This window comes from Ochotona princeps, chromosome 9, assembly GCF_030435755.1.
Source record: "Ochotona princeps isolate mOchPri1 chromosome 9, mOchPri1.hap1, whole genome shotgun sequence".
NCBI classification, from domain to species: Eukaryota; Metazoa; Chordata; class Mammalia; order Lagomorpha; family Ochotonidae; genus Ochotona; species Ochotona princeps.
Window position 1 is genome coordinate 21,380,991 of NC_080840.1, and position 288,358 is coordinate 21,669,348.

Sequence of the window (288,358 nt, forward strand, 5' to 3'; positions counted from 1 at the left end):
GAACATACTGAGAGAACCACTCTGCTAGACTGCACTCTCATCACAAACTGCTTCTCATTTGATTCAGAACTGGATGAAAGTCAAGAAAATGTTGTCAATTTGAAAGTAACAACCAAACAGCCTTCAATTTGCTTCCCAAAAGATCCCTGTGGACAGAGAATAATCTCTAGCTTCAGCGTTTTCCATGAGTCACCTAGACTGACCACGCAAGCATCACTGACTCTTACTGAATCAGCGTCAGGAACGACTCAGAAAGTTGATTGGTCAAATTCAGTTTTCAATATTGGAAAACCCATCAACTGTTTTATCATAATTTAATTTCCAGAAAGCAATAATGTAATGGAAAGACCACAGAATTTCAAATAAAAAACCAGATGAGAGTTTTGATTTTTCTACTGAGTACATACAATACCTTGGGAAGACTGTTCTCTTCATTTCTGGCAAGATTCATTCCTTATCATGTAAGTGATTTAATAATAAAATTCATATTATAAAATATTCTGAAAATCAACTGAGGTAGTATTGAGGAGAATTCTATGTTCTTTGGTGAATCTTCTAGATATTTTTGGTCAGTATTGACTAGTAATTGAGTAAGCAGTGCCTTGCTTTGCTGCTAATAAAATATATCTTGACAATAGGATACTGGACTTTGAACTATTGTCTATATTTGAAATGGCATGATACACTTAAATAGAAGAATGATGGATTTGTGACTGTTTTTGCAGGTCTATACCATTGTAATAATATAGGGGAAATCAGTGGGGCGAAGGGAAGCTGGATGGGGAGCTTGGAAGGGGAAATCCATTAGCCTATAGAACTGCATCATGAAAATAAATAGAGAGATAGATAAATAAATAAATCTAACCTCATCCCAAACAACTGTAGATATTTGGATTAATGCTTTAAGCAACCTCGTGGTGCAATGGTAGTGCGTCTGACTCTGATTAGTGCTTTATACCTACCGTACAATGAAAGAAAGGGATGAGAAGAAAATAAGTAATGTTCTTAAATTATTAAATATTTACTATGTTCATATCATTCTGGCAGAAGCTATTCTATTTTACATTTTGTTACAAGGTTCTAATACATTCTGTTATTTTTCTGACTTTGAAGAAACTGAGGCACAAGCAAATTTGCAAAGTGAAGGTTGGAACGGGAACTACAGTGCAAATATGGGTATGTCCCAGTCTAGAAGTCTTATTTCTAACTACCTCATTGTTGACCCTATGCTTTTTCTGGTTTCATAGAGCCTGAACTGTGAAGGGAGAATACAAAACAAGGCAATCCAGGCTCTGTAAGAATGCTAGCATGTACAGTTTTCCCTGCTTCTACTCAATTTGGGCTCATTAATTTATTATCACCTTGCTATCATTCATTCTTGCATTATTTTGTTCATTCAACATTTTAAATGATGTTGATGGTAATAATAATATATATTTTAATAGTATTTGCGATGTGCCAGGAATTGTTCTGGGTCCCTTTCATTTAATTTTCAGAACAACATCTAGGCATAAGTGCTGTTATTTTCTCTATTACATAGTTGATTAAACTAAGGGACAGGAGTTTCATGTGGTTTGTGGTAAATTATTAGGCCAGGAGGCTGATGTTCCAGCTAGTTTGGTCAACTGCAAAGATCATATTTTTTTTTCTTTTACAGGTTTTCTTATTTTGATTTGAAAGGCAGACATACAGAGAGATGGAGATACAGTCTCTAAGACGGAGTTTCCAAGTGACTCCAATGGCTAGAGCTGAGCCAGACTGAAGAAAGAGCCATGAGCTTTTTGGGGGTCTTCTACATGGGTACAAGGCTTTCCTGGCCCACAGGCAGGGAGCTGAAAGGCAAGTGGAGCAGCTGGGTCATGAATACCATCCTTTTGGGATCCCAGTAGATGCAAGGTGAGGATTTAGCCACTAGGCTATTGAATTTGGCACAAAAAAGATAATATTCTTAACAACATTATCTTGACTAGTAGGCCACATACTATTTTTTCTACTTTATTCCTTTGATAAAACTCTTCCTTTTATAACTACTATCATTTTTCTCTCTTCATCAAAATCCAGCTATTTTTTTGTAAGATTAAGCTAAGATTGTTCAGTTTCCCAAAATAAAACATATCAGTTGGCATTGTCTGGATAGTGTACATATCAAAAGACACAGGCAGTAAGTCTGAAAATCCTGTTAGAAATAGAGTTATACTGAAAGGACTTAATATTTATAAGATCCTTGATGTCCTAGAAAGGATAAGGAGAGTTGATGGTTTTCAAAGTCATTATCAGTGAAATATTATCTTCTGCATTAAACACGCATTTCCTTCATCCTCTCTGTGGTATACCAGAACCACTGTTGGCTTATTATCAACCCTCCCTCCTTTTGCTTTTCTGAAAGTAAATATTGAGGAAGAAAAGCCTGAAAGGGACTGTGCTCATATTCAAGCATAAGATGTCGTCAGATGGATATTTCAATCCACGTAACTGGAAGTTTTAAGAAAACAAGCTATCCGTATAACAGATGTCCGTCTCTCTCCAGCAGTTCTGTATGGCAGCTGTTTAGTTGAGCTTTTCAGGAAGCATAGAAAGTCCAGGTACTACTGTTCTGTGTCCTGCATAATGCTAAGTATTCAAAAAAGACACTAAAATGGCTCTGTGAAGAAAGTAAGGTGAATGATTGGGGTAGGACTGCATTAATTCAGTGCTTTTTCTCCATTAAAACCTGTGCAAAGATTCTGAGACAGGAATGATGATCGAAAAGGTTGGATGAATGCCAAATGTCGCCTTTTCATGTATGAAATATGCAGAACTGCTTCCCATTGCTGGATGACAATTCAATTTTATAGGGTTAACAAATATTTTTCCTTCCAAATTTTAGTATCAAGAGGACATTCCAGTTTAGAAATGAATATCCCACATCTATCAAGAGCTTTACCTTGCTTAATCTTTCTAGCTAACAGGGGATATTGTTTCTTAGAAGTGTATTTGCATGTGAACTCCAAACTGGCTTTATTGATGTAATAGGTCAGCTTAACAAAGTCACAGCATCAAGGCAGAAGAGCAGAGAAACTGTACTAACTGTGGCCATAGAGTGCATGTGAGTGTTTTCATTAAAAGCCAATGCTCAAGCAGATTTTCAGTTTGCCATCTGGCTCTCTTCACTCTGATGTTTGTAATTCAGGCAGCTGATGTAGTAACCAGGCTTCTTCATTAGATTGTCACACATGTATATACCACTCTTACTATCCCTAGGTACAGGTGCGAAGGCAGAATAGCACACTGTCTATATTTCATTACAATTTCTTAAATGTTTTAAATCAAAATCATAAAATATTCCTAAAACCTGGTTTTAGTTTACTATTTTCGGGACATGGACTTAAGAATTCTCCTTAAATATATGTACTAGTCCTAGGCAATGAATAAATATTTTGGTAATTTGTCCTTAATAATGAAATAATTTATAATCTTCTTGGTATATGTGCAGGACAATATAAACTGGAAAAGCTAACTCTTAGTTATAAAGCATCTCTGTGGAAATTAGAAAGAGTTTAGCGGGCAAACCATTCCCAGTAGCATATATCATCACAGATTCTCCATTTTTTGTTCGTTTTGTTTATTATCACTGAATTTGATGTATATTGCTTATAAATGAAGATGCCACTATCAACTAATATTTGAATGTGTGGTTAATTCAACTAAATATTACATAAGATGGCTTATTTAAAGCATCTTTGCCCCTTTATTGGTTTAACTAACGTGAGTTTTAATAAATAATAGGTTGAGTAGCTTGGAGGAATTTTTAGAGCTTATCATCAATCAATAGATACAAGCAGTGTATGCCAAGGCATAGTTTTGAGTTCTGGAAATTCATCTGTATGATACATTAGTAGTTGCTGATAAATACTGAGGACTTAAATACCTTGCAGGTATTTTAGTGTGTAATAGTCACAACAAACTCGTGAGTCAACTTTCTCTCCTCACTTTCAAAACAGGAAAACTAATGCTTAAAGAATTCAAATAGTTACTTCAGTTTTACAACAAGGAAATTGTGAATCTGTGGTTTTAGAAAAGAGATACCTCTAGCATGATTCACTATTTTTTGCTATGTTGATATGCCAAAAATGTTAGTTGAGTTGGCATTTAATATTCTGGGTTTTAGTAAAAATCAAATCTTGTAATTCAATCCCAATAGTGATCCTCATTTAATCTTACTTGCTTGTCCCATGTTCATACTTTCCTGTTTGCACCTCTATCCTGTAATCACATGATTTTTTTTTCAGCTGAAAGTTCATTGCTCTCCTCTTTACTGTATAAGCAAATATTACTGAGCCCTTTTTGGGTTCAGGCAACAATGTCTTTTCCATCTCCTTAAATCTTTCTTAACTCTCATTGATCTTTTCTCTGAATTTCCCTAACATTCAGAGTTAATCTACATACTTAAGGGCTGGATTATGTGTTGCCTTGTACTATTAGCTACATTTTACAACTAGATGGTTAACATTTTAAGGTTCACAATTACATAATTTTCTAACTTTTAAGAATTTCTGTATTTGATAGTTGGATTGTCCTCTGCTGGTTTATTTCTGAAGTGCCCGCCACAGCTGAGACAAGGCTAAATCCAAGAGCCTAGTCTGTACTCTGGATCTCCTGAATTGGTACTTGAACTCTCTCTTGCTGCTGAAAGGGTGGACATCAGCAGTAAACTGATTTGGAGAGGGGAGCTAGGATTTGAACCGAGACACTGCAGTAGTGGCTTAGGGTGTCTCAAGCGGTATCTAGCATTTGCACCAGTTGCCTTTCATGAAAATGATTATCTTTTTTCTGATATTTCTACCAAACCAGCAGGCAGATACACCATAAATGTATTAATACATGATAAATAATAAAATAATAAAGATAATGCAGTTTAGTATATTGAAAATATGAATCTCAGATTATGGCGAACCATATGGTGAAACTGCTTTTTGTCATTTTTAATAGAGAAGTAGATATGTGAAAAATAGTTTCCAAAATATTTCCAAAATATTCTAAATCTTTTATTGATGTGATTGAAATATTCTGCAGATGTTACCAAATGTCTGATCTACTTAAATGTAGTTATTTTGCAATAACTTCAAAATATGGGTTCACAAAACATAATGTGAGTTTGTTGTAAGGATTAATTTTGTGGCTTTAGTAAATCGCGCAAATTTGTGGGTACTTATCATGAAGTCTAGACAGATGAGAGTTGGTAAGACTGTTGGTATGCCTCCTTCCTGGCTTTGCTGACAGTGTGACCTGATCATGGACACAAGTCTTCTGGCCTATAACAGGAGATGAGTCATTAGGTTACCATGGCATTCTAAAAATATTGTGTAATCCACACTTTATTGAGCGTAAAGTGATTAAACAGCCATACTCCCAGCTACCGCTGCCTCGGGAAGTTTTAATGATGCTATGCAGTAAGTGTCATGGTTATTGCCTAAATGGAGGATCTGTGTCTAGTGCAGTCCCCAAGCAGGAACAGACTCTTCCCACCAGAGGACTTTTAAGACCTCTTCCACACAGAGCTGGAGAAAGTGCATCATCGGAGCAGTAAATAACATTTTTCCCTTGCAGACAGGACAGGAAAATGATGATGGACACAAGTTGTTCACTTGGAGCAATATAACAATATGTAACCCAGGTATTTGAGGAGCTGAAAAAGGAAAGTTTGGCTTCCAGAAATTTTGTTGAATGCTTATGGAAGCAAAGAAAGAGTCCTGTTGTTAGGAATTCTTAAATAGGAAATGATTGTTTCAGACCAAACGAGAAAAATGTGAAACAAAAAATGGCATCAGACTCTACCACTGTTAGAAATATTCTTTAAGCCGTGCTCATTCATAATACCACCACTACCATTATTAATTACAAGTATGATGATATGTCAGTCACACTCCAAATACTATAAAAATCAAGGAAGGTAGAAAAGTGATTTCTTACCAAAGCAAGATCTATAAGTAATAGGACACAGAGAGATTAAAACAAGAATTATCCAAAAATATATAGTTATGGAAATATTTTACATGTTACAGATAAATATTACAAATCATGGGGAATAATTGGAGTTTTTGACAAAGTGACTTAATAGAGCTCAAGAGATGGGAAGGTGGAGAAATTTTCTAGGAAAATATCCTTTCAGCTGAGTTTAAAAGAAAAATGAGTGGTCATTCAGTAGGGGAATTTTTGCATTGGTAAGAAAGTATGTAGTGAGGGGTGGATGAAGGAAGACAGATCACCATGGGTCAACTTTGATCATATATGGGTCAGGCGGCTCACCAGAATCCAGAGGGAAAAATAAAAGGGGAAGACGAAGTTGTGGGGAACCCCCTCCTGGGCCCTTTGGGGCCATGTTTAGCATTTGGATCTTGATAATGGAAAATTATGAAAGGTTACACAATAATGTTATTTGAAAATACTGTCATCTGTTCAGGTTGTAGATCATAAGTTAAGTGGGAAACAGGTTAAACAACATGAGTTATAAACCAACCAAGTAATAAATTGACCACTTCTTGCCTCTGCTTTGAACCACTGAAAGCAGTAACTATTTTCCCTTTCTCAGGACACAGAGAGGTCAAATTCAGGGAAACTCTTCAGATAAAAGGAAGAAGATGGGACATTAACGTGTAGAAGGTAGAAAAAGATATATGCTGCCCTGAGAGAGGGGTATGGGCTTGTCAGACCTGGGTTTGGCATGGGTCTTGTGAAAGAACCTCTGAGAGGGACCAGATCTCTGTTGCATGAGTCCTTGAATGCCAGTCTGTGTGCCTCTTGATTGCCCTGTGAGGAGCTGGTCTTCAGAATGTCTGCTAGAGCGAAGAGGTAGAACTGGGTTTCCTAATCTACTCCATTAGTGGTCCAGAAGCAATTGGCATATCAGCAGACCTAAATACTTCAGGCAATGCCATTTTTAGTTTTTGCATGACCCTAAATATTGCAGACTGAATTTCCACTAATCAGTTAAGGAGATGTTAGAGTGGGGCTAAGATAATTAGAAATTGTTGTTTTAAACAATCAGATTTATTATGCAACGATAAATGACTGGACCATCTGAAATTGCCCCTTCCATTTGCACAACTAACCACAAACAGTAGCTTTTGCAATTTTCCTCCCTTCCTCTCTGCTGAACTATCTTTAAGCCTTAAGTCTCCACATCCTTTTTACTAAAAAATTTGTTATGTTTTCCAACCAATTCATTTGTTGCTATGAATTTGTCATGCTGTATCATAAATGTTATGCCTCTGTACTTGTTTCCTAAGACTATATGATTTTTTTGGAGAGTGGAAAGTAATACTGTAACATTTTGTATTGTACCATATGTGTCGATTTTATATAGATGGCTACCTTGTATATGTGTGTTTTATGTAGGAAATTGGGGTTTTTACTTCCATATGTAATGTAACTTTTAACATTTAAAACAATGAGAAATAAAATCTGGATTAGTTTTTGCCCAGAACACCACATTTTCAAAGTAAATTACTAATGTTAATGAGAGATGACTATTTCAGAAATTTCAAATTTCTTTAGTGGTGAAATCAAAAGTAAATTGGTTTCTTTATTAGCCTATCATAGAACAGAATATTCAAGAGAGTATGGTACTGGGATTTGCTTGGATATATCAGTTATCTGGTACTTTTCCCATACAGGAAAATACATTAAGTAGATAATTGCTTAGTAAGAAAACAGAGAAAGAAAAACAAAATAATATCCAAACCAAAAAATCTGATAAATGCCCCCCAAAAACAAGAATTCTTTACAGTGAGTCAGTTGTATTTGCTTCAACAGATAAAAATATGAGATGGGAGGATTACACAATTATTGTGACCCAGGAAATCCACTCCTGACATGCAGATAAACTCATCTATTTCATACAGAGATCACCAAATATTCACTCCTTTGAAGCCAAGAATTGAGGACAGATTGCTTCTGGTCATAGAAATGATTTATAGAATCCTCCGTTTTAACTCACATAATATGAACTGCTCAGGGACAAGCTATATTTCAAGTGGCCAGAGCAATCAGCCCAGGCTCCTAAAGCGTTTAAATGTCAGTATGCATATGAGAGAAATATAGCCATACATTTCTGTGAAATTCCATATATGTCCAAGTGAAATGCAAAGAACATATGTTCAGCCATAAATATGTTCATGTAAAGCAGTCTGGTCCTGCTGTGAGTAATCATATGCCAAGATATTTGAGGAAATGCAAATAAAGAGCTTAGAAGCATTCCTGGCACCTTGTAAGTGCTCAATAAATGTTAACTAGAATAATAATATTATTCTTTTCCTTCTGTTTCTCCTCCTCCTTCCCTACCTCTGCCCTCTCTCCTCCTTCTACTCATCACTTCTTTGATAGTGTCATTATAATGCCATGACTAGTTTTTACCCACTCACTGTGAAAATCAAGTTATGATTAATTCTCTCCCCTGTCCTTCCATTTTTCCGGTAACATCACAGAGTAATTTCACTCTGAAGCTCTAGTTCTTTGTCTGTTTCCTGTTCTAAACCACAGCCACATTGAATATGCCTATTGTTTCTCATCTAGAAATCACTAACTCCAAAATTTAGATTTCCCAAAAGCAAAATCAAACACACTCTTCAGGTACCGCAACGCAACCAAATCATAGCTATAAATAGTTCAGTACTAATGAAACTTTCCAGGAATTTCACCTCAGAACATTTTGAAAACATGTATTGACGTTTTCCACAATCTAGTTATTAATAGTTAAGCCTTGAGCTTGCTTTAACTGATTCTTAGATTTGGTAACACCAAAGTATTGAAGACCATGCTTTTGATACTTTTTAATCTAATCAAACTCTCACCTAAGCTGTATCTTTTTGAGTGCATTCATTGCAGCGTGGTGAATAATTTTGTAATGAAATTTCACTGCTCACCCATACGGAGTGAATCTGTAATAATTAAAAGTTACAGAAAACCATAAAAATGGCTTAAGGAAAATTTCTTGATGTTGTGGAGAATGGGAATGGAAACAGAGGCTGATGGTGGGGAAATATGGCAAGGTTCAGCACGAGAAGGCAGTGGTCCGTTCAAGTGTCATTTTTCTTCTGAGAGATTATTTCCAGACATGATGCTTTCAATAGACTGAATTGGTTTGCCATTAGATTTGTGTCCCACCCTTCCAGGGGTGGGATAATGCCTTTCTGTTATGCCACGCATTGGAGTGCACACATGGGAGATTCAATGTTTAATTGGAGTGTGTATGCCAGCAACCTTCCAGAGAGCAGACTGAAAATCACAGGCTTGGGGAAGAGAATACACCAGGCCCAGAGGAGCTGAGCTCCAGTGCCTTCTTTGCTGAAATAAAGGGAGTCTCTGTTAACCCATAGGAAAGCACTCTGCTTTTCAAAATTGTTCGCCAACCCACTTTTCTAGTCCCTTACTGCCATACCTTAATACTAACCAGGCTTTGCCTACACTCATATTTCTGATGGAATTCCCTGATATTCTCCCCTGCCACCAAGCATCCTGTACTACATTCTTATTTTTTGAAGTTTCCTGTACTATTTCTTTCAATTTTTGGCTCATACTGTCAACTTGACACCTTGGAATACACAATTGTATCTGTTCCACCTCTTTGCTTGCTCTTTGCATCATTTTCCTTTTTATCCCACATATTTTTCAGAAAACATAAAACACTCTGCTTCACTAGCAGATGATGGCTCAAGAGCTTGGATCTTCGTAATTCTTGCTGGATGCCTACATTGAGTTCTGGACTGCTGCTTTAGACCTGCTCTAGCACTAGCTAATTTGGGCATTTGGGGAGCGAACCAATGAATGGAAAAATTTCTTTGGGTTTTTTTTTTTTCTGGACTTTAAAAGTAAAAATGGAAACAAATAAATTAGTTTAAAATTAAATAAAAATTGCCTCTTTCCTAGAGGCTGTCTTCTTCCAATATTCCAATTAAAGGTAAAAGGGACTTAAACCCACAGCTCTTATCCTCTGTGCTTCTAAGTGATTCCATGGAGTCCAGATTTCATGGGAATGTGTGACTCTGGTAGCCGAAGAGGCCTAATTCTCTTCAAATGTGGTGCCTAAATGCACGCCAACTACATCAACTATGCTTTGCAAAAGGAACAATTTTTACCGATGCTGGTATAAAACCAGCTATGTAAACTTATTCAAAATTATTCCCCATACAATACCTCTTAGTGATTCTTTAGGGTGGGTTTTTTTTTTTTTTTTTTTTTTTTTTTTTTTTGCTGTTTTGGTTTGTTTGTTTGTTTTTTAAGATTTATTGCTGACTTACTTCCCCAGTGACCACAATGGCTGGTGCTGAGCAGATTAGCAGCCAGGAGCCAGAAGCCTTCCCTGGGTCTCCCAATGGGTGCAGGGTCCCAAGGCCCTAGGCTATCCTCCGCTATCCTCCCAGGCCTCAGGCAGGGAGCTTGATGAGAAGTAGAGCAGCCAAGAAATGAACAAGCACCCATATGCAGTCCTAGTGCAAGCAAAGCAAGGGTTCAGCCACTGAGCTATCACACCAGGCCCGCTTAAGGGTATTTCACGTACAGTTTCTCACAACTGTCTGTGAGTTTAGCATTAATTCCCATCAACACTGTGAGTTCAGTGTACTTCCTCATCTGGTACTGCAATATGAGCATTGAATTGGGTGCTTATTCCTTTTTTTATTAACCATTTTAATAGGCAAAATAGAGATTCTTATACTGCCAATCAGATAATTATAATTGAAGAAACATTTGAGTTTTATAAAGACCTTGTTCATTGGCATACCTTTCCAACAATTTTTAATATATATACCACAGTTCAGTCTATAAGTATGCATATAGTCTGTCTCTATGCATGCTCTGCACAGACTACTTCTGACTCACAAAAATATATCTGACAGTATTGTTAATGTAACTTATTTTATGTTTTCTGAAGTTATTTTATACATTTTTCTGGAAGTTCTAGTTAAACTGCTGGAATTTGACAATGAAATGCACTTTTCTTTTTTCTTTTCTTTTTTCTTCTTTATTTTTGACAGTCTACATTGTTAATTGGGGCACAAAATGTCAAGGGCTATAGGAAAGTGGGTAAGACTACTGTTTCCACATTACTGCTTTTTTTTTTTTTTATCTGGGGTAAAAGGGAGATAAAGGGAGAAACCCCACCCAGCCTCCCACCCATCCCAGGTCTCCAATGAGTCCTGTTTAAATGGTTTTGATAGTTGAACAGTTATTAATCACTGCCAATCTCACCATTCCCAGCACGATGAAATTGCTGTAGAATCCACTGGTTGACATAGTCCACCTTAGAGTCTCCATTTGCTCAGATTTTCACTGCCAACACATGTCTGGGGTAGTTGATTGATTTGTTCTGTCCTCCGTCCTCTATTATGGTATCAAGTGTCCTCTGCAGCTTCTGAAAGATTGCCATATCCTCCATGTGCACCTGGATATGCTGTCCAGTTCTCCATCTGAGTCTCTGAGGAGGCTCAGCTTTGGCACTTGCACTCCATGGCAGAACATTGAACTTGGAATTCTCTTCATGGTTGGGGTTCTGAGTCTGGCAGTTTGATTGAGGAGATAGATCCCCAAAGAAACTTTACCTGAGGTTATCCCAGACCAGATTCTTGTGTGTGCTTGCTAGTACAGGGCCCGGCATAGTTCGTCACCACCAATCAGCTGGTGGTTGCAATTACTGGGTCAGTTCTGCTTCCAGCCCTGTATTCCACTGGAACCAATGGGTTGCAGTCCAGCCTGATTCTGCTCAGCACACCCGCAGCCCTCACATAAACCAGTGGGAGCTGCAGCCTAGTTGGAGCGACCCACAATAACCCCCACCAGGTCTGCCCCCTACCCTGGTTCCCGTACTTCCCCTTAGGTACAGCAGACTTGCTCGGTCCGTCCGACATCCCATTCAGCTATTCTGCATGTCAATGGGCATTGAAGCCTAGTTCAACCAGCTGGGCCCACCTTCCCGCCCATGTACATGCTGGTGGGTGCTGTTCTATCCAGCCAGGTCTGTCCTAGTCCTGGTCTTCATGCTCTCCAGCGGAGGTGATAACCCTAGAGGGAGGTACCCACTATTTCCCTCCTGGGCCCACTTCTGAATCATGCCCTCTCCAGGTAGTTCTGTAGAATTTGACAGTGAAATGCATCTTTTTCAGTTTTTATCTAGTCAATATGTCTTAGTGCATGCATGAATAAATTAACTACAAAATAAGAGCAAGTTTATGTTAGCACTAAGTACAAATATGTACATAAGTTTTAGAAGACATCATTTGTACACATACACACAAAACATAAACCAATTAAACCAACTAGCCTTTCCATATCCTTAGTATTATTATTTGTTAGAACTATAAGCTCTTCTCCTCTAGTTAGGTATGCAGTATGTTATCCATGATTGTGAACTATAGTCTTCCCTTTATGCAAAGAGACAGAAAAACTTGATAATTCTATCTGACTGTCTTGGTACATGCTATCCCATCTCCTTCTGTTCTTTATTCCCACTGCTGTAGTCTCATGTTTTGGCCAAATATTTATATTCTAGATTCTTGCCTCTTGCTTAAAAAGTGTTTTAAGCACAGGCACCAACATGGCTTAAGCAAATGGTGAAGTTTACTCAGAGGGGGAGGACTACAGACATACATGGGCCATGTTTAGGGAGAATGGACCAGCAAGGGAAAGGTTCAGGGACAACGACTGCTCCTTTCTGTCCCTGGAGTAAGTCTGCCAGAAGCAAGTGAGACCACAGACAGGCACAGAACCAACAGCCCACACTCTCCCCATCATGGGCTTCGATGTTGGCTGGAGAGGGGAGTGGCTATACAATAATGCAACACTGCCCCCTTCAGGTTGCAGCTGATGCTAGGTGGGTGTCATTTGACTCACAGGTAGGCAGAAAGGATTGCCTAACACCATATCATTCTCTGCTCAGAGATTTCCCACCCTAATCTTAAGGATGCAGAATCGTATCTTCTTAACGCAAGTTCAGGGTCATTACCTGAAATCTGAAATCTCAAGGCTGCAGCGCTGCCTCATTGGATAACTCTCCCTTCTGTCAAGTCTCCATAAAAGGGGGCTAGAGCTCTTGTTCATGTGCCTCCTACCCGCTTGCTGTCTTGCTTCCTGCAAATGGACGCTGAGGACAAAGGTTGCCATTTCTCTCTCTTGTCTTTTCCCTTCTGACCTACTCTCTCTGAGCATGGCTCACATGTTTGGATGCCTAACCGTCTGAATAGCCTCTACCACTTCGTAAGTCCTCTCTGTGCCTATGCTTGAAATACTTTTTGAGTAAGAGGCAAGAACCTAGGAAATAGATATTGGACCCCCAAATCCTAGACAATAACACCACCACCATGTATAAACCAACCCAAATTTACATCAACTATTTTGATCTATTTTCTCTTACCTTCAAAATATGAGCACCATATTTGTCTTTCTCTGCTCATTATTTCATTTCACATAGCAATCTCCACTTCCATCCATTTTGTTGCAAATGTCAACATTTAACACTTTTTTATAGTAGAGTAATATCAATTACTATACTCACATTTTCTTTATACATTCATGCATTGCTGGATATCTAGATTGACTCTGTATTTCTGCTATTGTGAGCAGTGTCCTAATGAATATGAGAATGCAAGCATGTCTTCATATGCTGATTTAAGTTCCCTTGGATACTTGCCCAAACATGGGATAGATGCATCATAGGGTGGGTCTGCTTTTAGATTACTGAGAAACCTCCTCTCTGTTTTCCTTAATAGCTGTACTGATATTTTATCCCACCGATAGTGTGTAAGGTTTCTGTTTTCTAGATATGCTTGCTAACATTTGTGGTTTTTAAAAGCATTTAGTATGCCAAAATAGAAAAAGCAATGGAAAAAAATAATAATCATTCACAGTAGTTATGGGCTTGATTTTCATTTCCCCAATGGCTGGTGTTATCAAGCACATGCTAAAGATATTTTGAGCATTTATATTTCTTTTTCTGAGAAATGTTTCTTCACAGTACTCACATCCCTTGCTTATCACTTAATTGGATTGCATGTTATTGAATTTCATTAAAATTTATTTGAAGTGAGAGAGAGAGCATGCAAGAGCACTCCCATACTTCCCCATTGCCCATACCGAGTATGGCTGTGTGAGATCCCAAGACAGAAGCAAAGAATGTAATCCTGATCTCCCAGATGGATTTCAGGAACTCGGTTAGCTGAGCCACCACATTGCCACCAGTGTGCATATTGCAAGCTACACAAATGAGAAGCTGGAGCCAGAAATGTGACTAGGTGTTTGAATGTGAATGTAGTTGCCTTAACTCCACTGCCTACATGCAAACTTCTGTTGTAGAAAATTTTGAATCTCTTATATATTATTTTTTTAAGATTTTTATTTGTTATTATTATTATTTTATGGTACAGTTCCATAGGCTCCTGGTATTTCCCTTAATCCCTCCCCATTCCCTCTCCCCCACCTAGTTCCTCTATATCATTACTAAAGTATAGTTCTTCATACACAGTGATCTGTTCATCATAGTGGGCATGGACAATGGCAGAGAATCCAGCATCCTATTGTCGAGATGTAGCAAACAGTTTCATTGGGAGTCCATCTTTTTCTGGAAGTAGAGATGCATACTGCATCGTATCCTCACATCTGGATATGTTAGTCTCCATCTCATAGTTACTGTACATCCCCTTAAATGAGAAGTCGTAGTACAAAATCAACAATATGAAGAAGAGAAATTTACAACGCCATGAAGTTAAATGACATATTACTAAATATGACAGTCTCCATTATACAGCTACTATACATCCCCTTAAATGAAAAACCACAAAACAAAATCAACATCAGGGGGAAAAAAGAAATTAACAACACCATGATGTTAAATAACTTGCTACTGAATGATTAATGTGTTGCTGAAGAAATGAAAATCAAGAACCTTATTGAAGAAAATGATGCTACTCTATGATCTATGGGTCATTGAATAATTTAATCAGAAGAAACTGTTTTGAAGAGATGAAACTAACAAAAACAAAAACATCAAAATCCGTGAGATATAGCTTCCGCTGATCTTTGTTGGTGAAATGTGTCTCTTCCAGACCAAAAAAAAATACGCGTTTTTGTTTTTTAATCCAATCTACTAAACTATGACATTTGAGCTTAAGCCAATTATTTTCAGGGTTAATATATATGGGTGGTAATTTGGTCCTTTCATTTTAGAAATGGGTTGTTCATTGGTTTAGTCTTCTGTTGTCATTTTACTGGGTTGTTCTTCACATTTGCCTTTGGTTTTGTTGGGTGATATTTCTCTTCTCTGACAAGAGAACATCTTGAAGTATCATTTGTAGGGCAGCTTTGGAAGAGGCAAATGCTTTTAACTTTTCTTGACTGTGAGAGAATTTTATTTCATTTTCAAAGACAAAAGAAAGCTTTACTGGTATATTATCCTGGGCTGACATTTTTTTTTTTTCTTTTAGAATCTGGAATATGTCACTCCATTCTCTTCTTGACTGCAGAGTTTCCTGTGAGAGGTCTCCTGTGAGTTTAATAGGCATTCCTTTATATGTCAGTTGAATTTTCTCACGGGCATTTAAGGATCTTTTCCTTATGTTTTATCGAAGGGAGCTTGATGATCATGAGTCTTGGTGAAGATCACTTTTGATCAAGTCTGTTGGGAGTTCTGTGCCCCTCCTGGATATTGTTTCCCAATTCTTTCTCTAGATTAGGGAAAATTTCCCTTATTATTTCATTAAATTTATCTGTAAAACCAGTTTCTCTTTCTGCAACTTCTGGGACTCCCATAACTCTTATATTTGGCCTCTTAATAGTGTCTTTCAATTCTTTTTTTTTTTTTTTTTAAGATTTTATTGTTATTGGAAAGCCGGATATACAGAGAGGAAGAGAGACAGAGAGGAAGATCTTCCATCCGATGTTTCACTCCCCAAGTGAGCCGCAACGGGCCGGTACGTGCCAATCCGATGCTGGGAACCTGGAACCTCTTCCGGGTCTCCCACGTGGGTGCAGGGTCCCAAAGCTTTGGGCCGTCCTCGACTGCTTTCCCAGGCCACAAGCAGGGAGCTGGATGGGAAGTGGAGCAGCCGGGATTAGAACCAGCAACCATATGGGATCCCGGGGCTTTCAAGGCGAGGACTTTAGCTGCTAGGCCATGCATTCTTGAATACTTTTTTGGCCTGATCCAGCTCTGCTTCCAGCTTTTTATTTGCTTCCCTCTGGTGACAGGAAATATCTTCCAATTCCGAGATTCTTTCTTCTGCTTGCTTCATTCTATTTTGGAGACTCTCCACTATACTTTTAATTTGCTCTACTGTGTTCTTAATTTCTGATATATCAGCGTTGATTTGCTTTATTGCTGCTATTTCTTCTGTAATATATTCCTTAAATTCTTTGAACTCTTGTATGTGCTTCTCATTGTTTATCAAAAGCTTTATAATGAGTTTTCTAAATTTAGTGGCCCCCATTTTCTCGATGTCTTCCTCAGTTGACTGTTTTAATATTTGTGTAGCACTGTAACATATCTCATCGGTATTCTCCAACCCATGGGCTTGGTAGATCATTGTAGAGTGTGTGTGTGTGTGTGTACATATACATGTGTGTGTTCAACTTTTTTCATTTTTTTTCTTTTTTAAAATCATTTTTGCAATTTTTGTGGTAGATATCTTTAAAATCTTTGGTTTCATGTATTCTAATATATTTTCTAAGATATTTTTCCTTTTGTAGCTATTGTGAAAGTACTTGACCTAACAATCTCTTTGTCTCTAAGTCTTTTATTCTACAAGTATGCAGCTAAATCTTGCATGTTTATTGAGTATCTTTGAATTTTACTGAATTTGTTTATCAATTCTAATAAGCCCTTGGAGGCATCCTTAGGTATCTCACTCTATGGAGTCCTATCATTCACACAGAAATAATTTGACTTCATTATTTTCATCTACATGCCTATAATTTCTTTTTCTGACTTAATATCTCTGGATAACATTTCCAGTATTGCATTAAACAAGGTCAGCAGGAGTGACTATCTGGTCCGAGCTTTTAGAGCAAATTTCTGAAGCTTTTCTCCTCGATATACTGTGTTGGCTGTGTATTCATCGTATATAGCTGATGTGTGTACCTTCTGTGCCTAAATTGCTTAAGTTCTTTTTTGTTTGTTTTTCATGAATGGCTGTTGAATTTTATCAATTTTTTGCATGCATGTTTCTTGGGATGAGAATCTAATTTCTAACCTTTATTTTTTGTGTGCACACAAGAACAGGCTTCCAAGAAATTAAATTCCACATTTTCTTACTAAGATTTTATATTTCTTTGATTTCTAGACTTAGAATGATGTCTCTAATATAGCTATTCCACAAAATTATCTCTCCATTTATTTATTCACTTAAATATTCTGATGTTGACAGAGAGATTTAATATTTGAAAACTTAAAGAACAAAATTTCAGGTTTCTGGTCTGGCATGGCATCACTACATCTTAGCAGTTTGGAAATCACCACATCCAATTGGTGAACAAATGAAAAAAAAATCAATACATATTTGTAGATCCTTAAGAGAAGCGAGATCATAGAGCAGATCATTGCCTCCCAATGTGGAGAGAACGAAAATTAATAAAGAGGATATTCAGTTTATCAGAGCTGCAACTCATAGGAACGAGCCTTGGGTTAAGGAAAACAGAAATGTATACCAATTGCTAGAGACTCAATGTGCACAACTCTCTGAGTAAAATTTCAGTGGTGCCAGTCATTTAAAGGAGTCCTATCACTTTTTTGAGAAGAAGGGTGATAACAGAATTATATCAGAACATTCTGATTTTCTTAATCAGATCATAGCCTTATGAGATTTCACTTAAGCTCAGAATACCTGGGAGAATGGAAATGACTTATGCCGTAGCATTCATTTGGAAGGAAGATAAATTGCTGAATCCAGTCAAGTCTAGCCATTATGTGTTTTGTAAGAGGTGGGGAAGATCAAGAAATAAATTTGAATTACATAATCCTGAATCATATGCTTACTAAATGCTTGGGACAGGATAAAAAGCTTACAGGACATCACATTACTATAAAAATGATTTACTTATATTGAAAATCAGAGTTAAAGAGAGAGAGAGAGAAATCTTGACTCTACTGGTTCACTTCTTAGATGCTGGAATGAATAGTGTTGAGTCAGGTTAAAGCCAGGATCTGGGAACTTATTCCAGGACTCCCGCGTTGGTGACAGGGCACCAAGCACATGGGCTCTTTTCCAATGCTTTTCCCCAGCCATTAGCAGGAAGCTTGATCAGCAATGCAACAGTTGGGGCTGAAACCAGCACCCAAAGAGTCAGTTGGCATCACCAGTTAGGTCTATTCACTGTGCTGCACCACCTTTAAAAGATAGAGTAATTCCCTTTACTCAGTGCATTATATCAAGGGAAACCAAATAAGAGATGTTCCAAAAGACACAAATGCAATTCAAAGAGACAGAGAAATATTACCAAAACCAGATTCATATATGACATTCACATTGGAATGACCACACTAATATCTAAAACAACTATGCTCAATTTCTTGAATGGTCTGATGAATAAATTAGCATCCAAGATGAGGTAAGAAAAGAAGTTTAAAAAAAATTAAATGTCAAACACTGTATAAACAGGAATAAAGGTACCTTAGATGAACTTGTTACTACCTCAATTGTGAGACTAAAGCTCAGCCTGAGGATACCTCAATGGAACTTGCCAAATCTGAAAACACCAAAACAAAACAAGATACTAGAAAAAGCTCACAACTATGGAAGAACTGTAGGTCATTTACAAAATGTGTAACTTGTGCATCTTGAGAATATCAGGGGTAAAATGGAAGAAATATTTGATATGTTAATAACGAAAAATTTTCCCAAATTAATGTGAAGACACGAAACCACAAAAGCAGGAAAAGCTGAGAGAAAACCATTCAGGATTTCAGAAACACCAGAACATGTGCATCCACACATATCATTTTCAAGCTACCAAAGATAAAAAAACAAGCAAACAAACAAAAAAAATGAAGACGCCAATTTTGAAAGAAGCTAAAGGAGAAAAAGATAAAGCTTTTAGCTATAGTGAGTAAAGAATTGTAGCCAATTTTTATTTCAGACACCATACAGATGACAAGGGAGTGGGCTGGAATATTGAAAGTGTTCAGCAATAAAAGTCTCAAAACACAAAATGCTGTATCCTGTAAAAATGATATTTTAAAAGTAAAGGAGAAACAGTTTTTAGAAAAAGCAAAAAACGAAGTCTACATTGCAAAATGCTAAAACTACTTTAGAGGGAAGACAAAGCATAGTTGGAAAATTCAGAATTACATGGAGAAAATGAGAATTAAAAATAAGAACAAAATGAAAAAAAATTCATTTTTATTCTTAGTTTATCTATCAGATAGCAGCTTGTTAACATAATACAACAGTGTATTCAAAGTAATGTGTTTATTATATTAAGACAATAATATATACAATATATAAAATTGTCAATTTAAGCTACCAATGATAGTTGAAAAGTGAGAAGGGAAAGTAAGGATATTTGAAGACACACATAGCAAAACTGCAAATGGCTGTAGCAGGATATACCATGCTAGCACTAGCCAAAATTAAATAGAGTAGCTACATTAATTTCAGTCAAAGTTGAATTTAGAGCAAGGAATAATATGAAAGAAGAAGAAGGGAATTATGTAATGAAAAAGGGACAAAATTATCAGCATATACAACATTCCTCACAGTATATGTGCCTAAACCAAGTGTCCAAATGCATCAGCTGAAAACCAATGCAACTGCAAGAAGAAATATATTAACCCTTCATTATAGTTAGAGATTTTATCACTATCCTATCAGATTGGATCGTGTCTGTACACAGAAAATAACTAAGGACATACTTCAATAACACAATAAACAAATTGGGTGCTTGGATATATGCAAACTATTTTTTCAATAGCCACAGAACACAGATGCACTTCAAACTCACGTGAGATCTTGACCAAACCCAGCTACATCTGGGGTATACAACACAAATTCACACATGCAAAGGAAACTGAATTAGAGGATGGCTTTCTTTATATCAAGGTATATTAAAACAGAGACTAACCACAGGAAGGCAGCTGAAAAAATATCAAAATGATGAATATTAAATAATACATTTATAAATACATGAAACAAATAAAAATATTTAAAAATATTTTAAGCTATATGAAAATGAAAATAGAACTTGATCAAAATTTGTGTGAATCAGATAAAGCTATGCTGGGATGAATAGATACAGCATTGAACTTATGTGTTAGGAAAGGACAATATTTATAGTCAATCAAGTAACTATCACCCTAGAAAAATAGAAAGAAATAAAGAAATGTAATCCTAAGTAAGTAGGAAAAATAATAAATTCAATAACAAAAATCAATGAAACAAGTATATACATACATTCTCATAGATGAACTGTATAATGGAAACCAGCATGCTGGGAAGTGAAGCTGTGTGACAGTATGCATCTCTATTCCAGAATAAAAGGAGAACTCCCAACGAAACAGTTAAATATACCTTTACAATATGTACTAGGCTTCCTATTTTTGTCTGTATCTACAATGTACTTAAAGAGCAGAATGTTAAACTTGTAACTGTTACTAATGAATTGTGCCACTGCAATAACACAAGGGAAATGGTTGGAGAGGAAAATGAGAAGAGAAAATGGAAAGAAAAAAGGGGAAGGAAAGGGAATAAATGCTATACTTTTGAAAATGTATCATCGAAAATAATAAAAATGTAAAAAGTATAAAGGTTTCCAAAGCAATAAAGAATCATGAATATTATCAACAAAAGCAATGAAATTAAATGAAAAAAATCAATAGAGAAAAATAAATGAAACCAAAAATTAGTAATTTGAAATGATACAGGCAGTTGGGAAGATAATTTGGAGAGTTTTACAAAACTAAACACACTCTTACCATATGATCCAGCAATTGTGTCACTGAGTAGTTAGCCAAATATTTTGGGTATTTATGTCCATGCAAAAGGTTGTGCATAGATGTGACAGCAGCTCTGTTCAAAATTACCAAAATTTTGAAGAAATCAAGATGTCCTTCAATAGGTAAATGAGTATTTCAATGAGTACCTTCATGCAAGGAAGTATTATTCAGAACTATAAACAAGCACATAAAAAGATACAGAAGGAAATTAATTGAAGATTGTTGAGTGAAATAAGTCAGTCTGGTAGAGTACATGCTGTATCATTTCAAATATATTGGATTCTGAAAGTCAAACTTTGAACACCATAAAAAGATAAGTCTTGCACTGGTACAGAAACAGAGAAGAAAATCAACGGATCAGAAGAAACCCCAGAAGGAAACCTACATATGTATAGCCAACTAAATTTTTGCAATAGAACTGAAAAAAATCAGGGAATAAGCCTGAAATCTTTAATAAATGCTGTTGGGACAATTGGATAGCAGTCCGCAGAGGTAAGAAGCAAGACCCCTCATTTGTTACTTTACACAAAAATCAGCCCTAAATGGCTTACAATCTTCTGTGCAGCAATGCAAACAAAGTGAAGAAGCAACCAAAAGAAGGGTACAAAATCTCCACACTATACAACTGATAGGAGACTAATATCCAGAATTTACAAAGAGCTTAAGAAGCTCAATGATAGCAAAAATACAACATTGTGAAGAAACGGGCAAAGGAAATAAACAGCAATTTTTCAAAAGAATAATTCAAATGGCCTGTAGACATAAAAATGCTCAGGTTGGGGCCCGGCGGCATGGCCTAGCGGCTAAAGTCCTCGCCTTGAAAGCCCCGGGATCCCATATGGGCGCCGGTTCTAATCCCAGCAGCTCCACTTCCCATCCAGCTCCCTGCTTGTGGCCTGGGAAAGCAGGAGAGGACGGCCCAAGGCTTTGGGACCCTGCACCTGCATGGGAGACCCGGAAGAGGTTCCTGGTTCCCGGCTTCGGATTGGCGCGTACCGGCCTGTTGCGGCGCACTTGGGGAGTGAAACATCGGATGGAGGATCTTCCTCTCTGTCTCTCCTCCTCTGTGTATATCCGGCTTTCCAATAATAATAAAATCTTTAAAAAAAAAAATGCTCAGGTTCCCGAGCTGTCAGGGAAAAACAATTGAAAACCACATTGAAGTTCCACCTAACTCCAGTGAGGTTGGGTCTACATTCAGAACTGTACTAACAACACTTGCTGGCATGGATGTTTGGAGAAAGGTACTTACCTCACTGCTGGTGGGAGTGTAAGCTAGTACAATCACTATGGAAGTCAGTATGGAGAGTGCTAAGAGATCTAAAATCGATTTGCCATATGGCCCAGCTATCCCACTTCTGAGAATATAAGCAAAGGAAATGAAATCTGCATGAGAGAGATCTGTAATCCTATATTTACAGCAGCACAATCTATAGTGGCAAAAGCATGGAAACAACCTGTAAATCAATTGAAAGAGGAATGGATAAAGAAACTTTGGTACATCTGCTCCATGGAATACTACTCAGTCATTGAAAGGAATGAAATTCTATTTGGAACCAAATGGTCCCAACTAGAGACCAATGTGCTCAGAGAAATAAGCCCCAAAATAAAATTACCATATCTTTTTCCGATATAAGGCAACCTTCATGCAAAATACAAGAGCAATTGATAGATAGGTAAACATTTATACACATGTGTTCATCTAAAGGAACAGTGCAATAGAGACGATGGTATTGAGATGTAAAGATAGAATGCAGTATGCATCTCTACTTTCAAATCAAAGATGGACTCCCAATGAAACTTAAATATATCTTGAGGATAAGAGGCCGAAGTCTCTGCCATTGTCCATACTTACAAAGTTAGGACACATTGAAATTGCAGAATGATGGACTTACAGCTATTTTTGAAGGGCTATAGCATTGTAATTCTATAGGGGAAATCAGTGGGAAATGGCGTAGGGGAGGGGAAATCCCTGAGCAGATGGAACTGTATTATAAAAACAAAACCACACTGGTTTCTAGGGTTTGGTAGGGCAGAAGAATGAATAGGTACAATACAGAAGATATTAGAATGGGAAAAATATTCTGATCTCCAGTAATGTGGCTGCATACTATTATACCATTTGTCCATACCCATTAGATGTGTGGAGGTAAGACTTAAGTATTACCAAGATGTTAATTCTTCTCACTATGGTTTATAGATTCAACAATGAACATTAATATAAATAATGAGCTTGAGTGACGATAATCTGTCAGTCTCAGTTCATCAACGATAATTTGTATGCTAGTTTGATGGCAGGTGTTGATAAAGTCAAAGGCTACGCATATATGGAGAAATAAATACATAAACTTTTCAGAAGTGTCCATGCTTTCTGCTCAGTTTTGCCATGAATTTAAAATTACTCTTTAAAAATAGTCTATTAAAATAAAAACTGTAGGGGAGTAGTTATTATTTTTAAATAGCTCTTAAGATCTTATATATTTAATTCTTTAACTGTTACTCTGTTTTATTGAAATTAATATGAAATGTGTCTGTTATCTTTTTTCATTTTTAAAAATTTGAAACTTGGGGCCCGGCGGCGTGGCCTAGCGGCTAAAGTCCTCGCCTTGAAAGCCCCGGGATCCCATATGGGCGCCGGTTCTAATCCCGGCAGCTCCACTTCCCATCCAGCTCCCTGCTTGTGGCCTGGGAAGGCAGTCGAGGACGGCCCAATGCCTTGGGACACTGCACCCGCGTGGGAGACCCGGAAGAGGTTCCAGGTTCCCGGCATCGGATCGGCGCGCATCGGCCCGTTGCGGCTCACTTGGGGAGTGAATCATCGGACGGAAGATCTTCCTCTCTGTTTCTCCTCTGTGTATATCTGGCTGTAATAAAATGAATAAATCTTAAAAAAAAAAAAATTGAAACTTGAATAGTTGAAGAGATTTTATGTACTCATATGAGCAGTTTTAAGACCATAATGAGGGGCCCGGCGGCGTGGCCTAGCAACTAAAGTCCTCACCTTGAACGCGCCGGGATCCCGTATGGGCACCGGTTCTAATCCCAGCAGCTCCACTTCCCATCCAGCTCCCTGCTTGTGGCCTGGGAAAGCAGTGGAGGACGGCCCAAAGCTTTGGGACCCTGCACCTGCATGGGAGACCCGGAAGAGGTTCCTGGCTCCTGGCTTCAGATCAGCGCAGCACTGGCTGTTGCAGCTCACTTGGGGAGTGAATCATCGGATGGAAGATCTTCCTCCCTGTCTCTCCTCCTCTCTGTATAAAAAAAAAAAAAACTAATTAAGGATTTAAATGATATTTTACAAAAACTTTAGTTTCATGCCATCTTATGATATGCTAAACCCTGATATCAACATTAAACTCTAGGCAAAAATGATTAGGACAGTCATTATGACATTGTGGGTTAAGTCACCATTTGGGATTCTCTTACCCCATATCAAAGTGTCAGTTTTGTTCTTATTACAATGTTTCTTATCCAGCTTCATGCTCATGCACCCTGGGAAGCAATAGATAATGGTCCAAAGTCCTTAACCACCAAGTATCCTCTGTCACCCATGTGGGAGACCCAGGCTCCTCTAACACCCATCTGGGTGACCCAGAGTCCTCTACCACTCATCTGGGAGACCAAGTGTCCTCTAAAACCCATGTGGGTGACCCAGAGTCCTCTGCCATCTGTGTGGGTGACCCAGTGTTCTCTACCACCCATGTGGGCGACCCAGGGTCCTCTACCATCCATGTGTGCAACCCAGTGTTCTCTACCACCCATGTGGATGACCCAGTATTCTCTACTACCCATGTGGGCGACCCAGGGTCCTCTGTCACTCATTTGGGTGACCCAGATGGATTTCCTGGCTATAGTGAGAATTTGAAGTAATGAAACAGAGAATTGAAGTCTTTCCTCTCTTGTCTCTCTTATTTTCAAGTAAATGCAAATAAACATTTAATCTAAAGTGATTACAGATACTTAAACCATAATTTGTCCAGGACGTTACAAAAGTAACGTTCATCAAAAAGAGTAAAAAATTGGCTTATTTACAGGTTTCAGAATTTATCTTATGTTTATAAAAAAATTGATGTTTAATGTAAATCTTATGAAATACCCTGAAGTTAATATTTGCCCAGGGCACACAAATATATATGTATTTTATATATGTAAATTTTATATTATATATATAACTAATCTGCATCAATTAAATTTGAGAAAGTATCAGGAAGATGAAGTGAAAAACCTTGAAATGTTCAATTATATCAATGTAGGTGGCAAAGAATTTTTCAGGATGATCAGAAACTGATTTTTATCCAAAAGATGCATTTAATACGTAAAATAGTTAGAGATGACAACATAATGTGCATTTCTGAAGACATCAGTAGGTAGTATTTAGTATGATAGTATTTATTACATGTGATTTGCTTTCCTAAGACATTAGTGATAGAATATATTTCTTACGTTTTGCTGATTAAATCCCTCTGTACTGTACAGAGGAGTTGTGGCCTCCAACATAAGGTTCTGTAGTCCAAACAAAGCTGGTGACAAGGCAGACATGAAGTACCATACAACGAATGGGTTATGTGGAGCTGACGATGCTTGCATATGGTTTTGTTTTTGGTTTCTTCTTTGGGCCTCTTCCACTGAACCAGGATTTCAAAAAGAGGCCATGTGTGAGGTCACAAAGCTGCATTTTGGTTCTCTTTCCTGCCTTAATAGGGAGCCTAGTCTAAGACTAATGTTACGTAAGTATGTTACAAATCTATATGTTCAAAGGTCTGGTTAAGAGTGTGTTTCCTCTTTATATTTTGTCACTTTAGCTTTAGTTTTATATAAACAAGATATCACATTTGCTGGGAATCTGTTATATGAAATCACTCTTCATAAAAATTAGTTTTTGATTACAGACATCTCTTTCAAAAATTTTTGTGATCATTTACTTGAAATTTTCACCTTGCAAACAGTAGCATTTCCTGCAAAGAACAATGTAACAGGAGAAATGAATTGCTGTTAAAGCAGACAGAATTTGGAAAATGTTGAGGAAACATGGTTTTCCATAGTAGAATTACTTGGGTGTACCACTCAATCGGGAGGATTCCCAGGAATGTTAATTGGGTGCTTGCTCTAAGGAAGTCATTTCTGTACAATCAAAATTAGATCTCTTCTTGAGATCTTCTGATGGCTTCTGATGGCTTCCAGGAGGTGTCTTTTCACCAAAAGAATAGACTACATAAAAATTGGAAATATGAACTGGATAATGTAAGTCAAAACAGATATTTGGTGATTACAGATTTATTTATGCATAAAGTAAACATCCATTAGCTAACTGTGCCATTCAAAAGAATGTGGGATTTTGCATACATTGAGAGATACTGTGTATTTAATAGGAACCGTTTGATGCTTCTATAGAAAGGAAATACAGCCAGGAAAGTTATGAGTTATTTGTAATGCATACAATGCATGCTGAAAGTGAGACAGTTTCAGAAACTCTACTTTTACTAAATGCTTGAATGAACCACTGAAATGAGATGTGACTTCTAAATATCCCTCCATCTCATTGATTCACTGTGACAGTAAACACATACAGTTTTGTAAGCTATCTGGCCCTATCTAGGTGTTTTACATGAGAAAGTAACTGTAGCTGCTGATAATTATGTAACTATGGTGATAACCATCATTATAATATCTATTACTTATTAAGCGATTAATACACACTAGACGCTTTACTGAGCACTTTACATATAATGGAGCTAATTGGATACTCAATGCAACCCAAGGGAATAATAATCACTTTTTATTTAATTTGTATAAAGAAATTGGCTTAGATACTAACATGCCCACTCTCTCATATCTATTAAGTATACTAGCTAGCAAATCCAAGGCTTAACTAATAAAGAAACAGACTACTATGGTATCACTATCATTTTTACAGTGAATTATAACATACAAAGATGTGAAACACAGAAATATGTTATCTTACATTTCTGGAAGTCAGAAATCCAAAATGGGTCTAAAATGAGTCCAATACAGAGTTTTGCAAGGTGTGAAGGCTAATCCTGTACATGGTTATTTTTGACTTCTAGATATCACGTGCAATTCTAGATTTGCAATCCATTTTTTCAATTACAACATTGCATATCTCTCCTAACATCTTTCTGTCTCTCTTTTTGTTTTTACTTTCATCATCACATCTCTTTTCCTGAGTCTGGTAGTGACTTTCCTGCCTCCCTTTTGCAAACATCATTCTGTTTAGATTGGGTCTTTCTGTATAATCCTAGATCTTGAGGTCTCTTTGTTTTACAATTCATAGTTTAACCGTATCTACAAAATTCCCATTGCCTAGTAGGATGACATAGTCACAAATTTCAGAGATTATGATTCTGTTTACTATGCTGAATAAATTAAATTCCTTAGTACCTAAATTTAAATTTCTCTTCTGTCTCCTTTCTTATGTACTCTATATATTATATATATTATTATATATTATATAATATATTATAATACTACTATATAATATATATCATTATATTATTATACGTAATATATTATATGTATGTATCTACCATGATACATAAGGTGTTTTTTGCAATAATGTTGGGTTAGGTATTAGCAAACTTGTTAAACTTCCAGATAATAACTATTTCAAGTTTTGCGAGCCAAGTGATCTGTAGGCATAGTTATCACACTCAATAGTGCAAAATGGTCTTAGGTAATGCAAATGAATCTGGCTGAATTCCAATGATATTTTAGTTGCATGCACACACACACACACACAAACACATAAATACACACCCAGTGACTCAGGAACTATTGTTAGTGGATGCTTACTGTAAACCAAATACTTTCATGATATCTATGATCATTTCAAGTTTGTTTCTCTGTTTTTGCACTGTCAAATTTCCATATCAACAAAGTGGTTTGATAAATTCCAGGTGCCTACTGTGTACTTGTTGAAGGACTTAAAAAATCAAAACATACCAAAATCTAAAAAAAGAAAATCAATATCAGGGTTTTTTAATATAAATACTTACATTCATGCAGAAATGGATGATATAGCCCCAGTGCAGTAGCCTAGCAGCTAAAGTCCTTGGGACCCTGCAACCTTGTGGGAGACCTGGAAGAAGCTCAAGGTTCCTGGCTTTGGATTGGTGCAGCTCCAGCCATTGTGGCCACTTGGGGAGTGAATCAGTGGATGGAAGCTCTTCCTCTCTGTCTCTTTTCGTCTCAGTATATCTGACTTTCCAATAAAAATAAAATCAGTCTTTTTAAAAATGGGAGGATTTAAAAAATGGACAAATTTAGGAAATTTTTTTAGAAGTAGACCTAGACTTTGAAAGTGGCTTTTCACAGTGGAATATGACGCAAGTGCTCAGGCCCCTGACACTCACCTGGATGACCCAGATGAAGTACCTGGCTACTGGCTTCCACCTGGCCCAACCCTGGCCATTGCAGCCATCTAGGAAGCAAACAACATGATAGAAGATTCATCTGTCTCTCTCACTTTCAACTAAGGAAAAATATATTTTCACATTGTAAATATCTAAAAAAACATATTTGAGGGTCTTTATAGTTCTGAAGTATAAAATATGCTCTTTATTGGGGATAAATTATTCATTTTATAGGTACTTTTTTTTTCTAATGAACTATCTCGTCCCAAGAAGGAAGCAAAGATGGTATCAGATTAAAGCCACTATGTGTTTGGGTGCCACCTGCTGTACTCCTTTTTTTTGTCTGTGTGAAAGTCTGCCAGTTCATGAAGCTCATTGTAATTCGCCTCAGGTTTGTATGGTGGTCAGTTTCACGTCACAACCTGAAGGGACCTCAAGGAGGCCAGGTATTTGGGTCAGATATTCTGGATGCTTCTGTTGGGATGCTTTTATAGGAGGTTAGTGGTTATTTTGGTAGACTGAGTAAAGCAAATCACCTGTTGGTAGTTTTGTATGCCTACTCTGAACAGATGAACAGAAGAGCAGGCTGACCCTGTTTGGGGGAGAGATAGAGAATTCTGCCAGATAGCCTTTGTACTGGGCCATCAGAGGCTGCTGGTTCTTTATCAACATGAGAGCTTTCAGCCTCAACTGAGCAGGCTGCAGATTTGGGGCTTGCCAACTTCCGTGATTCTGTGAGCCAGTTCTTTAAATAAATGTATTCAGTGGATTCTCCTTTTCTGGAGAACCTTAACTAATGCACTCGAAGATTTTTGTTGATTGAGCAGGGATGAGAAAATACAATTCCTCAGTTTCCAGGTACTTAATTATATTATTTGTTCATACCCAATACAAATTAGCCTAACTTAAAATCTAAGGCTTTAATGCATATTATTGTGAAAAAGACTGTTATGCTCATAAATTTCATTATTTTACTAACTGGCTATCTTAGGCAATGCACATATTCACAGATGGACACACTTAGGCAAAACCACTCCAGACCATAGTAGTTCTATTTCCTTCTTTAAGGGGTATGAAACCGTTGCTCTTGGCAAAGCACATTTAATTAAGTGGAACATGCAACATAAGTATTATTTGTCTGAAAATTTTTCAGTATAGTTAATTATTAATGTAATTGAATTGCAGTGTAGATTTATAACTTTCTTAAATTTGACATTTTTGCTCTAGATCATGTCCCGGAAAAAAGATGAATCTTATATTATTCTGTTGTTTATTGTGAATTACTTTAATGGCATCATTGTGTAACATGGAGCACTGCTCACTGTTACAGTAAATGTGTTATTAAAGCCCTATCAAACCAAGGTCATATCTTAGAATACTGGTTTACCAGCTGGCCCATAAATGTGGTTTGGAAATGGACTAATTAAATTATGCCACTCAAATAACAATACTAATGAAACAGATATTTACACCGGGCTTTTCCAACACTGTTCATTGTGACCAGTTTCCAGGGAAAAGAAAGATCTAATCAAGAATGTATATTTTTCAAAGTTTACATGTTAATTTGAAAGCTGGGCAAGTTGCAGAAGTGTTTCAGGATCAATGGCTAAAAAGACAGGGTAGAAAGCCTGGTCCTTGGCAAAATAGAACTGGGAATAATTAATCATTTTAAAGTAAATGTTTCTCTACCTGAATCTCTGCCAAGAGCCTTGACAGAGTACAGACCCCAGAAGATTCAAACCTGCTGATGACCACAATGTTTGTTATACAGTACGCAATATTACAAAGGAGCCTTTTAGTGCAGGAGATCTTGAAAATATGCCTGTATCTGGGATTTCTGATAAAGCTTACAACTGCTATGAGTGTATTTGAATTTTAATATATGAGGCTTCAAGCCATTACACGCACCAGTTCCATCTTTCATGCTGCATTGGAAGGCTCAGTTAAGCCAACTGAGGTTAATTCTTGCAGTTTCCTTGCCAAAGATGACATGACTTCCTTTCCAGAACCTCCAGGGTGTTCTCATATAGACCGAGTCAAGGAGCAGCCCCAAATTATTGAAGATTCAGATACATTTTGAACCACACCTTGCGTTTTTAATCAGTAGAACTTGGCTGAAATGAATGCCATGAACTACTTCATGCTCATATTGCCTCATTCATAATGTGGCTGTCACAATGTATTAGCCACCCACACTTTGCCATGAGGCATATTCGATTCTCCTTTATCCATTAGGGGAGAGCCTCTCTAAGTGTAAATTTCTTGGCTGCTTTACAGGTCAATACCTATTTTGATCAAGAAAGTAGATGATAAAGCCTTTAAAATAATGATGGTTTCCATAGAGAGCCATTTTAACTTGAAATATTGTGATGAAGCATTTTAATATGCAGCTTTTTAGAGGTCAACCATTTGGATAGAGGATTTATTTTGAAATAAAAAATGAATGAAAAAAATGTATAACATTGTATAGTTACTGAGCTTCCAATGCAACACTCTTCATGCTGTAGAAGTAAGGTTTGTGCTTCTGCACAGAGCACAAAGCCAACCAGAAACAAGCCCACCCAGTAATATTCTGAAAAGAAAACTAAAAAGTGAAACTCAACTAGTGCTGATATTTCTCTGTAATATTATCTAAATATGTCCTTTAACTTACAACACTACATAGAGTCCAAATGGAGTAGCAGGAGAATGGCTGAATGGAGATCATTGCAAGAATGATACGCGCACACACACACACACACACACACACACACACACATCACATCACATCACATCACAATATTAAGCTTATGATTAACATAAAGTGAACTGGTGATGTTGAAAGCCATGTATACTGTCAATAAGTAGTTGTAATATCTACAAAGGTTTGTGACTTAAAATATAAGTATTGTAAGGCTTATTTCAATGCCTGCAATTTTTCTAACAGCATTTTAATATTATTTTATTTAGCCCATTACATTGCTATGCCATTATAAGTATGAGTTGAGTTCTTACTTTTGTTTGCATTTGAAAGTTGTCCTTGGGTTTTATGTAAAACATATTAAGTACAGACTTGGTATTTAATAAAATACTTACTATGTTTTTTTTTTCCTTAGGCCTATTGTAACAATCTTGCCAGTACATTTTTACAACATAATAATGCTATCAGTATTTCTGATTTTGAGTTGGGTTACTTAAATTATGACTTTCTTTTTTTTTTCTCCAACAGTCATAATCAATTTTAAAACCATTGTTATTTTAAAAAATTATTTGAAAGTCTGAGAGATATTGATAGTGGGAGGGAGGCTAATGATGGAGAGAGAGAGAGAGGGAGAGAGAGAGACACACAGAGAGAGAGAGAGTTTCTTGCTCATGTGTTAATGCACTGGTTTTTTTGCTCAAATGCGTGCAATAGCTGAGACAGGACCAGGATCTGGGAACTCATTCAGGGTCTCCACATGACTTAATGGGATACTATTACTTGAGACATCTTCTGCTACCTTCCAGGGTGTGCAAGGGAAGGAAGATGGGACTGTGTGTAGAGCCAGAACTCAAATCCTGATACTCTGACATGGGATGCAGGTATTCCAATTTTTTCTTACTGTTTAGGCCAGGCAGCTATCTATCATGTTCCACTATGAATCAGATTTAGATTCAAACTCCATGTGAACATTTTTTTTCTAGAAAATATTACTTATCTTGTTTGGTTCCAGGAACATGCAGGTTAGGTTATGCAGACCCAACCGACAACAGATGCTTGATAGAAATTTTAAGTACCTTTCAAAGATCATCAGAGAGGAGAAGTTGGTAAGAAACTACAGAAGCAAAATCTAAGAAAAAACAGATCTCAGATAATAAGAGTGCAATACTATGCTTTTTTCCCTGAAGGCAAAATCTGTATCAGGTTTTATGGCTTAATTTTTAAGAAAATAGAAGTTATAATTCAAGGTGTCCCATCTGTGGGAGGTAAGAAAGCTGACAACAGATTCTTCCTAAGTTAGGAAGGATTTCAGAATAGAGTGCTATTCAATCAATAGTAAATCAGAACTAAGTTTGTTCCCCAATGCACATTGTTTGCTTTGCATCAGGGCAAATTGCCTCAGAGTTATGTAGAATACAGAAAAAATAAACTGTAATCACAGGATTGAATAGCAGATTCATAACTCAAATTGTTATCAGCTGGTAGTTGTAAAGCAACCACCATCACTACTCTGGGCTGATAGTAAATTTCTTTTTTCTTTTTTTTTTTAAGATTTATTTTATTTTTATTACAAAGTCAGATATACAAAAAGGAGGAGAGACAGACAGGAAGATCTTCCGTTTGATGATTCACTCCCCAAGTGACTGCAACGGGTGGTGCTATGCTGATCCGAAGCCAGGAGCCAGGAACTTCCTCCAGGTCTCCCATGTGGGTGCAGGATCCCAAAGCATTGGGCCACCCTCAATTGCTTTCCCAGGCCACAAGCAGGGAGTTGGATGGGAAGTGGAGCTGTCAGGATTAGAACCTGCACCCATATGGGATCCCAGCGCATTCAAGGCGAGGACTTTAGCCACTAGGCCACGCCACCGGGCCCAAGAGTAAATTTCAAAGTGATCCCAGATTGGTAGTTCCCTTACATGTCAGTGTAAATCCCTAGAGGAGTTTTTTTTAAAATATTCCAAATAGAACATGCAAATATAATTCTTAGGAAAAGGTACAGAATAGTTTTTTTTAAACCGATAGTGTTTATAAGTAAAATTATAATCTCAATAGTTTTGAATGATTAGGCACAGCTGAAGAGAAAAGAAATACTGAAAAAATAGCCAAAAGAACTTAGATATTGGCCTAGAAAATTTCAAAGATGGTAAGACATTTGGAAGGCAGTTTAACATACAAGAACGATTAACTGTCAAGTTTTGAGCTCTGTTTAATTGGTGCCCCAGAAGGGGAAGATGAAGAGAATCTACAAAAAGATAATGAATGAAATATTTATGGAACTGCCTGAACTGATAAAAGAAATAGATTTAAGTTTCCCGATAGATCTCAAAGAAGATTAAAGGAAGTAATTGCTTGAACCTGAAACACATTAAAATGAAATTTCAGAATACCAAAGACAAAGTGAAGAGTTTTGAAAACCAATGAGAGCAAAGAACATGGATTAGCTTCAAAGAGTGCCATACAGATTCATAATTAGCCTCTTAGAAGTTCATAAGAAATGGAATTAAAAGATAAATTCATTTGGACACAAAATATGTTTAAAATGTATATATCAATGGAGTCATTGAAAGTTCATGGAAGACGTGTGTTTTGAAAACAAGAACTATTCATGGATTTCAAATCATTTTGTGCCAAATAAACTTCTCTTGATTTTATTTTTCTGCAGAACTTCAAACAGTATTTATATATAAGTACAAAGTATAATGATGTACTCAATGAATGAAACGGTAAAATACTTATCAACCTACTAAGAACATCCCTTAATAATGTGAACAAAGACTTCCTACATTAAATGAAGACAAGCAGAGAAATTATAATGTCGAAGACATGTTACTTTGTAAATATTTCTCATATTTAGAGTGACTGTGGTACAGAATCAGATCCCTGTGGCTGCAGACAGTGTTCCTTCAGCCTCTGGAATGTAGGCACCAGTTTCATTTGTCTCCTCTGTCAGACCAACAATATTTGGTGTTGTTGATCGCCACTCACTGTCATCACTACACTCCCAGAACCAACGCTGTCAACAACTCCTTCAGTGATAATCAGATATTCGGAAAATAGCTTTCACAAAGGAATTAAAATAATTCACTTGGCTTTTTTTGAACAGAAACAGGTATCTTAAAGATACATGTTAAAAACATATTAAAGGAACATAGATTTGGTAAACATTATAATTCATGTAGAAACATTCCAAAATATTGTTAGGATTTGTCCTGTTACATTCAGCTAAGGCATTAATTGTGTGTGTGTGTGTGTGTGTGTGTGTGTGTGTGTGTGATGTTCTGTATGCACTCAAGGACAAAGGGGAAGGACATTGCTTAGCTCCTCCCATTATATAATCTTCATTTTTAACTTGTTTTATCCTTGCCGAAATATTTAAGATTATCAGAGAAGTTATTGAAAGTGTTATGTTTAGATAAGCAAAGAAAGGATTTTGAGATTTTGTTAGCAGAATGATGTCTCTGAACAGACACTGATTATAAGGAGTAAGCAAAAGGAAGAGGTGGAGTCTGGGAGGCGACCAAAAGTAAATATGTACATGAAGATGGTCTTAGTCTCACAGGAGCCTCAAGGCCAACAATCGATGAGAGGTGACAGTGCAACTTCAAGAGCTACGAGAACAAGGAGTGGCTAAAACTAAAACACTGACAATACCACATGCTGGCTAGGACTTCAGAGTGAGGGACTCTTCTGATTTATTGTTGGTAGCACAGTCACTTTGCAAGACAGTTAGGAAGCTTCCTGTAAAGCTAAAGTTTTATCATACTATACAACAACGATACATGTCAGGATTTTTCTAAATGAGCAAAAAAAAAATGCATCTACAGAAAAGCTGCAGTTGAATGTATAAAACAGACTTACTCATAAATACAAACCATTTGAATACACCCAGTGTGCTCCAATAGGACAACAGGAAGAGCAACAGAAAAACAAACTGTGATATACACATACAACTGCGTATTTATTCAACACTACAAGGGAATGAGTCATGTCACTAAAACACAGAAAATAATCATGTATTGACAAAAAGTCAGTCTGGAAAGCTAACATGTTGTATTATCTCATTTATATGATATGTTGGAAAAGGTAAAATTATAGAGGTAATAAAAGGTCAGTGGTTAGTGATGGGTAGGACAAGGTTGGATGGGATAAATTAATGGTGGTAGAGAATGAGTTAGTGCAACAATGAGGCTTGAGAGACTCTGTAACACTGTTCAAAGAGTAGAGTCTAATATGATCATGGCCTTGTAATAACAAGTAAGTATTAACTTATTAATTGTAACACATACACACACATATATCCGTGGGAACTATGAACTTTGTATTTTTTTCTGTAAACCGTCTCTAAATTACAGTGCTTACAGTAATGTGACTGCTGTGTACATAGCTATACTGTGATTCAGGAGACAATGACAAGAACATCTGCTTAGGTTTTGTAGGGCGTGATTTGTTTTCTGAGCATTTTATTTCTGTGGTTGGTTCAGTCTGTGATTGCAGAACCTGCCGATGCAGAAGGCTGGCTGCATGTCCACTGTGGTTGGATATTTGATTTGTATGAGCAGATGTGCAGATGAGCTCATCATCAGGGCGGCAACATTAGAGCAGAGATGTTTAGAAGAAGGTTAGTAAAAGTCAGACCTCTACATTATGTCTGCTAAATGTATAAGTGAAAAACCCATCATCAAGATGTTTTAGATATATCAGGCCTGTCGACGTACATTCAGGACCACTTCTTTTCCTTCAAGGTGCTGATATAATTACCACAAGCTGTAAGTTCAGTGCAATAAAAGAGAACTATTCTGGAAAAAAATTAATAAAAAGCAAAAACTGTCCTAAAAGAGAAGCCCAGAAAGTGGATATGGTGTTCAGAAGGAACTTTGCTTTCTTCAACCTCTTGTATTCTCCTTTTTTCTTTAAAATATTTTGCAAACGCATTCAAATCGTTGTCAGTCATTTGCTTTGGTTCTTGAGAATTTTATTCTCAGGGGGAAGAATGGGGTCAGGGGAGTTACTCTGGACTGTGATTTTCTCTCATCATAAGTGTTCACTGATGAGTATTTTGCGGATACTCCAGCAGATGGAGTGAGAGAGCAGGAAGCAGGATGCGCTGCACAGTGCTTTCTGAAATACAGCAGCCACGTTTTCAGCAGCCCTGAATCTGTGTGATTTCTGGCGAGACAAGCAGCGGGAGAGGAGCAGGCAGTTTTATAGCCTCTGTCACTCTTCTGGGCAGAGCCAGAAGACCCTCTGGTCTATGGGACTCGGGGATTCTTTTCCTCTAGAAACATTTGGTGGAGCCAAGTGATTGTGTCTTCCAAGACCCTCGGAAAGGGCTGTCATGCGTCACTCAGATGGCCTTCTGTGCCAGAGGGCCTTTCTGGCTCCGTGACTGATGGCAGACAGCTCGACTCCAATCTGTACAGTCCCTGTGCTTCTGCCAGAGGAAGCTACTAGAGCATTTTTTTTTAAGCTACCAAAGCAAACAAGCAAAAACTGTGACTCACATCCAGTCAGGCAAGCAATGTTTTTATTCTTAACTGTAAATACAGCCCTTGTAAATAACATCTTAGAATTTATTTCTCTTTTGAACTAATCGGTTTCTGGAAACAGTCCGATGTAATGGAGACTTGTAAAATTAGAATTTAAGAAATTGTCCAACTGAGGATATTTTTAACTCAGCCTGGCAATCTATATAGTTACAAAATTAAAACTTGCTTTCTCAATCCCAAGGAATTATCCAGAAAGACACAGCAGCTTTCATGAATTTTTTGATATTCTATGATTTTTTCCTGACAATTAATAACCAAAATAAAATGAATGCATAGGTTTCTTTTCTTGCAAAAAATGTGGAATTCTGGCATATATGCCTACACACTATACACATGTGTTTATATATGTCTATCTTTACATGTATAAGCATGTACACATTACATACACACAATACACATACACACAATCACTTTTCTACCTAGGATATTATTTCCTTCCTGAAAGATGTAAAGTAATCTCATGTGATTTGTGGGATTTCAGATCTAGCCCTGCCTTTTCACTGAGTGAAATTTACCTGTGTTGCTGTATGCCATGCCACGCCTCTGGCTTAAGACAACATCTTACCTGACCTCTCCAGCTTGTGCTTAACATACTTGGCTTTTGATTAAGGAAGAGTGACAGCCTTACTTCTGTCTATGTGCAAATTTATGTGCCCAACATCATTCAGTAAACAAAGAGTGCAAGAAACCAAACATGTGGGTGGATAAATTAGTAGCTGTTTAGTTTCTACCATGCTCCTGGCTTGGAAGGATATTATGATAAAAAATTAGTGAGACCCATTCTGTCTAGAGACTTTTGGTATAAAAATGTTCTACAGAGTAGAAAATATATCAGTAAAGTGTATTATAGCTGAATATTAAGAGGTTAACAAAAATTCATCAGGTGGACAGTAGAGTGGATGATATATTAACAGCATTGGACATGGCTTTGAAAAATAACATCTGATTTATCAAGAAGAGATTTAAAATAGGCTTAAATATTACAGAAATAGTGAAGATAGATTTTGAAAATGGAAGTGATAAATGTGAAGGTGAAACCACAGGAGATTTTAATATAACTTTTGAGAATTTGGACTTCATTCGGCATTGTTGAGCAGGTAATTACAACCTCTGAAGCAGTGGCTATAATGTATATTAATGATCCTGTGCATGTGATTGTTGGTTGATGTAAATGTTCTGGGACATTTCTGTAGTGCTGCAAATGTCGTGTAATCTGTGCTGTCATCTGGTACTCACCAGTCATGTGTAACCAGCAAGCACTGGAAATGTGGTTATGAAAACTGATGCAGAAAACAAGTAGGCAGATTTTATTTTGTTTAGTTTTTCTCAATTTAAATTTAGATTTAAAGAAGCCTGTGGGACTAATAGTTACTACATTGTATGACACGGTTTGAATGAAGATCATCAAAGGTGCAAATGAATGATGACATTCACACTAAGTGCAAAGGTCATATGGAAATTGTTCCATTGGAATGTATGGGCATTAAAAGTTGAAAATCTTTAAATATTATTATGCATTAGTTTGAAGTTGTGCGATTAATGCAGTGATATTTTCTTGAAAAACACATAGGATACTTAAAAATTTGGAAAAATGAAATATATTTTCATGCAAATTTGCTTAAAATGCATGTTTTTAAAAAATAAATATGTTGTGAAAATTAAACAGGAAGAAATACGTTTTTAAATCGTCTGGGGCTCCCAAAGCAGCAGCCTAGTGGCTGAAGTCCTTCAATCCCACTGTGGCAAGATGCTGGCAGCACGGACTCATGGCTACACTTCATTTGCCATGAAGTGAGGTCTTTGATCGTAAGCAATAATTTGTTTAATACTTTGATGGTGGAATAAGTCATTCTCTGGTTCCACAGATGTTCCTTTTTGCAGAACCATTGGTACTGCACAAGCAAGCCTGTACTGGGGGCCAGTGTCTGTTTCCAAAGGCCAAAATGCTATTACTTCCAGAATGTGTCGAATCAACCTGCCCCTTGCTACCATTTTGAGGACAAGGTATATTTTTCTTCTGCCAACGGGACTGCTTGCTTTGAATGCTCTTATCCTTCCCACACCTCAACTTTGCCTCTGGCACTATTTTGTTTCGTTTCCTGTGTGCTTTTAAAAATGACCTTCCCAGATTAAATGTTATCCCCTTGATGAGATTTTAATTTACCAGATCAAGTAGGAGTGCTTTCTTCATCTGCAACCCTAGGGCAGTTGGGGCTGGTGTGTTATGTTATAAACATCACAAAGCCTCATGGTGTTCTTCTCTCCATCTGGGCTGTAGCTCTGGAATCGTCTACATAGCATCTTAGGTGTGCACGGTAATTTCATAAGTTAATTTGGATATGAAGGCTGTGATGCTATCGTATTTCTCAGATGCGGATTATAGAACAGTTGACATACGTGAGTGGTCATTAGAAATGTCATGAGAAATGCATGTTATGGGAAAATTAGGAATGTATTTCAAAAATTTTCCACTAAGATGAACTCACTTTTATGCATTTAAAAATATTTTATTTATTAATTCATTTATTTGAAGTGACGGAATGACAAGAGAAATGGAAATAATCTTTTATCCTTGGCTCACTAGTTAAATGTCTGCCACAGCCAGGATTTGGGTCAGACTGAACCTCAGAACCTGGAGCTTGATGTCAGTCTCCCATGCAGATTGTAGAAATGTGAGCATTTGAGCCAGCCTATGCTGTCTTCAGGTGCTGAGGTTGTTCTTGGCACCAGGTTCTCTGATACAACATTAAAGCATTTTGAGTAGCAATGTAACCTGTTCTCCCACAGTGCTGGCCTTGCATACCTGTCCGTTCTATTTCCTATGAGCAATTTTTACATTCCTTTATTAGTGTGCCTTACTTTCCAACCATACTATAAACTCTGTGAAGAAACATAAATAACCCTTTGAAAAATATTTCTCACAATAAACATTGCAATGTTGCACCTGCGGTAAGCACAAATCTCATGCGCCTATCCCCATTGAATATATTATTCAATAGGATAGGTCAGTAAAGTGCTATCCAGAATGTCTCATTTCAAGTAGAAATATATGGAGTTACATGTAAATGCTAACCTCCCAATATTCCAAACCACGGTGAAATCTTTACATATAAACATGCCACCTACTTGAAACATTTCTTTCAGATCATCTCATAAAACTTGCATACTTATTAAAAATATATAATTATTTCCTTGGAAGGACTGCCTTTCTTTGTGCCAGTGATATATAAATAAATACTGGTCTTTTGCTTAGAAATCACCCATGATTCAAAATACCCGTGTTATTCCAATTCTGTGTGAATTATATTTGCAACATAATTTTTGACAATTTCAATAGATAGTTTCCTGTGGAGTTTTAGGAAAGTAATTTTGATTTTCCTATGTAAACATTGGCTTAAAAACATATATAGGCATATATATGTTTTCAAGTATATATATTATATATATATATATAAGATTTTTAGAAAAAACATATACTCTAAAAATCTTCAACATTAAAACTAGATGGATTTCTACTAGGAAAATATTTATTAATATAGATCTTTGTGATTTTGCTGCTTTTGTATATATTTTAAATTACTAATTTTTTTCATCCAATACATCTTTATTAAATAAATACTACGAGGCAAGTCTCAGGTAGGCATCAGGTGGTTAATATGAAAATCTATCTTGAAAATTAACTAATAGGTCCCTGAAAGATACAAATGTATACTGCTATGATTATAATGTGTCTCAACAAAATCTCTAGTATATTTGAGTGAGATCATCATGAATGAAAACATTGGTACTTATACATTATCATTATTGGGATTTCATAGAAGAAATGACACATTTTGGCTTGAATTAAGTAAGGATTTGTCAAATAGCCTGATGAGAACAGCTGTATAGAATTATGTTTGAAAACCCTCAGGAAGTTTCTAACGTTTGCAATAAGAAAATGGAGAGATAGCACTTGAAATGTGCTTGGCAACATTCTGTGTAGGACATCAAACCCTCCTAGAGTTTAGATTTTATTTGTTAGTAATCAAGAATAAATTTTGTTGTAGGGAGAAAGGAGACAAAATTTGCAAATTTGAAAGGTGAAAGTTTTCCTCATTGTACCTTATGATAAGGAGAATATGCTGTACAGAGTGAAGAGTAAATCCAAATATGATGAAGACCGAAGAGGGTTTTCACAAGGTTGACAGTTTTTAGAAGCAGAAACCCCTATCTGTCCTCCAGGTGGGTGACTAGAGCCACCCGTGCTGCCTCCCTAGCACATTAGCTGAAAGCTAGACTGGAAGTGGAGTGTCTGAATCGTGACGCAGACTTCCTAACTGGTAGCTTAACCCACTGTGACACAAAGCCTACCTTCAAACAGGCTTTAAAATCTTCTAAACTGGTAAAAGCCAATGACACGGATATATTTCTGAAGATGTATAATATCAATATATGACATTGTGAGACCATGCAAAGAAAAAAAAAGATTGGGCATAATACATAACACTGAATATGAAAATATTACATTTTATATGAGGCACTGAGACAAATTATGATTGCTGAGCAATGAAACCTCTGAATTTCTGCTCAAATAAGGCACCTGTGAATTTGGAAGTGCAAAAGAGAGAGATATTGGAGAGGTGTTTTCTTCTCTGCCTTTCCTTATAGGTTTTTTTTCTTAACATTTATTTATTTTTATTGGAAAGGCGGATATACAGAGGGGAGGAGAGAGAGAGAGGAAGATCTTCCATCCGATGATTCACTCCCCAAATGACCGCAATGGCTGGAGCTGAGCCAATCTGAAGCCAGGAGCCTGGAGCTCTTCTGGGTCTCCCACGCAGGTGCAGGGTCCCAAGGCTTTGGGCCATCCTCAACTGCTTTCCCAGGCCACAAGCAGGAAGCTGGATGGGAAGCAGGGTCGCCGGGACTAGAACCGGCGCCCAAATGGGATCCTGGCACGTGCAAGGTGGGGACTTTAACCACTATGCTATCGCACCAGGCCCATAGGATTTTAAGTGTCTCTTCTTTCCTCTTCCTTTGAAAACCTCACTCACATTCCACAGTGGAACTTCCGTTTGATTGCTGTTCTATAGCCATGCCTGGTTGTTACATTATATACCAGGATGGTCAAAGGCAGGTCCAGTGGTCCTCTTGCCACATCATTGCACTGATATTGCATGAATTTGGATGAACATGTTTACGGAAACAGCTCGTTATCCATCTTTTCTTATATCTTACAACTTTAGGTGACCAGCTCTTCAGGGAAACTTTTAGATTGCAAAGAGTTCACATTTAAATCTGTTCCTTCATGTTTCAAAAGTGAAAGGTTGCATCTATAGGGGTTGTACCAAAATAAAAGGAATTTTAATTGTATATGAATGCAAATGAATGAAGATTAAGTTAGACAAAATAAAAAATATATTATGTAGCAAGTGAACATGAATTTGGATGATGAAAGTTTTTCATAGACCTCTCAAAATGCTTAGCAGCTTTTCTCTTTACCTTAAAATTTAATTTAATAATCTATAAACAAATAGAAAAATGTTAGTTCTTGAAATAGAGTTGGGATAGTTCACAATTACTTTGAGTATAAAAACTTCCAAAAAGATGCAATATTTCTTTTTTTTTAAATTAAATTTATTCATTAATTACATTGTGTTGTAATTACATAGAATCTGGGATTCTCCCCCCCCCAACCTCCCCCCATGGTGGGTTCCTCCACCCCGCTGCATAACCATAGTTCAAGTTCAGTTGAAATTCCCTCCCTGCAAGTATTTGCCAAGCATAGAGTCCAACATCCCATAGTCCAGACAAGTCCAACTACTTATTGGGTAGACCCTCTCTGGTCTGAGGGCAGAGTCAGCAGAGTATTTTCCCGGTCAAATAAAAACACTAATATACCATCTGCAACAATTAACATCATTATGGAATTAATTGACATGATATTGAGCAGTCAACATGTTAAAAATAAATGCGATTTCTTAACCACTTTTTGTGACCCCCCATTCACAGCTCAATTTTAGTTTATATACTACAAATGACATAATATCCATTACATAACATGATATGCTTAACATCATATCATATCAAATTAAGGCAAACATGTGGTATCTAACCTTTTGGGATTGGTTCATTTCCCTTAACATTATGGTTTCCAGTTTGGCCCATTTGGCCAGAAAGAACTGCATTTTGTTTTTTTTTAATAGCTGAGTAGTATTCCATGGAGTAGATGGACCATAGCTTTCTTATCCAATCCTCTGCTGATGGGCATTTTGGTTGTTTCCATGCTTTTGCAATCACTGATTGTGCTGCTATGAACATAGGAGTGCATGTTGGTTCCTCATAAAACAAGTGTTCTGGATATATTCCTAGGAGTGCTATAGCTGGGTCATACGGTACGTCGATTTTGAGTTGTTTGAATATTCTCCATACTGATTGCCATAGAGGCTGTACCAATCTGCAGCCCCACCAGTAGTGGAGTAGGGTTCCGCTGAGGCCATAAGACAAGAAAAAGAAATCAAAGAAATCTAAATGAGAAGTCAAGCAGATGCAATATTTCAAGATACTACTAAGGTGCATGAGCAAGTTCCTGAAAAACAGAATTAAAAGAACTTTGTCTTGGTGCAAAATATGTGAAGATTGTTGTTATTCATGAGACATATTGGAATATTGTTTAAGAATATAAACAAGGGCTATAAGCAATGCTTCCTCAAAATGTCAGTGTTGTCCGTTTATGTATTACCTTTTTTGCACTTTGTATGTTAGTTACTGCAAATCATGGAAAACATATTTGACCTCTTGGACTGTTTTATTTCACTAATAATAATGGTTTCCAATTGAACCCTTCTTTTGTTGCCAAAATATAAGAGGGTTTCATTCTACTTTGCCTGAGTTGTATTCCATAATGTATGTGCAAGTGGGGAGTGTGTGTGTGTATTGGAGGGAGGGAGAGGCAGGAGAGCAGAGATAAAGAGAGAGAGAGAGAAAAGGGAGAGAGAGAGAAAATGTGTACACATACCAATTTTCCTTATCCAGCTGTCAGTTGAGGGACATCTGGGTTGAGTCCATATCTTGGTTATCTGAATTGAGCTGTAATAAGTGTGGGGGCTCAGATAATGCTTTTGTATGCTGATTTCATTTCCTTCATCCCTAGGAGTATTGTGGCTGGGTCATATGGTCAATCTATTTTCACATTTATGAGTAATTTCCATTCTGTCTTCCATAATGCTGCACTAGTTTACATTCCCATCATCAGGGGATTAGGATATCTTTTATTGTTTTTTGATTTCAGTATGTGGATTGTTCTGACTGGATGACAAAAAATATTCTTACAATTTTTTTTTTTGCATTTCCCTGATGGCTAGTGGACCCTCGTCATTTTTTGATGTGACTGTTGACCATTTGAAAAACAGCTATTTGTGTCTTTTGCCCGTTTCTTGACTGGATTATTTGTTTTGGTGTTGTTGCACATCCTGAGCTTTTTACAGATTCTGAACATCTCCCTTTATTAAACTGAATAGATTGGAAATATTTTCTGTCAGTTGCCTCTTTGTGGATGATTTTCTTTGCAGTGCAGAGGCAGCTTAGCTTGATCAAATCCCATTCGCTCATTAGTGCCGTCATTTCTTATGCTTTTGGAGCCTTACCCCAGAATTCTTTTCCTTTGCCAATGTCTTGCAAAATTCCCCCAATGTTTTTCTTCAACAATTTGATGTCAGTTTGTAGATTCAGATCCTAATCCAGTGGACATTGGCTTTTAAAAATGTATAAGGAAGGAGTCTGGTTTTATACTTTCCAATGTGGAAATTCAGTTTCCCTACCATTACTTGTTGATAGAATGTCCTTCTCCAGATACTCATTTAACATTTGTTGAAGATGCCTGGATTGATATCTGGTGTTTCTGTTCTGCTCCATTGCTATGGATGTCTATTTTGGTGACAGAACTAATGTTTTGGCTATCATAGCCCTGTAGTGTGGTTTTAAATCTGTTGTGGTGGTGCCAGCAGCTTTGTTTTTCTGTTTAAGCTTGCCTCAGCTATTCAGAGTCTCATTCGCTTCTGTGTAAACTTAAGAAATGGTATTTCTAGATCTGAGAAGAATGTTGTTGGTTTTTTGATTGGAATCATATTACATCTGTACATTGCTTTGGGATGTATGGGCATTTTGATGATACTAATTCCTTCAATCTACAAATGTGAAATATTGTTTCATTTTCGTGTGTCTTTTCTCAGTTCTTTCTTTAATGCTTTGTAATTTTCATCATAATTTTTAACCTACTTGGCTGAATTTATTCCAAGGATTTTAAATGCTTGGTAGTGATTATGAATGGTGCTAATCCTACAGTTCTTTCTCAGCCATGGAATTATCCATATATACAAAAGATGTTGAAGATTTATTTATTTTTCTTTGTAAAGCAGATTGTTAGACAGAAAAGGAGAGGCACAGAGATGTCTTCCATCTGGTCCAACCCCCAAATGGCTGCAATGGCCAGAGGTGAGTTCATCTGAATTCAGGAACAAGGGGCTTCCTCCTGGTCCCTGAACTAGCCTTAGGGCCCAAGGAGCTGGGCATTCCTGTTGCATCCCAAGGCTAGAAGCAGAGACCTGGATCAGATGTAGAGCAGCCAGGACACAAACCAGTGCCCACGTGGGACACCAGCACCAGTAAGTGGAGAATCAGGTGATCACAGCAGCACGCTAGCTTCCCTGTGTTGATTCTATAGCCTGTAACTTTTCCAAACTCTTAGGAGTTTCAATAATATCCTAGTGGAGTCTTTGGTTTCCTTTATATGTGGAATCATTCCATTTACAAACAGGCATAATTTAACTATCTCCTTTCCAATCTGTGTCCAGTGGATACCTATTTCTCACCTGATGCTCTGGCCAAAGTCTTCAGAAATGTATTGGATTGGAAGGGTGTAAACAAGTATCACAAGTGTGAATCACAGTGGAAATGCTTTCAACTGTTTCCCATTCTCTGTGATACGGGCTGTGGATTTGCCATATATAGGCTCTCTTGTGTTAGGAAATACACCTTCTTTTAGAATGCTGTAAGAATATTAAATTGATTACCAGTATTATTGTCCTCCAAAACATGCATAACTTTCTTTTCTTTTCTTTTCTTTCTTTCTTTCTTTCTTTCTTTCTTTCTTTCTTTCTTTCTTTCTTTCTTTCTTTCTTTCTTCTTTCTTTCTTTCAGGTGAGGGGGAGTGAGGAGGAGAGAGAGAGAGAGGAGGATTTTCCATTTGCTGATTCACTCTCCAATGGCCGGAGATGAGCCATTCAGAGGCCAGGAGCCAGGAGCTTCTTCTGGGTCCCAAGGCTTTGGACCTTGCTTTACTGCTTTCCCATACCACAATCAGGGAGCTGGATGGGAAGTGGGTTCACCAGGATATGAACTGCTGCCCCTATGGGATTCCAGTGTGTGTAAGGAGAGGACTTCAGCTACTAGGCTAACCTGCCAGGCCCATTGCATAACTTTCTGCTGATTTTATTATTTATATTCATAATGAAATTTTTTATTTTATTTTTGGTAGTGTTTACATTCAGAGAGATTTCTGGTCTTAAATACCTTAGTTTGTGAAAATGTAATCTTTTCTTTTTAAAGGAGATTCAAGTTTGGAACTTGTATTTAATCTTATTGAAAGGAAATATATGAGCCCTCAATGCTAGCTCATGCTTGTATCTTATTTTTAGTTTTCAGGTACAGACAAATAAGCCTTAATTGTTTTATTACCTTCAAAATGGTGATATAGTATACATATTGTATAGGGAAATGAGGTCATTAATTGGCAAAATAAAATAAAGTGTAACCTTAGCTATCTAATTACAAATGTAAATGCCTATTATCTCTCTCAGCAATTCAGTTTGTAAGCATGTGTCTTATAGATACACTTTTCATTGAGCAGCCTGTTGTATGTATAGGAAAACTCATTGTAGCACTGAAATTGTGGATTGATGGAGTCTATTCCATTTTTGTAGATTCAACCAATGTAGCATCATGCAGATATTAGAATGAATAGAGAAGTTTTATGTGCACTCAGATAAAATGCTATATGTTAGGTGAAAATATTAGTATATAGAAATTGATGTGTATTGTCCTAATTTTATGTGTTTAATATATGGGCGTTTACACATTTATGTTTCTTAGGATCTCTGTGAAAAATAGTAGTGTAATTGCTTCAGGTAAAAATAACAGGTGTTTAAAGTTTAAAACAAGTATTTATATTTATTTAATGGAGTGAGGAAGGGTGGGACAGAGAGAGGAAGAAATCGAGAGAGAGAGAGACAGAGAGAGATAGAGAGAAAGCTGTTTCTCGTTTATTCCCCACATACATGTAATGACTGGGTAGGGATGGGCTGAAATTTTGAAGCAAGAAAGTAATCCAGGTCTTACTGTTGGTAGCAGGAATTCAATCATTTGAGCTGTCATTGGTGCCCCAGAACCCCTGCCCATGGATGAAATGGCAGGAAGCTTGAGTCAGGAGCCAACAGCAAGTATTGAACCCAGGTATTCTGATGTGGAATACAGAGGTCTGAACCATTGGACTACATGCCTGTCCCCACTTCCACTCTGCATATTCTAATTATATACAATGTATTTTAATTTGTGATAAGCTCTATCTCCACAGCCATCTGAAACATACCTAAACAGCATAATTTTTCAGATTTATATGTGTGCATATACTTTAAAAATAGATGCTTAACAAACAGACAAATTACATTATTTTAGGGTTATATTGTGGCTAGTGCAGTGGCATAAAGGCTAATACTCTGCATGAAGGGATGACAACTCGCAGCTTCCTGCTTATGGTCCCAGAAAGCAGTAGAGGATGGGCTAAGTCCTTGGGCCTTCAAATCCAAATGGGAGACCCTGAGGAAACTCCTGACTTTCAATTCAGCTCCAGCTCTTGTGGCCATTTGGGTAGGAAACCAGGAAATGGGGAATCTTTCTTTCCTTGTCTGTGAGAAATCTGCCTTTCCAATAAAAATAAATGAAAAATAAGATTACTTTGTGATACTGTTACATTATAGGTTACATACAGGTATATGACAAAGACCTAGGCAGGTGCTGCATAAACATTGTCTAGATTGTGGTAGATTTTATTCTTGTTTTAATTAGAACACAACTGGAAATTTTTTTTACTAGCAAATAAAATGATCTGATTATCTTTTTTGTTTTCTTAGGTAATTTTTATAGATATGACAATTACTTATAGAAATAAGTATCGATGGGAGTGTACTGTGATAGTTTGATACAGGCACACAGTGTACATGAGCAAATGAGGATCATTATCATTTCCAACCCATAAACAAAATTTATTATGTCTTTATGTTTGGAGCCTGTAGATTCTTTATTCTATTGTTTCATTTCATTTTGGTTTTTTTTTGTTACAGTAATTAATAAAGTGGTAGTTAAAATACTTTTAGCTTGAAACAATACTGAACTGCTTGTATCGGTCCTTACTTTCACCCAAGTTCATATATTAGCCTTACAATGAGAAACAATATCTCAAATCCACTGTGAGCTATCCTTGTCTTCACTGGTATTTACTGTAACATTTCAGCGGGACTTTATGTTTCTACAGCTTGATTCCCCCATTTTAGGTATTGCAATTGATTTTCATTAAGAGTGATGAAAATACAGCTCTGTGTTGCTAGTTCAGTGTTTCCTTTTACTTTTTATTGCTCATTATTCCCATTTTTTAAAACTTGTAGCTACTCTCCTCTGCTGAGGAACAGTATTCAACTTTTCTCTCTCTGCTTTCCATCTCCTTCCTAGCCTTCAATGAACACAATTTAGTTCCCATTCTTCTCTGACGATCATTTCTGTAGAGATAAGTCAAATAGCTGAGAGTGAATTAAACTGAGCAACTGTGGTGATGAAAGAAAATCAGAGGAACAGAAGAGAGGAAAGGACACGGAGTGAAAGAGCCTTGCTGGCTGCCCAGGCTAAGGAGATCTTATTCTGAACGGGGGAAATGGGGAAGGAGATAAAATGAAAGTCAAGTTATATGTGACTTGAAGGGGACTTTATACTCCCTTACCTGGATCAGAGCTGGCAGTATGATATTAGATGCTCTATATTTGCCTATACCAACAATGCCATGAGACATTAAAATAGTAGAAAGTTAAACTTTCTGAAGGACTATACTACTGTGACAACATGGGGAGTGAAAAATGGGAGGGGGCAGGGGAATGAGAGGCAGGTGTCCCTCTATAAAAGTACGCAAGGAAATTCTTAATAATAATAGTAAGTGAAGAAAATTTTGACATATTTACTGCATTCCTCTTATTTAGGTAAACAAAATCAGTGTAACGTCTCTACTCTGAGATGAAGAATACATAGTGAGCTTAGTGTAATAACAAACAGAAGAGTGACGCCACATGGCTTAATGGAGGTGATTCAGTACCATTTCAATAAGGCTCACTCTTCTGAAAAGATCTCTTGTATGTTGACACAGTAAAATAATTAGCTTTATTATTACTAATAATAGAATTGTTTTAGGGTCAATAGGCTTTTGTTCCTCATGCAAGAAGCATTAGCTTTCTTCATCATCTTGGTCTGATGTAAAAATTTGTCTTTTGAGATTGACAGCACCCAGTGACTAAATGCTGATAAAGCCCACTGGAAGGTTATGGTGAGTTCCACTATGGTTTTTGTGTAGTAGGGTTTTATGTACTTTTACAAATTTTGTACACTCACCTAGAGGTGTTTTTTGGCAATAGTAACATTTAGAAATACAAGAAAGTAAATATGAACTATTTAATGATCTCCGATTCTAGATTCAATGTTTAAAATATATTAAGATATGTATATGAGCATTGTTTCTAAATTTGGAACACAGACAACTTGGCAAAAATGTTATTAATACTATAAAAATGATATTCTCTCTGCAATACGTTTGATTACATGTGTCTAAGTCATAAGAAGTCTAGTTTGAATCAGAGCTGTGGAACTTAAGGAAAGTGTATTTAATATTTCAGATGTTTATTTTGCCAGCTGGTGGCTGGATAAGGTCAACATTAATTGCTTTTACCTATTCCGGGAAAATCTCATTTATAGTCTACTTGAATTTAGCAACATTTAGTGAAATGTATACATTTTGAGTGTGGGGGAATAGAGGAAAAAAATGTTTTTAAAATGAAGCAAAGATCTTTTAAGAACTGACAGAAAGCTATATTTGCTAAACTTTTTTCCCTGCCAGGTGGCCAATTTAAATAATCCACTATCAAAATAAATTCCAATAAAATGAAATAAATTCACATGATTCTCATATGAATAACTACCTCCTTAGGTTGTCTCTTAGTCACAGGAGTAAATTAACATCAGCCAGAATATCTTATGACTATCAAAAGGTTAAAAATGAAATATTCAGAATTACGTAACGCTATGTCCTAGAAATTAACTTGGAAAATAGAAACCTCATTCAGGACTACAGGTAAAAGAACAGCTTTTAAAAAGGCTTATGTATAATCACAATGAAGCTATTAGGATCATGCAATGGCTGCAGAGGCAGCATAAGCAGTGTGAGGCGCAGGATTCATGTTCCTACTGCTATTTCAGCTCATCATTTGGCAACTGTTCTCTCTTCTGCCAAGGGATGGCAGCACCTCTTGTCTGCATCCACCCTGACGTGCTGTCAGGACTCTTACATTCAGCTTGGTAATTCCTTGAGCTCTTTAAATGAAAAGAACTATAAAAATCCAAATGTCTTTCTAGATGGGGGTTTCCAAAATTGGCCTTTGAGAGGGCGCCACCCACTTGCATATTGAATACTTTGCTTGTGTAATGTGGAAAAAATAGTTGCTGAAATTTGCTCCTCTAACATCAATATATATATATTTAAAGACATCTTTATTGTTTAGGGAGTGACACACCCATTGGGGATCAGTTCATCATTTTTTAAGTGAATGAAAACATCACAAAGTTGAGCTGATGAAACGCAGGGTAAGTGCAGACTCCACCCTTCCTCTTCCAGTCACAAGGAGCCATGGTCTGCCAGTTCCCGGCATCACGCCCTCCCAGTCTAGCAAGGGGCTCTGCTTGGCTCGCAGAACAAGTCCATATCTGAGCTACGAGTCATCATGCCGCTGTTGAGTCATCACCAGAAAATCCACAGACCTGGTTGTTCTCTTTGTGGTGTAGGACAGTGATTTGAAAGAGAATCTATTCCCTGTCATTTTTCTGTCTTTACATCTGAGTCATTTTCCCCCCTTTTTCTCACTCCTGTTTCTTCTAGTGTTTAATTATCCTTCTCTTAACCCATCCTGTTCTAATCCCATGGGTTATATTAAAAGGCTGCTTGCTCACCAGATACAAGTCTCCAAGGGCTCGTTGGAAAAAATAACCATCTCTGTGTCCGTCCCTCATGCTGCCAAAAACCATCATGAGTCATATTTTGACTCAGTTGACAGAAATACTTAATATAAATAGTTTGTCTTTCTCAGAGTTGCTTTTTAACTGCCATTCCATTTTGCTGATTCCAACTGACCGTCAGGGTACAGTAGCTGCCCAAGCAGTGTAAATTGGTCAATTAAGTCCTTTGTATTTTTCCTATCTCTTAAACCTGGCTAAAGCAGTCAGTCCCGGTGACTGATTGGCAAAAATAAGTGATTGTCAGTGAACATTTTAGCTCTGGAGCATTCTTTAGAATATTTTTGCAAAGTTACCTCTCTCAAATTGAACTGGGCTCTGTATGCCAAACCAGAAAACAGTTAATCTGGCTCCTGAATAATGTTAATATTAATAAAATAATAAAAGTAGACAAACTTTAGTTTTCTTACTCTATTAAGAATAAAGTGTAACTGACAAAGTCCAAAGAATGTATTGATAGTACTTATTATACCTTATTATATTAAAAGTTAAAAGTTAATAATGACTCATACATATAAGCAGAAAATATGCCAAGTATTTTTTTTATAAACTCATAAACAAGGTTTGTCAAGGATTCAGCCAGATAAGTAGAATTAATAAGATATACACACATAGACACATATTTACACGTTTTATTATTTGTTTCAAGAAGTTGACTTAAATTGTGGGCATTGGCCAAGCAAATCACTCATCAGAAAATCAAGAAGGCAAGTGTACAAGCCTGCTGGAATCCTTTGAACGTGGGCCATGTTTATTTCCATGCTACCAGGAACGCCTGATAAGGATAAGGAGCAGGCTGGAGCTGAAGTGTGCCTTTTCTTGGGGTACATTCAAATGTTTTTCAAGCCTTCATTCTGACTACTGCAAACCAGGGCTACTGAAAAGTGTCTCTGTAATTTAAACTTAATTGATTAGGAACTTCATTTGCATCTGTAAAACCCTTTCACAGCAGGATGTAAATTAATGTTTGATTAGATAGTGGCAAGAATATGTGTCTATGCTGCATCTTGACTGCTGTTTGGCCTCCATCTTCATGAAGAATGCCTCTTACAGACGATCTCACCAGGAAACATACTCGAAAAACAAATATGGTAAATGAAGTTCATCCTGACAAAGTTGTCATATAGGAGGGCTAACTTTGTCTTTTTAGAGACTACAAAAAGGGTTTGATTATTATGGCTAGCTTAATTTTCGATAAAGGAATATATTTATAAAGCTTCAGGTTTTTTTGTACTGAACACCTCTCTAACAATGTGCAAGTTAGCCTGTAATCATAGTCTATAAGGTCCAGGTAATTACAAATAGGAAATCAGATGAAGGCACATATGCCTTACATGGATTTGTTAGACAGTGCTGTTGTATGACTTCCTAAATACACTCAGGTGTTTTTATTGCACAGTTTTCTTAACCATTTTGAGTCCTTCAGTGATTAAGATACCATTCTTTGGGGTTTTACAGATTCTCCAATCTACTGCATTTGATTTCTTTCACCAGAAATAAGTATAGATTCTATAAGTTAATGCTAATATTTTCTTGGTCTCCTCTAATCAGGCTGTATATAATGTCTTTCTCTTCAGTGGCTTAACAATCATATGTGTAACTCTAGACATATGGAAGATGACTGTTATGTCCCCATGTGCATGATTTTCTGTAGCTTCAGGACCTAAACAATTAGAATGGAAGATACTGTAGGTATTTGGGGAGTGAACCAGAGGCTTGTTTTTTTTTTTTTTTTTTTTTTTTTTTTTTTTTTTTTTTTTGCTGTTAAGTTGTTTAATTTTGTTCTATAATTTAGGTGTTAGTTATCTTTACTAGATACGTGTTCTAAATCTCTCGTTCTATGGGTTGGCCCTTCATTCTGTTGGTTGCTCAAAAGGTTTGCAGCCTGTGCATTTCGTGATCGACTCATAGATCCTTGCGGAGACCTCCCCCAAGGAGCTTCAATCAGCTTCGCTTAAGGAGTCTTAAAATTTCAGAGCTTACATCTAATTTTGAAATACATTTTGAACTTATTATTCTGTATGGAAGATCCAATTAAAATTGTGCAAGTGACTAACAAATTTTCCAACACTGTTAATTAAAGAGGCTATTCTTTCCCTATTGTGTGTTCATGACACTCTTAAAGCCAAGTTCACCACAAGAAATTTTTTTTGTTCTATTCCACTGGCATTTATTTCTTTTTTTAAAATAATATAACTTTTCATTATATACTAAAGTTTGTAAACATGATGCCTGATACACCAATCTATATTTTTAAGACAACTTTGGATATTGGATCCTTAGTTGATTATATGAGTTCTAGAATTTTTCTATCTAAATACATTGTATTTGGGATGTTCATTTGGACTACATAGAATTTTTATATTTTCTTTAGTAATATGGACATTATTACAATACTGCCTTTATTCTGTGAACAGATTTCCTTTCCACTGTTATTTGTCTTCTATAATCACCTTCACCAAACTTTTGTGGTTATCACTTGTATATGATTTTTACTGAGTTAAGTTTATTTGTGTTTTATTCTTTTTGATGATATTGCAATGAGTTTGTTTCCTAATTTTCCTTGAAGATCATTATTTATCGGTTTTTGTAAGTGAAACTGATAATTTGTTGTTTTTGTGCAATGCATTTTGATTTTTCCATTGTTTCTAACAAAAGCATATTTTACTTATAAAACCATTTGAGTTTTGTATATAAGTTCATTTCATCTGCAGACACGAATGATTTTATTTCCGCCTTTCCAATTTGAATGCCTTTTACTTCTTTCTCTTGTCCTTTCACTCTGATTAGGACATCTAGTATTATTTTGAATAGACGACCTAACAGGAAAGATTTCCATTTTTCACAATGGATTATAACATTAATAACACATGTCAAGTGTTACAATTTTTTTTAATTTCCCTGTGTTCTTTGAAGAGTATTTTTATCACAAAAGTATGCGGAATTTTAATATTTTTCAGCACTATTGTAGTACAGTAGGAATTACCACCACCAAGCTCATAGAACTATTTAAACTACAATGTTTTAACGTCAATGGTTAATTGATTAAAGATGGAAACTTGATTTAATAATGACAGTTAAGAGGTGAGACCGCAGATGTTTGGGTCGCTGGGAGTGTACTCTGAGAGGGTGATTCTCTCTTGAAATTTGTCTGTTTGAGTTCAAGCTAAGGCTATATTCTCTCTGTTTACAGCCTCATGATCTTGCCTCCAGACACACCATATAGGACTTCCTAACCTCCAGCTGTGCAGTGAAATCAATTTTTTTAGTCGTAAGAGCTCCTGTCAGGTATTTCAGATAAAGTAACCAAAAGTAGACTAATACAAACTCTTACTCTGAGGATCATGTGATTTTTACTTTTTACTCTTTTTTATGATCTGTCACCCTTGCATCTTGGGGAAAATGACTTCTTGGTTGCACTGTATGATCATTTAATGTTGAATTAAACTCTCTAATTTACTCCTCAAGTAGTTGCAACAGCAGGAGCAAAGCCAATCTGAAGCCAGGGGCCAGGAGCTTCTTCTGGGTCTCCCAGGAGGGTGCATGGTCGGAAGGCGTTGTGTCACACTCTACTGTTTTCCCAGGCCACAAACAGGGAGATAGATGGGAAGTGGAGCAGCCTGGACATGAACCAGTGCCCATGTGTGATCCTGGTGCATTCATAGCAAGGGTTTTACCACTAGGCTATCTCGCAGGGTCCCCAAGTTTTTAAGTTACCAATTTTTTGGTAAATAATTTTTATTTGTGTAATGTTTCATCTGTTACTTGTAATGTTAGGTGTTCATGTCTTCTCTGTTTCTCATGTAGCTTGGATAAAGTTAAGTCAATTTTTAGTTTTTGATAGATAATAGTTGTATGTCTTGTTGGAGTACAGTGTGAGATAGGTGTCTTCACCTGCAAATTCATTTCCCATATGATCTTAAGGGCCTGGGCTGGGCCAGGCTGGTACCAGGAGTCAGGTGCTTCATCTGGGGCCCCTATGTGGATAGCAGAACCCAAACACTGGAGCCATCTTCTGAGTCCTTTCTTAGACAAATAGCAAGGATAGGTTAGAACTGGAACAGTTGTAGGTGGTACAGACAATAGCTTTACTGGTTATTCCTCAACATCAGCGTCAAGGACACCTTTTTAAAATCACACATTAGAGTAAGAACATGTAATAATTGCATTTGTGTGTCTGGCTGATTTCAATAACATAAAAAAATCTCAAGATTCATCCATGTTTCCACAGGTGACATAATTTCATACATTTTAATCACTGAATAAGATGACATGGAGTGTAACTGCCACATTTGTGTCAAATATTTATTTATAAACATAGGTTGATTCTGGATCTTGACTACCTTTGTTGATTTTTTAAAAATCTATTTATTTCATTCGAAAGATAGACTTACAGAGAGTTAGAGAACCATGGGCAGGCAAGTGCTAAGTACATAGACCATCTTTTACTGCTTCCTCAGCAAATGATTTTTTTAAGGTTTGTTCCTTTAATTAAAAGAGTTAAAGAATGAAAATGCACACAGAGTGAGAGAGATCTTCCCTCTCCTGGTTCACTCGCCAAATGGCTGCAATGGCCAGGACTGGATCAGGACAAATTTTGTGTGGTGCTTTTTCATTTTGATTTGCTTCAAAATGCTATCCGAGGTTGGCATAGGGTTTTGCTCCTTTGCAGGGGAGTTTTCGGCAATATTCATTGTGCCTTTTTCTCTTCTTTTGCTCTTGATCATTGTACTTCTGGTTAGCAGAGTCTTCTCCTTGGGGCAGGTGTCTAAGCTGTGTCACCTACAGGTCTACAATGCGATTTTACTTATTGCAGTTGGTACACAACTTTTTGCTTGCAGCCGCTTGTGCCAAAACCTCCAGCGAGTTCCAGGTCTGGGTTCTTATGTCAGATTTCCACCGTGGTCTCCACAGTCCCAGCTCCTGACTCACCACTCTCCACCTCCAGTGATACCATTCTGTTTATTGTTTGGAGGAGACACACTTCACCAACAAAGATCAGCGGAAACTATATTGCATGGGTTGTGTTGTTTTCTGTTGGTTTCATCTCTTCAAAACACTTCTGATTAAATCATTCAATAACTCATAGATCATGCAGTGGCATCATTTTCTTCAAGAAGGTTCTTGATTCTCATTTATTCAGCTACATGTTAGTCATTTAATAGCATGTTATTTAACTTCTTGGTGTTGTTAATTTCTTTTTTCTCCCTGATGTTGATTTTGTTTTGTGGCTCTTCATTTAAGGGGATGTATAGTAGCTGTGTAATGGAGACTGTCATATCTAGTAACATGTCATTTAACTTCATGGCATTATAAATTTCTTTTTTTCTTTCTATTGTTGATTTTGTATTATGACTTTTCATTTAAGGGGATGTACAGTAGCTGTGAAATGGAGACTAATATCCAGATGTGAAGATGCAGTGTAGTATGCAATTCTGCTTCCAGAAAAAGATGGACTTACAATGAAACTGTTTACTATATCTCGACAATAGGATTCTGGACTCTCTGCCATTGTCCATGCCAGCAATGATGGACATATGTCTGTGTATGAAGAACTATACTTTAGTAATGATATAGAGGAACTAGGTGGGAGGGAGGAAATTGGGGAGGGGATAAGGGAATATGGAACTGTATCATCAAAGGATAATAATAATAATAAAATGTAAAAAAAAAGAGAATGAAAAAAACAAAGTGTACTGTGTACCTTAAAAAAATACTATCTGATTTCCATTTATTCTGCAATGAGTTGGATGCATGTGTCTCTTCTAAATTTATCATTTGGAATTTGATATCTATTGTGATAGTATAAAGAACTGGTGACTTTTGGAAAGTGAATAAGTCATGGGAACCGTGCTGTCAACTGTGGGAACAGCACTCTTATTGAAGAGATTAAAGGAAATACTCTGATCCATTTTTGACCCTGCGTCTTTTTCACTATGTGGGAACACAGTGGTAATCTCCTTTTGACCCCTACTGCCCTGTGGGGATAACATTGAGAACACTATCATGAGTCAGAGAATGATCTTTCTCTAGACACAAATCTGCTCGTCACTTAATGTCGAAGTTCTCAGCTTCCAGAACTGTGGGAGATAAATTCCTACTGCATATAAACTGCACAATGTTAGACAACTTTTTAAAAGACAGAAATGGGCTAAGCTAGCAAGAATTAAAATGATTTATTCATCACCATAGTATTACCTTATTCTGTATTTGCCAATATGTGTACATTTACCATTGAATTTTAATGTTTAGTATGCTAAGATATGGTTGCTTAATGTGCTTTCACCTTCAATTCAAGCATTCTTTTCTCTTTTAAGTCAAGTGCATGACCATGAACTCCCTCAACTTTTGTTTATCTGGGAAAGTCTTAATTTGCTGGTAAATTGAAGAGCAAGTTCTGCAAGTTTGATAGTTTAAGTTCCAGCCCTATCCATTTTGCAACTTGAATGCATCCTGTCATCCTTCTGGAATATACATTTTCTGATTAACTGATAGTATTATGAATATGGGAGGTCACTTGCATGTGAGAATTTACTTTTATTTTCCTGTTTTCAAAGGTGTTTCTTTTTGTTCTCTTAATATGTGTTTATTTTTATTGGAAAGTCAAATATAGGGAGAGGAGGAGACACAGAGGAAGGTCTTTCATCCACTAATGCACTCCCCAATGGCCAGAGCTGAGCCAATCTGAAGCCAGGAGCCAGGAGGTTTCTTGGGGTCTCCATACAGGTGCAGGGTCCCAAGGCTTTGGCCTGTCCTCGACTGCTTTCCCTGGCCACAAAGAGAGAACTAGATGGGAAGTAGAGCTACTGGGACAGGAACTTGCACCCGTTCAGGTTCCTGGCGTGTTTGATTCAAGGCAAGGATTTAGCCACACGAGTACTGTACAGGACCCAGGCATTTCGTTTTCTTTCACTTGTCATTAAACACTTAAATATCAGGATGATGGACTTGGACTATTGCTGAAAGACTATACATACTGTTGTACCAATATGGGGAAAAACATTGGTGGAGGGTAATGGGCAGGAAGGAAAAATCCCTATGCCTGTGGAACTGAATCATGAAGCAAACAAACAAACAAAAAACAAAAAGCAAAAGAAACAAATAAAAAACAAAAAGCAAAAAAATCTAACTGCTATTGAGCAGAGTGGCTCCATATCTATGGGGATACATTATAAGAGAGTCAGTAAATGTCTGAAAGCATGGATCAGACCAAACTCTAAATACACTATGTTTTCTCATGCAAAAATCCCACGATAAAATTTAACCTATAAATTTCATACATTGGCACTGACACAATAGCCTAACGGTGAAAGTTCCCGCCTTGAATGGGTCAGGATTCCATATGGGCACCAGTTTGTATCCCTGCTGCCCTGCTTCCCATCCAGCTCCCTGCTTGTGGCCTGGGAAGGCAGTCAAGGACAGCCCAAAGCTTTGGGACCCTGCACTTGCAGGGGTTCCTAGAGGAGGTTCCTGGCTCCTGGCTTTGAATTGGCTCAGCTCCTGCCGTGTGGTCACTTGGGGAGTCAATCATCAGACGGAATTTCTTCCTCTCTCTCCTTCTTTTTGTATATCACTTTCAATAAAAATAAATGCTAAAAAAGAAGTAAAATTATTTAAAAATCATTACATACAGTAAGAACTTACCAATAATAAAAAAGCAGAGAAAGATACAATGCATTATAATAAGATGTTTATTTATATTGTATTAAATTATATTTAAGTACGGTTCTCATAAATTTTTTTTTTGTGATGATGAGACATGATTTATTGGGGAGATGAAGTAAGGAGAGTGACATAGGAATCAGGATGAAGCATTAGGCTACTACAGAACAGTAAGTTGACCAAAAGTACTACAGTACCATGATAGCTAATCTAACAACTGAGAAGCAGGTAGAATTTATATGCCATAGGCAGGATGAAATGGGTTCATTTGAAACTTAATCATGCTACTTAGAATGATATTCAATTTATAAATAATGAATTGTCATACGTCGGATTCTCTTTTTAACATGTTCGGGCTGCAACTGAATCTGCAAACCTGAAACTGCAGAAAGTTAGACCATGTATGTGAAGACCGCTGTGTCACCGGCCGTGGTGTTGATTTGGGAAGTTTACCCGCAAACTCATGTTGTCTGGCATCTAGATGTCTGTGTTACATGCCACTTTCAAAAATACATTTTCTAGTTGTAGTTTTCGCTATTTTATATTTTCAGAAAATCCATAATGCTTGTTAGTGCTCTTTTATTGTCCTCCAAATCCTTTAAACTATCTTGACTCATTTTATTCTTCTTCCTTTTATTTCTAGATTATCTTGAAAGAAAGACTTTCAAATTTGCTAATTTTTTTACTCTAGCTGAAACTGAACTCTGAAGTTCAGTTACTGTCTTCAGTTACTGTCTTCAGTTAATTTCAGTTAATTTCTGTTTAATTTTTTTCTCAAATCCATCCTTTGGTTATTTTGATTCCTTTTTCAAGCACTGTTCTTAGCCTATTTACCAGTTCTATGATTTTTTGTAAAGAAAATTCTGTACCACGTATTTTGTATATCTCCATTTCATTGAGGTGAATTCTTCACTTTGGACTAATTCTTTGGATTACATTTTCCTGTTTATTCCACTGGAGTATTTGAATTAGTATCTCTGTAATAGTAAAAGGACATTGTTAGTCTTCACACACTAGTCTCATAAATGATGATTGCATGTGTCAGTCTGACATGAGGTTGTATAGGCTTCTCACATATTCATGTCAATCCAACCGTTCTCAGATCCCTCAGAAACTTGAGCATTCCGAGACAGAACAGCGTGTAAGTCAGTTCCTCAGGTAACACCCAGAGAGGTTGGACCTCTGTAAACAATCCAGCTTTTATCCTACCCATTCTCACAAGGCTCATTTTCCTTTAAAACAGTGCAATTTGTCTGTATAAAGAAGGAAAAAGGAAAGGAGTTTCTCACAGCTCTCTATGCTTCCATGACAGCAGCCAACTCTTTTCTAAGGAAATTGTCTCTACACTATTTCAAGTGACCCTTTGAAACTACCGAATTTGATTTACATATTCCCAATCAGAATCTTTGTGCTCAAACTCATGATCACTGAAATGAGTAAGAAGAATTTGCAGAGATTAAATGAGAGAAATACGATAAAAAAAATCAACTATAGGAAATCCTCTAGAATTAAAGTACAAATTTAGCAAAGTTGAAAGATACAAGGTCAACATCACCAAAAAAATACATTTTCCTATGCAACTTCAAACTACACTACACAGATTGAAATTAAAAACAAGCCAATTTCCAATAGAATCTAAAAAATTCAAAGTACTTGATCATAAATTTAATCAAATAAGTGACAAATGTTACATTGAAAATCACAAAATATTGCTGAAAGAAATTAATGAAAATTTGAACAAATGAGAGGTATTCCTTTTTCCCTCCTTCCTTCTTCCTTCCTTCCTTCCTTCCTTCCTTCCTTCCTTCCTTCCTTCCTTCCTTCCTTCCTTCCTTCCTTCCTTTCTTTTTAGATTGTTTTTTTCATTTTTATTGGAAAGGCCCATTTACAGAGAAACAGAAAGAAAGATCTTTCATCTGCTGGTTCACTCAACAATTGGCTACAACAGCCAAAGATGAGCTGACCCGAAGCCAGAAGTATGGAGCCCCTTGTAGGTTTCCCTCACAGCTTCAGGGTCCCAAGGCTTTGGGCCATCTTCCATGCTTCCCCAGGTCATAAACCTGGAACTGGATGTAAAGTGGAGTAGCTGGGACACAAAGTGGCATCATATTGGCCCTTGTAAGTGCATGATCAGCCAGCTTAGCCAGCACACTAGTCCTGACATTCCATATTATTTGAAAGCAGTACTTAATATTGCTGTATTACTGTATTACTGCTCATCTCCTAATACTTAGCCAAATACTGAATGATGTGAATGAATCTAAAACTATAGGAAACAAGAGGCTAGGAGAAGACAGTATACTTTTACTTACTTTGGTTTGATAAAGAGTCAATTTCTAAATCCAATTTCTAGTTGTTGTTTACATTGTTGGTATTTATGCTACCCATCCTAGTTACTTGTAGGCAAAAGGAAAAGATGACTTTTTACTGAGCCAACAACTATATGCAATGCACATTTTATTTTAGTAAAAAGTATCAATTTATTGTTATTTTTTGTTGGACACTAGCATTCAATAATCCTACAAGAAACATGGATAAAAGATGGAACTGAAAGACTTAGAGAAACAAGATTTAAAGCAACAATAGACAAATGAAAGGCTACACAGGATTTAAGATAAAATAATAGGGAACTAGGGACCAGACATACTCTGGTAAAATAGCAAAGAGCTGCCCCCAGACACCTGTTTTATTATTTTTTTCCCAATACGCCATTAATTTGCTAATCAACTTAAAGGTGTTGTTGACCATCACCACTAGAGGCAGCACTGAGTCGTGGTCTTTTTCTACTCTCATATGCCAGGTCATCAGACATCTGACAACTAATCCTCCTATGGACTTGGACCTGTGACCATTATCTTCAGGGTCTCTAATGCAACCAACCAAAGTTGTAGGCATTCCATATGCCTGTGCCTGTTCTTGACAAGCAGGTGCTACGTTCCTTTGCACTGACTGCATTCCCATGGGCAACTACTGAAGAACAAAGGAAAACAGTCTGAGTGAATATTGTTAAGTTACTTACTAGATAGCAGCCTACTCAACAGTCAGGCCTTACTGAAGCCTGAGTTAGGTTAAGCTAAGAAAGTAATATAGATATAAAATCCCAGTACTATTCTTTTAAAAGATTTATTTATTTATTTATTTATTTATTGCAAAGTCAGATATACAGAGACGAGGAGAGACAGAGAGGAAGAGCTTCCATCCATTGATTCACTTCCCAAGTGACCAATCTGAAGCCAGGAGCCAGGAACTTCTTCCAGGTCTCCCACATGGGTGCAAGATCTCAAAGCTTTGGGATGTCCTCAACTGCTTTCCCAGGGTATAAGCAGGGAACTGAATGGGAAGCGGGGCTGCTGGGATATGAACCGGTGCCCATATGGGATCAAGGTGCATTCAAAGCGAGGACTTTAGCCGCTAGGCCACAGCACTGGGCCCAAAATCCTTTAAAGGTTCATTATGATAATTACAACAAAATTGTTGAGATATAATTTTCATTTTTCTATTCAATATATTTATATAAAACTAAGGATATAATTAAGTAAAATATGACTCACTAACTTCCAATATTAATTTACATTCAGATATCTGTAGCCTTAAGAACATGTTCATTTCCATGAAAATGATACTATCTGTATCAATAAGTAAAACATTCATTTTATACCTGTTTTGTGCACAAGTGAAGGTAAGTATCACTTCACATCAGTAATGAATTATAGGGATTTTCTTGTGGTGTGTCTTCCTGGTTATTGTATTCCTTGGTATTGTGTCCTATGTAGCTACTTAGGAAACTGGAGAATTATGTGAGAGAGAGGGTTTAATTGAAAAAGCACAACTTTTTTATTTATATCAAATTATTTTTGCTTAGATCAAAGCAGCTTGTAGAGGAATATGATCTTCCTAAAAACATCAGGACGTGTGTCAATAACCCTAGAATACGTTTTCAAGCATTTAAGGAGAAATCAAGAATGTTCTATGCTGTAAACCAAGGATGTCAGAACAACTATAGCTTTTTTTTAAAGCAGTTTTTGCTGACAATTTCTAGTTTTTTCCTTCTTGCTCACTGTGCCTTATTGTCTTCCAAACTGCAATCAAGTGTAGAGCTGGGTCTATTGTCCCCTGGGTTCAATCTCCACCAGAAAACATTGAGTTAGACTTCCATCTGGTCCTGTATTTTAGCTCGTCTTGGCAAGAATTCAGTTATTTATAAGGCACATGGGTGTTTCCAATTCAACAGAATTAAGAAAAGGTTTTCCTTCTTTGGAAATACTTGTTGGTTATTAATTGATTTTATTTGAGATTTTTAAAAATCCAGAATTTTAAAAGAGCGCACTTACTGTTTTTAATTTCACACTTAATCAGGGTATTGAGGAATTGATGAATGGATACACAATAAAAACAATATACGAATTTTTCATCAATTGTTGTTGTCAATCACATTAAAAATGTGATTTTCCTTTTTCAACTGAACCTTAAATACATCTGAGTAGATGTGACAGTTTCCTGGATGCCTTCATGTGTTGATTTTCCAAGTTAAATACATTTATTCCCACATTCAGCTGAAAGATTATTTCCCCACAATCTGTCTTTTCATTGTGGCTGCCTGTTTCCTTGGAATCACTGCCATGAAGACAGGAAGAGGAGTAAATTCTCGCACCACAGGTTGGTGGTGCCGTTAGAAGTGCTGAAATGCTGACTTTACTCTGAAATGTACTGATGAACTTTGGAGACTGGCTGTTGGGATCATTACGCTGAATAGTTCCCTGCTATAGGACGTGCACTATGTAATCACCAGGACCTTTTCCTCGGCTCTCTGCACATTAGCAGATGTCTTGTTGAATTCCTTCACAGTGTCAGTTGAATTTCCACTGGAACATGGGAACTCTGTGACTTGTTTCATGGAGTGGGGATTATACTTTGATGAGATGCCATTTGGGGTGTCTTTCAGATCTAAGCACCTCAGTTAGCATTCCAGGTGTATTGTGATTCCAGCTTCCTGCTAATGCGAACCCTAGAAGGCAGCAGATGATGGATGGCTCAAGCAGTTTGTGCCTTAATACAAGGATCCAAGTAGGAGACCCCGATTAAGTTTGAGAATCCTACTTTAAGTCTGGTCCTGCCCTGGCCATCACAGATACTTTTAGGGTGAACCAGTGGATAAAAGCTTTGTCTGTCTGTCTATTCTGCCTTGCAAATAAATAAAAATTTTTAATTTTAATTTTTTTTCTAATTTTGAATTTTATAATGCAATTCCATCGAGTCTGGGATTCACACCCCCAAATTCCTACCTCCCTCCAACTGATTTTCCCATATTTTTACAAAAGTATAGTCTAAATAATTTTGAAAATTTGATTTTGTTCCTGGCACATGAATATTCACTATTTCAAGCTTTCCTTGAATTTTATATGAACAAATGCCTGAGTTGTAGCCATTGAAATGTATCTTTGTGTGCCATTTCCAGGCCTGATCTACCTTGTCAGAACACATCCAGTGAGGTAGTTGGGACAGCAGAGGCCTGTAGGATCAGGTTGAGAAGAAGCTCTAGGAAAGAGGAGGCGGAGGGCCTCTCACCCGGAGTGTACTCTTTCCCACAGAAAGTCCTGGGATGTGCTTTCGTGCTTCGCTGATATAAGGTAGACATCTGTGCTGATAGACTATTATCCTAGATCGAAACAGTGCTCCTTCTCTGTATCTCCCCCCATGGTGCTCTGACCCTGATCCTTGTTGGCTCTCCTGGAACTCCCTGCTTACACACATGTGACATGAGTTGGATATCAAACCTGATCATTGTAACCGACGTCTGAGCTGAAGTGTTGCTTTGCTGAATGTATACCAACTAGAACCCCAGAATTAAACTTTGGCAGTCACCTAAGAGAGCACTGTCCCCCCATATCTTCTTGATCGCATGTCTTCCCTAAGAACCCGCAAGGTAAAGTTGTACTACCTAAACCTGCCATATACAACCATGTGTTCTTTTCATATCTGTGTCCTGGAGGTCCAGAGACAGTGGAGGGAAAGATCCTAGTAACACAAATTTAAATAAAATACATAAATTAAAATGGAAACTCTGCTTCTTTCTTTGTACTCTAAAGAGCAAGAAATCAGCTTCCATCCTACTTTAACCATTGCCTAATTTGGAATCTGTTATGCAATCCAGCAATTTGACTAATTCACTCATGCAATATTAGTTGTGTTATGATATGTAGCAAGTGGAAAATAAAGGCTATGCACTCAAATTTGAATTTCAGATAAACAAATAATCATGTTTGTAATAGGTCTGTTAAACCCAATTGTAGGATATACTTGTATTAAACATTATGCATTATCTAATTGATATTCACACTAAATGAGCATTTTTGCTTGTATCTATTAGTCATATTTCTTACTCACCAAGAACTGGATGAACAAGAAACTGATGCCGGTTTCCTCTCTTGTCATTCCTGCGTCTGGGACTGCTTCACCTAGATTCTAATTCCAAATACTGAAAAAAAGAGAATCATTCTTTACCTCTACATTCACATATGCCTTGAGATGTCACTCACAACCTAACGCCTATTTTGGTATTCTTGCAAAATTTTATTCAGTGCATCCATCTGAGTAATCTTGCCTGCAGTACGCTTTTTAAGTATCAATGTAATTCTGTTTGAATCCAATTAATTTGGGTCAGACAGTGCCTCAATGTTTCTTAATAATCATACACTCAGAAGAACTACTCCCTCAGTTAACTTTGAGTCTTGCTCTTATTCAGGTTGGAATGTTAGTGAATGATGGAAGAAGCTCTATTCAAATCTTAATAAATTCCATGACAATATGTCAGGCTGATACTCCTCAGAAAACATAAAAGATGTATAGTTTTATATGAGTCTGTAGAAATAATTTTGAGACAAAATAAAAGATTCTCTTGGCTATGCAATTACTATCTCTTGGACATTCAATTCCTTGGATATTTTGATCTTTTGAATATTGAAAGCATTGTCAAAAGGCAGCATTTATTCATGTACTCTTCATTTAACTGTGTCAATGAAATATGAAACAGTATCTCTTCTGTCCGGCATAGCTATTGGCATTGCATTTGCACCTCCATAAAATAAATTGATCATTTGGCTCAGAGATCACCAGCTTCTACAACAGTCCCTATAAAATCTGAGATGCAGTATGTACTTTACATAATCCCTTCTTGAGTCATTTTTATAGATGACAAATATACTAAATATTAAAACTATATTTCCCCCAAAGTTTGATTTATCCCTAAGTAGGATATTACATTTATTTCTTCAGATAAAAGCATTAAATTTAACGTGCTGAGACTTGATATTTACTATATTAGCTTTTTAAAAATTTGTTTATTTTTTTTATGGGAAAGTCAGATCTACTGCTCTACAGAGAGAAGGAGAAACAGAGAGAAAGATCTTCCATCTGCTGGTTAGCTCCCCAAATGTTTGCAATGGCCAAAGGTGAGCCAATCTGAAGCTGGGAGGGTCTTCTGCGTCTTGAATGCCGGTGCAGGGTCCCAAGGCTTTGGTCCATCCTTGACTCCTTTTCCAGGCACAAACAGGGGGCTGGATGGGAAGTGGAGCATCTGGGTTATGAACCAGTGCCCATATGAGATACTGGCACATGCAAGGTTAGGACTGTAGTCACTAGGCTACTGCGCTGAAACCACTGTATTAACGTTTTAAAAAATGAATTTATTTTACTTATTTTAAATCAGCCTAAGAGAGAAAAAGAGAAGGAGAGACCAAATAAGTGTTCTATCCCCCCTTGGTTCACTCCTCAAATGGCAGCAATGGTTTAGGATTGCACCAGGCCAAAGCCAGGAACTTCTCCTAAGATCTCCCAAGTGGTAGTTAGTAGCTCTGGCTATACTACCAGAACTATACTGAGCAGCAATGATGAATGGGTATCATTGTTGGTTCTAGATCTTAGTGGAAATGACATCAACTTTTTTCCATTAAATATGAGGCTGGCTATAGGTTTTTCCTATATTGTTTTTATGTGGAGTGTTTTTCCTTATATCCCCAATTTGCGTAAGGTTTGTGTCATGAAAGAATGTTATAGTTTATCAAATACAGTCTCTGCTTCTATGGTCTTTATTCCTAAGCTCATTAATGTGGTGTTTCACATCTATTGATTTCCATATTATAACACATCTCTGTGTAGCAAGAAGAAATCCTACTTGGTCCAGGTGAATGCTTTTTCTGATGTGTTGTTGAATTTCCTTAGCTTGTATTTTGTTGAAGATTTTGGCAATTATATTCTTCAGGAATATTATTCTATACTTCTGTCTTTGTTGTATCGCTTTCTTTAAAAAATGGAATTAAGATAACTCCAGACTCATCAGAGGAGTTTTTGGAGCTTGTCTTCCTATTGTTTTTTGTAGTTTGAGAAGAACTGGAACTAGTTATTCTTGAAAAATTTGGTAGAATTCAGCAGTGACCTCATCTGTTCCTCCATGTTTTTTGTTGGAAGATCTTTAATGTTAACTCATTATCCATCTTAATTATTGTCCTACTGAGGTTTTCTATGTTGTCAAAACTCAGTAGTTATATTGTGTTCAGTAAGCCATCTGTTTACTCTAGATTTTCATATTTGTTGCCATATAGTTTCGTAGCAATTTCTGATGATTCTTTGTGCATCTGTCATGTCTGTTGCTATTCTTTGTCTTTTTATTTTCTGATAATTGGAATATGGAGAATCAAAATGGTGGAATACAGTAAGAACTCATTTAAACAGATGCAGAATCATTAGCCAGGATGAAGCATAGAGGGCACATTCCAGGAAATAGTAGAGGACAGACTAAGGGCAGAGTAGCTCCTGGAGACTGATGGGCGTAGGAAAGCAGCAGAGACAATGGTGAGATGTTGCAGTGACCACATACCACAGGGACATTCAGTGCGTGGTGATTTGAGCTCCTCCACTGGCAGGAGCTTCACTAGCGGCCAGGTGCCCTACAAATGATACTTAAAGATGTTCTATCAACAGAGAAAAGAAATAGCACCCACTAAAACCAAAGGCAAATGAAAACAACATCCCAGTAAAATAACAGAAGAACAAATCAAACAATGAACAACCCATTGCTAAAATAACAGGATGAAATTACCACCTAGTCATATTAACCCAGAATGTAAATAGCTTAAACCCATCAGTCCAATGTCATAGCATAGTAGATTGTATTTAAAAAAAAAAAAACTATCTGTTGCCTATAGGAGACACATCTCACCAACGAAAAGGATTTTCGTTGGATTTTGATTTTTTTTTTGTTTTCATTTTCTTCAAAAACATTTTTTCTCATATTTAATTATTCGCTGACTCATAGATGATACTTCACTTCTTCAGTGATACATTAGTCATTCAGTAACAGGTTATTTAATTTCATGTCAGTATAAATTTCCATTATTCTTCCTGGAGACTATCATATCCAGATGTGAAGATACAATGCAGTATGAATCTCTTCTTCCAGACCAAAGATGGATTCCCAATGGAACTGTTGAATGTATCTTAACAATAGGATTCTGGACTCTTCTGCCATTGTCCATGCCTGCAATGATGGACTTTAGACCATTTATGAAAAAATACACGATTGTAATAATATAGGGAAATTCAGTGGTTGGGGAGGGAATTTAAGAAGGGGTCAGGTAGCCTATGGAACTGTTTCATAAAGCAATAACAATTTAAAAATTAAAAAGAGAAATAAAAAGCAAACCAGACAATAGACAAAATGGCAGGCTTAACCGTTAACATAGTAGTAAGTGTACTGGAAGAGCAGGCTTTGTGGCACAGTGGGTTAAGCTGCCAACTGAGCAATAAGTACCCCACAAAGTGCCATTTAAAGAATAGGCTGTTCCATTTTGGGTACATTTCCCTGCTAATGTGTCTGGGAGGCAGAATATGACATGTCAAGTACTTCGGTTCCTGTCACTGATGTAGGATACCTAGATGCAGTTTTACCATCTGGCTTTAGTTTTGCATAGTGCCAGCTGTTATGGCCATTTGGAAACGATGAACTAGGAGATGAAGACACCAGTATTACTCAGCTTTTCAAATATATAAACACGCATTTTCTTTAAAAAAAACTAATATGGAGGGTCAATTTTGTGTATTTTTTTTTAAAAAGCATCTCTCTTTTTTTAAGTTTTATTTATTTTATTACAAAGTCAGATATACATAGAGGAGAGACAGAGAGTAAGATCTTCCATCCGATGATTCACTCCCCAAGTGAGCTGCAACGGCCAGTGCTGCGCCAATCCGAAGCCCGGAACCAGGAACCTCTTCCGGGTCTCCCATGAGGGTGCAGGGTTCCAATGCACTGGGCCGTCCTCGACTGTAAAAAGCATCTCTTAATTTCACTGAACTTGTATATCATTTTTTTTTCAAATTTATTCTCTAATTTTAATTATTTCTTCTTGTTTGGTTTGTTGTTTTTCTGAGTTCATAGGATATATTAACAGATAATTTATTTGATATCCTTGTGATTGCTAAGAGCTTCCATCTTAACACTGCTTTTTTCATACCCATGTTTTAGTATGTTGAGCTGTCATCTTCATTCATTTTATTAATTTCTTGACTTCCTTTTGAGATCTTTTATGACCCACTGTTCATTCTGAAGCATATTTTTAATCTGCAAAAGCTTTTATATTTTTAGAGTACCTTAGGTAGTTGACGTCAAGCCTTGTCCCATGGTTGTCCAAAAAAGTGTATGATATGGTTTCAATGTTTTAAGTTTGTTAAGACCTGTTTTATGACCTAGCCTGTGCTCTATTCTAGTGCAAGTTTCATGCATTGAGGAAGTGAATGTGTGTTCTACAACTGTGGGATAAAATGTTCTGTAGATTGGCTGTTTTATTTCATTTTTAAGTTTCCATCTGACTGATTTGTCCATTTTTTGAAACTGTGGTGTTGAACACTTGCATTATTACTGTATTGGTATAGGTTTCTACCTTTGGATTTATTAATAATTGTTTGATATAGCCATATGCCCTCACATTGGGTGCGTTACATTTACATAGTCAGTTCCTTTTGTTGAATTTATCGATTATTATGCAATCACCTGCTTTGTGCCTTTTAGTGGTTTTTGCATTAAAGCCTATCTTGTCTGATGTTAGAATGTCTGCATTTACTCATTTTCCTTTCTATTGATGTGGAATAGCTTTTTCCATCCCTTCACTATCAACTTGTATGTATTTTGAAGTCTGTTTCTTGTAGGCAGGCAATGGATGGGTCTTTGTTGTTGTTGTTTTATTTTGTTTTGAGTTAGGCGTTCAATATCCCTTGATTGTAAAATTAAGCTTAGTCCATTAGTGTTCAAGGTTATTATGCAAAAGTAACTACTCAGCTCTATCTTTTTTCCATAAATATTCTCATTATTTGCTTTAGATTTCCTTTATATTTTTACTAGGAGATTTACTACTTTCACATTCTTTCATTATGGTGATTATCTTTATTTCTGAGTGTAGCACATTCATAAGCCTCAATTGTAGGGTTAGATGGCTAGTGGAAGATTCGGTTTCTACTTATTATGAAAACTCTTTATTTAACATTCACATATCAATCAGATCTGTTGGATACAGTGTTTGGATTTGGCAGCTTGTTTCTTTCAGATCTGGAAGATGTCTCTTCATTATTTCTTAGCCTGAAGATAAAGATACTGATAGAATTCCAGTTTTAGTCTAATTGAGGAGACACCTCAGGTGACCTGGTGTTTCTTTCATACACATGTTAGAATCTAATTTTTAGTGTTGAAACATTCATTGTGATGTGTCATGGTGAAGGTTGTTTCTGAACACACTGCTGGGAGCTTTATGTCCTCCTGTACTTGGCTATTCCTTTGTTTCTCCACATTAGGGAAGTTTTCTGAAAAAACTTTGCAATTGGAGCTCTCTTTTTTTGAATTTTAGAAACTATTAAATACATATGTTTGATATCTTGTTAATTTAGAAATCTTGAACACTATTTTCATGTTTTCTGATATTTTGTCTTATTTTTGTTGTACTGGATTATTCCCATCAATTTGTGCTCTGTCTTGATAATCTTTCTTCTGCCTCATTGTACCAGTTCTTGAGGTTTTCCACTATTTTTTGCTGCTTGATATATTGAATTCTTCATTTCTAATATTTCAGTTGGATTTCTCATCAAAATTTCAATCTCCTTGCAATCTATGCATATCATATATAGATTCATTTAGCTCAGTAATTTGTTTTTATGTGTTTTGAGTAATTCTTCATCATTTTTCACCTTCATTTTCAGGTATTTCATCAATCTCCCCATGTTCATATTCTAATATTGAAGACTTGCTGTATTTCTTTTGGAGAGCTATTATGTCTTCCGCTCCGCACCACCACCCCCCTTTTTTGTTGTTTTGATTTTAGATTTAGTCACTTTTAGAAGTACTTGTTTGTTTTCTCTTTTGGTTTTAATCTTAATGTCAGTAGAGAATACAGATTTATTCTTTAAAGAAATACTTGGTTGTGTGTACCCTCATAGAGCCAGGTGTATGTTTCAGTTATTGCTGTTGGAACACGGCCCGTAGGATTGCTGGGACAGTGAAGCCCTGTGGGACCCTGTTGAGAAGAGGCTCCAGGAAGGAGAAGGCAGAAGGCCTCTCACTCACGGTGTGCTCTTGTCCCCAGTGAGTCCTTGGAAGAGCTTTCGTGCTCTCCTTGAAGATAGATGGACATCTGTGCTCTGTCTAGTCAAGCAAGGACAGACAGTAGTTTTTATCTAGCCCCTGTTTCAATAACTCTTTGACTAAGTCATTTTGTTAGCTTCTTTGTACTCTCTGTTCTTAGACATGACCTAAATCTGAGTTATGTTTGAACCACTGTTTCACAAAATGTATCAAAACTGAAACTCTGGAAATAAACTTTGTCAGTTGCCAAAAGAGAGCACAGTCCTCCCGTTTCTTCAGGTCGCATTTCCTCCCCAGGAACCCCCAAGGTCAACTTGCAATTGCAACCTTCCCTGATCCTACCCTGATCCAGGCTACTGTCATACTGGCACCTTCTTCCTGTTGATGGTACTTTGTGGAAGTGTGTAGAGAAGGAAGTTTGCCTTTCCCCACAATGACCTGCTAGAACCTTTCCTCCCACATTAGCTCCAACTTCAACCCAGAACCAATGTGGTTCATGAAATTCTATGATAGGTAGAGTCACCGGTGACTCTGGATGCCAAGCTCTTTGTGGTTTAATTGGATTAAAAATATTAAAACACTAAAATCTATTGTTCAAAAGTGAAATGATTCTTTCTGGTGGTGATTAAACTGGCTTATTCCCTTTGATTTTAAAATGAGATTTAATTATTTGTAAGGCAGAGTGATAGAGAAGGAGGGAGGGAGGAAGAGACAGAGAGAAAGAGAAATCTTTAGTTATTTACTCCCCAAATGCTTGCAACAGAAAAGGTTGGGCCAGGCTGAAGTAAGGAGTTAGGAATTCCATCTCTGGCCTACCATGCCTATGGCAGGACACCAAGATTTTGAGTCATCGTATGGTAACTACCAGAATGCATTAGCAGGAAACTGAATAGGAACCCACAGCAGTCAGAACTCAAACTCAAACTTGGATGTGAGTGGGCATTCAGAATTGTGGCCCAAATTGCTTTATCACAATGTTCCCTTGATATTAGTTTTACTTTTGTTTTGATTTAGAGAGGCTCTGTGTATAACGTCTAAGTGATTTTGCTTTTGATAGTTAAGATTTTGAATCAGGTAATTATTTTTGTGATTAGTTACCGCATATGTGCTCAGTAATCTTTCTGCATGCCAGGTAACTTCCTTGAAGTGATCCAGCTAAAGACTGTTTATTTTTGTGACCTTTACCTTCCTACTATCCTCTTCACTGGACTTGTACAGTGAAATTTTCCACTGGGGGAGGAAGGAAGGAAGGATGGAAAGTGAGTGAAAAACTTTAGCAGGAAATAAAAAAAACATGTTTCTTTATGACTGCATTTTATCGGTTTTCAGATAGCAATTTCTCTGTAATTTACAAACACAACCAATGTTAAAACTTAATGTACACAATCTATACATGATGTTAGGCATTGAATGAATTTTTTCAACTTACATAGACAATGTATTTGTTATTTGCAAAATCAGTTAAAAATAAATATTCCAATAAAATATTATATTGCATAAAATATTTCTGGCTTCATAATCATAAGCCATACAAAATAAGGTAATAATGAAACTTAATGCAGTATAATGCCCTTTCAATGCTTTCTAGCGAATTTTGTTGAAGTGGAAAACTTTGGGCTAGTTTCCAAAGTTATTTTCATATTTAGATACCACAACTTCTATTTTCTCTTCCTCTGGTTCCTCTAGAGACAAACTCTTATTTTATTGTGTGCTTTTCTCAGTCTCTGGGCTACTTTAGTTTCTTTTGCTTGGCTGCAATTACATTTGTATTAGTGGGGGCTGAGGCTGAAATGAGTGCACCCAAGTAGCATCATAAAACACCTGTTCCCTATCTTTCATCAACGTGCAGCCAGTTCTCACAATTCTTGGTATTTATGTTTATGAAGTTGTTGCAGACATTGAACTAGAGATCGGTGAATCAATGCTTTTGGATGAAGCACAAAGTATCTAGGAGTCTCTTATTATGTTTTTTTTCCCCCAACTAATCAGTGCAGACCATTTTTATGCATATTTCTACTGAAAATGCTGTACTGGATACATGTTGTCGATTTATTAACCTTGAGCTGCTGGTCAACGACATAAGAATTCATACCTGAACAAAACATTGTAGTTGTTTTCTGCAGAAGATGCAACATAGCATTCTTGTGCTTAGGGGAAACTGGAAATCATTTCTGCACTGTGCTCTACGGAGTATTTTGAACACCAACAACTTTGATAAAAAGCACAAAAATGCAAAGAAAAAAAAAAAACACCTCACAGACTCATGGCACTTGTTTATATTATGAGTACTGACATAGGCAGAACATAGCCATGTTTGAACTCACTTGGGGGTATGCTCTAAAGGTAATCAAACTTTTGTCACCTTATACAATGTTTGAATGACCCAGAAACACTGAATATTGATTTTACAGTTACAAATACATTTCAGCTGGTAGGAACACTTGTAAACGTGAAACTCAGAACAACAAATATTGACCATTCTCGTATCTCACTTTCTTCCCTAAGGGCATTCTTTGCTACTTAGTTTCCTTCAAGTCTCTTATAACAAAATAAATGACAGAGCCTTAAAAGCACTTGATTCATCTTTTTCTCCATGTAATTTGAATTGGTGTACACTGTTATTTTCATATTGTTTAATTGGTATTACCATAATGAACTAGTTTTATGCTGTTAAAAATTTTAAAAAAATAGTTGATAAACTAAGAGACTTAGGTGCTAACTACAAATTGCTTGTCTTAAGGGTGAACTCTTCTAAGTCAATATCCAGAAGCACAATAAAATATATTCTTTAATTGCCATATTAAATTTTAGCTTCTGTGTAAGCAAAATAAATTTGTTTTCAAAATGTAGTTCAGGGCCCAGCGCCATGACCTAGCAACTAAAGTCCTTGCCTTGAATGCGCTGGGATCCCATATGGGCGCCGGTTCTAATCCCAGCAGCTCCACTTCCCATCCAGCTCCCTGCCTGTGGCCTGGGAAAGCAGTAGAGGACGGCCCAAAGCCTTGGCACCCTGCACCCGCGTGGGAGACCCAGAAGAGCTCCTGGCCCCTGGCTTCAGATTGGCACAGCCCCAGCCATTGCGGGCCACTTGAGGAGTGAATCATGGGGAGGAAGATCTTCCTCTCTGTCTCTCCTTCTCTCTGTATATCTGCCTTTCCAATAAAAATAAATAAATCTTGAAAAAATTATTTGAAAAGAATATTTACACAAAGAGAGAGAGAGAGAGAGAGGTAGAGTAAGAGAGAGAGAAAGATATATAAAATCTTTCATTCATCAATTTACTCCATAAATGGCTGCAATGCCCAGGACTTGACCATGCAAAGCCAAACAGTCAGGATATTCTTTTGGGTTTCCCACACTGGTGGCTAGAGCTCAAATATGTGGGTAATCTTTTGCTGTCTTTCTAGGTTGTTAGTAGGGAGTTACATCAGATGCAGAGCAGCTAGGACACATATAAGAGGCTAGCATACTGACTTAAGCTGACACATGTCCCAGGACACAAATTTAAGAGAGAATATAAGCATATATTATAGCCAGAATTGAAACTAAATTACCCAGAGAGATTAAAACGTTGAAAAGCACTGGCTAACCTGAAGAATGATGAAAAACTAAGAAATAGAAGAATCAATCATAGCAATAAGAAAGAAAACAGTAATTCTAAAGGCATCAAAGAGGTATTATTGGTAATAACTTGGCAATTATTTTTATAACTATTATGGGAATAAAAATATAAAATTGAACAACACACTAAAGACAGGTAAAAATGATAATTAAAAGGAGATGCAAAGAGCATGTCAATGATGAATGCATTTATTCATGGGTTGAGACTGGAGTTTATACTTTTCTCAAACTCATCTGTAGATTCAGGGTAATGTCAACCATGATCCTAGCATGTTTTTCTTTGTAACTTTAAAGGCTTATTTCTAAATTTCCACATACTCAAAACTAGTCAAGAAGTTTTGAAATAGAGGCAAATAGCAGGAACATTTGATATTAAATGCTAAAAGACCAATGTAAACATAATTGATGGTAGAATAGAAAATAGAAAAATAAGTCAGAATCAAAGCTCACCAGCAAACACTGATACAATATATAACACAAAGGATGTCCAGATCTTATGTGAAAAGATGATATTTAGTTCATAATGTGAGAGTATTAAATACTCAAATAAAAATAAATTTGCTCCTTAATCCACATTTTCCACAATCAATGACATTAATTAATGAAATTCTGAATGTCCAAGTAAAAAAAGTAAAGTTGCCATAAAATAACATGGATACGTCGTTTGTTTTTGAGAGGCTGGAGTGAACTGAAAATATATTAATGCAAAAATTGAAACAAAGAGGAGAAAAGGAAGAGAGGAAGGGTAATATCAGAGGAATAGCTATGAAATATATAAAATCTGCTTCTTTATATTAATGAATTAAAAATGTCTATTCAACGACACAGCAAATATTTTTAAAAAGCCACGTGGTAGAAGATAGTTATAAAGTATATAATAAAAAGTACTTGTTTTCCAAAACCATTGACAATTCCTATAAACCAGCTAGTAAAATATGGACAATCTGAAAGAAAATGTTCATCAATAATGAACCAACATTTAAAAGGGAATTTTGCAGAAGTTTCAATAGTCATTCTCTTTGCCAGACATCAATTATGAAAACTAGTGATTCTGAGGAAAATGCAAATTAATACATGGAGGTATGATTACTGAAACACCGGAATACTTCAAAATAACAAAAATATAATGTGTTAACAAAACTGGTGCTCCCTGGAATTCTGTATGCTCTTATTCTCTTGATACAGTCATAAATAAATGTTAATTTTGAGAACTACAGTGCCTTCTACTGACTTTGAGAATGTTCTATGATCTATCAACTCACTTTCTGGGAATATAATAGTGGAAAATATGCATGCATGAGTACTTAGAAGAAAAGACTAGATAGCCCAGTAGACCAGTATTTCCTTCCCACTAAAGTCAAACTGATTCTGATTTTAATTTCTGATATGCATTTCAGGATGAGAAAAGTATTTGCTTGGCCAAAAGTATCATGTCTTAGTGAATTGTAGTCTATGAATCAACTGGTTCTGGTTAGGTACGTATGAAACTATTATTCAAAGCATGGACAGTACATGTATAGATCACCTGGCTTATATAAGGTAACAGTTCCTGGAATCTTATTTTGCGGGACTGCTGTATCATACCAGTTACTAATGCAAGTTAACAAACAAAGCAAAAGTTTGCATTCCAATGGAGACATTTGAAGAGTAATTTAATAAAAAGATGAATACTACAGTATAGAGTATAGGAGTGATAAGGATAGAGCAGTAACCAGGGGCTGCTCTTTGCATTGTCATTCTTAGGGCTGAATGTGTTTTTCATGATTTAAGACTTCATGTCATACTGTTTTTTTATGACTTAAGAAGCAATGTTCTCCATAAGTAGCTGAATTTAAGATTTTTTTAAAAAACTGGAATACATGTGAAAGGCAAGACTTGAAACTACAAGTAGAAATTTTCTAACATCACTTAGAGGATGAAAGACATTTCTAATTAATGAATAACTGGTGTTAAAGAATCATGCATAATGTAGAGCTATCATTAAGTCATCAAATATCAAGTTGACATAAAATTGATGCTAACTTTCAAAAGTGGATTTATAGTCTCCAGTATCAATTGATTCAGCTGACTGAAAAAATGTAACCACAGGTTTAGACAAATGGGAAATACTAACTGAAACATCCTATTCTCTGACATACCATATAATGAAATTGTCAATACCCAAGATGATTGGTTCATATATCATCAGTCCCTTAATTATTCATAAATAGCATGTCAATAAGCCTAATAAAATTGTGTTAATAAGGCATGAGTCAAATTTTAACACATCTCTTTTCTCTGTAAGTACTGCATGAATTATCACTGTATGTTATATCATAGTTGGCATCGCAGGTTTAATGACGCTCCTTGAGATATTTCCTGCTTGATGTTAACTACTATACATATTCATAGAAGAAAAGAAAAAGAGAAAAAAGGTTTGTTGTTAAAAGCAATTATCTGGGGCCCAGCGGCATGGCCTAGCGGCTAAGTCCTCGCCTTGAACGCCGCGGGATCCCATATGGTCGCTGGTTCTAATCCCAGCAGCTCCAGTTCCCATCCAGCTCCCTGCCTGTGGTCTGGAAAAGCAGTCAAGGAAGGCCCAAAGCTTTGGCACCCTGCACCCGCGTGGGAGACCCAGAGGAGCTACTAGTTCCTGACTTTGGATTGGCTCAGCTCCAGCCATTGCGGCCTCATGGGGAGTGAACCATTGGAAGGAAGATCTTCCTCTCTGTCTCTCCTCCTCTCTGTATACCTGGCATTGTAATAAAAATAACTAAATCTTAAAGCAATTATGTGTAAAAATTTGCTATTTTAATTTTTATGGATTTTTTTTTTCTGATGACGTGCTTTAAATTTTTTTTAAAGATGTATTTATTTTTTTTTTTAGTTACAATGTCAGATATACAGAGAGGAGGAGAGACAGAGAGGAAGATCTTCCGTCGATGATTCACTCCCCAAGTGAGCCGCAACGGGCAGTGCTGCGCCGATCTGATGCCGGGAACCAGGAACCTCCTCCGGGTCTCCCACGCGGGTGCAGGGTCCCAAAGCACTGGACCGTCCTCAACTGCTTTCCCAGGCCACAAGCAGGGAGCTGGATGGGAAGTGGAGCTGCCGGGATTAGAACCGGAGCCCATATGGGATCCCGGGGCTTTCAAGGCCAGGACTTTAGCCGCTAGGCCATGCTGCTGGGCCCCGTGCTTTAAATTTTTAAAAATGCTCCCAGGACTGTCAAATCTGACCAATGCCAAGAGATATGCCAAGCAGCTCATTGGGGTCTGGGATTTGACTTGTACCGAGAGACATTGAACAAATCTGTCTTTAAAAAATGACCGAGACATTGAGGTTACAGGTCCAGTCTCAGAACTTCTGTTCCTAAATCCCAGATAGAATTTGAAATGTGTTTTTTAGAAGCTCCATGGCTGATTCTGAAGAAAAAAATATCTTACAAGTCCATTGCCCACTAAAAGGTTTACAATAACCTAGTTTATCCTCATACCAGGTTAACAGGGTGTTGATTATCCATCACAGCATTATTTATTGACAGTATCAGTCACCTAACTCACAGAATTTATGAGGTAAATTTAACATTGTTTCATAGAAACATAATTACTTAAAGCATAAAAGTAATTGAATTTGTAATATGCCCTGTGGCATGTCAGCAGATTACAAATAAGAGTAAAAGCTCTTCTTGTGAAATAGGAGTACCTGCACCAAGATAAACTTTAAGAACACAGTTTATACAGAGTAGAAACACATAACATACGTGATAAAGGGACAAACACTGTTTTTGCTAAACCCTTTAGCAACTACTTAAAAGTCTATCATCCTGATAATATAAAATGTACTCAGTAAAATTTTTTTTAAAGATTTTTTTTTGAAGGAAAGGCAGATATACGGGAAGGAGGAGAGACAGAAAGGAAGGCATTCCATCCGATGGTTCACTCCCCAAGGGACCGCAACAGCTGGAGCTGAGCCAATCCAAAGCAATTAGCCAGGAGTTTCTTGGCGTCTCCCACAAAGGTGCAGGGTCTTCAAGCTTCAGACTGTCCTCAACTGCATTCCCAGGCCAACAGACAGGGAGCTGGATGGGAAGCTGGGCTGCCAGGATTAGAACCAGTGCCCACATGGGATCCCGGCATGTTGAAGGCAAGGTCTTTAACTGCTATGCTATTGCTCCAGGTCTGACATCAATAAAGTTTTACACATCTTCATGTCAAATGTGGTAAATTGTGATTATTCAATATATTTGAAATTGCACAGCTTATTTTTCCATTCACACATTTTCAAGTAAAAGTAATTATTCTGCCAATTATAACAAAGTATTATTAAATTTCCTTTAGTCACTATGCCTGAAGACATAATAAGCAAGATAAGGCAATTATCCTTGCCTATTGGACTCTTTGGTCACCACCTGTAATTCAGACACATAATGCTAAAAGAAAAGTAACAGCAAGTATAAAACACATGTTGACACAAGAAATAAAGACTCAAATTTCTTGGAGAAAAGCACTGCCTGCATGTATCAATCAGGTATCAGAAATAAGCCTTACGTTAGGGCCTCGACTGCACCCTACTGTGAGGCTGCTTAGGCAACCTGCTCCTGAGCTACAAGTCAGCATGGTGGAACGTTAAAAAAAAATGTTTCTTTATGGCCTTGCCTGATACAAAACACATATGGAAGGGGATTATGGGAAAAATTAGAGCCTAGTCAAGTTGGCATATTACCATGACAATACAGTATGAACTTTTCCTTTTTTTTTTTTTTAAATGAGGGAGCTTAAATGTGACTATATTTATGTAAGGAGTAAGCACAAAGATAGTACAGTCAATTCAATGAAATGGTTACATAGGAAGACAGAAACCTGGTCCTTTTTCCTCTTGTGTTGGCATTTGTTCAGTGATTCTTTTGAATTGCCCATTCTCTTACGCTCAAAGTCTGAAAAAAATGCAAAATTTAAATTTTATGTTATCCATCTGATTAAATTTTGAAAATATTCCAGGAAAAACACTGATCTATAATTCCACTCCCTTAAAATCCCTTATCAAAGCTTACTCAAGAATTCATTTGGGAGGATATCTGCGGCATTTTTGCTGGTCAAGAGGACAGCATTAATTTTTACAGAACTTCCTAATGATCCCACAAAATGCCATCTTTGGTAATAATCAAAGAGAAAATTAGAGATTTTTTATTATTATAAATAATATGATAATTAGATTATTAATCAGAGTATTATTTGCCTTTTACCATTGGGGCATCAATTTGTAAAAAAGGTTGAAAAACTGCTGATAAGCCAGATTATGGGAAATAGAGCTGTGAACATTAAAACAAGAATTCAGTTTATGACATCATCCATATGCATATATCCAATAAATAGTTTTAATCATATTAATATTGACCAAATAGTAGTACAGGTAATAAAGATAATAGTAAATATCTGTTGTGCACAACTTTCTATCACAGATATATGATAATTCTTTATCAAAAGAGACCCTAAATCCTAGAAAAGATTTATAGAAGTTATTGAAATTATTTTTCAACTCAAAAATCTTTCAACTCCAGAATAATTTACTTAAAAGGGTTTGTTTGGATTGGATGAGAATTCTCTTGTTTATTTACCAAATAGAGAAAGGTAATTGTGATAGAAACCACAGACAAGAAACTCCTGTGTAACACCTTGCCTGGTGGTGTGCGCAAAGGCAGGTGAGGTTAGGAAAGTAGCATCTATTTCAGGTTCTATAAATTTATTCTTAAATAATTCGCAAGTTCCTTGGAAAGCTAGTATGTATTCACAAAGCCATATTTGGAGAACATATATGTATATAGAGATTTTGGTCCTAGAAAACGACAAAACCGGCATATTTTTACTTAAGTTTAAACAATGTGATTTCAGAAACAAGTTTCATATTATTCTATTGTAACATTTTCATTTGTATTATTTTAATAGTAAAGTTCTGCATGAAAAACTATTGCTGCTTAGTTTTTGCAAGTTTTATACTCTCTCATTTACATGGTTCATTATAAATGATCTTATTTTAATTACTTTGACCTGCAAATGTGCATTTTTATGATAGAAATGATTTTTTATTATATAGCTTCAATTTTGGAAATATGATTGAAGCTCCAGGAAAATCATATATCATGGGAATTCCCAAACAACCTTTAATTTCAGTTTAGGAAAATTTTATAAAGTATGGCAATGATATTTTAAAGCAATGTTTTAGTATTTGTATTTACAGTTTCATGTTTCAAATATTTTATAATTTTTCATTCCATTTTATATCAATCCAATGCTACAGCACTGTTATGATAAACGCTTCTATTTCTTTCGTTATGAAGACCTTACAATCTTGCTCTGAAAACATTAATCATGGTAATTTCCCTAAATTAATAGTGTGGCACATATAAAATAATGTTTACTTTTGCTAGCAGGAAATCTAATTCTTTCTAGGATGTAGCATGAAGCCATTAGCCATATCAAGAAAATGCTCTACTTCTAGAAGAGAAGACACAAAAAGAGAAGGGACAATTTTCTTTGGGCTGGAGCTTCCATATGCTTCCATTGGATTTATGAATTAAACTTTCCTAGCCTTTGAATTCTTTTTTTTTTTTTTAAAGATTTTATTGTTATTGGAAAGCCGGATATACAGAGAGGAGGAGAGACAGAGAGGAAGATCTTCCATCCGATGTTTCACTCCCCAAGTGAGCCGCAACGGGCCGGTACGCGCCGATCCGATGCCGGGAACCAGGAACCTCTTCCGGGTCTCCCATACGGGTGCAGGGTCCCAAAGCTTTGGGCCATCCTCGACTGCTTTCCCAGGCCACAAGCAGGGAGCTGGATGGGAAGTGGAGCTGCCGGGATTAGAACCGGCGCCCATATGGGATCCCGGGGCTTTCAAGGCGAGGACTTAGCCGCTAGGCCACGCCGCCGGGCCCTAGCCTTTGAATTCTTGCACTTGGCCCAGAACCTTCCCACAGTAGCTGCTGCCCACAAGTTTTCAGACCTTTAGCATTGGACTGAAAATTACATCATCCTATTCCCTCAATATGAGCCACCCTGTCAGATTCTCTGGTTCTCTAGTTTCCAGATAAGCCATTGTTGGATTTCTAACAAGCCTCTATTAGCAAGTGAGCCAATTATAATAACTTTCCTGCCACGCTTGGGTCTATCTGTATTTGTCTGCATTTGTTACCCAGTGAATCTGCCTTCCTGGAGAACTCCGCGAGATAGAACCAACAATAGGCTGGGAGATTTTAACCTCCAAGAGAAAAATACAAAGATCACATGGAATGAATTTACAGCAAATTTTCTAATGTAGACATTGTAGAAAAAGGGATGTCAAAGGGTTACACTTAGGAAGGCACCTGCCACTTTACAACTATCTTGGCTGTGGTAGCCTAGACTCAAGCTAGTTGCTAATCAGTTATTTCACTTTTTATAAATCTCCTTGTGTGTGTTTGTGCAACTATTCTCAAATATGCTGATAATCTCCCAACTTCGTCTGATTCAGAATGCAATTAAAAACAGTTTTGTTTTACCCTGGTCTGTGAAAAAACATTTTAGAAACAAGGACAATAGTGAAATCTTCACCTTTCTCATCCAAAGGAGCCTCTGCCTAAGCAAATATATCTATGGAACAAGGGGTTTCAGTTGATCTATAATTGGGTCTTTAATGAATGCGAAAGAGCCAGTGGAAAGGACAAATAACCCGGCTTCTCTGGAACTTACTCGCTTTCCAGGTAATGTGGCCTTTATGCTAATATCTCTAAGTTATATGCATGTGTGTTTAGTCCTGGTTCTTACCACTAATTAAGTTGATTACAAATGTGTATGTTTTAATATTTAGAGTTGCCCCATTTCATTGTTCTTGCAACTCTGCCTTTGTTATTTATATGAAACCACAAAAGCATACTTCTCTCCATGGAGATTTAATGGATGAGTGTTGCCTGCTTTCTTGTTCAAAAGATTATTTCCCATAGGGAAAATCAGTTTTCATAACCACTGCTGCACCACTTTCTTTTAAAATGTGACTTTGGGACTTTTAGTGGGTGTCTGTGAAGAAAAGTGACAGAGGATTTGACACAGAAGGATTGACCTTCAACTTTATGGGGAAAGCTGCTGCTCATTACAGGGGATATTTGCACGCAAAGTTGAGGAATTTCCTCTTCCCTGAGGGTACTCATAGAGGGGTTATAAAGTGTCTTGGATCTTCACCTCCTTTATTAAACCAGGAGATTGTTATCCAGAAGGAGACATTGACTGGCTGAGGCGTGCTGTGTTATAATTATGCAGAAACCACTAGTCCCATGTAACATTTCATCAGTCACCCTGCTACCATGGGGCTCATCCAAGCTGAGATGAGGCTGATATGGACCAGACTGCTGTCAAGTCTCTATTGCCAGTGATGATGCTGATAGCCAGAAGAATGCATTAAAAATGGCAGTGCTGGTTCCTATTAGAGATGACACGTGTTTCTGGCCGTGATGAGAGGTGGGACGCTAGATGGCAGACCTCTCTGTCTCTCCCTCTCTCTAATGCTTTTATTTTTTAAAGATTTATTTTTATTTTATTGGAAAGCAAGATGTATAGAGAGGAGGAGAGACAGAGAGGAAGATCTTCCTTCTGATGATTCACTCCCCAAGTGGCCTCAACGGCCAGTGCTGCGCCGATCTAAAGCCAAGAGCAAGGAACTTCTTTCCGGGTCTCCCACGCGGGTGCAGGGTCCCAAGGCTTTGGGCCATCCTTGACTGCTTTCCCAGGCCACAAGCAGGGAGCTGGATGGGACGCGGGGCTGCTGGGATTAGAACCAGCGACCATATGGCTTCCCAGCACGTTCAAGGCGAGGACCTTAACCATTACGCCATCTTACCGGGCCCTCTCTAATGCTTTCAAATATATACATTCATGTTTTTGTTTTCAAAAAAAGAAAATGCATTGGCCCTATAGGTTATGATTGTTAGCGCCATTAGTAATATAGATAACAGGGAACCCATGGTACTGTCATTGACCAACATCTAAGAGAAAATCACAGAGCTGGTGTTGGCACAGCTTTGAAGACACTGCCTGGGAAGCCCACATCCTGTATAGGAGGAATAGCTTCTGATATCGGCTTCCTCTTAATGTGCATCTCAAATTTATCAGATAATGGCTTGAATACATCCATCCTTGCTATTTATATGGGAGACCTGGATTGAGTTCCAAGCTCCTGATTTCTGTTTGATTCAGCCTCAGACGTCATACATTTTTGGGATCAGAACCAGATCAGGGGAGGCTCCTGTGTCTGTCTTACTAACTATAGTTCCCCATGCATGTCTCTAAAACAAGCAGAAATAAATGAATTAAGCATTAAACAAAGAGAAAGAATCATGTTGAGTCTAGAAAACGGTCAATATTCAAAATTAAAAATAGTGTTCTGCAAGTCATAGGGTTAAATGAAATAAGCGAAGCACAAAAAAAGATTTTCTTAGGAATGAATATTGAATATTATAAGCACATTTGCTGTACCTATTTTGATAATTACATGATTTTTATTCTTAATTAACATGAGTTATTATGTTTATTAATTTGCAAATGCTGAGCTACTCCTTGCATCTCTAAAGTAAATCCTGTTTGATCCTGATATATGGTTTTCTTGATGTAGTTCTAGATTTATTTGTGAATACCACGTTGAAAATGTTTGCATCTGCGATCATCTTGGATATCTGCCTGTGTGTGTGTATGTGTGTGTACAGTATGTCTCTGGCTTTGTTTTCCAAAGGAAAATTATGTGTGTTCTAATTTGTGAAATGAAATGGAAATATGCCAGTGTAAAAGCTGGAAAAAACAACACCATCAAGAAACAACATGGGAAGTGGGTGATGAGTGATATGGGAAGAGGGTGCATCAGGAATGAGGTGGCTTGTAGCTTCCATTTTGTATTGAAGAGGATGGATCTTTCTCCTGAATTTTCTGAGTTAAAGCCTATGGCTTTTGAGCAGTTCATCTCACTATCACAGTCAACTGGGGAGTGAACCAGTGGATGGAAGAGTTCCCTCACTATCTATGTTTCCCTCTCTTTCTGTAAAATCTGCCTTTCAAATAAAAATAATTAAATCTTACAGAGTATTTGGGATAATAACTTGCCTATTATATGTAACAAACTTTGTTGATCAAATAAAAAAATTAAATATAACTGATGATAAACTATATAATAAAGAAAAACATGTTTCAAAAATTCGATTTTTCCTTAAGGAAAAATAAACAAAAACCTAGAAAATGTTGAAGTATTTATAAACACATGGAAGTATTCTTAAGAATAAATTCAGTAAGTTTATTAGCAAAGAACATGTGACACACTTTGCAACAATCTACACAAGAAATCCCAGTTGGAATTGCAATGTCTGTGAAATATAAACAAAATTTTTTTCAATTATTATAATAAAGGTTTGACACAATCTACTTATCAAATAAATTTATATAAATAAGTTTACTTATCAAAATGACTGCTGACTATTAAAGAACATTTAGAGAAAAAAATATAAACGATTAATACGTGTGCAATAGAATCCAATGATACTATTAATCAAATACAGAAAAATGGACAAGTGTTTTCATTAGCAGTTAAGAATTCATGCAAGACACCCATGTCTCATACTGGATTGAGTGCGTTCCAAATCCAACTCAGGCTTCTAACTTCAGCTTCCTGTTATGGGAGAACCAGGAAGGCAATAATGATAACCCCATTGAGTGGATTCTGACCACCAATGTGGGGAACCTGAACTGCAATCCTGAATTTGGCTTTGCTCTGCTCCAACCCAGAGCAGACAATTGTAGGTGCTGTGGTGCAGCACATCAAGACAGTGCTTGGGATACTTACATCCGGTTGGAATTGTGGTCTCTGCCTCCAATCCGCTGTCCTGCTAATGAACCTGAAAAGACAGTGGATGATGGGAAGAGCATGGGACGAGCACTTGGGCACCTGCCACCTGTATGGGAGACTCGGATTGTAGTCCTGATCCCATTTCGCCAATCCCAGCCCCAGCTTTGGCAGCTCATTTCCACTCCCTTTCTCTCTATCTCCCCCCTCCTTGTCACACTGTTTACAAATAAATAATGAACTAACCAATTAACAAACTAAATCAATCTTTATAACTTTTAAAATGAAAAAGCATATCTGATAGTCAAATTATAAAACAGTTTTTTTGACAAGGTTACTGGATAGCAGGCCTCAGTTTTATCAGCTAAAATCATTTTTATAATAAGGATTTAAATGTTCCTTTGACAGACTAATGTGAAATGTGTAAATAACCTATTAAGTAATTTATAATGAGAATGAAATATAGTTTAACTGGAATATAAAGAAGAAAAAAAGGTTACTCAATTTCCTAGAATGCTGATGATAAAGTAATTTATGGTGTCTGGCATAAAGATTCTTCATGACTAAGTATTTTGATGAAGAATACTGTGAGTTGATAAGACACCTGGTGCTCCTTTGAACAGCTGCCTGCAAACTCATTTTGCTAAATGACTCTTCCTGTTGCTCATGTGTCATTTAGTATACAGTGATGACATTGGAAAGGGATTTCTTTTGATACATATTTTAGGCTTTAAATACCAACAAACCTTTTGTATTCATTTTCAGTAATTTTATGCAAACAGGGATGCATTATTACCCAAGATGTTTTTCTCATTTGAATTTAAATTTGCTCCCCTATGGTTCCCTGTTACACAGCTAACTTCTCTAATACCCTCTGCTCTCTTATCAATGTCTGTCAAGAAATTATCATTGCTGAGAGAAGAAACTACTTAATTTGGATATTTCTCTATAATGTACAAAAGATATGATTAACTGCATTGTAAGATTATGGTCCATCAGGCTTCACAATATAGGTACTATTCAATAAAAAATGAAATATTATGATACCAATGTTTAGCAAGTAAAACAGAATTTTAAACATTGGTATCATAATATTTTCTTTCTAAAATTCTCTCTCTCACACACACAGACACACATCTTTAGCAGTTCTGTAAGTTATTGATCTTTGCTTCCTTAATCACTGGGATTCCTATACTCCATTAAGGGGGGGTACATTGGTAGGTAGTATAGACATACTTATGAATCATTTATGAATAAAGTAGTGAACTCAACTTGTAGCATTTGGCTGAAACACTGATTTTTGTTTTCTTCACATTTCATATTCAATCTTATTTTAAAAATAGACTGGGCTTATTTGACAAAATTATACATACTCTGTATATGCATTTAATATCTGGAGTTTTACATGTGTGTTGACGTGCTACACAGTGGCTGTAACAAATGCATCTCTGTATGTATGCATGTGCTCTTTCCTGAGCTGCTATGAGCAGCATTGTTCCAAGAGTCTGTGGTTCTAATAACTCAGGTACTGATTGCCTGCAAATGAAGAATTAGAAGCATAAGTAAGGATGAACGTGTGAAGTGGAACTAGCTTATTTTAAAAATCATGGAAAAATGCCAGCAGCTGAAAGGGAGCGCTGAGGGAGGGAATCTTTGAGGGATTATTCTCTTGGAGTGCTTATAGGCTGTGGAAGGGGAAGTTCTCTTGTACAATTCGTCTGTGTGCGTTGGGCAGCATGGTGAGAATTAAGCCAATCCATTTCATTTAAATTTCTGATCTGCATCGTACTTCCTGTTGCCACCACTGATTCCTCAGAGTTCTCCAATCTTTGTTTCATGCATTCTATCTTGGAATTTTGGTATATTCAATGACCAAAATGTATTTTAAAATTTCAGGATCAAAAATTTTGAAAAGATGCTGCTTTGTGTTTCAGTGAAGTGCCCTCAGGTTATAAATCTTGAGAAGGAGAGATGACTATAATAGCTGACACTGTGTATATTAACTCAGACCTGCTAACACTCACTGATGTTGTACTAACCCGCTTTCTCAGTTACCAGGTACAACACCAACATCTTGACAGTGTTATAGGAAATACATCAGGGCCCTATGTGATGGCTCAATTGCCTGTTCCTCTTCTGACAAGCATCAGGATTTCATACGGTCACTGATTCCTGTGCCATCTGCTCCACATCCCATCCAGCTCCCTATCATGTCCTGGGAAAGCAGTGGAGGATGGCCCAAAGTCTTGGGACCCTGCAGGAAGATGTTAGTGGCACCTGGCTTTGTATTGGCTCAGCTCTGGCTCATCTGTGGCCATTTGTGAATTGAACCAACAGAGGAAAACTCTTTTTCTCTGTCTCTCCTGATCTCTGTAAAATCTGCCTTTCCTGTAAAAATAAAACAAGTCTTAAATAAATCTATTAGAAAATACATGTAAAATGAGATCTGAAAGTTCTTAGAAATCAAAACCACTATGTGATAGTCATTATTACTCTACAGATATATAATGCATGTCACAAGTCTGCAGCAAAAAGGAGAGCATATGCAATTGCACAGAAAACAGTATCCTAAAAACCTGTTAACGTTATTTACTACTCTAAACATCTACATCGGAGACAGTCATTTGGCTCCATCATTAAGACCCTGATTAAGATGTTGACAGCTTGCCTCCTAGTCCTTGGCTTTGAGTTTTTGCTCTAGATTCTGACACCAGCTTCCTGATAATTCTGACTCTGAAAGACAGCAGTGATTATGAAAAATCAAGTATGCGTTTTTAGTGTAGTACTCACTGATACTATTATATTCAGAATGCAAAGAATGATAACTACGGGGAGACAGTGTGTATAGCAGTAAGCAAGAGCAAATATCTTACACATCTCATTCTTATTCTACTCTTCACTGTTTGTATAACCTTGAGAGAAGTACTTCATTTCTTTCCATCTTCTGATTTACAAAACAGGCAGTATTAAAAGCATCGCTATTTTAATCACAAACTTAACCAATAATTCACAGCTCTTTAATACTACATGCTACCTAAGAGACTCAACAATGGTTAGTTAACATGCATTTTGTAATTAGTTGCTCAAAACTATCTGCATAAACAGAACAAGCATTCTTTGATTTTTTTTCCCCCCTGGATGAGGAGAAAAATCCAAAGAACACATTTGAGAATTATCCAAACTTGAACTTGCAGTCTAAATGTATAACCACATTACATCGGCTACATTAGATAATCTCCAAGTATGTTCTCAGTTTCAGTGTAGAGGTTTGCAGTTTCAGTGGATGGAGATATACAGGCTTGATGAAAGGTACAAAACAGTGCCTTGGCACCTTAGTTGATTATGGCAAAGTTTTGATGACAAGCCACCACTATCCAGTACCTGAAAAACAGACTGTTGCTTAAATAATTATAAGGATGATATGAGACACATGCATTCTAGTGGATACTAGATGCATGTAAAACACTGCATGTGTTTATGAAGACTCTTTACAGTCGATAGGAGTGAGATGCCAGAGGTATTGGCTATTGGCTATAGTATCTATCTATCTATCTATCTATCTATCTATCTATCTATCTACCTATCTATCTATCTATCTATAGTGTATATATATATATATATATATATAGTTTCTAATTTTGAAATGATGACATTGATGCAAATTCCTTACTAAATAATGTTTGAAATTTTTCCTCAAAATTCAAGTCAGTCTCTTAGGAGAGACTCTTGGGTTGGCCTACTGGAGAGAGTGCCATTGGTTGAAAAGCACCTGCTGTGAGCTCTGTCAGGCTGCCTCTATGGTAGAGAGAGACTTGGTGCTTTGTTAGACTCCTTCCAGCATGGCTCTCTGATGGCTGAGAAAGGCGAATTGCCCTATTGCTCCAAAGCAGGAGAGATCTGATGCATCAGCTTCGATGCTGAGTGCCCTGTGATGTGACATGTGTTGCTGGATTGTTCTCTGTCAGCTCCTGAATCATCCCTCCCACTTATGGACCAGTGCTAAGATTCCTTTGTCTGGGATCTTATATCATGGTGGTTCAGCCAATGTGAGTTTACACTGACTCTATGAATCCCCTAAATCTGGAGGTAAAATTTGCCTATGTAAAATTTTTCATTAGCTAAAGGCAAACTCCACTGCCAAGTTTAAGCATTTGCATTGGTGGACGCTTCAAAGATCTTTATTATCTTGCTTCTATAGAGGTTCATAAAAACTCTAGTTTTCCACTTATCATCTTGGGTTTCCTCACAGGGTAGTGCTGTGATTCTGGTGGGAGCTGACTAATAACAGTTCATTGCCAGTGGGTGTTTGGGGGCACAGTGCTGTTTGCACTGCACTTGCTACGTAATGCCTTAGATCAATCACACTTGTTGCCTGGTGCAGCATTCCCTTGCATGTTTCCAGGTCTGGAGAACCAATTTCAACTAAATTTTCACCTATAGTGGTGTTTATTGCTTTTGGGAACCAAAAACCTTTTTTGGTCACAAATCCTATATAGCATCATATTTTTTTTGTAAGATATTTATTGGAAAAATAAAAAAAATAAAAATAAAGATATCAATTGGGGTGATTTTGGATTAATGGAAAGGTTGCTAAAAGTGTTGAGAGTATCCTATATTTCTCACCTAGTTTATTCCACTGTAACCATTTTACATCTTTATTGTGGTGCATTTGTCAAAATGAAGAGTTCACGTTGGCGTGTTGCTATTAACTAAACTCCAGATTGACTGTGTTTCAGCACTTCTCCCAAGAAAGCTGCCTTTCTCTTCAAGGATCTCTTCCATGGAACCACATCACATTTAGCTATGCCATCTCCTCATTTTCCTCTGGTCTGTAGCAGGTTCTTGGTCTTTTCCTGTCTTTATCGCATTGGCAGGGTTAATTGGTTTTGGTCACCGGTTTTACAGTGTTCCTTGACTTGGAACCACTTGCTGTGGCATTGCTGGAACCATTGAATTCAGTGAGATGTTCTCACTTTGCTCCACTGAAAGCTCTTTCGTCACCTTGTTATGAAATGGAGATTGTATGTATGGACCATAGTTAAGAGAGAAAAAAATGGAAATGGGGAAGTCTGAATGTACATATTATTATTTGAAATTGTTTTTAAGGAAGGTTTTCTCCAATTTATTTCCATATTAAAGCACTTATTTACATCACTTTAAATTTATGTGTATTTATTTTTAGTTCATATTCTAATACTGTATGATTTATTTACTTAATTTTTTCCTTTTTTAAACGGAAAATCTTTCAGCTTAGGTTATTGCTATATATAAAAATACATGTATTTTAAGTTTTATTTATTTTATTGCAAAATCAGATATACAGAGAGGAGCAGAGATAGAGGAAGAAGATTTTCTGTCCAATGACTCACTCCACAAGCAACTGCAAAGGCCGGAGCTGCGCCAATCCAAAGCCAGGAGTCAGGACCTTCTTCTAGGTCTCCCATGTGGGTGCAGGGGCCCAATGCTCTGGGCCATCCTTGACTGCTTTCCCAGGCCACAAGCAGGGAGCTGGATGGGAAGCGGGGCTGTCAAGATTAGAACCGAGGTCCAAATGGAGTCCCGGCACATTCAAGGCGAGGACTTTAGCCACTAGGTCATGGCGCTGGGCTCTATTGCTCTGTCTGTTTCAGATAGTCTACACTACCTGCCCTTTCCTCTTTTTAACCTTTGGGTTCTTGCTTATATTCTTATCCCACAAAATGCTCCAGATTTCTTTTATGCATGGCATAATTTGTTGAGACTCCTCATTTCTCTTCCAAAGATCCCAGATTTATTTTACCTGGAGTTTTGCAGTTGATATTTAGAAACCAAAATCCAGGTAAGCACTTGTACTCCTCTTAGCACACTCTTCAAGTGTTTCCCACATGTGCTGTGTGTTAACTTTGCATACACGAGGATCTATGACTGTTTGCATATCTGTCCCTAATCTCTATCTATAGTAAGATAATTATGCATTCCTACTAATGTGTTTTGATTTAATTATACAGGGTTTAGTATAGTTCTCTTGTTCATTTTTTGTAAGATTTATTTTTATTGGACAGTCAGATAAGCAGAGAGCAAAAGAGATAGAGAGGAAGCTGCTAGGCTACCACACCAGGCCCTCTTTTGTTTACTTTAATTCTTTTTGTGATAGTGAGAACAGTTGCATATGTTCATATTTATTCCTTGTGATGTATAGTTCTACAGATTTCACATGTGAACTGAATGATCGATCTTCTGGAATAGTTCTTTCACTCTACAAGTGTCTCTGTGTGTGCCTTCTCTCAACTCCTGGAAAACACCAACATTCCCAACACTTTTTTTCTTTAGTTTTTGTATTCATTTTCTGTGATAGGTAGAAGTAGAGTTGCAGATACATCTTCCATTTGCTGATTCCCTCTCAGAATGCCAGCAGTTTAACTAGATCAGGCCAAAGCCAGGACCTGAAACTTAGGCTTCATCTTGCACATTTATAGCAGGGACCACTGCTTACTTGAATCCTTGCTGGCTGCTGCCTAGGGTGCGCAGTGGCAGGAGACTGGATAGGAAGCAGAGCAACCAGGGCTCGAATTAGGCACTCCCATACAGGGTGTAAGCTTCCATAGTGATGCTAAACAGCTATGCCAAGGGTCTGTTCATGGAGTACGTGGCATACTGGGTAATCCTAATGTTTAAAACTGTCTTGTTACTGTGCTTACTTTTTAAATAACTTTGCAGGGGCAGGCAGTGTGGCCTAAGAGGTATAAAACCACCACATGCAACATCAGTATCCCACGTGGGATACTGATAAACTAGAGATGATTGTTAAGCATCAAGAAGAGGGATTGGAAATAATGATCTGATACAGCTAACTAATGAGAAAATCACCCAAATCTGCTAGAAGAGGGGTTTCTTGTCACTTGATTCATCATCAAAAAGTCACCTGAATTGTCTAACATCCTCCAGCCTCATCCACTTCTTCACCCAGTGCTAACTGGTCTCACGTTCCTCTCTAATACTACCTGCTAACAAGTCATTGCTATTTTTCATAAGAAGTTAGGGAGAGGATGGAAAGCCATTGATATTTTAGGGATAGTATTCAAATAAGAATAGGACTGTGGCAATTATAAGTAAAGAAAATGATGTGACCATGGGCTATTATAAAATTTTGCTAAGATAGTTATAGCTAAAGGTATGACAAATAGAATATATATGAAAGAGAGGCACTATTATCTTCATTATTGAACACAGATATCAAACAAGAAATTAAATCTGGAAAAACACCAACTATGGGAAAGTGACTTAAATTTTCTTCTTTAATGAAAATCTTTTAATGGCTAGTAACTATTGAAAATGATATGGTTTCACATTAAGGAGGTAAATATTAAAAGAAATTTAAAAGACACAAGTAAAAATAATATGTTTTAGCAAATTGGTCAATGTTTTGGTGGTACAAGGCAGGTATCAATTCCTTTTGATAGCTTTTTTTTCATTCATTTATTTATTGAAAAGGCAGATTGTATTTATAGAGAATAGGAGAGAGAGAGAGAGAGAGAGAGACAGAGAGAAAGACCTTCCATCCCCTGTTAATTTTCCAAATGGTTGCAACAGCTGGAATTGAGTGAATCTGAAGCCAGGAGCCAGAAGCTTCTTTCTAAATCTCCCACACAGGTGCTGGGTCCCAAGCCTTTGGGCCATCTTCCACTGCTGTTTCCAATCATATGCAGAGAGACGGATGGGAAATGGAGCTGCCAGGATGGACAATGGAGGTGTCAGGACACAAACCCATGTCCATATGGGATCTTGGCATTCACAAGGTGAGGGTTTTTGCCCTTGGGACATTGCACTGGCCGTTACTTATTTCGAAACAAATTTGACATGGAAAAAAGTACTTGGTTGCAACTTTATCTAAAGTGTCAGTGATTGTAATAAAAAACAATTCCGTCTGATTTTTGTGACCTGAAGATTTAAAACAATGGACAGAGTGGGAATCAAAAATTTCATAATACATTGTAAATTACTGACAACCTTAAAAATAACATTTACTAAGTATCCAGAAGTGGTTTCTGTTTACTATAGCTCTCATAATTAAGATATTTGTCTGAATGTTTTAAAGGAATTTTCCTTCTAATTTTGACAAAATTTATTCTAGAATTCAATATTTAAACATTATATGACTATGTTTCTTTTCTAAACAATTAGAGCAATGTTTCTTGAAGTGCTGTGGAAAAGTTTAAGGAATATTCAACCCTGGTGTTGTTATGGATAAGGGCTTGAAACAAGAGTTTTACCATAATAAATCCCAGCTTATTTGCAATCCTCCTTGTTGTTTGAAGGATTCAGGAGGACAAAAGATCCTTTCCTTACCTCTCTTTTTTTATTAGTCTAATTGTAGGGTTAGACTACCAGACTTGCTGAACTGTTTGTTTTGTTTTTTGTTTGTTTGTGTTCTCAAGGACAAGCTGCTGCTTCTGATTTTAGAGGTGTGCATGTCCCCTAGCAATTCTGACCCTCCTGGGTGACTCCACTTTATCTCATGCCACCTCAGAACCTGCTGCCAAGGCTGACACTGAACTAATGATTGGTTTAGTTTGGTTGGTTCAGTTTTAAAATATGAGATGTGAGTGACTGGCTGATCACTGACTTTGAAAACATTGTTGTAACAGTCAATATGTTAAGGGATCCCTAAATGATTCATATTTGCAAATTGACTGATTGTGAATAACTTTCTGTCCATTCTCTGTCACTGGACAAAGATATCCCAAGAACTATGAAAGTTTAAATGACATATTTCAAATTCATTTTGAGTTTATGAGCCTGAGGTCCCAATGGTACCATTATCTTTTAGTGCATTTGGGATTTTAAAATAGCATTTTATTTATATCAGTAAAAAAGAAGCTTTTTATAGCTAAAGTTTTCTGGAAAATTTTTATGGTGCAACTCCATAAGTTATTTATTTTCTGCATTTTCATATTGTTTGTTATATATGTTTTAGAGTGGCAATCATTCTGACAATGTGATAAGTTTGGAGGGGCTACATCTGAGCATAAAGTGGAATAAAATTAAGAATTTGAATATTTCACATCTGATTAGATATCTAAATGGAAACAATTACTTCAGCAGTGTAGTTATCATGGGAAATGCACATACAATAATTCCAAATAAATCTATTTTTTTTCCTAACAGAAAATTCCGCTTAAATATCTCAGCCTTTGTATCTGGGGTAATTTCCTTTCATATTGTTAACTGAATTATAACTTGCCGTGCTATCGAAGCTTGAAAAAATTTGCAATCTAGTATACTTATTTGAAGTTATAAATAGATTAGTGACTTGTTCAAAGTTTCATAAGGTGTTACTTTATGAGCAAGTCAAAGTTAGTTTTCTGTGGCAAAGATTGATTACTTATATTCTATCGCTTTCATCTATAAGCACTTTGTGCTAGTCTACATTGATCAGCTTATCAACCTTGCCACAGCTTGCTACATTTAGCACTGAAGTTTTCTGTTGCCCATTACCTTCCAACAAATATTAGATTAAGGAGATTATGTGAATGGTGTGTGTGCAACTTCCTCACTTTCCAATAACATAAAATATAATGTTGTGTCCACATTAATTAAACATAAAGCTGGATACAAATTAATCAATTACTGTTTGGTAAGCAAGCAGATTTAAAAGCAGTAAATACAGAAGTACGTAACTTAAGATCTTTTGAAAGTTACAATTTCATAAGCATTATCTTTATTATTCTTCAATTCACATTTAGCACAACTTATATACTATCAAATTAATTCTGAACATTTTGATATAAACTTCATGCATACTCAATAACTTAAATCAGAAAATGTAATTTTTTAAATAGGAAAATTAGCAAGGAGGGAATCACACCACTGAGGACAATTGCCTGCATACTTACACACAGAAAGAGCAAACTCCAAGTAATGTTGTTTTTGGTACACTCTTGTCTGTGACATGCACTTTGCCACAGAACTTCAAGTTAGAATACATATGCAAATTCCAGGTAGATTATAGATCTTATTTTCCTTGTGTCTACTGTATTCAAGTGTACAAGTTCTGTGGATGTCTTCATTAATGAAGCAGTATATTTGGCTAATGCATGCAGAATTAGAATTAGCAACAATATTTTTTTAAATTTCTTGACAGTGGCAAAGAAATAAAGAAGTGGCACAGAAATTGCCCCTTTTAATTTGAGATAGAATATATTCTTTTTAAAAATTATTTTTCTTATTTTCCGTGATACAATCTTGTGTGTGTAAGAATTCTCCCCTCTGTATCCCTCCACCCTTTCCCCTTCCCATTTTCTTCTTCCACTGTCTCCCCCCATGTTATTACAAGGAGTAAAATGGATCCAGAATGATGACCCAAAATATGTCATTCTGAGAAGCAGAAGATGGGATTTGGGCTTGGTAGAGAAAGAGCAATCCATCAGCCAGGTGAACTGAAGTAAATGAGTGGTTATCAAGTGAATCTGTCATTTTGAAGTCTTCTTTCATTTATATATGTATAACAATATACAATATATGATATATATTCAATATACATATTTATATCATAGATTTTATATTTATATAATATGCTGTTTATATTTAATACATTCATATAAAGCCATGTTTTATAAATATATATTCACATAAAATTATACATAATCTCTATATAAGTATTTTATATTATATAATGCATATTATATATTATGTATATAATATGCATGTACCAATTATATATATATATATATAATTGGAAAGTCAGATATACAGAGAGTAGGAGAGACACAGAGAAGATCTTCTGTCCACTGATTCACTCTCCAAAGGTCAGAGCTGAACTGAACTGAAACCAGGATTAGGAGCTTCGTCTGGGTTTCCCATGAGGGTGCAGGGTTCAAAGGCTTTAGGTCCTCCTCTACTGCTTCCTCAGGCCACAAGCAGGGAGCTGGAGGGGAAATGTAGTAGCTGGGATACAAACCGGTTCCCATATAGGCTCCCTGGCTTGCAAGGTGATGACTTTAGCCACTAGGCTACCACACTGGGCACTTGAAGTCTTGTTTTCTAAAAAGATGTCCCTTCAGATGTCTGAGAACACGTCTCAAATTGGATAATGCAGCAGATGCGCCATCAATGCATGCCTGGTGAAAGGCATTGGCATTAATATTTAAAATGAAGCTCCCCATGCTGTTTCTCAAGCCTTTTTTTCTTTGTTTCTAATCCATGTATGCTTCTAGCCCATGTCCTGAGCATTGGAAAATATCGTGTTTCCTCATTTTGTCTCATTCCAGTCATTAGTCGCTTCCATTTGCCAACAGGTTCTTGGTTTAAGTTTGCCTTTCTGTTAGCAGAGTCCTAAGGCACTCAGAATGTATCCTAGAGAGTACGGTTATTTCATGTATTATGGTAATCATAGTAATGCTAAACACACATAGTAATGGTAAATCATAGTGATGCTAAAACTTGTGCTAAACACATGTAAAACAAACTAAAACAAAGCAAAACCCATGTTATTCTTAAGAGTTTGTCAAATCTGGGCCAATTCCATGCACATTATACGTCATTTTTTTTTCCAATGTGAAATGTCAGGAGCCATGTACTATAGCCACACTGAAGCCATTTTGAATATAGACCTATGGGACAGTGGAAAAATCCCGGTTGGCTAGATGCTTGGGAAAGAGGCTATGAAACTAATCACACGCTTAGTTTCAATTGTTTCTAGCAACTGTTTTAGAAAGTGATTTATGCTGTACCTGCCAACATCTTGTACCTAGATATCTAGGTATATAGATATGATGGAATGTAAATTCTGGCTTTTTCCTCTTTTGCATCTAGATTAAAATCAGGGGAAAATAAAATAGGGAGAAGCTTTATATATTATCTCTCAAACTATCTCTCAAACTATTTCTCTTTCTAGCATCTTTCTCCTTTTCCCTAAACGGATGCCTTGGAGGAATGCCACTCCTTGAGTGTGTGAAATTTATGTATGTGGCAAAAAAACCAACCAAGCATGGTTTCTGTTTTCAGGAAGTCCACAACATGCTTTCACAGAGAAATATTCTAATTAGTTTCCACCTTTAATATAACCCATTGAAATCTCTTAGCTAGTTTCTTGTAATCCCAAGTATATTTTTCTGCAGGCCCCGTCTCTGAAGGATTAACTCCACAGCTTAGCTTGTTTCTCAGAGGGTAACAGGATGAGCAATTTTGGCCTGATACATCTAGCCAATGGCTTAACCGCAAGTTCCTGCTTCCTATTTGTCAAGTTATCTGCCAAGGGATTGGATAAACACTGGGAGGAACTCGAGGGATTTAGGGTGGCCATTAGAGGATTGGATAGACACTGGGAGGAACTCAAGGGATTTAGGGTGGCCACTTGAAGACTGGATAAACACTGGGAGGAGTTAGGCAGAGTATAAAAGAAAGCCTGGAGTTTCAATAAAGATCAATCTATCAATCTATCATCGATCGGCATTTGGTGTACTGCGTGTTTTCTTGTGTTGTCTCACTCTGCGTTGTCTTTTGTGTAACCCTAGTCCCTCCGCTCGGCTCGGGGTACGTGGCGACGCGGGCGTTGCCAACATTTTTCCTCTTGGAGATTGTTTTCTCAGTACCACTACAATAACTTCCACAGTTTCCAATGTATAGAGACATCTACCCTTATCTATGTGAAATCAAGTTACTGCTTCATTTATTACCATCCAGGTTTGGAAAAACTCTTGTGTAGCTTGGTGACCATGCTTTGGGCTACTTCATTGAGACACACAGAGGGCATTTGTCCCTACAGTGTCCCATTCTGTGATTTAGAGGACACAATTCTTCGTGCCTTCCTTTGTTTTGTGAACCAGTCTGTAAGTCTTTGCTATACGCAAATGAACACCATCATGTTAGAAAATATTCTGGAAGGTTCTTGACTTCAGAGGAAGGAATTTTTTGCTACATCACAAATATATTTACTATCTTAGCCAGAACCTTGAATGAATCTTATATAAAATGTAATGCCTAAATGTACACTGATGCACATACCTCTTATACAGTTAGGAAATAATTCCTTTATGTGAAATTCACCTTCGTCCCTTTGTTTGTCATCAGAATTACCAAGAGGGAGTGTGAACGGATGGTTTGCTGGATTCTAATCTCAGAGTTTCTAATTTAGCGAGTTTCTAATTTGTGGAATCCAAAGCCATACTGGAAAGTACTCAGGTAGTACTGATGGTGTATATTTGGATACTGTATTTTAAATGCCATTGACAAATGAAACCAATCAGCGTATTATCATTTGTGGTAAATGCATATAGTCTATGCAAAGATGGATGAGACTATAATTATTCTGATGACAGGGTGCTGCTTCCCAGATATGGAAAACATATGGAAAGCATTTTTTTGCTTGAGTCTCAGGAGAGAGATAATAGGTGAAGAAATTCCAAGAAAAGTGAATGATATGAATGTAAGCAACTCAAATGCTTCTGCAAGAAGTACAACGTTTCCAAAGCCAGAGGTGCATTATAATCTTGATTGATGTAATATTTGCTGATAACTGTAAAGATTATTAAGAAAATAAAAGGTTATGGGACAGAGATGATGGCAGACTTTGAAATTAAATTAGCTCGAAGTTCAGTTGTGTTTTTTATATACTTGACTAGCTCTGGGAAAACAAGAATTGCTTCATTTTTACCAACTTCTTCAGTAAAGTGAACCTTTTTCTTACTTTTAGGAAGATTGAGAAAACATAAATATAGCACTTGACACAATGCCTGCTCATGTACTGAATGCTAATTATATTTATCGCTTTTTCTTTATTAACTATATTGGTAATATGGTTTCTCACCCTATGCCTGTACTTGTGTGGTCGAAGTTCAATTGTAAGCCAGACAGTCTGGTATTTAAGGCTTCATATTATCATTGTTTGCCAGCCAGGCAGTCACTCAGTGCTTATTTTCTTTTCCAAAATATATGAACTTGTTTTTCATTGTCCAATTTTATTTCAAAAAGTATTTTGATGTAAGAATGTACAACATTTTAATGCAAATGCAGATCACCACAATAGTTGCTATAATACATGAACTTAATGATAAAAATGTTGGTGCTGGAAGGGAAAGACACATTATACTATCTGTGCAAATGATTTAGGGAGTGAAGAAGTTCCATTACTTTCATTCACCTGAAGCACTGTACATCAGAGCAGGCAAGTACTCGATGAGGGACTTTTAAGATACAGTTGTCTGTGTTGTGATCTGAGCTCATTGCAACTAGCTAATTTTACATATTTCTCGAACTAGGTCAAATCATGGAGGAAAAAGCAATTATTCTAATTGTCATTATCTTGCTTAGATTAGAATGTTCATTTTTTTTCTTGGATAAAGGGAATTCTTGGTACATGGCAAAAATCTTTCTTTAAAAAACTACCAGTCTAGTGTTTTAGAGGCGTAATAACTTTATATTGAAGACAATGTAGCAGAACAGATAATTGAGAACTACATAATCTTTCGTTGTTTTGGTTGTAAATAATTTAGTGCTGGAACTGGACCACACTAGCTTAGGAGAGTTGGTTATTAAATTATTTAGGAGCAATCTGGGAAAGCATCCATAGTATTGATTATCTTAGACTATATTAACTGACAATTAAATAAATTCTTTTAAGGACTTTTTATTTGAAAAGTTGACTCTGTAATGGTTACAATGAGTAGGGTTGAATCAGGTTAAGACCAGGAGTTGGGCGTTTCATCCTGGCCCTCCAGAAAGATGGTAGGGCTGAAACACTTGGGTCACGCTCCACTCACTGCCTTTTGGGACCATCAGCAGGGAGATGTATTGGAAGTGGAGCACCTGAGACATGAACTGGTATCCACAAGGGATGTTGTTGTCATAGGCTTTACCAACTATGTCACAACACTGGCCCCACAATTAAATCCCTATTAATATAAAAGAAAAAAATACTCAAAACTAATTTGTCATTTTTCTTCTATATTTTTACTATTGACAATGCATTTTACTGAAAAAAAATTAAAAAAAATTTCTTAAAGATTGAGTGACACAGAGGAGGTGAGAGATCTCCCATCTATTGGTCCTAACCTCAAAGATGTGTAACAGCTAAAGCTGTTCCAGGCTTATGCCTAGGATCTCCATCCAGCTCTCCAACCTGGGTGGCAGAATCCAAGCACATTAACCATAGTTGATTGCTTTCTTCTGCTCATTGGCTGGAATCTGGATAGTGAGAACACAAGCTGGAGTCAAACTTGCAGTCAGAAATGGGATGTGGCATCTTCCTGTGCCATAAGGATCATCTTTTAACTATGCTTTTGAAGTTTCTCAGGTCTTTTTAAAATATACAACATTGATACCATATAATGGTGTGTATGATGCAGCTTTTCCTTATTCAACTATCAATGAGGTTTTATTTGGTCAGTTTATCCATAGAAGTCTGTCTCGATCTTTTTGTTAGAGTCTGTAGCCATCAGGGTTTCAGGGATTTCATCAGGTAAGGAATTTCAAAGCCTCTGGATTCCACAGGCAAACTTTCTGTATCTCAGGTTCACAAACACAGGCATTCTTCATTTTGTGCTCTCAGTTCAAGTCTTTCACTTCCAAAGTCCAAAGTGCTTATGTTTGGTCATTCATGGAGACTGGACCATTGAGCTCAACATCATGATGGACGACTGCTAATCAATAGCTTTGCAGAATTATTAAGAAAATCCCTGGTCTAATTACTCATCAGTGGATCTTTAATCACCCTAATTACTATTTTGTTCCAACTTCTTTCACATTATCTCCAGAACAACAATCCATTACCACCATTTTCTAAGCTTTAAGGGAATTTTTAAAGATAATGGGTAATGTCTTGGCTTTTACAGTGGCTGCACAAGGAAATGAACTTCTACTGAGCTGATGAGTGAAATGTCACTCATTTATATGTGAATCTTTGAGTTCTTTTGTGCTTCCAACATATTGTTTTTGTTTTGTTTTGTTTTGTTTTCGTTTTGCTTGGTCCTTTGTCCTCATTGAGCTGTGCTCTGAAAAAAATCGATTTGTTGCCATTTAGTTATAATTTTCAAGATACTGGAGATTCATTCATAATCTCAAATGGAAAACATAAGGTAGATATCCAAAGGAGAACTGGAAAACTTTCGTATAAACAATCTGTGACGCTGCAAAAACTTGAGGTATGTTCCTTCAGAAAATTTTAAACTACCTTCTTTTTAAATCACACTTTTTATTGAAAGTGAACAAATTTCATGTATTTTACCACACAGAGATAAGAATGTAGTAATGCCTCTGACCCTGTCTGCCTGCTCGCCCACAGCCCCAACTCTCTTCCTTTCTTGTTGCTGCATGTTTTCTTCCCCCTAATTTTTACAAGGGGATATTTCTGTTTCTCCTCAAAGATCACTGGCTGAACATTCCATTAGTTATCGGCATCAATACTTACTCAGTAGAAAAAAAATACAAGAACAAAAACCCTGTTATTTTCCAGGACTATAGACAAAGGTTGTAAACAATAATCAAATTCAACAATGTCAGTCTTATTCATAAAGAATACATTTTTGTACACTGTGTACTGGCCATTTCAATTCAGTGTTGCCTTAAATTGTCAAGACACAGAGAATGACAGAAGAAAGTTGTGTTTTTACCTGTAAAAAAGGCATAATATCTGGTTAACGAGAAAATTAGCTCATCTCTGGTATGGAATGGAAAACCAACCCAGAAACAAAAATAATGATGGTAACTACCACTATGTTAAGTAATTGTTTCTGTGAGCAGTTGCTGTATATTTTACATACATTATTTCCAATAACAAGTACAACTTGTCTGTAAGATAATTGTGCTTATCTTGATTTGAAAATTTGGAGTGGGAAAAGGTGATTTAGTTTGCAGTGTATCTGTGTTTTAGAAAGTGAGGTGTTTAACATTATAGTGCGGTTAATTCCAAATATTGAATTCTTCAGAATGGCTAAAAAGTGACACTGTAAAGCATTAATAGAACCTAATGTCGAAGCAGTTTCTCAAACTGATTCAAGTGGTAAACAAAAAATAATGTTCAAACATTTATCTTGGATTCAAGGCAGAGCCTAAAAATAACTCAGATGACATTTTATCTGAAATGCGCACCGTCTAAGTGTAATTGATGTACCATAATTATTATCATCTAGCAATCTTGATAATTTTCATTTTGGGAAACTTTTTTAGACTTCTGGCAAAGGCAGAAGATACAAGTTAAGCTTCTTAATTATGAGAATGCATCGTGTGCATATGGGCATATATAGGATTATTATTTAGGGCCTGGTGCATGGTAGGCTAGTAGTGATTTAGGTCCTCACATTACATGCACTAGGATCCCATATGAGCACTGGTTTGTGTTCCAGCTGACCCACTTTCCATCCAGCTCCCTGCTTGTAGCCTGGGAACGCAGTTGAGGATGGTCTAAAACCGTGGGTCCCTGCAGCCAGGTGGGAGACTTAGAAGAAGCTCAGATCAACTCAGTTCCAGGTATTGTGGTCACTTGGGGAGTGAACCAGGGTATGGAGGACTGTTCTCTCTGTTGCTCCTCCTCTCTATGTATCTGACTTTGGGATAGAAATTAAAAATCTTTTTAAAAAGGCATTGTAATTCAGATGCTAGATCTTGGCATATATTGGACTAACTATATTCTCAATTGTCTCTTTTTTAATCAGAAAATAAGGTAGGGACTTGAAGTAAATACTAGTTGAATTTATTCTATTAAAATCTATATCATAGTTCAATGGGAAATAAAAGATTACATGTTGATCAGATTACTCGTACATTGGTCATCAATGCCAATCACTTACAGCGCACAGATTCTACTCCCATTAGAAAAATATGACATATCAATGATTATTTTAGATGCTATTATATAGGAGTGAAATTGATATTTTTTCATTTGATTGTTATTTACAGTATTTGCCTATATTCCTGCAGAACTATGGTCTTCTCATTCTTTTTTTGTTTGTTTTGTGTTTGCTTACTAAACTCTAGCAAAGCATTGAGTCTTTGTAGTGTGAATTAAAAATATTTTATGTTAAATGTTTAAAAAAAGATTTGAGAATGCAAATTACCATTATATTTTTAGATTTATAATTATGGATTACATTAAATTTGATCCTTCTGTATATTTAAACATTTATTTGTTTTAATTGCAAAGTCAGATATACATAGAGGAGGAGAGACAGAAAGAAAGATCTTTCATCCACTGATTTACTCACCAAGTGACCAGAACAGCTGGAACTGTGCTGATTCGAAGCCAGGAGCCAGGAGCCTCTTCAAGGTCTCCCATGCAGGTGCATGGTCCCAAGGCTTTGGGCCATCCTTGACTTCTTTCCTGGGCCACAAGCAGGGAGCTGGATGGGAAGTGGGTCAGCTGGGACATGAACTGGCATCCATATGAGATCCTGGCGAATGCAAGGTGAAGACTTTAGCCACTAGACTACCGTATCAGTCCAAACCTTTTGCATTAATATAAGAAAAAATGAAAAAAATCAGTGATAACAGATTCAGCATTCTACCACAGATACTACAAAAATGTGATTGGCAAGAATGGGGGCACTACTATTTGCCTGAAGGTGCAAGGAGAGAAAATGGTTGCTAAGTCTCAGAAAGAACAACAGTATGATTATAGGACAAATCTCATCATCTAGGTAGGGAGACATAGCAGCCTGCCCTCGTTTCTCTTGCCATGCAGTCTGCTACTGGTTTCTCTCATTGTCTATCCTTAAAGATAGTCCAGAGGACAAGGGCCTGTGAATGCAGTTCATGAATTATCCTCTTGAGGCAATGATGTCATGTAAACAGATAGGAAGTGGATTTGTAATTCCAAAATTAAATAGCTGTCATGGTAGGGCATGTGATTAGTCAATGCGCATTTATCACTCACTGCAATCACAATTCGTTTGAAAGCATAGTAACAGATCCTGCTCCACACAGACACAATCACCTAATCAGACAGACATCAGACATATCAGGGTATTTTCACTTGGCAATGATTAAGCAATACAAAATGATTCCAAAGGACTGGGGCTCATATTTATAAATTTATTGTGGGGAAAAAGAGGAAAACAAAGATCATTAAGTAAATGTATAAATAATTGCTTCAAATTAATAATTTGAATATTGCTTCCATGTTATTTACCTGTGGGAGGCTTCCAGGAATAAGCATGTTGGTCATTTAGAAAAATGCTTTTGTAAATAAGTGTACTCAATAGGTTGTTTTTGTTTTCCTATCAATGCTTAATCTAACTTGGTAGCCCTGATATTCCTAGTCATTATGTTGCTTATAAAGTTATTGGAGAAGAAAATCTCTACTGAATGCTTTTTCAAATAAGTTCAGTTGGTGTGTTCTCATTCTGCATCAATTATTTTCAGTTGCATGTTGACTTGTGGCATACATAATTCAGTTGTTTCTATATTTGTTTAGCTTTTTTCTTGGTGAAGAAACTATGGAAAATAGATTTTTTCCCCAGCAGTGCAGAGATGAGGAAATTACTCCTTTATTTATTCAAAAAGAGGATTCATAGTACATATTGAAAAATTTCCAAACTTCAAGCAGTCTGACCTTACTATTCTGGGGAACTTGATTCTTTCATTGTTTTTGCATGCTTCCTGCATAAACGGAATTAATATTTGGCACTGAATTCAGTAGTTCAGTGTATTTTTCTCGTTACTTTTCATTCAAGTTTTCGTAAACGATTGGAGACTACTGTCTATGAGAAAACTTGAAGCAGTCTCTCTGGCAAGTTGTTATCACCTGCAGAGCTGAAAAGGCATCTTGGTCTACTGTTCAGAAGCCCATGGAATCTCTGTGATGGTGATTGCTTTCGTTACCACTGGAGTCGATTTTACATTTCAAGTTATTGTAGCCTGGAGGCTCAATATCATAGATAGTCTTTTAAATTATTACTCAAAAAGTTAAAAAGACAGTAAGTTTAAAATGTATCGTAACATAATTTTCAGAGTGTGTAGCAGCTCATAAGGTGAGCTGAATCGCAAATACGTGTATCTACACTCGCTTCCAACCTTCAGTGGATGATGAATCAGATCTGGTCTCCCTAGTGTCTCATTCTCACCAGGATACGGCCTGCCAAATATCATCAGATTCCTTGCAGCCAGTACAAAAAAGCCCATGCTAACCAGAATCTAGCTTATCTTATTTTTCTTGTTTTATGGAAACATTGGAATTGGTTATACTTCGTGTTGGTTTGATTAGCCAATGTGATGATTAGAGTTTAATTCCACGAGGAACAATACAATTGACTCAAGCAGAAATTTACTTTGCTTTACATAGATTCATGTCTGCCTTACCATGGAAGAGTCCACTGTGGTAACTTTGAATTCACCCTGGCCATTTGATGATCAGCAAAAAATTTACAGCAGATTGAGTTCATGGGAAGCTCCCAGGAATTGAACAATGTTCCTGATGATCAGTAAGAACTTCTCAACCTGAGCACTACAACATTTCAGGTTGGAAAAGTCTTTGTTTTAGGGAGCAATACTGTGCATTTGAAATCTTAAAAATCTTCAGCTTTTAGTCAGACACAGTAGTGATTACTGTCTCCCAAATTATGACAACCCAAAATATCTCCAGTTCCTGCTAAATGTCTCCTGTGTAGCAATGCTGCTCCAGATGAGAATTACCGTTATTTATTTATTTATTTATTTTTTTGCTGTACATGGTGCTTGTTGTATAACCTTCAGTTTCAAAGGGAAAGAGAGGGACAAAGAGATAAAAAGAGAATGGGAGTGAAAATGAGAATGCATAACTTTCCTTTGCTGTAGGAAATTGGTAACTGCAATTCCTACTTTTCTTTGTGGTACACTTAGAAAATTATCCCTTACATTTGCTGTAGAGAACAAATGCAATGCCCTTTGTTTTAAAGTTAACATGTAAAAAATTTATATTGCTCTCTATTAATTTTTATTGGGACCCAGCAGTCTTCCTATTAGTTAGGAAAATTTAAATGTTGTTAATTAACCTTGTGTATAAGACTGTGCAATTTGGGTTTTGCTTCTCTATTTAAATTTTACTGATACCAATCCACTGTTCATTCAATTGATAGGTCTATTTTCGATTTCTCTGACTGTATAACCTCTTCCCTCTGTCAGATGATTTTAAGTTTTTATTTCTAATATGAATGAATACTCAGCCCTTGTATCTTCCATTTCCAAAAGAATGATGGGCTAATTAACAAAACCATTTTATTCACATGTTTATTTGACTTTATTTGAAAAGAGAGTGAGAGAGAAACAGGGAGGTAGAGGGAGAAACTTATCTCCCATCTGCTCATTCGCTCCCCAGGGGTGGGACATTCAGACATCAGAATTCAGGAAACCAACCAATCTGAATTTCCCAAGTCGGTAGCAGGGATCCATGTACTTGAGCCGTCAGTTGCTACCTTCTAGCACACTCACATATTAGCAGGAAATTGGTCAGAACTGGGTCCCAATCAAACTGTACATGGAATGTGCAGATTCCAAGCAGCATTATTCATTTCTGTACCAAATACCCATAAGTATAGGCTAAATATCACTCGTTGAGATACTTAGTCATCGTTTTCTTTTCCTTTAAAAATACACACACGCACACACACATATGTATGTATATATATTTCAGATGATGTTTATGTTGTTGATCAGGGTGGGAAGGATCAAATGTTGGGGAAAAGTGGGAGTAAACATTGTTTCCAAATTTTCTATTTCTTCTTCCTGTTTCTGGGAAGGTGGGGTGGACAAGGGCAAGAAGCCATACCCAGTCTCCCAATTGCCCCAAACCCAGGAATGGGAAATGACCACCCAATATCAACCCAGGCACATACTCCAAGGTTTCTGCCCAGTTGGTTCCAATAGTTCTGAAATGTTGATCTCACAGATCCAAGGATGAGGGAACCCTTTTAATGTTCATTGGCTGACATCATCAATCTTAGAGTCTCCACTCGCCCAGATATTTGCTATTTATTGTGTTTGTGGCTGGTGTAGTTGTCCATTGTGTTCTGTCCTCCTTCTTCTGACAGGGTACCACATGTCCTCTGTAGGCCTCAATGTGTTGCTATATCCTCCATGTGCATCTGGGCCAGCTGTCCACTACTCCATATTTTCCTCTTAGGAGGATTAGTTTTCACAGGTGGACCTAACGACCTGAGTCAGGTGACCCAGGCCCTGACATCCCCCTTCCCCTCCCATCCCCAGGTCTCACAGACACAACATTCACCCTGCAAGCAGGCTAAGGACCTGTGCTAGCCGACCTGGGCCCCATAGGACCCTTGCCCCTGGGGATCATGGACCAGGCATCTACCTTTCCCAGACTGGCATGGCTTGCCTCACCTCAACATCCACCAATGAGTGTTTCAGCCTGGCTCGGTCCACCTTACCCCCAGTTCCAGCTCATGCTGATGGGTGCTACAGCCTAGCCAGGCACTGCTAGCCTCCAGTTGCAGCCCTAATGTGGACTGATAGGTGTTATTTGTCCTGCACTCCATACTAGTTCTCTGAGCTGCCCATGGATGTTATAAACTGGCCCAGCATGGCCTGCTCCTAGACCTGACCCACATGTATGCCGGTGGGTACTATAATCTGGCCTATCCTGGGCTGATCCTTGCCTTGGTTCTTGCACACTCATCTTAGTTACCATTTTCACCAGAGAAATGTAAACATATATTCACCATCGTCATGATTTAGCTAGATAATTTTTCTTTTACTGCCTTTATGCAGTGGTATATTTAGTTTGCATACCTTCCTTCCCTACTAGAAATTATACGAAAACATAATACATTTGTAGAACTGGTAAATTTTCACTATGTTACATGTCCTGGAGATTGTCAGAGGGCTCATCATCAATCTTGCCTTTTTCCTCTAACTCAAACCTAGTAGTACCCCATTACAGTTACAGCTTAGGTAGTATGTGGAAATATGTTTGCATGTATCGTTTGTTAGTTGTGGAAATAAAATTAGAATGTAACCTGTATAAGATAACACATATGAGATAATTCCCCCACAAAAGTTCTACAGCTATGATAAACGTCTATAAAACTAAGTGAAATTTACTGCTAAATATTACCTAGGATATAATTGGCTATACTAATCTAGAACTCTATAGTTTTAGATAGCTGAGGGCACACAGAATATGCCACAAGAAGGGCAAGATTCTAATCAGGTAGAGTAGATTGGAGAGCTTGCTCTCTTACCTAAGTCTTAAGTTATCATGTTCCTTGCCATGATTACATAACCGTGGTGAATAAAAATTCAAACTTTAAAAAATATGGCAATATCATGGTGTTCATGTTTCATAATTTGATTGCCCTTCTTATGATCAGAATGGTGCTAGTACTTCTTTTTCAAGAGATGGGGGAGAGTTGTTTTTGAAAGAAAATGTTTAAATCTGCTCTCAGAGCTCATTCCAATCTTTCTCTTGTTCTAGGAGTTGCTAACATGGCTACACAGAAAGTCTGATTATATTCTGCAGATTGGAAGTTTCTGGTCCAGGAACATTTACACACTGAAACCCTAATTCCTAATATAAAGCAATATATGTTGAGTTTTGGAAGTAATTATCTCATGAGAGTAAATCCAATAGTAATCAGAGTATCTTTTTAAAATAGACCCAAAAGAACTTCCTGTCGTCTTTTGTCCAGGAATGACATAGCAGGGAAAACCAGAAATCTCAGACCAGACACTAAATCTGGTGGTGCCTCCATCACGAACATCTAGACTTTAGAGCTATGAGAAATAAATGTTTGGGGTTTAAGACAGCTAATCTGTGCTGTTTTTGTGATGTAGACATTGGATTTCCACAAGTGGATTAAGATGTTATTCATTGTTCCCAAATTTCCTTAGATAAAACTGTTAGCTACAACGGAAAATAAAGGAACAATCAACATCTTGTATTTGACTCCAGGACAAAAGCACATGGTGTGTGCTACACGAATAACAAAGGAAAGTGGCAAAAAATAAAAGAATGAAGATTGTAGAAGAGAGACAGCAGGGAAGAATGACAAGTCTGTGCTCTCGAGTTAAGGTGCTATTACAACCCCTTATAGCACATACACAACAATTGCTCAGTCAAGAAAGAATTCAGACTCTGTGTGTGTGTATATTTGATACAAATGAGTTCTTTTAAATAAATATGCAAAGTGATATTCTTCATAGAGTAAATATAGGATTATCATTCATTTAAATATGTGCAGTCTCACTAAAATTTAAGAAGTCTTTCAGGGTGTTAAATATCTCAAAATGATGCCGATTCTTCTCCATGGGAAATGTTACTGAACTGTTAAGTTCAGTCCTATTCATTTTGAATTAATGTATAAATAGAAAAGAGAAGTATGGTGTCCTCATTGCTCTTTCAATTCACTGTTGAAGCAGCTGTTCATTTTTCCTTCAATTTCTCTCACGTCTGCCACTCCCTGTTGCTTTCCTGAGGCCTTATTGTGATGTGACTGCTTAATTTTACCTTCTTTTATCCCATTTCTCCAAATCCTCTCACTTAATTCAGAGATTGGGATGATTGCTGCAATCATCCCAAGTGTCATTCTCTCCTTTTGTTTACTCATCTGAATTCTCTGATATTTGTGGGAGTTGTTTTACTGAGATGGGTGGGGGAGAGCGTTTGCTGTGGTGCTGCTGAAGCGGTGTGGAAAGGATGATCACTTCCTCTGGGATGCTTTAGGAGGGCACAAGAACACAAAGAACACATTATCTCAACTTTGCTCACAAGAATGATCATAGAATGTGCTGCATGCAGAGAAAGCATTTATGTTCCAAAATTATTTATTATGAGAGTCAATCTTATCATCAGTACATTGCACTGTTTTAATGAGCCATCTGCGGAAGATGCAAACAATTTTATCACACATAACCCTTATTTATATCATATCCCTATAAGGGAATTTAAACAGTAACTGTCTCTCAATAGGGGATTCTAAGGTCATCAGTGGGTTAATGGTTGTCTAGAGAGTTGAGAGTTTGGCAGAACATTCAAATAAAATTATTATCCAAACACCGTACAGATAGGATCTAACCCATTAAATTCATGGGTCTTTGCACTCTAGAATCACTAAGATATTAGCAATTAATATAGGCTTAAAGTTTCTACAGCATTGCTTCACCTGCTGAGTTGTGTTGTTTCCTTATTACTCAACACACAAGAATGATGATTGACAGTGATCCTGAGCTAACACATACTCTTTGTCTGTTGGTAGACATTAAAAATTGGTCTACACACATTGGTATCTTAAACTAACATAGGGAGTTGGTAAGTCAGAGCTTGTTTTTTTTTTTATAGATTGTCATTTTTTATTATTTATTATTTTTAATTCATTAATTACATTGTATTATGTGACACAGTTTCATAGGTACTTGGGTTCTCCCCACCCCTCCCCAAACCCTCCCACCATGGTGGATTCCTCCACCTTGTTGCATAACCACAGCTCAAGTTCAGTTGAGATTCCCCCATTGCAAGCGTATACCAAACATAGAGTCCAGCATCTTATTGTCCAGTCAAGTTCAACGGCTTCTTAGGTATACCCTTTCTGGTCTGAAGACAGAGCCAGCAGAGTATCATCCCAGTCAATTGAAAGCTCCAACATACCATCAGCAAAAATTTACATCATTATGGAATTAATTGACATAGTAATGAGTAACCAATATGTTAAAAGTAAATGCGAGTTCCTAGTGTTTTTAAGCTTAAAAATAGCTCTCTTTTTGAAAACTACCACCACTGATACACTTTACTCTGCCATTTAAGGAGCATGCTAGGTTATTCTGATGTAACAAGGCCAGTATAGAATGAGACATGTCTATTTCTGAAGTCATATCATGCAAGAGTCCATTACTGTCAAGACACCTAATGAACATTTGCTCTGTTTTTATTGTATAACTTTCAAGGATTCATTAAAGCTTCTGCTTTTAACTTTTTTTCATCTGTAAAATAAGACTTGATTATACTGTAATGCTTGTATGGCTTGTAAGATCTTTATAAAATTAAACAGTTTTACTCTGCAATTTATTCTGTTACTGCGATCTATATTTCTCCTTTATTGATGAAAATTGAGTGTAGTAAGCTTAAAATCAAATATACATTAATGCACACCTTTATTAGTGGTTATCATCAGAAACATTGAGGAATATTGAATTATGTGCTAGTAAAAGCTTAAAAGTGGACTACCTAGCATATGTTAACATGTAAGGATGGTGTTTATAAAACAACTAACTGCAAAACAGAATACATAACTAGATTTTCAAATATAAAAATTTTGCAAACCCAATGACATAAAAATCTTGTTTGATTTCATATTACTTGGCAATGTTTAATAGATTGTTACATGCCACTGTGGAGGATTTGAAAATGACTATGTGATGAAATTTTGAGACGTTATTGTTGGCATATAGGATAATTTTTGGTGGTTGGGAAAACAGCTACAGTTTCAAACAGAGTCAAAGAAACTCCCTTTATGATGAAAAGGCAAAAGATAAGCATGTTTCTTTTACATATTTAAATGAGTTTCATGAAATTTGAGCTGAAACAAATGAGAAAATCTTTAAGGCACATTAATGAGATCCAAATATCTTGGAAGACTAGAATGTACCAATATACATTTTAGTGGACATTCTAGAATATATCAGTATTTCTGTCATTATATCCTTGTTTAAAGATGATTAGCACATATGGTATTGATGCAGCAGTTCAGCCAGTGCTTGGGACACATGAATCCCACAAGGGAGTGCTGGAATTCCAGTTTGGCTGCACTTTCCATTCCAGCTTCCTGCTAATGTGCACAGTGGGAGGCAAAAAAGGAAGAATCAAATTCTTCAGTTCCTCATGCTCACATGATAGGCCATTAATGAATTTCCAGCTCCCATCTTTGGTTTGCTCCAGTTCTAGTGTTTGGAAGCACTGGGGGTAGGTGGGAAATCTCTTCCCTTTGCCTTTCTAAATAAATAAATAGATAGACATACACATGGTTGGGTAGGTAAGTAGATAAATAGTTAAAAGGATAAACCCAAATGGCAAACAAACATATGAAAAAATGCTTAAGCTTTCTGGCAATAAGGGAAATCCAGATTAAGAGATCGATGAGGTACCACCTAACGCCAGTAAGAATGGCTCACATACAAAGGACTACAAACAACACTTGCTGGCAAGAGCCAGCTCTAACTTCAGACCAGAAATAGTCTCCCCAAGAAACTGTTCAACCCATCTGGACAATAAGTAGCTGGACTCTATGCTTGGTATATGTTTGCAAGGAAAGAATCTTGATTGAATTTGAACTGTAATACTGCATCAAGGTGGAGGAATCCACCAGGGGGGAGGGGCGTGGGGAGGGGTGGGAGGATTCCCAGAGCCTATGAAACTGTCACATAATGCAAAATAATTAATAAAAAAAAAGAATGTGGGGAAAAGGGAACCCCACTCCACTGTTGGTGGAACTGCTCGTTGGTACAGCCGCTATGGAAATCAGTATGCAGAACACTCAAACAACTGAAAATCTGCATACCATATGATCCAACAATAAGCACTTCTAGATAGGAGCCATCTGAAGCTGGGGGGCAATAGCTTCTTCCAGGTCTTCTATGTGAGCGCAGGAGACCAAGGACTTGAGCCAACCCTCCAATGCTTTTCCAACCATAGCAGGGAACTAAATCTAAAGTAGAGCAACAAGACAAAAACCAGTGTCCATGTGAGGTTGAAGAGTAGCCTGTGGAGCCACCACACTGCCCACTTTTGACATTTTAAATTTTTTGTTAAATGCTGCCTTCTTTATTTCATGTAAATACCCTCTGTGCTTTTGAGGAACCTTGCAATCCTTCTTTTGGATTCCACCCCAGGCATTCACTAGTCTTCGCTTCTTTACAGTCCAAGTCCAATATTGTGTTCTTTTTGGAAATCACATAGCCTTCTTTGTTGATGTTTCTGCATTGATTTTTATACATATCTTTTTAGTGATCCTCTTCTGTAATGTGTGCTTGGTAGGGCCAGTTAGTTATTGCCATTGTTTTTCAATAGATAAGGAGTCCGGATGACATCACAGACAGTGGGTGAGGGGATTTCGGACTAGGCTATAGTTTTCACAGTCACAGTATATCTCTATGCCATGGCAAGCCAAGGGATTCATTACCTTGAGTGAGCTCATAGGGCACTCACACCATCCAGACATCAATCCATTCCAGTGTATCCAATATCCCCCTGATTCCATTCCCTGTGGGCAGTGACCTCTGAGTTTATGCAGTCAGATCCAAAAAGTGCATGGGAATCCAGCCACCACCCATGACCCTCTCAGCTGCAATGTTTATATCCAGAACTCCACAGGATATAGGAGTCCACTCTGCTCTCTGCTCTATCTGATTCCTGGTGATCTCTGGCATACTGTCTACTGTTTCCTGAGTCACAATATGTGAGGGAAGGAGCGAGAACGCAAGCAAGAGCATGGTCCCCAGCTCTGACAAGGTTTGCCTTCTTTCTATGCTAGCAGCCTGGCGGAACTGCCATGCAACGGAGGACACTCAGTGAATTTGGGCTGTGAAGCTGCCACTCTCCTGCTGGGACAAGCAGTACCTGCAGGGCTAGCCTCAATGCTGGAATGCAGGATAAGCTTTCTAGGCTGGACTTAAAGCCAGCAAGGGCTGTGTAACTGTCTTGAAACCAGCACTGCTTGTCCATATCATAGTCAAGGGCTTTTTTTTAAACATTATATATTTTTTTCAGTCAAGATGGTTTTTCAACCTGGGAGTGAGGTAGGCTGTGCAGCTGCTGTTGTTGGCAGCTGCAGAGGTGTGTCTGTCTGCGCTCTAGCTGCTTCAGAGTGTTTCTGAGTTGTTCTGTCACCACTTCACTGGTTTTCTCAGCTTGGTGAAGGTGGCTTTCTGTGTGAATAGCTGCTCATGTTGCTGTCTCCAGGGAAACAGTCTGTAGAGCTTCTTGTTTAGCCACTATTTTGCTACAAACTCTGTTTTGGATCTTGATTGACCTTGGAATTTGTAAAGTAAGATTGTTCCACAAGAACAAAAAAAATATGATGAAAAGAAATAAAAGTCAGATTAAATGATTCTCATTCTTTAAATTTCTATGCCTATTAATATTTGTCAGTACAAGATTATTGAGATGAAAATTATTTCCACAGCCTCAAAGTATTTTCCTGCAGGGTACTTACTCACTATAAGATTAAAGCTGCTTAAAATGGAGAATCTAGATTATGCATTAAAAAATAAAATCTGCAAGATACCTCCTGGATCCTGGTAAAAAGTTATGACAAAGCAGCATAACATCCATGCAGAAATACCATCAGCAATTTTCACTTAAGCTTTGAAGTGCAGAAACAATTAAATAAATACAAGTTGACCGCATTTTGCAAAGCAATTACCCTTAATTTTTAAAAAGTTAAAATTAAAAAAGAGAGAATGGTGGTAGAAAGAATATTACGGTTTAAGAGGCATGCCAAAAGTGCTGTTTTTAAATTCTTAATTGAGTCTTGTATCAAAGCTAGAAAGAAAACTTATAAAATAATTACGGGTTGATTTGTAGTATTTGTTTAACTAGATAATTGAATTGTATGATGCTAAATTCTTGATGCCACAATGCATCTTGGTTGTTTAGAGAATCTCATTACTATTAAGGTTTGAAATAAAAAAATATAAATCAAATATCAATGATGACAAACATGAATTTATACACACATGTGTACACACATACATATTTGTAAACATATGTATATTTTCTCTGTTCCTCTCTCTATATATGTATATGCATATATATATAATTAGTGACATAGGTATTTAGCTAATTAGTTAAAAGAAAAATTAAGGGCCCAACACAATAGTGTAGTGGTTAAAGTCCTCGCCTAGAATGCGCCAGAATCTCATACGGGTGCCGGTTCTAATCCCAGCAGCCCCGCTTCCCATCCAGCTCCCTGCTTGTGGTCTGGGAAAGCAGTCGAGGACGGCCCAAAGCCTTGGGACCCTCCCTCCACCCGTGTCGGAGACCTGGAAGAGGTTCCAGGTTCCTGGCTTCGGATCGGCACAGCACCAGCCATTGCGGCTCACTTGGGGAGTGAACCCTCAGAATCTTCCTCTCTGTCTCTCCTTCTCTCTGTATATCTGCATTTCCAATAAAAATAAATTAAAAAATCTTAAAAAAGGAAAAGTTAACACTTCTGTTTAAGCATTTGTCTTTCTTGAATATCAAAAATATAGATGTATTATATTTTTTTCAAATTTGTATGTGATTAAAATTGTTCCTAATAAAAAAGTTGTTACAATTTGAGTTCTCCTAGAAGGAAACGCTGACACATTTCCTGGGGAATCACCCAAGTATAACACAGATTGCCAGTTAGAGAACACTAGCGCTGGGTGGCAGTATCTTTGCCTCGTTGCAGGATTCAGGTATTTTTGAATAGGGATCCCCAACAGAAGAAAGTGACTAAACTGAGAAGCAAAAACAAGCTTGCAGCCTCTGAAGGTAAACACCTGTCAATCCCGCCTTCAGAGCTGAGGCTTACCACTGTATTTCTGCACATGCTGCACGCTATTTATTTATTTTTATATTATTTTTCTAATAAGCTATTTCATTTAATAAAATAAGTTTAGTTTATTGCAGCATGCAATAATAAGCGTTTTTGATCTCAAGATCTGGTCTTTTTCAAGTCAATCACTTTGTTTTTATTATGATTTTATTGTGCTGCATCGTTTGATATGTTGCTCTTCAGAGATATCCACTCTTTACCTATTTGATTCTTTTTGTCCTCTCTATATTTCAAACTTTTCTTTTGCATTTTCTTTTTTTTCTTAACCTTCCAGATTAACATACTTATAAGAAATTTACTTATAACATGGGATTAGGTGGGAAAATCATTAGGATGACTACATGATGACTGTATTTCAATTCCATAATACAAGTAAGATGATACAATGTAGCTGTAATATATATTGATGCTGCAGGCTAAGATATTCATACATGGTTTAGATGTATTGTATAACATCACAGTATATAGGGCCCGGCGGCGTGGCCTAGCGGCTAAAGTCCTCGCCTTGAAAGCCCCGGGATCCCATATGGGAGCCGGTTCTAATCACGGCAGCTCCACTTCCCATCCAGCTCCCTGCTTGTGGCCTGGGAAAGCAGTTGAGGACGGCCCAATGCATTGGGACCCTGCACCCGCGTGGGAGACCCGGAAGAGGTTCCAGGTTCCCGGCATCGGATCGGCGCGCATCGGCCCGTTGCGGCTCACTTGGGGAGTGAATCATCGGACGGAAGATCTTCCTCTCTGTCTCTCCTCCTCTCTGTATATCTGGCTGTAATAAAATGAATAAATCTTTAAAAAAAAAATCACAGTATAAAACCCCACAAAAGCAAACAAACAAACAAACAAAAAGGGTCTGGCTCCTGGTTTCAGATTGATTCCGATTGTGGCTATTCAGGAAGTGAACCAGTGGATAGAAGTCCTGTCTCTCCTCTCTCTGCAAAATCTATCTTTCAAATAAAACTAATTAAAGCTTTAAAAACGTTTAGGTATTTATTTTGAAAGTCACAGTAACACTGAAGAGGAAGGGAGGGAGGGAAAAAGATAGAAAAACAGTTTCCAACTGAGGAGCTGGGTGCTCACAATGGCCGGTGTTACAGGCTGAAGCCAGGAGCCAGGAGCTCCATGTGTGTGCATCAGTGCAAAGACGTGGCCTATCCTCTGCTGCTTTGCCAGGATATTAGCAGCGATCTTGATCAGAAGTAGAGCAGCAAGGATACAAACCAGCATTCTTACAGGAGGCTGCTGTGGCAGGTAGCTGATTTATGTGCTATACTACAATGTTGAACCCTTATAGACAATCCTGATAATCAGAGAGCCACAAATGAAATGACACTGTACTCATATTTGCAGCAAATCTTAGAGTCATGCCCAGAGTGTGACTTGATTGAATATCCTTAGCTTTTTAAAATGTGCTTACTCTTCTACAAAATGAGAAAGCTAATATATTTATTATTGCAGTTGGAAAAATAATACAGTGCTATGAGCTTTCAAAAATTTAAGCTGAGAGATTTATAAACATAGACTACAATGTAACACGACTATTATGAATATGTCAAAAATTGTTGTAGGTACTTAGAACTCTAATTCTTCTCCTAGCTATTCCAATTTATCACTGTTGCCAGAGATCCAGATTGTACTACATGATATTTCTATAGAAAGAGACATAACCAATGATTTTTTTTCAAAATTTGCATAAACAAGACCTGGCATGGTATCCTACTGGATAATGTACTTGCTTTGCCTGTGTAGGATCCTATCGGGCCACTGGTTCTAATCTTGGCAACCCCACTTCCCATCCAGCTGCCTGCCTGTTGCCTGGAAAAGCAGTTGAGGATGGCCCAACACCTTGGGACCCTGCACCTATGTAGAAGACCTAGAAGAAGCTACGCTCTCCTGGCTTAAAATTGGCTGAGCTCCAGCCATTGCGGCCACTTGGGGAGTGAATGAATGGACCAAAGATCTTCCTCTCTGTTTCTTCCCCTCTCTGTAAATCTGATTTTCCAATAAAAATAAAATCACTCTTAAAAAATTAAAATTTACATAAACCAATAACAAAGATTGCTCTCAAAGTTAGGAGAATTAAGGGATGTATTCTCAATATGCAAATGTCCAAGTGTGTTTCTGAATGTGCATTATTCCACCGTAAAAATAAATAAAGAATGTGAATGTAGTAACTGAAATTTTGTTTCCAATGAAGTCTGCCATCTCAGCAGCATGTGCTGTGTGCTGAGCTTGGCTTGGTGGCAGTCAGCAATAGCAACTCCTGAATGCAGACAGATTTATGCAGGGTGGCCTTCATGACTCAATGTGTTCACGAGCTTGGAGATTTCCACAGGGGTTACTAACAGGACATTCTGTTGACAACCACAGTGAGTGTTGTACCTCTCTGGCATTTTTAGAGCACATATTTATGCATCAGAAGACCCCAGATTTGCACAGGGCTGCTTTCTGAAAAGACACACTACTTGATGAATTTTGCAGAGAATAAAGCTAATTTGCATGCTCGTTAATTTGGCAACCTCAATCTCAGGGTCTTTTTGCAGCATTTGTTGGTCCTTCACTGCTTTAATCTATATCTGGGCTTGAGGTTTTGTGTTTAAAATGATGACAACCATGCCGGGCTCAAGGTGGCTGGATGTAATATGTGATAGCTACTGTGAGGGAATTTTAGGATGACATTTGATGCTTGGATCGAAGGGCATGTGAGTGTTGTAGATGAAACATTTTCAATAAACTCACTGTAATCATGGAAGTATGTTGTTCAAATGGCCAGTGAAGTACAACAGATATGCTACAGTACATCTAGATTTTAGGAACGATTTGAGTAATTGCAGGGTCCTAAAGTCAAGCTAGCTTTATTGATTTCAGTTGGAATACAAATATTCAAAGTTGTACAAAGGATCCACTTGTTCTTTTCTTATACTTGATATAATGGATTCTGTAAAAATAATTCTGAACAAACTCACAGGAGGGAAAATGTAAATGATTGCCATCATACAAGAGGTTTTACACATGAGAAATCTAATCCAATAGTATATGTAACAGGAGAAATAAGAGATAGTTAAAATGTTTATGGAAAATTCTGTTATGAAAAAGCTGTGCACACATCTAAAATTACTTTATAATGAAATAAACATTCTGTTTCTATTTTAATGAAATGTTGATTACCCCCTCTAATATATGATTCTTAGTAAAACAAGGAAAGAGAATAATTTAAAGTCCATGAGGTCCAATTTAAAAACAACCAATGATCTTTCCAACAGAAAAAGCACCATCAAAGTCACAAGAGACAGGAGTGAAACAGATTGTGTGGCACACATGGAAATGAATTCAGAGGATATGTAAATGTTCAACTAGACTTTTCCAGAGGAAGAGGAGTTGCTTCAGGAAGTTCAGAGTGTACCTTTCTTCGGTGATGACCTGGGATATAAGAGGACACACGGATTCTCTGTGTAAAAAGAATGGGAATTGATGGTTTTTAAACTATGTTGCAACTTAGATCCTACAGACTTTAATATAGGTGAGTTTTGAAACTGAAGGCAGGGTCACGTTTTGTTCAATCCCTTTAGTTTCCCTTTAAAGTCCCATATGAATATTTTAAGATGGTTTTTGATCCTTAAGGTGTTACAGGATTGCTCTGACAATGTTATTCATCTTTCTAACCTAAACCCTGGGAATGTTTCCCTGGGACACCTCGGTAAAGATTTTACAGAGTTAGGATGAAGAACATAACTTACTTTTTCCATATAATTGAAACTACTAACTTCCAAACTGCTGGAGCTAATTATAAAATAAATAAAATTCACTCAGTTATCAACGAAAGTTATTTTCAATATGTTTTTTCTACCCAATTATTGTGATCATTTTACTCAGCTAAGCATCAGAATTATATGCTACCGAAGCTTGCCACACTTCTTTATGTGTAACAATCTGCCATGAAGTTTTTGGTTAATGTCTGTCTCTTTTCCTGTATAGTAAGTGGCAGAGGGAAAAACATACATTCACATATTTTTACAAAGTTATCCTTAGCATTTTCCCAGTTTCTTCTTATTTCTTTACCCAATGAATGAAACAATAGATGGGCATATATTCAGATATACAGAGAGGAGGGGAGACAGAAAGGATGATCTTCCATCCCATGATTCACTCCCAAGCCGCAACGGCTGGAGCTGAGCCAATCCAAAGCCAGGAGCCAGGAGCTTCTTCTGGGTCTTTCATGCAGTGCAGGGTCCCAAAACTTTGGGCTGTTCTTAACTGCTTTCCCAAGCCACAATAGAGATGGGAAACAGCACTACTGGAATTAGAACTGGCAACCATATTGGATCCCTACACTTTCAAGGCGAGGACGTTAACCACTACGCTATCTTGCCGGGCCCCACCTAATATTTTATAAACGTAATTTATATCCTATATCATATGGTATACTTATAATTTATCCTCTATATCTTATAATACTATATACTATAAATATAATAGGTAATATGTTATTGATATATCACATTGATTAATTATAAATATATCACATCTTACATATTTTATAACATTTTAAAGAAATATTACGTGGAAAACATAATCCTTTTTATTGGACAAATACTGTTTGTCTATAACATTTGCTATATTTACAAAATTCATTGAAAATATATCTCCAAACAATAAGAGCATCTATAATCTCATAAATTCTGATAATAACTTATAATTAATTTGCTTTATTGATATTTCATATTCACAATTTTATGGAATTTTAAAAATCTTTAAAAATATGCTTATTTCAATTTGATTCAAACTGTTCGTACTTAATGTAATATTCTAATTGCTCTTAACATATGATAAAATATTTTTGCAAGCTTTCCACATAAATCACTTTATTGACTTTATGTGTTAATCCATATCTTCCGAAAGCTAATTTTTCTTCTGATATTTGTGTTTTAAACCTTTACAGACACAGTTATTTTTTTTAGCCACTTCAAAATAACTACTTGACAGAATATTTTAATGAATTCCAGAAAATTAAGTGTTACACAATAATGTCCACAGATTCGAAAAATTAATGTGTCACGTTTTCTCATAATATATTTTATTACAATTAATTTGAGATAGCCACATCAAGGTTTACTTCCTCCTGCCCTAATATAATCCTTATGAGTTTTGAATATGATGGATTTCATGTCCATAATTATATGGTAGAGATGAAAAAAGATTTTCAGATTCAATTAATGCTCTAAGTTAATTAGTGAATTGATCTTAGACAGCCAAGACATAACAGGGATCTTGATCCCAGAAGTTACAAGCATATGGATCACGCCAGAGGAGTGAAATTGGGGAACAATTCTGCCACTCCTGCCAGCATCTTGACTTCAGCTGATGAGACCCTAGGCAGAGCATCCAGCCACATTTTGCTCTGACTTGTGACAGACACAACTTCTGAGTTAATAACTCTGAGCTAAGCCATTCTCTGTGTAACACTTTATTAAATGGCAATGGAAAATTCACATGCTAATACACCAAATTTGTCCCATAAATCTGACCACAAGTTAGAAAAGACAAGACTTCAGAAGTTTCTCATGGAAGAATTGTCAAGGAGATTGCAAATTCTGGGTTAAGTAGTGATTTTCCAGTTTAGAAAACTAAGATTCAAGTCCTTATGAATCCAAAACAAAAAAATTTTCACTACAGAAATCAAAATTATTTATTCATTACTAGAAAAGATAATTATGACATTATTACTATACTTTGATATATTATGTTGTAATCTTCAGTGTATTCCCTAAATATCTCATAAGTGCCCTACTTTTCACCTTGACTGCCTTACTCTGCTGTTGCCTTTGCCTTTTGTTTTTGTTATCCAGGATCCAGTAAGAAATCACACATTGCATCTGACTGTGACAGCTCCAAATTCCCGTTTTATCAAGAACAGGGAATAGGTCTGATACTTTTTCTCCCTTTTATTTCTGTCTATGTACTTTTTGAAAATTCTAGGTATAATTATTGATTCATAATTCTTCATAGTTTGTTGTCCCAATTTCCTACAAAATATAAGGAAGTGGGTTGGGCATGGTTTATTATAGATTCCAATAAACATTTGCTAAAACAGGTGATGGTGAGTATTGTGAGCTCTGCAGATCAGTAACATTAGGGGCCACAAACTGTGAGGACACCCTACTGTTGAAACTGCTGAGCCTGAGTTCCTACTAAGGTAGTTAATGATGGTCTTCCTCCATTAAAAAGTCAACTCTTTGTTTATAATTACTGAGTAAACTGTGAGTCACTCTCTGGCTCCCAAGTGACTATCCTGTCACTCAACACTGTTTTAACCAAAGCTTCTAGCAACCATCTGATTCAATTATTATATACAGAGTATATTAGTTTCATATTGCTATTTCAACAAATTACCATATATTTAGCAACTTAATCCAACACAAGCTTACTACAGTTCTGAAAATTGGAAGTCTGATTTTCATTTCAGTGTGTTAAAATTACCCTAGCACAGCTAGATTCTTTTCCAAAGACACTGGAGAACGATCTGTTTACCTTTTCCCAACTTCTTTTACCCTTCTTCCTCAACTGTTGGCCTGCTTTCTGCATATTCAGGATCAGAAACATCAATGTGAATTTCTTTCATATTGTGTCTCTATGACTACCTCCCAGAGTTCCAACTTCCTCTGACTATATTTGGTAAAACTGTTTTTAAGAGCCCGACATCTCTCCATCTCTGGACCGTATCTTACTGATATCTGCACAATTCACAATACATGGTGAGTTAACATCCGTGGGTTTCAAAAATTTGGACCAAGACATCTTTGGGAGGCTGTTTTCTCTCTCACAAGGAGTGCAAAATGTTGATTTTTTAAAATCTATTATTAATTTTACATACGGATTTGCCTTAAAAATGTCATGGGAATGGAATTGAAAGTTAATTATAGCTAAAGATGATCTTCTGAGAGTATACGTGTACTTTGAAGCTTTTGGAGTATCCTAGCACAGTATCCAAAACTTTCTACAAAAAACACCACACCTTTGTTTTCCTTCTATGGATTCAATGCTTATTTACTGTTCAGCTTGTTGTCACTGAGTCATTAATATCCCTTATTGGAGGATATTTGGCGCAGGTGATCAAGGACTCCCAAATTCCATATTTGAAGCCCTGCTCCAGTTTTGACTCCAGTTAGCTTGCAGTGTGTGCCCTGGGAGCAGGTGGTAATAGCTAAGGTAATATGTGTCCTAACATCCACATGGCCAGAGCCCACTGATCTCCCTGCTACTGTTTTGGGCCTGACCAGATCTGATTTGTATAGCCCATTGCAGTATTGGGTGGAAGATATGTATTTTCTTTCTTTTTTTCTCTTTCTGACTTTCAAATAAATTTTCGAATTGAAGAAGAAAATCACATGGAGGAGAATATTCAGATGGTTTTAAAATGGAACTGTTTTTGTTAACATATTAGATATCCGATAGGAAATGACTGACCTCAGAGTTCTCAGCCTATGAGGGCACTTGAATTCCCTGTGATCTGCTTGGCAGTCAGGATACAGTCCTTGGTGCCCGTACTGACAATCCTTGATGAAGTATCCAGCGCCCGGGTGTCTCATTGGGACTAAGATAGAGATCTCCTCTTATCCTCCTGCTCTGTTCTGGGATCCCCTCTTGCTCTGTACACACTAGTTTAGTACTTCCCTCTTATTACCACTTTTACTATTCCTTGGTAATTTCCATTTTCTTCATCTCCAATAATCCTTTGCTCATTCAGAACCACATTACCCAGGTGGCATATAATTTTATAATTCCTAACAATAATTTTGTTGTTGATTTCTATTTCTTCATTGTCATAAAAATATATATTCTCTCTCTCTATCTCATATATATATACATATATATATATATATGAGACTACTTATTGTTTTGGAATTCTGATAGCACATGTCTATGTGCTAAGGAGAAGAATGTGCAATAGCTGTCAGGTCCATTTGAACGTTTTTGGTTGAGTAATCTATCCCTTGATGAAAATGGGTTATTGAAGTTCTTCAAAAAATTCTTTATTTACTTGAAATGTAGAATGACAAAGACCAAGGAAGTGAGGGAGAGAGAAAAAAGAGAAAAAATGAGAGAGGTGAGAGTGGGGGAATATCTTCCATTCACTGTCTCTCCTCACCCCACCACGCGGTCTGGAGCAAGCAACATCTGGAACCAAGAACTCCATGTGGATCTCCCAAGTTCTCTGGCCTTTGCCTGTTGCTTCCTAGATTTAAAATGAAGCTATATGGCTCTGAACTGCACTCTGACATGAAACGCCAATGTGGCAAGTAGCAGCTTAACTTGCTATGCTACATTGCTATCTCTTTCTATTTTTTATTTTAAAATATGCAGAGACATTTTGTCTACTTTTATCCAAATATTTTAGTCTAACTATTCTATTTGTATTTCTTAATTGCTATAGTTTTAAAAACATATTCATGTATTTTTGTGTATAAGATGCTTTAAGATACAGAACCCATTTCTTGATTTGAATTTTTGCAAGATAGTTGAAATTTAATTTCTTCAGATAAGTATTATGGAACTTACTTCTTTCAGCTTCTATTATCTTAGCAAATTATTGCATATCTTTTAACAACATTTTTTATAGTTAGTTTCTTTTCTGATTTTCTTGCAGATGGAACATTGCTCTGCTTCCTTCTAAGGCATTTTATCATCATAATCGTTGAAATATTTCAGAGATTACGCACATTTATGATTTACAAATGTATTTGGCTTTTGTCTTCCTATACCACCATTCTGTCTCTGACCCTTTTAGTTTGCATTTTGTTAATAGGGTTTGTATTTATTTGTTTACCATCGAAGTGAGACAATTTAAATGTGTGCAGTGTGTTTTAAGTCCTTTATAAAGGTAAAAACTGGAAATTCGATGTTTAACACTGTTTATTAGCTTAAGAAATTCAGCAGGATTGAGGCCATATATGAAGAGGGGTGATAGCATATTATACTACACCACTAAATTATTTTGTTTTCAATTTTTAAGATTATTTATTTATTTTAAAAGGTGGAATGAGAAACAGAGAGGTAGATCCAGGGAAAGGTCTTGCATTTATCAGCTCCCTCTCTGAATACTCACAAAAGTAGAGAGGAAGAGGAGGGAAAGCAGGATCAGAAGGAGGAAGAGGGGAGAGAGAGGGAGAGAGAGACAGAAAATGAGAGACAGAGAGAGAACGAGAGATTGATTTAGTTAATTATCTTCCATCTCTTAGTTTATTGCCCAAATTCCTAGAGCAGCCAGTTTGGAAAGACCAAAGACGGAAGTCAGAAGCTCAAAAACTCACTCTAGTCTTCTAAATAAGTGATAAATAACTGGTGGTGCTAGTTATTCAGGTGCCTTCGATTTTCTTTAAAAATACAATTGAGCATTCATGCGTTTTTATAAATACAAAAATATTTAGGATGTTGAAAAATTAAATCACATGTAGGAGACCTTATCTATAGACATTATATACTTACAGCAGAATTAAGATGATTTAGGAATATCATTGTAGCCTATATTTATTACCTATTTTGCATTGAGCTTATGAACATAAGACAAATGATATGTGCTTTGTTTATTTTGAAACCTTGTTTAGAAGATGGTAGGAAGCTTTAATATCTCAATCAATAAAATTATCATAGATGGATTTATCTGTAAGTGCCCCTGAATGTACATATATATTATATCTACTTTATAAATATCAAATGACATTTTAAGTTTAGGAAAATTATCCTGTAATCCAATGCTTCCCTTTCTGGTAGAAGTATACTACTAGATCTTGATTGCTTGCATGCATCTGCCTACAGAATGCAGACAGCCTGTGCACCGTGAATTACCCTGTGGCAATGAGATCTTCAATCAGCAACACCTCTTTCCTTTCTCCTGTGGAACTATACTCTAAAGAAAATTTTGTGTTGTGTGTTCTTTCAGAAGCCCTCTGTTCTTGATAGTTATAACCTGGTAACAAACACGTCAGTATATCTATTTTTAAAGCACTTGTACATAGTTACTGCCTCTGCCTAAAATAAAATATTCCCAGTTTATCCCATACTTGGTACTTTCTTCTCATTCATATTTTAGTTCTAATTTTCATTTTCCATTGAGTTCCCTTCAGATCACATTTCATAATGCAGGTTCCTCCTTCCCCAACTATTTTCTAAACTACTTGTTTGTTCAGACATTTATTCTTTGTATCTTCAGCATCACCTGCTAGGAGAAAAGGCTTTGTCTGTCTTGTGTGCTGCAGTATATCCATTGCCTAGGACAGAGTCTAGGACAGGTGCTCAATAATTGTTTATTTATTGTCAGCATCAGCAAGCAAATGTGGTAACACCAACAGCACTGGATAAACCAGTCTGGTCAAACACAACACTGCAGCAACTCTGAAAATCAAATAATAATTGAAACCACAGTCTACACCCCAAGTCTAGAATGTGTGGTAGATGCGCACTGTTGAAGATCTGATAAAATGATAGATACTAAAAGAACCCAGAATTACTGCACATGTCATACACAGGAAATTGAAGATACAATTTAAACTATTTCCCATTGCAGCAAGAACCAGGGGTCTCACTACTCATATAAGAAATAAATCACAGTAACAGAGAAATCACGCTTTGGAATTCTCTAACATGCATTTTAAATAACCATTATAAAAATACTTCAAAATTCAATTACAGAATCTCTGGCAACCAAATTAAAAATGGAAAACTCAATAAAGAGAAGTGTAATAAAGACAAAATTCAAATTATATAATTAGAAAACAAGTTTACAGAAATAAGAAAAAAATAACTTTGCTGGATGATCTCATTTTGAGTGGATATGACTGAGAATTTAGTAGCTGACCCTGAGAACAAAGCAATGCAGTTCACGCATTCAAAACAACAGAGCAAAGAGATGGCAACAAGTGAACAGCATCTCAAGGACCTGCGGGAGGAAAAGCAAAGATGTAACATTTATAGAACAGATATTCTGCAAAGTGAAGAGAAAGAAAATGATCTTGAAGCAATATTCAGAGATAATGAGTAAAATGTTTCCAACGTTGGGCTTTGTCACACTGTACATTAAAACTATGTCAGATGTGTCCCGTATCAGACCCTAATTTTAGACCTTCATGATCTGCTTTGAATACAGCTGCTTAATAATGTGCCTAAGAAAGCAGTATGAGATGGCCCTTGTGGTTGGGCCTCTGCCACCTACATGGGAGACCTACAGGAATTGCAGCACCCTGACTTCAGCCTGGCTCAGCCTCAATCAGTGCAGACATTTTTTTGGATGAAATCAGGTGCAAGAATTTTCTGTGTCTCTTCCAATCTCTCTGTCACTCAGCGTTTCAAATAAACAAATTGATATTTAAAAGCCTTTCCAGTTTTGTTGAAAGGAACAAATTTGCACAAATAAGAAATTATGAAAGCCACAATAGAAAAACCCAAAGGAATACTTTCTTAGGATAAATGATAAGCATCTGGATTCTATTGCTTATGACACAGAGAAAAAAAAAGAAGGAGGAATGGAGAGAGAGAAAGAGAGAGAGACAGAGAGACAGAGAGTTCATCCTTCTGGTGCCTCACTCACTGTTCAAAAGGCTGTATTGGCCAGGGTGAAGTCAGGGGCCACAAACTGTACCTGGGTCTCCCAGTTGGGTGAGGCGGCCCCAGACTCCTGTGCTGTTTTCTTCTGCTTTTCCTAGAGCCTCAGTAGAAAGTAGGATCAGAAATGGAGCAGCTGGGATTTGATTCCATGCCCACGTAAGATGGCTGTGTTTGCAGGTTGTGGATTTACTTGCTATGGCCCAAGACTGTTCTTAGCCAGCCAAACTTTTGAAACCATTCAGAAATAAATACCACATTTGCCCACAGTGGGAAAATAATTTCAATGGTAGGAAAATTCTTGTGGGAAACCAAGGAGACCAGAAGAAAATTTCAAGATTTTTTTTTAATGCTTTAAAGAAAAAGTCTCAACTGTAAATTCCGTATCTGATGAAATAGTCTGCAAGGATGCAAGGGAAACAAATCTACCACCAAGCATTGGCTAAAGGGAATTCTTCAAACAGAAATAAAGTGACGAAGAATTAATGTTGTAGCACCAGAAAGAAAAAGAATGGTCAATTCAAAGAGAAGTAAGAGGAGGATATGAGGTTGACTTTCCTTTTAAAACTTGTTTTATAAATTTTATTGATGACTGGAATGAAATATATATCATCGATTTGTAATCAAGGTAATTAGTTTTTAAATTGTAGGTCTTCATGAAACTTTAAAGGGAAATTAAATTTCCACATTTAACTTAGTTTGGTGAAATTTTAATGCTTTAGATTGTGGCAAGTGACATATTCATGCAAGGATACAATTAAAAATATGCACACTGCTTTGTACAAATGAAATCTTCAAAATACACTTATGTTACGTGTACATAAATAAGAAAAATTGAAAAAGAGGCAAGAAAAACTGAATAAACAAATGGGAAAGGAATAATAAAACAGTAGGTAAGCATTAACATGACGATGAATGTGATCAGCATAAAAAGTCCGAAACTAAAGCGAAGATAGGCCTTTGATGTAGCAGTTGAGATGCTGCTTGGGATGTCTGCCTCCCACAGCCAAGTAGCTGTGTGCAAGTTTCCATTGCATTCTCAATTTCAGCTTCTTGCTAATGCACATGAAATGACACAAGTGATCCCTCAAGTAGTTTAATCCCTGCCAACCACAAGGGAAACCTAGATTAAATTCTTGGTCCTCACCTTTGTCCTGGTGAAAGGCTACCTCTTTTTTTCTTTGAGGAGTAAACTAATAGCTGAGAGAGCTTTGGCTCTCCATTTCTTTTTCTCTACCTTTCAAGGAAACCAAGATAAAAATTGTGAAGAGTATTGACAGCCTGGATTAAAAAAATTAGGTGGGGCCCGGCTGCATGGCCTAGTGGCTAAAGTCCTCACCTTGAACGTCCCGGGATCCCATATGGGCGCCGGTTCTAGTTCCGGCAGCTCCACTTTCCATCCAGCTACCTGCTTGTGGCCTGGGAAAGCAGTCGAGGAAGGCCCAAAGCTTTGGGACCCTGCATCCGCGTGGGAGACCCGGAAGAGGTTCCAGATTCCCGGCTTCAGATCGGTGCTCACCGGCCGTTGCGGCTCACTTGGGGAGTGAATCATCGGACGGAAGATCTTCCTCTCTTTCCTCCTCTCTGTATATCTGACTTTGTGGTGAAAATAAGTAAATCTTAAAAAAAAATAAGGCACATGAGCCAACCATATGCTCTTTATAAGAAATTTGCTTCAAATTCAGTGACTTCCCTAGATAGAAAGTAAAATTATTAATGACCAAGTGGATATGAATAAGCACAACAATATTTGATGCTTTATTTCTGTTATCTCTTAGGAGCAGTGAAAGTCACTAGAGACAAAGAGGAATTTCATAAAACAATAAAGCAATCAATCTATCAAGAAGACATAATGATCTTGCATATTTATACATTGAGCAATACAACCTCAAAATTAATAATGAAGAATGATTAGATTGGAAAAAAAGAGAAATGATGGACTCATCACTGCTGTTATTGGTTTCAACATCCTCCTTCTAGAAGCTGAAGGGGCATGTTGTACAGAAGAGCAGCAAAAATACAGAAAAGAAAGAATAACAATAAGCAATATATAAAATAAACCCTCAGTATGCTTGAAGTATTACTAAGAAGTACCCCACAGATACAGCAACATGGAAATTCTCAAGTCCTTGGTAAAAATGGTGTAGATTTTGAATATATCTTGTTCAGATCCTCCCATATGACTTAAGTTAACTCTAGCTTGCTTATGTAATGATAAATAATTATTACACTGTATTCTGTAGGAACTCATAAGTAATAAACTGTCTGCATGTTCAGTGCAGTTACCACCACATAGTGTGCTGTATGCAGTTGATTCAATTTATAGATGCAGAACTATATGTAGGTGGATGTATGGGCATGCACACACCTATAAATACCCATGATAAACAATCCAATTAAAAACAGGCAAACCACTTAAATGAGTACTTCACAATACAAGGTTAGTGTGCCCCAAAAGATGAAAGAGTAATCAAAACCACTAACTGAAATCTATGAAGATTAAAACTCAGTGAACTGCCTCTCATAATGTAAACCCATGGGAATGACCAGCATTAAAAGACCAACGAAGCCAACTGTTTGCAAATCACTCAAATGATCATATATTGTTGGTTAGGTTATAACATGATATATTTGAAAGGTGAAATAATTACTTACATCACAACTCAGCATTCGAATACCTGGGAATTTACTTGGAGAGATCAAGCACATACACTCAAAGTACTTGACATAGTTGTAGAGACATCTTTTTTCGTACTATTCAAATCTTGGAAATGAACTGTGTGTTCTTTAGAAGATAATTATCACATTGATGTATATCGACTGAAATGAAATAGCAGCCAACAACCACAAAATCAGTGCATCCAGGCACATAAAATAGAGCTCACTTTCAAAAACACACTGAGGGTATGACATTGTGACATAGTATGTTAAATCATCACTCAGGAAGCTCATGTGACGTTTATATATCGGAGAGTTACACATTTCAGACAGTCTGATTACAAAGCTAGCTCCAAGTCAATGTGCCTAGGAAGGCAGCAAATGATGGCTCAAGTATGTGACTCCCTGATACCCATGTAGACGATTGAATGGAACTTCTGGCCACTGGTTGCAGCCTGACCCGATACTGGTTGTTGAGGACACTTAGGAATGATGCGGCAGTTGAAAAACTTAAAAGGTGCTCTAACCACGGTCACATTTGCTGCTCCTTTTGCCATCATTCTCTATCTCAAATACACACATGCACACATCTATAGAAACATGTTGAATGAAAGAGATGAACCATTTATAGGAAATAGTCAATAAAATAGAAGAGTAAAAATACTCTTGCATAACAAAACATGAATACAATGTTAAGTGGCAGAATAAACACACAAAAATTCATTTCCATGAAACAGGATTAGAACAGCTAATCTCTGATGTTGCAACCAAAATAGTAGTTAAATCTTGGAACAAATTACTGGCAAAGAGAATGAGAGAAACAGAAATATTTATCATAATATATGGAGGCTACATATGTGAGAGCTCAATGGGTGTTATTTAAGAGTTTTTATTTTCTGCTTCTATGCTATACTCCATATAGCAGCACAAACAATGAAAGCATTGTAACAATACAAATTACCATGCAACTAGCTTTTCTCACTTCAGTGATATTTCATAAATTTTATTTTGAATTTATTTTGATAGTTTCTTTAGGACCATTTTCAGGATAAATGCTTTAATGTGTTCATGCTTACCTACTCATTTTTTATTTAGTTGATCTGATTTTCTTAACAATGACAAATTACCACTGGTCATGTTTATATCACACCTGTTATAAATTCTTGCCAATACGGTACACAAATATTATTAAGTGGTTTTACAGTACTGTAAAGGTCACATATTCTATTTATTATTGTAAATGAACTACATTTAAATTGCAAGGTTTCTGTTTCTTGTTATGTAGGTTTTTTCAGTCATAGGGAAGTGCCTAAGTAAAAATGTTTCCTCAATGCTGATAACGATATTCAATTCTTCCAAGTCCTGAAAACTTATAAAGCTGGCATTTTTTAAGCAGATAAAAGTGATATCAAGATCAATGTTCTCTTTTGATGGTAGAAGTGAGGCTAAGTACCTTTTTGCAGCCATTTCTTCTTGAAGAAGAAGAGCAACTGAGTGACTTTGATAGAATTCTGGCAAGATGTGCTGATTGTCCTTTGTTTGGAGTACCAAACAAGAGATTGTTCATGAAAAAGACAATTTTTTGTCAACACAACCAAGAATTCAAGACTCGACTGAATCATCAAAACTTTGGCATTAAATCTAGAAGAATAGTAAGCAGTTCATGAATAATATTGTGCCAAAGATTGGCCAAAAGTGATTGTATAAATTAGGGAAAGTCATTTTAGCCTCTAGACATATATTACTGAATACTTAGTATTCCTAGTTCCAGTTATGAAGACCCATAATCTTTGCATGATAGTAGAAAACAGTTTGGGAAATGGTGCAAACTCCACAAATTTGATTATTACTTATCGTGAAACTACATGTAAGATTTGTGGTTCTTTAGCAGTTATTAGTCATTGTTCTAAATTTTCTACACTTACATTTACTTTTAGTTGTGAAAGCTAATCATCTATAGTTTTCCCTGCCATTCTTTGCCCTATAATGGAAGAGGAAAAAATAACTCAATAGAAAATAAATATCACAGATTAATTCGGCTTTATCTATTTCTAGAAGGGAATCATGACAATCTGTTGGTGATAATCCAGAGAAATTAGATCCTACAAGACCTATTCAGACTTTTGGGTGATGATTTCCATGCATCAGTAAGCCGCAAAATAGATGAAAATTATATATGTCCTCTATATGTATCCCAAATATGTATCTTAAAGAAATTTGAAACAAGATTCACTCCATTTTTCCTCTTTTGTATCATCTTATTCTTTCTCTTTCTTCTTTAACTGTTAGAAACTGATAAACAAGTAGCTTTACTCTTATCACTTACCTGTTGTTGGTGGTGTAGGTTAGTGCAACCACTATGAAAGTCAGCATGGAGAATACTATGACAACTGAAACTTGATCTACCATGTGACCCAGCTATGCCACTTCTGGAAATATATCCGAAGGGAATGTAATCTGCATACGATAAAGTTACCTGCAACCCCATATTTATAGCAGCGCAATCTACAATACTGGAGACATGGAAACAACTCAGATGCCTATGGAAAGAGGAGTGGATGAAGAAACTGCGGTACATCTACCTCATAGAATACTACTCATTCATTAAAACTAAAATTCTATTATTTAGAACAAAATGGTTTTAAGTAGAGAACATTATGCTCAGGGGCATAAGCAAATCCTAAAAAAGATAAATATCATATGCTCATTCTGACATATGGCAACATTCATGCAAAATATAAGATCAGTAGATATTTAAGTAAACATACATATATGCACCTAGAGGAACTGCATAATGGAGACTAGCAGAGCAAAAAGTCAAGATATGTTTGCATCTCTACTTCTAAATAGAAGGAGATCTCCTAATGAAACTGTTCAAACTATTTTGGCAACAAGATGTTGGTCTTTCTGTCACTGACTATAGCTACAGAGCCATGAAACACTTAAATATCAGAATGATGGGCTTGTGACTGTTGTTGAAACACTATGCTATTATAAAAGTATGGGAGAAATCAAAGGGAGAGAACAAACAAGGTGAAAGAGGAAATCCCTGTGTCTATGAAATTGTATTATGAAAAAAAGTTTATAGATGAACATGAATGTTATTCAGTTTTACCAGTTTCTTTATAATATGAAAAGAAATCTTTATCTGAAAGGCAAAGAGACCAAACGCATCATATCTTGGCCAGGGAAAATCTGAGAGCCCAAAGCTCTACGCAGACATCTCACAGGGATCCGAAAATTTGAACCATTATCTCCTACCTCTTCAGGTAAGCCCTGTTGGGAATCTGGAATTGGAAGTGGAGACAGGGATATGGGCATTCCAAGGGCATCTTGATCACTGTGCCAAGCACCAGCTCCAAGCTTTGCTCTTTTGAAGGTGGATTTTACTCTCAAACTGTGATTTACGAGATGGACTAGTGTTCTTTTCTCTCTTCCCCCCTGCAAACAGTTACATCTTGTTCTTTGCCTCAGATTTTAGTTCCCTAACTCTTCTGTGGTTGCCCCTTACCAGTATGTCTTCTCAGAGTATCTTCAATTGCCTAGTTACATCTTTCTTTTTAAATCCAATTATTAAATCCAATTCTTGCCCCTTCCTTATCTATTGCTTATTTCACAACTGCCACTCTGGGCTTTTTTTTCAATCTGAGAAATGTTGCTCTCCAGGGACATTTAAGGCAAGGTATGTTATGAATCATTCAGCATTTATTAGAGTTTGCATCCTGGATGTCAATTTGTACTGCAGAGGTTAGAAAGTTCTCAGTGTCTTTTCATTTCCAGAGTCTGTTGACGTCACCTTAAAGGTCTGTGCAAAATCCGAATTGGGAACTTAGTTTAACAGGGAAGGAGGGGGACAGATCTAGCACACCTTCAGGTGCAGAACTCCTGCACCAACGTAGCTGAAGTGCCATCATCAGGCCATGGTGAAGTTGGCAGAGGTAGCCATTCTTTTCCTGGGCATGTTCTGGCATAAGATTTTCTAAAGAACTTAAACAATTTCAACAGAAAAGAGCTTCTGTGACCAATGACAGTGATTTATGAGTGAAGCAGCACTCAGGACCGGAAGAGAATCAAAGCTCTACACAAAATAATTGAGCTTCAAAGGCTGAACATGGAAGTCACCTGGAGAAGTCAACTGCTTTGCCACAGCTAGGTGTCTGCATGGTCCGGTTGTCTGAGTGTCATTGGCTGGAACTGAGCTATTTGTGATTGGCAGAAAGCCAGTAATTTCTTATGTACTCCCATTTAGGGGATTCCATTTATTACTTGGAAACTCAAAGTACTGACACAGCCTCAGGCTAAAGTCCTCCTTTTTATTCAATGCAATCTGCTCACTAGGACCTGTTGCTTTAGCCCTACCAGCATATTTGAAATACAGGAGTGCATGAAGTAAACCCATTCCTGTTTAAAATAGCTAGTGTTTCCTATTATCCAGAACTGAATATTGCTTGTACTGGATCAATTTGCGTTATTGTCTCAACATCATAGCAAGAGTGAATTAAATATTTTGTACACATTAACAAAGGAAATAAAGACATATTTGGGTAGAAATCTAAACAGAGGATTCATGTTGTGTTTTTTTTCTTCTGTTTTTGTTTTGAGTATTTAGTAAACACTGAGAGTCTTGATGGAGAAAATATTATCCATCATTGACTAGACAGCATATTATGGAGACAATAGTAGGCGAAAACACAATATTACATTGTTGTTATACTGTTGTATGAAGAGGAATATGTGATCATATATGTTTGCTATTGAGTATATATGTGTCTATGAATGTTATAGCATAGGAATACGTGATCAAGTCATATTATAACAAAATATATTATAAGAATGTTTAATAACATGGTTTGATTAATTGAGGGAAAATATGACCTTTAAAAATAGATGCATCTAAACCTTCATTGTTGGACCAGAGAAAAGCATGGAGACCTGGATGAAGCTAATCTGTAGAGAGGAGGCGAGGTAACATTCACTTCATGCAAGGCCTTGCTAACCTTGTTAATACATTTATTTCTTAATCTTAGTAAAATGGAAAGCAGAATAATTAAGATAGGAATTTCCTTGCTTTTTGAGTTCTGTAAGATGAAGATGAAATAGCAGTAGTTTTTAAAGCTGGTTTATGCAGTGAACAATTGTTGGAAAGGGATACAGGGAACCTGTTCATTCTAAGCACAGGTTGTTCTCTTATATTTTGGTTTTATGTGCTCTCTTTTTGTTTTAATAACTGTTTTCAGCATTTTTCTCTAGTTTCATGTTGAGATCTTTCCATTCATTGGCATTACCTATTTCTAGCTTTACTTCTCTGTTTATAGTGTGTGTGAATATGCACTTTAAATAATAAGATAAAGCCTGTGTGGGGGGAGGTAGGGGATTGTCTCTCTGCTGATTTATCTTCACATGGCTGTACCGACTGACCTGGGCTAGACAGAACCAGGTGCTAAGAACTTCTTCCAGGTCTTTCGCATGAATGACAATAGACCAAGTACTTGTACCATTCTCTGCTGCTCCCAAAGTTGTTGCAGGGAACTGGATCTAAAATGGAGCAGCCAGAATATGAACCAAGGGGCATCTACATCAGGTGCCAGCATGGTAGGTAGTGACTTTGCCCACCATTTTATTCTTTATTTTCGTTCTTCAACTGCAATGAAAAAATGTGATGCTCTTGTGGTCTGCAGATCAGTGTGTGGAAAAAGTGTTCAAAGGTAGAAAGGTAGATCTGGAGTTTAATAAGTACTTGGATAATGTGAGACGTGAGTCATCACTGTGGATGAATAAGTAATAAAATGTTGTTTGAAATGTTTTAAATCATTGTGATTTATTTGTATACTTTTATTTGTAAGGCTGAGTTGTCAACAGAGGAAGAGAAACCCAGAGAAATGGAATCTTCCATGCATCGATTCACTTCCCAAAAGGCCAAAATAAGCATGCCTTGGCTAGGCCAAGCTTCTTCCATGGCTCCCCCATTATGCAGGGCCCAGACACTTGGATTATTTTCTGCTGTTTCCCAGGAACATAAGCAAGGAGTTTGAATAGTAAGTGAAGCAGCCGGTACTGGAACTGTCATCGCAGAGAGGCACATAGCATACTATGACACAACACCAATGCCAGGAATTATAACTTAAAAAAATATATTGGAAAGGAAGAGAGACAGGGAGACTGAGGTTGAACACAGCACCAAGAACACTTCTGTTTGCTGTTTCATTTCTCAAATGCTCAGGGGTTAAGACTGACCCCAGATGAATCCAGGAACCATCAACGTCATCAGGGTCTTCCAAGTGACTGCAAGGGAAACAAGCGCTGAGCCAGGACTTTCCATCTCCAAGGATGCACACATGCTGAGTGTTAGAACAGTGAGCAGAGACATGACCTAAAGCCGGCCACTCCAGTATGGGGAGTGGTGTTCCAATTATCATTTTAACAAAAACAAATATTATAAATGTGTCAATCTTTCCAGTCTGTTGTCAATGTAAAAAACATAAATGAGAAAAAACAGAAATAGGTGAGTCATAAATGCCTCAAAATACAACACAGTCCAAAAAAATATAGCTCAATTAAAAATATAAAACATTAACTTGACATTCATGGGTTATTTTATTTCACAAAACAGGCTAAAACGGTGCCTTTGAGGATAAATTATTTTTTCTGTTCCTATTTGAACAGCTGCAACATACAATATCCTTAAGCTTATAAAAATCTATTTTAAATAAGAGGAGGATTTTTATTATTTCTTGAAACAATTCAGAATCCATGCCAATGGTAGGTTGAAGAAAAAGTGTGGGCAGACATTGTTAATTTTACACAATAGATGGCAATTATTGAAAACTAAAAGCATTGTATAGCTCACTTTTAAAAGAAATAATGAAAAGAAAGAATAGAAATATAAAAAAGCATTTGAGAGGAATAGAAAGTGTGTTATAATTGATGCTGTCAAAATTGCAAAACCTCAAACGTCAGCTACGTAAGTAATCTGACAGCTGCGTAGTGCAAAAATCCAAAACTATATCTGTGCACAAAAGATTCTGATTTACAACTTTCCCAAGAAACTAAAGCTTGTTGCCATAGAAATATCTCTAGTTTTTTCAGACTTAGGACTCCTAAAGGAACTTCAAGCTAACCGCTCATAGTTTAATAGGAAATAAGCTAACCTTTCCTTGCAATTGGCAAGTAGTATTTTTTAAACAAATAGATTAAGTATCATGTATAAGCATTCTGTCCCTTTATATTAAGACTTTACATAAACTGCAATATTTTTTCTAATTGATATTTAAATGCTTATAAATCTTGAAAGAACTTCAAATATCAGCAACTGAAATGAGAACAATTAAATTTTTCTAACATCCTGTATTCTCCCTGTAAAATGATAACCATATAATTTAAATAGCCATTTGTCAGTTCAAATGTTTTTAGTAATAATTATTCATTGAAATATGTAAAACAGAAACTAAGAGGAACAAAAAATATGCATTGAAATCCAGATTGCAAGTATAGCTGGGTTTTTTTTAAGATTGATTTATTTTTATTGGAAAATAAGCCAGAGCCAGGAGTTTCATTGAGGTATCCTATGCAGGTGCAGAGTCCCAAGGCCTTGGGCCATTCTCTATTGCTTTCCCAGGCTACAAGCAGGGAGCTGGATGGGAGGTGGGACTGCCAGGATTGGAACCAGTGCCTATATGAGATCCCGGTGCATACAAGGCAAAGACTCTAGCTGATAGGCCATGATGCTGGACCCAAAGTATAGCTTTTTAAAATGAAACTTTTCAATAACATGAATTACAGAGGCCCAAGTTAGTTAAAACTCAGTGCTCACATGAAGGACCATATATTGTGGTTGATGGTAAAGTTATGCCCCAACATCTAAGTTGTCCTCCACTGTGTTCCCAGACATTGAAGCCATAGCAAATTCCAAATGTAGGTTTCTCCTGTTACAATCCTCTAAACTTCTTCAGTGAAGAAAAATATGAATTAACATATACTGAATGCAAGGATTATATTTCTTCTGGGTGAAATGATTTCCCATTCAAACAGGATATTTTTTAAGATAAATGAATGTGGATAGCATTAATAATATTACCCAAGTACATATTAGCACAGCCTGTTATATCCACTAAAGAAGTTTCTTTTCAGTTCATTTCTATGACGCTAAAAAGGAAACTTTTTTTCAAGTTATTGTGGTCTTACAGATTTACTGATTGTACTAGAGAAGTAGAGCCTACATTTAGCTTCGAGGAGCATGGGAACACTGCTGCTGCTGCCTCTTGACAGGTGCTTGTTGCTTGGGGACAATCCACACCAATCAGATGAATGCCTTGCCCTCTGCCTTTATACTTTTACAGAACTTCTAAGTCCTGTACATTTGGCTTTTGCTAACACTGCTTAACAGTATAAAAATTCCTTACAATATTGCTTGCCAGCAGAAAGAACAAAATGAAAATATAAAAGCAGCATAAACAACAAACACATTATGTTTTACACCCTCAGGAATTCTGAAATAATGTTCACCTACAATTCCCCCATGCTCTTGGGAATTTTGCCACCATTGCATAATTACTTGGAGAATTCTCTTATTTTTTTCCTAATTTTCAGCAGTTTTCTTCTGGGAGCATTTCATTCGTTATATAATTCAAACCTCTGAGCTCACTATGGAAAAATGTGTCTCAAAATGTCCTTGCCCCAGTGCAATCCCAGAGACCGTTACGTTGCATCTGCCCACTTTCTACAAGAGACTCCTAGGTTCAAAAAGCTGCAGTATTCCAGAGATGTGCTCCCACAATTTTTAAGATGAATTATCTTTATTCCTATCTGAGGCCAAACCCTTAATCTACCTTTCGCCTACCTTTCCTGACTATGAACAACATCACTTGAGCATCATTCTCCCTTCCCATTAAATAATCCCCAAATCAGAACACAAATGTAATATTATTTTTACAACTTCAGTGGACCCAAGATGGCTTTCTAATGTTAGGTCTCATTTCTCTGCCCCCTTTTTTTTTTGCCAGATCCCCTTATAAGCATTGCTTATTGATCCTTTTGTATTTCTCCTATAAAGTCTTGAGCGCCGATAGCTGAGCCCTTAGAGTCTTCCTACTCAATATCTTTTTCCTGTACTGGGCCATCTTCTCAGCCTCAATAGTTGGTCCTTTAAGTCAAACTACTCTGTGGAAATATAAAATATCTGAATGTTAATGTCATATGAAGAAATTTCAAAGGTTTATGAAAATATGATTAATAGTTATTTTGTTGCACAAATTTGCAATCCACACATAAATTTCAGACTGTGTAATTTTAATGAGCTTTCTGAAGATCATATGTGTATTTGTGTGTGTTGTGTGCATATGTGTATGTGGTTTTTCTATATATTCTCACATGGATATCTACTAGAAATTTTGAAATTAGCATGGCCATAGCATCTTCTCTTCTACTCATCTCTGAAAACCATGCTCCTCCTTCAGGCAAGTTTCTATTTGTTTAAACCAAGACTTTTGGACCACTCTTATATGCTGTCTGACGTCAGAAGACAGAGTGAAAAACCCTGTTGCATTCACCTTTAAAATATTCATAACTTTTTTAAAATCAATGATCCCCCTCATTCCTTATTATTCCAGATTCAACCCTTATCTATTACCTAGATTAAGGAGAAACTTTTCAAGCTGGTCTACTTGATTATGTTTTTAATGCTCTAGAACAAATTCTCAATGTGATAATTTGAATTGTATGATTTTCTTACTCAGAATCGTCTAAGCATCAAGACATATATATAGCACAGTGCCACATGCAGTGAATGTATATTTTAAAAATGCACCTATGATTGATTTTTGGAGTCTTCCTTCTGTTTTCTAGATTAAATATTAATTTCAAAAGGACATCATTCTTTATACTGCACTACTATTTACTATACTTCTGTATTGTACTCTGTCATGTCATTTTTCACTGGATCTATCCATCATTAGCTCTATAATCCATCAATCTATTCTAAACCTCTTTGTGTTCTAAATAAGATGCTCTTTGGGTTAATAAAAAGGAAGATTTTTCTGAATGTGCTTTCCCAAATAAGATGCATCTTTTAATATAGACTTTAGGGAGAGCACACATTTGATTAAGACATGATGATGCCTGCATTCTTACATTGAGGCTTCCTTTCTGGTCCCAGGCTGCTGCCAATTCAGATCATGCAAGAGAGTGGTAGTGGCTCAAAAAGTTGGATTCCTGCTTCCCACATGAGAAGCTTGGATCACAGCTCTCATTTGGGCCTCCTGACCATTGAGGGTGTTTGGAGATTGAACCGGCAAATACTCGCTCTCTCACTTTCACCCGCTCTTTTTATTTGTATCACCTCTCAATATAATTTTTAATAATTAAAGAGGTGTCAGTCATGTGAGAAGAGACTCAAACATGAAAGCCTATGTTTCCAGAGTAGAATAGAGAACTCAAAATGTTGAAACAATAAATCATGTTCTGGTAGGTGAAAATGGCTTGGGCGCTGAACTTCTCTTTGGATGTGGAGTTCTTAGCGCCTGGAGTGAGGATCTACATCCTTGTTTTGTGTCGGTGCTCAACATGCTTGGGCTCAATGGGCGTTGGACAAGCAGTGACAAAACTTGGTTTCTGGTAGATCTGCTATAAAACCTGATGGTATGTGAAGTTAATGAGTCAAATGGAGTCGTTTTGGCACTGGAAGTCCTGTGCTGCCCCTTTCAGAAAATGGAATTCACCAACACACTGAATTCCCTAGTTATCACATACACTTTCAGGCATATGTGCTGCCAGAGCAGTTGTCTTATCCATTTTCACAGGAATAACAAAGAACATGGGTTCTATCATTACAGTATTGCATTATTTCAGTTTTATCATGGAAAATGAATCTGTATCAATAAATTCCATAATATTTTGAAAAGAATAACAGAGTAGCCGGTGGTCAACACATTTAAAGTTGTGCTACATACATATTCTCTAGCAGACATTATCACATTTTAAAAAGTTTTAAATGTTTTGATTTGATGGAAAAGCAGATTAAAAGAGGAAGAGAGACAAAGATAATCCATCTGCCAGATCTGAAACTCAGTAGCTTCTTCAAGGTCTCTGGGTCATCTTCTACTGACTTCCCATGCTGTGAGCAGGATGCTGGATGAGAGGAGGAGCAGCCGGGACATCCCACATAGCATGTATGTAACTGTTTAGGTAGACGAATCTAAAGTTTTAAAATATTTTCATATTTTTAGGTAGATAGAAACCTAATCAGATGATGAAATATAATCTCAGCATAGATACAAAGTGAGACAGTCAAGGACAATTTTGACATAATTGAAAACATAAACAAAACTGTCAAAAACATTCTTAAGAATAGCTTTTTGTGTTCATAAATGAAAAATGATAACATCTTTAATATTTAAAGAATTTATGCATGAAACATTGTAAAGTCAAATTTCAAAGCTGTAATTTAAGAGGAGGCAGGTTGAATCGCAGCTTCACTGCACATTAGCCATTTAACCATAGGCAAGTTACTTGATCTGTTTAAGTATTAATGATTCATGTATAATGTAGGGATAATAATAGTATCAAATTTGTAGGTTTGTTACAAAGATCAAATAAAATAATGCAGTGCCTGGCACACTTAAATGTTCAGCTATTGTTGATATCAGTATTATATATATATATATATATATCTCTCAAGCATATCTATTTATCATATATATAATTATGTTTATATATATATATACATAATTTATGTTCACCATTATTACTTCAGTAAAGTTGAATTTTTATTTTAAAAAGCCCTGCATTTTAAGAATATCTCGTTTTATAAAAGGATATAATTTTCTACAAATATGTCATTCAATAACTAAAAACATTTAATATTGTTTTCTTCCAGTGGCAATTTCTAAATTTTTAAAACTGTTTATTTTTATTTGGAAAGGCAGATTTACACAGAAGGAAAATCAGAGAACTTCCACCCTCTGATTCAGTTGCTAAATGACCACAACCACTGTTGCTGAGACCATCTGAATCCAGGAGCCAGGAGCTTTCCCGAGGCCTCTCATGTGGTTTCAGGGGTCAAAACAATTGTGCTGTCCTCCACTACTTGCCCAGATCATAAGCTAGGAGATGATGAATTGGAAGTGGAGCAGATGGGACCTGAACCCATATCCATATGAGGTAACGGTGCTGGCAGGCAGAGGATTCGCCTGTTGAGTCATCCTGCTGGCCTGATTATTTCTAATTTTTTAAAAAAATCTACATTCATTATAAAGCTAGAATGTTTTTTTTGAAATTTTCAAATATAAATAATTTTTATCTCAAATATTTGGGAAACACTTTGAAATACACATTATCATTCTATTTTACGTTTTGTATTTGTACATTGCTATTTTTTGACCCTTTTACATCTATGTAAGGTCACTTATCATACTTTGTCATTATTTATTTAAAAAAACTATTGCTATTTTTCGAACCAACCCGACTGTAGGAGTAGAATTCAATGCTGGGTACTTAATCTCCTATTACCAGCAAAAGAGGAGACAAACAGTAAGCATTCGTTAAATACTTCTTAAACCGGTGAATTGATTGAATATAATGATAACATGAAAGCAATTCCAAAGTTGAAAAGTATTTATGTTGAAAGGGATTTGAGTTTGCTCATGTTATGTAGAACTTTATAAATATGTATTATCTTTCCCTTAAAGGTCTGTCTTCTAGAAGTACAAAATCTTCTATGGTAATGAGTGAAAGACGCCAGGGTCATCAAACACTGATGTATGCACCTTGTGTTTCAGAAAACCTCAGTATGAATATTTCATCCCAGGGATTCAGGTCTGATGAGATACTAATATTTAAAATAATGATCTTTGTGGAATTCAGTTTCTATTTTAATTTGGACATTGTACAGGAGTTTCCCTATGTTGGTTTTCATAGAATGACTTGGGTTAATCAGCTAAGAACCTCAAGTTCCATTGTATTTATGCTTTCATACCTAGAAGTAAAAACCTGAGCTGATGTGGAGGTCTCCGTTTTGCAATATTTATAATTAGAATGGTTAATAACACATAAATTTCTGTCTCTGAATATGTAAAACATATGGCTTAAAATATACAACTGTAAAATATTTAACATGCTCTCTAAACATTTTAATAATCATGCAGACAATTCATATAACCAAAATTTCCAGAAAATACTTCAACATTTAACTTTAATCTATCAACAATAGTATATTATGGAAAAATTTCAATCCTCCTTTTAAAAGCACAATTTATTGATGCTAAAAGCTGTTAAAATGTCGTTTTGTTGAAGTAGTATTTATAAAGAGCAACAACATGGTTCTAATATTTAAACTCTTAAATAAATGTCCAAATTTGAATGGCAGTTTGACATTTGAGTTTATAGATTAGCCCCCCAATGCAGAGTCAATGATAATGATAAGGAAACATGATAGTGCTGCATGCCACTTTCATTGAGGCTTTTTTTTTTAAAGATTTATTCATTTTATTACAGTCAGATATACACAGAGGAGGAGAGACAGAGAGGAAGATCTTCCGTCCGATGATTCACTCCCCAAGTGAGCCGCAGCGGGCCGATGTGCGCCAATCCGAAGCCGGGAACCTGGAACCTCTTCCGGGTCTCCCACGCGGGTGCAGTGTCCCAATGCATTGGGCTGTCCTCGACTGCTTTCCCAGGCTACAAGCAGGGAGCTGGATGGGAAGTGGAGCTGCTGGGATTAGAACCAGAGCCCATATGGGATCCTGGGGCTTTCAAGGCGAGGACTTTAGCTGCTAGGCCACGCTGCTGGGCCTGACGCTTTTTTTTTTTTAACCAGCACATTGATGTTAACAATTTCATTTAAGCATATCAAGACTAAATTCAAAAGCAAAATCATGGACCAGGCGCAGTAGCCTAATGACTAAAGTCCTTGCCTTAAATGTGCCAGGATTCCAAATGGGTGCCAGTTCTAATCCCAGCATCCCTGCTTTCCATGTAACTCCCTGCTTTTGGCCTGGGAAAGCAGTCAAGGACAGTCCAAAGCTGTGGGACCCTGCAACTGCATGGCTGACCCAGGAGAGGCTCCTGGCTTCAGATCAGTGCAGCTCTGGCCATTGTGGCTGCATGGGGAGTGAATCAGTGGATGGAAGATCTTCCTCTCTGACTTTCCTCCTCTTTCTATATATACCTTTCCAATAAAATTAAGTAAATCTGAAAAAAAGCAAAATCATGATACATCAGTAAATGCATTCAAAATAAAAAAAAGTAAGAAAAGTTCTGCCATCCTATCATGGAGAGATATTAATTAAACTGAACTATTTTGCTGACTTGATATTCCCTATTTCAAATATAAAAACACTAGTCTTAGCATCTCCTAATCTGTTAACATTCGATGTATCCTTTGAAGATTATCTGACACATGTTTTTTCCAGACAAGTCAACATTGCTTCAGTGTTCTCTGTGTTACTCTAATATTTCTTTAAATATCGTTGACTGTGATTTGACACTATTTCTTTGAGTAATCTCCACTGATTACTTACGCTTGAGATGCTTGGTGAATAAACAGATTGAATTGTTAAGTAAGTAAAATGTGCATATAATTTTTCTTAGATATTTGTGATTCACAAAATCAGAGATTTGTGATTCAAATCACTGAAAACTCTTGGGCAGGTTTCCAAGTCTTTGCTATTTTCATTTATTTCAGAATCAACAAACAAGAAGGAAAGTGAGTAAAATCTGAAGTTTGTCAGGAAGGAATAGATCTCTTTTGATTCACTTGATTCTTGCAGGTGACACACCTACATGTGTGTTCTTGGCACTTTCTGTGGATAGAATTATTTGCCCAATCAGAGGAGCAATATGAGAAATGGCATGACCCTGATGTAATCAGTTTCCTGAGAAGTGCATATGCCATTCTCTAAGGTAATTATACTAATTCTTGGCAAGGTACATGTCAATGGCCCAATATCTGGGACGTATACCTTGAAAGTTTTTCTGTGTCAGCACAAGGAACATCTCCTTTTATTTACTTCTTCCAAAATCATTTTCCAAATATATTCTTCAGTGTTTTTCTTATTATCTGCTTTGTACTAAAACTTTAAGTAAAACAATATGTTTAGGTCTGTTTAATCCAATGTTCCCATAAAGTCTGAGCACGGAATCCTTTTTCACAGCCTCTGCGAAATACTCTCTAGAGGATGCCGACCTTCAATCAGCACTGTCTTAACACAGCAGTTGTGTTTATATGAATTTTTTTCAAGAGGGCAATTTATTTATCTTTACCTTTTAAATTTAACTTTTCTTTTGCTTTTTTAAAATAAATGCCTTATTTTTCATGATAAAGTTCTTTAGGCTCATGGATATCCCCACCACCTTCTCCAACCTTGTCCCCAATGTTTTCCTCTATATTGTAACAGTTTAGGCCCTCAACAATAGTCACAAGATCATCATTCTGCTATTTAAGTGTATCGTGACATTGTAGGTATAAAGAATGATATGAGGTCCAGCATTCTATTGTCAAGATATATTTAGCAGTTTCATTAGGAGTCCATCTTTTATTCAGAAGTAGAAACCCATCCTGAAGTGGATGTCTAATTGATGGCACATTTGCCTACATTTTACAGATCCTCTACATAATTGTGTTTTACTCATGGAATACAACAGCTAAGATACAATTTCTGCAATATGAGCATAGTAATATTACAAAGTTGTAACTGGGTATGGTTTATAGAGTATGGTTTCAATGTGAATAGGTGATAATGTGATGAGAATTCTACAATGTGAATGTACATGTAGACCCTTACCTCTAATTATCACATTCTAATAACTACATCTGGGAATGACTATCTTTTTTTCATATGCAGAGATGAATGATCTAAAAATTCAACTAAAATTATTTGTTAACTACTTTGTTGTCCTCAAATTACCATCACATCCTTCATCAACGTGATCCTATCATGAGTTATGTTTCTCACTATAATGTAAAAAGTAATAAATTAGTTTTAAAACTAGCCAATGGGGTAAATGACAGAAACGAAACAGTCAAGATTAAAAAAAGGGCTTCATGGTAAATATAACAACAACAAAATGCCGTCCAGTGTCAGCTATCCATAAACCTCAGGAACACATGTTGGAAAACCTTCTGTCAGTGTTTTCCTCTCAATTTTTCTCTAAAACAATCCAGTTCCTTTTCCTCCTTTCCTGGGCTCTTAGCCTTGAACTACCACTGATTCCAAATCCCATCCAGGGCTATCTTGAGCACACAAATACTTGATCCCACAGGGAGCAGGATCAGCTACACATAATTATTCATAAACAAATTCAATTTAGTATTGCATTTCACAAATCCAGAAATCTGTGATCAACTTTTGTCTATTGGCTGTTATTACTACAATAGAGAAGATTATACATTCATAAAACATGAGCAAATTAGTCAACATATTTTGAAATTCGCAAGATTGTATTTTACTCTCCCAAAATAAAAAAAGCTTAAAGTTCCCTATCTTCACTTGTGGTCAGAAAGAGCACAGGCCACAGAGAAGAGACTGTGAATTAGTCTTGTACATATAACTACACACTAAACAAAATCCTTTGATGCCTGGAATTTCTCCTGGTACCTGACTGAGATTCTAAAATATTTCCCACATGTTCTGACTGTATATAGCATATTACACATTGATGCTCATCAAATTACACAGTCTACCTGAACTCTTGGAAACCTTTATCTCCTATATGTGTATGCATTGCAAGCCAAGAAAATAAGCATAGAGGTTCAATGATGTAAAGAAGCTAATCTCATGAGGCTACATAAAATCTTTTATTAGTTGGGATTTTGCTATACAATGCTTCTCACCATTCATATAGCAATGCAGACTTGGAAAACTCTAGAATATTGGCACCCAGGCAAAATAAATTAATTGTGAGTAAGATGAAGGAAAATAGAGTAAGGATGATAAATGCCACGACTAAGCATAATATGACTTCCGAAACCGAATTTTCAATAGTTGCATAATGAAGGTCCTAAATGAGACTAGTGAATATATCCTAGTATTGTTTTGACAGTATGTGTGCTTAAAAATTCTTCATCTATACCCAAATATGTTAGGGATTAAATGGTGTCTCACATCTTCCAAAAGCTAGACTACGAAAAGGAACATATTAAATCAAGTCATATTATATGAAAACTATACTGAATGTCTGTTAACCTTAAAAAACATGATCAATTTAATGCTGTATCAGTTGTGCGTGTATGTGCCTGTGCAGATATTGTATCAATCTAAGAGGCGGTCTGCTGCTCAACTGTAAGTGAGAATATTCTCTTCTCAGGATTCTGCATTACGCACGGTTTATCCCCTGAAGGTATTTCACACAAACAGAAGCCATCTCCCTTGAAAATACTTTTCCTTTCAAGTACAGCAACTCATACAAATATGGGAACTTTTAACTATAGAAGCTATGACAATCTTCACAAAGTACCAGCAATCACCCCTTGCTGATGCGCTCGTATTTCCACCTTTTCCAGGGTCATTGAGGTTAACCAAACCACTTAGATAAAAACATTGTACTCTGGCAGACAGACAGTACTTTCCATTAAAGGCACTCCAGGAAATAAGAAGTAATTAGGTGCTACTCATTCACCACAGCAGCTGATATAAAATATTAGTTCAAGCTGACCAAGAACCGTCTGTCTCCAAGAACTTACATTAATTGATGGATGCAATTCTTTTGGACACAAAATTCTGTTTCTTAAAAAAGTGGGGCACTTTGTAGACAAAGACTAACACTGATACTATAAAAGTGAAGTTGTGAAAGCAAACATTACCCAGTATTTGAGATAAAAGAGTAAGCATTATGGGGTATCAGAAATATATACACTATGTGATCACAAAGGTAATTTTTCATGGGCCTTCTTTGTCGAATCAGTATTGGACTGGTTTTAAATTTTGCTTGAATTCCAAATGTTTGCTTTATGCCTGAGGCCACAAATATTTAGTATTGGTTTTACAAATCCTGGTAAACATTCCTCTCCTGGAATTTTGCTTGTTGATCTTATTGTCTTCATTAACTTTATTAAGTGGTCAAACTAATTCTCTATTAGTTTCTTTGAGTACTAACAATTTTTCACTTGCAGTTTCATTTAATCCTGTGTGTGTGTGTGTGTAAGAAAGAGAGAGAGTGCGTGCTAAGGTAAAACCAGAAGCCCCTAACTGTATCCTGTATTCTGGTTTCCCATGTGAGTGGCAGGAACACAAGAATTCAGGCCATCTCTTGCTGCCTCCCAGGGTTCCCATTAACAGGAAACTTGAAGCAGAAGCAGGATCAGATTTGAATGCTGGCACTATGATGTGGGCATCACAAGCAAGAATTTAATCACCTGGAACAATATTCATCCCAATTTAATTTTATGAATCCAGATACCATTCAGTTTCATTTCTCCAGAACTAAGATTCATTCTTTGTCATATCCAGTCATCTAGACCAGTTTTCCTCTTGTGGTAACATTTGGCAGTGTCTGGATATGGTTTTGTTTGCTTCAACCAAAAGGGTGTTACTGGCACCTAGTGGATGGAGGCCAAGAATGCTACTAAGTTTTCTGGCCTGTATGAGACAACTCCCACCGTATATACTACCATCCAACAAATAAAAATCTGAACCAAATCTAGATTTTATCATTCCCTCTTACAACAGATGATATATTTATTGTTTCTGTTCTAAAAAATTGCTGGAAAATAACCCAATTAAGTGATACTAATTTTAATCAGTAGGCTAGTATCTTGTACCTATAATTATTAGAAAATGATGTCACCTGTAATTTTACTCTCGTAGGATCCATTCCATAGAACATATCATCCTAGAATAAATGTATCATCCTGGATAATTTGAGGAGTTAGGACATCAGTGTTTAGATACTACATATAACTTAGTTCAGTAAAGCAAGAGATATTAGGAAATCTTTGTCACATATATAATTGTGTAATTATCTAATTTTGATTTTGATTTTCATTTCTCTGATTGTTAGTGATATTGGGCATTTCATTCACGTGTTTATTGGACATTTATATTTCCTCTTTTGGAAACTGCCTATTGAAATCCTTTGTCCATATCTCAACTAAATTGGTCTGGATCATTGTTATTGATATTGTATATTTTAAGTTGCTTATAAGCTTGTATAGTTACCCTTGGTCAGATAGGTGCTTAGTAAGTATTTTTTCTACTGCTGTATGAGTCTTCACCATATTGATCATTCCCTTTGCTGTGCACAAACTTCTGAGCTTGAGACAGTTCCCGTTTGTTTGATTTTGCAATCGTTGTCTGAGCTTTGGAGGTCTTATTCAAAAATCATCACCTACACCACTATGTTAGAGTGTTTCCACTATGTTTTCTTTCTGCAACTTCACTGCCTCTAATTCTTTGATCCATTTTCAGTTGATTTTTGTACATGGTGGGAAGTATGGATCTTGTTCCATGTATATATACTCATTTTATAAGATTCGTTGAAGTGTCTACCTTAACTGCACTGTATGGTCTGAGCACTTACCACAAAAAATAATTGGTTGCAGTATATGCATTAATTTCTGGGTTTTATTTGGTTCCACTGATCTGTGTATCTGTTCTTAATGCCAGTTCCTGCTGTTTAAATTACAGGACCTTAGCAGTGGGCTCTGATGTCAAGTATCTGCTTTTACCTGTTCAGGGTTTCTTTGACTACTCAGGATCCTTTTGTCGTTTGATAATTGTTTTTCTAATTCTTTTGATAGTTGCTGCATTGACTCTATAAAGCACTTTCAACAGTGTAGCATTTTCATGAGATTGATATTTCTGATCCATGAAGAAACAATACTTTTTTTCATTTTGTGTGTCCTTTATGATTTCTTTCATCAGTGTTGTGTAATTTTCATCATAGTGTTTTTTTTTTACTTTTTTATTACAGTTATACCTAAAAATTAGATTTTCTCAGGACAACTGATTTTTTTTAAATACCAAAAAATAATCAGTGAAGGACAGAATAATGTTTTTGGCTAATAGTGTTTGGACACCTCCATAGTCATATACAGGTAAATGAAGCTGGGTCTTTGTTTCACACTATATATATAAACGATTAATTCAGAACTGGTTAAAGAAATTCACACGATATGTGTAAAGACCATGGAAAATATATGAATAAATATGAAGTTTGCCAAGTGAATGAAAATGGTGTTATACTAAGAACAGAGAAGTGTGTGAAGATGGACTGCGGATTTGTGATTGCCAGGGAGCGGAATGGGGAAGACTTGAGCAACCTCTGCATAGGACTGGTGTTTCCTTTACATGTAATGAAAATATTCTGAAACCAGGTAGTGATTAAATTACACAACCTGTGAGTGACTAGTTGCTCTTAAGTGTCCATTTCTAATGATAATGTTGCAAATATATGTATTTATCTATTTATCACCAAAATAATTTTTTAAAAGTTTATTGCAGGGGAAAGGAGGGCATTCATTCCAGGTTTTATTTTGTCTGCATTTAAATCTCAGATCTACAAGCTATTTACATTTTGAACTATAAATTGATATGTTACAGATGATCATTCAATTCCCAGGAAACTATTGAGGCAAAAACTATTCTCTAGGTCTAGGTTAAAATAAGAAGCAAAATCAACTAAGCTATCTCATCGCTGTGGGATTCACTGTACAGTAGTTTAAATGCAAAGGAGTTGAATTTCTTAGGAAATCCAAACAATCTGTGTTATGTTTTTCAATGTTATTTGAGTTAGAAATATTTAAAAGACCCAGAGAACTAATCAATACAGGGTTGATGTTAATATCAAGTTCTAACCTTCACACTAAAGCCTGTTACCCTGAGAGAATATCTAATTACAACCATCTTGAGAGAGTGTACAGTGAGACACAACGATTTGACACATTGACATTTATGACTAACTCAGTGAAAATCATTAACATCTCTGAGGTTTAAAATACATGTTTAATCAGATATGAAACCCAATCAAGCATGTTCGCCACACATACATTAATGTTACTAAAACTAAATTTTGTCAGGTCAGAAAACAACTTATGTTTTAGCTAGTATAGATTTTGAAACAACTCATAGTTCTACACTTTCTGTATTTATCTTTTATAGTCATTTTAAGAGAGTCTAATAAAGTCATAATGAACTTCTTTATGAACTTAATGCAAACCTAATCTATGCAGTATTTTCAAATAATATTATTTATGTGTTCTTATGTACGCTACCAAACCACAATTCCAAGGACAATATTTAGACAAAACGTTGTAGTTTCATTAGAGTACTTCCAAATCTAACAATTTGGAGTCCCTTAGTGGCAAATCTTTTATGTTTGAACCAGAAAGAGAATCTAATCCAAACACTCTTATGTTTAAACATATGATTACATACTTAAGAATGCTATTACATGATAGACACTACAGACAAGCAATAAATAGTTGATTCTGAAAGGTAGTAAGATGTATTGTTGGCAAATGACGGTGCTTTGAGGGTTCAAACATTGTTCTTAACATTGCACCTTATTTTGCCATAGCATATTTTTACTGCTGGAAAAACAAGAGCTCCTGAATTACTTCAGTCAGCTCTCCATAAATTCTGAGAACTGACAAATCATCAGTTCCCTTGTGATGCTACCCTGACATACTAAGTATTTGGACAGATATTTATTAAGTAATTTCACTCCCTGGACGCAGGCCTTCCAAGTCGTGTAGTCATATCCTCTAATATGCTCACTTGACTAATTCTTTCCTTTGCACAAACCTTTATTTAGCCTATAGTGTTCTCATGATTCTCACCTCAAGATGCTCATAAAATCACAGCTTTGCAGCAATTGTTCTTGCCATTCATAGAACAATTAGTTTTTTCTATTTAGCTTTAAAACCATTAAAAACACTGTATGTGACTCATATTAGATCATAGTTATACCTAGGGATCTCAAAGTGGACCAATGGTATTTTATACTAGATTTACTATTTTTCCCATAATAGTGATTAGTATAGTGGTATAACTTATACTCCTTCTAAGTCAATGGCATGGGAATCCTCTTAATTTGAAAAAAAAAAAAACTTTCCTCACTGCAAACATAATTCTGGTAGGTGTGCAAAATCACGCTTGGCCTGAGTGATCAATAACATTTCTGATGTTTTTACACATATTAACTTACTTCTTGCTGAGACATCATTTAGGGCAGAAACTATTATCATCACTTAATGCCTGAGCATATTAAAAAGGTCCTGAAAAATTAAGAAACTTTCCAGAGAAACATGGACATTGATTCAAGTTCCAGGTCACCAAATTTGCTTCAACTCCATGCTAATGGCCTAGAAAAAGCATAGATGGTGCAACAGAAATCTAGACCCCTGCCGCCCATTTGGGAGACCTTGAGGAAACCCCAAGTCCCTGATTTTGTCCTAGCCTGGTACTGGCATCAAAAGTAAACTTACCATAAAATGACAGGATGACAGGAACAAATTTTAGATAGAATATCAGGATTTTAAGAATCTGTCAGCAGGAATGGTCTGCAGTATCAAAAGCAACAAAGTTATCCTTTATAACAATGCTGGAAAAGTATCAGATTTGACTACTACCTAGTAACTTTTAAAAAAAAATGATTTTCATTAAAATGTCACATTTACAGAGAGAAGGAGATACAGAGAAAAAGATGTTCCATCCGCTGGTTTACTCTCCAAGTAGCTGCCGCAACTGGAGCTGAGCCAATCTGAAGCCAGGAGCCAAAACCTCTTCTGGGTCTCCCATGCGGTACATGGCTTTGGGCTGAGCTTGACTGCCACAAGCTGGAAAGTGAGAAGGGAATTGGAGATGCCAGGATAAAACCGAAGCCTGTATGGGATCCTGGCAAGGCGGGGACTTCAGCTGCTGGCTACTGAGCAGGGCTATGATAATCATGTTAGAACTGACTATGTTGTCAGGAACAGCATGAGACTACAAAGTAGGAAGTGGCAAACCATAGGTGTTTACAGATATAACAATGTAGGTTACCTCTTCCTAAATTGTAGTTCTGAATAAATGAAGATGTAGTTAGATTAACTCATAGGATTGGAGGGATATTTATTATATTTTTTGAAATAAAATGTATTGCAATACATCTACATTTATTTTTATAATGAATGTATACATTGTGCATCTACATATAATACAGACTGCTGTGATTTATTCTAGGAAATATAAAATATTTCCCTACTTTGAACAGTATCTATCTCAGAAGCAGTTAAACCAGGAGCGAATTTCCATGAACATGACTTTTTCACCTTAACATATTATGAAGGAAATATAGTTTCCTGGCTATCATCTAATATGATTAAGAAAATGAAATGTAATAGCTGTGAGAACAAACCCCATTCCTTCACCTATTACTTTATATTTCCTGCAACCTTGGCACTATTGGAAATGTTTGTAAACAGCTTTTGAAAAAAAATCTAGAAAATAGTTTATTAATAGCATATTACTTTGTTTCAGCTGTGTGAGATTTTAACTCACTTTAATGATTCTTTTCCTTATGTGATCTAGGAGAAAGTTCAAACGACTCTATGACTAGGATATTTTAAAGCTCAGCATTATTTTTAAAGCAAGTATAAGAAACAATGTTGCAGTTTCCACTGTGGAACAAAAATTGATGCTAAGTCCAATACATCTTATTTCTATATTTTTTTTAAAAAAAGTGTTGCAAGATGTGTTGCAAATGTCATCACAGAGTAAGTCTCTGGTATCCCAGACTTTGCTGTTCTGAGCAATAGGCATGTGACTTAGCTCAGGTCAATTACACAAATAGGAAGCACGCATGGCAGGCTGTTGGAAATTCCTTCAGTGGGGTTTGCTTCATGCGTGTTCTCTATTCTATATATCCTCTTCAATTATTGCATAAAAGGAATTTTTATTTTGCAGTACTAGTCATTATCATATTACTGAGGAGGAGAAAAGGAGGTCTTGGAAGTGAGAAATGACTGACTGCAAAGATCAGCTCCCCTGAGCAACTGAGCAAAGTAAGACAGCATGGCCCCCGAACATATTTTTTGAAAATGTATCTATCTATTTGTTTGAAAGGCTAACTGGCATAGAAAGAGAGAGAAATTGACCTTTCATCTGTTGATTCACTCGTCAAATGACTACAGGAGTTGAGACTGCCTGGCTGAAGCCAGGAGCCAGGAACTGCAACCATGTCTCCTACATGGTGGTCAGAGAACCAAAAAAATCTCGAAGCTTAAGAAACTATGTCATAAAAAAATGATAAAAAAAAAACACAACCTCAGAGATAGTGATGTTTTGTTGCTGAAAAGCCCATCTTTTTTTAAAAGATTTATTTATTTTTATTGGAAAGGCAGATATACAGAGAGGAAGATCTTCTTTCCCCTGATTCACGCCCTAAGAGACCCCAATGCTGGAGCTGCAATCACTCAGCTCGAAATTCTTCCAGGTCTCCCACGTGGGTGCAGGATCATCCTTGACTGACTTCCCAGGCCACAAGCAGGGAGCAGCATAGGAAACGGGGCAGCCAGAATTAGAAACCTACACCCATATGGGATCCTGTGATGCGTAAGGTGAGGAGTTTAGCCGCTGGCTACCACACCGGGCCCTGGAGAGCCCATCTGGATTGCATTCCTGAGTCCTCTAATTCATTCACACCTCACATCAAAACTTGCAGCAAAGCTCATGTGAATGAAAATATATACTCTTACCTCTTCCGGCCATTCTCATGGCTACCAGCTGGGACCATGCTACAGTCTTCTCTCACTTGTGGTTTGAGTTTCATAGCCCGCCTCTTAGCTTCTTGCTGCTTTCTTTCATTTCCCTTTACACGTAACCGACTTAATGACCTGTTTCTGTAACTGTTCAGATCTCTCCCTTTTTACTCAGGATGTAGCCAAAGGTAACCAGGCGTCCCCTCCCTGACCTATGTCCCCAGGACCACCCTGCCCTCACGCTCTACTTCCTGGCACATTGCAAAAATTTACTCAGACCTTTTATCCATGTTCCTGACTCAGAACCTTAGTGCTGACCCCTTCCTCTGCATGAAATTCCTTTCTTTCAAGTGTTCACATAGTTCACCTTTGTCTTCATTCAGGTCCTGCTTCTTTTTCTTTTTTTCTTTTTTTTTTTTTTTTTTCATTTATCAGTAAAGGTTCCTTTGACATCTTATTTAACATTGGACACCCATTCCAATTTTCAATCTATGATATAAGCATCACTTCTGTTTTTTTCTCTCTCCTTTGTCACTCTTAATATTGTCATTTGTTCTTTAAATTTATATCCATGTTATGACACTTTGCCATTCATTCCCTGTTCTTTTTCAATGGCTGCATTTGAAGAAGGGGAAAAGTTCAAGTTATCTACTATCTTCTCATAGAACTCACATGATTAGGAGAACAGAAGGATCTGAATTCATTTCCTCTCAGCCTTCCAGCGTTAGGAGAATTACTCCTCTCTAGGCATCTTGTGTATAGATGGAAATGTAGTAGGGAAATGCAGTACCTGTGATGTGGCTGTGGCTGTATATGCCAGCATCCTTTAATTTAATTAAAATAGGCTACACTAAACCAAAACACAACGATCCGCAGTATTGCTATGTTCAGTCTATTGTGACTATGCTGGAGAGAATAAAACATCAAGTTAACTCTACAATTATATATTTTGTTTGTAAATCCTCAAATGTTTTCAATTTCAACCACAGTTTGTCAAACAGTAATATAAATTACCAGTAGCTGTTTTATTTTTCGATTAATGATTTATTTGCAGAAATGTATTTATTTATAGAAGGGAAAGATCACAGTGATGTTACCTACCTACAATCTATACTTAGATCTGAAGGAAATTATGTTCATAATAATTGTTTAGAGGATTTCTTATGGATACACAGTACAAAAGTTGTTAAATTCTGGAAAAATAGTCTTAGTATTAAACACATTTTTGTAGAGAAATTGAAAAATATTTCTTCTGGATGATTTCAAAGGGAAATCCAACTGTTGGTCTGAATTAGGATTCTGCATATAAATCAATTTAAACAATGGGAAAAGATACATAGCAAAAATTAAGCTGAACATCAAATTCTAGATGTATCATGTGGATCTTTTTTGCATAGTATTAAACATCCCAGGCAGGGTCACTGCTGCTGTGTGCTGATGACAGCTGCTCCCTGTGCCATGGCATCCCACATGGGCTCTCATACTGCTGCTCTGCTTCCTATCCAGCTCCCTGCTAATGTGCTGGGAAAAACAGTGGAAGATGGCCCAAGCGTTTTGGTTCCTGCACCCACTTTGGAGACGTGAAACAAACTTCTCTATCTTGGCTTAATAGTGACACAGCCATTTGGGGAGTAAAGGGGACCTGAATCTTCTGTCTCTTCCTCTGTATCTCTGAAACCCTGCCTTTCAAATAAATAAAGAAATCTTTTAAAAAATAAAAATAATGTGCTCTGGACTTATTTTCACGCAAATCTTTCAAAACTATGGAAATATGTTGAATAATCTGTTCTATTTGTGCCCTACATAACTAACCAACATTTCTTATGTTAAAGATTTAAGATGATTATGTTTTTAATCACAATATAGCTATATGAATATTGAATGTACTGGGTAGTGTGAATGGTAAATACAATTAAAAAGGTATAAAAATAATACTTTAAGATATCTCAAAGAAATTAAATTTAGCAACCAGTTTTGGGGTGATTTGTAAGTACAGATGAAGCTATTAATTTTTTGACAAACACGAAGTCTTATTATTCCAAGAGAATGTGGCTATGTAATTTTTCTCAGAGGAGTCAGAGGGAAGAATAGACAAGGCCGTAGGTTAAAACAGCCTTCTCAGAATATGAGCTCCTCAAGAAAAGAAATGAAAGATTTCATGAAGGCTGTGCAATTTAACAAGGACATGAATGATTAGCATAGTCAGTGTATCTGACAAATTGCATAATACAATGAAATTAAATATGTCTAAACATAGGTAATACAACGGAAGATAAATGGACTACCACAGTTTCAATGGCATTGATGTTACCTGGGCATATACCCCTGGATTGGACCATTTAGTGGATTTGGACCTATTTTTGATTGTCTGAGGGCTCTCTCTGGTGGCTGAAGCCTGCTGTGGAATTACTAGAAAATACATGACCCCTACTTTTTGCTAATGACTGCAGGAGTTGATGTATGAAATTCCCAACTCTCTCACTCTTCATCAAGGGTGACCCAAAGGCACAGATCTGGCTGAGTCCTAGAATTCTCATGTTGAAAGGCTCCAGCTACAAGTTGACAATGGGTTGAATGATACATTCTTTATTGGCTGCATTCTTTTCCCTGCCTCCTGTCTCTTCTGTCATTGTATCTCTGAAACAAACCTACATACATTAAATGCTCTTAACACGCTGTCACAGACCTTGCTGCCAGCAGAATGTAAACTAAGATGTGTGAATTTAATTGATCCATGATATTATTTAAGAATCACTGAATTATTTTATAGTCTGTAAGATGGTTCTTAATCTTTCTTTTTTTATTTGCTTTCTCTGCTTTGAAATTCATCAGGCAAGGAATACTGGGGATATGATAACATAATCTGGCATTATGTGAACGCTGAACACTTCAGTATTACGGTCTGTTTAGTCTTCATTTTAGTGCGTTTTGTTTTAGTTAAAAAAGGCTGTGTAAAATCAAAGAATTGAGAGTAAGACTGATTTAAAGGCTTCTCTTACATTTTTGTCATTTTCCTAGGATCCTTTCAGATAATTATTAACACCTCTTATATCATTTTCCATATGTTGAAATAGTATTATTAAAGATAAATAAAATAATCAGTGCTTTAACAGAGTTTTCAATACCCACAATGGTATTTATTAATTATTATCTTCCATTTGTATTGTGTTATTATTGTTAAGCAAGGTGTTAAGACATTCAACATACAGTGAAAGGTAAAAGATTTTAGCTTTAAAATTAAATTTCACCTTCCACTATATTAAACCATACATTCATCATCTGACATATAGACTTTATATATTTCCTACTTAGATTATGCATGGGCAATCGGTATTATGTTAACTACTTGTAATGATAGAAACATTTTGTTAAGATAGTGTGTTTTGCTATATTCATATACATAAATATGTGTTAAATAATATTCAAATGTCTCATCATGTAAGATAAACCCATACACACACACACACACATACACACACACACACACACATAAACCTGTTGAGAATTTTCTATTTTGCTCATGGTAGAATTAGGGTAATTAGTTTTTCAAGTTTGGTGTGTCTGGTACTAAAATATTGAGACACAGAACACCCTGGTTTCTGAATGTGTCAAAGCAAAACATTTTCAGAGACAATTGGCAGAGATTGTGTAAATGGAAGTGAGGGTGGGCAAGAGCTCACACGTTTCATTATAAGAAAAAAGCAGAACAGAAATAGTAAGAGAACCAAGGACCGTGATCCTCAGGAATGGAAGGTCTAAATGGTCAGGGAAATGATGAGATACACATGTCTAAAAAAGGAATTCTGTGGAAACAATCAAGAAGCAAAAAGACTAAAACTCAGAACTTAACATTTTGAATAAATTGTAATGAAAAGTGAGTAAAAGCTTTTTTCACTTAAAAAAGCACTTTTGATGGGCATTTTGGTTGTTTCCATGTTTTTGCAATTACTGATTGTGCTGAGAGGATTGGATAAGAAAGCTATGGTTCATCTACTCCATGGAATACTACTCAGCTATTAAAAAAAACAAAATGCAGTTCTTTGTGGCCAAATGGGCCAAACTGGAAACCATAATGCTAAGGGAAATGAGCCAATCCCAAAAGGTTAAATACCACATGTTTGCCTTAATTTAAGATGATATGATGTTATGTATAACATGTTATGTTTTGAATGTTATATGTTGTGTATAAACTAAAATTGAAGTATAGGTGAGGTGGTCACAGAAGGTGGCTGGGAACCCGCATTTACTTTTAACATATTGGTTACTCATTACTATGTCAATTAATTCCGTAATGATGTAAATTTTTGCTGATGGTATGTTGGAGCTTTCAATTGATCACGATGATACTCTGCTGGCTCTGTCATCAGACCAGAGAGGGTATACCTAAGAAGCCGTTGAACTTGACGGGACAATAAGATGCTGGACTCTATGTTTGGTATACGCTTGCAATGGGGAAATCTCAACTGAACTTGAGCTGTGGTTATGCAACAAGGTGGAGGAATCCACCATGGTGGGAGGGTTTGGGGAGGGGTGGGGAGAACCCAAGTATCTATGTAACTGTGTCACATAATACAATGTAATTACTGAAGTTAAATAATAAATAATTAAAAAAAAAAAAGAAAAGAGTTTTACAGAATCCCATTTTTTCAATTTGTTTACAGTAGTTTGAGAACTTTTTGGATTGATTCTTCCCTAAATATTTTGGAGAATTTGGCTATAAAAAAAAAAAAAAGCACTTTTGATTGGTGACAAGAAAATTTATATTCTAGGGATACAATAATGCCATTTAATCAATAATATACTTTTGGGTCTGGAAATGTGGCCCCGTGAGTTAACACTGCCACCAGTGAGGATGACATCCTGTAAGTGTACTAGCTCAACTCCCAGCTGCTCATTGATCAAATTCCCTGCTAATGAATCCAGGAGAGCGATGGAGGATGGTCCAAGATTTTGTGCCCATACACCTGTGTGAACAACTTTTATGAAGCTCCTGGATCCTGTATTTAGCCTTAGACCTCTTCCTTGAGGCTATTTAGGGAACAAACCATTCTGTCAAGGGTCAGGTGTGATTTCATTGTGTTTTTAATTTGCATTTCCACCATGGCTAGTGATATTGAGCATTTTTTCATATTTTTGGCCATTTGCCCTTATTCTTTTGCATACTGTCTATTGAAATCCTGTACCCTTCTCTTAACTGGATTAAAAAAAATTAATGTTAGTAATCTTTTTTAGGATATCAATGTGTTGTTAGATAGGAGGACTGCATTTGTTTTTGCATTTGGTTTGAAGACTCTGTATTCTTTTTTAAAAAAGATTATTTATTTATTTTTTTTATTGAAAGGCAAATATACAGAGAGGAGGAGAGACAGAGAGGAAGATCTTCCATCTGATGGTTCACTACCCAAGAGACCGCAATGGCTGGGGCTGAGCCAATCTGAAGCCAGGAGCTCTTCTGGTTCTCCCACGCAGGTGCAGGGCCCCAAGGATTTGGGCCTTCCTCAACTGCTGTCCCAGGCCACAAGCAGGGAGCTGGGGGAAGCAGGGCCACTGGAATTAAAACCGGAGACCATATGGGATCCTGGAGCATGCAAGGTGAGGCCTTTAACCACTGTGCTTTCGCATTGGACCCGATAACTCTTTATTCTATTGATAATTTCATTTGCTATGCAAAATCTTGTGAATTTGATATAATCCCATTTGCTTAGTTTTGTGTTTATTGTCTGTTTTTTGGGAGTCCTGGCCCATAGATGTCATCTACATCTACACCTATGTCTTAAAATGTTTTCCCTACTTTTTCTTGCAGCAATCTCATAGTTCCAGATCATTAGTTTAGGTTTGGGATCAATCTTGTGTTGATTTTTTTATATGGTAAAAGGTATGACTCTAGTTGCATATATTTATATGAACAATTTTTTGCTTTGCTAGTACCGTTTGTTGAAGAGAGCATTTTTACTCCATTTTATGGACTAAGCACATTTGTCAAGAATCAGTGGGCTACATATTTGGATTGATTTCTGACATCTTTATTCTGTTCCAATGTTCTATATATTGGTTTTATGCCAGTACCATGGTGTTTTCATTAGTATATCTTTGTACTATGCTTTGATGTCAGGGATTGTTTTACCTCCAGCTTGATTTTTCTTGCTCATTCTTGCTTTGGCTATTCTGTATCTTTTGTGATTCTATGTGAATTTTGGAATTGATTTTTCTAATTCTGTGAAAAAATGTTCACTGTCATTTTTTCAGAAGTTAAAAAATGTTATTTACATATATAATTAGGGTGGGAAAGGCTGAGGATTAGGAAAAAGTGGGTTAGAAAATTGCCTCTACATTTGCTTTTTTGCTTTTTCTGTCTCTTGGGAAGGGGGGAGACAATGGAAGGAGGCACATCCAGGTTCCCAATTGCCTTAGTACCCAAAGGTTGGGAATGGTCACCTGAATTCATCGCTGGGACCTGGAGTGGAGCTTGAATGCTGAAAGGGTCCTTAAGTAGTTTTGATAGTTCTGAAATGCTGTCTTACCACACAAGGATGAGGAAATCCTTCCAAAGTCTGTTGGCTGACATAGTCCAACTTAGAGTCTCTATTTGGGCAAATATTTGCTTCCAATGCTTGGCTGGGGCAGTTGCCCACATTGTTCTGCCCTGGCTCCTCTGCTGTGGATCAGATGTCCTCTACAGGCTCCAATGGACTGCCATATCCTCCATGTGCATCTGGGTATGCTGTCCACTGCTTCATCTAAGCCACTGAGGAGACACAGCTCTTACACATGCATTCCACAGATCTTATAATTCTGTTCGGAGTTCTGAGTCCATGGTTCAGTTGGGGGTGGGGGTGGTGGGAATCCCAAAGAAAGGTTGTCTGAAGTGATGCAACACCTTACTCTTCACCTGTACTGGGTCTGGCTGTTTCTGTCACCCACTTTAACCTATGTACACATTAGGTCAGTTTTGTCTCCAGTCCCATTTTTTATATAAATCAATGGATGCTGTGGCCCAGTCCAGCCCTGCCACCAAATACTCAGCCACCCTCATATACACTAGTTGGAGTGAACCCCAATACCAACACTGGGCCCACCCATATCCAGCCCTGGTTTCTGTGCTTGCCAGTATGTTTAATACTGAAATACCCAAACCATCAGAAGATGTTGCACTTTTATGAAATTTGATTACATGGTGAAGAACATGTTTTTTGACATTAAATAGTCTGGTAAAATGAAACTTGGCGCAAGAAGGGATTCCAACCTGATTTAAAAGTCCACTCTATCAGTTGTGAACTGAATGAGTTCAGGGAAGATTGTGAAGCAGCCTATGACTTCTCAATCATATGCAAACCTCTACAAAAGTCCTCGAAACAGTCTTATGAAGTTTGCGGTATGCCAATAACTGCATTCAGAAAATTCACTCAGCTTAACAAAGGGTGAAGGATAGTTATGCGGAGTCAGTTGTTACAAGTTGCCAATAAACCTGAAGAAAACTGAGGTCATTTGTTAGACTATATGGTACAAAGCTCTGCCTTGAGATGAAGAAAAAAAAATCGTTGGTAAAATGGAATGTCATTGAAAGTAGTTATAGAACACTGCTTCTGGGACTGCTTTCTGCCAAGTGGTTTACTAAGAATAGGGAGATGGGTACAGGGTAAACATAATACTTTAGGTTTATGTACTACATATCATTACAATACTAAGATTTCAAATTTCAGAATGAATCAAACAGCCATAATACAATCTCTACATTATTTCTTGGAGTCAAATGCTACAATTTTTACCATTTTCTAAATCACATTGATTTGTTTAAATTCCACAGCTACATATTGCACATGGTGTGCAAAAGGATTGTCCTGGAGATTACAAAACGCCTGCCTTTGCTCTTACAGATATATGCTTCCTAACTCCCACAGGCCTTACTAGGCACTGACAACAAAGAACTGATGCGATTTATTTCCTCATCCCTCTTGAGTACAGTATTTCCTAGATAGATTGGTATTTACCTCTGCATCCTCAGTTCCTGAAATCGTACTTGATATGTGAAAGTCATTCTTTAGCCTTCATAACTATTTGGTATTGTTTTGGGATTGTACTCAGTGGTGTGAATTCTGCATAACACTTTTGAAATGTAAAAATATGCATTATATGAGTTGGCCATTCCTCTAACCTCCATCATATAGCTGTATGTCTTGTTAAGTGCTTACTGACTGGCCGTCCTGTAACGTCTCTTCTTCTTCCACTCTTTTTCTCTTCCTTTTTCTTCTTTCCAGATAATTCTTTATCTTTTAAAGCATTTTTCTTTCTTCATTTTCACACTCAAATAATTTTTTCTGATAATCCCACGGATTTTAAGAATTCGAAACTCACTTTAATCTATAAGAGTCAGAGAATGAATATTTATCTCTCAGAATGTTTGTTAGTTCCATCTTGAAACTTTCATGTTACTGATGCATACACTTATTTGAATTCCAAATTATATTATTCAGTATCTTCTTAACTGAATTTTTAGTTTCTCTGTTCCGCCCATATCTAATTAAATAAACCTGACCTTTAATTTTTGCGTTTGGAATCATTATTCAATAAGTTTAAAATGTAGCATATTCATGAAACATAAGATGCATTGCCATTATAAAATCCAGTAACAGTGTCCTTAACAAATTACCAGTCTTACCTCTATAATGTGGGATGCAGTGGTTGTATTTCAAAATCAAAAACTGGGGTTTAAAGCACATTTAATTCCACTTTAATTCTTTTTGAATTACTGATGGGAACACGTTTAAGTCTGTTGTCTCATCTTCTTAACATGCATATGTACATGCATATACTTCTGAGCTCTCTCCTTATCTCTCTTATCTCTCTCTCTCTCTCTCTCTCTCTCTCTCTCTCTCTCTTTCTCAAGACTGTTATAATTGAAATAGGACAAAAAGGTGCTACTCTTTGGTAAGCAGGAAAAAAGTAAAGCTTCAATAAACTATAGCTAATCTTATTCATTAACAATGACCTGCAAATTCATCAATCCATTAGCACCTTACTTTCAATATTTTATTCAGAGACCTGTAAGCATATGCAAATTGTAGCAGCTTACCAGTGAATACCCCATGCCTTACACCGACTTTCTATCATTAACATTTTTTAAAGTTGGTTTTAGAAATTCATTTCTCCATTCTTTGTTCTATTCACCAAAATAACTTAACACAAAGTAAATTGCAGACATCAGTATTGTCAGGGAATTTTCTGTCTGCGTTATTCATCATACATAGCTGTAGCTTATAAAGCTTATATTGTATTTGTCTTTAATTCTGATAATTTATAAAAGTAAATAGATATACGATATGTGTATGTGAGGGAGGGAAAGAGAAAGAGAGAAAGAGGAGATTTTAAAATATGCAAACATTAATATTGTGTAAATCAAACTGGCATCAAGACGCTTAAAATCTATTCCTCTACTTAAAATATCATTAGTACTTCCAATGCTGATAGAAAAACCGTAGCTCAAATACTGTTCTATTAGCTTGCTGTTCATAGTTGTCTTTTATCCAGTTTTTTACCAGCTTGTGTTTAGTTTCATACAATATCAAGTGCATTTTGAAAGAAAGTACTACTAACATGTTATTATCTTCAAAATGCACAAAAATTCTACCATTGAAATAGAATTAATCGATTTTACCAGAAATTGTAATGCCCTACCATGTTTGAGTTTGAGGTTCTGCTTCAACATTTCTTTGCTAGGCATTATTGCAACAACAAATGCTTTATGTATTTTGTGCATTGTCATGTTTAATCTCAAAATGATCATATTGTATGTTATTGCTTTTTTCATGTAAACACTAAAAAAATTAAGACACCAAAGCTCAAATCAACCTTTTCCATAATTACTCATTCATGAAGGTCCTTCCTAAAATGTCTAAAAATAATGTGACTAAAAGACAAGCTTATTGTTCTTCAAAATTTTTTGAAACCCATGTACAATGCACATGAGCTTTTTCATGAGCTTTATAGAAACTCCCTTATAGAGAAAACATTAGATGAAACGGAATATCAGGATGAATATGTTCTCAGTTTTGTATGATTCATCTACATGTAGTAAATGAGTAGGTATTATGATTGTTTCCATCTGGTCATTATGAGAGCATTATAATTTTAAAAAAATTTATATGCTACTTTTTAGGTTTAGTATAACCTGAAATAATATTCTGTGCCTCCCTGGGTAAATTACTTTTCCTTGACTCAATGTCCTTATCTTTAAATTGAGGAAAATTTATAGAAGATAGATGCTAGAGTTACTAGGATTAAATCACTAAGTAATGAAGAGTGCCTAAGATATTGCATGGGTATATTGGATTAGAACACTTAGAAGTGTAGCAAACAAGGAATTTCATGAGGAACTGGCCATAATAAAAAAAATGGAAAGGAGAGAGGGAAACACATAGGTTATGGAATGTCCAAACAAAGAAGCTGACTCAGAGGGAGTCTAACTCATCCAATGGGAAGCTTTGGAGTGTGAATTACTCAGAGTAAATCTTACCCTAAAGCAATGAACCCAGCCATTTTGTCTGTAATTTGTATATAGTATCTCATTTTAATTTATATCTAGTTGTTGGCTCTTTAAAATCCAGAATTCAGTTCATATAGTCTATAAAAACTAAATTAATAACTTGTTAGAAGAGAGTCAGTGTCAAATACTTTCATAGAGAATGTTTATACTTAACAGGTGTTCAATTTTTTGATAATTATGTTGCATAGGGCCACTATTATTACATAATGAGGTTAGCTGTCACTTAGGATGTTGGCATTTCATTTGGATGTGTCCTTTTGAGTTCCAGCTCTTTGGTTCGGAATCCAGCTGCAGGTGAGTATGTCTGAGGAAGAAAGAAATATGGCCAAGTGATAGCACCACTGCCACGCATCTGGGAGACCACAGGACGTTCTAGGTCTTGGCTTTGGTCTGCTCTGGCCCTGGCCACTGGAGCCATCTGGGAATAAACCAACACATGGATGGTCTCTTTCTCTTTGCTGTGTTCTTCTCTCCTTTTCACTCTGTATTTTGAATAATTAAATAAATATTCTTAAAATTAATTAAATGAGGTAAGAAATGAAAATGCCATTAAATTAAATCCCTGTTTACAGGGGTGTGGCCTTATTACACTTCAGTAACTATGTCATTAATGCTTTTCTATACATTCTTCCTAAGAAATTAAACATGGAAAAATTTGTTTCAGTCTCCTAGAAGTTACTGTATTTTAAATTACCTTTAACTTGTTTTTGTATCTTCAATTCAGGAGACATGTTAATATGAATTAATCCTTGATTTAATAAAAGAACCTATGAAATAAGTACTTTCTCTGACAAAGAGTTACAGAAATGTTAAGAAAGAAATAATGTGAACATCAAATTTTAGGTAAGACAATGTACTAAAACTATGTAAATCATCCATCATTTTATAGGGGATAAAAATCATAGGCCTCAGAATAATTTTAAAAACTACATGTAACACTTTCTGGACTATTGTAATTAATAAACAAGGTAAGTTTTAATGTAAAGAGATTACACAAATACACTTTTTAATGATTTATTCATTTTTATTAGGAAGGTAGATATACAGAGACGAAGATTTTTCATCTGAAGATTCACTCCCTAAACTTCCTTAATGTCCAGAGCTGAGTCTATCTGAAGCCAGGAGCCAGGAGATTCTTCTGGGTCTCCCATGCGGGTGCAGAGTCCCAAGGCTTTGGGCTATCCTTGACTGCTTTCCCAGGCAGCAAGCAGGGAGTTGGGTGGGAAGTAGGGTCGCTGGGATTAGAACCTGCACCCATATGGGACCCTGTTGCCTTCAAGGTGAGGACTTTAGCCACTAGATAGCCATGTTGGACACACAAAGACACATTTTAAAAGTCTGTGAGCAATTGAAGTTTATTGAAATTTAAGAAGATATATGTGAGTAGGCACAAATACATGGTTGGACTCATACAGATTCAAAGAAATGAACTAAAATTACTGAAAAAAGAAAATATCTCTCTGAAGAAAATAGACCAAAATATTACGTAACAAAATGCAATAGGATCAACACCCTGAAACTTTTTTTTTTGCAAATTTAGATAAGGAGAGGAAAGATGGTTTTAAAAATGTAATCGTAACAATAGTGATCAAGAGGTCAGAGTAGTCTAGATGAAGAAAAGCAGTCTGCTTAAAAGACAAGAACACCACAATAGATTTTTCGCATTTTCTGCGCAATTAACATTCTAGAAAACCAGAGAGTCACAATTCTTATTCACTAAGAGGATATTTAGATTTTTTGGTTTGGTTTTTACTTTTTAACATTTGTCATTTTTTAAACAGATACATGTGATTTGTACATGCAATTCTACTAAGAACACAATGGGAATACCTTCCTACTTCCGTCCTTAGTCATTTGTCTCTTTTTTAAAAGTGTTTGAAAAAACATATTTTCACTTAATACTGTAGTAAAGATTATTCCTACTCCACCATGTAGTCTAAGCACTTTTGCCAAAAGTCAGTTGCCTGTACGTATGTAGATTAATTTCTGAGCTCTTTTTGATTCCAGTGTTTTTTATGCCAGAATTATGCTATTTTAATTACTTTATATTGTAGTATGTTTTGAAGTTTTGTATTCTAGTGTTCTCAGATTATGTTTTCTTGTTTCAGATTGCTTTGACTATTCACAGTTGTTTGTGTGTGTGATTTCATATGAATTTTAGAATTGCTTTTTCTAATTCTCTAAATATGCAATTGATATTTTGATAGGGATAGCATTTTATATTGCTTTGTGTATATAATTATTTGAATGATCCTGATGTTTCTGATCATTGAACAAGGAGTATTTTTCATCTGATGGATATTTTAAGAAATCACTCAAGGGCTGCTATTGAGCCACACCAACTTAAATTGCTGTGTTGATGCTGGCATCACTTTTCAGAGCAACTGTCCAAGAGAGGCTGCCCTAATTCTGATCCAGTTCTCAAGTTATGTGCTTGTGAGATAGGAGGAAGATACTCCAAGCCCTTTGCTTGCCACATCCCTAAACAAGATGCAGTTATAAGTTGTGACCATTTAGGGAGTTAACCAGTGGATAGGAGATCTTGTTGCTTTGTATCTCCTTCTTTCAGATACTCTGCCATTCAAAGGAACACAATTTTTTTTTTTTACTTTTGAAAACAATTTATTCAATGCAAACCCAAACAAAATACAAAGGATATTCTTCTCAGATCTAGAAAAACAAAACAAAACAAAACAAAAAAACAATGATGGTTAGAGGAGGCTCAGATGGCAATCCAAAGCGTGAGTAGAAAGAGCGTGGCTGGAGAAAGGCAGGTACTGAGAAGGCACATCACTGTATTGGGCCACTGAAGCTCACAGGTGGTCTGTAGAAAGAATGGGAACACAATTAATTTAAAGAAAATCATCAAAAGTCTCTACCAAAATGCTTCTGCTGATTCTTTTCATTAAACAAGGGCAATTTTGCAAAAATATTAGTGAGAAATTATTAGGCATCCATCTTATCACAACTAAGACTTCTTTTTTATTTATTACTCTGAATTAAAGAGTGCAATTTTTGCTTTAGTTAGTAATGCAAACAGAGCTAGCACAGAGAGGGATATGTTTCTGGGATCCTCAGTTCTTTAGGCTGGTATCTTGGAGTGTTTGCTGTAAGACTGTGTTAACATGATGGAAATTATGTTGAAAATGAAGTGTGTAGTTTCTGTCTTTGATTTTCATTTTTGAATGAAGTATTTTGAAGTCTCATGTCCTTATCTAATGGGACTGTTTTCTGAACTGTATGACAAAATGCATGTAACTTTATAGGCTATTTAAAAACAATTATATCCCTTTGACCCGTTTCTGTTTTTGAACCCTGGGCATAAGGCCACATGGAGACCCCTGGCATATTGCAGGAGTGTGGCTCTGCTGTGACTAGCTCTGCTTTGATCCTACTCTATATTGAGGTTTCATGTAAAAATTTATTTAAAACTATGATTAGTAATAAAATTATTATTCATTTGAATTTGATCTTTAAAGCTAAGAATATTCAATCTCTACACTTCCTTTATACCATAAATGTTTGAATGATAAGTTTTATATTTGCTTTACGGAAGAGTGAAAGTGAAGCTTTGAGTCTTTTTTTTTTTTTTTTTTTTTTTTAAGATTTTATTATTACTGAAAAGCCGGATATACAGAGAGGAGGAGAGACAGAGAGGAAGATCTTCCATCCGATGTTTCACTCCCCAAGTGAGCCGCAACGGGCCGGTACGCGCCAAACCGGAGCCGGGACCAGGAACCTCTTCCAGGTCTCCCACACGGGTGCAGGGTCCCAAAGCTTTGGGCCGTCCTCTCCTGCTTTCCCAGGCCACAAGCAGGGAGCTGGATGGGAAGTGGAGCTGCCGGGATTAGAACCGGCGCCCATATGGGATCCCGGGGCTTTCAAGGCGAGGACTTTAGCCGCTAGGCCACGCCGCCGGGCCCGAAGCTTTGAGTCTTAAGAGTAATAACTAAAGTCTTACAGTAGCCTTATGAGCCAGGATAGGCTGTCAAGTAGACGATAAAAAATCTCACAAGATATGATGTGAACTGGGTGACTTGAGACATAAGATTCTTCACTGTTGGTTTTCTGCTGATTCTTTTTTCAATGTTCTTGGATTCATATTAAATTATTCATTGTATATTACATTGTATTTTATGTGAATAAGGTATAAATCAATTTTCTGTCCCATAATCCCAGAATCAACATTTTATGCCATGATTGAATTTCATTGTGCTTCTAAAATCCCATCATAAACTATGTAGTTTGCAGAATCTTGAAATTTCATTTTAGTATTATAGAAGCTGTGATGTATCAGGGAAAGCCATTACTTGTGCTACCTGTATTTCATATCGGAGCTCTCATTCTAATCATGGCTACTCTGTTTCTAAGCTAGTCTCTTGATAAAGCAACCTTGAGAGGCAGGGGTGATGATTTAAGTGCTTGGGCCTCCATCACCCACATGGGAGCATTGGGGTACAGTTCCTAGTTCCTAACTTTAGCACTGGATGTGAAACATATGGACTAGCTCTCTTTCTCTGTGTGTGTGTTTATTTCTTTTAAATACTTATTCTTTTATTTTTATTGGAAAGACAGATTTACAAATCAAAGGAGAGACAAAGAGATAGATCTTTTGTTCACTGGTTCAATCCCCAAGTAGCTGCAACAGTTAGAGCTGAGCCAGTATGAAGCCAGGAGCCAGGAATTTCTTCTGGGTCTCTCATATGGGTTCAGGCTCCCAAGGCTTTGGTTCATCCTCAATTGCTTTCCCAGGCCATAAGCAGGGAACTGGATGGGAAGTAGAGCAGTTAGGACAGTATCCAATGCCCATATGGGATCCCAGCACATGCAAGCTGAAGATTTAGCCACTAGGCTTTTGTGCCAGGCCCTCTCTATCTGTTTGCATTTATCTTCTCTGTCTTGTAACTCTGCCATTTAATTACTTGAACATAAGCAAATGAACAATTTTTAAAATATTTTTTTAGAATTTGATTATGAAACAAGTCCAATTTATTTTCTATTGGTAAATTTTGAATACAGGTTTTTCAACTGGTAGAATTTTTACCAGGAAAAAAACCTCTAAACACAGTCAAAGCAAATTAATATTTTATATATCATTAGGAGTTGTTCTTTGGGCCCGGCGGCATGGCCTAGTGGCTAAAGTCCTCGCCTTGAAAGCCCCGGGATCCCATATGGGCGCCGGTTCTAATACTGGCAGCTCCACTTCCCATCCAGCTCCCTGCTTGTGGCCTGGGAAGGCAGTTGAGGACGGCCCAATGCATTGGGACACTGCACCCGCGTGGGAGACCTGGAGGAGGTTCCAGGTTCCCGGCATCGGATCGGCGCGCATCGGCCCGTTGCGGCTCACTTGGGGAGTGAATCATCGGATGGAAGATCTTCCTCTCTGTCTCTCCTCCTCTGTGTATATCTGGCTGTAATAAAATGAATAAATCTTAAAAAAAAAAAAAAAAGGAGTTGTTCTTTAGTAGTTGCCTATGTATATAAAATTAATTTTTGCAAATGTTTTAGTCAGAAAACACAATATATTTCTGTAAATTATTATCAGCTTTCTTACTAATTCTCTATTTTTTGTCTATATATAAGTCCATGTGTAATAGTGAACTTCAAAAATCTGTGCTACTACAATCTTGTGTCTAAAATTTTTGAAACCATGATATGTGAAATCCTCATTCTTACAAAATGCATATTATATACAAAAAACTATGCATGATATTCAATATTTTGCACCAGAATGAACATTCTCTTTCAATATTTACTACAACCATTTTGATGTAACATTTTGTATGTGTTGATGCTTCTATGTGTGATTCATGTGTATATTTTATCTATGCATTTTATTAATTCTGTGTAAATCTATATGTGTGCATACATGGCATATGGACATGATTTAAAGCCATTTTTTCCTGTGGATGCTAGAAAAAAATAGCTCACATGAAATAAGTAGAGTGGAGTAAAATCTATATTAGATGTATTGTGAGCTTCACTATAGACCAATTAGGAAAATTTATCACTAAGTAAATTCACATCATACATAAATAGTATCGATAACCACATTTACATGATATTTTATGATAAATAAAATTTATTCTTGAAATTGAATATGTTCATATTTCAACTATTTAGCAACTTTTTGAATGCAGTGAAGTTATGTGTAAGTAAATATCCTGCCTCCAGCGACTGTGAAGTACAATGAGGAAAAATAATACATGAAATGCAATGTTATGCAGTAATAAATTGTGTAGAATAAGAATGTGAACCTTGATACGAAACGTTTAGGGGGATAAACATATAAAACTTGGAGGAAGTGTTTTCAAGGTAAATTAACTTGAAATAAATATTGAGGGTATGAAAGTGACAGGAGTTTTTCAGGCAGATTGGAAAATAGAATAGTTGAAATAGTGAACTGTTAGTGCTTTCTATATATTTCAAATCAGATGTCTGGGCAGAAGACAAGGGACCATCGGTCTGAACAATAAATGGAATTCAAGGCTAACTCTCTTTGGGTCTGCCTTCACTGTTTTACCGTTAGTTTATAACGAGGATGGATTGCATGTTTTTCTCATTGTGAAATAAACAGGCTTAGGATTTGGATGAACAAGTCTTTGTAAAGAAAGAAATTTTATGAATGACTGATGCAGAGGCAAGACAATTATCTTCACTTGTCAGCCTGTGAAAAAGGAATCAAATGTCCTATGGAAAGTGAATACTTCACATTGGCTTTAAAGAATATTCGATGGTTACAAGTGAATTATTTGGTAATTTGTTAAATAAGAATAATATTTTTAACGCCTTGAGGATAGGTGAATAACCCGTTAAGAAAAAGATTAAACTTAGCCATAGGTATAACCACAGGGTGTATTTTGTATAAGATGCATTGTAAGTATAACAGGTACAAGTTAAATGGAAAGCAAGTACTAAGGGTCAAGAGATATTTAAAAACCAAAAGATTCTTGTGTACTAGATATTCATAATGTGATGAATATTCATGACAATAATTTTTGCAGTAGGTACAAATATCCAGGATACACTGAAAACAAATAGCCCTTAATACTCATGGAATCGTACCTCGCCATGTGCTGGTAACACTGCATGTATCCCCCCTAATTTTTCTGTCTCCCGAAATTCAAAGAAAAAATCATGGCTGCTAATTGGGCAGGCTGCTGCTCTGACCAATCGTGCAAATCCCTGCGTCTGTCTAATACAGCCCACATATGAAAGCACCTATCACTTGTGATCCCCTTGTTGCAAACTCACTTCTCTTCCTCCTCACCTTGCTTTCAATTTTAAGATTGATGTAGCAGAGGAAGAAACAATACATGCAGATATAAATTTTGGGACTCAGGTGCTATGGTTTTGTGTCCCTATAACACCTGTGCTAAATTATGTATTTCTTTTCTTTGCATGTTTTAATGGTTCTCAGTGTTTCCACTTGATTCAGGCATTTATGTTTAATTGGAATTTCAGCACACAGTGCAGCGATTTGTCTCCAGTCCTGCCTGTGTCTCTCTTTTGGAGTGCAGTGACATGCGGGCCTTTGTGAGAGCCTGGGGTATTGTGGATCGGCATTCTTCAGACACTCCATACAGAAGTGTGTGAGGGGAAAGAAGGAAGAGAAATAGGATAGTGGCTTGAGTGGATGTGCATATGCTCCTTCTGGAACACACTGAAGAAATATGAATATGCATACATTGTTAATCAAGGAAAATAAGTATTTCATGCACTGCAAAGACTTAAGATTGTTGTAGCAACACTGAATAATGAATTCAGAATAGAGATTACTTACAAAGGACAAAACAATGTAGAGGAGTTATGTTCCATAATTGACAATGCTTACAGCCCATACCCTCATGCCTAGTATATAGCAGTACAGCTGGGACCATGTCACATGTGGTAATTGATCCACATGTCATAACTCTGTGATGATACTATTATTTTTCTCAAGTATTAGAAAATGAAGACACAAGCAGGTTAATTTGTTATAAATATAAAATCTATGATATCTCTTCTATTCTAGATTCTTAATTTGAATCTATTATATCTCTTCCACTTCTAGATTCTTAATTGTTGTGTTGTGCTGTAATTATCAGGCTATGCCTTAGACAGATGGAGGACATACATGTGATTATCATTTCATTGAGAGATGAGTCTTAAAACTCACAGGAAAAGGAAAACTCAAGCTACTTGATCAATGGTGAAGCTGAAGGACCAAAAATGTACTTCTCGATACAGCTTCATTTCCTGCATTCTTCCACAAGCAAGCAGTGTTAAATAGATGGAAAAATATTATTTCACTGGCATTAGGAGAAACTAGGTTTATTAAGAAAAATAAAAACGCGCAATATAACATAACCTCACAAGTAATCCGATAAAGTGAATGTTTAGCTTTTATAGTAATAGCTCTCTTCAGCTTACTTAGGAAATGCACTCCAACAAAATAATTTTTAGAAATGTCCTTACATTTGAAGATGGCAAAAGATGGTGATTGTTTCTATTTATTTATAATATTCACTATTGAGTTTTAGTGTACACAGGAGTTTAAAGACAAGGATACATTTTGAATAAGAAAAATAAAAAGGATAGAAAGCAGTTGTTTTACCAAGGGTACTAAAGATTTTCCTTGACCTGAATATAGTACATAAATGAGAGCTCTAAGTATAGACTGAGGATGATAAATGATTCAGCAGATTTATTGGTGAAGTAAGTATGTGGCTGCAGTAGAAATTTGCAGTTAAATTGATGAAGGCAAACTGATATTTATTTCTCAAACCCAGAGGAATCCTGGGTTTCTGCATCTTTGTAACGAAAAAAGTGTTCAATGTGCTTTAGCAAAGGAAAGTACGATCTGTGTCATGTCATGATGTTGTCTGTCTGCATATGGAAGCAAAGTTGTGTTTAAGGGCTCTTCAGTTGCTGAATAGAATTTTTTATGAGCCAAATAACAAAGTGGACCATAACTCATTTCTAAAATGTTTGAAATTAAAGTGCTTAAGCGTGCTTGAAAATGTTTTTTTAATGAGTTATATCTCCAAATTCCTTATCCTAGTTGAAATCCTGTAGTATACTTCCTAGTCAGTTATAATACATCGTTTTCCAATTTTCAAGTTTTATGCCCTAATTTTGTTCTCTTACAAACATTAGTTGTAAATTGCTTAAGCTGTATTTTAACTTTTTAAAATTGATAAGTGAATAGCTTTTTTAGAAAACAATGAATGTGTCATTATCTCATGATGACTGTATTCGGCTATAAACACTGTTCATATTTTTATCTATAAATTAAAAACTTTTTCTCTAAAGAAGCAAGCATTTGCCCTAGTGTTTAAAATCTACGTCACAAGTTACAGTGCCTCAGTTTCAGTTCCAGCTCTGCTCATGAGCTCAAGTTCCTTCGTATGCTCATCCTGAGGAACAGCAAATTGTCTCTGTTTCTCCTGCCAGCAATGTCGGTGAATATTGAATGTCTAGAACAATGTCGGTGGATTTTCAATGTCTAGAACAAATATGGTCTGACCCAGCTATAGCTATTGCATATATTTGGAGATTGAAATAACAGATGGGAGATTTTCTCTCTTTTTCTCTTTTATCTCTCAAATAATAAATATTTATAAATATATAATATATTTAAATGAAATATATTTTTCAATTTTTAAAATTATTTAGTTATTCATATGAGAATTAATACATGCGCCACCAAGAATAATGATTTTTACTGTTAAGTTTTAATACAAATACTAAGGCTTTACTCTCTAAAGAAATCAAGAACATAGATAAGTAAAGATTGAGTAATATGTTCTTTAAAAGTAGAAGGACTTTATATCTTTCCAAAAGATGATGGAAAAGCTAACCAATCAGATCAGTTTTTTTGTCCCAAATTAGAAAAAAAAAGAGTTCAACTAATTTAATGACAATGGCAAATCAAAATTTTTTGTTTTCTTTGTTTTTGTAAACAATTTTCCTCAACCTCTGCTCCAATCAAATGAAAACTAGAAATGTGACTGATAATGAGTCTCGACTCATTTCAGTAATAAATAGTACAGGGACACAGGAATTAATTTAAAAAACAGCATTGTTTTGTATGTAATAAGAAGTTACTGAGATACCTAATACAATATACATAATAATAATCAAATTTTGATGTATTGTGTTAATAATTATAAGAGTTTAATGCATAGTAGAACTCGGGCATTTGAAAGATTGATTTAATCACTTCCTGGGGCTTCCTTATTCCATGCCATCATGCCTGGTTTAAGCCCTTGCTGTTACATTTCTGCTCCAGCTTATTGCCAATGTGCACCCAGGAAGGTGTGCACCCAGGAAGGCGACAGAAAGCACTTACGTCTGTGCTGTGTACAAGCGAGATCCAGGGGGAGTTCCTAGTTCTTAGCTTCAGCCTGTTCCATCACAGGCTGTTGTGGGTATTTGGAGAATAAGTTTGTTGGAGAAAACCCTCTTCTTTCCTTCTTTTAAATAATCATACCAACAATTAAAAAAATGTTTACAAGAATCTGACATGGGGAACTGATTATGTGTAAAACAGATTTATTCCTGGGGGGTCAGTTTTGTGGTGCAAGGGGTTAAACTTCTGCTGTGACTTTATCTTATTATATCTGTGTGTCAATTCAAATCCTGCCTGCTTCATTCCCAATCCAATTTCCTGCTGATGCACCTCAGAAAGAATCAGATGCTGTCCAAACGTTTATCTCTGTGGGTCCCACGCAATGGCTCAGTGGCTAAATCCTTGTCTTACTATTCAAATTGGGTGATTAAGTAAATAAATAAGTACATTTAAAATTTAAAATAATCAAGCTTAAAAATAATTTGAAAAAAAATCATACCTAGGAAAAATTAATCTACAATGTTAAAGCAAGCTGGGATTAAAATTGAAACAATCACTGAAATATCTTTTCAATGGTTGAGATACTTAAAGATGATTAATAAAAAATCTATTATATTAATTTTAAAAATCAGCTGTTCTTTTTAAATGATGGCAAAAATATACTTTGATATTTTTACAAAATAGTAATAGCGGTTAGTTTGTTTTATTCTCATTAATTTTTATGTTTCCCTCTCACGAATTCTGTACTCAAAACTATTCAGAGATGGAGTCAATAGCTAAAGATGATTTAAGCTAAATTCTGTACACTTCGAACATATTAAGTAGGATCTCCTTTTGCAAAAGAAATTTAGAAGAAACTTGACCTACTCTTCAGAGATGATGCCAAGGGAGATGATGGAATGGGAGGACGAAGGTTAGCTTAAGAGGCATTGTGATGGTTCAAGCAGCATAAAATGAATTTTGGTATATAGAGCTAACCCTTGACTAGACTTCATCTAGAATGCGTATAGGGGGCAGACAAACACACTTCAAAGGATCATCAAATAGCACTTTGAGGTAAACAAGATCATAGTAAATAAATGCAATGATGAGACCAACTCTTCAATCTATAGAAGAGCTTCTGCATATGTGGGTGCAATAACGTGGGTAAAGTTGTGTATGTGATATAGTCATATATAAGAAACACACTATGCTGTTATTTTCATATTTAAAAGACTTCTCAGCCTCAGCGTGTAATGCCACTTGTAGCTATAAAGTTCTAGTGTATACTCTTATGAGCTTGTGGCAGGAGCTCCCCATTTGTGAGGGAGCAGCGTAGGAACCTGGAAGGAGAACTATTGTTTACTAGTATCCCTGGTTCTATGGCTTCAACCAGTAAATGACACTCATAAATGGATAACTGGTTCTGCCACTGTCTCGGGAAGCATGTGCCACAGCAAAATGTAAGGATTTGATAGGCTTTCCTGGTAATTGTTTTACAGTGAATATTATATCTCTGGGATGATCAGTTAATTGTGTACAAATCTGTGTGAACAAGTTTGCAATGCTTTCTACTGCATGATATCCTAGGGTGAAAACTACCTTTTCTAATAAAAAAAGTTGTGTATAATAAATGTAAAATGGAATAATATCCAATTTCTTAAGAACTTTATATTGAACTTTAAAATTTTTTTTGACAGATGAATTTTCATTATTATTATTTTCAGTGTGAACTTCGGAGTTCTTTGGCTCCATTTATGCAACCTCAGTGCACAAAAGTCAAAGGATTAGTTTATATTTCAAAAGTCAATTTTACATTACTTGAGACCTGCATTTCCTATTCACATTAGTAACTGACGTTTTATTAGAAATGTAATTTCTATTCATTAAGCTTTTTATTCATACAAAGTGAAAAAATTCATGTGTTTCCCAGTGCATTTTAAGGATCATGGGGCAGCTCCTACCCTACTTACACTCACTGTCCACTCTTCTCCTACCTTATCTCTTTTTTATTCTTTATTTTTACAATGTCATATTTTCATTTTGCTTGGCAATGACAGGGATAGCATTCCATTAGGAAAAGACAAGAATATATAATAAGTAGAAAAAAAATTTAACTCTCTTATTCTTGAGCAGTATAGACAAGACAGTAAATAATCATAAATTACCAGGATGTCAATCTAACTCATAAGGATTACATTTTTGGTACTCTGTGTATTATCATTTACATGACATATTTCAGAAAGTTCATGGACAAATAGAATTAAAAATGTCCATTTGGATGCAAAAATTTGAAATGTATTGAATTTTCAAAATCCTTGTGAAGAAAGTATTTGACTTAAACAAATATTAAAACATCTAAAATATTCTGCCACCAAAATATCATTATTTAATCCACTTTTCTATTTTTGTGTTTCTATGTTAATTATTTTTAAACATGTAGATTTTGATTGGAATTTTAAAAATTTTAATAAATATATATTTATTATTGATTTGCAAATTTCATAGATAGGTTTTAAATACTGTATTTGTGGGCATCAGTGACACATTTATTAATATTTCATTATTTTTTCTGTTTTATAAAATGTACACAGCTTCCATTCATACTCATGATTAGGGTTAGCAGACAACTTTAATTTCATGGTAGAATAAACTGCACATCCTTTTGGTCTAATGAAGCCCAAGATTTCTTGATACCTTGAAATATATATATATAAATGGATAGATCAATGTTTGGATGGTGAGGCAAAATGATATAACCTTTGCAAACTCACTGTAATGAGTTACCTTGAGGGAAACCATTGGAGGGGTAACTGATTTTCACTAGTCACGCATCTGTGCTCAGAATAAGGAAGCAAATTCCACACTCTGGCACTGTTCTTTTACGAGTAATATACTGCTTCATCTAAACCCCTACTACCCTCACATGCTCTTTTTCCTAGGGGAAGGAAACTTCCAAGTCCGGGCATTAATTAACCCTAATCTGATAGTTCATTTATTAAGTTTTTCTACATTTGAAGGACATAAAATTCCCACAAACATTATTTTTTATATACTTTTCTAAAAGGCTGGAAATCTAGTAAAACTGACATTAACAATATTTCAGGTAAGTTAAATCTCAAGTTTCCATTCTTGGATCTGGTATCATGGCAGGCAGTAGTTTAAACTGGTTCCCTGTGATGCTGGCACACCATATGAGCATTGGTTCAAATCCCAGTCATTCCACTTTTGATTCAGCTTTCTGCTAAAGGCCTGGGAAAGCACAAGGTGGAGCAGGTGGGCCTCTGCTATCCACATGGAAGATCTGAATGGAGCTATGGCCTCCTGGCTTGTTTTGGCATACCAATGACCGTGGTGGACATTTGAAGAGTTTCTCCCGCTATCTGCAATTCACTTTCAAGTAATTAAATAAAAACTCTAACAAGTCACAATCATTTTCCAAAGTGTGTATATGTACATATGTACATATATATATACACACACACATATACATACACACATATATATATTCCAACCACACACACATATATAAGTTCCAAACATATATATGTTGTGTGTGTATGTATATGTATAAATTCCAAAGTATGTATATATATAATATTATATATGCTACATATATATATGCAGCAACTCAAGTTCTTTATAAACACTGCCATGAATTACTTTTCAAAATAATTAATGCAATAATTGATAGCTTTTATAAATACTTAAATGTTAAAAACAAGAAAATTTCAACTTAACAATGTATTTAACTCCATACATCCAAAATATGATGTTACTATGTAATCAATATAAAAACTGCAAATGAGATAGTTTACATTTTTTAAATATTAGAAATTGTTACGTGTTATACCACATTTCAATTTAGATGAGTCATATTTCATTTCATGATTTAAAATCTTGGCCTGACACAATAGCCTAGTAGCTAAATCCTTGCCTTTCATGCACCGGGATCCCACATGTGCGCTGGTTCTAGTCACGGCAGCCCCACTTCCCATCCAGCTCCCTGCTTGTGGCCTGGGAAAGCAGTTGAGGATGGAGCAAAGCCTTGGGACCCTACACCCATATGGGAGATCAAAAAGAACTTCCTGGATCCTGGCTTTGGATCAGTTTATCTCTGACAATTACAGCCACTTGAGCAGTGAACCAGCAGAAAAGTATTTCTCTGTCTCTCCTCTTCTTCGCCTTTCCAAAAAATTAATAATTCCTTTAAAAAAAAAGTTTTAAAAACTAGTGTTTTTAACTAAAAGGCATAAAAGAATAGAAATAGAATAGAAATCACTTATTTTTATGTAAACCAATATTTTTCCCCATACATATTTCCATATTCTTCTCCAGTTCCTTCCTTTTTAAATCAGCAATATAATTTTGTTTCACTTTGGGACTTTATCTTCTTATCTAAGTTTTTGTGCTTTTGTCTATCATAGATCCTCTATTATCCTAGGTCACCCACTAATGAGAACTTATTTCAACATACATATTTAAAGATGTCTTGCAACTTTTATTGAATTTTATTGTGTTGACATTAGATTTCTCTTTGCTGTTGAAATGAATATTTGCATTCCACAGATATTCCCAGAGGCAATCATTCTTTGCAATCTGACATGTGATGTTACAAATAAAAGTCATCTTAAAAGCTGACCCGCTGAACACTATTGTTGCCTTGAATTGTTCTGACTTGAAATTTGATGATTTGAGGGAACAACATTATGTATTACTTGGCACATTGCCCTCTACTCATATTCAAAGGATGATAAGATGAGGCAAAGAAATATTGGTAATTAGCTTTTCTCAGGTCACTTAATAGGACAGTGATAGATACAATGGTAATGATTTAAACACATAAGCATGCATTTGTGATAATTTACATGAAGTACTTGGCAACTGCATTTTCTTTGTTAAGAACTAGGACCATAGTATAGAAAAGGGCAAGTCCTGAATTTCAGCCCTGTAAATTCATTTACACAACTCAGTCATCTTTATACTTTGCAATGTTTTTCTATTAATTTTATATTTCTTCTCAATCTTTATCTCATAAAATTATCTATATACTTGTATGAGAATAAATTTGCAAAATGTATACTACTGTTTGTTATGTTTAAGAAAAATGTTTTATTTTTTGATTAGCTCCCCCAAATGATGAGTTTTACATTTTGTTTCACAAATACATATTTGCCTAAATTCTAACAAGAAGCTATCAAATATTTATAAAATTTACTCAGTAAATACTAAATGTTTAAAACTTAAAACGGCCATTAAAAGGCAGAAACTGCAGCTATAAAATGTAAATGTGATAATAGACAATATTATATATACTGAAATGAGTCATTTTATGTGAGAGGATGAATATATAACATAAACATGATATCCCCAATTATAATACCAATTGTTTCAAAGATATTCAAGGATAACAAATTGTAAATTATTCCTCTGATTCTTTGATATGTAACTTTTGATATGTAAGTTACCTATTTTTTTCTAATCTTAAAACCCAGGAATATCTTTCTCAAAGATTTGGAAGCCACGGCTATGAAATCTACTTATCATGAATAGGGCCTGAAACACTAGGAGTCTTACTTAAACAAATGTACATTTGCAAACAGCTGACCTAGCGCAGTAAACCCCCTCCCCCATCACACTCTTGATTATTTTCTTATAACTTCAACAGAATTCTGCTTGATTTTTTTTCTTCGCCTATTGCAATGGTGTTGTCTCTCATCCCACCAGTCTTGAGTAACATATCCATGCCTTTTTAACCACTGATGTTGTTTTTCTTTCAGATTCTTGAATTTTAACATATACAAATATATATGTATATATATGAACCTTATGGACAAGCATATATTTGTATGATGTATAATGCAATTAAAAGCAGCAACTAACATTCATGATTCAGAATTTTCCAAGCATGAACTGGTTAGAATATTGAAACACTAAAAGTCATTTAAAGTTAAATAATAAGAAACAAAATAAGGGTTATTATATAAACCATTAATTCAGATTTCTATAATTTTTAACTCATAGGGGTACAAAAATAGTATATGCACCATCATCACATTTTAAATTTCAAGACTTCATAGAATTAGAATTATGTAATTTTGAATATATTTATGTTGAGTAAATACTGAGGTTTGGTGAATAATAAGCACTTTTAATTTTTTTTAAATGAACAGACATAGGATACTTCTAAAAATGATATGTATATTGAAAGAAAACATATTAAAATTCCCTTGTGCAAATACATAACTTATAATAAATCCAGGACAAAATACCCTTAAAATGTGCTACAAAAGACTTACTTGTGTGATTGCATTATTCACACAACTGTTTTAATTACCAGTAAATTTTAAACAACTAAAATTTTTTATCTGCCATAAGCCTGTAGGCTGTTTTTAAGTTCTTTTTTTCATTTTCTGCCTTATGATAAACTCAGGGAGTTTTAATTTAAGACAAGAGTTAATTGCGCCTCACATCCTTCCAGTTGTTCTGGTCATAAGTGTATAATGCATTTCCTGAAACCAAACAATGGAAGCTACTCAAAATACATAGTGTTTGAATGATGGATATATGTTAAGACTTTTTTGCGTATGCTGGCCACAGAGTTACCTTCTGTTGTCAATGTGTAATGTTCACATCATTGAGCTAAATGCTGTATTTATCAAAGTTAGTCTTTCATAGCCTGTGGCAAATTCAATACTGAAAAATAACTAATCCCCTACCCTTCATTTGGTGACATGTGTTAGTATACAACACTATTTTTTTTTTATAGACTGCAGCATCTGGTGAAGAGAGGAGTCAGTAATGGAGTGGAAGGAGGGAGAGAATTTTTTTATATATCACAGGTATATAAATTATTGAAAAGCGTTAAAAATATTCCTCTTCTGTAGTCTGGTATATAGAATATTTTCATATAAATACTTTCAGAGCTGAGTGTCAAGATTTAGAATATTAACTCAGAGAAATAAACCTATGTTAGGCATGTTTCTTTTCATTTATCCAAGTCAAATTAATTTTCTCTCGGGGATTAAGATCACTTCTGACAAAACTTTCCTTTTACTTACATTCTTCAGGTTTCATAATTTCATTAATTGTTTTTCTTCTTGTATTTTGTTTTTGCCCCTTTCTCACCTTTATAAGTAATTTCACAAAGCCCCAACTTCTTTCCTTCCCATTTCTCACTGTTACGCACATAAGCCATCTTCAAGCCATCTGAGAACATTTTTTCTGGCTGAAGAGCTGTGGTTTCCTGCAAGGCAGAGCACTAATGTCAGAAAACTGGCGATCTCTTACAAGCAGCCATCAATCAATGGCAGACGCACATTGATGCATTAATAATCTGGTTTCCATATCCCACTGATGAAATAACTCTGACCCCAGAGTTAACATTATCGTCACTGTCTACCCAGAGACCATATAGTGTGTTCCAGATCTAATTATCTGGACCATAAATCTTTATCTCTATCAAAAGGGAGATTTTTATTCAGTCATTGCAGTTTTCAGTTTATCCATCTCTTGTCAAAGAAGCACTAGTCTTGTGAAACTTCCTTATAAATCGAGATACAACTTTATAACACTAAGAAGCAGGACTGAACTTATTTTTAAGAGAGTATTGTCATACTCTAACAAATGAAGCTGTCAAGAAATAAAAAAAGGGCCCGGCGGCGTGGCCTAGCGGCTAAAGTCCTCGCCTTGAAAGCCCCTGGATCCCTTATGGGCGCCGGTTCTAATACTGGCAGCTCCACTTCCCATCCAGCTCCCTGCTTGTGGCCTGGGAAAGCAGTTGAGGACGGCCCAAGGCATTGGGACACTGCACCCGCGTGGGAGACCTGGAGGAGGTTCCAGGTTCCTGGCTTCGGATCGGCGCGCACCGGCCCGTTGTGGCTCACTTGGGGAGTGAATCATCGGACGGAAGATCTTCCTCTCTGTCTCTCCTCCTCTGTGTATATCTGGCTGTAATAAAATGAATAAATCTTTTTTAAAAAAAGAAAAAAAAATCTGGACTAAGTTTATCTGAAAAAAAGTCTGGAACTGACTTTTCATTGTTATGTCATTTAGTTTTCCCTATTTTATGTTCTTTGTGTATCATAAATGTTCCCACTATTCTTTTTTTTTTTTTTCTAGACTGAGGCATTGCTACTTGGGTAAAAACTGTGATCCTTTTTCATGCATCTATTTTATGCTTGCCCAGGAAAGGAACTGCAATGTATTTGGTTTGACAATTTGAAAGCACAATTCAGTTCAGTTGTCTTTCTGATTGTTGGTTCACCTGTAGAAAGTTGGCAGTCTGTTTTGCTCTGAATTTGTAGAAAGAGATACCCCACATGATAGAAAGAAAATCCTCTACCATCAGGGAACAGACTGCTGGGGTATATGTGAATCACATGCTTTGCTATTAGTAATTGTACCTTAATTTAATTCCAAACTCTAAAACAAAAACTTGGAGATATTTTATTGAATTCCTCAAACTCCAGCACACTGCCATCTTTCCCTAAAGGTGACTATGTACCAAAAACCCTACATGAATAAACAAAGCCCTGTCTTGCCATAACGAAACCTGGAATATCCCTTATCTAATATCTGTATATCTTAATATTGCTTAAGAATTCCAGATCACCTAGGTTAACATGGACAACCTTTGTCTCATATAAGCAAATCCCTTCTGTACTTACTGAAATGGCAGCCTTCCCCTCTTCTTCCTACAAATTCTGGTAGTAAATTTGAATGTGTTATCCTTCATTTGTTCAGCTCTTATTTCACTCTCTTTTGCACCATCCATCTTTGATGGTTAATTCTTGTGTAGTGGGTTTTTGTGTAATCAGTTGGTAAGCTGGGCAAGACATAAGGAAATGAAGCAGACAAATGAAGCTTCCACAGGGGAGTCATGGGTTGGGCTACTACAAGCTTGAAGAGCAGTGGTGTTCATGCTAGATGCTTGTGTCCCACCACATGAACACAGGAACACACTCACAATGTCACTGGGCTTGAAGCAATTGTTTACTGAATATCACTTTGTCCACTGTGCTAAGAAAAGTGTGTGTCATCTGCCGCAGTGAATGGCCTTTATTGTGAATGTACAGCTAATTAGAGTCACAACTGACAGATGTGAAATAAAACAGGTAGAAAAGATATGTGCTTTTTGATTTTCCCTCCCAATCGCCAACGTGGCCAGGAAGAGGAGGAACAGATTTTTACGTGAGCGGTGGAAGCTTGAACATTTGACTAAGAGAGAGGAGTGGAAAAGAGAAGCGAGGGGACTGTTCCAGCACCTGAGTGCAATATGAAACAAACAACCCTCCCCCAACACACACACAAACAGGAATGGTTGGGATACAGACAGAGATAGTGTTTGGCAGAAAACCTAGAAGAAAAGTGAGTCCTATCGCAATCCACTTGGCAATTAGGCAAGTTTCTGTGATGTCTGCCAAGGACAAGGAAAGCATTCCCTTATGACCAGATCAGTATGGAAACATGAGAGGTTTACATACAAATGAGGAATTTGTGAAGTAGGACATGATTGCAGATTATCAGAACTCAAATGGTTTGTGTCTTCCATACAAGCTGCTCTTTCCAGCATTACCTGAACACTGGAAGATCTAACAAGCAATCCTTCGTTCTGTTCATGTGGCTTTAGAGTCAGCTAATACTCCTTTCATCATTTATTTTCAGAGGGATGGTGGATAATAGAATCTTTAGCTATTATCCCAAGGATATCTGGCACATCTTACTGCCTGACCCTGTAGTCTAACATCTCACTCTCCCTATTCTGTATTAATATTGCTTGGTTTTATTATATTTATTGTAGCATACCAGCTGATGAGAATAATTGTCTTTAGAAGATATAGTAATTTGCCTTTTAATCACCTTTAGGCAAGAGGATGAGCTGTACTTTCAAAAAAATTAAAGACCATGGATCGTGAGTTAAGCTTTGGTAAGAGTCCTGGCCAGGCATTATTTATTTAAATTTCGGTATGGTATTGACAAGGTTTAAACTTTTCATATGCTCCATATACTAAAAGTTGTGTGATGTTTTTTTCTTTGGTTGCTGATGCATTTTTCACTCCCCTTTGTCTCATTGTCCATGAAAATTACATATGGTAATTACAAAGGAGACACATATGGGACTTGTATGTACCCCAATGAAGGAATGTAAGGAAAATATTTTGTTATTGCCCATCTGTTACATCACTCAACAAATGCCTACTAGGCCAAGCTGAAATCAGTTATTGGGAAGTCAATCCAGGTTTCCTAAATGTGTGATACAACCAAACTACCTGAGGCATCACCTGCTACCTGTGAGGGTCTGCATGGACAGGGAACTGAAATGAGCAGCAGGACCAGGAATAGAATCCTGGCATTCCGGAACATTGGACCTGCAAACTACATCTTAATAATTAGGCCAAATACCTGGCCATCAACAGTGTAGTAACACCCCAGTTACAGGCAGAACTAGACTTAACTACTTACAAAATTACCTCTTTCCCTCGAGTGAACACTCTAGTGCTATGATTTCACCAACTGAAAGGTGCAACAAGCCATGAATTCCATATTGAAAATACTTGATATGTATATACAGATGAGTCCAGCAAGGAAGAACATAGCTGTATAATATGTTCTTGCAGTAGAATTACTCACCGATCCTTTCTGTTTTGAGATAGGGAAAATCAGAGAGGCTCATGGGTGAAACTATGTGGTAGTGAGTTAAAAAGTATTTAATGAACAGGAGATGATGATTGCTTCTATTGACAACTGAATTATACCAAGAACTTTAAGTGCATGGCACTATGTGGAATAGAAAAATAATATGTGTATCAAAAGGTCCTGTCTGGGGACCATCATCTGGCAACAAATGTACAATTTGGAATGTAGAGAATAACTGCATGTATCATGAGTCTGCACACAGTAGAACCTCCACTCCTGAAATCATGGAAGCACCTGCTCTTAAGGTGTGAACTCTGGCCTGTGCCCAAGATGCTAATCTGGCCCTATGGGTACATAAGAAAAATAAACAGCATAGTGGGCAAGTGTGATGGAAACAGGTGAGAGTCCAAGATTCTTTCTAAAGTACTATGGCTGGATTGCAGCCATGACACATTTTTACATGTGCTCAAGGCTCTGGGGCTATTTCTTGCCACAAATGCAAGGACAGCCACAGAAAACCATGCAATATGTGCAAGATTGGCTGTATGGTTACCTTTGCCTTAGGCCACATAGAAAGGAAGCAGATTTACTTTAACCTGTACTTATGCAGCCACTGGCTTTACAGGTCTTTGCAGGCAAGAGAGCTAGACACACTGATAAAATATTAAGTGTGATATATATAGGTACCCTGCTTCACTGATAGGGATCTATGCACCACTTAAATGATATGCAGTTCAAATTATGCTTAAATTCATGATGAGTCATTCACTTTGGTCTGCCAGGAAACTAAGTGGTAGAGTTGATTGCAAGAGGAAAAAAAGCTCTTGACACAAAGAAATGATCACTATTGTGTAAAACCAGCATGTCCAGCTGCACAAAAGACTTGTTGGAGATTTTTTAGTAAATTGAAACACTCATTCAGCTGGAATGTCTCCCTCTTAGGAGAAGACAGGGCTTCATTATGAGCCCCAGTCACCATCCATATCTGAGTTGCACATCCAAATGTTCTGTCACTCAAGTTGCTATACAGACAACATTTCTGTTTCTCTGAAGCTGAACTCTAAGTCTGAACAGGTGACAATGAAAAAGGAACACTTTGTTTCATCGGATGGATATTTCTTACTGTAAGTATAAAAAGTCTACAATCTCCAAATTTGTTCTTGTTGATGCTTTTGGAGTCTGAATTAGTAGCTATGGCTAATGTCCAGTGTGAGCTAAAGCAGACAGAAAACAATGAAATCAAACTCATAGTCTGGCATACCACTTGCCACTGATTGTAGGGGTTACTAATTGACCTCTTCACACTGGCGCACATAGGTGATTTGCTGCAGTGGGTCAGTACCCAGCTGTTGCTGTTTTGTTGTCCATGTCGATCTGATGCTACCAGTGGTGTCTTTCTGGATGGTGAACATTGTCATCACACATCCCTCCTAAGCATTTATCTCTTCATCCATTGTTGTGTCCTGATGGTGTTTTATTCGTTCTTTCCACTGGAGGTTTCTTTAGAAGCCAGAATTTCCCCTACAGTGGATCTATCTTTATACACAAAGCCATAGTGTCTGCATGTTATGATTTGCATAATCTCAATTTGTCTCTTCATAAAGGTGCTTTTATTCCAACTGTGCATTCTGCCTACAAGCTGGATTCAGTTAGCAAAATGATGCTTCACCAAAATAATAGTAAAGTCTCTTTGTATGATCATGGCATTGTCTCTGAAGCAAAACAGAGACATAATAATGCAAGAGCTGACTCTGCAGGGGAGGAATGTAGGGATGAAGTTTGACATAACCACTATCTGGTTGGTTGCAAATAGCATCCTGCTGTTTGAGTTACCTTGATTTTCATCCTAAACATTAGGCACACACAAAATCTTTATAGATGGCCTGCCAGTGTTTTCTTCCTTGGCTAGATATTGGATTGTTCATCACCTAACACTTAAAATATTTCTGAGGGAAGTCTGGGGCATTTAGGTTTGTCATAGGACATCATGTACCTTAAAACACAGGCCATTGACTGAGAGGAGGTGTAAAAGTCATATTTCTTTTAGCTGTGCAAGATAACACTACTATCTGTAAGTCCCATCAGTAGATTACACTTTGTATAATGGGGTATTGGTTGCCTATTTACCAATCATTGCTAACAATTCTTTACTGTGCTCTCTTGAATTTCCTAAGTGTTGGCTGGCAGGCATCTTGGTGCTCAGGCTAAACCTCTACCAGCAATGTCACAATTGCATACCAATACTTGTTTAAGTTTGGGCAACTCTATTTGTGATCCAGTTTTCTGTTAACACATTTTGGAAAACAGTGGAAAATGATCCAAGTACAGGATGCTTGCTACCTACCTAGGACACCAAATGAAATTATAGTTTGTTAGTTACCTTCTTGTCAGTCCCAGTCATTGCTGGCTTTTACGGAATGAATCGTAAATTATGGAAGTTCTGACTCTGACTCTCTCTCTCTGTAACTCAGCCTTTCATATAAATATTAAAAATAAAAGCTTAAAAGCCAGCTGTATTGTGGAAAACAATTTTAAAAAGCAACTCAGGAGAATCAAGATGGCGGAATAGGGTAAGGACACTTTTAAACGGACAGAGAAACATTTAATCAGGATGAAGCAGAGAGGACACATTCCAGGCAATAGGAGAGGACAGAACAACAGCAGAGGGGTACCTGGAGACTGACAGACACAGGAAAGCAGCGGACACAACGGTGTGGTGTTGCGGTGACTGATACTCCACTGGCATTCAGTGAGCGGTGATCTGAATTCCACCAGCAACCAGGTGGGAAGGGACTTTCACTGGGAGCTTAGGAGCTTAACCCAAAGAACGTCCATGCTGCTGGTCCATTTGATTTAACTAGGAACAGAGACAGAGCAGCAGATCCCAGATGGGCAGTGCGAGAACAGGGTGGATTTCACAGCCCTGTCAGCCCCCTAGAGCCAAATTGGGCGTCATTTTGCTTAAGGAGGCAAAGGCAAGGGAAAGGACTGAGCATACGCTGAGCTGGGAGTGAACTCATTTCTGACTCAGTGAACAGCATCAACATGGCATTCTACAGGTTCCACCCAAGACAGGTCTGGGTAGCCCTCAGATCTATGGCCAGCAGATCAAGAATTTTAGTTGTGGTACATCAGGTGCCATTTTGTACACTGTGGCAAACACATTAGGACAACAGTGAACTGCACATGTGCTGAGTTCATGAGAACTCAATGAGTTCCGTGGATTGCACTGGTCCTGCAGGAAAATAATACCGACTGTGGCATTGTTCGGGTCAAAATAGGTCCGTGTGGCACCCAAACCTAACATCTAACAGATTCTGGCAAGATCAGCACCACCAACAACCTGGCTATATAGGATACCTGGTGTCTTTGTAACCCTGGGACCTGCTCCAACCAGAAGTGGGAGAAAGGTTGCAGAGACAATGGTGCAGCCTCAGCACGGTATCACAGGAGGTGAGCCAGGAGTTGGGGCTATGGAGTTCTTGGTGGAAATCTAACATAAGAATCCAGACCTGGAACTCGCTGGAGGGAATGGCACAAGCGGCTGCAAGCAAAGAGTTGTGTACCAACTGTAATAACTAAAATCAAACTGTAGACCTGTGTGTGACAGAGCTTAGAAACCTGCCCCAAGGAGAAGACTCTGCTAACCAGAAGTACAATGACCAAGAGCAGAAGAAGAGACAAAGGAACAATGAATATTACTGAAAACTCCCCTGCAAAGGAGCAAAACCCTATGCCAACCTCAGAGTTAACTGAGGAAGACATCGAGAAAATGGGGAACACAGAATTCAGAAAACTCATTTAAAGCTCTGATCAACAATGAGAAGCACATACAAGAGTTCAAAGAATTTAAGGAAGCAATAAAGCAAATCAAGGCAGGTATATCAGAAATTAAGAACACAGTAGAGCAAATTAAAACTACAGTGGAGAGTCTCCAAAATAAAATGAAGCAAGCAGAAGAAAGAATCTCAGAATTGGAAGATATTTCCTGTCATCAGGGGGAAGCAAACAAAAAGCTGGAAGCAGAACTGGATCACGCCAAAAAAAAAAAATTATTCAAGAATTGAAAGACACTATTAAGAGGCCAAATATAAGAGTTATGGGAGTCCCAGAAGGTGCAGAAAGAGAAGCTGAGTTTGCAAATGTATTTAATGAAATAATGAAGGAAAATTTCCCTAATCTGGAGACAGAATTGGGAAGCAACATCCAGGAGAGGCACAGAACTCCCAATAGGCTTGATCAAACAGGATCTTCACCAAGACACATGATCATCAAGCTCTCTTCAATTTAACATAAGAAAAAGCTTCTGAAATGTGCACATGAAAAAATCAGTTGACATATAAAGGAATGCCAATTAAACTCACAGGAGACTTCTCAGAGGAAACTCTACAGGCAAGAAGAGAATGGAGTGACATTCCAGACTCTGAAAGAAAAAAAAAATTGTCGGCCTAGGATAACATATCCAGCAAAAGTTTCTTTTGTCTTCGAAAATGAAATAAAATTCTTCCACAGTAAAGGAAAGTTAAAAGAATTTTCCTCTTCCAAACCTGCCCTACAAATGATACTTCAAGATGTTCTCTTGTCAGAGAAGAGAAATATCACCCACCAAAACTAAAGGCAAATGCGAAGAATATCCAAGTAAAATGATAACAGAAGACTAAACCAAGGAACAACCCATTCCTAAAATGACAGAACCAAAGTACCACCCACACATATTAACTCTAAATGTAAATTGCATAAGCTCAATCAAACATCATAGATTAGTAGACTGGATTAAAAAACAAAACTCATCTATTTGTTGTCTAGAAGAGACACACTTCACCAACAAAATCAGCGGAAATAATATCGCATGGCATTTGATGTTTTTGGTTAGTGTCATCTCTTCAAAACACTTTCTTCTGATTAAATCATTCAATGACTCGTAGATCATATAACAGCATCATTTTCTTCAAGAACGTTCTTGATTTTTATTTCTTCAGCTACACGTTAGTTATTTAGAAGCATGTCATTTAATTTCTTGGTGTTGTTAATTTCTTTTTTCTCCCTGTTGTTGATTTTGTTTTGTGGCTCTTCATTTGAGGGAATATATAGTAGCTGTTTAATGGAGACTGTCATATCTAGTAACATGTTATTTAACTTCATGGCATTGTAAATTTCTATTTTTCTTTCTATTGTTGATTTTGTATTATGACTTTTCATTTGACTTTTCAGTAGCTGTGAAACGGAGACTAACATCCAGATGTGAGGATACAATGCAGTATGCATTTCTACTTCCAGACAAAGATGGACTTACAATGAAGCTGTTTACTGTATCATGACAATAGGATTCTGAACTCTCTGCCATTGTCCATGCCCGCAATGCTGGACACATGACTGTGTATGAAGAACTATACTTTAGTAATGATATAGAGAAACTAAGCAAGGGGGGGAATTGGGGCTGGGGTAAGAGAAATACCAGGAGCCTATGGAACTGTATCATAAAATGATAACACTAATAATAAAATTAAAAATAATAAAAAAGCAATTCAAATTCTTCCCTAAAATATAGTATACTTCAGTCTGAATATTGCTAAGCTGGATTTGATTGTCATTGATTTCCAAGATTTACTTATTTATTTATGCTTCTGTGTTAAATCGAAAGATAATGGCAGAGAGAGGGAAAGGGAGGGAGTTAGAGATATCTTTTATCCATTGGTTTATTCTGCAAGTGGCAGCAATGGCCAAGGCCTTGCAATGCTAACGTCAAAATCCAGAAAATCATTCCTGATCTCTCGTAAAAACAAGTATTTAAACCACCTCCCATTGCTTTCTCAGGTAGATAGCAGGAGCCAGATGGGAAGCAGAAGAACTGGGATGCAAGATGTAACAGGAGACTAATGTTACAAGTAGTGACTTAACCCATTGTACCACACCACTATCCAACATACTGATTTTATACGTGAAATAATGAAGTTCTATATAGTTACACAATTGGAATTACAAATTGCAGGTCATGTGTATGTTGACCAGACATTATCCTAAATATTTCATTTTAGAGTAGTAAATACTTACATCTCAGCCTTACTTTTTTTTTAATTTCTTTTTTTAAAGATTTATTTATTTTATTACATCCAGATATACACAGAGGAGGAGAGACAGAGAGGAAGATCTTCCATCCGATGATTCACTCCCCAAGTGAGCCACAACGGGCCGATGTGCGCCGATCCAAAGCCGGGAACCTGGAACCTCTTCCGGGTCTCCCACGCGGGTGCAGTGTCCCAATGCATTGGGCCGTCCTCAACTGCCTTCCCAGGCCACAAGCAGGGAGCTGGATGGGAAGTGGAGCTGCCGGGATTAGAACCAGCGCCCATATGGGATCCCGGGGCTTTCAAGGCGAGGACTTTAGCCGCTACGCCATGCCGCCGGACCCTTTTTAAAATTTTTTTTTAAAGATTTATTTATTTTATTACAGCCAGATATACACAGAGGAGGAGAGACAGAGAGGAAAATTCAGCCTTACTTTTAACAAATTTGCTTTATTTAAAAGATAAGTGGCACAGTTTAGGACTACTATTTGTATAAAAAAAGCAATGAGTTCTCAAGATGCTAAAATAATGGCTCTTGCAACCTAGTTATATCAAATCACAGTAATCTAGCCATTGACTGCTTTAGTAATTGATTTATTTTTATAAATTCTATAACTTAATGTTGCACAAACATATAGTAATACATTTTTACTTATATCTCTCAATGTTTGTTAACAGCAGTAACTCCAATTGAAATACAATTTATAGATTTAATAACTTGATTAAAATTGACATTGCTTAAATGGCAGAGCTGAAAATCAAACCCTGTTTTTCTGATTTTGTAGGAACCATTTTACCAGAACACATAGCTATCCTATAATAATTGAGAGAAACAACAAAGCACTAATAGGATAAATTTTTAAGAAATTATTTAAACCTTTGGGAAAAAAAAAGACATTATCATTCTCTTTAGGCATAAATTGCTTCAATCCAATTAGAGACTTGCTAGCCTTACATTAAACTAAGAAACTCTTTTTAGTTCAAGCTCTTAAGAACCAAACAACTCCTTTTGTTGTTCTTTAGAGGTTATAAAATGAAAGACAATGTTTCCTTTGCCTCATACATATTAACATCTAAGAATAAATGTGACTGTTTGTATGCAACTGAATTGAATCAAATAACATATGGTCATTGTGTTCCCTTGGATATTGTGTTAAAATATTGATGACCAACTGTCACACATATGAACTGACTTGACAATCAAGAGGGTGTCATAATGTAGCTTGGCTGTTTTCAGCATTTAGAAAATGAAAATATTGGCGCCAGTAAATTTGACAAACTTTCCATTGATTAAATATAAAAATATTAGTTTCTGTAAGCTATTCCATTTTTGTAAGAGTATATATATCTTATTTTTGTATTATGTGTCATTCATGACATTTAATTCTCTATTTTAACTGCCTAGCTCTTACATAATATCTATTCATTCATTTGGATTACTGAAAGAGTGATCAGAGGAAGTAACAGAAGATTGAAATTAAACTTACTGTATTTAAAAAGATGTTATTGACCACTAATTGAAAGACATGAGCTGGAAAGTACTTTGTTGATCCAGTCATCTATGATGTTTTTAGGTCAGCAGAACTATTTCCTTGTCATAATTTGTCTTGGCACTTTCTTCCTTATTGTCTTGGCTGTGTTTTTAGTCTGTATTTTTTTTATTATTTATTTTCTGACAATCTTGACATAATTAGGATAAAAAGGTTCAAGTGCTACAGGAAGATGGGCAAGACAATTAGTTCCATATTGTTTCCTTAATATATCTGATGTAAAAGGGGATTTTAAGGGAAAAGCCCCACCCAGTCTCCCACCTACCTCAGGTCCCGGATGTGGGGCATGGGCCGAGGGTCTTGATTAAGTGGTTTTGATAGTTCAACAGTTCTGATTTGCTGCCACTCTCACCATTCCAAGCACGATGAGGTTGTTGAAGAATCCACTGATTCACATAGTCCATCATACAGTCTCCGTTTGCCCAGTTTTTCACTGCCAACATATAGCTGAGGTGATTGATTGACTTGTTCTGTCCTCTGTCTTTTGATGGTTAGGATTCTGAGTCTGGAAGCTCTATTGGGGGGATCTACAAAGAAACTTTGTCTGAGGTATTCCCAGACCAGATCCTTGTATGTACTAGCAAGCACAGGGCCAGGCACAGTCCATTGCCGTGATCAGCTGGTGGTTGCAATTTCTGGGTTGGTTCTGTTTCCATCCCTGTCTTCCACTAGAACCAATGGGTGTTTGCAGTCCAGCCTGGTTCTGCTCAGCACATACTCGGCCCTCACACAAACCAGTGGGAGCTGCAGCCTAGTCAGAGTGACCCACAATAACCCCCACTAGGCCCGCCCCCTCACCTGGTTTGCCAGTATGTGTGGCAGACTAGTCCAGTCTGTCCCACATCCCCTTCTGCTCTTGTACATGTCAATGGGTATTAAAACCTTGTTCCGTCTAACCAGCTCAACTATCCAGCCTTCACAGACGTTGTTGGGTGTCTGTCAAGCCACCCTAGCCCCTGTCCTAGTTTTCGTGCCCTTCCCTGGGGGTGGTAACCCAAGAGGGAGGAGCCCACTATTTCCCTCCTAGCCCACTCCCACTCCCGGATTATGCACTCTCCAGGTGGTTCTGTGGTTTAACTTGACAGAACTAGCGCCCCGCCCCCGTGCCAGCTTCTGCCAGCTGATGCTTCTAGCCTGTATTTTTTCTTAGTGATTTAATAACTATCCACTGTCTCCTGGACTATTTCTAATACATGTTTCTTTAATGTTAAGAGAAGTTTGGAGATGTTCTGCAATTGAAGTCATTTAGTTTTCCTTAGCCAATCACTGAACCTAACGGAATACTAACTGTTAATTTGACTGAGTTTTAGATTGTTGCCAATTTTGGAATAAGTTCCTTCACAAACATCAAACATAGAACAACATAATTACCATGATTAGTGTAAACCAATCAAGACTTACCTTCTCTTGCAGCTTGAGATAGAGTCCAAATCCAAATAACCATTTGTAGCAATGAAGATGTCATTCTCCAAAGTAAAGTCAAGGCAATGTTTTTAAAGGGAAAAGGATGAGGTATGAGTGTGTATCAAAAAAGGCCAACTACTTATTGCTTCATATTTATCCATTAGTCACACATCCATCAGTCCAGTTCTATGCCTTTATGAATAATTTCTATCACTGATTGCTGATTCTTGTTGGTGTGCCTTGTGTTTTGCATGTGATTGATACATGCATAGAAAACAGAAATTAAGAAAATCACAAAACTAACAATTCAAAAAGGACTCTATTCCCAACTGAAATAGAAATAAACAATAGTTAAAAATGCCTGTTTTATGTATTTAGTGATATTTTCTTTGATACATGACATGAAGATATTTTCTACCATTATCCATTCATACAATGCTGTAGTACAATGTTGGCCATGTGACTATTGCTAAAGTATTATTTTGCTGTAATAATATAGGGGAAAATAATGTGTGTGGGGAGATTGGAAAGGAAAGAAAGGGAGGTGGAGGGGGTTAATCCCTATATGTACAAAACTGTCATCGAAAATAATTTCTAAAAGATATGAAAATCTTATTATATTTAATAGTTACTCTGAATAAAATAATTATTAATTATATGTAGTAATAATGCAGAGTGCTCTGAAGCATCATTGAAGTATGACCAAGAAATTATAGACCCATACTGAAATAATAACGTTGCTTGTCCCATAGGACAAGCAACTCCATTAACAAAGTAATAAAAGATAAATGAGAAGCTTATCCAGTTTTTCAATGTCTATTAAGGGTTACATTAATCTAAAAAGCACAGTTATAAAAAAAGAGAGAGAATAAAGAAGACACCTAGAGAGATCTTCCAGTAGACAGTCCATTCTCTAGATGAATATAATGGCTAGGGCTGGGGCCAGGAGTTTCTTCTCGGTCTCCCATGTGTTCTAAAACGAAGAACCTGGAATGCCCACTGGTCTCTTAGGGTTGTGGTTGGTTCATCTTCTGTTTCTTTCCCAGGCACCTCAGCAGGAAACTGGATTGGAAGTAGGACAACTAAAACTCAAAATACCACTCTAACATTGTATGACAGCCTGCAGGAGGTTTAATGCATTGCACCAAAATGACCCTCCCTCGCTAAGAGTTTTTAGAGTATATTTTTCAACGTTTTACATTGTATTAAGCTTTGCCTATTGGGGTGTTGAAAATTTAGTGCCACAATCAGCATGGTGGGTGCCGATTTGAGTTGAATTCCAGCTCCCTGCTTAAGGTCTAGAAAACAGTAGTGGTTTGTCCAAGTCCTTGGGTCCCTGCACCCATGTGGGAGACACAGAATAATTTCTGGGCCCCCAGGTTTGGACCTGCTTAGCTCTGGGTATTGAGCCACTTGTGGGGTGAATCAAAGGATGTGAGTGCTCACTCATTCTCCTCCTCCCCTCTCTGCAAAAACCTATTCATGATTCTTTGTAATTCTTCCTTTCCCATAAAATAAAATAAACCTTTAAAAGAAATTTAGTGCCTTACTTTATAATTTTAAGAGTTTAGGCAAAGCCATTTAATTGGTTAGTTAGAATCATAGATAACTTACCCTACTGGTAAGAGAAGAGCAACATACATAAGCAAGCATTTCAGAAATGGAGGTGATATACATTTGTTTTGCTTTCACAGTATATAGAATAACAGAAATCCTTAGCTTTAAGCAATATAATTATAAAGGTAAGTTGATTTTCTTACTTTTTATATGGAAAAATGTGTGCATGTGTATTAGGAATTGAAGCTATAAAATTCAAGAAAGATATGTGATGTACAAAGAAAAAGGGGGGAACTGGGGCACACTAAGCAATTGCAGGTTCAGTGAAAAGACAAAAAGAACTAAGAAAATTCAATAAAATAACAAAAATATTTCAGAAAGTAGGTTGTAGGATTATCTGTCAATTGTCTCCCTTTCAGCGATGGATGGTTGCATGCCGTGGGGTATTGTGGAGGGCTGAATGGAATTGTGTGGCAGAAGGTCAATTAATGATTGAAATATAATGAAATCGGGTCCAAGTTAAACGTAGATGTCATTATGGCAGGAACTTTTTATAAATCCAGGGAAATTGGAAATACCTAAATATTAATGAAAGCATCCATGGTAACATTTGTGGTGAAACCAGGGCTGCTTATAAGAACATTCAATATTTTTAAGTATTATGCAACAGGGTGTACACATATATACACAAAACAATTCAAGAAAAAGAATTACATGAGGCCTCTTATAAACTATACAATGACAAAAATCTATAAAATAAGAGAAGGATTTTAAATACCTTGGAAGTAAACCTAAAGATGTAGAAAACATCTATAATGAAAATTATAAAACATTTAAAAAAAGAAGACAATAACAAAGGTGAAATTTGCAATGTTCCTGGATCTATAGATCAAGGTCATCAGAATGTCCATATTCCTGAGAGTCATAGCCAGATTTAAGGCAATCCCAACCAAAATCCTAATAGCATTCTTCTCAGGAATAGAAAAGGTTATGCAAAAATTTTTCTGGAAGCACAAGAGACTGTGGATAGCCAAAGCTATCCTGAAGAATAAAAATAAAGCTGGAGGAATCACAATTCCAGGCCTCAAGACATAACACAGGGCAGTGGTTATCAAAACAGTCTGATGCTGATATAGAAACAGAAGAGAGGATGACTGGCACAAAATAGAAACCACAGAAGTCAACCCTTGTGTATACAGCCAACTAATCTTTGGCAACAGAATTGAAAATAACCCAGGGGAAAACGTTTGATCTCTTCAACAAATGCTATTGAAACAATTGGATACCAACCTTCAGAAGTAATAAGCAAAATCTATCAACTGAACTGATCAAAGACCTAAATCTGTCCCAGAAACATCAGGCTATTAGAGGAAAACATAGGAAGCTCTCTATAGAATATAGGATTGGTATAAAAACTTACCCGAAAAGTCACCGAATGCACAGAATAGTCAAAGCCAAAATAAACAAATGGGCTACATTAAATTAAAGAGCTTCTATACGGAATCTTTTTTATGTATTAGTTGACCATTTTTATTTCTTTACTTGAGAAATATCTACTCAAGTCCTTTGCCTGTGTTTTGGATGGGTAGGATTTGTTGGTGATAGGGTTGGTAGTGCTACTTTTTGGGGCTTCTTGTACAGATTGGTCTTCACATTTATTTTGTGTTCACCCATAGTAATAATAGTACAGAATTAAAGTAAATGCTCAAAAACTATTGAAAATTTGGGAACGTAAATTAGGCTGTTGAATAAATGTTTCTTTTTAAAAAAACCTAGAATCATATTCTAGATGTCTCTCATTATTATTTTTGCAGCAATACATTTTGCTGTGTTTTAGAAAAATATTCATTCGTCATGGATTTTGCAACTTTATTTTTTTGTCATTGGTAGCTTAAAAAACACTATCCTAAAAACTTTTTAAAAATTTGATCCAATTTTTTTTTCTGTTTGTTCTTCCTCTGTTCTGAGAATACATTTGACAGTGCCAAATTTTCAGAAGTGTTACACAAAGGCACACTCTTTCTCCCCATTTAATTGATTATAACATAATAAAATCAACGTCCAGGTTCAGCAAAACAATGAACTGTTTTCAGGCTTCAAGATCATTGTCATTTTAAGGCAAAAAATGTAACGAATTTCCTTATTACCCATGTGAGTACACATTCCTTTAAACTGTATAATAAAAAAAATTAGATACAATCAGTTTATTTGTATATCAAAAATTTTGCAAAATGAAAGAGGTACATTATAAAACCACCTATTTATTTCATGTGTATTACTAAACCCATCACTTCAAAAAGAAATTGCTTCATTTATGTAAGGTCAAACCTTGCCCTCATGTAAAATAAACACAATATGAACAATACTGACGATATTTTAAAGATTTATTTCATTTTTATTGGAAAGTCAGATTTTACAGAGAATGAGAGACAGATTTTCTGTCTGCTGATTCACTCCCCAAATGGCCACGTCGCTAGAGCTCAACCAGCCAAAACCAGAGGCCAGGAGATTTTTCCCGGTCTCCTACATGAGTGTAGAGTCCAAAAGTATTTTGCCTTCCTCTATTGTTTTCACAGGCCGCAAACAGGAAGCTGGATGGGAAGTAGAGCAACCGGGACTCAAGCCAGCACCCATATGGGATCCAGGCACAACATTAAAATTTTTGAAATGAGAAATTCTATAATCACTCTCTCTCTCTCTCTAAATGTCAAATTTCCAAATGGCAAAATGCTAATAGCACACTGGGATTAATTAGAAAAATCAGCTCAGGTTGTCCATATTCAAACTTCTTCACATTCTGATATGAAGTCTGCTGGGATTATCTTAATTTCCTTTAAAAATATAATGCTTTTTGCTCCAAGTATTTTAGAACACTGTTTGATCTGAAGGAAATAATAAGTAACACCAATTAGCAGAATTTCAAAATGCAAAAGTTTTTTACTATTACTAATAGTTTTTACCTTTAGTAATATTAATAATCAATTTATCATCATGATAGTCATAATAACGGAAACACCTATTGTTGTTGTTTTTATTTTTGAAAATGTCAGTAGCGGCAGCATCTAAAGCACTGGCAAAGGGGTGCATTTTTTTCATCTAGAAGTTAAGGGATCAGATAAGGCACCAGTATCCCCTGCAAGAGTAAGGAGCTCATGCTTGCTGCTGACTTCTGCTTGAGCCTCAGTGCCAGCGTCTACCTGACAAGCTTCAAGCGACTGATACCTGACCACCCATGTGGGAAATCTAAATTTGCTCTACTCCTTACTTCGGCCTGGTGATTTTAGGCAGTTTTGTCTTCCTCTTTTTCCACCTACTTTTCTCTCCTCTTCCTCTCTCCCTCCCTCCCTTCCCGCCTCTTGGGAAAAGAAAAACAATGTAAGAAATATATATTACACCCCTGTATGACCACTCTCATTTATATTTCAAACGCTCCACACCAAATGCACTTATGTTTTCTCAAAATGCGTTTTGTCCTATTTCATAAGTCCTCCTGAAGTGCAATGATGATTAATTTTACAAACATCAAATTGGAAAGTTATGAAGCTTACTGCTCACATGTGGCCTTGAGATTGTTACTATTCACTTGAACAGTTCTGTTTTCAAGGATATATGATCACAGAAGAAGAATGGGATGTGATTAACAGTAGTCCTCCCGGTTGTGCTAAGGAGAGAATCTGAAAACTTTTATCAATAATAAGCAACCTCATGGGTGGGAGAAGATTTAATACTTAGGATTGCAGAACGCTTTTCACTTCGCCACTAGAACTACTGCTACGCAGGGAGATCCTGAATCTTTATTTTAGCATAAGAAAATAAATTTCAAATTGATGAAAATAAATACAACAACAAGGGCAAGAGAAAATCTGTGCAGTAAAAATTTGTTAACTCCCCACGAGGACTTCAGGAACGGCAAGTGAGCTCCCTTGTAAAAATAACCTATCCTGACCTCCAGTGTCTTTTTGTTCATGAGCCAGATTACTTGCCATTAATTTCCAACATCTCATATCAGGAAGAACAATTTATCTTTATGCCTTAGGAACATGTAAAAATAAACCAAGATGGGTAGATAAGCTATTATTATTATTATTATTGCTACTGGTAACAGAATTTCTGCATTAATAACTATCCAACATATTTGAAAGGGCTCAAAAGTAACATATTCAAGTAACACCAATCTCTAATTCATATTTATCCCTTATTTTTCTAAGAAACAATCTCATTTAGATGTCAGATTTCTTAAAATTTATGTTTGATGACTTTTAAAATTATTTGACATGGCTTCAAAATTATATTTGTCTAATCAATAATGCTGTTTTCAAAAGATTGCATCTCAGCTTCTTCCAATAAGCTTTTTTGGGAATTGTGATTGTTAATTTTACGTGTCACCTTTAGTGGGCTACTGAGTATAAAGATACTGATTAAACATTCTTTAAAGATTTATTTATTTTATTGCAAAGTCAGATATTCAGAGAGGAGGAGAGACAGAGAAGATCTTCCATCCGATGATTCACTCCCCAATGTAACAGCAATGGCTGGAGCTGCGTGAAACAGAAGCCAGAAGCCAGGAGCTCTTCCTGGTCTCACATGGGGTGCAGGGTCCCAAGGCTTTGGGTTGTCTTCGATTGCTTTCCCGGGGCACAGGCAGGGAGCTGGATGGGAAGTGGGGCCACTGGGATTAGAATTGGTGCCCATATGGAATCCTGGCACATGCAAGGCAAAGACTAGTCAGTAGACTACCACCCTGGGCCCGTGTATTTTGTGTTCTGATAGAGGTAATAGAGATATATATTTGACAATGCATTTTGAAGCATGTTAGAACATGATCAAGGAAATGACAGGGAAAATATGAAACTGGGCAAGGGATATTGAGAGGTCTAAGGTCAGACTCAGATTGTGAGTTCCATTAACATACATAGGCTGTTCTGTCCTGGGAAAGGGGAATTAAAAATAAATAAATAAAAGGAAATGATAAAATGAAGGAAGTGACTTAGAAGGTTGTTTGAATGCCTATGTAAAGAGATTTTTCATGGAGAGTTAATGGTTGCCAAAAATCTACTAGGAAACATTCTACATTTCTACATTGCTGACTGACGCAAACATTGCTTGAGCAATGATGAAAGAAAAAAGTTAAATGATCAAGCGGACAGGTAACAGGGATGGAAGGACAGATTTTTAGATTCTAAAGAGTGGGATAGCATCATAGTTAATTGTATAACTTGGGCATTTCCAAGAATTAGAGTGAATATTAATAATAATTATATAGGAAAAATTGTCAACCTTAGAAATGTTCAACGTAAGCCAGCACATACATTCACCTTACTTGTATAGAACTTTAGTATAAGACAGCTTGTTACTTTGAGTGAATTGAAGCATTACAGTTGTCTCTTAGCAGTCCAATAACACGATTTGAAATTTAAAAGGCTGAATATTGTTACTGTGTTATCTCAAAAGATGAACAGAGATTAAAACGGGCACCTAGTGCAACGAAGCAGGCTCCTTAGAACTATCATAGCCACTCAGCCAACACCTTCATCACAGTCTTATCCATGTTAGGGTCTCTAAGGCATACTCAAAAGACCATGTCCACCCCTGGACGCTGATGTTGTTTCACAGCAAGGAGTAGTTCCCTCCTTTCCCCTCACCTGTGAACACTGGGGAAAGAAAAAAAATACTAAAAAGAACTGAAATGTTTATTGACCCACCTTTCTCCATACTTTGATCTTCTCTACCGTAATCAGAGAAGTACATGATCATGCAGCCCTCTCAACTGTGTAATCTATGTTGAAAACATTATTATTGATTGGTTGCTTTATTGATTGATTTTTGAGAATGACTTAGCCTAGGCCACACAGCTTCTTCCTGTCGGGGCTGGAACTGCAGTGGGTTCTCTCGACCTGTATTTCTGCTTTTGTTTTTTGTTTTTGTTTTTGTTTTTAATGCATATATCACTTTGGGTTGTAGGAAGCTGCAAATGAATGAGACGGACAACAAGAGGGGTTTACTGATAGATGAATGCATTAAGAGATAGAGGTTTACCTTCCTCACTGTACAGGAAGCCCAGAGGTGGTGGTCAGAAGTGAGTGGAGGTGCTAATGGCTAAGAGGGACCTGGTGGAATCCATCTTCATTTAAGAAGAATAAGGTAGATTTATAGAGAAAAAGAGAGACAGAGAGAAAGATTTTCCATCTGCTGGCTCACTTCCCAAGTGGCAGCAGCGGTTGGAGAAATGCTGATCCAAAGCCAGGAGGCAGGAGCTTCTTCCAGGTCTCCCAGGGGGCTGCAGGGTTCTGAGACTTTATACCATACTCTACTGCTTTCCCAGACCACAAACAGGGAGCTGGATGGGAAGTGGAGCCGCTGGGTCACAAAAACGGCACTCACATGGGATTCCCACACACGTAAGGCGAGGATTTCAGCCATTGAGCCGTCTCGCCAGGACTCCCCAATTAAATAAATATAAAAAGGAAATAAACCATGTATCTATCTATCTATCTATCTATCTATCTATCTATCTATCTACTGCACACTTTGGAAAGATTGTATATTATGTACACACACACATACTTTGGAATATTAAGCTGTGTCACATCTTCCTGATTTGGATGAAGCCCACCTTTGAATTACTAAATAAGAAACAGCTAACATTTGCCAGGTATTACACTGCAGACAATGGGACCAGAAGTGAATATGTAACAGTAAGCATTCATAGCACAGTTTCTTGTAAAAGAAATGAACACTCTGTCAATTAAAAATCAGAATAAATTCTGAAAAGTACTAACCAGATATTTGATATTTATGCTTTTGCTGTTGGTTGAAGAGTAATAAATCTTTAGCTAGGAACAATGAAAATAATCTATGATTATAATGTAGAAAAATATTTCGTGAAATCATTAACAGGGTTGACAATAATATATTGCTATGAGACGATTATATCAGTCAGGTTTAAAATGGATCTTCATGAAACAAGAGATAATGACACAAAAATACAATATTTCTTGAAAATATTAAAAAGTCAATTGGTACGAAGATATAACAATATGGATATAGGCATATGGTGTACTTAACGTGTAAAATAGGGGAATGGACAGTATTAATTAAAATGACAAAATGTGTGCACACTGATTCAGTATGACAGTGAATACTGCGCAATGTGAAACAATTTTACTTTGAAACTGTGATAAAATGTTCTAAATGACATGCTTAATAAATTAAACAGCTCAATTTCAAGTTTTATTGTCCAAGCAACAATGCTTAAATATATATATGCATCCATTTATGTATTTACTATTCATATAATTATTCATGTTTTACATGATACAATGTTATATAAATATATTTAAGAGTATCAAATAAGATATATAATATTAAAAAGAATATTATAATATAATATATAAATACAAAATGTAAATGTAACAAAATGAAATAATATAAATAAAATATAAGACATTATATAATTGTTTGCATATTATATAAGTAATATTATTTATATATGCACATATGTTGAAAATGTATATATATCCTAAGTATGTCATCTACAATGATTGATCTAGTATAGTTTGGAACTAACATAATAATCTTGCTACCTATCATTTCTTTTCCACATAATTTACAGTTAGTTTATCAATTTGAGCTTAGTTAATATTAAGTAAAGTAAAATGATAAAAAAGGAAAAAGTAATCTGAAGCTGATTTGCATTTTTGAATTATATATTGATATTTTCAGTTCATACAGGGTCTTATAATAGCCAGAAGATAAAAGCTTAGTTCTATTTAGGATAATCAAATTGAATCTACATTTCTGCTTTATTAGAAAAGGTCTAATTCTGAATAGGTACTGAAAACATAACCATTACTTAGTGAATCCAAATGCAGGCAAAAAAAGGCATGTAGGATATATTTCTGTTCAAAGATATTTCAAGAACTGCTTATCATAATGGATTTACAGTCACCTTAATTTAAAAATGCTTGCATGTTCACTGCGAACCATTTATCATATTGGTCAGTATACAAAATAAATCTTCTATGGCATGAATTTTTGTGTACCTTTGACATTGATAACTTGAAATATAATTCTCTAATGAAAGAAGTGAGGACTTGGTATAGGGATGAGACCATATGTGGGATTAGCAACCACAAAAAAGAGGACCTTGGGAGCTGGCTGGCTCCTTTCACCATGGGAGAATAGAGCTATGAGGTGCCAGTGTTGAGGAAGAGAATGAGCTCTCGCCAGCCCCAGGATCTGCTGACGTCTCGGTTATGAGTGCCCAGCCTTCAGGACTCTGAGCAACAAATTTGTGTGGTTTCTGTAGGTTTTGGTCTATGTGATTTTATCACAGCAGTCTGAATGGATGAAGTCGGTTTCTATAACAGTCAGTCTAAAACAAGTATGTTCCTTACAAAGCAGAAAACAACTCAGATTTGCAAAGTGGCAGAGATGGCAATCAAATGCAGATTTTTTGGCACCAAAGTTAGTATTCCTTTCAGCATTTTGTACCTCTAATCATCGACATTTGTTTTATGTTTGTTATGTTTATGCTGTGATCATATATGGTTAGGTTCAGAATATGGCTCTGCACTGTTATGATGTTTTCAGACATCATTCTGCCAAGTGTCAAAAGGTTTGCTCTAGCTTGAAATACAACAAAAGTGTAACAACTTTTAAACTTTTTGACAAGTTTCTAACTTCCAATTTTGTGAGAAGTCTTAGTTCTTTTCAACAAATATTCAGAGTTGGTTTTGCAAAAAGATATCCATATAAGTCTGTATTTATCCATATAATATTACCCATATAAGCCTATGATTTTGTATCGTAAAAATATGAAGAATAGGATTTAGTACAGGTAATCACCTTACCTTTGGTGACATTGGGAGGGTTGGGAATTGGGTGGAGAGGAAGTGAGTTTCTAACTCCTTGCAGGACAGGAATGTGTGTCCCTGCTTCGTTTGCTGTTTTCCTCAGTCCCTCAGCAGTGAAGCACCCAGTCATTCACAGAGGATAGTTTTCAATCGGGCTGTCATCATGTTGCTTCTGTGGTAAGGATTGGGGCAAAGGGCAGCAACCGCAGTTAGTATTATGTTAATATCTCTGTATAAGTATGAAAATAATATGTAGATAAGAACTAATTAATCTCTTATACAACGTATGTATTTGTTCAGCATACAATTAATAAGGATGGATATTATAAATCCAGGGAATGATGATAGTATTATACATGTGGAGTGGTGACGTGAATTGGTCAGGTAACATAATACCATTTAAAAGTATGTTTTCAACTCAGAGCTACACCATGATAACATAACCATCTATAAATACCATTTTCACAGATTTGGCAATAAAATCCCTCCTCTAGGAAGATAATAAGCCAAGAATCTGGATTTATGCTCCCATTAGAAAGAGAAATATAAGACACTTTAAAATGTTATTTTCCATTTTTTCTTGAGTTGCTAGGAAAGCAAGGAATTGCCAGGTTAAAAATCTAAAACAAAGGTTATACAGATAACAATTCAGAAAACTGAGATAAGAAATGAGCTAACTTTCGCTCAGAGGGCATTTACCAACCAGTGAGTTTAAGAGTCACTGTTCATTGGCTTGGTGCAAGAGCTTAGTGGCTGAAGTCCTTGTCTTGCATGCACCAGGATCCTGTACGTGTGCCAGTTTGTACACCAGTTGCTACACATCCCTTCCCTCTCCTGGCTTGTGGACCGCGAAAGCAATAGAAGATGACCCAAAGCCTCGGGACCATGTACTCACATGGGAGATCTGGAAGAAGCCACTAGTTCAGATCCACTCAGCTCTGGCCATTGAGGTCACTTGGGGAGTGAACCAGTGGACAGAAGATCTTTCTCTCTGTAAATCTGACTTTCCAATATAAAAAGATCTTATAAAAAATCACTGTTGATTGCACTGCTGGAGTTAAGGAATGAAAGCAAAAGCAAAGACTTTGTGGAGGGCATTCCAAGTCAAAGTAGATAAGTCTGGGAACGCATAATATGTCACACTGGAATAATAAAGGTGAGATAGCAATTAATTCCATCACCCAATTCTAATCTTTACTATTTACACTCATTCACTATCTTTGTGGTATTGCCTAGTACAAGAACAAAAATTAAATGTTAAAAATGTGTAGATCTTTTGAGCTGATTTGCAGGCAGAAATCATACCTTTTGCCTGATTTAAAAAGCTTGAAGCAAAACTGTTTTGTTTACAGCTTCTCTTGTCTGCTAACAAAGCCAGGCAACAATCCAAAACCAAAATCATGTCTGAAAGACTCATTGGCACGCCAGAGCTCCATTTCCTTTAGAAGGGAAATCCCATGAAAAATGTGTAACTGGGGAAACAAAGCAGAGTCATCAACCCACAAGAAAGCAAATTGTCATGTCTCAAGACCGGGGAGTGATAATGAAACCATGTTCTCGAAATCATTTTAAATTGGAGTTTCTGGAGAAAGAAAAATAAATTAAAAATCATCACTCTATTTAAGGCTTCATAGATATGTTTTCATTTTTGACGGAAGGCTTTGCAGATTGAGATACATAAATTGCTTTAATGACATAGTTTCAAGCCAGTTATGAGCTGAAAAGAGATGACTGACTTATCAGGAGCAGAGAGGAAAAATGGACAAAAAAGGAATGTGTGGTTAAAAGACAAAAATACTTCTAGCAACCTCAACTTTCCTCTAATGTTTTCTATTTGCTGTTTTCAGTTTGAATTTATTTTAAATTTTCCACAATAATTTTGGTTCCTGACATTCTGTCTTTCTTAATGCATGGAATACTTTATTTTCTAACTTTTTCAGTATACCTTTTAAGGAAAAATACAAAGGAACAAATTCGATTCCTTCATAAATGTAAAATTTCATTCAGATAACATAATTTGAAATGTTTATGTTCTCCATTCAGAAAGTATTGTCTGTGACGTAGAAAGTTCTTAGGCTCTTTTAGCTGCCTAATAGTATGAATCTCACCATGAAAATGAATGACTTGAATAAAATCATAGCACATAAAGATTTCTACATTCATTAGAATATATCCTGCAATACATTATTATATTAATGAGAAAATTAAGGTACCTTAAGGGAAATCATGCATCATTCTAACTGATAACAACTTAAGTCTGGATATTGGTTGTTTGGGCTACATATTATTCATTGATGTAAGAAGGAAATTTTTGAATTCAGTCTGAAAACTTAATTTTCAACACAACTGTCAACTATATGATCTCATCAAATTTCATTAACATTCCAGAGCAGTTTCTTCAAGAGAACAATGATAATGTTACCACTAAATAATTATTAAATTATTTTATGGTTGGAGATAAAGTTAATATACATACAAGGTTTATTGTATGGTTTTAAGAAACATTTTTAATTGGAATCACTAAAAATGGGTAAGTTCAATCAAAATGTTGTTACTTAGTTCATAACATGAAGTTTCTCTAAAACATTTAATTACTGGGCAAATGGGAATTGGGTATCAGCATTTTCTTTTTTGTTTCATTCTGAGAATGTTATCTTTGGGACATAAAGATACTAGTTCCAAGTACTAATTTTCCAAAGTCAGCGTAGATATAAATATGTATGCAAGACATAATTTCAAAGGAAACCACCATGCTCCTACATCAGAAGCACAGTATGGGAATAACAGTGAGCATATTCCTTTCAAAACGGAAGTAAAAGGAAGCAAATGGAAAAAAAATAAGAAATAAAGACATATTGAAATAGTATTCAGCCTATAATGGCACAATACTTAACAATATATATATATATATATATATATATATATATATATATATATATATATATATATGCTATTACCGAATCAGTACAGGAAAGTCACCACAAAGTGTCTAAAGACTTTTGAGATAGCTTTTCCACAGCCCACATTTGAAAAAGATGCAGTTTTCTCCTGTCTTGAATTTAAACTTAACTGTACTATGAGGAACAGAAATCACCAGAGTTCTTCTATTGGCCCTTTTCACAACCTTTTAAGCTGTATGGCCAGTGGTAAATACCCTAATAAACGGCATTCGTAGCACTTCATGTGCTGAAGTAAATAAATGTACAGATACTGTCATTAGTCAATAGGCTTGGAATGTTCCGAAGCAGCGTGTGATCTTTCAAAATCACTCGGGTGGTTTTGTCATGTGCTCTGCACAGATTGTTTGGGACTCAGTTTGTCACTGTGTATTGATCAGCATCTCCTTCAGTCTCTTGCCACATTGGCCTCTCTACAGAGCGTCTTGCAAAATAAAAGCTTCTATCCATGGGATCCAAGGAGAGCAAGCGATGATGAGCAAGTTCCTTTAGGAGGTCCAGTCCATCTCAGGGAGCTTGAATAACGTGTGGCTCTAGAATTCCAGGAATGAAGAACCACTGCAGAACCTGCATAAATACATCGACCCATGTACGTGATGGTATCTAAGATAATAGAAGCAGAAATAAACGTGTATACTAAATATTGAGTAAATCATATATTTTCTAATTTAAATTTAAATCTTTTTTATTTCTTTCAAGTTTATCATTTTAGTTGCACTCTTAATGTTCAGGTTAGGCTAAATTTGTCATTATAAATGCCTATTTTAATCAAAGATATTATGCCTAGAATATATTAGCACAAGTGACAAGTGCCTGTTTTAGGAATGGTAGCTAATAAGATGTAATTTTGGCTACAAATGTTCTAATACTTAGTTTAATTGTAATCAATTGTTTCAACTTTTCTGAAAATATTAAGTTTTTGGATTCTTTTTGAAAAGCAAACTAAAGTGTTTTAAAATATATATTCCTGTGTATATTTCATGTGTGTTATTCCAAAGTATGAAATTTAGTGGCATACAATAAAAATATTGCAATAACTAATTTTTCTAAGTAGGTATGTGATATAACTACTGATACCACTTTTGACTCTGAAAACAACTAAATAATAAGTTCTTTTCTGTTTTGTATGAATATGGAAATACAAATGGTACACTGTAGTTATATCAAACAAGAAGTAACAGAATAACAGTTATTATCAAAGACAAAAGTAAAGTAGTATAATAGTTATATAGCAAGAAAATTCTAAGAAAACATTAATATACTAAATACGTTTGAAATAATTTATGTAGCTACATCTTAATATTAAAAGCAATGTTAATTATTACCTATATTCCTCTCAGTTTCAGTAGCAAAAGCATTTTATAGTTTTTTTTTTCCTAAGGGAATTCACATTTTCTGGTTCATGGCTAATGCTACCTATTATAAAGCAAATTTTAAATTGATGTCAAGATTGCTAAGATTTACAGAGGCGTTTTGGAAGAGCAAGACAGAGAGGCCACTATCGGTTCATTTATGAAATTCTCTTTGGGGTTATGATTAGTCAACTATCTTCAAAAACCAATTATTCCATAGCTGAAGTGAATTTCTTTTTTTAAACATATTTTTATTGCATTTCATTTTTTCAAAAATTAGTTATATTGCATTATGTGATACATTTTTTATGCACTGGGATTCCCCCCGCCCCTCCCCACACCCTCCCCCCACAGCGGATTGCTCCACCTTGTTGCATTTCCATAGTTCAAATTCAGTTGACATTCTTTCATTGGAGGTATTTACCAAGCATGAAGTCCAGTATCTTATTGTCCTGGTAAGTTCAATGGTTTCTTGGTGAGACCACCTCTGGTCTGAAGGTAGAGCCGGCAGAGTATCATCCCAATCAACTAAAAGCCCCAACGTAATATTTCCAACCATTTACAACATTGTGGCATTAATTGACATGGTATTGATTAACCAATATGTTAATAGGAAAATGCAGGTTCTCAACCACAACCTGTGACTTCTTCATAGACATTTCAATTTTGGTTTCTATTCAACCATGTTCTATACACCTTAGAATGGCTTAGATTGTTATTCAGCTGTCTCATGCCTATTTTAATTTTAGTATTTAGTAGTTTGTAGCATTGAAGCATGTTTTCGCTGAACCTGGCTGTTTTTCAGGTGGTCTAACTCTATAATTCTAACAGGATATATGTCAACAGTTTAGGTGAGCATGTTTAGGAGGGGTGTGCAGAGAAATCTTCCATACCCCAGTGAGGAGTAACTCATCTTTGTGTCCCACCCAGTGAGTTATAAGTGCATCCCCGCTTGCCGTTTCCTGTCTGTTTCTAAGATTTCCTTGTTGTTCTTTGTCTATCTATTCTAGTTTTGCTTGTTTGTTTGTTTGCTTGTTTTGAGGGGTTTCTGGAGCGCTCCTGATGGTTATTACAAGAGGGGGTGGGGACCCAAAGTTGGAAGGAGGCAAGGACCAGAGAAAGCTCCTTTCCCTAGTCCCGAAGGAAGTTTACTGTTCTGTTTCTGCGGACCACTCAGGGATCCTGGCTGTTGTTCCAATGACCTTGGATCCTGCAGGACAGGATTTGGGCTTCTTCCATCCCATGTGGTAGATCCAAATGGGGGTGGGTGACCTCAGAGTTCTTGGTCTCCGAAGGCATTCCATTTCCCCGTGGTCTCCTTGGCAGTAGGGATGTAGTCCTCGGTGCTCATACTGATAATCCTTGGTGAGGATCTAGGAGTTGAAGTGAATTGCAAAACATCTTATTTAATAAGCAGTACTGCACTGCCAGTCTTCAATAAGGATAGAACTGACTGTTAAGTATAACCAGGAAGCTGTCTGAATGCCAGCTTGGGATCACAGTGCTTACTGGAGCACTTAAAGGTGCTGCATGAATCATCTTTTCAATCAGAGATTGCCAAGGACACGCTGATCTTTCTTATTGCAATTTATCCGGGAGCATATGAGAGAAATAAATTTGTAGAAATTATAGTGCAATTTATGGAGAGAAAATCTGACAAATTTGTTTTGTTTTTTTTTTTAAAGCCTTCTTTTAGATGTTTTCTGACAAATACTAAAGAGAGTCTAAAATAGTAAAATTTAAAACTTTTATACTGTGGAATGCAGAAACTCAGAATTGACTTCGTGAGCAATGCCAATTTAGTCTCACCTTAATTATGAACAAAACCAGGACAGACTTCTCTCTATATATTTTAAAGATTCATCTTTATTGGAAAATCAGATATAGAGGAAGAGAGAGAGGAAGATCTTCCCTCCGATGATTCACTCCCCAAGAGGCCACAAGGGCCAGACATGAGCCAATTCAAAGCCAGGAGCCAATCCGGAGCCTCTTCCGGGTCTCCCACAAGGGTGCAGGGTCCCAAATCTTTGGGCCGTCCTCGACTGCTTTCCCAGACCACACCAAGGAGCTAGATGGGAAGTCGGGCACGTGGAACACAAATTGGTGCCCTTATGGGATCCCAGTATGTGCAAGGCGAGGACTTTAGCTGCTATTCTATTGCGCCTGGCTTTTCGCTATGTATTATCATTTGTTTCATAAAGTTTTTAGAAATGTAAGTAATCATGACAACCAAATAAAGCCTTAGAAGCCACATTAATTTGGCACCTAAAATCAGATGCACAAGCATTATTCCATTCCATTCCGTATATTGAAAAGAGAGCACGTAATTATAAAAGGTGTATAAAATGGAATAATTTGAAATTTATGCATATGGCAATTTAGTAATGAAAATCTAATTTTTTTTCTACTGCTTGCAGTGCTTGGAGCAAATATAGGGCAAAACTTTTCATCTTTCTATAACTAGGGGTTCCAACTTCGTAAATCCCATTTGAGCTAACATTTCTATCATGGATTCTCCTTTCAGTTTTTTCTTTAAACAATAATTCATGTATTTGAAAGGCAGAATGAAAGAAGGAGGAAAAAATAAACCAAATAAAAATCTTGGATTTCCATAACAAATTTCTCAATAATACCTATTCTTTTATAGGTAAGTATACTGATGTGTTAATCTATATACAGTTACTGTTCCCTAACCTGCAACTTACTTATTTCATATACAAAATTTATTGGGCATCAATTTTAAAACCTGACCCCCACCTCATACTCTCTCTCAGCCCCTCTCAAATGGAATTGATTGCTTCCCTAGGGGATGACACATTCCATAGAACAGTGTTCTAATATCACTTTCCCTTTTTCTCTAGTTGTGTGTCCCTTACTGAGAGTCCGTATTTCTTAATAGCCACACTCTGAAAGATGAGGATGAGTGTTGAGAGGTTGTGTGAGCAAAATCAGCTTCCTCTAGGTATGTGTCTCTTGCAACTGAAATGTCTTGCTGGGAGTAGCCACTCTGCTTTGTGGCTAGAATGATTTCGTATACACACTCCAAGAGCAGAGGTAAGTGGCATTTGTAACTTATTCCCTGTTGAACACTGAATTATCTAGCCCAGATGTATTAGAAAGACAAAATCCACAGGTCTTGGAAAAGATCTTACTTTGAAATACGAAGTTTACAGATGATCAAAGTTGAGACAAAGTCATTAGGATGGCCCACCCTTATGCAAAAGGAGAAATTTGGACACACGCGCACACACCCCACAGAGTATGCCCTTGTGAACAGGTCTGAATGATACAAACTTTGCCAGTAAATTCCAGAGATTTCTGGTAAACCGCTAGAACCTAGCAGTCATTATACAAAAGCTGTTTTACAGATCTCAGAACCCTTCAGCTGACAGCGTGATTTCAGACCTTTGTCTTCCTGAATTGTGAGATGATACATTTGTGCTGTCTAAGTCATGCAGCAGGTGCTACTATGTTATAGCTGCTCTAACAAACTAAAAGCCTCTGGACATGGCCACATGTTTTCTTTCAGGAATTGTTATGAGATCACTGTTGTTTTTCCATATCAATTCAGTGTTATCAGAAATGCACTTCTAGGAAGATTTCCTCAAATTAAAGACACATGTAGTTAGTTTTCAGTTATACCTGAAAAATTATCAAAATTGCAAAATAAATGGATTTTTAAATTGATTATTTAGGAAATTTGATCAGATGTATGTAGATATCATTTAAAGCATAAATATACAGATCTTTTAGATTTGAGAATAATCATGCTAATGGATTATTACAAAATTAGCCCACAATCCTTGTACCGTGCTTTAATTAAGTGCTGATATATATACATATATGTATATACATACATGTGTATATATATACATATCTATATACACATATCTTTAGTATTTTCACATATATATGTATATAGATGTATACATACATGGAAATACTAAAGACTCATGATACAAACACTAAGAGTTGAATTATTCTCTTTAAGTCATCATGTTTCCTGTTTCAAGTATAATTTTAATCTTATTTGAATTTTATCCCCAATTGTTACAAAAGTTGCCAAATAATGAAGGAAAAATAACCATAATAATAACCAGCATTAGTTGAATATTCCTTGTCATATAATGTGTATTCAGCCTTCACTTTGACTAAAATGAACATTATACTTATTTTCAATTTATCTATTTTAGTTTAATAAAAGGGCTTATAATTATATATTTCTATGTATTACTAAAATTTGTCACAAAAAGATTGCTTTATGTAATTCCTAGAAGTTTACACTATCATTTCAAATGGTTTTGGAAAGAATTTCACAGTTGCTGTTCGACAGTGTATTAAATCATAGTGCTTCTGGAATATGCTCATTTTGTCCAACCTTGGTGATACTTGATATCATCTTATAAAACAGCAATCCAACAAGTAGTTTACATTCACTTAAACACTGAACATATTTGCCCTTTATTATTTGCTGTTTTTAGTTTTTAAAGATTTTATTTATTTTTATTGGAAAGTCAGATTTACAGAGAGGAGGAGAGACACAAAGATCTTCTGTCTGATGAATCACTCCTCAGATAGCCACAATAGACAGAGTTCATCTGATTCGAAGGCAGGAACCTGGAGCTTCTTCAGGGTTACCTGTGTGGGTTCAGGGACTCAAGGCTTTGGGCCGTCCTTGACTGCTTTCCCAGGCCACAGACATAGAGTTGAATGGTAAGTAGAGCAGCTGGGATTAGAACTGGTGCCCGTATCGGATCCTGGCATGTGTAAGGCAAGGATTTTAGTCGATGGGCTACCACACTGGCCCCTATTTGCTATTTTTAAATAGCCATTTAAAATTCTAGAGATAGAAAGTCTTGGAATATTTCTGAGAGAGATAGAAAAAGGGAGAGAAAACACTCACTACATGTTGGAGTGTTTGAACTCAGGAGCTAGAGCTCAGCCCAGACCTTGCTCCACAGCTGTCTTCCTGATCCTGCAGCAGGAGACTGCAAGCAACATCTGGGATTGTTGAAACCTTATGTTCTGATATTATGGCATTCCCACATGTGCCTCAACTTCTAGGCCAAATGCCATTATCTAAACTTTGCAGTATCTATTTAATGGCCTCTTTCAGATACTGTTCAATAGCAGATATATAGTTCTAGTTTATTTTTCAATTTTTTATGTAGTTATTTTTGTTAAATTTTTATTTTGAATTTTTGAATTTTATGGTACGATTTCATTGAGACTGAAATTCTCGCCCCACAAACTCCCACCCCCCAACAGATTTTTCCTATGTTGCTACAATAGTATAGTCCTTCATAAGGAGTCAAGATTCTAATTTATATTTAAAACATATCTTCTACCCTTTCCTGTATTCTTACTGGTAAGAATATGGTGTAGCTACTAGATCTAATTGGATTCATGAAATTAACTTTCTTAGTCATTTATATTTATAAAGTAGTTAGTATCTTACATTAGAAACTCTGATGTAGCTGGAGTTTCGTGACCTTTCTGGTTGTGTATATCAAGAAATAGATGATAAAAATATTACAAAAATATACAACTCAAGATCATTTGTGTATTGTACATTATAATAGCTACTAGTCACAAGAGGTGATTGAGTGTGTGAAATGTGGCTAACGTGAGACTGAAGAATTACAGTTTTTGCTTCATTTCAATAATTGAACCATAAAGCTACATTGTGAGTAGTTTAATGAAAAACACAGTTGTACTCAGAAAGATGATGAAACCTGTGCAGGGAAAAACAAAAATAAGAGATGCAACATTGGGAAAATAAAGGAATTAATTATAGTCTCTGAGAACTTTGTAGCCTCGCAGTCTTCGTTCCAGTTCCTGATGTAGAGTGTGACACTTCTGAGCCTCACAGATCACACTCAGCTCTTTCCTTGGGACACTTGTCCATTTACGTTTTCACTAGACTTAATTGATAAAACAATTCTTCCTGCACAATTGCTTATTTAGTTGGGGGTTCACTAGCAATAAGAATATTTTTGCTCTTTAAATAAGGATAAAATGTTGTTCTGCAACATTTGCATATTTGTGATTAACTGTTTTCTATGCAAAATAGTTTGAATTCCTTCATTCTTTATATTTTCCAATTAGAAGATTTCTACTTCCTTTTAACATTCTTTTGTTTTTGAAAGCTTCTTTCTGTGTTTTGGAATTTCAATCATCTGATGTCACATAAAAATAATTCTTTTAGTAAAATCAGTGTGAGTTCATGTGTTTAGTACTTCCATCTAAATTGAGCAAAACAAATTATTACAAGCTTATTCTAAGTCTTCCATGGAATAGAGAAAAGATACTTCAACTTGAATTTATATTTTATATCATGGTGCTTTTCTTTCATGTCAAAAATATGAAGAAAAAAATATATATATATATGAAAAAATTGCAGGTAGATTAAACTCCTAAATGCACAAAGCCTTAAACCAAAGTGTTAACAGTTTAAATATGGTATAAATAATATAGCATGATAAATTTGCATTTATTTCAGGAGAGAAATTTAAGAATTTATAAATAACAGACTGATAGAATTATAAGTCCTAATGAAGGACTATGCTATTGTAACAGCATGGAGAAAATCAGTTGGGAGATGGGCACCCGGCGGGATTCCAAACTTGCAGAACTGTACCACAGAATTGAAAATTTAAAATAAGAAAATGAGAAGTTTTGAACATATTAATAAATAATGGCAGTTATACATCAGAACCACAGACAGGAGTATCTGGTGGGTCAGCAACTGACACAACTCCCCAGAGTGATGCATGATACATGGTATTAAACTATTTAAAATCTCCCTAGATTCTTCAAGAAAGTAGTTTTTTTTGTTGTTTTGTTTTGTTTTGTTTTGTTTTTTGAGGATAAACTCAAAGCTCTGAAGATGAAGAATTTTTTTACATAAAATCTGGAATTCTAAAGCTGGAGTTTTGACATTGTATGTTGCTGTCTGCATGGATTCTCTAATACCAAGTAATATAGCCTGAATATGCACAAAACGTTGATTTAAAAATAAATTTATATTTTGTTCATGGACTTAGTTCTTTTTCCTGACACAAAGCTCTTAAGACCTATGGAATTTCCAAAGTTATTAGAGAAAGATGAAAGTCGTGTCTTTGGTTATTCATAACTAGTGCCTTTCAATTATATCTGAATTTATGTTACTGGGGTGACGTTTGGAAAAGCCCTAGGTGACTACAAGATGAAGACTGTTTTCGGGAAGCCAATCGGTATTGATTAGGGATCTGAACTTTTAGCTCCACTCTCTAGCCCCTTGTGGAGAAGGGAGAGGCCAGACTCTGAGTCATCCACCATTGCAAATGATTTTGTAAAATACATTCCTGTAAGGAACTTGTCACAGAAATCTTCAGTGATGGGCACTGCAGTGCTTCCAGGTTGGTGAACGTGTGAGGTGCTGGTTGGAGAAGGTATGGAAGGTTGGGATTGCCTTTAAACCTTACTGTGCATGCTTTCCATCCGGCTATTTTTTTTAGTCATTTGCTTCTATAACAAGCCAAAGATTTAGAAAGAAAACTTTTTTTTTCAGCCTACCATTCATGATTATGGAATTCAAAAAAATGACATTAGATTGTTAAGTCACTTTAACAAATCTATACTAACATGCTTATAACTAAATTATAGAACACAAATGTATCAACAAAGGTAAATCTGTTCATTTACAACTGGGGAGTCCACGAAGTTGTATGTATAAATCTACTCTAACATATTGTTTGTCAATTTTGCAAATCCTAGAGCTTTGCAGTCACCGAGGTCAATTCCTGTTTTTCCATGCTGCTATCACAGCTGCGTTTCAGCTTAGGATGAGGAGAGGCATCTACTTGGATGTTAGACCTCCCGCAGCAGAGATTAGGGAACCACACATTTCACTATTTCAATCAATGAATATGTAAAATCTAACTCTTCATTTTCAGAGACTTGGGAAATAACAAAATTTTTACAACTCATACTTACTGGTAAGTTCCAATAATTGATGTTATGGACCACACATAGGAGGCCAATGAAAACTAGAACTTATTTTGTTTTTTATTCCCAGTGATCATATAAAAATTATTTACTATCTAGCATAAGAATAAATGTTTATTTCATTTTTTCTAGTCTTTTGAGGAAAAAAAAAGAAAATCTCCCTTCTAAAAGACAGCTTTCATTGACTTTCACTCACATACATTTTTCCCTTAAAGCATAGCATACTGAAAAAAGAGGAGACTATGATAGAATAAAGGTAGTACAGGAAAAGAACATACATACGTACATATGGAAATGAAAACTCAATTCCAAATTATTTGATCATTCTAAATCTAAAGAAGTGTGGAAAGTTCAGCAATTTCAAATGTTAAAGTGTGTTTAATAAGAATATATGTATATACATATGTTTAAAATTCCAATCATTATTCTTTAAAGATTTATTTATTTAGTTTTTTTTTTTTTTTTTTTGAAAGAGAGATTTACAGAGTAGAGACAGAAACATCTTAGATCTTCCATTTGCTGGTTCATTCCTCAATTGGCTGCAATGGCTGGAGCTGAGCCAATCTGAATCCAGGATCCAGGAGTGTCTCCTGGGTCTTCCACATGGGTGCAGGGTGCCAAGGCTTTGGGTCATCCTCCATTGCTTTCCCTAGCCACTGGCAGGTAGCTAGATGGAAAGTGGAGCAGCTGTGACACAAACTGGTACCCATATGGTGTATAGGCAGAAGTCAGGCAAGGATTTAGGCACTAGGCTTTTGCATCTGGTCCTCCAATTAAATTTTAATGCAAGTTAAATTGAAGTTGAAGTAACAAAACATACTTTTCTGCCAAAATAGCTTTTTATTATCTCCTTTAAAATGCAGGTGCATTTTAACTGACATCATTTAGACATATGCATGGCTCACGGAGTGTTCTGTGATTTACCAGCACACAGATTTTGACTTGTTTTCTTTGGAAATCGGTAATTTTGAGCTAAGGATTTTGTCATACATTCAAGAAATTATGCAGACCGTAATGTAAGTATTGTGTCCTCAGAGTAAAATAAAAAAGGGACAGAGCTAAGTGGACCTGGGGCCACCACTAGGGTAGGAACAACAAGAAAAGACTTTTTTTCACCATAGTCATGATCTCTCAATATTTAATGCAAAAAATACAATCTTCTTATCCATTAAACATAGCTGTAATTGTTCATACTTAAAAAAATAATTTCCCCAAGCCTGTCTTTTGGGAAAGAAATACTTCAATCACAAATGATGCTTCAATATTAGCATAAACTCCCTGGTGCTCTCAACACAGATATCCTTTTTCAATCACTGAATCCAATCAAAATATTCTTCTATTCCTTTGATCTTTTTTCTTTTTTTCCTTCACTGATAGCTTGCAAATGTGACTGTTCATTGGTGGAACTGCTGTATCACTGTGCTTTTAAGAATGACTTGAAGGTGAGGTGTATAGTGTCCCTCGGGAATTGTTCAGCATATGATACATTTGAAATTTAGGGAAATGTAATATAATGTTTTTAAGATAATAAATTACTACTTGCAGACATGATGACAAATCAAGGTACTGCTGCCATACAGCAGCAGCAGGGATAGACCACTCTGCAGGGAGGAAATCAGCCACCGAGAGATTGCCTTAAAACGTGGGTGTTCTACTAAAGGTCACGGTGTATTTTGATCTCCTTGAATATATTTCAAGATGTCAGAATAATCTCTCCAGGGAGCTCAGTGCTATGCGATTTGCACTAAACAGTTTTCCCTAATACATAATTGTTATATGATTACAACTATTTCTTTCTTCAAGTCTGAATTTACAAGAACAGCTGACAGTTCACTCTTTGTGAGAAGTTTTGTCTTTTCTACTGATCTCTGGGGATTAGAGGAGACAGTGTCTGGCAGAAAAGGAAAATTTTCGTCAATCAAGTAAAAGGAAGTGATATCGTACAGATTAGTAGAGATCTGTATGGGTAGGAAAGGGGAAGGACAAATGTGAACAATGAATTAATGTTTTTCATAACAATAATCCTCTGAAAAGTGTACATGTATAATGGTTTGCTTTAAAAGATTTACTTTTAAACATTTCTCATTTAGGATAAAATTATTGTAAAACATGTTGTATTTTCTGGCAAACAATCAAAATTTATGTTAAATGAGAAGAATTGATGTTAATTATGAAAGTGTATTACATAATATCTCCCGGGAAACATTTTAAGCCATAGTTAAATTTTTCAGGTAATTTATTTTTCTTAGTCTCTAGTCCTGAAAGGATTTGTGAATTTCTTTTCTTTTTCCTGTCCTTACTCTCACCCTGTCCTGTTTCCTTGAGTGAGGGTAGAGGCTAGAACTGGGAATGAAAACACGGAGACTGATATTGAGCGAGCTATACTTGGAGTTACGATTGTGAGTGGTGTGAGAATCTTCCGGTTGATTCCCTTTCTTCTTAACCAACACCACTACTCGCCGCCCGGCCAGGGAGTTCTGGAATTTGGGTTCTTTGATATACTGCAGGAATGGTTCCAGGCTGAACCCACAGTGCTCTGGGGATGTGTTTCAATCCTATAGATTCTCAATGGCAGTAAATCTTCCTCTGACGATCCTGTACTCACTTTATAGTGCAGATTGCCAATCACCAGTTCAATTAAAGGCAAAATTATGAGCTTGTCGAGCAGGATGTTCCCATTGCTTAATAGGACAATGAATTAGCAGAGGGGTTACAGTAGGCAAGACCATGACGCTGACTGGCATTCGAGTCCATACCCTGGGTTAGAATGTGTCGGGCTGTGTGGGCTAGTCCCCGTGGAAATTCTGACCCCACTGGATGGTTTAGGAGGGCCGGTGGAGACAATGCAGGAGGTATAACAGTCTATGGGGCATGCTGAGCTGGTGCAGAGCAACTACTGGTATACTTAATACTGGCTGGGAACACGCCTGGCTGTGGAGCTTGGGGGAGGCCTTGGCTGGGTGGAGTCTATCACTAAGGAATGCCGGAACTGGATGGGGGCTGAATTCTGATCGGGTCACAGTTGTAGTCCTTTGGCATAAATATGGATTGGGACTTGACGCACCGTGCCAGCTTAGACTGCAGCACAGTTTGGTGCTCTGGAGGACCAAGGCAGACGTGGGACGGACTCGGCTAGGTTTCAACCTCAACTGAGCCATGTAAGAGCTATATGTGGGTATGAACGAGCTGTGGCTGGGCTCCAACTTCCAACAGCAGGAACCAGAATGGGTTGAAGAGCGGAGCTGGCCCAAGGAACTGCTGATATGCGTGAAGCCTGACACCAGGAACGGGTCTGGTGGAGGAACCTGAAAAGTTTCTCTGACAGGACACTGACCCTACAAATAAATGCAGGAAGCAAGGAGGTTGACAACCCAGAAGAGGCGTTGGAAAGTAACCCACCTGCATACATTGGCTCAGGTTGGGGGCGGACCAGGCTGAGTTAGCTCGCGTTATCCACTGGCAAGTCTGTGCGCTGGAGCTGTGCGGGAGTCTGGCCAGGTTCGGTTGCGATTAAAAAAAAAAAAAAAAAGGTATACAATACAAAATGCCAAGGCAAGGCTGCCTGTGCTGGTCAGGAATGCAGCACCCAACCAGCACACCTCCCATTGGTTTAAGTGAAGCTTGAGTGTGTGATGGCCAGAACCAGGATGGGCTGCAGTACTCATTGGTTCCAGTGGAGGTCGGGGCTGAGAATAGAACCAACCCAGCAGTTGCAACCACCAGCCGATCGCGGTGATGGACTGTGGTGGGCACTGTGCTTACTAGTAGTGCATGTAGGAGCCTGGACTGGGAACACCTCAGAGTTTCTTTGGGTATTCCCCTGAACAAAATGGAGGAATCAATTAACCAAGAAAAGATGGAAGATGGAGTAGATCAATCAACCACCTCAGCTATATGTTTGCAGCAGAAAACTGGACAAGGGGAAACTCTAAGATGGACTATGTCAATCAGTGGACTCTGCACCAGTCTCATCGTACCTGGATTGTTGCTGATGATATGTTGGAGCTTCTAATTGATCGAGGTGATGCTGTGCTGGCTCTGCCCTCGGACCTGAGAGGGCCTCCCTAAGAGGTCGTTGAATTTGGTCAATGGGACGCTGGACTCTATGTATGGTGTATGCTTGCAATGAGGGAATCCCAGAACAACTTGAGCTGTGGCTATGCAACAGGATGGAAGAATCCACCGAGGGGGGAGGGTTTGGGGTGAAGGGGGGAGAATCCCAGTACCTATGAATTGTGTCACGTAATACAGTGTAATTAATGTAGAAAAAATAATTTAAAAAAAATTAAAAAAAAGTCTTGTAAACAATGATAGCTTTATTAGCAAGTAAAAGACAAGATGATAAAAATAAAACACAAAAGTTGTTTTTGAGTGATAAGCAAAATGAATATGGATTTTCTCTTTCATTTGTAACACATTTGGAAAGTTACTATGCTGAGTTATTTTTGTGTAAGCATGCTTGATTAGACTCAAAATTCAATATACTATGATTAATTTAACACCTTGAAAGCTAAAGCAATGGTCCCAAACTGCTTTAAATATAAACTTCATGAAAAATAACAATGAATCATATGACTATGACTTTTATTATAGTTTATGATTTATTTGTAAAGTAAGTTGCATCCATTTTTGAGTTCTTTCATGAGAATGATTCTGAAGTCTTATATGAAACTCTAGGGGTTTGGTCATGAGCCTTAACACTTTGTTGGCATGATTATCTATCCTAGTTGATGGTCTCCTACCCAAGTTTCTAACTGTATAACTTGGTGCCATGAAAATTTGCTTGTGCTGGCAGATTCCTTTGTCTGACCTATGTATGGTGGATTCTTACCAAAGTAACTGCCTTTAGAAGAATCTTGACTGACAAAAAAACTTAGGTCTGGATGTGACAACCAAGAGAAACTCAGAGTTAATTGCAACTAAAGAACACAAACAATAACAACAAAACCCACATACTATTACTCATAAACTGCAGAGAAAAGAGAGCAGCATACCTCACAAGATCGGTGGGAAGCAGAGAGCATCCAGGATGTACGCATTGAACTCTAGGGTGCTATTATGGAAAGAACAGAATTTGGATTCCAAGACATTTGCAGGTTTTCAAACTACAGCATCTTAAATTAAAAGTAATGGAGTAAGGGTGGAGATTTCATGCAATTATGATATCTGAAAGTGGTGCCTCTTCAAAGTGATAGAATTGAGTTAGATTTCCCTAATTCATGTGGAGCCCCATAATGGAATCCTGTTGTCTTATACACACCTCGACTTGAACGAATGTCCCTGTGACTCTTTGCTGGCAGCACCAGATGGCCCTTCCTTTGCACTTTCCACTGTTAACCTCCATCCTTAGATGCCGAATTAATGTGATCACTCAATCTTGAACCATGAGCCTCTAGAACTGAAAGTTGAAGTAAATCTTCCCTTAGGTGTAGCTCCTCTCAGGTAATTGGTATTTGTGTTTGGGGCCCTTGGGAGGTAAGTAGGATTAGATGAGGTCACAAAGGCGGTGGCCCAATGATGGTGTTGACTTTATAAGAGGAACACAGAACTGAGCTAGCCTTTTTGGGTCTTATACAGTGATACCCTCCCTCACGTCATGACGCAGCACTAGCTTTAGCAAATGATCAGCATGCATGGTTCTATGTTCTTTTGTGTCCCAGACTCTAGAACTATGAGCCAAGTGTACTTCTATTCTTCATTTAGGTCCTGGTCTCAGAGTTCGGTGATAAAAGCAGAAAACAGACCAAGAGTGGCTGTTTTCATTGAATTCCTCAGAGAACAGATGGTGGTACTAAGTGACAGGTTAGCGACGTCCGTCTGACTTTATTAGCAGGTTAGAATTTGGCCAACTGCCTTTCCTACCACCCAAAGAATTACAAGGATACCATTTTTTTTGAAGATTTATTCATTTTATTACAGCCAGATATACACAGAAGAGGCGAGACAGAGAGGAAGATCTTCCGTCCGATGATTCACTCCCCAAGTGAGCCGCAACGGGCCGGTGCGCGCCAATCCGATGCCGGGAACCTGGAACCTCCTCCGGGTCTCCCACGCGGGCGCAGTGTCCCAAAGCATTGGGCCGTCCTCAACTGCTTTCCCAGGCCACAAGCAGGGAGCTGTATGGGAAGTGGAGCTGCCGGGACTAGAACCGGAGCCCACATGGGATCCTGGGGCTTTCAAGGCGAGGACTTTAGCCGCCAGACCACGCCGCCGGGCCCAAGGATACCATTTGTATAAATTGCATTGTGTGTGTAGGTTGAATTTCAATCCCAGTGCCCCTTCTGTTTGGTTATTTTTTGGAGAAAAGATGAACTGGAAATGAACGAGGGACTTAGTAGGAAGTGTTCCACAACTTCATAGAATGAAATTTATCAGTAAGAAAATATTTAAAACACAGTAAGTTACACATTATACCACACACCCAGATTATAGCAATAGACCATCTGAGTGAACATTGTCCTACCTCCGTGGATCACCAAAGAATGTGTTGTGGGCATAGAGATTCAAAAGAAAGACATCCTCTATTTATTGTAGACTTTATGACAAATTAGTGGAAGAAACTTTCATTGTTATATTTGGAAAAAAAATTTAAGAGATCTGGCATTTCTGCAGTAGAGATGTGTTTCCACACTAACAAATACTCAAAGGAACACGGAATTGCATCTTATCTATGCATCGTTCTCATTAAGTAGCAAGGATACTAGATGCTCCAGCAAGAGGATTTTAATATTCACTTTGAAGGTTTTAGGGGAAAAAAGTCTTTTCATGATTTGTGATACAAATAATTTGAATAGCAAGTTGAAATGATACTAGGTCACGGAGTTCTAGGCTGCCAGGGGAACAAGCCCTTCGGCCTTTTGCAGGTGTTAGTCCCCGGCCACCAGAAGGGAGCTGAATCTATAATGTAACAGCTGAGTACAAACAGCACTCATTTGGAATGCTGGCTTTGCAAGCAGCAGCTTGACTGGCTATGCCACCATGTGAGTCCTTACCAAATGATAATATTTTAAGGATGCAAATATCTATATCCTGAAGTAATTTATAAATTTACTTTTCATAATAGCATTACATTTTAAATTATTTGTTTATTTTTAATTTGAGAAGCAAAACAATATAAGGAGATAGAATGAATGTGAGAGAGGGCACAAAAGAGAAAGAATCTCCTACCTACTGGCCCACTTCCTAACTTCCCACAGAAGCAAAGATTGGGCAAGAGACTGGGCACTCCATCCAGGCTTCTGTGTGGATGTCATGGCCCAAAGATTTGAGCCATCATTGCTACTTCCCAGGATATATCTTAGCAGGAAGCTGGAACTGGGAACAGAGCTAGTACCTCAATCTAGTCAGTCCACTGTGGGATGTTGGAGTATCAAGTGAAAGCTTATGCTTCACCAAACACCTGTCCTGGCAATTTGTTTTTGAAATTTAAAAAAGGCCTTAGAATAGTCCTTAAACTTGATGGTACTGCAGATTATCTCTAACTTTTCAAACATTATTATATAAATCTACTGTTTGACTGAGTTCATTCTCTGGAGTAAAATTTTATTTCTACTGTTCCAATCCCAATATGGCTGCAAAGCTGGGAGTAGGACAGGGTTAAGACAGAAACTTTACCTGATCTCCCACATGTGTGTAAGTGCCCAGGGACTATCTTCTGCCATATTTCCAGGCAGATTGTCAGGGAGTTAGACTGGGAATAGAACAACCAGCACCCATGTGGAATACCAACATTGTAGGCCACTACAGAAAGTGTTGCACTATAAGCCATGGTGTCAGTTTATTATTTTTAAAAATCTTCTATTTAAAACCAAAAAGCCAGCAAACAAGCAAACAAGCAAACAAGAAAACAAACCTACAAAAAGATGTTGCCACTTCTGAATCAATGTTTTCGGGGCTTATTTACTCCAAAGCTTTATATTTCTCTGTGTTACCCAAGTGCTGTGTCTGTGTATCCTGTCAGATAACCATGGTTTCCTGCATATACTTGTATTTACCATACTAGAAACTCAATATACCATCACAGTACATTCTGCAGCCCAAATAAATACACATACACACACAAATCCAAATAAAATGCAAACTGCTGCCAATCTGATGTTAGTTTCTTTCAATTTATTTTTATCTCATACAAATGGAGAATAATGAGTATTGCCATGAAATATGGTTATGGAAACTTTATGTCCTTCAGGAGTGTATTATGTCAATTAACTGAATCCTTTATGTTATAAGATCTAGTGAGTTCCACAGATGTGGAAGGCACTCTGAAATGCGCTGGGTACACAGCACCCAGCAGTCTACATGCTAGTTCTGTAGACAGTGTATCTTTTCATGGAGAAATACTCAGGTTTCTTTATAAATCTTAAGAATGCCATTGACACTGTTTGTTCAGGTTTGCTTTCTTTTCTTTCCTCCCTAACTCCCAGATTTGGACTGAAGTAGCAAGATGTAGCCAGCAGTGTCTGCAATACAAATGACATAAAGTCTATGGTTTAGCTGACAACAAAATCAGACCACATGCAGTGTTTCCAGAGCTGCCTCGCAGTCCGCACAGGGTCCTTTATTCAGAGTTCCCAGACCATGGCTTCAGGACAGTGTTACCTGCCAGCTGGATTGTTCTGATGCTCTAACACTATCTAATTTTCACAGTATTCACTGAAATGTTCATTAAACATCAGAGATACTTTACAAACTATGTGGGAAATTAGAATGAAGCAAAAACTTTCTTTTTGGTATAAAATTTTTGGGAATCCAGCAGTTTTTTTCCTAGCACAAATTTCCTTGAATTTTTAAAAGATCTTTTGTATGTATGGACTTCAACATTTTTGCACTAAAATAAATTTGTCTTTTAATTTCCTTTTCTGCAGTATTTTTAGATGCTCCCTTACATTGATTTCTCTTGTACGTGTTTACCTATTACTTTTGATTTGTCTCGTGCTGTTTCAACAGACAAAAGCTACGATCAAGTTGAATTAGTGGTCTATAATGGTAATTATAAAAATATGGAAGAATTATAATCAGGGAGGTGGCACGGTCAAGACGTGCATTTTAGGGATTTCTTTTGCCACAGTGTGAAGGATTGATTAATAGAGAGTGTGATTAAATTGAGAGATTATTTTGCCTGTTCAGGTGAAAAATAACAAACATTTGCAGATTTAAAAAAGAAGTTACTCCAGACACAATTGTGAGTTGTAATTAAGGCATTCAGTGATTACGTTTTGGAGTGAGTTGAGCCTTACAGAGAAAGATGTGTCTAGTAGAAGCATTTGCTTTTTTTTTTTTTTTTTTAACTTAATAGGCAATTGAAGAGCTCATTCACTCAAAGATGTATATATACACAATTGGGGAATATTTATTATAAGCAGAAGATGGTAATTTTAACTCTGACTTTATTGTTTATTGATTAGATAAATCTCTGTTCTCAGATGAGATATCAAAATTGAAACTATAGCTCTGGGATTATCATTGTTCTGATAGAAACTAAAGTCATGGGCACGGTTGAAATCTAAAAGGAAAATTATGATGGTGCTAGTAAGGAAAGGGCAGGAGAAAACCCAAGGAATGTAAAAAATGAAAAAAGGGGAATTTATAAAAAGTGATTGTCAACTACAGGTCAAATCAAACATAGTTTTTACAACATAGATTTCTGTGTATCCTCTTTTGGAAGCTTCCTAACATTTGTGAATTTGATTTTGGAGAAAAATGAGTAATGATAATTAAATTGGAAATGAACAAATCAAAATTTACTTTGGCATTCAGCAATCTCTTTAAGAACTAGAAGCACAGGGCCCAGCACAATAGCATAAGAATTAAAGTCCTCGCCTTGCACATTCTGGGATCCCATGTGGGCACCACTTCTAATCTCGGCGGCCCAGCTTCCCATCCAGCTCCCTGCTTGTAGCCTGGGAAAGCAGTCAAGGACGGCCCAAAGCTTTGGGACCCTGCACTCGTGTGGAAGATTCGGAGGAGCTCCTGGCTCCTGGCTTCAGATTGGCACAGCTCCAGCCGATTGCGGCCACTTGGGGAGTGAATCATCGGACGGAAGATCTTCCTCGCTGTCTCTCCTCCTCTCTGTGTATCCGCCTTTCCAGTAAAAATAAATAAATCTTTTTAAAAAAGAATTTTACTGTATTAACACTTGAGTAAAAAACGGTATCTCTACTTGGAATTTAGGAATTTATATTGAGTTACAAAAACCTCTTTGTAATTAATTTTCTATGTATAAGTATGAAGAACTTTAACTTGCATATTTAACATCATCAACTCCAGATTAACTTTAGTATTAAAAAAACAACAACAAACAAACAAAAACAAATTCAGGGTCCATATGTAGTAGTAATTCCTATTTTAGATTTTTTAAGTGTTAAATACATAAAACATCTTTTCTTTTTTCTCTTCTCTTCTCGTCTCTTTGTTTCTCTTTCCTTCTCTTCCCTTCTCTTCTTTTCTTGGAAAGAAAGATATACAGAGAGGAGGAGTGGCAGAGAGGAAGATTTTCCATCCATTGATTCACTTTCCAAATGGCTGCAACAGCCAAAGCTGCACTGATCCAAAGCAAGAAGCCAGGATCCTCTTCCGGGTCTCTCACAAGGATGCAGGGTCCCAAGACTTTGGGTCATGATGGACTGCTTTCCCAGGCCTCATGCAGGGAGCTGGGAGGGAAGAGGGGCTGCTGGGACAGGACCAGTGCCTATATGAGATGCTGGCACTTGCAAGGCGAGAACTTTAGCAGCTAGGCTACTCTGTGCCTGGTCTTGCTTAAAACATCCTATTTATTATCTAGATTATGTTTAAAGTAGCCATGCTGTTAGCTAGAAATTGTGAATTCAGTTCTATTATAATTACCTAGTTCTAGTTTCACAGAAGCTGATACTTTAGTAAGGATTTCTGTTCATGTGATTTCATTAAATAAATAACCTTAGGAAAAACAAATCAATTTAAGTGCATAGAAGTACAAATAAAAGCATACCGAAAACTTGATCAAGAAGATGATTTCAGGTAGTTCACTTGAAACTAATCCCATGGTAAATTTTGGAGTAAAAATTATGGTACCATCTTTGTCTTAACTCATAAAAGGAGATCCTGGCTTTCATTTTTCCTGTAATAATCACTGAGAATCTGGTATTTGTTAACTTTGCTTATACGGGATTCATTCAAGTTGTTGCATGAATAAATATGAGGGCTCTTCAAAAAGTTTATGTACAATAGAGTTGTAAGTTCTTTAGAGCATTTTTTAAATCCACGCAGTTCTTTCATAACATATTTTCATGGATTTTTGAAGATCTCTTGCATGCATTCATTTCAAAACATTGTTTACCAATATGTGTGTGTGTAACACTTCATTCCATTTTGCATTAATTTTTTAAGACTCTCTGTAGTGGTTCTTTCTATTAAGGAGCAGCATTGCTCGATACAATTGTATAATGCTGCTTAGCCATCCATCCGTCTTTTCATGTTGATCTTGATCATTTCCAGATTTTTGCTATCATGGAGAAAGGAACTCTCTTCATTTTCATGTAGCTTTTTGTGAGCATAAACTTTCAGTTCCTGTGAGTGAGAGGACTTGGTCATGTGTTAAATGCATGTATGCTTATAAACGCTGCACTGTTTCCAAAAGATTTTACCACTCATCTTTTCATTTATCCATGAATGATCATTTCTGTTGCTCCCCATCCTCTTTGGCAGGATACACTGTCATTTAATGGGAATTCACCTTCTTTTAGTATGTGTGTAGTATTATCACAGTTTGGCCTTCTGTAGGCCTTATTTCATGATACTTGTCTAATGTTGGCCATCTTTGCAGGTGTTTAGTGTAATCCATATACACTTTAGGACAAATAGTTCCTCAGATATTTTTTTTCTGGTTGCTGAATTTTATGTGTTATTTTGATTTTCTGGATACAAGTTTGATAAAATATGGAGTTGCAAATGTTTTCTTATAATCTGTACATTGTCTTTTTTAACATTTAAGAGCCTCTGTTTTTATTTTTATATCATTTTCATCTCTTTTTAGTTCACACTTTTTACATCCTATTTAAAATCTCACTGAAATATTTTAATTAATATAGATTGCTTTAGCTTAAGACTAGTATTTATACAGTTCTACATTTTGTATTTAGATTTTATGATTCCTTAATTGCTAATTTTATATAACATAAGGGGCATATGTCAAAGTGCTTCTCTCAAATGGATTTATAAAATCTACTATGGCAAAGTTGAGTTTTTAAAATTTTTAATTTCCAGCATATCTTTGTGAGGAATCATGTAACTGTTCTTTTGTGGGTCAATTTTGGGTCTCTTGATTCTGTTGTATTGATCCATGTGTTGTCAGTTCCTGCACCAATAATACACTGCATTGATGATAGAGGAACTTGAAAAAAATTATGTCCTCTGCTTTGTAACAGTAGATTGGAACAGGTTGGATGGCAGTGTTCTGAGGTTTCTGGTATCTTTGCTGATTTTCTGATTGCTTTGTTCATCGGTTACTGAGGCAAGACTATTGAACATTCAGCTTGTGATTGGGCATCTGTCCACTTCTCCTTTTATAGCTATCTCCAAATTTGCCTCATCTATTTGGAAGTTCACACAGAGTTATAATTGTTACCAGGAAGCTTCAAACAGTTTTGGGAAAGGTATTTAAACCTTAAAATTATTTTGGTGCAAAAATCTCTGATGTTTAACTGCTTATTCATTTTGTTTGCCAGTGTGGTGTAGTTAGCTATGCTTGTTGGCGGGAAACTGGAAGCGGTAGTAGCAAAATGTACAAGTTGACTGACATTTGTCATCCAATTGAAAATTACTACTGATAAGAATATTAGAATTTATTGAATTTTCAAAAATTTTCTTTTATTCACTTTGTGTTCCCCTATTCCCTATTTCAATTATTAGAGTAACACGTGCTCCAACGCTCATATTAAAATCATAATTAAACTGTATTAACCTTTACCTCCAAAAACTAATAGTGTATCTTCCATTCTACTTCCCAGTGCTTCTTGATGACCTTCACACTGTCTTCTTCATCTGGCAGTACAAGCAAATTGTCAACCATTTCTTATAACCTAGACCTTATACAGTCCTGTTTCTTCACCATACTTCTAAAAAATGATCTTGCTAGAATTTGGGAATGATCATGCTATGCAGCCACGCCCCCCCCCCAAAAAAAAGATCCAGTGTGGCACTGCAGGAAAAAAATCTGCCTATTTTATTGCCAATGAGAAAAATCCAGTGCTCTTAAATAGCATTTAAAGCAGCTTAGTAATGTTTCAATACATTTTGTCCCATTGGTTTTCTCACATACAATCAGCGTAGTGAAGCTTCACTTGATTAATGACTCTTTTCAGAGTGAACTATACCAGATGTTTTCCAGCAATTTTGGTAGGTAAGAAAAAAAACATCTTAAGAGCCCAGAAATTATTTTAGTAAAAACGAAAGCAGAAGTAGGTATAGGGTCAGAAGAAAGCATTTTGATGAGATATCTTTCAAAAACCTGATACACACAATTGATGTAATTATGTGGACAAAAACAAAGGATTTGGCAAGTAGGTCATAATCTATTTTTAAATTAATTATGGGGATGCAAAGAAAGAATTTAATGAAGAGTGCATATACATCTTTTCCTGATGGCAGTAAGTTGTGATCATGTGTAAAACAAAGTTCCGCTTACAAAGATTTAACATTGTGCAGTCAAAGCTGTTCCTTCGATTTCAGTAGACCTTCTGGTTGTCCTTGGCTTCATTCACTCTGTGAATGAAGAACTTTGTTCTCTCTGGTCTGGGAATACTTTTTACTGGTGATGTTTTCCTTTGGCTGGGAAACAGATTAAGGGTTTTCTTCCTGGCAGATCTTTCTTTCTATTGGATGTGACTATTGAACTTACTTAAAAGAGCACTTTCGTTTATTCTGGCTGTCCAAATTCATCTTATAGATAGCTATAAATTTGAAAATCAGAGGATAATTTTTAAAAGAACATAATTTCTAAATGTACACCTGCAAATGGGTTATGTTAAATACACCCTCGAGAAAGGAAGAACAAAAATCATTGATATTTTAACAGTGAGACCTCACACAGGAGTGTAATTCATAATAATACAAGCTTGGTTTGTATCAATGAATTATATACATTCATTTTTAGTCATCAGCTTTTCCAGTCTTTCACTTGGGTTTGCTTCCATCATCAGTAGAAACAAAGCAATGTGGTTTACCATAATTGTTTGCTGATTTTTCTTGAATGCATGGGCTATCTGGAAACTAGAAAGATTTGAAATGATTGTGAGAAAAAGAGAAGCATGCTTTCTTCCAGCCATGAAATTTTTTTTTTACATTTTCCTGTTGAGGATATCAGTTTTTTTGCTCCTGGAAAATAAGTTTTTAAACAGCGTAAACTTTCTTATTGCACTGGATATTTCCCTTTGTCCTGTTGGCAGCTAGTTCTTGGGAGACTGTCATCCTTAGTAATCCTGACAAGTCACAAAAGTTTGCCAAAGAAAAATGCACTAGACCAAAGAGAAACATTGCTGCAAAAGGATTTTCTGGGAATTTCTTAAACTTTGTAACTGAAAATCTATCGCTCTCCTCTAAAATTTTTAAGGCAGAATGAGCAAACCTTTTAAAGCATACTTTAAGTACTACACGGCAGCTTTGGGAGCTGAGCTTCCTTGCTGTCTGCCATCTGCAAATTGGTTTGGCAGTATCACTGTTTATTTTGTCTATCTACCAAAGATGATTTCTCAAATATGCATACAATCACTATTTCTAATTAGAGGCAAATTCACAAGTATAATTCCAGGGTATTCATTCCATTTACCACAGGAATGATAACAACATTATTGTAAAATTTTAGTGTTTGGCTTCAATGGAGTATGGCCAAGGTGATGGGGGAGGGAGGGATGGGAGCAGGAAGGAAAGAAAAAGAAGCTTTGTTTCTTTTTCCTCTAAAAATGACATAATGAAAAATTATTGGTACTGCAGTTGGTTCTTTTGGTCTTTAAAGAGTGTAGTTCATGAAGCAACTTTCAGACCAAGATTTACAGCTTCTATATTTTTACTTACATGACAAAAGTGCTTCTAGATTTTTCCTTTTTATAGAATTTTGTCTGAAGTGATTTATATTCCTATTCAGAAGATTTTTTGTTGATGTTCTTGTCTAGTGGCATAAATTGGTTGTTTACCAGTTAGTCACATTTAATATCATGATACTTTATATAACCTTGTATTATAACAAGAAAATTAACTTTTTTTTTCTGTATCATACTGGATTGTTGCTAATGGGTTCCTCATTTGTGCTTGGAAATCACAAAATGGCACTAATCACCCCCTCCCCACAAACACACACACCTAACAGTGTGTGGAGATGATGTTACACTTGTTGGGAAAACAAGAACACCTCATCCCTGCATGCACCAAATCATGTCTTACTTTTGAGTTTGTGTACTTTTAAAAGAGAACAGTTAGGACAAGTTCTCTTTCTGTAATATCCTAAATAAAGCCAAGTGCCTGTCATCACGCAGCACATAAATAAATGATAATAATGGTGAAAAATAAAATACGGATTCAATCTTTATTCCCCTAATATGTGGAATAATTTTACTTAAGACTAAAAGAGCAAAGTCTTCACATGGGAGAGATTGCTTTTCTGTTGGCTTGTTCATTACTCCCATTCATCATATCTGCAACTTAGTGCCAAAAGTGGCTTTCACAGTTCTGGCTGTAAGTGGTGAATGAGCATATCAAAGTCTGATCCTGTATTTTTTTAGTGTATCTTTGCACTTTCAGGTTTGGGGAAATGAAGTAAATACAAGCATACACTGAAAGTGTTGGCAAGCACAGAACACAGTGATATATGGTGAGCTGGATAGGAAGAAGGGGGCAGACACACTTCATCAGCATATGCCACACTAGCAATATATGCAGGAATGCTAGTAACTTTTCTAATTCAGAAAATTAATCTTCATTTGAGGGCTTAGCTTATTCAGATTATTCGTCTTTGCTGCATATATGATCAAGACAATGACACTCTTGCTGAATATTTGCAGGTTCTCAATGGATTACTTTCTCATTTTTTTAAAGATCTATTATACATATGTTTATGTGTATATATACATAGATGTGTATATATTACATATACATGCACACTTGTATATGTATATATATTCTATGTATATACATAAATGATACAGTTCCATTGGCACAGGGATTCCCCTCTTCCTTTCCCTCACCCCCTCCACATTCTCCTCCATATTATCACAATCGTGTATTCCTCCAACAGTCACAAATCCAACATTCTACTGTGTAAGTGTATCATGGCTTTGTAGATAGACAATGGCTGAAATTCAGCATCTTATTCACAAAATGTATTTAATAGTAATATCAGGAGTATTTGATTTGGGAGCAGAGCTGAATACTGCAGCATATCTTCACTTTCCAATGTGCTATTCTCCATTATACAGTTCATCTATGAAAATAGAAGTATATACATTTTACGATATTTATCCTTTTGGGATTACTTATTTCACTGAGCATAATAGTTGGGACCATTTCATTTATTTGAAATGCAGATTGACTGAGAAGGGAAGATAGAGAGAGGTCTTTCATCTGCTGGTTCACTCCTAACAGCTGCAACCATCAGCGCTGAGTAAACACCACAGGAAATTAGAGATAGTTTACCTCTGTGGCAGTGAAAGCTAAGGATAGCTTCTCCCTCCGATGCAGACATGCTTACTTCCTTAAAACAACCACTTTTCAGGAGGGAAGGAGCAACATAGCTACCTGCTGTTAAAAAAAAAAAAAAAAGATGTGCTAGCTTGTTAGGCTGTTACTGTAAAATGTACAGAATGTATGCATAAAAGAAATAATTCGCTGTATCATGTCAACCGTATCACTGTTCAGAATCCCTGTTCTAGATCCTTCAGTGCAGTCCCGGAAATAAAACATCACTAAAAAGTCACGTGAGAATCTCGGAAGAGAAAGGAAATGAACAGCAAATCCATATAAACATAATTTCCAAACTCTTTCCAAATTTCATAAAAACATGAGTTAATGTATACAAGAATCTGAACAATCTCTAAGCAGGATTTATGCAATGGTATCCTCATCTAGAAATATTATGTTGAAATATCTATGATGAACAGGAATATCCTGAGAACAGACTAGTCTTATCTTCCCTGTTTCTAGTGAGTACGGACATTCCTCAATTTTTCAATGAGAATACAACTCAATAAACTCACGGTAGATTGAAACTATCAAGCAAAGGATGCATGTGCTGCACCCACTATACTAAATACAATGGCTCACCGACACAGAACCTGTGAACCATCCTTTCCTCTTGCCCTCGGGTGGCTGCCTGGGAGCTCTGGCTCTTGGCAACACTCTTACCGCAGGAGACTATCTTATCACATATTATTAGCCTGAGGGGAAAAAAGCAAAATTCGAAATAAAATTGTTCACTCTGTGCGCTTTCATACCATGGTGAAATATATATATGTATATATATTCATATACATATACATATATATGAATAAAAGTAGAAAGTGACATTGTGAACTGCCTGTTAATGAAACACTAAGCTGGTGGGCACCATAGCTGCAAATGTGAGCTTTGCAAAGTTAGGTGGGAATTGAGATTTCCATTAACATTTCATTGCAGCTATAAGAAAAAATATTGATATAATACATGGGAAAGCTAAATTCATTGTTTTGTCAAAAAAATACGTGATGAGTGCACTGAGAAAATGTCCACATTGGACAAACACCTGTCTTCTCCAAGTTTTCCATATGATAATGAATATCCAAATAATCCTTATTTATTCATCAAAGAAAAATGGAAGGAAATATATACATGTGTATATAGTTACTCTAATTGAGTAAAGAACACAGCTTTTTGGGTGATATGATGATGGTATTTTGGGAATGATGATGGTATTAATAGGCAGTGTAACATCCAAATGTCTCATAACTGCAGATTCCCAGAGCATGGTATGGTTCTGAGGCATAGGCTCACTGGCAATGAACTCTCTTTACTGTCCAGGAAAATTAGCTCTAATAAGTGAGAGGGACTTTCCTAAGACTGCATTTTCACTGCTAAAAATATTGTCAATAATTTCATGTATTTACTGACAAACAAAAAAAACATTTTTAAAAATGTTTTCATATTTCATGCTGAAAATATCCTTTGAAACCATCAGGTAATCCATGAGCTAGTCTAAGGAAAATAGCTAACTTCTGTTAATAATCTCGATCATAGGATATGAAACTTTACTGTTATTTTCTTGTTGTATTGATCATCATTTAACATGCATTAGCTCATGTATTCATTCACACCAAATTCTATGAAGTATTCTACCTTTATATAGTATTTTTGATTATGGACTCTGATGTTCAGAAATGTTAACTAATTAAATTATCTAAGGTATCATGTGTCATGAGAACTGGAGGAGCTAATAGTCCTAAAAATATGTGAACTCCAAATTTTGCTTTCAGAATACACTAGAACTAGAATATAATAGAACTAGAAATACAAGGAAAAATGTAATTCTCTCTGTCTTATTATGGAATTCATACTTTCAGCATCTGCACTAAGTTGCACAGTAACAAAAATGGATTAGGAAAGGAGTGCTTAGAACACGTGACATAGTTTGAATATTTTTTTTCACAACACAGGCCATTTAATCCTTATATGACACTAGAGTTATCAGCAACTAAATTTTATTTGGAAATTAGCAAAACTTTTAAAATTTAAAAATCACAAGTGGTCCAGCGGTGTGGCATAGCAAGTAAAGCTGCCGCCTGGGATGCTGACACCCCACATGCACGCCTTGTAACGCCATTTGTGATCCAGGTCGCTACTAACGGCCTGGGAAAGGAAAAGAAGGTTAGCCTAAGTGAGTTCTTGCCACCAACGTGAGAGATCGGAAAATGCTTCTGGCTCTTTCAGCTGGACCCAGTGCTGCCTGATGTGGACATCTATGTAGTGAACCAACTAATTGGAAAATTCTCTCTTTCTCTCTGTTGTGCAAACATTCAAAAGAAATACATCTTAAAGCTACAACTGTAATCCCCATGCTACACATACAAAAAATGAAGAGACATAGCACTGTAAGGTAGCATAAAATTAAAACAATGCAATTTAAAGCAGAAAGCAAAACAAGAGGCCAAATCTAAAAACAAACAAACAAAAAAACCTCCATTTCACATATTCAGAAATATCTCAACTAATGTTCTACAAAGCAAATGAAAACCATATGTGGAATTCTAATGCAATATGTTGAAGCACATAGAATGCAGCTGACAAATTATTCAGAGACATTTTAATAGTCTTTAATACATTTCCGTAGTATGTATTATTTTTATTTTTATTAAATGTAAGTAGATATAGTAACTTATCTTTACTAAAATAAATTGCAGTACTTCATGCCATTTTCCATACTTTTTCCACTTCTATGCAGTGTTTGTCTAAATAATAATCAAAAGATTGGGAGATGAACAAGAAATAAATAATCACAAATCATGGAGAACATGTCTTATTAACTTAAGTTATTAGACAATTTCTATACCCTGTAAATTACTTATATGAATTAAACCCTATAATAGCATGCCCTAGTGTTTCCTCCAAACATTTAATTTCTCCTTACGTTTTCAAAGGTCATTAAGGTTTTATGTTGTGCTTGTATATGTGACTGTAAGTGGTCATCATTGCCTAAACCTGCATGTTGCTAACATTGATTCATACATCAAGTTCAAAATATACAATTCACCATTTCTGGGAATAATTTTATTTAAAAAGGAATCTTAACCCACTTGAAACATTTTTTATGGCTAAAAAGAAACTTTTAAAAAGACCTTTTAAAATTAATTTTGGTTGCGTCTTTCATAGTGCTTCTGATTAAAAGCATATTTCATCTGTAGATTGTTGATTTGGAAAAGTAAAGGCTACTTAAGGGAAGATATGCTGTCTTGAACAGAAAATGGCCACATAAGAAAAAAATTAAGCCATAACATGTAATGATGAATGATCAAAAGGGACCTTGAAATTTAATTTAATTTTAAAGAAAAAGAGGAAAGTAAAAGTATGAATTGATTTCCCTTCATCATTTTTGAATATTTGTGCCATTAGCATAATTACTAATGGAAGGCCCTAGAAGAGCCTTTGTGAAGTTATATACTTATGCATAGCAAACATCACACATGAAACGCAACAGATAAAGGAGAGAATAAAGGGATTCTGTGACTAAATGAAACGAAAGCTTCAGACTAACGCAGGCTTAGTTAGTCATCATCATCATCCCTCTAAAACAGACCATATTTACTGCAGTTGCTACTGAACAACTGGGTCACTTCTTGCATCAAGAGCATAACACAAATTTGAGGAGGCTTAAAATCAACTGTCTCAGATGGTAGATTATCTGTAAACCTGAAGGTTAAACATGTTCATGTTTATGAATAACTTAGTATAGTTTTGGGATCTGTGAGAAAATGCCAATAGATGTAGAAAGGGGCTTGAAAAAGTTCATGAAACTGTACCTTATCATAAATTTATGCACAGGTTTCAAAACTGCTCCAAAATAAGCTTGTTTTTAAATTTCCATTTGTTGTGAGTTCTGAAGTACCTTCACTGAGTGGGGAAAGCACACTTGACAAAATGACTTAATAATGTCCAAATTTAATCAGAGGTTTGAGTTCTTTCTCAAAAATAAGAGGAACTCCGTATTATTGCATGTGGAAAAGTTAATACATATAGAGAATCATTGGAAAATAAATTAGAAAAATCTTCACTAATAAGAAATAACAACATTAAAAATAAACCTAAAAAGAAAGACATTTTAAAAAATGATGTAAAAACCAAAATACATTAATCTAGTAAGTTGAGAACAAACCAATGAAAAGACATTATATGTTCAGGGAATAGAGGACCATAATATTACAATATCTATAATAACATAAGTGACATATACCTTTAACGTAACCCTTATAAAAATTTTAATGGAATTTTTCTCAAAAATCGAAAATTTCAAATTCATATTGTTCCATAAAGATCACAACTGGGGAAAGCACACTTAATCAAGAAGAATAAAAATAAATATACTATAATTATTTATTTGAATATATAGTACAATTATATACTAATCAAAACAGTATGATCCGTGCATAAATCAGACATACAGATTGTTGCAAAAAGGTAGAGAAGTGCAGCTGGGTGGCCACGTGACCCTCAGCAGGGCGTTAAGAATGAGCAATGGAGAAAGATAGTCTGTTCAGACAAGTGTTGGGAAATTTGGATACTCTCGATAAAAATAATGAAATCTGAGCCTTGTTTTCCACCATACACTAACATCAATCCAAAATGGGTTAAATATTTAAACCTAAGACCTGAAGCAGTAATATTCTTAGAAGAAACCAATGCTTCAATAGATATGTAACAAAAGCGATAAAAGCAAAACCAAAACTAAGCAAGTATCACTAAACAACCTAAAACAAAACAAAACAAAACAAAAAAACCCTTCAGTACAAAAAACTAACAATCAAGATAGAGAAAAGACAGTCTACAAACGAAGAATAAATTTTTGAAAATAATCTTACAAAAGTTTAGGCTCCAAAATATTTTTGACAGAGAAAATAGATAAAAATAAACCCTGTCAAACAACTAGAATACGAATGAAATTTTGTCTTTTGCAGTAAAATGGGTGGGATTGAAGACATTTACACTTAATGAAAAACCATTCCCCCAAAGCCAGCCAAAGTTCATGTTTTCCTTGATTTGTGATAGTTAATATACAGAGGACAAAAAATGAGTGAAATTGACAGTTTGAGATTTGATTACTGTTTATAGCCAACTGTTGTCTGTACTCTTTAGTAACAGTGATCTTTCTACTTGTTACTTGTTAAATTCTTGTGTGTCTATGTGTATGTGTGTGTGTGTGTGTGTGTGTGTGTAAAGTTCCTAAATATAAAAATACTGAAATTGTGGTTTTAATGGACAGGCAAAGATATGGAGAGTTACTAATTACTTGCTACAAATTTCAAACAAAGAATTCAAATAACTTCAGAGATATATCTTCCATGTTGTACCTGTAATTAACATTAATGTGATATTATTATGTAAAATATAACTTATGTTGAATATTATTACATTTAATTTACCACACAGTAGAATGATTTTAGACATAACTTACCATTTTGCAAGTAGACATCAAAGGCATTTTGCCACAAATACTGTTCAATTTTTTGGGTACTAATCAATAATTGTTTTAAACAAATAAATATAAATTTTAAATAACATTTTGTCTTTTAATGCCTCTGAAAGAGAATAGTTTCTATAGATCCAAAACAAAAATTTAACCATGATTTCAAGTAGGATATTTTTATTGCAAAGTGTGTAAAAACAAGGAAGTCTCCAAATGAATATCCACTGTTTTGTTGTTAATTGTAAAAGTACCTAGCAAGATTTCCAAGAACTTTATTTTTCCACCTGCCATCAAATTTGTAGGATTTTTAAACTTTGCCCACAAATTCTGAAATTTCTCTTTTTCATAGCTGAGTTTTACCTCTCTCCCCAGGAATGTGAGTAGGACTTACTGTCTCATTCCCATTTACTAGAAAAAGTAGAAATGGCATTGGGTGTCTCATGGACTGAGTGATGAAAGGCCCTGTCCTGTCCTCAGCTCCCTCGCATGGTTAGCTTGCTGTAGGACAATGTTTATGCTCTATCCATCAGACCATTGCAAATACCCATGTGGCACCAATATTCAACAAAGGATTATAGCCTGCAGCCAAAGCAGACACACCTGTCAACCATCAAAGATGTAAACCTCCAGCTCCAGTGAAGATGCTACAAGACTGCAATCCCAACTGGTATCTCTATAACAACCTGACGAGGTTATTATTACACGGACCAACACTGCTAAGCTAAGTCACTCATACTCCTGACCCATAGAAAATGTGAAATATTTATAACTTTGGGCCAACATATTTTCTGTCACTTTGTCATTCAGCAACAGCTAATTAATTCACTAATAGGATATAATAAGAATTCTTGGACTTTTGTCTGCTTGACTTATTGAGATTTTGCCAACTAAAAAGATGTTCAGTGGTTAAATCTAATTATTTGGAAAAACCACCAGTTAATTTTAGGAAATTGATGCTAGAGAAAACTTTATGGCATCCGGCAAGTCGATGGAAATGAGTATGTGTGATCTATAACCTATTACATAGCTAGGCCATATCACTTGTCGCAAACACATCTCTTAAGATTGAAGTCTTTTTCTTATTTCCCTTCTCAAATATCAGAATTTGCTTCTCCATATTTCATAATATCTGAGTTTTGGTTAGGATGACATTAAGACTCTTTGTACTCTTGTTATGATGCAACAGATGATTATCTTTCTGTTGTTTTCAAACTTGTAACTTTATAACAGGGCAACACTGCTTCCTTTCCCTAAGAAGTAAACCATGAGAGCCTCATTTTTAAAACCCATGATCAAAATGGGAGTACAACGTTAAATCTGTTTGGAGATGTCTAGGGTCTTGGAGCTATACTCTTGTCTATGCCAAGCCATTTCATTTTACCTGGATTATGCTGGTAAGTGACTATCACAAATTAGTCCAGAATCTTAGTACTTTCTCCTAAATATTAATGAACACCAACTTTTCCTTGTTGTAATAGGTCATTTCAAAAACATTAATTTTTATGCTTCATTTAAGATTGTTTTCTTGCACAATCTACAAGGAAGTTTTTGCCTAATATCTCTTTTACATGTTTCTGGAGTAAATCACCGTCTTCAACAATAGTTTTTTTTTCCAGTTTTTAAAATGTTTGTCTATTGTGTGCACTTATCATTTCCAGTATCTCAGGAAACGCTTCCTGATTTAATTTTCTGATAGAGCGTTTTTATTTTGGTGTCTGCCTTTTGCATTCTTTTTATATATGGCTTGTGTCATGATAATAGTCAAATTCTTAGAAAACATTATGAATTCTTGGATCTTTTGGGCTTTTTTTGTTAAACGGTATACTTGCTGAGTTAAAGATGAACACATTTTTGAAGCATTTAAAAGTTACAGACTATGTCCAATGTGTATATATTATTATCCAGACTGAATACCTTCATAATTATTTCTTGATGATTGGGATACGTTTATGAATGAAATAGGTGTATTGGTACCTACATTTATTTAGTTTTTACAGAGAAAATTATTTACAAATTGAGATCTGTAATGATAATTATAGTCTGTTAGACTTATTCCTGTCTTAAGATGTAAGTTATCAAAAAAACAACGAATAAACTCCACAAAAGTGTTTTCTAATTTGATTTATTCATGACAGAGACTAGTACCTAACGAAATTCTCTCTTTTAGTTGAGAACAATAACAGATTTTAAATTTTAACTGTTATGTGAAAATGTGTTTGGGAAAAAAAGTATAGAATTTCCTAAGGGGTAAGTCTATTTGTCTAGTAAATTTGCATTTTCCATGAGTGACAATGTTTGTACAGTTTAATAGGCCATTGAGATTAAGGGAGATATTAAAATCAAGTTCATATTAGGTATTCGGTAGTTTAATTGTAATTGTTATGACTGTAACATAAGGTAAGTAGAATCAGGCTTCAGACTTTATTCATTCTTCTAATTTTGGAGAGCAAGCTTTGATTTGCATTTTAGATGAATCTAGACCCATGAAGTCCATTAATACTCAGAGATACTAGAACTGACCGGCATTTCCTGAAGGCTTTCAATTTAGGCTTTTATTTAGACACACAAAGATATCAGTGAATCAATGTTTATTTGGATAATCTATGATCAGACTAAAGATTAGAAGGTCCCTAGGATTCACCAAGAGGACAATTGTATTTCTGTCCACATAGCGATCTCTATCAACAACTAGATCTCATGTTTAAAACGTCCCGATTTTAATGTTGCAATGGTTTCCTTGTGTCAACATTATGTCTTAGAGTGCGCAATGGGGTGGGATGTGATTAAAATTTTCATAAAATAATGGCTCTGTAAAATTATGGTTTTCACAAAGGGAAAAAAACTTTCCTTTTTAAAGGTTTAAGGGCAAGGATTAGTGGTTGAAAATTCAGGAATGCTAAAATGTTGGTTATCTGCTCTATCAACAGCTTGAGAAAAGTTAGATGACAATTCAGAAACTTAAAGTAAATATGAGAAGCCACATTGTGTTCAAAAGTTTGTACAGGTTTTGTTGTTTTTAGACATTTGGTTTTGTGCATTTGTGTGAACTTAAGTAGGATGTATGGAATCATTGGTCATTTGACTTTGTGGTCCATTCTTCTCCTCCTCTCTCTAATTTTCTTAGTTAAAATAGTGTAACTGTTTTTCTAATTTAGTTTTCTGAAGCTTTTAGGTGCTTTCCTTCTTTCCTGCACCTGAATGAGAGCCTGTGACATATATAAACTATAAAGATGAAGTTTAGTGTGTTCGTAGTATGATTTTGTTTCAGATTATCCAAGTATTGAGCAAAATGTTAAGGTATCATAAAGAGCTTCTCACTGTAGGCTTGAGAATCCCTCTATTTCTGGTCAAGATCATTCACTGAAAATGAGCAGTGTCCGTGTCACCTCAGAGTAAGAGTCCATTATTGAATGTTATCTGAAAATGTTGAAATATTCTCTCTGAAGTATAGAATGGATTTATTCTTTTTGTTTCAAGTCAGGACTTGATTAAAGTATAACTTCATTTCAAGAAAGAACTTGAAAAGGTTTTATCCAAGTGTAATAATTTTCTAGATACATTTGCTCTTCCATGAAATTTGCACTTTTAGTTTTGAAGGTCACTTGCAGTATCTTCCCCATTTACTTTTTCCATTGCCTACTCCTTGTACAATCTGAAGTTTCCAATATCATGTGAACTAAAGGTTAAAGATTTCACAGCTCTGAAATGTGTATTTTAAGACTTTTTTTTAATCAGAAAGGCAAATTTACAGGTAAGTGACAGAGAGAAAGATCTTTCTACTGGTTCACTCCCCAAATGGCCACAACTGCCAAAGCTGAGCTGATTCAGAGCTAGGATCCAGGAGCTCCTTTTAGGTCTCCCATGTGGGTGTATGATCCCAAAAACTTGGGCAATCTTATGGTGCCTTCCCATGTCGTAAGCAGGGAGCTGCATTTGAAGTGGAACAGCTGGTAAACAAACTGGCACATATATGGTTTGGTGGCAGCTACAAGTGGAGGATTACCCTGTTGAGCCATGGAGCAAGCTCTTGCACTATGTATCTTTAAGGTCATGTTAAATAATTCTGTTTGTTTCTCTCTCTCCATTAAAAAAGCTGTGGAAGAAATTAACAATGGCTATCAGTTTAGAATTCAAAAATTTAAAACCAGCTACAAATATCCCTCTCTATTTTGAATGAGCTTAAGCACAAGGGGAAATTGTTTGGAGGGGACAAGATGCACACATTATCAGAAGAAAGAGAAACGCTGGAAAAAAACTCAGTTCAGTTCAACTTTTTTTTTCATGGAGCAACAAAAGAGAGATACTTTTCTCATTTTACTCAATTATCTGTACCTATGTGATGAAAATAATGAAATATTTTTAAAATCTGACCACCTTTTTATATCCATTCTTATTATGCCAAACTTGGGAAATGTTTGACAATTGTAGTTGTCCCTCTTCTTCTTGGAAATCCGTGTGCAGTTTGCATGAGCATGTAAGAATGCATGTTTAAAATGTATTAAATTAATCAATATTGTCAGTGAATTCCAAAACAATATCAATATTTGAGTATGTATCACTATAATTGTATGATTATCACTCATTATTTTGTCTACAGTTTTTACTGCAAATATTAATGGCTTGATAATATTTACTGATTAATCCAGATCCAGACCAATTTTTGCAATTATTTTATCTCATGTCTGGGTATTGAGATTATTTTTGTAGTTAAAATGTCTAATACTTAATTTAATAATCAGGTTTAAATAAAATTTTAAATTCCATTTTTCTGTCCATCACATTTCCAACTCTCAGTAGAGAGTTGTGGCCAATATTGACTCAACAGGGCAAATATGCAGCACTCTAGTGGACAAACATCTGTAATACAGATCTGTTGGCATTACCTTTGCTTGGCTTAGTCTATCTGGGGAAAAAAAAAAAAAGCACATAATCCAATCTAATAATTCCCGACAAAACAGAAGAAGCACTAATTGTGATCAGTTAGATCTGCTCTAGGCTTGAGTTTCACTGAGGTTTTATATGTAATGAAAAAGAACAGATTTGATTGTTTCTAACAAAAACAGACAAGCCTGCTGATTGGCTCCTACATGAAACTAAAGTTATTTCATTAAGCTCACTAGTTTATTCTTTTTCCAGTTCAAAACTGGTTTATTCTGGTGGGGTCTAGGGTAGGCTTTCAAGAAGCCTTGTTACTCTAATCTTATAGTTTTACCGAGTATGTTTTCTTGGGAGCACTGTTTTGATATATAGAATATCCTCTTTCATTTCAAAGTACGAGGCTTCTCAGTAGTATGTCCTTGATGCTCATCAGCTGAAACAGCTTCACAGCTTCCCACACTTGAATGAGAACTTTTCTGGGATGCAGAAATTGAGGTTGACAGTTATTTCCTCTCAGCTTTGAAGATATTATATAGTATGCCCTTCTGGCATATACTCTTACATTTGGGAAGCCTACTGACAGTCTAATTGTGATTGCTTTGTAAGTAATCTGTCTTTTCTCCTCAGCTGTTTTCATTTAGTTGTCTTTGGTGTTCCCCTGTTTTTGAATCACGTGTGTAAGTCTGAATATCTGTTTATTTTCTTAGGGTTCCATTGTGCTTATCAAATTTGAGATTATGGTTTTTTAATTGCTCTGGAACATTCTTAGTCACCTTATCTTCAAACTGTTGACTGACAAAATCACATAGGATAACCTCCAAGCAAAGTTTAATTTTAATTGGGAATAGCAGGGCACAGTGGGGAATTCGTGTAATATGGTTAACTACAAGAAAAGTTAAGGGTGGAGATATATTGTAAAGGCAAACATTAAAAGGATTATACAATGTGTTTTGAAATAGAATTCTTTGGCTACAATGACTGGCGATAAGCATGATATCTATCCAGCAATGAAAAGGCAAAGGGTGGGCAGATGTCCTTGCAGAAGTATCTTTCCATAAGGCTAAGTGGCCTCTGTACAAGGTTGTGTTTCTGGCAGCCTTCTGTGATAACTGGCAATCCTGTAAAAAAGGTAGGATTAAAAGCCTCCTAGCCTTATTGTTTTTTGCTTGTTGTTGAAACAAGTGACTCTATTTTGACAGTTTTCATAATATGTTAATATCTAGTCTTCTCCTCTAGAGCTTTATATTAAAATTACATATCAATCTAGATCTACTTTCTAGTTTATTTTATCTCTACTTAAAAGTTTTGTGTATTTGTTTTTGTTCTCCAGAGCTATTGGTAGGCTATTGTTTTAGAGCTACTGTTTCAAATCTCTCTTATCACTGTGAATTTTCACTAAGACTTTTTTATAATACTGAGTTCCTAATTGTAATACAGTTTGGTTTTAATGAAAAAATACTTACTGCTTTTTCATATTTCTGATATTGTTCTCTGTGGTGCTTATTATTTATCATTCTTGGATTATGTAGGTTTTTGACTTTTTATTTATCATTCATCAGAGAGCTTCCGACTTTTTGAAAGTCAACTAGTGGAACATTTACTATAAATGCAAGTTTTCATATATAAGATTAATGATTGCTTAACTGTTACAAAGATTATCTCAAAAGTTAACCTTATATGCCTCAAAGAACACTTATTATTTCATATATAATTATCAATTTATCCACCGCTGATGAAATAACTTCACTAATGGAATATTCATACACTAATATGTTATTGCTTGAACTATTTTTATAATATTTTTAATGAAAAGTACTGAAGAAAATAATTTTTTATTTAAGAACATTTTACATTAAGAGAAAAATGGGGAGGAAAAAGTCTAGTATTTACATTTTTATAAAGTGCTAGAACAGAATTTCAGATCTCAGAGTAAAATTATTTTCATTCTGACATAGTGGATGCATGGATGAATAACAGAAAGTTATTCTTGAAAAGCATGGAAATGTTAAGGTTCACAATGCAACCCTTAGAAATGGTGAGGAGGAGAGGTTTGGGTTGATACAGAAAAGTGACATTGCATTTCATCCTGGGGTTTGTGCTTAATTTTTCATCCCTCAGCACCTTCTTTTACTCTCTGCTAGGTACAGGGACATGAAGTACAGCTTGGGACTACCTCCCTGGGGGACTTCAGCAGTAGCAACCAGAGAGGAGTAGTGCCCTAAAAGCTGTCTATTGTAATGAGAATCATACTGAGAAGTCAACTCAGAGATCAAATAGAAGACAACACAGTAAATTTTTTATTTTGACTGCGGTGTTGGCTGTCACACATAAGATATTGTTTTGAATATACACTACTCAGGTTTAAAAAAAAAGAAAACTACATTGGAGAATGCAATTGCATTTTGAATAGATTACCTGTGGCTGTTTAACAATAGCATATTCCATCACATGTGGTAATATTTAACAACACTTATTCAGTAGCATGCAGTAATAGTGAACATTAGCTTGTAGTCCATGCATCTGTAGGTTGACTGGGGTCCAACTTAATGGACCCTCAGATATTAGTTTTCTCTGTTGTATAAGTAATTAGCACAAACTTAGTTTTAAAAGCAATGCATCTTATTTTCATACATCTTTGATTCAGCAGTCTAGGTCAAGCAGGCTGAGTCCTTAGTTCAGAGTCTTACAGGGCTAGATTAAGTTGGGGCTGCATTAAAATCTCATCTAGGTCATCAAGTCCCATGGATATGTTCATTAGTGCTTGAAAAAAATTTACTTTTTTATGGTTTAAGAAACTTTCTTATTTTGCCACTAGCTGTTAACTGGGAGCCAATCCAATCTCTTAGAGGTCTAGGCATGTCTCATCTGCCATTCTAAATGGGGACCTCTCCCAGCTCTTAGAGGCCTACCTCAGTTTCTTGTCACATCCACTTTCTCATGATGACAATTACTTACTTTGAGGCCAGAAAAATCTATAGCCCAAATGCCACAATACTCCCAGGTTTAAATATGTCAATGCTTTCCATGCTTACATTAATATGGAAATTCATGAATCGAAAGTATGGAAGATAGGCAAGGATTAAAAGTGGGGTCGCTCCTATCTCTGCTGTCACATTACATAACTTCACTAAGGGAGTAACTACTCTACCCTATTTATTGGGATTCCTCAGGCTCCAAGAGAGGGGATTAAGCAAAAAGTGTAAAGTGTAACTCAGAAAGTGTGGGTTGGGAGCCATATTACCATAATGCTCCTCACAGGCTGTGTGCTCCCTGTCTCCTAGCTCAGGATTTCAGATGTACATGAATTGACTTTCGTTTTTCCAGAACAGGTAGATACGTTGGTTACTAACCTTTTGCTTTTGGAAGATGGAAGTTTCCAGAGCAGCAAGCAGAAGCACCCACATCTTACAGGATTCCTCTTCCTCTGATGGACGCAGTTTTCATGAGACTAGTAGATTCATTGAGGAACAACTTTTAAGAAAATGGCTTAAAATTCTCTGCATTGTTTACATTATAATTCTACCAATCAAAATGTAATGACAAGATATAGAAGGTAGTATGATACACTAGTACTTCTTTTGTCCCTGAGACTGTGTTTTAGTCACAATAAAAATAAGTAATCCCTAACAAAATTTTGTAATTGCAATGGGCCATAGGAGATGCCTATTGTAGGTTTTTTGTTTCACAGATTCTCAATGAACATTTACTATATTCACCATTCTAGTCAAAAGTTTGGTAGTAGTGAGGAAACCAACACATGTGATAGTGGAGAACAAGCAATTCAATACATGGTTACAAGTGAATGTTTTCTACTTGACCTAATATACATTTAGGATGTCATTGAATGGAATTTAGCAAAAGTGCAAATGAGGTTTAAGTATAAATTTAGAATTAAAAAGAAACCTCCTCAAGTTGTATAAAAACTTGTATGTTAATTGAAAGAATATGATAACTAAGCCACGATGTGAGTAAAATATGATAATAGCATTAGTATATCAAAGACCCAAAAAATGCATGAGGAAATATTTTTAAAAATATGAGACCTTTGGATTTCATGTTTTGTTTAAAGGTTATGAAATATTCAATAAGTATTTATCAGATAAATAAATCAAGATTGCACTTACGTAATTTTTGATTTAACAGAGGTTAAAATGAAACCATTATTAAATAATTTTTAAAGTTTTATTTATTTTTACTGGAAAGACAGATAAAATTTATTTTTAATGGAAAGATAGAGAGAAGGAGAGATAGAGAAAAAGAGTCTCCATCCATCGGTTCTCTTCCCAACTGGCCACACTTGCTGAAGCTCGGTTAATTTGGATCTAGCAACCAGGAACTTCTTCCAGGCCTCCCACATGGGTGCAGGATCCAAGGACTTGGGCCATCCTCTGCTGCTTTTCAAGGTCACAAGCAGTGAGCTAGATGGGAAATGGAGCAGCTAGGACGCAAACCAGTGTACATGTGATATGGTGGTTCTTGAAGGTCAAGGATTAGCCAATTGAATGCTTGTGCCAGCACAAAATACTGGCACATCACAATGTATAATATCAATTACAATATTATAGTTATATGTCTACCTAACAAGCTGACAGAGAAGCTCTAGATTTATTCAACTGTTAGAAGGCAGGGACTACATAAAGGAAATTAATTTGAACATTTAGAATTTTAGGCATTGTTGAGTTTGTAGATGCAGTGTATTGTTATTGTCACTAGAGGGACATCTGAGAGGGACTTGGGGGAAGGATGCTATGACTGAGGGTTGAATAAAGCATCCTGTGTGACTAAATTTTCCTAACAGCATGATTACTTCAGGGGAAAAATGAAACATACTATGTCTGTGATAAGCCATATTGTCAAGCTATGTTGAAATAATTGTTTCTCAGCAAGAAACAAGATCTGTCAGATGCCCATGGTCAGCCTCCAGTACTCCATTGCCATATGTTTCAAGAAAATGCATGGCATTTCATCAAATAGTTGGGGGGGGGCTCATCAAAATAAGTATTTTAAGGTCAGCATAACATGAAAGACAATGATTTTATTCGCCACCTCTTCAAAAAGTCAACCAGCCAAACAACACAATTATCGGTTGAATCTCAGCTTCCATCCCCAGCCAGAGCCAAGGAAAGCCTGTGTAGTTTGTAGTATGCCTATAAAGAAGTAATTTTATTCCATGATATTCAGAAAATATGCATTGATACCCAGGCATTATTGTGATGATTATGAACATAATTCCTTGGAATGACAACTGCTTGTATTAGTAAAAAAGAGCATGCATGAATGACAGCAGAATGTTTAACTTATCTCCAATTATTACACTCTTGTTTGCTCAGCTAATGCTAACTGTGAGGGATTTCATCTTGGTTAAATTTCAACATCCAGTTCCACTTTCCAGGCATGTTTAAAATATTTACTCCTCATTTAAATGGGAGCTTTGTAGTGTTCACTCATTATTGTGCTTGTTTATTATTTTCATTTTGCTACAAATTATCAAGGAATCTGCTAGCCCCTTATATGTGTCAGGGAAATAAACGCATAAATTATGTTGGCCTGACCATAAATATTTCAGATCCCAATGAGAAAAATATTATTAAAAATAATTACACACATTTATAATTCTGTGAAATTCCTGGGAGCTTATTACCTTGTTCTCCTAAGATGACGCCTTCTATTTTTTGTCATCTCAGTGATGTACAACAAAAGTCATTCAGTTACTCAATTCAGACAGCTGGAAGTTAACTAAAACTGGTCCTCCTCCCTCACCTTATTCCACAGTCTCACACTGAGTGTATTAAATTCAAGATCACTAATACCTACCGAATCAAACAAGAGCAGCAAACAGCTTCTCTTCACATCTACACATGTAGAGCTAAGCTGTCTTTATGTTTCACCTGGATTCATGTTGCAGCCACCTACAGTCATTCTTATTAAGTCACGTTCTTCATCTTGATGTATCCAGAGTGATCCTTTCAAGTGAAAAGTCAGTTTCTTCCTCGTTCATAATCTGTTAATTTTTTTTTCTTTCTTCTGATTTCAGTCCAGTGCTCATCAGGGACAATGGAACTAGTATTCTGTGGTAGAATTGTTCTCATCTGAATCTAATCTCAAAAATGTTCTTTTGATTGGCTCATTGACACAGCAAAGATAATTCTTTGCCTGTAAGTTCTGGTCCCATATGGTAACTGATCTGGGTCCCAGATGATCCACGTCCAATTGAGCTCTCCGCTTATGGTTTGAGAAACATCAGAGTACCGCCCGTGGTCTTGGACCCCTGCACTCATGCGGGAGACCTGGAAGAAGCTCCTGGCTCCAAGATTTGAATCAGTTCAGTCCTGGTTGCTGTGGATATTTGGGAAGTGAAAGTATAGATGAAAATATATATTGTTATTATCCTTGTCCCATTCACTACTTGCATGCTGTAATGTTCTGTCCAGGTCTTCATACTTCAGGGAAAAGTCATTACTTCTGCTTAAAACTACCTTTTCCCCCCACATTTTATATCAGTTATAGTCACATTATTCCTCATCTATTTTGAAGAATTCAATGGATTTTTAACATATTCATATGACATCTAACATTCATCACCCATATCCAATTCCTATTTATTTTATCTAGTCTAAGATGTATTAATTTCATCACATGTCATAATCTCAACATTTATGTCCTTATTCAGATTTTTATCATCTTTTAATAGGACTCCTGTGAAAATGTATTGCCTTATCTGTTTATTCTGGCTGCTCTTGCTCCATTGAAGGATCTATATCCCATATTGCTAATAGATCTAACAATTTTTAAGCCTCTGTCATGTCCCATTATCATAGCTCCTCTTCCAGTAAACTTTGTGGATATCAATGCCATTATTTACAGAATAACATGAAAATGCACAGGCAAGAATTAATGTCACCTTTCAATATAGTTCAACCCAGTGTTTATAAAGCTGTCTCTACTCATTCTCTTAGGATCACTTTAAATTGTAACCATGTTTCCTGAAATGTGAAATTCACAATAGATATATAAATTTTGGCAGACACTATTAACTGTTTCTTTTTCTTTATTAAACATACAAATCTTACTGAATACATTTCATTGTTGGACAACTTCTTTTATTTTTTTATAAAGATTTATTTATTTTCATTACAAAGTCAGATATCCAGAGAGGAGGAGAGACAGAGAGGAAGATCTTCTGTCTGATGATTCACTCCCCAAGTGACCGCAACAGCTGGTGCTGCGCCGATCCGAAGCCGGGAACCAGGAACCTCTTCCAGGTCTCCTACGTGGGTGCAGGGTCCCAAAGCTTTGGGCCGTCCTCGACTGCTTTCCCAGGGATTAGAACCGGCGTCCATATGGGATTCTGGTGCATTCAAGGTGAGGACTTCAGCCACTAGGCCACGCCGCCAGGCCGATGGACAGCTTCTAATGTTTCTTTTCAAGAACTGACCATTCACATCTGTACTATCTAAGAATTTGTTGTATTTATAATTAATTTTTACATACCTAATCCCATTGAGGATAATCTCCATATTTTCTTACCACTTTCCAAGACAATGTTTGATATTTAGTAAGAGCTCAATAAAAGCATTGAATATGTAAATGAACAAATTAGTATAAAAAAACATGCATCCATTGGCTCATTCTACATATATCTGCATAGCTGGAGTTGTTTCTGATGAAAGCCAAGAGGCTGAAGCACCATCTAGGATTCTCACCTGGGTGTCAGGGAACCAAGCATTTTGGTCAGCTTCCACTGATTTCCTAGGTGTGGCAGATCAAGAGTAGAAAAGCTGGGTCCTGCACGGTAACCTAGTGAATAAAGTCCTTGTGTTGAACGTGCCAGGATCCCATACAGACTTTGGTTTTAATCACAGCAGCCCCACTTCCCATTCAGCTCCCTGATTGTGGCCTGGGAAAGCAGTCAAGGATGGCCCAAAGCCTTGGGAGCCTGCTCTATGTGGGAGAACCAGAAGAGGCTCTGGGATCCTAGATTCAGATTGGTTCAGCTCCAGCCATTGCAGCCACTTGGGGAGTGAACCAGAGGATGGAAGATTTTCCTCTCCGTTTCTCTTCCTCTCCATATATCTGACTTTACAAGAAAAAGAAATAAATCCTCAAAGAGAGAGAGCGAGCAAAAGCTGAAATTTGAATTGATACCCTGATAGGGGACTGTAGTGCCACAGGTTGGGGTTTAAACCACTGCACCACAGTGGTGGCCCCAACAAGAAAACACTGCAGTTTTATAAGAATCTAATTGTTGTGTATGCTTCTTCCATAATTGAGAAATGATTGTTTCCTAATTTGTTTATTTTACTCATACACTCATGAATATAAGGGAACTACAAGCCCGTATTACAATATATGCTTATGACTCTGAAAGAATTTGATTAACAAAATAAAACAAAATTGATGTTTGAGTGAATCAAATTGAGCACAATTTATTTGTATCCGAAAATTTAAACTTAGAAACAAACAAATCTATTGTTTCCGTACTGGTAGGATGAAGAGCATTCCAAAATTTTCAACAGTTAAAATCCATCTGAATTGGCACCAGTAAATACATTGTTCACTCAATATCTTTCTTGTGTTTATTGTTTATATTATACACACATGAAACACTTATGCATTTTTTGCACATTGTTTATATGCAGGTATTGTGATAGGTGGATATTGTACTGTCCAGTCAATATAAAAAATAACACCCAAGACAGGTATTTACTCTAGTGGTTAAGACTTAGTTAAGGTGGCCGTGTCCATGGTATAGGTATTGTGGAACAGCAAGTTAAGCTACTGCGTGAGTCACCTGCATCCTGTATCAGAGGGGAAGTTCGCGTGTTAACTATTCTTTTTCAGGTTTAGCCTTCTGATAAAGCTTTTGGAAAACAAAACAATGGCGGTCAACCATGATGGACACCAAAAAGGTCCTGATATCTCTCTCTCTCTCTCCCCCCATCTTTTAAATAAATAAATAAATAAATAAACAAATAAATTGCTAAAGAAAGCAAGATGTGGTATTTCATATTACAGTCTCTGAGTTTGATGACATTTTGGTTTCTGACCCTGGCTTCAGGCTGATGCAGACCACGGGCAGTTGTGACGATGGCTCAGGTGACTGGGTGCTTGACGTGCACATGGGGGAATCTGCGTTGAATTCCTGACTCCTCGTGACTGTTGTAGGCATTTGGGAAATGAACCAATATAGGGGAGATTCTCTCTCTTTCTCTCTTTCTCACTTATCTCTTCCTCCCCTCTGTTATTTCTAAATAATAAAACAATCTCATGGTTTTATTTTTTACAACTGCTAAATTCACAATAAGCCAAATCTACTTTAATGATTCAATTATAACCTCACCAGAAATAAGAGAATATCTGTGGTTACCAATGAAAAGGGCATCTGGTAGACCTCATTAGTCAAATCACGCTTTTGAAATCATGTTATCCATAACATTTAAAAGGTTATACAGTCAATATTAACTATTGGGACTGTTTTTCTCACTAACAAGAAATATAACTAGTTTCATTAAACAATTCCTATGCAAACATTTGTATAGTAATATTAAAGGAGAAGTGGAAACCAATGGATTCATATTACTGTATGAATGCCTGTATGAAAAGGGAAGAATTCTGTGTTTACTGTCCTGAGAATGTTAAACATGTTACACCACCATTATAGAGGATGGAGTATATGCTATTTGCTGATATTTAAAGTGGTCTTTTATGCTCATTGATATTATTTCTACTTCTCAGAGCAGCCCTGTTAGATGGGTGTTATATAGTTATATATCTGCATCTATGCATGTACGTATGTATGTATGTATGTATCTATCTATCTGCCAGGTCATTTTTTTAATTTGGTTATGCTATTCCTAGGAGGTTATTTTTTATTAATTGGTTCATTTTTTTATTTGAAAGGTAGATTTACAGAGAAAAGGGTACAGAACTGAGAGGGACCTTCCATCTGCTGGTTACTCCCCATGTGGCTGCAGTGGCCAGAGCTGAATCAGTCTGAAGCTGAGATACATAAGCCTCTTCTATGTCTCCTGTGTGGGAGTGGGAGCATCCTATGCTTCCTTCCCAGGGCATTAGCAGAGAGGTGGATCAGAAGTGGAGTCTAAATGGGATGACAGTGCCACGGCTGAGGATTAACCTTCTGTATGCTAGCACCAGCCCAACGTAGTATAACACTGTTTCAAAGTGTAGCATCCCTGACTCAAATTGGTACCCATATGGCAAACTGGCAATGCAGGCAGGAAGTTAACCCAGTATGTGACACTGCTGGCCCAGTGGCAGCATTTTTAAATTCAGTACACAGACAAATTGCAGTACTGATAGTTAAACAAATTCCATCTGACATTGTATGGCTTGATTATTCCTTTTGTTTTTTCAGGAATTGAATGGCCTATAGTGTTTGTACTTCAACCAGTTAAATGGGCCATTTTTTTTAACCACAGATAATTTTTCATTGTTCTTTTTAACATAGAGATGAAAACACATTTTGTTTTTACTAATCTATTTAACTAGCAGAAGGATTTATGTGTAATTTTATTTACAGTTAATTTTCTATTTTCTTTGGTTTATTATCTATCTGAAATTATTTTTTTCTGTCTCAACACACCGTAAAGTCGTGAAATTAAATGAAATGATGCAATGTATATTAAAGTGGTTTTGAAAGTTTTATTATTGTCAAAGTAAGTTCACTCAACTTTTCACAAAAATTGACTCAGCTCACTTTCTCATAACTTGAAATGTCAGCTAGAATCTTTTTGCTTAAGGATTTTTCACGATGGGGAGTTTGGAGATGAGATTTGATACTTGTGTTTCTCGTGTTGGAATATGGACAGTTTTTCAGAGGAACTGAAAGGGATACTGTGGAATGACTTCTTTTCATCCAGTATGCCTGAGAACTGTCAGTGAGATGATATTTATCCAACCCTACAATTCATCCCAGAAGCAAGAGCCAAAGCCTGCGTGATTTAGCCTGTTTAATTTGGCCTATTCTGAGGGATCTGCCACATTGGCACACGTTGTGGCAGTGGAAACCCTTGAGCATGTCAGAGGAGCAAAGAGCTGCTGTTGCCACTGCTTACAGGCACACACAATTATTCATTTCCGGAATTTTAAAAATGTTATCAAGAAGACACAGGCTGAGTTTTAGAAATTGAAAATTTCAGAATTTATTATAACATTCAGCTAATGTGTCACATTGCATTTAAAGACATTTATCAAAATGAAACTCATAAGGCAATTCTTTAGTCAGAACAACCACAGGTTCCTTTGAAACCACAGTTACTTTTCACATAACTTGATGATGTTTATTTTAACGGATAGTCAATGAAACACTCTGTAATTGAGGGAAGTGATTAAAGAGCTACTGTGTAAGTTCTTTCAAAACTTCAGCTATAACAACTTACATTATTCAATAAAATCCTGGAAAGTCTGAATTAATACTATTGTGGAGCTTATGATGAAATTGAGCATCGGCAATTTTCAAGGCTAGATCTTCTATTTTAATTTAATTGTCACTATTATTCTTTATGCCACTAGTCACAAGTGACTTTTGAAATCTTATTTTTTTTCCCTCATGGAATAATCTCAAATTTCAACATTCTTATTTTAACAACTTACTGAAGTTTAATTTAGAAATATAAATAATAGAAGAACAACGATCATATCAAATTAGTCATAAATGACATTTTATGAAAATAAAGATGTTAATAAAAAATTAAAACAAACCCAAACACAAACTCGTAAGTAGTTGTCCCATCTAAATATCCATGTGATCCATTTATTCACTTATTCAATCAATATGATGGCAGTGCTGAGTCATACAAATAAACTCTTTGCTCATGGGACTTTATTCTAACTGAGTTACTAAAGAAATTATCTACTTCCTTCACTTATGACATCATCAGTTGGGTGAGTGGACAGTATTTACGTTTCTAGTGGTTTCCCATGACTTTTTCCATCTCAAGCTGTAATGTAATCCTCCCGAATTGATGAGCTCTCTGTTATAGGTTTGGATGATTTGCTTATGAGCAATTTAATAAAACATAAGCATTACTTTAATTATAGCTAATACAAGCACAGAAAGAAATGTGTTACCAGTGGAATAAAATAAACAGAAGCCCAGAAAAACATTATCAAGGGTGCATTTAACTGTTATTTCTGATTTTGAAAAAAGCTTTAAAAATGTGACAAATCACCTGAGAATGAATACAGTATATTTCCATCTAAAGGACTGATTACCAAAGGAAAACACACAAGGATCTGCTGATTCCCCAGCGTACTTGGGCAACATGGAAAATGCTCCTCAGAAAAGGAATTGCATGATTTCAAATAATTACTCTTTCAATTTTTTTTTTCAGGAAATTAGTATGCCAGCTATTGAGGACCATAGAGAAAATCTTTTGTCAAAATGTTGAATCTGATAAAAAATTTTAAGATTTATTTATTTTTAATTGGAAAAGCGTGTTTACAGAAAGAGAAACAGAAGAATCTTCCATTCATTGGTTCACTCCCCAACTGGCCACAATGGCTGAAGCTGAGCCCATTCAAAGCCAGAAGCCAGCAGCTCCTTCTGCGTTTCCCACATGGATGCAGGGATCCAAGCACATGGACTCTCCTGCACTGCTTCGCCAGTTCATAAGCAGGGAGCTGGATTGGAATTGGAGCATCTGGGACTTGGCCCAGCCCCCACCTGGGATGATGGCACTTGCACATGGATGACTAGCATATTGAGCTACAATCCTGGTCCCATGATGACAATTATTTTAAAAAGGTCATATCATCCAAACTACTGTTATCTGAAACTTAACCCACTTAACTTTATACATGGAAATTAAAAGATGTTTTATTGTCTAAGTAATTATTTATTGAAGACATGTTAAAACTATAAACATAACATTTCCTGTTATGTATCTTTATTTCATTTTACAAAATGCTAAGGTTAATTCAAATTGTTTATGTCTATCATTTTATTGGATCAAATGTGGATGTTCAAATTTGGCATGATGAGTGGGAAATACAAATGGTTTTGAAAATGTAGTTGAAACAAAGTAGATTGAAATTTCCGAAAGGCAACTTTGGAACAAGGCTTTAAGTGGAAGTAGTATTGTGGAAAAGTGATCATAGAAACACTGGGAAGGAAATGGATGAGACAAAAAAGTGAAGACAGCCAAGCAGCATAGCACACAGTCTCACAAGCAAATCACGTTATGAACCTGGAGGAACCAGTGTAATCCGTGTCTCTGAGGCTTTCCAGCTATGCTGAAAGTAAGGTGGTGAGTTTATTCATCATTTCTCAGTTTATCATATTAGAGGTTATTCGGGGAGTATTAAGTTGCTTTGGCCACATGGAACAAAAAGCTGGCAAGCAAAGAGGCACAGGTGTTTCCAGTAAACAGTGTCTGGTTTGCAGAAGTAAGTGTTGAGAGAATAACCTGGGAAACTCACAATATCTGTAACGGGAAACACATAGAGATTTTCCAAATTAAGACATAAGTAAACAAATGACGACTCTGGATAGAAGTCTGGATGGCATTTGTTTCTCAAGTAAAACAATGCCATTTTTCTCCCTCTGCAACTGTTAGCCTGCCATGGAGCACAAATTCCAAGTTGTGGGCAGGTTAACCTGCATATTATTTTCTCATAGTGTCTACTTTTTAAGAGTTTATTTTTAAGCATTTATTTTATTTTTATTAGAAAATCAGATATACAGAGAGGAGGAGAGATAGAGAGGAAGATCTTCCATACTATGATTCATTTCCAAAGAGGCCCCAAAGACGGGAGCAGCATCAACCCAAAGTCAGGAGCCTGCAGCCTCTCCCAGGTCTCCCACGTGGGTGCAGCGTCCCAAGGCATCAGGCTGTCCTATACTACTGCTTTCCCAGGCACAGGCAGGGAGCTGGATGGGAAGCAAGCCTCCAGGACAACACCCAATGCTCATATAGGATCCTGGCACGTGCAAGGCAAGGAATTTGGCTGCTAGGCTACCGTGCCAGACCCCCTTTTACAGTTTTAAAAGTATAGTAATGAGCTGTAACTACAGAAGATTTGAAGCTGAAAAACGTCTCTAACTCAGAGAAAAGCATGTTGTGATCTAAACAAAAATCCCCAAATTTCTTAAATCTAGTTTTGTGCTTTTAACATGAACATTTTTAATTTAAAACCCAAATTTTGTTAATCATAAGAACATTTCTTTGTGTTTGATTCAGAGAATCAAAGGACAACATTTTATCTGGAAAAATTTTCCCTTTGAGTTGCTTTCTTTTTTAAAAAAACACTTCAGGCATGTTAACTTTTATTAAAGTGTACCAGAGAAATGCAAGTATTTTTTTAAACTTTGAAAGATCTAAATTAATCATAGATATTGTTAGACGAACTCACAAACTGAATTATTTTTTCTTGCTTATAATAAGTTGATCTATTCTTAACTGAAGATCAATATTTACATACTGGATTATATCCATGTTGTTTAAAAACAACCAAAAATGTATTTAAGTGACTGTTTAGTCAAAGTGAATTTCTCATTGGTGTGGACAGCAAAATTCTCATTGGAGCTTCAAAATGTAGGACCATTTATTTGAAATACATGATATATATATATATATATATATATATATATATGGCATTAACTTCATAATATATTAAGTAAAAAATCACATATCAATAATGTGTACTTAGAAACATTTGCACACACATAAACATATATTCAAGCAATGTATTGGAAGTCGATATGTGAAAATGTTAACATTAGCAAATAAACTGGTGCAATTGAAAGTACTGTTACTGATAGCCAGAAATAACCAGAAAATTGAATAAAACAGATGAAAGAGCTGTTTCCAGACTTTGGGTGACCAGTAACACAGGGCTGCACTCTCATGCAAAAATGAAGCTTACAGTTACCTTGGATTCCTCCCTGGATTACAGGTGTAGGGGCGAATGTTTACAAGGGAGCAATGGACCTCCTTACTGAACTCATAGAGAAAAGATTTCCTGTAGGCTGAGAAGATTATATATTTGAAAGATCAAATTAATCCACATGATGAAAATGCTAATTTTTGGAACAATACTCTGTAATTTTAGGCAACAAGGAGAGATAAACTGAATTGTACCAAGAGCATCTCAAGTACATGCTTTCCATGAGCCAGCATAATAAATCAAGGTTGACAGCCTAGTATTTTTTCATAATATGTATAATTCAGATTGCTTCTATCACTGAAAATAACAGTACAGAAAAAATCTGTAAGAGAAAAAATAAAACTGTCCTAAAATCTAAAAATTAGAGTAAAAACACCATCTCAATCTGAGAGAAGCCTAGTACGCAGACACAAGAGCTCATTTTGTTCTGGGGTCTTGCTTACCGCAAATAAGGGTGGGATACAGTTAAACTTTTGATAGACGTGTGGAATGAGGAAGCAAACATTGAAATTGAAGTTATACCAGCAGTGAAGGATGCAGGGATTTAGCATGTAAATCAGAAATCAGTCAAGGGCTGGTGAGGTGTTGTAATGGATACAGATGGCATTCCATATAGGATCCAGTTTAGAACCAGCTGCTCTATTTCCCAACCAGCTCCCTGATAATGTCCTTGAAAACCCACATGGAAGACCTGGAGGAAGCTCCTAGATCCTTCAGCCTGACCCAATTCTGGCTGTTGTGGCCATTTGGTAGAGAGCTAGGGAATGGAAGATCTCTCTTGCTTTCTCTCTCTCCTTGTGTAACTCTATTTCAATCAAATAAATGAAATCTTTAAAAAAAAAAAAAAAAGGATTCTCAGAAGCACTGCTTTCCAGCTGCAAGTCACCTCTATGGCCCTACAGGACCTCATTTTCTGTATATCACATCAAGATATTGATTTAGGTGACAACTTCGTGGATAACATCCCCAAAGAACACACAGTAAAGGCAAAGCTAAACATGGGATTATAGCAAACACTGAAGGGATGGCACAGTGAAGGAAACAACAGAGTGAAGAGGTTAAAATGTTATACTGCCATAGTCTAATGATCTTAAATTGTTGTAAAATTGACTGTGGATTGGTGAAATGGTCATTTTTATTTTTGATCATTGTTATAGTCCTTACTTATATTCTTACCAAACTATGGCCTTCTTAGTTTCCCCCTGTTGAACTCTGTATTGGGGCATTAAGCTCTTGACTGTAACGTAGATCAAAAATATTTCCTCAAACACTGAGGAAGGAAGGAAAGAAAAGTTCGAAGAAAGAAAGGGAGGAAGGGAGGGAGGAAAATGGAGAAGGGAATATCATCAAATTCTTGGAACTTTTTCTCTAAATCTGCTACTTTGCATTAATGCCATAATTAACATGAAAAATTAAATATCAGATAATTAGAGAGGAAGAAATCTTATAATACTAGCTTTCAATGCACCAGGCAGAAGCTGACATCTTAAGGAAAATTAAGAGCTTTTCAACCCTAAGTCTATCCTATCATTGAACATAATCAGTGCTGTGAATCAAAAAGTCAATGTAAATTTAAACAAACAAGTCATGGATGCTGAGAATCCCAGAATCTGAGGGAAGAACTCTGCTGAATGAGTTCAAAGAGGCAGATTGAATTTTGGCTGAGAACTGGAAAAGAAAGTGGCTGGACAGAAAAGAAAAATAAATTAGAAAATGTAGTAGGAATTAATTAAGCAAATGAATAATTGCAAAGGATGGGCTTCAAAGTGTATTACACGTAACTGAGAGATAATTGTTAAGTCGCTTAAAGTTGAAGTATTCACAAAAGCATGGAAATAAAAAAGAGATGGCACAAACACAGAGGAAATTATAGGTATGTGGTCGATGATATCTTCCACATTTAATTTGTATACTTCCTTCGTTTGTGGGATAATGCTTCCAGTCTCTGTTCAGTTGGCTTTCGATGATAGAATATAATAAAAAGAAATCTGCCAAGATGTTTTAAGAGATAGGATATGCTTCTGTGAGGTTTGTTTTTGTTTGTTTCCCCATGAAACATATGCCTACCAACGGTTTCCGGACATGGAGTACTTATTAGGTAGACAATAGAAATATATGGGGCAGAAAAGTATCTGGCCTTTGGTTGATTGTAACAGGAAGAGAAAAACCAGTTTTTATAAAATTCTGAGATTTTGAGTAATTTGCAACCATTCAATATGTAACAAAGCAGACTTAAAAATAGACTATAAGCTTGAATTGAAGTACTGAATAGCAAGACAACACACAAATATTTTGAAAAACCAAAGCTCAGAAACTTTCTAAAATTAATAAAAGATGTGAATATATTAACTATATTATATAAAGGTCAAGCAAGTCTAAATGAAGGGAAGATCAAACTTTGCTGTTCACAGCACATCTGATGCAGAAAAACGAAATGGAAATTTCATGAAATAACCAAACTTGCAGCCAAAATATTTATCCTCAAAGGATCAAAATGTGTAGTGAGGCTGGCAGCTAATATGGTAATGGAAACATCACAAGACATAGAAACTTAAATGCTGATTGAAACTGTTGACAAATATCTCCCGAATTCATGCATATTAAACTAATCAGTCAAGAATGAAGTACAAACTGAGAATTCATTCTCAGCAGATCTGTGTAAAATAAACTTGTAAAATCTAATCTTGAGGGGCCTGGCGGCGTGGCCTAGCGGCTAAAGTCCTCGCCTTGAAAGCCCCGGGATCCCATATGGGCGCCAGTTCTAATCCCGGCAGCTCCACTTCCCATCCAGCTCCCTGCTTGTGGCCTGGGAAAGCAGTTGAGGACGGCCCAATGCTTTGGGACACTGCACCCGCGTGGGAGACCCGGAAGAGGTTCCAGGTTCCCGGCTTCGGATCGGCGCGCATCGGCCCATTGCGGCTCACTTGGGGAGTGAATCATCGGACGGAAGATCTTCCTCTCTGTCTCTCCTCTGTATATATCTGGCTGTAATAAAATGAATAAATCTTTAAAAAAAAAAAATCTAATCTTGAGGCATAGGAGAACATTGCCAGATGAAAGGTAAGCCATACCCGAGGAGATGAACAATGACAGCCAAGATGCTCCCCGCAGCTGATGATAATGATGGCTTGGTTTCTCGAGAACTCTCTATCTGATCTCAAGGATTTCAGAGGAGAAAAGCACCAAGGGATCTGCGAAGTGAAAATGATTGCAGTGAGATGACTGAAACATACTAAACGCCACAACTTTATGGATAAGAGAATCACTTTAGACTTTACAATAATTAAATTGCATTGGAGCCTTAAAGGTTTATTCAGAAAGATCTCATATTCCTTCAACCAGTTTATCCCCATGGCAAAAATCTGAATATACACAATGTAATACCACAACAGAGATGACATGCTCAGTGGATCTTATGCTTATTTCACTTTTTGTCAGGTACAATTCATGTTTGTTTTTATGTGTATATACTTTCGTTCATACAGTTTTGTGCAGATTATCTTCACAATTCAAATTACAGAGCAATTCCCTCACAAATATTTTTCCTATAACTCATAGCCAAACACTTCTACCGTACATGTGCAATACTGGATTACTACAAATCCATTAATCATGTTTTTAATTTTATTATTTCAAAGATACAATGTTATTTTTCCAAGTTTTTGGAAATGGAATTGAAGGGTAAGTCTCCTTTGGTGTAAAATTGTATGATTTTTTCTAATATGCATTTTCATAAACTTTTTGAAGGCCCCCTTGTAATGCTTGGTTTTTACAATTTTTGTACAAAAAATAACTTCTTTAAATTATATTTTCCATATATATTAGAACTGCTAAGATACAAAGGGAATCACACATCATGTAAACATTTTAGTTTGGCCTTTATCTTGCATCATATTTCCCATGAGATCAACCTATGTTTTTGCATGCATTAGGATTTCATCCCCTTTTATTGCTGTATAGTAATCTATTATATAGTTTCACCAGCATTTGACTTTAGCTGTTAAAGGGCATTTCTTCTGTCTTTTCTCTAAGTTAAATCCACAAAGATTTCCTAGGACCTGTGGTTTATGTATATGTTTAGATTGAGTGACTGTATCATTTTATTCTTCCACTAGCAGCTTATTATTGGTTTTAGTTTCTCCACATTTTTGTCACAATTAAATATTCAAAACTAAACTTTCAGAAAAGCCATTACCGACAAGAAACTTTAGAATATTTCAAAGGAAAGTGTGAATGTTAATAAACTGTCTGGAAAGAGTAGTAGATATTCATAACAGAAAATTAGCATTTTCAATGTACTTTATGTTGATCCTGTAACATTCAAATATTTTACTAATTCCCATGAGGAGATACTAATTGCCAAAATGTATTTTATTCTAAACTTTATGTTTGTATTGAAGTTTTAGAATCTCAGAAAAGCTGAGCAATGAGCATCAAGTTCATGTTTTGTCCCATTACAAAACATAATCATCCTGTTCTACAGTGGTATACACAATTTTTATGAATGAGCCTAGATTATATATAATTATCAAACCATTAACAGAAGAGTACATGTATATATGTATTTGCAAGAGCAAAGAAGGTCACTCATCTGATAACTCAGCTTCCAAATGGCTGCCATATCCAGGTCTGTCCTGGTCACCCACCTGGTTGGGAAGACATTCCTCTGCTGCCTTCGTGGGTACATTAATTGGGAGCTACGTCAGAAATGAAGCACCAGGGCTTGAACCCACACACACATGGAGTTTCAGCATTGCAGGTGGTATCTTAACCTTCCACACCACAACTCCGACTCCTTAGATACATGTCCTAGCTGGAGCTTTTATCTGCTTTTCTCTACCTCTCAATTTCTTATTTTTATTTGACAGTATTCCTTCTTTCTGACCTGCAGCCTCTCTAGTTGTAACCGCATCTTTTATAACAATTTTGTTTACATATAGAAGAGCATGCAGCTTAAAAGCTAAGTTAGCTCATGCATTTGTAATATATGTATATGATATATTTGTATATATATGAATCATATATATCTAAATAATTTATCTAGTTTATTTGTGGTTATCCTGGGATATAAAAAATAAATGTTTTGGTTCATTTTTCAAGGTAAGACTTCTAGGTTATATGTACCTGGAAGTTCTTAAGGAAACATTGTGGCCAAAACAGCAATGGAAAATTGAGGGGAAGATTGTAAACCCTGTAATTACTCAATGATGAACCTGGGGAGGGACCTGAAAACTAGAAAATAAATGTCTTGCTATAAACTATTTCTGGTGTGCTGCCCAACCTGATCATTTTAATTCCTTAACAAAGTCTCACTTTTGCTGCACTTCTTCCCTCTATCCCCAAGACTGTTTTTGGAGGATAGCAGAGGTGACGCAGAAAAAGAGCAGGGACAGCATCAACCTGGCCACTCTTGTGCGTGGACTAAATAGGAAAAACTGGCTGATACGTCCTTCTGTGGTGTTCGGGTGTTTACAGAGTCAAGTGTGTGTGATGAGGCCTATCCTAATTGGAAAGTAAGTGCAAGTCTCTTGTTTATGGCTTCATTCTCCCAGAGGTAGAGCAACCACAGATAGAGTGAGTCCCAAGGTGGTCAAGCAACATTCAGTATTTAGGCTTGAATTCTAAGAAAATCATATTCAGGGGGAAGTGGAAGAAACATTATTACAGGGGATTGAGCACACAAGCAAACAGGAACTCAAAATTCTATGCCTAGGCAAAGAGGCCACCTCTGACATTCCCCCACATAGTCCACTGGGGAGTGTGATGGCAGCCCTTGGGGGATGCCATTTGGATCAAGAACAAGGAAACACAAAACATGGAAAAGAGTGGTTAAATATTGTTGCTTTATTTGGCCTGAAGATCAAATTTATGAACTGCTTGATCTTATGGTTCAAGTTAGCTCAGATTAAGATTGGATATATCATGTTCTAATTTTCTATGCATACTGCAAAAGCTCACCCTTACAATAAGAAATGAAAAATTATGCTCGCACTGGATGAAGGAATTGATCCCTTTGTCCCCCTTCAAAAATGGCAAACAGGGTCCAAAGGTGAAGTCTTTGGACCCCCTTATCAGATCTGTGCCTGTTTGTGTCCCTCAAGCTGGAGGAAAAGAAAATCAGGATGGAGCCATCAGGGGGATTTGGAAGTAGATGCAGGGCATCAGGAGAAGTCCAGCCAACCGCCCGTTAAAGGCCCTGGAAAACTCCCTGCCACCCTGCACAAACAGGGAAGGAGATGGCAATCATTACAAAGGCAGCCATAGCATTTGAGAAAAGGAGCATTATCCTGGGCAGTGAGTCTTATGGGCCAAACCATGATTCCCAAATGTTAATCCTGAGTGGAACAACTCTCCCAAGAGAAAGCTCAAATGTTGACTCTCACAGAGGTTGGAGAAAATTGAGGGCTCCATTTCATAAGCATCTGAGGTAGGAATAAATCTGGGCCAAGATCTTTTTGTGAGATTTGGTTTCGGATTAGTAGAAAAAGAGTGAAAAAAAAAAAAAGTAAGCAAAAAGGGTTTACAACCATTGATAGAGGGAATAATCTTTATGGACAGCGGAAGGTTACCTATGTGATTGGTCAGCTGAAACCTACGATTTTATCCTGCATCAAACTCCTTAAAAAATCTGACACAAAGATCACTAAAAACAATAGGAGAGACTAACATGAAGCAAGCTGTTTGCTAAAGACGATCCTGAAATTTATAATCCTAGTAGACCAAATATTTTCCTGAAATTTCTAGAGTTTGCAACGTTTTGGTTGAGAAAGCTGAAAAAGGTTGATACAAAGAGAAATGGAATGTCACAGTCAGTTTCCAGAGATCAAATGCTGTGTGTGATTAGGTGGGATTTTAGAAGTCCAAAAATAGCAGGATTATCAGATTCTCTTCTTGGTTTTATGATTCTGATATCTTAGCTAATGCACATTGTCTTGCGTCTTTCATAACTATCTTATGTAAAGGTTTCTTGTGTTTTGCTGTTGCCAATATTTAGCCTTGATTATTTGAGAAACCTGAGTTTTTAACAAATTGCTTTGGCCAGGTTGTTTGCGCCTCTAAAAATGCAACGCAAGGCTATATGATGCCAAATTCATGTTGTTTTGGGGGGAGAACTAATGCTCATGTTACTTAAAGGGAGTGGTTGATGTTTCCAGGCTATTGATGATGGCGATTCTTAGAGACAATGAGTGTCTGTAAATCTATGTCATGACTAAACCAGGTGTGTGGAGATTTTGTCACATGTCAGCAGGTAAATAATTAGCAAATCACAGCAGGAAAACACCTGGGTTAAGTCCCTTTAAAGACTTTCAGGTAGACTTTGCAGAAATGCCTAAGGTGGGAGGACCAAAAAAATTGCACGTGGATTTTCTATTGTAGAGAATAATCTTCCATTCAGTGAGTTTTTTTGCACCAGTGATATTGAAGGTAGTTATGAAAAGTATGGATTCCTGGCATCCTCCCTCTTCAGGAAAGATAGGAAGGATGAATTCAATTTTTAATCTCTGAAACAAAACTACGTTGGAGAAAATGCCACTCCTTAGGATTAGAAAGGCTCTGAGAAGGGTGCTTGGGTTGTCCTTTGATTTGTGTGGGCTTGCTTATTTAGGTGGAACTATAGACCTCCCTTTCATGGAAATCAAAGATCTGTTTGTCAGGAACTATGTACAAGCCACGTCCTCTGCTTTACACCCCTGGGGTTAAAGGACTCCTGCCCAGACTTCACCTCTCAAGTTCATGATTCATCACTTTTAATCTGGTGACTTAGTACTGAATAAGAGAAGATCACATCACACTATTACAACTTTTACCAAGTGTTTCTGATTAATGTGGCAGCTGTGTGAATAGCAGGTAAAGAGTGGACTCACTATACTTAGGATAAAGGGCTGGTGAGACCAAAAAATGAGTAAAGGACCATTGTGAAGTGTGTAGACTACCTGAAGAAGCATTATAAGTGGCTCTGAGAATCGAGTAGGTGAAGAACTGTGAAATGGAGATCAGTGAGACCTGTTTACTACAGTATACACATAGAAACACCTGCATGGGATGAATCAAATTTCAGTACACACTCTTGCCACAAGCATAGTGGTTCTATATCCTGGTTTCGATATATGTCGTCTCTAACCCAGGACTAGGAGGTGTTAGGAAACAAGACATGCAGAAGCCTTTATGTTCTATTTCCCTGTATTTTGAAGGTCAGACTCCACAGTAATGCCATCTTTCTTCACAGGGAACATAAACTATTCTTGCTGCTCCAGGAAGGGGAGCTGAGTTCAGTAAACCTGTGGGAAAACTATTGCCCTGTACTTGCATCTTGATGTTGCTTGTGAGCGTGACACTGATTATTCAGTTCTCCCATACACTTCGGTGATACCTACAGACATTGAGGGAAGAGGAACCTTCATATCCTATTACTCATTTGGCCAAAACATCTAAAGCAAAAGGTGGAAAGATTGTAAACTCATAGTTACTCAGCCAATGACAAACTAGGGAAGAGACCTACAAACCCAGGAAGCAAATATTTGGCTGTCAACGACTCCAGGTATGCTGGTAGCCGGGTGACTGGTCTTGCAGAATCACTTTCAAGCATGACTTTTTCATCACACTTCCTGAGTCAGAGTCCATCCTTGGACAGGTGACCATTTCTGACGGGGAAAAGTGAATGTGCTGTCAGAAGCTCTGACAATGATAAATGCTAACTACACAGTATCTAGCAGATATTGAAAGATGTTTACAAGTTATTAGATTAAGTGTGAAGCATTTTTTGAGTGAGATGATCAGACTGATTTGAATAGCATTTGCCACTCCTTCTTAATGGTGTTGTACCTTATTCAGCTAGAATGTATTCACTATTTCTGACACTTGCCATAGATTCATATATTGGCAGTGACACCTGACACTTGCTCTGAAAAGTACAAATCACAAATAGATGCACATGCAAACAAAAGACTGGTTTCTATACATTGTCACTCTGTTTCATCTAAAGCGGAACATATGTCTTTCCCTCTGCTTTCTAAATGTTGATAAATGATTTACATGCAATCACTTACATAGCAGAAAAGTTTTTTTTCAAAATTAACCATATTTGAATTATTTATGTGAATGTAATTACATATAAGAAGTTATGAGACTTTTTGATTTTTCATCCCCCCCATTTCTCCCTTTTTCCTTCATTATAATTAGAATTTTTAGTACTGAGGAAAAGTAGGATGTGTTTCCATATTTGGAAAACATAATTCAATGATAATATATACAAATTTGAAATGTTAAAGCTTATCTTCATTTAGTAATTATGAAGGCAGTCAGACTTTGAGGAAAAATATTCACTCAGGTAACTGAAAACAGAAAATTGTTTTTTTTTTCTTTAAACAAATGTGAAAAAAGTCACTCAGAGGCTATGGATTAAAACTATACCTGTACTTCTTTAAAAAGATGTCAGTTATTTGAGTCAGATAATGCTTGAGGAAAAATGCAGTACATAGTTAAGTTGAAAATCAATTGCTTTAGGTAACTACTTTTAAAATACTGATAATTAAAATTATTCTTGGCACAAAACAGACATTAACTATATGCTATCTTGCTCTATAATAAAAACAGTGTCAAGACACTATTCTATTTTTATTTATAACAAAGAAATAAGTTTGAAAGCAGTATGTCATGTGTTTTAAGTCACAATAGCAGAAAACATTTCCTCAATCCAATAGTTGAGGTAATGAAATAGATTTATATTTAAAATGAAGCATATTGAACCACCAAGAAATAAGCTTCCTTCCCCCCTTTTTTTCTTTCTTGCAATTAATAAAATCTGAACTTATCTAATGCTTCAAGGAGACTTCTTCAATTCATGTGTCTGGACAGGGAAATTTATCGTTTCTCATGTGGTTTCATGGAGGCTTCAATCCCTGTAGTCAGAAAATATCACTTCTCAAAGTATTCCTTGACTTCACTTTTCTCACAAATTAGTTCCACTCCCCTCTCATGACTACACTTACAAAATTGAAATCTGTCAGAAAAGAGCACATTTTTCCAGGACTGCTTGATATTCATTCTGATTGAAATGGCTTGATTGCAAAGCAGCAGTGAACCAGTCTAGGTGAACAAGAGAATGTTTGAATTAGGGTGTGTTGTATTATTGGTGGGGTGACTCGATTCAGGTTCTTCTCTCCATGGAAAGAAGGAATTCAAGAGGAAGCACAGGTAAATATCAGCAGAGAAGCAAGGTTTATATACATGCAGAATGAAAATACACAGGAATGGATGTAAACTCAAGAATTGCTATACTCAGCAAGGTTTGAGTACATCCCTGTTATAATCTAGAAGTGCGGAGAATGGGGACTGGGGTGAGACTTAAATGAATATTTTAAAGGGGTAGGGTCTGAGCACAATACATTAATTTTTTGAGATTTATTAATTTTTATTGGAATGACAGATCAGCTTTAAAGAGAGAAGGAGAGGCAGAGAGAAAGATCTTTCCCCTCTGGCTCACTCCTCAAGTGATTATAAAGACTGTAGCTGAGCTGACCTAAAGTCAGGAGCCAGAAGCTTCTTCTAGGTCTCCCACAAGGATCAGGGGTCCAGGGCTGTAGGCCATCTTCTGTTGCCCTCACAAGGCATAAGCAACTAGCTGGATGGGAATTGGAGCAGCTGGGACATGAACTGACACCTATATGGGATCCTGTACTTGCAAGGTGAGGATTTAGCAATTGAGCCATCATGCTGGGCCAGAAAAGAATACATTTTTATATTTTCAAATATTGGAAGTTTTATGGTGCCAGGTGCATGGAGTTTGGGCATGGTAATTTTATATTAACATCATAATTAGTTAGGGTAGTTGTAAAGATGTAGCTTCCAGCCACATTGGTCCTGTTTAGCAATGAGTCTGGAAATCCAAAATACCATTGTGGGAAGGAATTGCTACACAGAGAAATGTTTTGGACAGTGCAAGGAAACAAGTTTTCTAGTTGGTATAGGAAAGTAGGATTTGGGAAGTAAAGAAAAGGCAGCAGAATGGGCAGGAATGCAGGGAGGTACTCTCAAACTTCTGCTCTTTCTTTAGCTATCTGCTTGCTATCATGAATCCCACCCTGTGTCTGGCTCGATTGCATGTACTGAAATAAAACCATATGGATATCGAGGTTGTTTTCAAAAGACAACACTGATTCTAGTCATCAAATAAAATTTCCTTCATGTAGACATTTTTCATATTCATTTAATCTTAACTCTGATTAAATATATGTGTATGTATATATTTTTTCTTTCATTTATTTATTTGAAAGACAGCATTACTGAAAGGCAGAGGCAGAGAGGTATCATCTTATGGTTCACTACGCAGATGGACAAATTGGTCAGGGCTGGGCTGGGTGGAATCCAGGCATGCTCTCGGCTTCATTTCTTAAGAGAAACATATTTATTACCAAATAAACTATCATCACAACACACATTATTCTTTATTCAGGAATATAACATTAGGAGGACTTACAATCAAAGCCTCATCTGATATTGGGGGCATTGATAAAACTGTAAATGAATCTGAGTTTCAGTGAATGTGCATGGCACACAATGAAACAAACATCCTAGGAACTGACAGTAATATATCCTTGGGATGAATTTTTTAGAAGGATGCAAAAGAATTAAATGCCTTCTGCATAGTGGCAGACCCGACAGAATGTGACATGCAGGGCCAACATATGTACAGCTATTTGTACAGCTATTTAAGTCCCAGATGCTCTGCTTCCAACCCAGCTCCCTGATAATGCACCTAGGCAAGGAATAGAGAATGGCCAAATTGCTTGGGTCCCATGTGGGAGATTCAGAAGATCCTGAGTTTCATTGTTACAGTCATTTGGGGAGTGAACCAACAGATAGAAGAGTTTCTTCTTCATTTCTCTGTCTCTCTCTGTACCTCTGTCTTTGAAATAAATTGACACATTTTTAAAAATAACATGGGAACAGGGATTCTAAATGCCTTGAAAATAGTGGTGGAGATATTAACCTTGACTAGACATTACATGAAGAATACATGAATCAAAACATCACATGATGTCTTACAAAAATGTACACCTTTACATGAGTTAAATGAAACTTAATAAATTTTAGCAAAATGAAATGAAAGTAAATGAAAAATTAAGCATACCGAAACAACATTGTATACACTTGAAATAGAAATATGTGATCAAGAGAGTTGATAGATTATGATAAAACATGGTTAAGGAAAATCAAAAGAATTGGTGAATAAGACAAATTGACAAAAATTTGAAAACATAGGCAAAAGTACCATATAGCTAAGGAAATGCTTCATATCAATAATACATGCTAGAAGGTAAAAGAGTGGCATATTCTACAATCAACCTAAGTATGCTTAGGTAAATGGATGTGAAAAACAATAAAATAATTTTGGTTACAACATGATACAGTTTATAATTCACAATTTATCTTGAGAAAAATAGTGAAGTATGAGATCCCCCAGGGCACTTCATTCTTATGACTGAAGCATAGAATACCTTGAACACTCATCCTATCAGCTTGGAAGCCAGGCTGGGCACTCCAGGATCCTCAGGCATGTTTCAAAGTGTTTAAGTCCTTGCACAACTGTGGAAAGAACATATTCCTGGTGGGGAGGCAAGTTCCTTTTGTCTTCATAGAAACTCTTGACTGTGACCAGCTTGCTAGGGATATGCATAGACCATCTTTTCCTCTTTTAGGTGAATAAACAGCAAGAACCCACTAATAGGCTCTTCTGAGCAACGCTCTGTGCAGACCATCCTGGTGTTTAGTACTCCTTTTGGGGATGGGATATGCAGCTCCTTTGTAGAAATCCCATTGCTCAGATGCCAGGGAAACACCAGTGATAGATTCTGCAGAAATAAAACCAAAAGGATGTTTCTAAGAAAGGAGATAAGCATAGACTATTAGAGAGAGATGAAAGAAAGAATGGTACATGAGAGGAAATCTAAAGACGGGAGTACAGTTTAATAATAGCAGCAGAATGAGTGATTTGAGAAAATTTAAGTTAAGATGGAACTGCTCTGATTGGTAATTATGACTGAAAATAGTTGAGGAAGTAAATTAAAGAACTGTTGATTTTATTTTTTGTTCTTTTTCTAAGGCAGTATCTGCTGTGTGTGTGTGTGTGTTGCATGTGTACACAATTTGAAAACATACTAATAGATTACCGGCAGTTGTTCATTCCTGAAAGGAAGGGAGGTGAATGGGAGATTATATATGGAACATGTGTGTGTGACTGCCTGGGGCTGTGTGTGTGTGTGTGTGTGTGTGTGTGTGTACTTATATACTTCATAAGTAAGCTTTCATCTAATGTAATTAAGTAGTCACAAAAACAAAATATTCTAACTTTGAATTTCAGATTTATGTTCTGATAAAATTATTTGTGTGTGATAGAGGTAGATCTTAGGTTTTTTATGTTGTGGAGTTTTATAAGATAGCTCACTAGAATAATAATAGTTACATTAACTATAAAGAAAGCAGGTTTAAATTTTTCACCATAATTTCATTCATGTCTGTAAAATATGAGCAAAATGCACATACATCTGCAGTATCTACTCTTCTGTTTTTCCGTCGAGATAGTACAGGGTGTCGTGGAGATATTTCAGTTTGCTGCAATTACTAGAAGGTTCTGATTCAGAGCTCCGCTCATCTAACAATACCACGTGCTGTTGAAACATGCCGAGTCAAGTCAGACGCACAGCCACTAGTGACTTTCTACGTCACTTATTTTTCCAGACTGTTTTCTTTGCCATATGCAAATTTCAACACAATACCTATTATGTACAATGTTGAAATTGCTTAATTACCATGTGTCATTTAATTTCATTTTTCTTTCATTTTACCCTTAGGTATAAATCTGAGCTAGAGAAATCACAATATTTTTTTCTTCAAAGCAGATAGATTCAATGAATATTTAAACATAGCTTATTTTCTTAAGAACTAACCTGCTTTGCCTTTTAACAATGTCATTTGTCTACATGTAAATATGTTTTTTAAAATGTGATGGAAGAACTACTTAGCTCAAAGTCATCGTGTATGAAATGTGTTAGAAAACTTTCACTGCCTTTAAAGCACTAAATGTCAGTATTTGTGGCAAAATCGGAAATGTGATGGAAATTTATAAATGTTTAAATTTTAAAGAAAATGCTCTTAAACTCCTTTAAATTCTTGTTGAGTTCATTGTCCACAATAATATTTTGATATATTCATTGACATGTATGTCAGTGTGTTTGGTTGTCACCCACAGAGACAATTGAGAAATACAGTAGAAAGGGTTTCACTTACACATGTAATTTATTACCATCTAAAAAGTTGAATGCTAGCTTTTTGTGTTTGCCTGTAACACACTTTTATGAGCTTTTTTGATATTCTTTCTATTTTGATCAAAGGATTTAATTGAGCACAGGCCATGGAACTTTCCGTGGCTCTATTGGTTACCTTTCCAAACTGCAGACAGGGGAAGAATTTTCATTACTGTTAGGTCTCCATCAATGGAGAAGCAGAATATTGAAATGATATAAAATTGGAAAACATAAACAGTCCTTTTAAATTACTCTACCCAACTCAATCCACAGAATCTTCTGAGCCCCCCAAAAAATGTTTATTTAAATGATATCAACTGATTTTCTTGTTTCCCATTATTTCATCACTTTTAAATGATCAATAGTTTACATCACTCTTGTCTGTCTCTTACAAGTCCATCATTCCTCTCTTTCTCATTCACCAACATGCCTTATTTCTCTTATTTATCAATCTGTGTCTTATCTTCCATCTCTTATATTCCCATGTCTGTCATTTATCTATCAATCATCAATCTCCTTGCAATAAAGAAAAAGAAATACTGATATTTATATGAAGCTTAGTGGCAAAACTTCTCTCCTCTGACAACCATGGTTCCACATGCTTAACTCTATCACAAAGTGTTAGTTTTTTTAAGATTTATTTTATTTTTATTGGAAAGGCAGATCAAATTTATGGAAAGACAGGCAGAGAAAAAGATCTTCCACCTACTTGGTCACTCCCCAAAGGCAATATCCTGTGCTGACTGGAAGCAGAAAACAAAAAATTCTTCCAGATCTCCATAGCGGATGCATTGTCCCAAGGCTTTGGTCCATCCTTTAATGCCTTCCGAGGCCATAAGCAGTGAGCTGGATGGGAAAGTGGAGAAGCCAGGACATAAACCAGCACCCTTATGGGTCCTGGCACTTGCAAAGTGAGGATTTAGCCATTGAGCCATGCTGGGTCCACAATCATTAATTTTGTCAGTGAATATACTCCATATCACCTTTTTGGGGGAGATACTGAGATTACATATAATATCTTACATGTTATTAAGGATAGGACATCACACCAAACACTAAAAATGTTATTGATATGTCTGGTGTGCTAGTGTACCAAGTTAATCCTTCACCTGCCAGTGTGGACATCAGACATGGTTACCATTTCACGTTCTGCCCAGCCCAGTGCTGACCCTGGCAACCATTTGAGGAGTGAGCCGGAAGATAGAAGATCTCTGCATTTCTGCCTCTCCCTCTCCTTGTCTAACTCTGACTTGCCAAGCCAAATATTCTTTCTTGAGAAAGATATAAATAATTCAAAGGGCTTTTTAAAATAGTGATGAATTGTGACTCCTATACAATTGTAAATCCTATGCTATATCTGTTAGATATAAAATACCTTAAGATCATTTCACTATTACAACCAAAACCGAGGTTACAAGTTCCATCCTGGAAGGCATGGGATCTTGGGTTTCACTAGGTGGGATAACTTAAGGTATATAGACCTTTACATAATCCACAATGCCAACATAATTTACTGCTCTATCAATAATAAAAACTACGCTAAAGCCTGAAGTGAATTTACTTCATTCTGCCAGAAAAACTCTGAATTCTTACAGATAATCTTTCAGATGTACTTGAATATATGACTATAAATCTGAAATTAAACTTCTTAAATGTTTCTCCAGAGTAATTCATAATTAAAGCTCTGGAAAGCTTTACAGGGCTTAAGTATTTCAATGTTATAAAAGCAAATTAAAATTTATAAATAACGAACATTAAAAATAAAAGCTTGTTGTTAATAATCACTCTGCCTTTTAGAAACATATTTAATCATTCATTGTCTTTGATCCTTTAGGAAACTGAAAAAGAATCTCTAAGAAATCTATCATGACTGTAGTCCTGTCTACCTACAGAATATAAAGCAAATAGAATGCATGTTCCCACGGCTGAATCTCTTCAATTGTCTCCAAATATCAGGATCTGCACAGCCAGCCAGCTCTGGATCCTGTAGTCAATGTTATGAAAATGTGCTCACTACATTCTTTTTTAAATTTCTGTAAACAATTTCTCTGGAAACAAAAATTGTTCCTTTTGTTCTTGACTATATCTATGCAGCTAAAGATTACCTTAATCATACCATTTCCCGGAGAGGAAACTTTTCACCCAAGACTGTCACCTTGGGTCCTTCCCTGAATTCATTGGCTTTTACTCCATCCTACTCCATCTTATTCTTTGTGTTAGCTTTGTTGTTGTTTTATCCTTGTGCTGTCTTTTCTACATAGGTCTGATTACGTTGAATGGCCAGGAAGCTTCTGCCTCTTTTTCTTTTTACAAGAAAAAAATTTTCACCTTAAATAATCTGTCATAGCTGCTGTTTTTTTTTTTTTTTCCTGTGACAGTAGCTGCTGATATTAGAATCACTTCACATCTTACAGCAGTGTCTACTCATAACTTACAGGACTCAGCAGACACTTCTTTCATGTGTTTCCAGTTCTTCTCCTTTGTCTTATTTGAAAATGTTTGCAATTGAAATTTTATTCAAAATTCAGGGGATGCCAAAGAGGTGAATGTTAAATTAGGTTTAAATGAGACAATGTCTTTGTTGACAAGAAGATTTACAATTACAGACAGGGTTACTTTTGATATATCAATGTACGCTTTGCGTTTAATGGTATAGAATCATACAGGACAACGGAACCTTTTTCTTATCTTCAGGTCTTGATTCTTTCTCATTTGCTAACTGAGATAAAGCACTGTGGTCCTTCTGTATGAGGGTAATTGCTGAGCACAAATGAGATTTACTGAAGATACACATTGCTGACCAGAGCTCATGCAAGAATAGTCAGTGATGACTTATTTTACCAGAGACAAAATGTTCCCAAAGCCCAGTGATGTGACAAAGGAGGTAGAGGGCCAGGTACTTACATTGTCTGTAGTATAATTCTCTTCAAAGAGAACACAGGCGCAGTCACCGCTGGGCACAGCTTTGATGGTCAACAGCCTTGAAAGTGCTGGATGATGGACACTCTCCTGAAACCTCTGACACCCCTGCGTCTAGACATGGGACATTGTATTCATGCTCCACTTCCAATTTCTGCTATAGCAGTTGGGAGAGCAGCCACTGGACCTCCCAAGTGCTTGGGCCCCTACACCCAGGTGGGAGACAAACAAACAAACAAAAAACCCTCCGCTATGGCCAAGCCTTGTCATTGTCTTGGGGAGTGAAATAGAGGATGGAAGGCGGTCTCTGTCTTGTCCCTCTCTCTGTAACTTAGCCTTTCAAATAAATAAGAAAGACAAAACAACAGCAGCAGCAATACAAGGAGCAATAAAACCCTTATGTTTTTATATTTTTTCATCATTTATTTCTTTTTACTGGAAAAGGCAGCTAAGATTTAGAAAGCAAGAGATACAGAGAAAGTTAAAGATCTTCCATCCACGGGTTCATTCCCAAAATGGTTGCAATGACTGGAGCTGAGCCAATCCAAAGCCAGGTGCCAGGAGCTCATGCAGGGTCCCAAGTCTTTGGGCTATCTTTACTGCTTTCCCAGACAATAGGCACAAACTGGAGTCCATATGGAATCCTGGCATATGCAAAGTGAGGATGTAGCCATTGAGCCACTGTACCGGGCCCAAGTTTTTACACTTTCATAGGACATTCCAGCACTATAGAAAGCCACATTATGAACTAAATATGTTATGATCCACCATTTCAGTTACTTGCTATGAATATGTCATAATCTTCCCATACTTAAGTTCCAAGCCAAGACAGATAATACCAACTGTAGTGCCTGTTCCTGATGTCACAGTTTCATCTTTTATTAAAATTATCATTCTTATGTTCCAAAATACAAGAAAAGTTGCTTAAAATTTATTTCTGACCTCAAACCCACTTCTTTGTGTGACAACAGTTTTTAAGCTTCTGACTTAATTCTGTCTCAATACTGTATAATATATGGACCCTATTGCAAAGTTAATAATCAATCATGAATCTAGAGAAAACAGATTAGAAGATGCAAAAAATGCATGTATTAAATATATATATATACATTAAAATTCATAACACAGCCTATAATTAAATGAGTGAATATTTCATTCTTCACCTTTGCAACTTACTTTGAAGCCTATATCTACTTATTCCTTATGTTCTCATAAAGATTTTCCTGCTTCCTGAACCGTTGGCTCCATCTCAGTGGCATTCATGTTTGTTTGTTCATTTCAAATTCATACACACTTTCCCAAGGGATCCAAGTCTTTGGAGATCTCCCTGTGTGAGTTCAGCACCGCTGGTTCCTTACCTACTTGCGTATGCCCCATTGTGTAACAGCCACTCTGTTCCCTCAGAAAATCTAGGTGATATGCATTCTAATTGCCTAACTTGTCTGCTTTGTTTTTCCTAGCTGTTCATCCAATTCCCCAAAGCATAAAATGGACAGGTGTGATCTTAATAGCTAATGCTGCAGTGACATTCTTGGGTCCCTTGTTGGAAACATTCATCCTTTGAGTACTGATCCATCTAATTTAGCAGAGCAAAAAGCCAGAAAGTAAAAGAAGAAAAAAAAAAAGAAAAAACAAGAACTTCTTACCGATAGTTCATTAAATATAATAGTGACATGAAAGTTATACTCATTTCAATCTCCCTTTGGAGAGATATAGGCTCCTGACCATCGAGATTAGTACCGTAGTCATTCGTTGGGGCATCCTTAGGAAACAGGAAAACTAAATGAACACTGTGTAATGAACTACTCTAATAATCTGGATGGCAAATGCAAACTACTTTTTACCATCACCAAAACTGAATTTTTCACCTACTTGTTTTAATAATCTTACCTTAAATTATGTTTCCAGACCCCTGAACGGTAGTCTAGTAGCTAAAGCCCTTGTCTTACAAGAGCCAGAATCCCATATGGGTAATGGTTCATTTCCGGACCACCCCGCTTCCCATCCATCTCCCTACTTGTGGCCTGGAAAAGCGGTTGAATGGCCCCAAGTTTTGAGACCCTGCACCTGTGTGGGCGACCCAGAAGAGGTTCCTAGTTCCTGGCTTTAGATTGAATCAGCTCCTGCCATTGTGTCCACTTGGGGAATAAATCAGCAGAGGGAAGATTTTCCTCTCTGTTTCTCCTCCTATCGGACTTTGCAATAAAAATAAACAAAAATAGATAAATAAATAAATCATGTCTTCATAATAATTAGAAGGTTACCTCGCCTAATATCCACAATATTTGAAAAGGTTGTTATGATTTGATAATCAATTTAAAGTATTTTTTTCTGTAAAGTATTATTTACATTATTATTATTTTAGTTCTGCTGCTGCTTTGACCCTACTTGTTTTAAAGTGGGTACATTGGTGGCAGTGAGAATGTAGCAGCTCATTACAATTCAGAAATTGTGCTTCTTACTAATCTCTGCATATACCTGAACTTATAATGAACTGTGAGTTTTCAGAGTTAAAACAATATTTGGCTTTCACATGTGGTTATAAAAACCACAGCGCAATTTCCTATTTAAAAAAATCAACTTGCTTTGTTACCTCTTTTTGGCATTGGCAATTTCAAATATATAGCTTTCAATTTGTTCTTATAATTTAAATCTATTGCCATACCTTGCTTTATTTTATAAATATTTCTTTGTGTGCTTGGAATGTTGTTGGGACTCAGCTTAAAGCAGAATTGGATCAGAAGAGGAATATTATAATCTCTTCTTAGCATGTGTGAGCACATAATTTTTAATTACATTTGGAAAGGGGGTTTGATTGGTGTCATCTGGATAAACAGAAGTGAATGTTTTGAGTAGAATCTTAGAGTGGAAAAGGATAGTACCTGTGCCTATAGCTAATACATTTTAATTTGTTAAAGAAAAGCTGGGCCTTTTTCTCCACTCCGTGGTAAGATGAAAATGGACTACAAAAATATAAAAAACGTAGAATTTGACCTTTGTTATTATCTATTGATGTATCACTCAGGTTTTAAAAAAAGTTTCATCCATAATTTTGTCATCCCATGACGCTAATTTCCACTCTAACAAATTTTGAATGTTAATATACATGAGAAAGTTGAAATTCATTATAATGTTTCTTTTGTATAAGTGTGTAACAAATTTTGCTGAATTATTATGCATCATATCAATATCAGAACGCAATCTGTTTGAAGTCTCCTCATGAAATCTCTTTTGATCTAATGTCTAATAAGCTTTTTGACATATAGATCTAAGAGAAACAAAGATTTGAGGATCAAATGTACTATTCAACTGAAAGTCTTTTGCTAAAGAAGCTTGATTTAAATAGCAGAAACAGATGTTATATGTTAAATTTTGCATGTTATTTTTCCTTGTTCAAGATTCCTACTTCAGTGGGTTACATCCAAAAGGAAAAGCTCTGTAGTCATCTAAGAAATCTTCATACTTGTCTTTTCAAAAGAAAGTTCACAAAAATCATGGAGTTGATTAGCACAAAAGTTCTTTTGTACCGTAATCATGTCTCTGAGATGCAAAGTGGATCTCTTGCGTGAGGTTTGCTCTCTCTGCCTCTGTGGTTGTGACGGCCCTTTTGTCTAGCATTTTCACCAGCTGGTATCATCTACTTGGTGCATTCTAATCATTGATTTCTTCATTTTTCCTAGAACACTTGAACTCAGCATTAGGATATATATGTTAGACTCCACACTACATAGACTCGTGTGTTATAAATGTCAAAAAATCCATAAGTATTTACCAAATCAACATTTTTTTCTGAGTACTCTGATTTTATTATTATACATCCAAGAAAGTTTGCATTGAACTTCTGATGAAATAGTTATGCCTGAAGAATATTTTAAAGTTTAGTGCTTGAATTCTATACAAATATAAGAACAGAAAATTGAACTGCTCTTCATTCCATAGAACAGAAACTGAAATTGAGTGAAATTGATATTTTTGGAAGATAGGACTTAATTGTTACTGAATAAATATGCTACAAAGATGTTTAGAAGTGTAATGGTAGCAACGTGTCTCAGTTTTGGTTTCTTAAAGAATATCGCTGTGGGGCCAATAGGACTTGCAAGCGTAATTCAGAAAACTTCTTTTAATTCTTTGCTTCCTTTTTATGAGTGTTGCTGGCAAATTCACTGAGTCTGCCAGTCTGACAAAAGTATGCATAATTTAGAATATTTTTTAAACCATGCATTGGAATTCATGATGAAACTTTTAAATTTAGTTTATTGAAAGTCTTCAAGCAATTTACTATATTTAAAACATATCCAAGTTTTTCATCTCTCATGATAAACATTTCTCAGATTATGGTGCTTTGAGAACTTATAAACAGTGTGTATCTTCATTTATTTAAACGTAGAACCAACTTATATTTCATCCAATGAAGTTCTTTCCCTTGGATTTTGTAAAGAAATTAAGTAATTTTAATAATTATGTATTTTTCTCATTACACGACTCTAATTTCCCTCATAATATTTGTTTCAGAGAACAATTTCCTTTATTACTATTTCCTGTGATTTTATTAAAATCCATGTTTACTGAAGAAATCTTTGGTAATCAACCTTGTGTCTTTTGATTCTTTAATTGTCTTTGCATATTGTATAGGCAAAATGTAATAAGCCTCATATTATTCTTTTATGGCTTTTAATAGTTATAATACAGAAACTATTCATTCAATGTTGATTTACTCATATGTATCAACTGCTGTTGAGTATGCCCTTGAGGATCTAGGTAAAGCTCATTATTTAACGTCATCAAAACCCTCTGCAGAGATTCCGTGTGATGAATAGAACCATGGAAAATAGTTTTCTTCATTTTTAGAAAATAAAATAGCGATTGGAAAAATCTTTCCTGAATCTATTAACAGCAACATTTGTCATTTCTCTCTCCCTGTCTTTTTCTTTCTTTCTTTCTTTCTTTCTTTCTTTCTTTCTTTCTTTCTTTCTTTCTTTCTTTCTTTCTTTCTTTTTCTTTCTTTCTTTCTTTCTTTCTCTCTTTCTCTCTTTCTCTCTTTCTCTCTTTCTCTTTCCTTCTTTCTTTTCCTTCCTTCTTTTCTTCTTTCCTTCTTTCCTTCTTTCTTTTCCTTCCTTCTTTTCTTCTTTCCTTCCTTTCTTCATTTTTTCCTTTCTTTTTGAGAATTGTTTGAAGTGTCTCACAAAAGTATTCGTAGGTGATTTTTGAGGTGAAGTTGAAGTTTTTCTCTGGGTTGTCTAAGAGACCTTGTTTATGTTAGAAATGTCTAAGAATTAAAACTTAAGAAGTCCAAATACACTGAAGGCAATAGGCTGTGAGGAAGTCAAGATGAGCGAGTCTGTTTTTAAGCCTGTTCTGTTCAACAACGTCTGTTGAGTTGTAGATGTCTAGCTCCAACCACTAAACCAAGAGGAAAGATACTAACATATTATGCCAGTTCTGGCTCTAGAGTTTCCCTCATGAGTTGAGTCTCTCCTGAAAAGCTCACAGATACCAGCAAAATAAATAAGATAAACAATTAGCTAAAATAATATACTCAGAAAATGTGACTATGTTGACAGTGGTGGTGATTACACGTAAGCTAGACAGTGTGATTTTATACACACTAAAGTCTCTTCTAAGCTGAGCACGCTGTGGGATCACACCACCCTTATTTTCATTTTCACTTAATGCAATATATTGACTCATTCATAGTGTGTGTCTATGGTTGGCACTGTGAAAATTTCACTAGAATGTTGTTTCATTACAATATGAATATGGGGAGAAAATTTAACAATGCTTCAGATACTCAGTATCTCATAGCTATTCTACATCTCTGTCTACACACTGAAACTTCATGCATAAGCTATGATATAAATAACAGTAACATAAAAAGTTAGGGCTCAAGATTCTTTTTGAAAACATTTTATTAATTTCTTTGAAAGGCAGTTATAGAGAGGGGGGTGAAGAGAGAAAAAATGTCTGTACTCTGGTTCACTACTCCAATGGCCACAACACACAGCACTGGGTCAGTCCAAAGCCAGAAGCAAGAGCTTCACCATTCTCTCCCTCCTTGATTCAGAGGCCAAGCTACCTTCTGAGCTACCTTCTGTTATTTTCCTCAGGTGCATTTGCAGCAAGCAGGATTGGGAATGAAACAGCTAGCTGGGACTATAAGGAAAATGGGGCAGAACACAGAGGATATGAAATATGAACACACAGAGAAAATGTTTTTTTAGGGGAAAAAATTGCAGAGGTTCTAAATGCCCATGAATGCACAAAGCAGGCTTCTGGCAGACAGGAAGAATATGGTAATGGGCAGAGTTTCTATAGTCTCAACCAGCTTAGGTCCTCAAGTAGATAGAGGTGGGGGGGCATTGCTGACTTAGTGTGTGTGGATTTATTTTCCTCTTTTTTCTTCTCTCTTTTTTTTTAAGATTTATTTTTAGTTTTATTGGAAAGTCAGATATACAAAGAGGAGCAGAGACAGAGAGGAAGAGCTTCCATCCAACAATTCACTCCACAAGGGGTCGCAATGGCTGGAGCTGAGGCAATCTGAAGCTAGGATCCTGGAGCCTCTTCTGTGTCTCCCACACAACAGTAGGGTCCCAAAGCTGTGGGCTGTCCTCGACTGCTCTCCAAGCCACAAGCAGAGAGCTCAATGGAAAGCAGGCCACCAGGATTATAACTGGCACCCATATGGAAACCCGGCATGTGCGAGGCGAGGACATTAGCCACCAGGCTATTGCACCAGGCTCCACTTTTTCTTTGATTTTCTTATGGGGGGATCAATTGTCAAGGCAGGAAGTTGAGCTGAATGAGGGGGAAAAAAGCTATGGTAGGATTTTAGGGTATTTGCAAAATACAGCATGGGGAGAATATATCAACGTGGAGAAGTGACTGCTTCTGCAGTCACTTGAGCCAGTGTTTGTGGAAGACATCAGAGGAAAGAACATTTCTTTGGGGGCAGAGGTTTCTTCTCCAGTTGCTCAAGCTAGGCTATCCTGACAAAGGACTGGGAGACATGACCACAGAGGTGCTTTAGGAATTCCAGAATAATAGTGATGCTGGATGAAAAGGATGATGGGGCAAGTGTTCCCAAGGAGCAGGGTCTCAAGTCACCTAGGCAGGAAACTGAAATAGAGCTAAAATTTTTGTCCTTATTCTACATTGGACTTGAACCAGCGCTCTGCTATATGGGTGTCAGTGTTCTGGGTGATATTTTAACCTGTGAAGTCACAATATGGACACCAGGAATTAGGTTTATGACATACAGGCTTTGGGCAGAAACATTCAAATCACTGGAGAGAGCCAAAAGGAAGCATATTTGTACTGGGGTAATTTACATTGCAAAGCACAGCTCTATATGAATCATCCACATATAAAATTAAACAATGTGTTCTTCCTTTTCTCCCAACATTCTGCTTGTTTTCTTCCCCCATACTATGATCTATTCATAATATTTAATGAAAAAATCTATTATTTTTTAAATGAATCATCAAGGGTCTGGCATGATGTTTACAGTAGCTAAACATTCTCCTTGCAATCACCAGAATTCCCTAACAGGGACAGTTTGTGTCCCAACTATTCCACTTCCCATCCAGCTCCCTGCTTGTATCCTGAGAAAGCAGTGGAGGATGGCCCAAGGCCTTGGGACCCTGCACCTATGCGAGAGATCCAGAAGAAGCTCCTGGCTTCAGATCGGGTCAGATCTGGTCATTTGGGGAGTGAACCAAAAACAACAACAACAAAAAGATGTTTCTCTCTGTCTTTCCTACTTGCCATTAAAAAATTTGATTTGCCTTTCAAATTACGATAAATAAATATTTAAAAAAAATAAACGGCCAGGGTTACACTTGTTGATTAAGAAGGAAGGAAGAAGTGGGGGAGGACGGAAAGAGGAAAAAAATCCAAACATAATCTCCTAACAGACTATATGAAAATAGAATCGCTAGTCAAGAATGTTTGGGACTCACAAAACAGAGCAAAATGCTGAAGTTTGAATAAATCTAATCTATGAGAGAAATAGCACAAACTTTGAAGTGCAGGAATTGGGTGTTACTCTGCTTCAAATCCTTAGTGCCCTGTGTATTTAGAAGTCATAGATGCCTGACTTTATGAAATAGTTGTTTTGGTTTTGTTTTTCATACTGCTAGGCCCCATTGTGAACAACACATTGCTGTACAACTGTAATCCTCCATAAATCAGTGAACTACAGGTTTTGCCTTACAGAATTCAATTAAATTAATGATTGAGTCATATCCTCCAATTCATAAAGCTTAACTAGGTATAGTTTGGTTGGGAATGCCTAGGCCCTTCTTGGCTTGCAATGTCACAAGGATAGCTGGTTGCAAAGCCAAGGGGGAGGGGCAGCTAAACAAGGGCTAGGATCAAGCGACCTGGGCACGGATGGCACTAGGCGTAACCCTCATGGGCAGAGGTGGGGAAGTAGGGGATGGATGCGTGAGGGACCTGAGGGCTCACATGCATGTGATGAAGTACTGCTGAGAGAATATCATCAACAAGGCCACTGTACTTGCAAGTAAATAAAGGGGCTAAGACTGAGTGGTTTAGCAGGAGGAATGAGAAGACATTGAAAGTCAGACTGAAGCACCAGCGCCCATGGGAGACCTGAGCTGGTGTAGTTAGTATTGACCACCACCAAACACCATGCACTGGCATACACTAAAGCTTGCACTGGGGACCTACCTGGCAGGGTTAGATCATAGTACCTACCAGTGATATTCTGAACAGGGTATGTATAATGTTAGGTTGGTTCATGGCACTAACCAGAAGGTAAGTGAGTCAGGTTAGAGAGCAGAATCTGTGAAGGAGAATGTAGGCTCAACCCTGCAGAATCAGTCTCCACTGGCACACTCAAGATCTATGGCTGGGAACAGGCCTGGTTGGGGAGCTAAGAGGATGCCCCAAATGGGTTTGGGTTCCCATTGGTGAGCAAGGGAGCTAGAATGGGGGCATTGGGCTGGACATGGCTGGCAGTCTCCTTTGGCATGGATGTGAGCTGAATCTGGGGAGTGTCAGACTGGTCTAGATTCCAGCACCCGCTGGTACTTGTGAGCCTTTGTGGGTGTAGAACAAATGGGCTGGTCTAGGTCTCGGCTCCTGCTGAACCACATGAGCGCTGTGTCTGGGCATGGAACAGGTGTGGTTGGGCTCTAACACCCAGCAGTAAGAACCAATAGCAATCAGGCTGGGCTGAGATAGGCTGCAGCACCCAGCTGCAGAAGCTGGAAAAGCTGGAACAGGGGCAGGCTGGACCAAGTAATGCTGAATTACCCACCGGTGGAGGCCAAGGTGAGGTGAGCTAAGCCAGTCTGAGTCTGATGGGTACCAGGTCCGTGAACCCTAGGGACGGCAGATCTGGTGGGGCCCAGTTCAAATGGCTCAGGTCTGTGGGCCCAACTGTGTGGTGCATACCATGTTGATGAGTGCCAGAAGTTGCAGCTGCTGCAGTACTGGGGTGCCAATGACACAGGGGGATGCTTACTGGCCTCTAGGGTTTTAAAACTGCCCGTAGGCCCCAAGTTTACCAAGGGTGAGACAACATGTTCTTTGGCTGCAAGAACCGCTGGAGACAAGCTGGTGAGGAATGTCTGCTTTATTACGCACAGGTTACAGCTTTTAAAGAATAAGAAAGGGAAGGGCAGGGGGGCATCTTCCAGCAGACCCCTGCCCACCAAAGACACTGGAATTGGCTATATGACACATCTATACTCCTTGACCTTCCAGTCATGTTCCTTGTGTATTACCCTTGACCTTCTAGCCATGTCGGAGGTCATGCTCCACTTGAAGGGCTGGAAGCAGGACTGAAAGCTGTGCCTCAGGCCATGAGTAGGTAAGCTCTAAGCTACGTCAACCAGGTAGCAGGCAAAGACTGTGGATCAATTGCCCACACTGGCCTCCCAGGGGCATGTTATGTGGCATTAGTGCATGGGCTTGCAGGGTTCTGGCGATGGCGCGGTGGGGGTATATGGAAACAGTGGATGGAATCCAGAAGCATATGGAAGATATGGCAGCCTGCAGAAGACATATGGTTCCATAGCAGGAGAACGGAACAAATTGGGCAACTGCCCCATCCAAACAATAGCAGCAAACATCTGTGTGAATGGAAATTGGAAGTGGATCCTCACCCTTGGGTTGGTGAGATTGATAGCATTTCAAAACTAGCAAAACCACTTGGGCAGGACCCTCGGAGTATGCACCAGATCAGGGACCTTGGGTTGCTGTCAGGAGGTCATTCCCTATCCCTATATAGTAATAAGGTTGGGATGATGGAAATGGATTCTCCCCTTAACTTCCCCTTCCCCCAAATACAAGAAGAAGAAATAGAAAATGTGGAAATAATGATCACACCCACTTTTCCCTAACTCTTGATCCTTCCGGCCCTAATCAACTATGTAAACATCATAAAAAATTTAAAAAATATATTTCTGTTTCTAATTCAACTATTGATATATCAGCCTCAAAGTTCCATTGTATAGGAACTTAATATGCATATCTGTTGGAGTGAGGGTATTCATTTGAATTTCATCTGAGTTTATTATGATGCAGAGAAGCCAAAACTCAGGCATCTGAAAATTATTTAGACTCAGGGAAAGGTGGGGGCTTCCTCCATTATTGAAATAATTCAAAATGAAGTCTTGGTGTTATGTTTAAATGAGTGTGATATCTTATGTCAGCATTAGATTAACATGTTATTCGTTACAGCTTAAATTCAAAGATGTCTGGAAAAATAAGAAAAAAATAGTGAAGTAATTATATTAAACACATCGTTCTTTCAAATTGTAAATACAATGTTTTGCTTTATTATTTTATTGCTTACTGACAGCATCTTCTATCTCTTCACAAAACGGAATCACAATGTGCAAAGGTTTCTATTTCTCAGTTTACTGAACAGTGCATTTTATTGTTTTCAAACATGCCAATTGGTTTTCTCAATTT